This window comes from Carassius auratus, chromosome 17, assembly GCF_003368295.1.
Source record: "Carassius auratus strain Wakin chromosome 17, ASM336829v1, whole genome shotgun sequence".
In the NCBI taxonomy this organism is placed as follows: domain Eukaryota; kingdom Metazoa; phylum Chordata; class Actinopteri; order Cypriniformes; family Cyprinidae; genus Carassius; species Carassius auratus.
The window spans coordinates 3,467,330-3,709,454 of record NC_039259.1 but is presented as its reverse complement, the minus strand read 5'-3'; the positions used below and the strand labels follow the sequence as shown (position 1 = coordinate 3,709,454).

The 242,125-nt window shown below is 38.6% G+C and overlaps 6 protein-coding genes and 1 pseudogene across 17 annotated transcripts; 3 read left to right on the top strand and 4 right to left on the bottom strand.

Annotated features, from left to right (window-relative positions):
* Positions 1-5,580: 5,580 nt before the first annotated feature.
* LOC113117838 (uncharacterized) lies at positions 5,581-11,223 on the bottom strand (annotated as a pseudogene).
* Positions 11,224-31,564: 20,341 nt separating this feature from the next.
* On the top strand, positions 31,565-32,451 carry gpx2 (glutathione peroxidase 2). The gene is made up of 2 exons (XM_026285337.1): positions 31,565-31,786; positions 32,003-32,451. Exons 1-2 carry the CDS (start codon positions 31,565-31,567, stop codon positions 32,354-32,356), a joined length of 576 nt encoding a protein of 191 aa, XP_026141122.1. The 3' UTR covers positions 32,357-32,451.
* A 16,096-nt stretch (positions 32,452-48,547) lies between these two features.
* orc3 (origin recognition complex, subunit 3) lies at positions 48,548-70,156 on the top strand. Of its 4 annotated transcripts, none has more exons than XM_026285332.1 (20): positions 48,549-48,683; positions 48,787-48,841; positions 48,925-49,016; positions 49,120-49,252; positions 50,042-50,146; positions 50,297-50,445; positions 50,793-50,932; positions 52,478-52,637; positions 52,724-52,837; positions 54,618-54,751; positions 54,836-54,899; positions 59,013-59,129; positions 61,754-61,833; positions 62,390-62,517; positions 64,254-64,339; positions 65,134-65,228; positions 65,315-65,456; positions 69,382-69,498; positions 69,592-69,671; positions 69,855-70,156. In XM_026285332.1, the coding sequence occupies exons 1-20, from the start codon at positions 48,651-48,653 to the stop codon at positions 69,958-69,960; spliced, it is 2,130 nt and encodes a 709-aa protein (XP_026141117.1). In that variant the 5' UTR covers positions 48,549-48,650; the 3' UTR covers positions 69,961-70,156. The 4 variants fall into 4 exon arrangements, with proteins under 4 accessions (XP_026141119.1, XP_026141117.1, XP_026141118.1 ...); XM_026285333.1 differs by having other exon boundaries at positions 48,566-48,683; positions 48,897-49,016; XM_026285334.1 differs by lacking the exons at positions 69,382-69,498; positions 69,592-69,671; positions 69,855-70,156 and adding an exon at positions 68,592-69,375 and having other exon boundaries at positions 48,548-48,683; positions 65,315-65,475.
* A 1,114-nt stretch (positions 70,157-71,270) lies between these two features.
* On the top strand, positions 71,271-96,576 carry tfb1m (transcription factor B1, mitochondrial). Of its 3 annotated transcripts, none has more exons than XM_026285327.1 (8): positions 71,271-71,369; positions 72,186-72,340; positions 72,491-72,642; positions 73,824-73,932; positions 74,940-75,091; positions 80,090-80,209; positions 94,731-94,858; positions 95,432-96,576. In XM_026285327.1, exons 2-8 carry the CDS (start codon positions 72,208-72,210, stop codon positions 95,709-95,711), a joined length of 1,074 nt encoding a protein of 357 aa, XP_026141112.1. In that variant the 5' UTR covers positions 71,271-71,369; positions 72,186-72,207; the 3' UTR covers positions 95,712-96,576. The 3 variants fall into 3 exon arrangements, with proteins under 3 accessions (XP_026141112.1, XP_026141113.1, XP_026141114.1); XM_026285328.1 differs by lacking the exon at positions 71,271-71,369 and adding an exon at positions 71,401-71,462; XM_026285329.1 differs by lacking the exon at positions 71,271-71,369 and adding an exon at positions 71,508-71,973.
* Positions 85,835-94,715, bottom strand: LOC113116992 (claudin-20). Of its 2 annotated transcripts, none has more exons than XM_026285331.1 (2): positions 94,462-94,715; positions 85,835-90,569 (listed from the first exon to the last, which is right to left on the bottom strand). In XM_026285331.1, exon 2 carries the CDS (start codon positions 90,462-90,464, stop codon positions 89,733-89,735), a length of 732 nt encoding a protein of 243 aa, XP_026141116.1. In that variant the 5' UTR covers positions 90,465-90,569; positions 94,462-94,715; the 3' UTR covers positions 85,835-89,732. The 2 variants fall into 2 exon arrangements, with proteins under 2 accessions (XP_026141116.1, XP_026141115.1); XM_026285330.1 differs by lacking the exon at positions 94,462-94,715 and adding an exon at positions 90,947-91,260 and having other exon boundaries at positions 86,255-90,569.
* Positions 96,410-182,848, bottom strand: tiam2a (TIAM Rac1 associated GEF 2a). 4 transcript variants are annotated; one of them, XM_026285322.1, is made up of 28 exons: positions 170,316-170,919; positions 144,694-144,778; positions 142,728-143,835; positions 138,192-138,672; positions 137,906-138,075; positions 136,585-136,809; positions 133,718-133,903; positions 132,444-132,590; positions 131,721-131,765; positions 128,283-128,327; positions 127,052-127,219; positions 125,842-125,946; positions 125,643-125,721; positions 125,469-125,558; positions 125,101-125,313; positions 117,357-117,448; positions 104,507-104,692; positions 102,422-102,490; positions 101,758-101,883; positions 101,048-101,156; positions 99,919-100,098; positions 99,487-99,605; positions 99,288-99,396; positions 98,989-99,047; positions 98,571-98,667; positions 98,391-98,472; positions 98,145-98,302; positions 96,410-97,813 (listed from the first exon to the last, which is right to left on the bottom strand). In XM_026285322.1, the coding sequence occupies exons 3-28, from the start codon at positions 143,826-143,828 to the stop codon at positions 97,215-97,217; spliced, it is 5,040 nt and encodes a 1,679-aa protein (XP_026141107.1). In that variant the 5' UTR covers positions 143,829-143,835; positions 144,694-144,778; positions 170,316-170,919; the 3' UTR covers positions 96,410-97,214. The 4 variants fall into 4 exon arrangements, with proteins under 4 accessions (XP_026141107.1, XP_026141106.1, XP_026141105.1 ...); XM_026285321.1 differs by lacking the exon at positions 170,316-170,919 and adding an exon at positions 182,806-182,848 and having other exon boundaries at positions 97,215-97,813; XM_026285320.1 differs by lacking the exon at positions 170,316-170,919 and adding an exon at positions 152,944-153,280 and having other exon boundaries at positions 97,215-97,813.
* scaf8 (SR-related CTD-associated factor 8) lies at positions 182,094-223,754 on the bottom strand. Of its 3 annotated transcripts, XM_026285325.1 has the most exons (21): positions 223,565-223,754; positions 222,142-222,225; positions 215,305-215,399; positions 190,973-191,017; positions 190,396-190,557; positions 190,147-190,303; positions 188,208-188,335; positions 187,949-188,125; positions 187,790-187,869; positions 187,588-187,708; positions 187,357-187,488; positions 187,009-187,118; positions 186,719-186,912; positions 186,280-186,380; positions 185,956-186,069; positions 185,707-185,863; positions 185,463-185,593; positions 185,122-185,260; positions 184,947-185,012; positions 184,619-184,843; positions 182,094-184,321 (listed from the first exon to the last, which is right to left on the bottom strand). In XM_026285325.1, exons 6-21 carry the CDS (start codon positions 190,223-190,225, stop codon positions 182,820-182,822), a joined length of 3,456 nt encoding a protein of 1,151 aa, XP_026141110.1. In that variant the 5' UTR covers positions 190,226-190,303; positions 190,396-190,557; positions 190,973-191,017; positions 215,305-215,399; positions 222,142-222,225; positions 223,565-223,754; the 3' UTR covers positions 182,094-182,819. The 3 variants fall into 3 exon arrangements, with proteins under 3 accessions (XP_026141110.1, XP_026141109.1, XP_026141111.1); XM_026285324.1 differs by lacking the exon at positions 215,305-215,399; XM_026285326.1 differs by lacking the exon at positions 223,565-223,754 and having other exon boundaries at positions 215,305-215,396; positions 222,142-222,216.
* Positions 223,755-242,125: the final 18,371 nt, after the last annotated feature.

Here is a 242,125-nt window from a genome sequence, read left to right as displayed (position 1 = left end):
GGTCAATCATAACTCAATTAACTTCAACTCTGCTTCAGTGTTACTTTTAACACTGCTTCAGTGTTTATATGAGTGCACACTCAAGAGTGTTAAATTAACACTGGGGATTTTGCTGTGCACGATCAAGTTATATGCATCTTCTGTGCTCCATCAAACCACTCCATAATAGCTGTCACCACTCAAATTAATGCATGGCTCAGATTAACTGTATAGCGTGTGTGTAAGACTCCAATACAATTATAAATAATTATTTTATCATGAATAAATATTTCAATGAGTAAAACTGTGTCTGTAGTATTAAAGACTACACAACATTATTATATTTTTCAAAAAAAAAAAAAGTTTTATTATTATTTTAAATTACTCTCCCTCTTCTAATAAAGTAGCAGTGGCTGGGACCTATTTTAAGTATCAATTCTGCTTAAAAAGATGCAGTCTAATCCTGTTTACATGAAATAAGCCTGCTTCCAAGCAGGTTTAAGATTACGGCCCTGTTGCTATGACGTCAACTCAGGGATGAGCTTTGAAGAACCAACCAATCCAAGATCAGGTGAAATTATCAACAATCAAAACCAGCTAACAGTGTGAGCGGCATACAAAGAATGGCCCCCTAGAGTTGCTGTCTTAATGTCATCCGCTTTGCTAAGGTAAACAAATGAAAAGTAATATGCAAATATATCAATTTGAAAGAAAATGCAGAGGTACAGTAAAACAAATATATGTAATGTGTGTTGCATATATAAATGTGTGTGTGTATGTGATGAAAACTTCACTTTCTCACAAATGTGGGCAGGCAGATTTTCTCACAAATGCAATGGAGCAATTTCGTCTTCCAAAACAGCAGTCAATATACTGTAAGTCTCACAAAGTCCTGAAACGCATGTTTACACATCTGTGTTTTTCCTAAGGATGCTTATTTGCATCCGGTGCTGCCTGTTTTCATTCACTTTGTCAGGTAAACTGATTTAGGCTGCATTCCACACCACTTTTAGACACACATTTGTGAACTTCCCTAAACATTCACCTCGGGGGGAATCCCCACTGCCATTTTGAAGTACATTTCACTTAGTGAAGTGAACGAGGGAAGTTTATATTGACAGACCGTTGACCCCTCGATTTTGACAGAGGGAGCGTGTCTGCTTTATATGCGCATTTCAGGCTGCTCCATAGACCACACCACGATTGTGACATCAATGCAGCATCGCGTTTAATTTATCACCACACCAAACAACTCTATATGAAGAGTTCAGATCCAAAAGCCTCTAAGTGCCATCTGAAATTTTCATCTAAAATTAGGATTTTTATCAAGCTCCTATGCTTAGGTTGAGTCATTTTACTTTAATTGCAATGTGAAAGTCCTTTTCCAGGCTATTAAAGTGAAATAACTGAACATAAATATAAGAGCCTGATAAAAATCCTAATTTTAGATGAAAATTACAGATGGCACTTAGAGGCTTTTGCATCTGAACTCTTCATATATCTAAATTATTATTATTATTATTATTATTACATTTAAAACAGCCCACACATACATACTGTATATACATATAGAATGCTGCACCAAACAAATTCGTAAGGGGAAAAATATAAGCAATAAACCAACTCTATAGCAGATTCTAAGTGATCAAGGGCTAAGGACGTTCCAGTTCAGCCCATTCCATGGGTTCTGCCAGTAGTGGGCACTCATGCAACATAATCAATGGTACATCCGAGTAAACGAGACAGAGGTAAGTTTGCATATGAAGGGCATACAATAATGAACTGGAACACAGGGTCAGTGGTCTAATGAAGGGGTCATTCCATGAAATCGGTTCCTTTTGCGTCCCTAAGAAATAGTCAATCATAGATTTGCAATTTAAAAACAATGATATTATGTATTCTTTCATCAATATTACATCAAGAAACTCAATTATTATTTTGAATAATTTAAATAGCGTTTATGCTGATGAGGGTAAGGTTTTTGGCCTGTCACTATGATTTTTCTTTTTCAGCAGGACTTTTTAAATTTACAAAATGAAAGCAATGTTATACAAAAATCAAATTTGCGTATTGTTTTAAATATAGCTTCATGATTAAGCAATGTTTTTGGCATAAGTATGCATTTTGCTCTGTAAATTCAATTTTTATTGGTGTCACCTGATTTAATGTCAGCCCTGCTACCCTCACCAAAAAAAACCTTGTAAAAAATAATGTACATTCACGTGACATTACTTCTAAGATGTTAGATTTAATTTTAAATTAATTTTAAATGAAATTCAATTCAAGTTTATTTGTATAGCACTTCTTACGATACAAATCATTGCAAAACAACTTTACAGAAAATAAGTTTCTTCAATATTTAGTAGTACCTAGAAGTACCATAAGTAGTGACTGTCAGTTAATGTGCACATGAAAGGAATTTTCAGAAAAATTAATACAAGACATAGTCAACCAGATGATGAACACTATTAAAGGTGCAGTAGGGAACTTTTGTAAAAAAAATATTTTTTTCATATTTATTAAACCTGTCTTTATGTCCTGACAGTAGAATATGAGACAGATACTCTGTGAAAAAAATCAAGCTCCTCTGGCTACTCCCAGTGGTGCTATTGCCATTTGCAGTTACAGACCACTCCTGGTAAGAAATCAACCAATCAGAGCTGCGGTCCGTAACTTTGTTTGTGTTCAAAATGTAGAAAAATGTATATAATAAGCGAGTACACCATGAATCCATTTTTCAAACCGTGTTTTTGGCTTGTCCTGAATCACTAGGGTGCACCTATAATAAGTGTTTATATTCGGACTATTTTAGATTGCTTCGGGGGTACCGCGGCGGAGTAACCCATTACCTTTGTGATTCTTCATAGACATAAACAGAGAGAAGTAGTTCCGGCTACGATGTTCTTCCGCAAGACGCAAGCAGTTCTGTTTATTAACCGCTAGAGCGTCAAAAGTTCCCTACCGCAGCTTTAACAGCAATTATTATATGATGCTGTTTCAGGGTTAGCATCATCTGAGGTCCTCTGAGGGGTGGGCAACATCTCGGCAAAACAGAAAAACAAATAGAGACATAATTAGCGTAGCTGCTGTTCCAACGAAGTAAAATTAATTAGTTTAACCAAAGCTAAAGAATAATAATGCACATTTGATTAGATACAACTGCAGTCACAAATTATGAGATGCATTATTTGAATGCTTGGCAAAAGAGATTGAATCTAGATTTAAACAGAGAGAGTGGGTCTGAACCCCGAACATTATCAGGAAGGCTATTACAGAGTTTGGGAGCCAAATGTGAAAAAGCTCTTCCTGCTTTAGTGGACTTTGCTATCCTGGGAACTACCAAAATCCAGCATTTTGTGACCTTAGGGAGCGTGATGGACGGTAGTGTGGTATAAGGCTAGTTAGGTACACAGGAGCTCAACCATTTAGGGCCTTATAGGTAAGTAATAATAATTTGTAACTGATAAGGAACTTAATAGGTAGCCAGTGCAGAGACTGTAGAATTGGGGTAATATGATCATATTTTCTTGACCTGGTAAGGACTCTAGCCGCTGCATTTTGGACAACCTGTAGCTTGTTTATTGAAGATGCAGGACAACCCCCTAAATGTGCATTACAATAGTCCAGTCTAGAGGTCATGAATGTATGAACTAGCTTTTCTGCATCAGAAACAGGTAACATGTTTTGTAGCTTGGCAATGTTTCTAAGATGAAAGAATGCAGTTTTTGTAACTTGGGAAATATGATTTTCAAAAGACAAGTTGCTGTCTAATATAACACCCAGATTTTTTTACTGTAAAGGAAGTAACAGTACATCCGTCTAGTTGTAAATGCAGTCTACTCAATTCTGTGTACTGTTTTTTGGTCCAATAAGTAATATCTCTCTCTTATCCGAATTTAATAGGAGAAAATTATTGGTCATCCAATAATTTTACATTTTTAACACACTCTGTTAGCTTAGATAATTTAGAAGTTTCATCTGGTTTTGTTGAGATATATATATTTGAGTATCATCAGCATAACAGTGATAACTAATCCCATATTTTCTAATAATATTACTAAGGGGCAACATGCATATTAAAAAATAGCAGAGGACCTAGGATGGATCCTTGTGGCACTCCATATTTTACTGGTGATAAATGAGATGACTCCCCATTTAATTAAACAAAATGATAGCAATTGGACAGGTAGGATGTAAATCATCTTAGAGCATGCCCTTGAATACCTGCATAGTTTTGTAATCAGTCTATGAGTATTTCATGATCTATAGTGTCGAACGCAGCACTAAGATCAAGTAAAACCAGCAATGAGATGCAGCCTTGATCTGACGCAAGAAGCAAGTCATTTGTAATTTTAACAAGTGCAGTTTCTGTGCTATGGTGGGTCCTGAAACCTGACTGAAATTCTTCATATAGATCATTTGTTTGCAGGAAGGAGCACAATTGAGCAGACACAACTGTTTAATTTTTTTTTAGACATAAATGGAAGATTTGAAATGGTCCTATAATTTGCCAGTTCACTTGGATCTAGTTGTGTTTTTTTTTTTAAATAGGAGGCTTAATAACCGCCAGCTTGAATGGTTGTGGGATGTGACATAAAGATAACTAATAATAATATAGTTAATAATCTTGAGAAGCAGTTCTTCTGATACAGGTAACAACTTTTTCAGTAATTTAGTGGGTACAGGATCTAATAAACATTTCAAGTCAGGTTTAGAGGAAATAGGATGAGAAAGGGTGTAATGATTCTTCTGAACTGGCTGACCAGGGTGTCTTGTTAGGGAGACTCAGAGTGGGGGCTTCATCTCTGTAGATAATGCGTTAGGTTACTAGAAGACCCCCAAAGGTTTGAATGAACTGATGTGGGCTTGAGCTTGATAGAGATAATTTAGACTGTTGCGGATGTAGAGACGAAATGCTTCTGATGACCAGCGGCCCATGATTCTTATGGTTTCATCCGAGATGCCAGTGCTGGTGGCCGTTGTGGCTGTTCCGATCCGAAAGGAGTGTATTGAGTAGTGTTCAGGAGATATGCCTGAGGTGCTGAGAACTTTTTGAAAGTGCTTGTTAAACCAAGATCTTGTGACCATTTCCCATCTTGTGGCCATCTTTTCGTTGAGAAAGAGGTCCTTGAGGAGTCAAATTATTGGCATATCTGGAAGCAACATACTCTGAAAGTGGCTCAAAAGGGCTGAGGAAGGAGTTGAAATGAAATATGTAGATGGGAAATGACTCTCCAAATTGGTCAGTTTTGCTTTTCTTCAGAGTGAATATGAGAGACTCTGGAGTGTGAGCTTTAATTAACATGGAAACATGGGAATGTGAAATTGAGTGGCATTGCTCACCGGTCGCAAGTTTGTGGATGAAGTTGATTCCTGATAAGTAAGACTTGATGGTGGAGGTTCAGATTTTTTTATTTAAATGAGCATGTGTGACAAAGTTGCAGATTGACCAAGCGTCTATTAGAGGAAATGAAAGTTGGTAGAAGGAGTGGTAAGCCTTAAAGCAGTTCCATCCAGTTAGGTAGGTGGAGAGAATCCTATGGGCGAGACCGCTGAAGATAGCTTCTCACGAAGCACGTGAAAGGTCTTCCAGATGTGGATTTAGTTGAAGATCGTAGCTAAAAAAGGGACTGGTGTGGGATGGATGTCTGACTCTGGAGACAAGATTCTGAACTTCTGAAAAGAAAGACGAGACAAAGAATCAGCTATGTTATTGCGGTAGCCCGGAATTACAGTATTACAAACTGGTGTTGAGCAGATATTAGAGTCAATCTGCTGACGAATTGTATGATGGCTGGGGAACGAGATCTGCTTTTATTAATGATTTCAACTACTGCGGAGTTGTCAGAGTGAATAAGTATAGTGTGTTTAGACCATTCATCCCCCCAAAGGCTGGCTGCAATGATGACTGGATATATTTCATGAAGAGTGGATGAGGGCGAGACTGATTGCTGAAAGAGATGGCTAAACTCGGGTGGCCATTCGGAAGTGAACCAAAGACTGCCGTAGTACCCGCCAAATCCAGTGGAAGGTGCTGCATGAGTATACAGCTGGATGTCTTCAGGCTGAGTGATGTAGTTATTATAGAAGAAGAATATACCATTCCAAGAAGACAAGAATTTCTGCCAGAAATGCATCTCCATCTTACAGCCTTCATCCAGATTGACTTTGTCATGGAGGGAAGGGACTGAAGCTGTTTTTGATAGAAGGTAGGAGAGAAAAGATTTCCCTTGAGGAATTATTATGATGGAGTAGTTGAGGTGACTGAGGAGGACCAAAAGCTGCTGCTTCATGCACCTATCTACTAGAAGGTAATTTCATAGCAGAAATGAAATACGTTGTACTTTCTCTGGAGGCAGAGATGCTTGGAAGGAAATTGAGTCTAGGTTGATGCCTAAAAACTCAATGGAAGTGCATGGCCCAATGGTTTTCTCTTTTGAAAGGGGAACGCCCAGCTCCGAAAAGACATTGATGAGAGTAGACAGACCTGAGTGTGGAGGTGAGGAGTAAGGTGTAATTATGAAAAAGTCATCGAGATAGTGAAGGACATAGGGCAGCTTGTGGTTATTGACAAGGATCCAACATAAGGCCTCGGAGAGAGAGCTGAAAATCTTAGGGCTGCTTTTGCAGCCAAAGGTGAGGCGTACGGCAAAATAATATGCTCCTTTCCAGGATACGCCAAAGAAACACCAGAATTCTGGATTAATGGGCATGACTTTAAAAACATTGGTGATATCTGCTTTTGACAGCCTCAGGCTGTGGCCTGCCTGGCTGATGAAAGCGATTGCTTGTTCGATGGTAATGTATTTCATGGAGAAGTCTGGGGCAGGGATGATGCTATTAATGCTAGGAATTAATGTGCCATGAGGGGAAGAAAGGTCGATGATTAATCTCTTTTTCCCGGAGTATTTCCTGGTGGCGATTCCTATAGGACTGATTCTTAATGGAGAGAAAGGAGGTTCTTTGAATGGACCAATCATAAATCCTTCTTGAACTTCTTTCGCTATTAATGCATCAACAGTGTCTGGCTCGGAGAGAGCGGACTGAAGGTTGTTGGATATGTGAGAAGTGTCTGGCTTAATATCTATACCTGGCTGGAAACCATTTTGTAAGCTATTGGTAAGAAAATCTATGAACTCTTTATCGGAGTGGTTTAGTAAAGCGGAGTTTAGGGCTTTAACCTTAATCGGAGTGCTGAGGTACTTTAGTAGTCATTGAGGTAAGGCGGTTGGGCTGTGGGGGCAGGAATTCCTGGCGTGAGCACCGCCGCAGAAAGAGCAGACATGAAGTCTGCAGCTGGAGAGCGAACAGCCGAGGTCATTGAAATTATTGCAGATCATTCTGCCTCCTTGGTATAGAACCACCCGTCCCCTTTAGTCTATACTTTTGGGAATTGGGACGTTGACTGTGGGACGTACGTCAAGGGGCTGGTAAGGGGAGGTGGAGCTGCTGGAGACAGTCTGTTGAATATGGGTGTTCTGCGTGAGGACTGTAGCTATGACTTAAGGGGGGTAATCGTGCCTATGGAGGCGGGATGTGACGAGGCTCTGCAAAGCTTGCAGGAAATCAATCAATCAATCACCTTTATTTATATAGTGCTTTAAACAAAATACATTGCGTCAAAGCACTGAACAACATTCATTTGGAAAACAGTGTGTCAATAATGCAAAATGATAGTTAAAGGCAGTTCATCATTGAATTCAGTCATCTCTGTTCAGTTTAAATAGTGTCTGTGCATTTATTTGCAATCAAGTCAATGATATCGCTGTAGATGAAGTGACCCCAACTAAGCAAGCCAGAGGCGACAGCGGCAAGGAACCGAAACTCCATCTGTGACAGAATGGAGAAAAAAACCTTGGGAGAAACCAGGCTCAGTTGGGGGGCCAGTTCTCCTCTGACCAGACGAAACCAGTAGTTCAATTCCAGGCTGCAGCAAAGTCAATTGTGCAGAAGAATCATCTGTTTCCTGTGGTCTTGTCCTGGTGGTCCTCTGAGACAAGGTATTTAGAGGGAATCTGTATCTGGGGCTCTAGTTGTCCTGGTCTCCGCTGTCTTTCAGGGCAGTAGAGGTCCTTTCTAGGTGCTGATCCACCATCATGTCTGGATACGTACTGGATCCGGGTGACTGCAGTGACCCTCTGGTCTGGATACAGAAAAGTGAAGAAAGGGCTGCAAAGAGTGCCCCAGTATGTTCCATGGTTAAACTGCTGTAACCAACCTGCTACTTGAGTAGCAAATAAAACATGGTAGTTATAGAAGCCTGTCCCTCCAAAGTGAACGGCCATATCTAGAACGATAGATAGATAATCGTCTAGCTCGGACCTTCGGACCATCCGGGTAAACGGAACAAATTATATCTCTGAAGTTCAAGAAGGCTAAAGCGAATTTAGTAGGTCTTTGAACTAGGATTATTGTATGGCTAAGCTGCATGATCCCTTGCCTGGTTTGAAGCTCTCTGGGCTCGCTAAAATTTATGAGGGACGGCTGGAGAAGGTGGGCTAGATCAGTGTAATTCCTGGATAGGATCTGAAGACGTAAGGCTTGGGAAATGGGGGAAGGCCGAATAACTGATGAAGCTGGCCGAGGAGGAGGTACTGCTGTGGCCAGGGTATATGTGCTGCTGTTAGATGGCACGATATGAGGGTATATAGAAGGGGAGGGGCTAGGGGAAGTGAGGGATGAGTAAGGGTATGAGAGGGAGGGGGAAAAGGTGAGGTTAATTGGAAAAGGAGAAGGTACCTAGGGTGGTTAAAAAGGTTCACTTGTTGGAATGAATCCAGAACCAGAAGTAACAGAAGCCGTGTTGGTATTGACGGCTGAAGAATGGGTAGGGGAATGCATGATGGGGTGAGAGGATGAATGAGTGTTAGGATTTGTTGCGGTTTGTGGACCTAAAGATAAGAGAAATTATGTAATTATCTGAGATAGTTCAGAGGTAGAAGGAGCTGGGGTGAGTGGCAATTGCATTTGGCCGCCGCTAGGTGGAGCAGATGCTGCTTGCTGAGGTTCCAACGAGACTGATCGGTGACGTCGCGAGTGACGACGGAGGAATTCCGAGAGGATGCAGTTTGCCTTTGGTCGCCACTAGGTGGCGCATCTGCGGCTTGAGGAGGTAGTTCACGAGACTGTGTGATGACGTCACGAGTTACGATGGTGGAATTCCGTGAGGATACCGGAACAGCTGAGGGCTCCGGGTTTGCATTTGGCACGGCGTTGGTGGCTGCAGTGTAAAGTTGAAATAGTATGAATTTATTGTCAGCTGAAATTAATGCCTTTATCCTTGAGAGCACGCTGGAGGCGAGCTATGGTCCAATGCTTGATATCAATCTCTGATCCGGTAGACTTGCAGAGAGTGTTTTGTCGAGGATTGCCGATGGATGGTTGTTGATGCTGTTGGCGAGGAGAAATCCCGGATGGCAAACCTGCGCGAGAATGCTCGCTGGACCGAGGGATCCGAATGGTGGTGGGGACCGGTGAGAAGATTTGCTTGGTGAGGACTGGTGAGAAGACCAGCTGGGTGGAGGAGATTTGCCCCTGAAAAGATCGTCATCTGAGTCGGAAGGGTTGATCTGCAGTTCGGGATCAATGGCAAGTGGGACCAATGAGAAACTGAGTCAACAGTTAAGAGAAGGTCGTTCTTGCATAAATAGCTGACGGGGGACTAGCTGATTGGTTGAGGCGTGACCTTGTTCCCGAACTTTAGTTAACTTCATTAACTCCATGTTGTTGGTTTAGATGCAGTGATAAGTTTATTAAACTCTTCCTGTCCTATAATTGTAAAGCACTGCAGTTTATCTTTGGGTGCGATGGATGAAACTGAATTATTAGATTTGTTATTGTATTTCTGATGTTATCTATTTTATCAGTGAAGAAATTCATAAATTCATTACTATTAAATATTGATAAATGTTGGAATATTGAAATCAAGTGGTGTCTGTGTCAGGAACACAACTGGACACAGATGCAGGTTACAGTGTGAGAATTTATTCAAAAAGTCCAAAAGAAAAAACTCCCTCCAACGAACAGAAACAGGCCGGGAAATAAGGGGTCCAAACAGAAAAATAAGAGACTTCAATGCCCTTGCGTATACACCCGGCAGGGGGCGCCCAACGGCGCGGCCGTGTAGAGAGCAGAGGGTGGGGGAAGACACGAGAGAGCCCGTAACGGAGCAAACCAAAATCACTTCTGAGGAATGCAGGTGCCCGGTCTAGGAAATGAGGGAGGGGAAAAAATAGAAAACAAAACAAAACTAGTAGCAGCAGACAATGGCACGACAGAACAAGACTAGACAGAATGTATACAAATGGGCTATAGTCGAACAATGATCTGGCACCGATTGGCGTGACAGACGGGAATAAATAGAGCAAGAGATGAACAGACATTGAATTCAGGTGAGTGGAGTCCAAAAATTAGAAGCGGTAGTAATGAGGGGGAGGGAGGAACGCCACAGATAGGTGCAGGACGAACGATCAAAACCAAAACAAAACACCATGTGCACACGAAATGCAGACATAAACAAAAACACACACACCGAAGAACTGGGTGATCAGACAGCGGACATGACAGTACCCCCCCCCCCCCCCCCCTCTGACGGACGCCACCAGGCGCTGCAGGAAGGGGCTCACCACGTCGCCGGTAGAAGTCCTCGACCAGTGTCCGATCCAAGATGTCCCAGGCCGGGACCCAGCTCCTCTCCTCTGGGCCAAGGGGGGAAGGGGGATTTGGTTGCAGAGGGAACAAGTTGGGAATGGAACACAGGTTTAACCCTGGAAACATGGAAAACAGGGTGCACCCGACCAAGCGTGGTAGGGAGCTTGAGCTGCACCGCTGACAGACTCAGGACCTTGGTGATCCGATATGGCCAATGAACCTGGGTGCCAACTTGCGTGAGGCTACCCTGAGAGGCAGGTCCTTGGTGGAGAGCCATACGCTTTGACCACACACATAGCATGGAGCAGGAGTCCGGTGACGATCGGCCGCTGCTTTGGTCCACCTATTAGCCTGGGCCAAGGCCGCCTTAGCTTTCTTCCAGGTGCGTCGCCACCGTCGGACAAAAGCCAAAGCAGACGGGACCGCAGCTTCGGGTTCCTGTGTGGAAAACAAGGGATGTTGATAACCAACAGAACACTGGAATGGGGACATACCTGTGGCAGAAGCAGGAAGGGAGTTATGGGTGTATTCTACCCAGGACAGCTGTTGACACCAGGAGCTGGGATTGTGGGATGCCAGGCAGCGAATCGTCATTCACTTTTCAAATTGACGTCATTTTCGTATCGTCATTCACTTTTCAATTTTAACACGCCATGTAGATGTCAGCGGTAAGAAAAAAATAATAAACTGTTGATGATTTATAGGTCATGTCAGAATTCAAATGCACAAACTAGCTAGTTAAAAAAAACGTCTTGTTTTCAAGGTACTGTGTCGTGTTTTTTAAAGGTATTAGTGAACTCTGGTGTGCCTCAATTCTAGAGCTAACGTTAGGTTGCTACAATAGATTTTCCAATTAAATCGTTCTTTGAGTGGTATGATTTAATATTGTAAACATGTTTTTTATTCACTTGGATGTGTGAAGATTGTACCCAGTTAACGAGATCTCATAGAACAGTCTTGGTAGAGAATAGTCTAAAATGCTAGGTTGTCTATGCACACGAGAGTTTGTTAGCTAACTATGTTTTTTTGTTTTTTAGTTGAAGTAGTACTTTTCCCTATGCAGGTGTAAATGCCTGATGTTTAATATGTTTATGATGATGTTTAAAGTGCTTTGGTGGCCATGGGTCTGTTGAAAGTGCTATATAGCCTAAATGCAGTCCATTAACCATTTTACATATTTTGTATAGGAGAATGTTAACATTTATATAAGTTTTTTTTTGTTTTTGTTACCACACAATTTTTTACAGTCCATCTACCACACACAGCATTTCACCTACATTGTTCAATTCCTTTTCTTTTTTTTTAAAGTTATTAATTGGATTTTTGTGAACTCTATAAGTTTAGTATTTTGTAAAAATTATAAGGTACTACCGGTATTTCATATGTGTCACTATACTTATTACGTAAAGAATCTATTAATACTACCCTCTTCTTTAAGGCAAATCACATTAGTGTGCGTAAAGGGACGGAGCTACCACTAATACAGAAATGCACATAGTGCTGCAGCCGGTATCACTGCCCGCTGTGCAATTCAAACACAGTGGGGTACTGTGGAAACGGAAGACGTGGAGAACTTTGAAGGTTTTATACAGACCCTGAATTTCGTGAGCATTGCCCAGACTGCTAGTTTTAGGGGGCAGGAATGAGGTGTGGTGTGCACAGTTTATTTGGAACTTGAAATAGGGACTTCCCCCACAACCTTACGGGCCTGACTGTGGCATCTTCATTCTGATGGTCAGATTTGACAAATTTTACTAATTAGATTGTGTAATTTCAAATAAATATTGCAAAACCATGAAGTGTTTATTTGATCTGGATTGTTTGGTAAATTGTCTGATCATGTGAATCTACGTATATTTTAAAAACAGAAGTGGTTACATTTAAAAAAAAAAAAAAAAAAAAAAAGGATTGAATATCCAAATGGGCAAGGCAAAAAAACTGTGGTCCATTAACATGTACAAGTCTGTTGTATTGACAAAACGTTATAGTCCATTGATCTAGGCTGAATTTAAGTCACAAAAAATAGTGATATGATCTGAACAATATATATTTTCAAGGTGGTTCTTGTGAATGCAGTTTGCATGAATTATTGATGTTATAATATTAAGTATATTATTGAGAATTGTTTTATGTAAAGAGATATGATAAAGATAATATTTCAATTTGCACACAGTTTTTATATTATATATTTTAAGTCATAAAAGTAAAATGACAATACGGAAAATACGTGTGCAATTAAGCCTGCAAAGAATGCTGTCTATCTACTGGTGAAAACAGAAAATAAATATGCTGTCTATCCATGGGTGAAACTATAAAATAAATATATGTCTATCCAGAGGTGAAAATATAAAATAAATATGCTGTCCATCCAGAGGTGAGAACTAAATATGTTGTCTATCCAGAGGTGAGAACTAAATATGCTGTATATCCAGAGGTGAGAACTAAATATGCTGTCTATCCAGAGGTGAAAATATAAAATAAATATACTGTCCATCCAGAGGTGAGAACTAAATATGTTTTCTATCCAGAGGTGAGAACTAAATATGCTGTCTATCCAGAGGTGAGAACAAAATATGCTGTCTATCCAGAGGTGAAAATATAAAATAAATATACTGTCCATCCAGAGGTGAGAACTAAATATGTTGTCTATCCAGAGGTGAGAACTAAATATGCTGTCTATCCAGAGGTGAGAACTAAATATGCTGTCTATCCAGAGGTGAAAATATAAAATAAATATACTGTCCATCCAGAGGTGAGAACTAAATATGTTGTCTATCCAGAAGTGAAAATATAAAATAAATATACTGTCCATCCAGAGGTGAGAACTAAATATGTTGTCTATCCAGAGGTGAAAATATAAAATAAATATACTGTCTATCCAGAGGTGAAAATATAAAATAAACAAATGTCAATCCAGAGGTGAAAATATAAAATAAATGTCCATCCAGAGGTGAGAACTAAATATGCTGTCTATCCAGAGGTGAAAATATAAAATAAATATATCTCAATCCAGAGGTGAAAATAGGAAATAAAATTGCTGTCCATCCAGTGGTGAAAACGGAAATTAGCGGCGAAACGGAAATGACGTAGGCAGTCTATCCACTGGTGTCCAGCCAGTGGTGTCTAGCCGGAGGTGAGTCTGCGGGGCTGCAGCTGGATGCTATTGATGAAATGGGCCGCCTTAGAGAAACGGTCCACCACCGTAAGAATGACGGTGTTACCCATAGATTCCGGGAGGCCAGTGACAAAATCAAGGGCCAAATGTGACCAAGGGCGAGAAGGGATGAGCAACGGGTGGAGCAGACCAACGGGAGGCGCATTGGAAGTCTTGTTCTGAGTGCACACCGAGCAGGCAGCCACGAACTGCCTGACATCCTTGGCCATGGATGGCCACCAGAATTGCTGACGGATGGCAGCCAGCAACCTCCGGACTCCTGGATGACAGACCAGCCTGGACGAGTGACCCCACTGGATCACTTCAGAGTGCAACTTGGTGGGAACAAACAGATTACCCGCTGGACCCCCCTGCGGCACAGGCCCCTTAAGTAGGGCCTCCTCTACTCGTCTCTCGATGTCCCAAGAGAGAGATGCCACCACCACCCCTTTGGGCAAGATGGTGTCTGCTGACTCCTCCCCCTCAGGAGCCTCGAAGAGACGAGAGAAAGCATCGGGCTTAACATTTTTGGACCCGGGCCTGTATAACATGGTGAAATTGAAACGGCCAAAGAAGAGGGCCCAGCTAGCCTGTCGGGAGCTCAGCCTCCTGGCCGAACGGATGTACTTGAGGTTCTTGTGATCCGTCCAGACATGGAAGGGCCGAGCTGCGCCTTCCAACCAGTGACGCCACTCCCCCAAAGCAAGCCTGACCGCCAACAACTCCTGATTACCTATGTCGCAATTCCGTTCCGGGGGACACAGGCGTTGGGAGAAGAAGGCACAGGGATGCACCTTTCCATCCTCGTGTGACCGCTGAGATAGGACCGTGCCCATACCGACATCTGAGGCATCCACCTCAACGATGAATTGACGTTCAGGGTCTGGAATAGACAAGACAGGAGCAGAGATAAAACGGGACTTTAATTCAAAGGCCTCCTGTGCCCCAGTATTCCACTTGAACGGTACCTTGGGAGAGGTGAGTGCCGTTAAAGGTGCAGCAATCTCACCAAAGTTCCAGATGAGCCGGCGATAGAAGTTGGCAAACCCCAGGAACCGCTGCAGAGCTTTACGAGAGTCAGGAGCTGGCCACTTGGCAACGGCCCTTACCTTACAGGGGTCCGCTTTGATCTCCCCCGCAGAAACAGGAACGGAACCGACTGGGCATGGAAGACGCACTTCTCTGCCTTAACATAGAATTGGTTCTCCAGCAGCCGTTGTAACACCTGGCGAACATGCTGAGTGTGTACCTGCAGAGATGGGGAAAATATCAAGATATCATCAAGATACACGAAGACGAAGCGATTCACCATGTCTCTCAACACGTCGTTAACCAGGGCCTGGAAGACAACTGGGGCTTTGGTCAGACCAAATGGTAAGACCCGGTAATCAAAGAGTCCTGTGGGTGTGTTGAAAGCTGTCTTCCACTCATCCCCCTCATGTATGCGAATCAGGTGATAGGCATTCCGAAGGTCTAGCTTGGTGAAGACCTTGGCTCCCTGCAGTAGCTCAAAGGCAGACGATATAAGAGGCAAGGGGTACCTGTTCTTAATAGTGATGTCATTCAGGCCTCGGTAGTCTATACAAGGATGCAAGGAGCAGTCCTTCTTCTTGACAAATGGCGCTCCATAGGCTCAGTGGTTTCTGTGGGGGAAACAGGTGACGACTCCTTGATCCTCCAGGGTGAACGAACTGCCAGGCGCTGACGGCGGCGGCGAAGGCGACCCTCGATCCGCAATGCCATATTAACGAGATCATCAAAGTCACGTGGCAAGTCCTGAGTGGCCAGCTCATCCTGGATGTCATCCTCTAGCCCTGCACGGAACATAGCTCGACAGGCCTCCTCATTCCAATCACAGGTCGCTGCCAGAGTCTTGAAATGAATCACATAGTCCGTCACTGAGCGACCCGCCTGATGGAGCCGTGCTAGCTGGTCAGCCGCTTCCTGACCTCTGGCAGAGCAGTCAAATAGCCTCTTCACCTCCTGGCGGAATTCCTTAAAAGAGGTGCAACAGGGAGCTTTAGTCTCTCTAGCCTTGCCAGTTAGAAGAGTCAATACAAAAGCCACTTTGGACATCTCAAGTGCGTATGTGCGTGGCTGCAAGGCAAACACCACCGAACACTGGGACAAGAAGGCCCGGCAGGAATTGGGGTCCCCATCGTAGGGTGGTGGGTTATTGTATCGGGGCTCAGGCTCATGGTGAGGAAGATAGTGAGCTGCACCACCCTGTGCAGCCTCTCGTTGCAGCTCTTGGATGTGGGTGGTTAGCTCAGCCACTTGGTTGGCTAAAAACTCCACCTCCCTTGTGGTGTTCGACAATCTGGCTTCGTTCTGGCACAAAAGAACTCCCTGCTGGGTGACTGCGGTTCTAACAGAATCTGCGCCTGCTGTGTCCATCTTGGCCAGATCGTTCTGTCAGGAACACAACTGGACACAGATGCAGGTTAAAGTGTGAGAATTTATTCAAAAAGTCCAAAAGAAAAAACTCCATCTAACGAACAGAAACAGGCCGGGAAATAAGGGGAAAAGGTCCAACAGAAAAATAAGAGACTTCAATGTCCTTTCATATACACCCGGCAGGGGGTGCCCAACGGCGCGGCCGCGTAGAGAGCAGAGAGGGGAGGAAGACACGAGAGAGCCTGTAATGGAGCAAACCAAAATCACTTCTGAGGAATGCAGGTGCCCGGTCTAGGAAATGAGGAAGGGGAAAAAATAGAAAACAAAATAAAACCAGTAGCAGCAGACAATGGCACGACAGAACAAGACTAGACAGAATGGCTACACATGGGCTATAGTCGAACAACGATCTGGCACCGATTGGCGTGACAGACGGGAATAAATAGAGCAAGAGATGAACAGACATTGAATTCAGGTGAGTGGAGTCAAACAATTAGAAGCGGAAACTGTAGTAATTAGGGGGAGGGAGGAACGTCACAGATAGGTGCAAGACGAACGATCAAAACCAAAACACCATGTGCACACGAAATGCAGACATAAACAAAAAAACACACACCGAAGAACTGGGTAATCAGACAGCGAACATGACAGTCTGGTTATTTGTTAATTTAGCCACTTTGCTAAATAAAAACCTTGGATTGTTTCGGTTATTTTCAATGAGTTTGTGGACATGCTCGGCCCTGGCAGTTTTTAGGGCCTGTCTATAGCTGGACATACTGTTTTTCCATGCAATTCTAAAAACTTTCAAGTTAGTTTTTCTCCATTTGTGCTCAAGACTACAAGCATGCATGATACAAAGAAATGGTAGGTAACATCATTACTCTGAGGTATGACATCTATATCAGTTAGATCGATTCCATGCGATATAATTAAATCTAGTGTAAGGGTTTATTAGGTCAGTAAACGCAAGTCCTAATGTATCATTTGTATTATCAACGTGAATATTAAAATCTCAGTCGATTAGTGCTTTATCAACTGTAACCAAAAATTCTGAGAGGAAATCTGCAAATTCTTTTCGGAATTCTGTATATGGCCCTGGTGGTCTATACATAGTAGCCAAAGCAAGAGATACAATAGATTTCTTTTGCATATCTGACAGTGTAACATTAAGCAGAAGTATTTCGAATGAGTTAAACCTGTATCCTATTTTCTGGGTAACATTGAGAATATCGCTATACTGTATATTGTTGCAACACCTCCACCACGACCAGTATGACGGGGCTCATGTTTATAACAGTAGTTCGTAGTGATGTCCGATTCCTAAACGAATCGTTCAATTTAATCAGTTCATTTTAGTGGTTGAACCAGTTCACCAAATCGTTTGGTGAATCGTTTGAAAAGGTTCACGCCTCCAATAAGCATTAATCCACAAATGATTTAAGCTTTTTTTACGTGACTGACACCCCCTCTGAGTCAGAATAAACCAATATCCTGGAGTAATTAATTTACTCAAACAGTACACTGACTGAACAGCTGTGAAGACCGAACTGAAGATGAACACCGAGCCGAGCCAGATGACGAATGAACACGCCCACTGCTGGAGTAGTTCTCGTTCTTGAGTCAAGAACCGGTTGCTTCGGTTTTCTGATCACCAGTACATTGAACCAAGAAATGTTTCTGTCGGACGTGTCCGTTTTGAGAACCGATGAGCTGATTTTCGTTCTCGAGTCAAGAACCGGTTGCATGATTATACTGCGAGGAGCTGATTATACTGCGCATGCGTGCTTCAGCGTTAAGCCAACTTACTCACAGGGCGTCTGAACCGAACTGATTCTTTTGGTGACTGATTCTGATCTGATTCTGTGCTAATGTTATGAAGGCAGGTAAACCGGGGGCTTGGATGAAGGGCATTCTGGCGAAACGTAAATTCATTTAATAACAAATACATCGCCATGGATTATGTATAGTAAGTGGATCATGGTTTCTGTGCTGATGACACCTAATTTATTTACTTTATATCTCCCAGACTTAATTCCTCGTATGCACATTATTGCTGTTACTGTATTTGGGTGCGTTGTTGCAAAACTAAAATGCAAACCTTTCATGATTATGAGGTTTTTAACTGACTAAGTTGCAGTGCAAGTACTTCTATCATGTAAGTGGGTAGAACAAAAGTCATCATAACAGTTATTTGTGAATTGGTTTACTATATGGAGCAAAGTGTCCTGGAGATGTTGTCCGAGAGAAGTTCCGCTCCAATTCTGCTGGGGTGCAGGCCATCAGTGCGAAAAAGTCAAGGACGCTCCCAGAAATTATTCCAAATATTAATTAAAGCTGCAAGCAGCGATGAACAGGCCCTCGCACCTGGGTTCACCGCCTGCGAGTGGCTTTGGTAAAAAAGTGAATGGTGTGAAATGCATTTAAAGTCGTAAATATAAATGGAATATGTCAAAGTAATTTATTTGTGCCAATCTTCCTGCTGCCAGCTGGTGGCGCTATGAGTATAACTGGATTTTGGTATGTAGATTTCTTCAGTCCAGCACTTTTATCAAACTTTATCAAACCTAATTAATTTAGTGCAGATTGAACATGGTATGTTTGAGTTAGTAGAAAGCATGATGTGTGCTATTGCCAACAGGTGGCACTATGTTTTACTTGGTTGGAACCGCAGCTGTGCCCTTTTTTAATTTATATATTTAATTATATAAATTTCCGGTTTTGGAAAATGAAGTTTTGGTTTTGGAAGAAGTTCCACTTTATGTCGGTGTTTTTTTTTTTTTTTTAAGATGTACATGTGGAAAGTGCAGTTTGATGACAACATTGCATGTTGTTTACTTGATGTGCTTATGAGCCACTAGCTAAGTTAACAACACAGAGATATTTGAAGCAGTTTTACTCACCGCATGCGGTTCCAACACACGATCGTGACCCTTTTTCGTTGGGACTGCATTATCCTTAAGAAATAAACGATGTGCAAATCCGGCGTCAAACTGGGCCTTGTTTGTAAAACAAGCATCTTCGAAATGCAGGGAACAAACAAAAACACTTGCACAACTCCGTTGATGCTCTGTAAAAATAAACTCCATCCACTGGTCCCTTAATGCTGTTTTTTTTGGTAATCTGTGCAGAGTTGTCTTGCCCTGGCAACCAAAAACACACTTCTTTTGTGACATTTTGCAACGCTCTCGCTCTGATCAGTGAATGTCTGTGCTCTCAGTGCTCTGCTATACGGGAGCGCGCGCTCTTCCGGCAGAAGTGCCCTTAGGACCCATATAAGGAAATTCCGCTCCATCTAACGTCACACAGAGCCATACATATCGGAAGGAGTATTTTTGGAACAAAAATAGTCCTTCAAACATACAACTTAATTTTTGAAACTTTGTCCATGTTTAGCATGGAAATCCAACTCCTTAACAGTTTAAAAAACTCAGTATGCATGAAATAGCATTTCACCCCCCCCCCCCTTAATGAAAAATGTATTCATCTGGGATTACGAACTTGCTAGAATATCACTGTTGAAATCTGATAAGCCCTAATTTATTAGGGTGGGTGTTTCCACAGAGACAAAGGAACTTTTTCCCACTTCAGATCGCGGACGTTCATTGGTTGTTCACGCGAACAGAGGCGTGAACCATTTCAAGCCATAAGAGCTGACCCAGGAAGTTCCTGGCTCTCTCTTCACTCTTAGTCCTTCTTCGCTTCCACGCTTCGGACCCTGCTCGTCCTTCTTTGCGGCCTCGGTCTGCTCTCCTATCACCGTCCCTTTCAGCATGGCGGCTGAGAGGACAGCCGTTCTCATGGCTCCTTCGGGAGCTTCCATTTCCATTGTTTTTGTTTCTTTTCTTTACTAAGTTTATTCGCCTATTCGCCTCTCCACACGAGGAAGACGAATTCTGAAACATTGCTTTGTTAAACCTTTCAAGTATCGCGCGATTCCGCAGCAACCCCCGGAAGACACGAACCACCAACAAAGAACCACGCTCACACTGCTCCAGCACACGAACGCTGGTTTCAAAAGACCACACTCACGCACGCTGAACCCATGCAAGTACCATTCTCTATGGAGATTTAAATGCTGCTTAAAGTTTGTCTATGATTTGATTTGTTGTTGTCTTTCAAAGGTTACTGTCCGTGAGTTTGCATAACTGAGCTCATTCTGTGATCACGCTCTCTCTCTCACCTCCCTCTCGCCCTTTCTCTCTCATTCATTCTCTCTCTCTCTCTCTCTCTCTCTCTCTCTCTCTCTCTCTCCCTCATTTGTATTATGTTATGTCTTGTACAAAGTTTACTGTCTGTATTGTCGTACGCATATTTACTCTGTGTGATTTGTAGTTTGATGTATTATTAGTTCAATTATTAAAGACCAATATATATCCATGATTGCCTTTGTCTAACACGCTCACATTATGAGTCAATGAGATGCCTGATCTAGCCACAAGCTTTACTTTTAGTAACTAAATTTATCATAATGATAGGATCATGTTTTCATGGCCAGAGAATATTTTTCCTTGATTTATAAGAAGTGATAACTTTATTGAAAATTGATAAGTTAATCTTACGGCCGTTTGCTGGACAAACCACTGTTTGATTTGCAGTAATTTACAGTAAGAGATATCAATTATAGAATTGATATGAAGAATGGAATATTGACATATTAATGAGTAAATTACAGTGCCCTGTAATGAGTTATTGATATATGCAATTGAACTATTTTTCGTCTTCAATAATTTTAATGTAACTGTCATATGAGATATATTTATTAATCATATTCCTGATTAATTATCCAAATTCCCTATATATCATTTGAGTTAATAATTATGTACAACCCAGTGCGCCAGTGTAAGTCTATTTTGTCTCAGATTCAACCAAACGACTGGTTTGTCACGATCGATCTGTAAGATGCATATTTTCATATTCAGATGATCAAGAGACACAAGAAGTTCCTCAGATTCGCTTTGGATGGCAAAGCGTATCAGTACCATGTTCTTCCCTTTCCCTGGAAGCAATATCTTTAGCCTATGAGGCGCGCGGACTCGCTTCGCCCTTAGGAGTTAAAGCTTATTCCTTGAGAGCAGTGGCTTTTTCTCGAGCTTTTCTCAGTGGATCTTCTATGGATGATATCTGTGCTGTGGCAGGTTGGTCCTCACCGAGCACTTTTATCAAGTCTTACAGTCTGGATGTGAGGATGGCTCCTGGCTCCCGGGTTCTCTCCGCTTGAGCAGATGCTTCCTTGGATCCCAGCTATCAGGTACATCAGGGGTTATGGTACAGCGTTCCCATACCGGTGACATCACCGCATCATCGAAGTGACCTATGAAAGGGAACATCTCGGTTACGTATGTAACCATGGTTCCCTGAATAGGGAACAAGATGCTGCGGTCCTGGCCATTCCATACCTTGATAGCATTCTTCTTCTTCAGTTCATGAAATCTGAGCGGAATAGCGCACGGCACCCAGGTAAATGATGTGTGCGCATGCAAGTATGAGGATACTTGCATTTGGACGCATATAAATGTTTATGCAATCGTTCAAAGCCAATAAAGCAGCAAAAATGCTCACAAGCTCTATTAGCGGCTTACGCAGTCCTCTCACACAGAAACACAGACAGCACATATAGCTCTGTTGTTTGTGTTTCAGCATCCTAAAATCTGTTGTTTTAAGGCAATTTGATGCATGTGTTGTAACAGAATACAGCTCTCAAAATTTACAGTAGAGTACACTGAGGTAAACCTACCTGAATGTTCTTATGATCGAGGCGATGGTGAAAAAAATTAAGTTTGGCTGAACTCATTACGCAGCCTCCCTCATAGTCATGGACAAGGACAGGGTCAAGTACTGGCACGAATTTCATCTGAGACTCCCTGTCTCCTTGGCCCTCATCCTCATCCTCCTCCTCTTCCTTCACCTCTTCCTCCACTCTTTACTGCTCTTACTCATCATCTTCCTCCTCCTCCTCCTCCTCCTCCTCCTCTATTGTGTCCTCGACCTTTTCAATCATGTCTCTCTGGATCCATTGTTCCAAAACTGAATGAATTGATTGGGGCATGTTTATCTATCTATTGAAGACTTTTATTGGTGTGTGATAAATTTTCACTCTTAGTGTTTCCACAGGTAACTGTGTGATAATTGAGTTTAAACTGTGCAGACTTGACTGAACAATATTCAATTCTATTGCTTTATAAATGACCACATGGTGTAAGCACTGAGAAATGTAGGGATTTGTATGTAAATGTAGGGATTTGTATGTAGTGTTTTACAATGAAATGGAATTAAATGGAAGATTTTTATTAATCAAGTATAATTAATGTGAATCTAGCCATTTTTGTTGCTAGTTAGTCCCTGGCAAAATACTGGCTGTAAAACCCTGACTTCATCTGAGAGGGGTGTACTTCTTCTATAGCCCCTTTGCTCAGCAGAGGTGACACTTCCTGTCGCAGTACCGCTATTTCCATCAGTTTCACAACCGGGTCGTCTTTGCCAGACCCCTGAACCGTCCCTCGAATTCTGAAAGCTGGATTGCGCAGAGTGACTGAGGGACCGCTTGGTATAACAACTCTATGCAATGCTGCTCAAGGCGCTGTTTGCGGCGAGACAGTCAGTGTTTGAGTATGGGGACTGCAGTGAGAGGGTTGGATGCGCAAAAGTGGTCCAACAGCGCTCTCTAGTGGAGGGCACAGTCCCTGGCAAGTGGCGAGAACATCAGGAGCTGCTATTCGGAGCCCGAGAACGAGAGGCATTAGCCGTCGAGCTCAGGTTCATGCTGTCATTGGTGGCGCCACGAGGGGACGCCATAGGTGAAAGCTCTTCCCAAGGGGCAACTCGTTGGCGGTGAGAGGAGGTTGAGCTGCCGGCGTTCAACCTCCCTGGGCCTGCGAGGAATCAGCTGGCGGAAAGCGGCTGATTGCTGTTTCGCTGCTCTAAATTTTTCCACCACCGAAGTGACAGCCTCTCCGAACAAACCATCCTTAGAAACGAGGGCGTCCTTGAGAAAAGATTTGTCCTTTTCTTTAATATCGGTGAGATTAAGCCAGAGGTGGCACTCAACCGTAATTAATCCAGCCATGGAACGGTCCACTGCTCGAGCAGTATGTTTGGTAGCGCGTTGCGCCAAATCCGTTGCTCGCCGTAATTCCCTCACAGCCTGATGTGATACCCTCCCCTTCATCAAGTTCCTTTAAGAGCTCTGCTTGGTAGGCCTGAAGGACCGCCATAGAGTGGAGCAAGAAAGCCGCCTGGCCAGCGGCCATGTAAGATTTCCCAACGAGGCTGGACGTGACTCGACACGCCTTAGAGGGAAGAAGGGGGCGAGACTTCCATGCCACGGCCGAATTAGGCGCGAGGTGTTTGGCGAGAGTCTCTTCCACCGGAGGCATCGCTGCATAGCCATGGTTCGCCATATCAGAAATGGTGGCAAAATCCGCAGCCGCAGCGTTAGTGATACGCGCCGAGTATGGGTGTTTCCAGGGCCTCGAAACCTCTTGGTGGAGGTCCGGGAAAAAAGGCAAAGGCCTTCAGGGGTGCACGACTGGTTAGGAAATGGTCGTCCAGCTTAGATGAAGGTTGGGCCTCGGCCTTCTCATCCTCCCAATCCAGCCCCAATTTACCCACTGCGCGAGAGACCACATCCAACAGCTCGCTGTAGGAGGGGGAAACACGCTTCTCCTGTCCACTAGGAGGGAGAGAGCTAGTGTCACCCGCGAAGTCCTCAGACCCCGAGGCCGCGGTGGATAAAACGTCGTCATCATAGCGTCCACAACCGAAGGAGCATCACCTCCGGTGTGGGCTGAAAAATCCTCGTTAGAGAAGACGACCGGTTCAATAAAACTATTTTCCTGCACCAGGGTAGGGGAGAGCGAGTGACGTAGAGAAAAATCCAGCGCTGCGCTGTCCTCAAAATTCATGTCGCACGTGTCACCCCAAGCTATCACCTCGTTCGGTGCCTCGGCAGTCACAGAAGTGATGATTCTTAGGGCACAGATGATTCGCTTCCCTGAAAGAATGAATAGCGCGGCACCCAGGTATATGATGCGTGCGCATGTGAAAGGGTAGGATTGGCGAGATGGTATAGGGCTTCAGACATTCGTCACACCGAGGGATGTTCCCATATCGGTGACGTCACCGCAGCATCGAAGTGACCTATGAAAGGGAAGCAAGTTGACATTATTAGGCAGGTGTAGCGGGTGACATAAATTATATGATTCAAAATTAAATGTCTGTATTAGTTAGCACACTCTAATAACAAAACAGCATTTGAATCATTTACACTTTGGGCTATATATTTATACATAAACAGACCAATTGCGCACCAGAAAATCACAGAAACAGCTACTGGAGATAGTGGATATTTAATGAAGAACACAGGAGACAATAATGCGGTAAGTACTTTACATTGAATAATTTCCCCAAATAAAAGTAGGACTTTTCAAAAGAAAACAATTAAATCAACAAATAAATCATTTTTTCAATGTAAAATAAATAAAAAAACCTCTTCAAATATAGTCAGCTATCACTGGTTTACCTGTTACCATCACAGTGAATTAACCCTATAGTAACACCAGATTAGTGTAAGATAACCCTCTCAAGGAAAACTCTTTGAAAGCAAATCATAGTTCAGTTCAATCAGTCACTGATATCAGATTTCGTCACTTACCTCAAATACAACGATGCATCAGTTAATTCACAGTTCCATTCAGAAAAAAGGAAAAAAACAATTAATCAATTAATTTAAACTATATACAATTCATAATATTAATCCTGAAATTAAATCAGGGTTACATCCTTCTAAGTGTGTACGTCCTCGGAACACAAGTTAAGGTAATATAACCCTCACATAATCTGTGTTTGAGATATTGCAATCAACTCACTAGGACATGCAATACCACTCAAGGCAGTTACAAAAAGCAGTATTCAATCCTTGGAACAAAGATTGGGCTACCTGGATCAAGGGATTTCCAAGACTTGGATAGGTATGTATCCTAGGTTTTTTATTTTTTCCTAGTAGAACGTCTGCACTCAGTTTCCACAACAGTGTTGCCTACATTCAAAGGGTTGTTATCGTTGCTGCTCTCTCCTCCAACATTATCTCCATTAACATTTTAATGGAACTGCAACATCAGGTTTTGAAGAGTTTTCAGCAGAAACTTCCACAGGTGTGTGATCTTCTACCATTTCAGGTGATTTAATTTCTTATGTGTTACCCACAGGTAAAGAACTTTCTGGAGTTACAACAGGTAAGACATCCCATTGTCTAGGAAAGTCATGGTAAGTTATGAACTATTTCCTCTACTGGATAATTGCAAAATGCAGTATCAGAGATTTCATCATCCATTTCTGAATTAACAGTCAGCTCCTCTTGTTCTTGCAAACCAAGACTCGACCTAGTCCTAGGCTTCAGTACAATAGGACCCACAATTTCAGGAACAGGCAAAAATCCGCAAGGAAGTAGTATGTCTCTATGCAGATTACGAACTGGACCGTCCTTCATCTCCGGACGAATTGTATAGACAGATAAATTGTCAGCTCGCTTCATCACTACATAGACTTCAGACTCCCACTTATCAGTGAGTTTAACCAACACCAACACACGGTCTCCCACCGAGTCTAAGATGTATAATCCAATCTGTCTTATTCAATTGAATTGATACGGTCTAAAATGTGTTGCATTTACAGAAACTAAGGTTTGCCAAGACAATGGCACTAAGCTGTGAATGATGGGGAAGCGTAATAATCACCCCATGACTAAACACACGCTCAGATATTATTGCTTCTGTAATGGCTTTTCATCGAGGGTGGTTGCCTGTATATGTAGTAGTCTGGGGCACAATGAACTGTGACATGGATGGCTGCTGTAGATCGCTGCAGTGTATCTTGGATTTGAGATATTCATCATATTTGCATGGATTAAAAAAAATACAAAACCAATCAGGGAAAACTTTAAGCATTAACATTAACTGTAAACATTAGCACTTTGTATGCACAAACATTCTTTTTTTTTTTTTTGACAAATCTCTTTATTAGAGGATCGAAGATGTACAAGGAAGGTACAGGAAGTAAAACAGTTCTCTAGTCTCATTTTATCTTAAACAACTAAAGCACCCCCCCCCAAAAAAAAAAAAAACTCCATTTCCATTTCATTTGTTACACAGTTCTTCAAAAGAGTTAAGGATGTACACACACACACACACACACACACACAAAAAACAGGCACAGACAAGCATATCCACATTTCGAAAGTAGTTGGTTAGCAAGGCTTTAAACTTACATTTTCACAATTGTTGATCAGGCTACTCAGTTCCTACCCCATGAAGGTAGTTGACCACTGATTTGATTAAACACATAATAAATAATAATAATAATAATAATAATGATAAAAAGTAGCAAAGGTGTCTCATGTTTCAGGCAATACTTTATGATTCTCAAAATATGTCACAAAGGGCTGCCATTTTAAGTAAAATTTCTGAACTGACCCTTTCATCGTGAATTTAACTTTTTCTAGTTTAAGAAAAAATAATACATCCCAACACTGATAGAGTAGCGGATGTCCAAACTAATAATATTCTACGACGGGCAAGTGGTGATGTAAAAGCAATGATGTCCGATTAGTCCTGGGTTAAAGTTAAGCTCTCATTTGGTATACCAGATATTGCAATCAGCAGACATGGCTTAATTTACATTTTTATGACCTCTGATAAAGTTTGAAAAACAGATGACCAGTATTGATTTAGATGCGGGCACAACCAAAAAGTGTGTGTTAAATCAGCTGGAGAAAGGGAGCATCTATTACAACTCCTGTCCGTTCCTGGATATATATCTGCTAACCTGGCCCTACTGAAATTAGTCTTATGCACTACTTTAAACTGAATTAGCCCCAAGCGTGCACAGGATGAGGATGAGTTAATCCTTTGTAGTGCATCCTCCCAGTGTCTGTCTGACAACTCAACCATCAACTCGCCTTCCCAACAGTTCTTAATTTTTGAAAGGTCATGATTTTCAAGAGACATTAATTGAGAATATAACCATGGTATAAGACCTTTTTTCGGACAGAGGAGGGTCATTTCCTCCCATGCTGCCTCAATAGGGAAGACCGGGAAAGAAGGGGAACAGTGCTTTAACACAGTGGCGTATTTGGAGATATCTAAAAAAAGTTACTGCGTGAAAGATCATATTTCTGGCATATATTATCAAAATTGTCTCACCCTTCTTTACAGTACAAGCTTTTAAAACAGAAGGTGCTTCCTGTCCCACTGAGTGAATGTTAAGTCAAGAGAGGAGGCTGGAAGTATATGATTCTTACAAATAGGGTCTGGGGGGAGGTAGAGGAGAATTTGTAATGGTTTCGGAACTGGGCCCAGATTTTAAGGGTGGACAGTACTATGGGATTATATGTAAACCTGGACCACTTTGTGTCTGGCACATGAAGCCAGAATAAAATTTTCTGTAGGTTAGTGTAACAGACTGACTCGGTTGAGTATTCGAATCCATTTGAAGAGATGTTTATTACAGATCTCATCACATACTGGGATATGGCAGATAATCATGGTCAAAATACATACAATGGTCGATAACAACAGAAAGTCCGTTCAGCAAACAAATCCAAATCGAAATCCAAAAAGCAAGGTCAAGAACAGACAATTAAACATATACGTGGCAACAACAATGGCAGTGAGAAAATGCTTGGTAGAGACAGGGTTTAGCTGGCAATACTTTGCAATGTTCTGAACTACTGAGATGGCTTTTAACAGGAAGCTACAGTAAGTGGAGAGAGAAGAACGGCACAGTCAGTATTTGGGAGATTGCTCCCTCTGGCGGCTGGATGGCTGATGTTCCAGTTAGCTTCCCAATAGTAGTGAATAAACCTGGGGAGGGCTAGTCCTCCCACATCGTGACCCCTTTGAAGTAAGCCTTTCTTAACTCTTGGAACTTTATTCTTCCAGATGAAGGACGAAATGGATGTATTCACTGATTGGATTTTTTTTTTTCAGGAATGACGTTAGACATTTTGGGAGTACTTTCATCTTCACCAATTGTACTCTCTCTGCAATAGTCAGAAGCAGACTGCTCCACCTCTGAAAGTCAGCTTTCATTTGGTTAACTAGAGATGTAAAATTAGCCTCCAGAAGAGAGGTGAAGGAATGCGTAATGTTTATTCCAAGATATTTGAAACCAGAGTCACAATTAAGTCTCCAGAAGGATTGTTCTCTAATATTCAAAGTGAAAGAAAGGTCTAAGATGAGTGGTGCATGATCTAAAATGATGATGGCCAAATATTCAACCGATTTCTCTTCAGGGATGAAAGAGCTGTCTATAACAAAGTAGTCTATTCTAGAGAAAGAATGGTGGACATGAGAAAAGAAAGAGAATTGTTTGAAGGTCAGATTTTGAAACCTCCATGGGTCTAGGCAGCCATTTCGTCTCATAAAGTCTGAGAAGACTGACATTACAGATGGTGAGGGCTAGATTTATCAAGCAATGGGTCAATTGTACAATTAAGATCCCCTGCAAGGATCAGTCTATGTGTATCTAAATTAGGGAGAGATAACAGAAGCTTACAGTTAAATTCAGTATCGTCCCATGGGGGCATGCACATTTACCAAAAGAACAGGTGCTTGAAATAGGAGGCCTGAGACAATGACATATTGACCATTGGGGTCTTCAATTATTGCATTTAGTGAGAAGTTAATTAGTTTAGTGCCAAAACTGCCACCCCTCGTGATCTATTATTAAATTTGCAATGGAAGATATGATTAACCAATGCTTTACGGAGTCTGGTGTGATCTTCTAACTGTAAATGTGTCTCCTGCAAAAACAAAACATCAGTTTTCAATTGTTTAAGATGGTAAAACAATCCTAGTACGTTTTAAGGGACCATTTAACCCTTAACATTCCAGGACAGAAACTGCAGCTCCCCCTACTGGGCTTGTACCGCTTGCATTATTTATCGTAGAAGACATCTGAAATGTATATGATTAGCCTGAGCCACATTATAGTAGTGCATTTGTGGTCATAAGTGATGTCAGCACACACACTTTGTGAAGTTGTGTAGGGGAAAAATAAAACAGTAATAATAATAAGCTAAAAATACAGTTTAACAGTTTTAACAGTTGAACTCATTAACTTTAAGTTGGAATGAAGAAGAAACAGAACCCTGAACACCCCAAAACTAGATTTTCTTCCCCAAATGAAGAAAACCGCAGGAATTCCCAATCGAAAAACTTCCAAGACATCCAGCGTTGTCTATAACTCCTATTCTAGCGTGAGTGTGGCTCTTCTCTCAGTAAGTGATTTGTGTTCTACCTATATGATTATCTGTTTGGCTCAACTCGAGAAAAAAAAAAAAACAGGGACCAAACTAAGTCAACAAATAAACTTGAAAGTATAAAATATCCCTGATTTGCATCTGAAAACCACATTAACGCAAGTATTACCATGTAGGTTTGAAGTTTACTTGAAAAAGAATAACATTTTCTTCTTTTCCTCTATATTTTAGTCAAGCAAACAAATAGTGCCAAAATCAAAGTGTCTAAGCCAAAAGCTACGCTTAATTTCTCCTTCTCATAGATAGTCTGTGTTCCAGCATACCGGTAATTTATTCTCCCCAATGAAGATCGTAAAACTCTCTGGCCTTCTCTGGAGTTTCGAAAAACAGCATCTGTCCATCGTGAAGAATGCGGAGCCGGGCGATAAGAGCGAACCTAACGTTCTTCTTGTAGAGGAGAGATTTCACTTCTTTAAAGGAGGCTTGTTTCTTGCCAAGTTCCGCGCTGACATCCTCATGGAAATTTACCTTATGAACCCTGAAAAACAGCTGCTCTCATTTCCTAATTATTCAGTGTTTGTTTTGGAAGGCGTGGAAGAGAATGAGGAATATCCTCGGCCGTTTGAAGCTAGCGCCGGAGTCAGCGGTCAGTTTGGGTCCCAGTCGGTGTGAACAAGAGATAAAGATGGGGTGCGGATAGAAATCTTAACCCAGGTTTTCTAGAAAAATTCAGTCATAAACTTGATTGTGTCCGGCCCTTCCTTTTGTTCCGGGATACTGACGACTCGCAGATTGGACCTAGGGAGTGATTTTCCAAATCCTCCACTTTGTTTTTCATGTTGTTTCAATAGCCTTGATCCTGTCGTTGTGGCCATTTAACCCTTCCTCAATGTCATGGATACGTTCTTCGTGGGAGTCAAGAGACGATTTTACCAGTTCTAGGAAGGCCGAAATTGGTACTAGTGCCTCGCCAAGTGCTTTTTTCAAGAAGGAGTCCGTTTGCTGTGCGAGGTCGGACAGAAGCACAATGTGTAGCTTAGCAAGATCAGCAGGTAACTCCGAGCTTGGGCTAGCTTGTGTAACGTTAACGTTAGCCATGTTGTCTTCACTTGTGGTATCTTCGTCCATTTTTTGTTGTCGTTTTTTGCCCTCGGTCACCTCTCTTTGGTATCATTTAGTTGTGAAAAATTAAGACTTAATTTATACATAATAAACTCATGGGGTGCCAAACTTTCTGCCAAAAAAATTATAATTGTAAATATAAATTAATTTAAGTGATGATCATTTACAGATGTATGCACGTAAAGTTTGGTTCCAGCAGTCACACATTTTCATATGTTTACATAGACACAGAAATGTAAATGGTTGTCAAGTCAAGTCACCTTTATTTATTTAGACCTTTAAACAAAAAGGATTGTGTCAAAGCAACTGAACAACATTAATTAGGAAAACAGTGTGTCAATAATGCAAAATGACAGTTAAAGGCAGTTCATCATTGAATTCTTCTCCAATAAAGTTTGTGTTTTGAGAGATCTTTTGCAAAGAGAATACTTTTTCTCCAATAGCAGTTGGTTCTGTATGCAGGCTGAATGTAAGCACTTATTCATACAAAAAAAATTAATGAAACTGAAGCTGTGCATGTATACATATTTGCACCACACTTGCACAAAGAAAAATAAGCATTTAAGTGGCACTATACATTGCATGGAAATTTTAGACATACAGTGTAGGCACTCTAAAGATGATTAACTTGTGTAGTCATCCATTTTTAATAACATTCAAGGTAATGGAGACTTATAAATAAACCATGGCCCAGAAACTGATACACTTCGTAAAAGTGAGTGTTATTTAATCTGTAGCAGGCTGGGTAATAATCTTTCCATTATTATATTAACATTTTGTTATTATGCGTATATATCTAATAGTTCAGGAAAAACTACATTGTTTCATTGCTACAGTCTTTTATTCCAAATTCTGAGAAGGGTATCTTCTCAAAGGTTGATGTATCACATATCTGTATAAGGCACCTGAGATGCATTATACATGTGATCATGTGACCTGTATTGTCAACATTAAAGTAGAAAAAGACACTGCTGATGTCATTGTGACAAGGAGAGCAATAGTGAACAATGACATTTATAGCGAAGACTTTTTATGATCTGCGTGCCACTACACTGGAAGGGGAAACAGTAGATTTCAATATTTTCAGAGGAAGAGTGGTGCTAATTGAGAATGTGGCATCACTTTGAGGGACAACCACCCAGGACTACGTCCAGCTTAATGAGCTCCAGAGCAGGTATCCTCACCGGCTTGTGGTCCTGGGCTTTCCCTGTAACCAGTTTGGATACCAGGTTTGTAAATGATTATGTGCAACCCACTGTTTCGATTACATTTAGTTGTAGTTTATCTACAAATGTAATTTGGTTCATACATGAGTTTGGTGTCACGTAAATGATAAAAATATCTGTTTATGAAAAGTTAGCAGTGTTTCAGAATTTTAAAGGACTGTTGTACATAATTTGGATTAACATCATAATTATTGCTTTGTCTTCTTTCTCATTTTCCAGGAGAACTGTTCTGATGCTGAAATTCTAAATTCTTTGAAATATGTACGTCCAGGTGAAGGGTATAAACCTGTATTCACCATTTTTGAGAAGTGTGTTGTAAATGGGAGTAATGCACATCCTGTCTTTTCTTACTTGAAAGACAAGCTTCCCTATCCAGATGATGACACTATGTCATTCATGCAGGACCCTAAATATCTGGTCTGGAATCCCATCAGTCGGAATGATATTTCATGGAATTTTGAAAAATTTCTTATTGGACCAGAGGGTGAGCCCTTCAAGAGATACAGTAAAAGGTTTCAAACTATCAATATTGAACCAGACATTCAAAGACTACTGAAACTGACGAAGAACTAATCAAAAACAAGTTAACTGATCATGTTTCATATTTAGTCATGTGTTAACTCAATGTGGCAATATTGGCAATGATTTTTGATTTACATTATCTTCCATGTTAGCAACATTGTGGCATCATCTTAATTTCTTTTATATTACTTAATGAGAGTGACACACCAAAATGTAACAGGGTTTCACTTGATATTGTAAATATGAAAGAATTATGGATGGTGCCATTAACAAATTCTCTTCAATGGAAGTACCTTAATAAAACATTGATTGACACTTTGTTGGTTCTGTTGAGTCTATGTTCTGGGGCAGTATGGCATCTCATGAATTTGCTTCACTCATTTTACAGAATGTCTCCTCTGTCTTATTAATGTGACATCTGCATGTGCTTTCACATTGTTCATGATGAGGAATGTGACATGAGCAAGAGTAAAGATATACCGTGGTACAACTGTATCTATACTGTAGATTACCTTTCCTAGATAATGTCACAGTGTGACAAATGGCATGTGGAACTTATTCCCGCTGAAGCAGTGTTCCCGGGGAAACGCTTTGAGTGTAACTCTGTTCCCAGGCCTGTGTGTGTGTTTGTTGCTGTGACAACCCCAAATGATGGATTGGCAACAGGTGTGGGGGATTTACTCAGAGTTTGCGTGAGGCCTCATCAACAGTGGAGAGGATAAAAAAGCAAGAGAGAGAGGTGGTGCGTGTGGTTTTTCTCCCTTGTGAAAAGTCGTTTTATTGGGTGGTAATAGTGGCTGGAGGACGGGTGAATGAAGTGGAAAGTGTTGCTTTGCTGAGGGATTCGAGGACAACAGAAGGAGAGTGAAATACCCTGTTTGCATTGGAGAGGAGCTAAGTAACTGAGAACTGAGTCTTGTAATTGCACACGTTTGACACTGAATTGGATGTGGTTTGGAGTGCTTGGATCACGATCATAAATATCACTGAGTGGATTGTATTGATTCATTACCGATCTCTTACCTCTCCCTCCTCTATAAATGGTGATGTGAACTCTGCCTGTGACTGTGAAGAAAAACATCTCAGAACATCCTCCGTGGCAGTGAGGATTGCGCCCTCCCCCTTCCCTTCGGACAGAAACCCGAATGTGAGTGCTGGCTTTAAATTGCACGTCGTGAAGTGAGTTTGCAGTGGCTAAAATTGATGTTTCCCCCCACAATATATGTTTGAAGTGGAATTGTCGTGTGTGTGTGTAAGCTACATTCCTGTTTGCCATGCACTCTCTATGTGTCATGAGGGCTGACTGTCAATAGTAAGAGTCCTGCGACACTGATTTGTTCCAACTGTCTGGATGTTGAGGATTTATCATCTGGGATGTGAATTAACCCCTCTGTTGTGCTAATAGGAGAAGAGATGCCCTGTTGAAATATTTACTATCTGCCTCAGAAAAGCTCTGTGCAACCTGTTGACTTCGAGTCTGCTGTATTCCTGCCATTCAACTGTATGGTGAGAGGTGTTCGCTCCTTCCAATACATGTGAATTGTATACTTGCCTGAAACATCCAGTCTGTCCGTCTCAGAAGAAGCCCCATTCAGCCTGTTGACTTCGAGTCTGCTGTATCCCTGCCATTCAACTGTATGGTGAGAGGTGTTCGCTCCTTCCAATACATGTGAATTGTATACTTGCCTGAAACATCCATTCTGTCTGTCTCAGAAGAAGCCCCATTCAGCCTGTTGACTTCGAGTCTGCTGTATCCCTGCCATTCAACTGTATGAAGAAGCCCACATTCAGCCTGTTGACTTCGAGTCTGCTGTATCCCTGCTATTCGCCTGTATTGTGAGAAGTATTCGTTCCTTCCAATGCATGTGAACTGTATACTTGCCTGAAACATCCATTCTGTCTGTCTCAGAAGAAGCCCCATTCAGCCTGTTGACTTCGAGTCTGCTGTATCCCTGCCATTCAACTGTATGAAGAAGCCCACATTCAGCCTGTTGACTTCGAGTCTGCTGTATCCCTGCTATTCGCCTGTATTGTGAGAAGTATTCGTTCCTTCCAATGCATATGAACTGTATACTTGCCTGAAACATCCATTCTGTCTGTCTCAGAAGAAGCCCCATTCAGCCTGTTGACTTCGAGCCTGCTGTATCCCTGCTACTCATCTGTATGAGGAAGCCCCATTCAGCCTGTTGACTTCGAGCCTGCTGTATCCCTGCTACTCATCTGTATGAGGAAGCCCCATTCAGCCTGTTGACTTCGAGTCTGCTGTATCCCTGCTATTCATCCGTATTGTGAGAAGTGTTCGTTCCTTCCAACGCATGTGAACTGTATACTTTGTCTGAAGCATCCATTCTGTCTGTTTCAGTAGAAACCCTGCACAGCCTGTTGACTTAGAGTTTGTTGCATCCTTGTGGCCCACCTGTGCTGAGAGAGGTGACTGTCCTTTGTCACGAACGTGAGAGGGGCACGCTTTGTCTGGAATATCCACTCTGACGGTGTCAGGAGAAGCCACCTTACTGAAGACCGTGCACCTGCCGTATACGTACTTGACTGATATCATTCGCCTCAAATTCCGTACCTGTGGAAGAAGGAAGGAAGGCTGGAATTACATACTTACCGGAGGAGACTTACCGGACCCCTCACTTGCCAAACACATCCCCACCTCAAGGCTGTGTATCTGCCGTGTACGGACCTGACCGATATCCATCCGTCCCAGATTCTGCATCTGTGAAGAAGGGAAGGGAGTTTGGAAGTATTTAATTACCAGAGGAGACTTACCAGACTGCGGGCTTGCCGATTGTATTCCCACCTGTGAAATACCTACTTGACCACCCATCTGTCCATCTATTGCGGGGCCCGCACAGAGGAAGAGGGCGGGAGAGTCCCCGGTCGCTGCATTGTTTACCTTCAAGCCCTGAGGGTAACAAAGAAGATTTTAGTTTAGGATTCCCAATTTGTTTTTACTTCAAAATAAAACTTGTTAAATTTATTCTCTGTCTCCGACTCTTCCCTCTGATACGCTCCTCGAGGTGGTCCTGGTTTAGGGGAGGGCGCAGTCCAGCTTGGCCCCCCTGACCTGTGACAGATTGGCGTAGTCGGCAGGATTCTACCTCGAGTTGAGCGACCAGAGGTCGAGATGGCAGAAGAGGAAGTGCTTGGGGCACGGCAACCCGTCGTGCCAATCTTTATGGGGGCTCCGTGGGCTCCGAAGTATGGAGGCCCGGGATCCGAAATGAGCTTGTCGATGTGGAAGGTACAGGTGGAGTACCTGGCAGGGCTCCAAGGTCTGAGTGCCCCGCAGCAGGTTCAGTTTGTTTTAAACTCTTTGGAAGGGGAAGCGAGGAGAGAAGTTCAGGCGGCACCGGCAGCAACTCGAGCGACTGTCCAGGCCATTTTTGACTTCCTCACGGGACAATATGGAGACACCACCCCGGTAGCTGTTCTGAGGACGCAATTTTTCAATTCTCGGCAAGGCCCTCGGCAATCTGTTCGGGCATTTACCCTACAATTACGGGAACAGTTTTCTAGACTTACAGGGAGACAGGATCATGGCCTGGGGGGCGAAGAGGTTTTACTACGAGATCAGTTTTTAGTGGGGCTGCGGGAAGGCCCTGTGCGTCAGAGTCTGCGGGTGCAATTTCGACGAACCCCGAACCTGACCTTTGAAGAGCTTCGACAAGAAGCACTGGCCCTTGAGTGTGACCACATGGAGAATGTAGATCCTCCCAGCTGCCTAGCCATGAATGTTGTTAGCACCCCTTCGACTACTACGACATCTGACTGGAAGCAGGCCCTCCGGGAAGAGTTGAAGAGAGATGTGCGGGAACAAATGTCTGACCTATCTAAATCTTTTATGGAGGAGCTTCGCCGAGAGCGCCTCCAGTTGTCCTCTTTACCGCGGGAGCGGGCTTACTCTGATGGGAACCGTCCTCCCGACCGCCGTCCATCCCGACCTTCTGGCTCGCGATTTCAGTGGGATGAGCGTGGGCGTCCCATCTGCAACGGCTGTGGAGAGCCGGGACATTACTTCCGTCAGTGTCCTGCTCGACGTGCATCGCAAGGGGGTTTTTAGAGTTTCCGGCCACTGTGGGTCAAGTGGTCGGGACCCCCTTATCAGACCCCTCTCTGCCTACAACTTCTAGGAGCCGCCTGGTGGGCTGTTGCCCAGTGGTGGTGGTTCAGGTCAATGACCAGAAAGTGCAGTGCCTCTTGGATACAGGCTCCCAAGTGACCCTATTCACCGAAAGCTTGGCCCATGAGTTGTTTGGCACCGAAGGTCGTCCACCTGCGGAAGCCCCCTGGTTGACGCTACGTGGGGCGAATGGTCTTGACATCCCGTATGTGGGATACCTTGTGACTGATCTAAAGATTCAGGGAGTAGTGGTGCCACAGAAAGGAGTGGTGGTCGTACGAGACACATGCCTGGGGTCTCATCGTGCCCTGATTGGGATGAACGTCATTTCAGACTGTTGGGAGGAGCTGTTCCGAAGTAGACCGGCTCGAACAGCTGCAACATCAGCCGGGCAGGAGTGGGACCGCATCAGGGCCGACTGCCGTCGAGTATGTCTGGCCGAACAACAGGGGGATCGGGAAAGCACGGGAAGAGTAGCCTGCCGTTACGCCTTGTCCATTCCAGCTCAGAGTGAGGCTTTGGTCGGGGTCAGGTTGCCTCCTCGACTTTATAGTCCGGAAGATTGGGTCATGGTGGAACCCCATGAAGATGGTCCCAAGGTGGAAGTTGCTCGAGGATTGGCGACTGTTCAGGGGGGCCGGGTCTCAGTGCGAGTCAGGAACATGAATCCTTTCCCTGTTCACTTGTATCGTCACCAGCGTTTGGCCCGGGTGACCTCAGTGAGGCCCCAGCAGGTTCGTGAACAGGGTGAAGTCAACTTCAATCGGGTAGGCCCGACAGTGGTAGAGGTGGCCCTGACACGAGCAGGTTCGGGGGCGGGAGAGATAGGAGGAGGGTTGCCTACCCACCTGATGGGGGAGTCTTTACGGGGTGAAGGACTAGGAGAAGAGCAATTGGGACAACTCCAAGAGTTCTTGATGGAATGGCAGCACTTGTTTTCCACTCACGATGAGGATTACGGCCGCACGGATGTGGTGCGACATCAAATCCCAACTGGGGATGCTGCACCCAGCCGAGAGCGCTATCGACCCGTGCCCCCGACCTTGTATTCAGAGGTCCGCACCCTTTTGCGAGGGATGCTTGACAAGGGGATTATTCGAGAGAGCAGTAGCCCTTGGGCTGCCCCGATAGTACTGGTTCGAAAGAAAACTGGTTCCTGGAGGTTTTGTGTGGATTACCGAAGGCTGAATCAAGTCACCAAAAGGGATGCTTTCCCGTTGCCTCGAGTTGAAGACTCTCTCACGAGCCTCACACAAGCCACCTGGTATTCCACCCTTGACTTGGCCAGCGGTTACTGGCAGGTGCAGATGGATGAGCATGACCGGGAGAAGACTGCATTCACTACCCCCTTTGGCCTATATGAATGGGACCGGATGCCGTTTGGCCTTTGCAACGCCCCAGCCACGTTCCAACGGCTGATGCAGCGTTGTTTAGGCAACCAACTGATGGATTCCACCCTCGTCTATCTAGACGACGTCATTGTCTACTCCCCAGATTTCAAGTCCCATCTCGAGCACCTAGAGCAAGTCTTCCGTTCCCTAGAGCGATATGGGTTGAAGCTCCAGCCAGACAAGTGCCAGCTCTTCCGCAAAGAGGTTAAATTCTTGGGGCATGTGGTGAGTGCAGCGGGGATTTCAGTTGATCCCGAGAAGGTGGTGGCAGTGCAGGAGTGGGCTGCGCCCAAGACGGTGCGCCAGGTTCGTTCATTCCTGGGCTTCGTGGGTTACTATAGGCGATTCATTAAGGATTTCTCTAAAATCGCTAGGCCGATCAACCAGTTGCTGGGAGGTATGGGACGAGTTCGTGGCCGAGGGTCCCCTTCGATCCAATGGGATCCGGCCTGTGAAGCTGCCTTCCAGAAACTCAAGCAGGAACTACTACAGGCCCCGATCCTAGCCTACGCTGACTTCACACAACCCTTCATCCTGTATACCGATGCTAGCCACCTGGGCTTGGGGGCTGTCTTGGCCCAGAAGCAACAGGGAGAGGAAAAGGTAATCGCCTATGCAAGCCGAAGTTTACATCCAACGGAGAAGAACGACGCCAATTACAGTTCTTTTAAGCTTGAGTTACTGGCAGTGAAGTGGGCGTTGTGTGAAAAGTTCAAGGATTACTTGTGGGGAGCCAAGGTACGGGTCGTCACGGACAATAACCCGTTGGTTCATTTGCAGACTGCTAAACTGGGGGCGGTGGAACAACGCTGGGTGGCCCAACTGGCCAATTTTGATTATCAGCTCCAGTACCGGCCAGGAAGAGAACACACTAATGCCGATGTACTATCAAGGTTACCCGGCGAAGGATCGGCAGGTCAGGTACCAGCACCAGAAGCGGGGTCCGATGAGGGACTGATGGTGGGAGTTGTAGAGGCACCAGGGCAAGTATCGGAGGAACCCCCCCCTTGTTGGGGGTGGGACCCACAGCGATGGAGGCAGTGGCAGGGCGAAGACGGAGATGTAGCGTTGGTTCGAACGTGGCTAGAACAGAAGGCCTGGCCTGAGGGTGTGGAACGCCGGACTCAGACTCGGATTGTGCGGGGCCTGCTGGGACAGAGGGGGAGACTCTATTTGAAGGAAGGTGTGCTCTGTAGGGCCCTCCAGGACCCAGGTCGGGGCGATGAGGTCTGTCAAATCGTGGTCCCTGAAGGGCGTTGTCAGGCTTTATTGGAGGCATATCACACCAAGATGGGACATCAGGGGCAGGAGAGGACATTGGCACTGGTGAGGCGACACTTCTACTGGCCCGGAATGGAGGGTGCCACGAGGACTTACCTTCAGAGGTGCCCACGCTGCACGTTGTTTAAGACCAAGAAGGACGTACGGGCACCGCTGGTTCCGATGCAGGCCAAGGCACCGCTACATATGGTGGCCATGGATTATCTGACTTTGGGACGGCCAGTGGATCGGATCCAGAACATCCTTGTGGTAACCGATCTGTTTACTAAGTATGCTTGGGCCATCCCAACTGTGGACCAAACCGCCATTACGACTGCCAACGCCCTTTGGAGGTATGTGATCCAACCATTTGGATGCCCTGAAATTTTCCACTCAGACCAAGGAACCAACTTTGAGTCCAGGGTGATCCATGAGCTGTGCCAACTGTACGGATGCAAGAAGACCCATACGACTCCCTATCACCCCCAAGGGAACGGGGGGTGTGAGAGGTTTAATCAGACCTTGCTGAGTTTATTAGGAACCTTAGAGGAGGAACAGCAAGGCCATTGGGTCGACAGACTCCCGGCGATGGTACAGGCCTATAACAACAGTGTACACAGTACCACTGGTTACGCCCCCACCTACCTGATGTTCGGCAGACATGTGAGACTTCCGATGGATATGCTTCTGGGGACCACTGCAGGGGAAGAGGGAGGTAGTTTGACAGATTGGGTGACGGGACATCATCAACGCCTCCAGTCGGCATACGAACGAGTCTCGGGCCGGATTAACCGAGCAGCGTTGAAGAACAAGAGGTTGTATGACCGGACGGCTCGAGAGGCACCGTTACTACCAGGGGAGAGGGTGCTGGTGCGGGATAATCGCCGACAAGGGAAGGGAAAATTGAGTGACCGGGGGGAGGCTCAGCCGTTTGTCGTTTTGCGACAGCCACACCCAGACCAACCCGTATATGTATTGCGGCCAGAAGGAAAGGCGGGCCCCGAACGGGTGTTACATCGAAATTTGATCCGCCCTTGCCCAAACTACCCAAAACGTGTTGTAGAGAATCCACCGGTTGAAACGTCCGGGATGCCCCCGCTGGTAGGATGGGCGGTGATTCCAGGAGGCCTGGGCCTAGGGCTACGACCTGAAGCACCCATTTCCCCACCTCGACGGTCCCAGCGTGAGAATCGAGGTCAGCCTCCAGCTAGGTTTGGAGACTGGGTGTCTGGAGACCGTTCTCGGGACTAGAACGGTTTGGCGGGGGGGTATGTCACAGTGTGACAAATGGCATGTGGAACTTATTCCCGCTGAAGCAGTGTTCCCGGGGAAACGCTTTGAGTGTAACTCTGTTCCCAGGCCTGTGTGTGTGTTTGTTGCTGTGACAACCCCAAATGATGGATTGGCAACAGGTGTGGGGGATTTACTCAGAGTTTGCGTGAGGCCTCATCAACAGTGGAGAGGATAAAAAAGCAAGAGAGAGAGGTGGTGCGTGTGGTTTTTCTCCCTTGTGAAAAGTCGTTTTATTGGGTGGTAATAGTGGCTGGAGGACGGGTGAATGAAGTGGAAAGTGTTGCTTTGCTGAGGGATTCGAGGACAACAGAAGGAGAGTGAAATACCCTGTTTGCATTGGAGAGGAGCTAAGTAACTGAGAACTGAGTCTTGTAATTGCACACGTTTGACACTGAATTGGATGTGGTTTGGAGTGCTTGGATCACGATCATAAATATCACTGAGTGGATTGTATTGATTCATTACCGATCTCTTACCTCTCCCTCCTCTATAAATGGTGATGTGAACTCTGCCTGTGACTGTGAAGAAAAACATCTCAGAACATCCTCCGTGGCAGTGAGGATTGCGCCCTCCCCCTTCCCTTCGGACAGAAACCCGAATGTGAGTGCTGGCTTTAAATTGCACGTCGTGAAGTGAGTTTGCAGTGGCTAAAATTGATGTTTCCCCCCACAATATATGTTTGAAGTGGAATTGTCGTGTGTGTGTGTAAGCTACATTCCTGTTTGCCATGCACTCTCTATGTGTCATGAGGGCTGACTGTCAATAGTAAGAGTCCTGCGACACTGATTTGTTCCAACTGTCTGGATGTTGAGGATTTATCATCTGGGATGTGAATTAACCCCTCTGTTGTGCTAATAGGAGAAGAGATGCCCTGTTGAAATATTTACTATCTGCCTCAGAAAAGCTCTGTGCAACCTGTTGACTTCGAGTCTGCTGTATTCCTGCCATTCAACTGTATGGTGAGAGGTGTTCGCTCCTTCCAATACATGTGAATTGTATACTTGCCTGAAACATCCAGTCTGTCCGTCTCAGAAGAAGCCCCATTCAGCCTGTTGACTTCGAGTCTGCTGTATCCCTGCCATTCAACTGTATGAAGAAGCCCACATTCAGCCTGTTGACTTCGAGTCTGCTGTATCCCTGCTATTCGCCTGTATTGTGAGAAGTATTCGTTCCTTCCAATGCATGTGAACTGTATACTTGCCTGAAACATCCATTCTGTCTGTCTCAGAAGAAGCCCCATTCAGCCTGTTGACTTCGAGCCTGCTGTATCCCTGCTACTCATCTGTATGAGGAAGCCCCATTCAGCCTGTTGACTTCGAGCCTGCTGTATCCCTGCTACTCATCTGTATGAGGAAGCCCCATTCAGCCTGTTGACTTCGAGTCTGCTGTATCCCTGCTATTCATCCGTATTGTGAGAAGTGTTCGTTCCTTCCAACGCATGTGAACTGTATACTTTGTCTGAAGCATCCATTCTGTCTGTTTCAGTAGAAACCCTGCACAGCCTGTTGACTTAGAGTTTGTTGCATCCTTGTGGCCCACCTGTGCTGAGAGAGGTGACTGTCCTTTGTCACGAACGTGAGAGGGGCACGCTTTGTCTGGAATATCCACTCTGACGGTGTCAGGAGAAGCCACCTTACTGAAGACCGTGCACCTGCCGTATACGTACTTGACTGATATCATTCGCCTCAAATTCCGTACCTGTGGAAGAAGGAAGGAAGGCTGGAATTACATACTTACCGGAGGAGACTTACCGGACCCCTCACTTGCCAAACACATCCCCACCTCAAGGCTGTGTATCTGCCGTGTACGGACCTGACCGATATCCATCCGTCCCAGATTCTGCATCTGTGAAGAAGGGAAGGGAGTTTGGAAGTATTTAATTACCAGAGGAGACTTACCAGACTGCGGGCTTGCCGATTGTATTCCCACCTGTGAAATACCTACTTGACCACCCATCTGTCCATCTATTGCGGGGCCCGCACAGAGGAAGAGGGCGGGAGAGTCCCCGGTCGCTGCATTGTTTACCTTCAAGCCCTGAGGGTAACAAAGAAGATTTTAGTTTAGGATTCCCAATTTGTTTTTACTTCAAAATAAAACTTGTTAAATTTATTCTCTGTCTCCGACTCTTCCCTCTGATACGCTCCTCGAGGTGGTCCTGGTTTAGGGGAGGGCGCAGTCCAGCTTGGCCCCCCTGACCTGTGACAATAACATAGTGATATTGATACTATGCTGAACTTTCATCCAAACCATCATCTTGGTTGAGATTGACATTTCAGTACACACACGAGTGGAGAAAAGGATACTGCGCTAACATCGATTTGTTTTAGTTAAAAGATAATGTAAGTATATCTATGAGTTACCAAATTAGTGGGGTGTTTTTTTAACTGCTTAGCCTGATTTGAGGCTTGGTTTAAGGATGGGCCTTTGAGTAAAGCAGCAAAAAATAAAAATAAATTAATTGTGAGGTGGAGCTTGGTTTAAGAACAGATACATTTTTAAGGTTCTATATTGTATTTCTTATTCATCAATTTCTATGTTAATCGAAACATTTATCAATTAGCAAGCATTTACTGAATAAAGTTGTTATTGCTGGTTAAGTTTCCATTACTAAAAATATTTAAATTAAAAAAGATAATTGTGAGTTAAAGGTATTATTGAGCTAACTGAAATATTTTAAATTATTAACAACATTTTTCCTTCACTTTCCCATTGTTCCCAGTAATCACAAATCAGGTAACATGGTTGAAAATGCCCATCCGATATGGCCTTGCCCACTGATCTGGCAACTCCTATTACTGTCCTGCAGAGAACTACTGAATACTTAACATAGTAAATGGGTTTCCCTATCACTCATACTCTCCTCATACGCTTTGGAGAACATTTTTTCCCCCGAATTACTGAAGCCAGTGGCTCAGCAGTGGAGCCCACCAAAGCTGGCAAGAATGGGCGGGGCATCTGGCTATATAAGGGGCACTTCAACATTGGATCCTAAGATTTCTTCTCCTTCAGCAGCGATGACATTCTACATTGATCTATGAGACTCGAAGCCTCACACTGTAGAATTGCCTTCACGATGAATCAAGCTGAACCAGCGTCCCTCTGCTCAGCTGATACACGCCTCCAACGCCTTCAGCATCGCAGCAGCAGCAGCAATCCCAGATGCCTTCAATAAAGCAGCCCCACTTAATCCTGCGAGGCAGATCGATGCAGAATTCTGGCAGCTTCGCACTTGTTTGTGCGTCAATGAGCCCTGCCTCCCCGGCTCTTGTGTTTATCTCCTCCCAGTTACTAGGAGAAAGAAATGGTGAACTTGTGAAGATGAGCGATCAACATTATGGGCCTGGGCTACACCCACCCTGAGGCTGCACTCACTGAAACAGACCGCTCTCACTACGAGAGTTCATGTCTCGCTCTGCTTTGGCCACCTTCTTTGTTGACTGCGGCCTCTCCCTTCCCCTCGTCTGCTACGAGATGATCTGAAAGAAAGCACACAGCACTTTTGATCTTCCTGAGTGTTCACTCATAAAGATCCTCAGTACTCGCCTTATAATGAGCAGTTTGATTTTTTAGGCGGATTAAAAGAGAATGCTGTTATTAATGATTATCACTGACAGCTTCAAATTTGATGCGTCTGGGCCACGCCCATGCTGAGGCAGCGTGCACGGGGGCTGATTGCTCTCGCTATGAGATCCTTAAGTATAGTAAAGCTTTTTTAAAGCATTTTCAAAAGACAACAAAATTTCCTCTTTTGAGTGTGGGGTCCCCATATGGCAACCAGCCACTCAAATTAATCCAACCATTTGTCATGAGGGCTGAGCCCTGGCAGGCCATCCCCGGAGTGCCAGGCTGGGAATTGGGGATAATAAAATAGGTTATTCACTGGAATTCGCTCGAAGACCCCGTGATTCAGTAGCATGGTTCCCTGCTCAGTTTAGAGCGAATACGCCCATGTCCTGCACCCCAAGGTGATGATTTGCTGGTGATGGGAGCCATAGAAACGGTTCCCCCAGTTCGGATATTTATCCCCTTCAGTGCTGGCTTAAACCACGAGATCTGTCCCATGCCTGGCATCTCAGACGCCTTAGTGTCAAGGTGGACCTTGCCTGCACAGTAGGTCTGGCCCCTTGGAAAGACTCTCAGTGGATGGAATGGGGTGTGCCCCTAAGAATAGTCTGCAGAAGAAAGGTGGTCTCAACAGACGCGGGTTTAGGGTTGAGGAGCACTGTGCGATGGCAAACCAGCTTTAGGAGATTGGTTGAAAGAGGAGGGTCAGCTTCACATCAACTGCCTGGATATGCTTGCAGTATGTTGTTGGGCTTTCACACCTTTCTGTCAGACCTAAGGTCTCCGCCTGGTGTGCAGCCCATGGAGCAGACCATGGCGCAGACCCAATCTGCTGAGACATATCTCTCATAGGCTCAACCAGCCTCACCCCATTACTGTCCCAACATAGGATCTGCCCACAGTGTTGAGGGCTCTGAAAAGCCCTCCATTTGAGCCGCTACAGTCCATTGACCTTAAGACTGCTCTGCTACTAGTTCTAGCATTGGTTAAGCATATGGGAGATCTGCAGGCGCTATCTATGAGACACATGCCTCAAATTCGGGCACAAAGACTCTAAAGTCATCCTGAAACCAAGGCATGGTTACATACTTAATTGTTCTCTTATCCATTCAGAGCACAGATAGTAACTCAATCATCACTTCCTCCTGCAAGACCAAGAGTTGAATTTACTCAATAATTGATTTACTCAATACTTGATTTACTCAATACTCAATACTTAAATTTATTTACTCAATACATTTGACCAAATACTTAGTCCCACTGGTTCCCCCTTGGGGCCTTAGGACAAGTTCAAGTATTAGTCGTTGCATAGCACAGTGGGATTGTACTGGCTCCCTAAAGCATCATAGCACAACCATAATGAGTGAAGTATCCATAGGGAAGTACTTGGTTACTATTGTATCCTCGGTTCCCTGATGGAACGGAACAAGTATTGAGTACTTTGCCGTGCTGTGTAGCTGCATGACTCAGTCGTCGCTTCATTCAAAGTATCCTGAGGATCCTATGTTGCCAAATATATTGTGGCAGGCTCTTGGGGCCATTGGATAAAATTTTAATTCACTGCATGAACCAATGGCCATGCAGTTACACTGCATTATTGAAAGGCTACAGTATTCTGAGAAAAATTCATTTTGTCCATCTGAGGCTTCTATGAGAGACTCTTTCTAAGCTTTAAAAGCTTTAATGAGATGGTCTCATAAGTTTACATCTGCGTCATGAAGGTTTTCATATTATACTTAAAATATTTGTATTGTCTGCAGTGCATAACAGTATAACAACTGTCTCTGGTCTCACAGTGGTATACATCATGGTAAGTTTAGCTTTATGTTGGAACCAAACAAAACAAATCTACTAAGAACATTTTGGTTACCGGCAAAACCCTGGTGATCATCATGACACTAAAAATATCTCACAAATGTGTGTGATGATGCCCAGCTCACCGAAGAACACATGTCCTGAATATAAACACCCCTGAACACTGCTCAGGAAGTAGCCATTTTCTTTAGTGGGGTCAGCTCAAAGACCTGGTGGAGGTAGTAAATTTGTGTCTTAGTAACACATTGCAATGACAAATACTACCCAATGACACGAAATCGGTTTCCCCCTATAATTGTCAGCACACGAAACGAAGAACTGATTGCTCTTTTGTCTGTCTCGTCTTCTGCACGTAAGAATGTGGAGTGCACAATGCACAAAAGACAGTGTTTATAGGCCTACACTAAATGTTGTAAGCCCAAAGTGTACTTCAGCTGTCCGTGTTCCACAACAGTCCCCTCATGGTCCATTTTTCTGTCAACACAGACAATAATATAGGAAATGCCTAAAATATCAGTGTATTTCTGTAAAAAAAAAAAAAATTGTTTTCTTGTTTGTTTTGTCTGTGTGAGCATCTGTGTGTCTGCATCTGCACCATCTGTTGGTGATTTCACAAATTATTATCGCCATTATTTTTTTATTTTTACATACACTTTTATGTAATTTGAGAAAACAGAAAACTACTCTATACTCTATAAATAGTACAGTATTTTTCTTTATAAAAATGGAATTACTGTTATGTGTCTTTAATGACATAACACCTAAAATATCAGCTTTTCTAATTCATTTTTTAAAAAGGTATCATCTGCATTCAGGAATTTGATTGAAACCATTATAAAACTTTATAATAACAGGCTATGACAGAACCTGATTCATACAATGGTCATGGAGGACTATAGAATATAATAGATCTTTACTGCCATTGTTTTGAAAAGAACACAAGGTTCGGCAGAATGGTATATAAACATAAAGGAGAAAAGGGTGTGTTTCATTAATTAAAGGAGGATGTGTTATTAAACAGAGGGTAAAGGTCAAAGAAAAAGAACATTTGGACTATTAAAGGTAATATTCAAATACAGTTATTATAATAAAGTCCTGGGCTACATGCTGAGCAAATTGCTCAGGTAGCTGTTATTTTTCAGCAATTATACATTGAATTTCAAGAATTTCCAACCAAATATATTTAATTTTGTTCTTTTGATTAGCCTTGTTGAAGAAAATTGACAAAGTGGTATGTTGAATATTACCCTGGTTCTGTAAGGTTATTTGCAGTCACTTGAACTTCATTTTTTTCATAAATTTTAACATTACATAACTCATTTAGCTGACGCTTTTATCCAAAGCAACTTACAATTGCTATATATGTCAGAGGTTGCACACCTCTGGAGCAACAGTGGATTTGAACCCAGGTGTCTCACACCAAAGGCATGTGTCTTATCCACTGCGCCAACACCACACCACATTTTAAAACAAGCCTTATTGAAAAACCCTTTAAAGCTGTAGACTTTGTCCTTATTGGTTGGCCAGTACATTACAAGGATTACAAGGAAGTTAATTGTTTTCATTTGATAAAACTATTTTCTCAAAATTATTCTCAAAAGAGAAGATTAACAAAGATCTAAAACTGAAATTACATGGTCAAGAGATAGAAAAATGTGAATGTTTTAATTTTTTATGTTTGTAGTTTGACTAGAAAAATACACATTGAGAAAATTATTGGTAAACGCAAACAAGTACAGGATTTTAATAAGTTGCTTGGTGGGCAAAGACCGGGGGAGCTGAGAGGTTGGCTCTGAATATATGAATTATAATGAACTAATACTATTAACACTTGATTATTGATGTATAGTATCTCAGTTCAACAAAACTGAAGGTTATTAACAGCTGTTATAAGATCCCAACTGCAGTTGCAACAGGAGAAATGCCCATAGAATAAAGAAGCCAAAAATTACTATGTCAGGAAATAATCAAAATCATTAAAAAGCAATGAAAAAATGCTGAGAGAGAAATAATTAGAAAAAAAAGTACCTAATATAAATGAATATTTCAACAGTACCTTAGTCAGTAATTCACCAATCGTTAATACCACAACCCACTTTAGACATGAGATTATTTATGAGAAATTCAAAACAATGGTTATGTTCATGCATATTAAGATGCAGTAGATGGTGTGGCATCCACAGGGCAAGATTTTTATATTAAAATTAATTAAAGAATTTCAGATAATCTCTATCAGTACAATGGAGAAATGGCATTCAGTGTGGGTTGAGCAGACTAGACCACTGAGAACATGTTGTGACTCAGGTTAATCTTTAATGACATTAGAAACAGGTACGGAAAGCAGAGCTGATGTGCTGACTGAGATCCTTCAGGCGTTTTTAATTAAACAACATGTAAAGGAAGATGACAGTTTTATAAAGAAATGTTTGTAAAGGTAGAGTAAGGAGAAATATAATAATTATTTTTTTTATTCAATATATACATTTTGACATACTGCACTTAATAATACTCCAAACAAAATAGGGAGACATAAGACAGGACAATTAAAAAAATGTAATCAAGACGAAACCATTAAAAGCACTTTATGATAATGAGGAAAATGAAGAAAATTATTGATTTCCATCTTTAAAAAAAATGAGTTGACAAACATTTCACAAATGAGTTCATATGATGAATGATTAATTTTTTCTGAATAAATAAATAAATTCAGAAATAAGAATTAAGGAGCTGATATGAATCCTTGAGCCACACTACTACACAGCAGGAGGCGCTAATGCTGCTGAACATTGTGCCATAAAATATTAAGAAGAAGAAAAAAGCGGCAGCGTGAACTCGTGCTGTACTGTCTTACGGAAGTTTGTTCGCTGTTGATTTTTGTTTTTGGAGGACAGAAATGAGCGAAATTCCAACTTCCTCGGTGTCAAAGGTAACGTTGAGCAGGCATTCATTAATGCATACGTGGCTGAAGTAATTTGTTGAGAGTAATGATATGATGAGACTTATTCAGACTTATAGATTATGTTTTTCAGGGATGTTTTGTTTTTAAGTCAGCCTCTAAAAAGAGAAAGAGACATGTGGGAGTGGGTGAGTAATTATAATCATTATTGTCACTTCACAAATACTTATCTCCATTATCAAGCATTTTCGCCTTATTTATTGGCATGTAGGTGGATATTTGGTGGATGATAGTGACGATAACGCCAGCGATCGCTTTAAGATCTGTCAGAAATTGTGGGAAACTGTTCAAATGAACACAGAGGTAACTTGCATCCTTCTCTGCGTTTGCACCCCTTTTATCTAAACTTTTAATATGCTCGTCTATTAATATGTTTTTTTTCTTTGATAAATGTATATTTTCACAGGTAATACAAGATCAGTTGAATAAAAAGGTGCTTGACAGTCTTGCAGAGTTCATTAAAAAGCATGGCCTGGGCCGCTCATCTGATAACTGGAGACAGAGAGCCAGTGAAATCCCCACTGCTGCTCTAATGCTGGGTATGACACGGCTTTATTTGACTTAATTATATGTTTTCCAGCACAACTTTTGTATAATGCACATGGAAGCTCCAAGAGTTGAATATTTAGAAAACAGATGAAGCTTGATTTGTGAAAAGTTCACAATCAGATCATATATGGTCACGTTTGGTTAACTGCTTTATCCTTTGATCCTTTTAATCTTGGCTTACACATAAAGTCATACAGAGTAGTATGATGATCTTTAAATAATTTGCCCAAAAAGTGTTGTTGTTCTAGATAACTCTTTTCTCATAAAAAATTAACCCGATACATATTTCTGTATTTCTTTATTGTATTTAAATGTTAACTTAAAAGCAAACAAATGTTTCAAACAGATTAAAATGCAAAATAATTATAAAGAAAAATAGGTAACACTTTGTGACAAATAACTACATTTGTTTCATTAGTTGTTAAAAATACAACTGAGGTTTGTTAGATCCATTAAATAATACAGTTACAGCCTGTGATTTTTGAGTAATAATAATAAAATAAAAAAACTATTCACTGTATTTTGAAGTGCCCATGATAACAATAGCATGCATGTTGGTTATTGTGATTATGTTATTGTATATTGGCACATTCTTAATTAAATGATAGGTATCACAGGAAGTTTGATATCTCGACTCATCCTCTCTCGTGGTAGGCACAAGTTGGTATAATAGTAATTTAAAGAGCTGTAATGGGGAAAACAAAATACAGCACATGCAGCACAGCCCCACTATCGGCTTTGTCTATTATTGACCTGTAAAACCTTTTATTGTCATTTAGGGGTAAATGTGCCGGATCATGCCATGACATTTCGAAGTCTGTGTAATCTTCTTCAGGATTCTGTCACACCGTTTGTGGTGTCTGTTCATGCCAAAGAATGTGCAGGTGTGTATTTTTTGCTCTTACTGTAGATTGGATAGACAAGCTTTATTCTCTACCCATCTATGCAAAATAACCATATATGAAGCTTACAATGACTAGCCTTATCTGCATATAATTAGCATATTTTCATTCAAATGTGACACTTTTTGACAGCTGTGAAGTTCTTGATTCAGAAGGTTCTAGAGCAGCTGATGGAAATAGGAGTGTCTGTGGATGAAGAACAGGAAGATGATACAGCTTTGCCTCAAAGGACACAGTGTACTATAAGTGCTTTATGTCAGTGGTACAAGACTGTTACCAAGGTAGGAGAAGACGAGAACATAAACTATGCTTACCTACATTAGAAAGACAGAAGGTTTATATTTTGAAAGAATGCATTTGGGGTACTACTTGCTGAAAGGTCCATGTTAATGTAACCTCAAGATGATGCTCTTTTGATTAAATTTTTTTCCTTTTGTTTTATTTATATTCTTTTTAATGCAATTGTACTGTATTGAAGTTAATTGAAGAATAAAATGCTTATTTCAGATTTAAAATCTAAAAGCAAACAATGTTTGGTTAGTTGTAGTAGACTTTTGAAAGAGATCCTATTTACCTAACTTTGGTGTGGCAAGGTACTTTATCAATCTGAATAATTTGTCTTTTGTAGAAAAGCACCAAAGTTTCTCCTCAAAGGAAAGAAAACTCGACAAATAGTGACTTGCCTCAGAGTTTGCCTGTTGTCGTGATCTTCAAAGACTTTGAGGCATTCAACCCACAAGTTTTGCAGGATTTTATCCTTATTTGCAGGTGGGACTAGTAAAATGTGCATTAGCAGTATGTGAAGGGTGATCATTTTAAGCATCATTTAAATAGAACCTAATATCTGAGATCACTAAATTTTAAGATGATTTTGTTTTGCATGACTTGAAAGTAGAGATGTTCCGATACCCTTTTTCTCTTCCCGATACCGATTCCGATACCTGGGCTCAGGGTATCGGCCGATACCGAGTACTGATCCGATACCTGGGTGTGTATCTGTATATACAGCTGTATATACTACTAGCCCTGTGTAAATTGCTAGAATTCTTTTTATGGTGTGCTTCAGACAGATCCCTCAATAAAACATGAACAAATACATGGTGAACTACTGTATTTATTACAGTATTTTTATTATCTAACATGAATTTGACAGTATTATTTATTTTCATATGCAAAAAAGAACTTCAAATGCAGCCAAAAATCTAACACCGCAAACTAAAAAAGGTATTTAAGTTTTACAATATAACTGTATAAAAAAACTGCAACAAATAAGTCTAGGAATATAAAAAAAGATCTATTAATCAGATAATCTCTTTACAACAAAACAAGTAAAAAACAAGCAACCATCTAGGCATAATTATTATTATTATAGAGACGTATTATTATTACTGTAGGCTACAACAGTAGCTTTATATATTGTCAATTTACTCATGTAAACCAAACATTTATTTTAATGGGCTGCCATGAAGATCTTTGAGTGTCTGTGTTTATGATATGACAGTATTCTCAAATGAAACGGTAAATTCTCATGAAGTGACGGTTTATGCGTTCGTGTCCTCATGACACACAGCAGAGACTACAAAACAGCGAGCTCTCGCGCATCTGTGCCAGTCACCCACAGAGATGTAGATTTTGCGGGAGTAATATTTAAATAGTATTTTGCAGTTTAATATTCACAGACACTAGTATATATTCGGCTACTGTCTGGAGCCCTGCGCTTTGACTTACACGGAAGCGACTGAACGCAGCTGCCGGTACTGAATATACTTGAGAGTCTGTAACTACCGGTACTACAGAGACATACTGCTAACCACTGATCTATAATATAGTAGCGGCTTCACTGTCTTTTGGCAGTTTAGAATGTGATGAGTGATCCAGTCATATATAGATCAGGGCTGCTAACGCGTTTTCATTTCTTCTTCGCTGCTCTAAACAGGGGTTGCTTGTGGCAACACAGCACAACTTCCTGTGTTTTCAATGCATTTTGAGCAGCGAAGAAGAACCGTGCAGCGGTTAGGCAAAGCTTGCGGTCATAACTAGGTATTTTTTAAGAAAATGGTATCGGATCGGTATATGGGTTCATGTACTCGCCGATGCCGATGCCAGAATTTGTTGTGGTATCGGAGATATTTCCGATACTAGTATCGGAATCGGAACAACTCTACTTGAAAGCAGTGGTATATCCTGCTTCTTTTTGTTTGTTTTTGTTTAGCAGAACATTTTAATAATGTTGCATGGATATAATCATGGTCTGAAAATCCTTACATTTGTAATTTATGATTATTATTTTTTTTATCTTAATCTTATTAACAGTCGATACACTCAGGAGCTTCCCTTCATCTTTATTTTTGGCATTGCCACGTCTCCAAGTGCTATCCAGCACAGGCTTCCCCACTCGGTGTCATCATTGCTCTGCATTGAGGTCTTTCATTCTCTCTCATGTACTCAGCATTTAGCCTCTGTTTTTGAGAAGGTAAATAACCATTGAGATTTGTAATGCAAGTTAATGTCAACAATTTTATTCTGTATGTTCTTCTGATGTCCGTTTGTTTTTCATAGCTTATTCTGAACTCTGAGTTCCCATTCAAGCTCAGCAGTAGGGTGATCCAGGTGCTGGTTGGCATCTTCCTCTATCATGACTTCTCTGTTCAGAATTTTGTTAAGGGCCTACAGGTGAGCTGACAAGTTTTTTTTTTTTTCTCCAGATGGCTTTCATCGTGCCATGTGTAATGTTTCTTTATTGGTTTGGGATGTTATTGAGAAACAAACACAGTGGTGCTACTTATTTGTCTTTTTTGCTTTCTGCTATTAAAGCACACCTTTTTCATTATTATGGAGACTGAAAGAAACCAAAACAAGTCCCATTAACTGCAGTTAATTTCAAGAACAAATATACAAATGGCAGTTTCATTAGTTGATCTATATGAACAATTTGTGCTTGGACACAGATAATTGAAACTCAATTTTGGATTTAAAATATGGCTTTTATGTAATTCAGTTTTTCCACTGTAATGATTACTACCAAGTTTTCAAATCGTCTGCAAGCATAAAGGACAGGGGTGCATGATAAATATCAGCCAATAACTAATGCGCATCTCGTCAGTAAAGCCGCTTCTCGAATACCATCAGGTGCGTGATTTTACACAGAGCAGCTGTTACTACACAGAGCCATTGTTAACTGACAAGCTGCACAAATCCACACTGATAATGATAACTGGCCGATATTTATTTATTTACCCTTTATAAAGGATGATGCAGTCATGTGACCTAAAGTAAAATGTAATTTGATTGTTACAAATTAATGTTATGAGCTTTAAAACAATTAATGTGAATGTGATGTGAGAATGTTTAAAGGAGACCTATCAGGCTCAATTTTACAGTATACAATAAAAGTCCCAGGTGTCCCTAGGATGTGACTGTGAAGTTTTAGCTCAAAATACCCCAAAGATAATTTATTATATCATTTTGAAAATACCTATTTTGTGAAAGCTGAAACACGCTGTTTTCGTGCAGATCTCTTTAAATGCAAATAAGCTGCTGCTCCCCACCCTCTTTTCCAGTATAGGTCTGTACCTTTACAGCTCGTACCTCAAGATATTCTGCCAAAAACATCTGTTTGGTTTTGATTGTCATGTCTTTCGCATTGAAATCATCCGTTTTAATCCAAATCAGTTTAATCTTCTTGTATACGAGTAGCACAGTCTATTGACGGTTTATCAGCATCCCTCCTTCACCCCGTCTCCCCACTTTGAGTTCACTTTACAGCTAGACGGGGAAGGGGGAGTACTCTAGCTTTGGGCCATTTCCGAGCTCGAAGCCCTTCCCCGGACAGCACGGCAAATACGCATTCCATACCTCAGCTAATCCATATGCAAGCATGAAATAGTGTTCTGTGCTCACCAGTGTAGCCAAAGACAGAACAGTTAGCATGCTTTACTTGAACTTTCACCATGGAGTTAGAACTGGTACACTGTTGTTACTTGCAAAAACAGAATGATGGCTCCATGGGTGAAAACTTGCAGATTAAGGGGCGGTAATATTATAATAACCTCTATGTTACAGGCAGAGCAGATTCTGAGCGGCTTACCAAAAATCTTTTACTGGGTTTTTTTTTTTTTTTATGTTTTCTGGGTTTATAGATGCATCAGGGACAAAAATAATATCACTTAAACACAGAAAAAGTCAGATTTTCATTATATGCCAACTTTAAGGAATATAGATATTTTGCCAGTACTCAAATGAAGTGGTTCCCTTGAGGCACCCCAACACTGCACATTTTGTATGTCTCCTTTCTCTGACACACCAGTTCAGGTCTTGGAGTCACTACTAATGAGCTGATGACCTGAATCAGGTGTGTTTGATTAAAGAGACATGCAAAAGGTGCAGTGTTGGGGTGCCTCAAGGATCAGGGTTGGGAGCCACTGCTTTAATGAAACCCTTCTTCTTCTTACAGTTCTCCATGTTGGAGCACTTTAATAGCCAGCCTCTCAGTGTGCTTTGCTGCCAAAAACAAGAGGCCTTGCTTTCTGCCAAGACATTGAGCAAGAAAAATGTTGAACGAATCCGCCATCTACCCTCATTCATGAGGTATACACATAAATGTTCACTCCAGTAAAGGGATTCAGTGACCATTCTGTAGCTACACACTTAAGTGAATGTATGTCTTTGTAGGTATGTGGAGACTCAGGAGCCCCAGGAACAGGTGCGGCTCCTTACTGATGATGAACATGTCAAGGTAACCTTATCATTCCATAGTAATCCATGTAATTGACTAAAATATCACATCCAAAACACTCTTTTTCTGTTCCTCTTACAAATTCTGTCCAGTATCAGCTCAGACTAGCATAAAACTATGGCATCTTTGTAATGTAGCTTTGGGTAAACGGGATAACTTTAGGCAATGTTAATGGCTAAACTACCATAGCAAGCTCATTTTTCTGAATAGTAGTAACTAATACTTGTGTTCATTCTCACCTTAAAAGTAGGGGTGTAACGATACGCGTATTCGTATTGAACCGTTCGGTACGACGCTTTCGGTTCGGTACGCGGTACGCATTATGCATACCGAACGGTTCGTTGGACTAATTAATTATATTTGGAAAAAAAAAAGAGAAATATAATGATATGCGTTCAACAAGGTAGCCCAATAACCCAAACGACGTAACAGGCAACGCCCCTGACACTCCCGAAGAAGAAAAAAACACCAACTTATGTTTATGTTATGTTATGACTCAGTCAGGCGCTCGCTCACTCAGTACGCGCTGAAGGCTCGTTGCAAAATGGCCAATGCGTTTAACAGACTAGAAAAAGAAGATGACTCTCAAACATATTGTTTGAGATGCATGATTCCATCTATGAGCTGCTCGATCAGAGTGACATGAGAGCCCCTCCTTAGAACATTATTTGTAAATCCATGTTATGGTAAGTGTGCACGTGAAGTCTTTGCACACTTTCTGAAATCCACACTGTGGTAAGTTTGCACACTACACTAGTGCTCTGCATTCTTTCTAAAATCCTATATAGTGAGGGCTTCGCGCGGTTGCTTCATTGCTTTAAAAAAACACCAGCGTGAATACTTGAAACATGTCAACTCATTTACGCCGACATCACCTTATTGTGTCAGTATCTGGGAAAAGACGAAAAAAAGGAGAAACATGCACGCAACAAACTATGCCTGCAGCATTTAGACACCAGTATTATAGCTTACAGGGAATCCAAAGTGCACCCAAACACCAGACCTGTTGGTTATTTTAGGATCTTATATTTCTGGTCTGTTAAATGCATTAGACATTTTGCAATGAGCCTTCAGCGCGTGCTGAGTGAGCGAGCGCCTTAGGGTCCGTTCACATATCGCTCCTAAAAACGCGTGGAAAACGCTAAGCACGTCTTTCTCCTCCTTTCCAAAGCGCTCGGGCAGAAGCGCTCATGAGGCGTCTGTCTTTGCTAAGCAACAATGACGTGCTCTCTCCATGAGACGCGGAAATTTCAGCGAAGGATAAATGGATTTGCAGCTCTAAAAATCGCTTGCAGTAGCTCTGCTACTAAATTTATTTCAAAATTGCAATCCATATACAACTATGATCAGCTGTTCCTTCATCTTGGCTGAGTTTTCAACGTTGTTATGGGAAAGGATGAAGCTGATTGGTTGGTTCTTGTCACATGACCCGCGGTGCGCTTGCGGCATTCTGAAAAGTTGAGATGTTTTTGCATTTTGCTGTATCTAAAACGTACCGAACCGAACCGAACCGTGACATCAGTGTATCGTATCGAACCGAACCGTGAATTTTGTGAACCGTTACACCCCTACTTAAAAGATTTCCTCTGCATCAGGTCAAACATGTATTTTAGGTGGCAACCAGTTGGTAACCCTCTTAGACAGCAAGGTTATTATCCGATTATTAAATCGCAAGATAAATGTCAATAAAATTTCACTCACCATCTAAAAACTTTAACACTGTGTTTAAAGTCTGAATGCCTTGTTTAATTTAATGTGTCTATAGATGAGATTCAAACAGTCAATATTTGTTGAATGTGTCTTTAATATCAGTTATGTTACTGAAACTCAAACTCAAAAATAACATTGCTGTGATGAAACAATAAAGTGACTTTTCTATGCTTAACTGCTGCTTAAAAAAGCAGTGGGGTTTATGACTTGTTCTAAATCTCACTGAAAATCTACTGGCTTTAGGATTTGTTCCCTCATTTTATCAGGAAACATAGCACTAATAGTAATGTTTAAAAGCATTGCTAATCTTTTTTTGAATCTAGAGCCCTATTCGGACGGGACTAGTTTTCTAAACTACATTTGAGTTTCGATTCTTACCACCTGACGTCTGCGATTTTCATGTACCAATTCGGACGGGACTAATGTCTCAGTTTTTATAACAGAGGTGGGAGGGTCTGTTTTGTGCATCTGGGCTTCACAGAGATCACGCGCTCTGTATGCATGCATTGCATTCATTCAGAATGATTGCCATTAGTATTATTACACAATAAATACTAAATGGCTAGTATAGCAAAACCATGTTAATGTGTGGTTCCTTTAGTTTAACTTGTTTTCCTTTTTTTGTGTGTGTGTAGTAGGCTAAACCTACCGTATGTTTAATTTTCATAAAGGTACATATGTAATTAAGTACATAAGTAATCTTACCTGATGCTGATATTACAATAGCCAGTATTAACAGTTTACGCGATCTTGCTCTTGTTTTTATTATTATTTTTTTATTATTTATTTGCCGCTAAGCAAATATATCAAACATCCGCGCGGTAAAAGCATCTGCGGTAATTCACGTTGGCCAAAACACACAAGGAAATGCGTTGTGAAATAAAATATCACTGGCAATCACAGACATTAGCATTCGGACGGGATTAGTTTTCTCAGAGGATCATTGAGTTTGCTGAAAAACGGTAGGTAATTTGCTCTGGAATTATCACAGAGGTTGTGTGAGAAAAACACAGACGTGGCAGATTCGGACGGGATTAAAATCACACATTAAAAAAACACGCATTTCTCTAACGACCCCCTGTAAAACTAGTCCCGTCCTAATAGGGCTTATGATAAATTTATGATAAATGGGTAGATTCTGTTTCAGAGTTAGCTTACTTCAGCGCATGTGCATCTACTACTGTGGGCATGGCTGATATTGCCCAATATTATATATATCAAAAGAATTATGTAATATACGGTATAAAGATAGATATATAGTTGTATGGTATGTTAATTATAAAGCAGCACTAATTTAAGTAATGCGTAATGTAATACATTATTTTAATATGGATAGTATATTTATTTTATTGGCATATATAAGTTATCTGTATATTTTTGTAAAACCCCATGACAAGGTAATGTTTAATTTATAATTTTATTTCATTTTATCATCCCACACATGGATCGGTATTTTCTATAATTTATATGATACAAACACATATCTGATATTTATTATATTATTAGCATCAAACAAACAATATAATTCTTATTCTCAAGGATTAAATATTACACAGAAAAAAACGAAAAAATATTGCACAACCACCAGTTAGGTGGCGATATGAACCAAGTATGTAAACAGCTTTTGAACAGAAGAAGTGCACTTTTTCTAAGTGTCCATATCCATAGTGATTTTATTCATCGCTCTGTTGAGAAAGTCTTGCGTGTTAACCGGGAAGTAAGCAAGGTTTGGGTTAATCAACCAGGAGTTCAGGGTGTAGCAGATGGTAAGTTAAGCTTGCTTTCTGAAATGCGCTCCGGGTTGTGTATTAGAGTTGTAAGTTATAATAGGTCACATGAGGCTCTCTCATTCATATTTATTAAAAGGGTAAGACATTTTTTTTGATTTATGTAAGAATCTTTTGAGTATAAAACATTTTTGTAGAACGTCAATTTTTAAAATGAATTTTTAGTCTTATAGAGTATAAAGTATAGGAGACCTCTACGGCCCTGCAGAGTTTTGCTTTGTGTCTTCAACACACCTGAACAAACTAATCAAAGATTTGAAGGGTTTCTAGAAAGCTGCAGGCAGGTTAGTTTTAATTCGGTTTGGAGCTGAACTCTGTGGGGCTGTGGCCCCCTAGAACTGGAGTTTGCCACTCCAGTCTGTTTGATATATATATAATTGTTATTACTATTTTGGATATTATTATTTTAGTTAGTATTTTTATTTATTTTCATGTTTTTTTTTTTTAATGGTGACTTTTTTTTTTAAACAAAATTGTTAAATTATAGTAAATATTATATTGAAACAATATTGATTGAATTGTTTGAATGATGCAATTGAATTGTTTTTGATGCTGTTGACATGACATTAAATCGTAAATAAATACTAATCTTTTTTTGTGATTAATATCTTTTCAGGGCGTATGTCATACATTACTGAAAAACCTTCATAAATACCACAAGAATTACTATCCCATTCTACAGTGTCTGCACTCTTTGACCTCATCACTGCCTAAGTTTCCTCTAGGAAAGCATGTAAGTACACCTTTTGATAAACCTATTTCACACTTTCTTTACATCTATCTTTTATAGTAATAACAGTAAATGTGCATGATTATATGCAACTAGCCATAAACAAAACCCTGTAATCATAACCATAACAGTTTAGTAGAATGCCAACAAAGATTTTTTAACACAGACCATTGCAGTCTGTCAGTCTTATAATGGAGGTGAATGGGAATCACGGCTAAAACATACATAAAAAATAAAAAACATACACTAACAAAACCAAATTAAACCCTGGGGCTTGTGACGATACACTGATGTGTAAAGACATAAAACGATCAGTCTGTGCAAGAAACGGAACATTTTTGCTTTTGATTGCACTTACTTGTGAATATAATAATACAGTTGGGTTGAGTATTCCCAATTATTTGAAATGAGCAGACCAGTGCCCCCACCCCACTAACCTCACGTGGGGTGTGAGAGAATGCAGCGGCACGATTAGTCTTCAATGACCCCATGTCACACCTCTCTTTATCTCCTTGCACTGGCTACCGTCGCAGCTCGTTCAAGACATCGATGCTTGCATATAGAACAACCACAGGCTCAGCACCTGCCTTCTTCCACTGAGTGACGCCTCGTGGTGGCACAAAATCACTTTCCAGAACAAATTAGTTCACTGTTCCTGGCTGGGGGAGTGATTTACCCACCTCTATCCGGAATGCTGAATCCCTGACAATTTTCAAGCTCTTTCAAAACTATTTGACTTAAAGGTGCTGTAGGGAACTTTTGTAAAAAAAAAAAAATATATATTTTTTACATATTTATTAAACCTGTCATTATGTCCTGACAGTAGAATATGAGACAGATAATCTGTGAAAAAATCAAGCTCCTCTGGCTCCTTCCAGTGGTGCTATTGCCATTTGCAGAAACTCCATCACTCCCGGTAAGAAACAACCAATCAGAGCTGCGGGCTGTAACTTTGTTTGTGTTCAAAATGTAGAAAAATGTATATAATAAGCGAGTACACCATGAATCCATTTTCCAAACCGTGTTTTTGGCTTGTCCTGAATCACTAGGGTGCACCTATAATAAGTGTTTATATTCGGACTATTTTAGATTGCTTCGGGGGTACCGCGGCGGAGTAACCCAGTACCTTTGTGATTCTTCATAGACATAAACAGAGAGAAGTAGTTCCAGCTACGATGTTCTTCCGCAAGACGCAAGCAGTTCTGTTTATTAACCGCTAGAGCGTCAAAAGTTCCCTACTGCAGCTTTAATCCTATAAAAAAAAAATTGAAGATGACTTCATATAATGTAATGTGGGACTCTCACGGGAAACCCTAACCAAACATGCACAGCACAAAAACTCACTAAAGCTTATAGAAACATAGCGCTTTAAAACCATTCAGGTACTTCTTTGGCATTCTCAAATAAACTTCTGTGGACCTACGGATTGATAAAGTGTCCACTGGGTGTGGTTTTTAAAGTTAAATCCCCCCGTAAGAATATGCCCAGAAGTAGATGATTATCTTGGTATGGCTGACAGCTGTATTTTTTTGTGCTGCGTAGTTATCTGCCTAAAGGTAAACTTTATCAAACTGCCGGAAACACGCATTGATAAAGCAACCTGATGGTGGTTTTCAGTGGAAAACACAAGTGAGCATGACTCACATTTGCATTCATGCCTCATGAAAAATGTAAATGACAAATAATTTAATTCTTCATGATTCTTCATCCCAGCTTTCAACTTGCTGGCGATAAGATGTAAGCACCAAAAATGTAACCGGGTGTAATGGAAGAAATATACACCAGAAGCAAACTATGCTTTTTGTAATCGGGGTTTTATTCTGACTGCTGTTTAAAGTAGGTAACTGATAAAAGTCTAATTAAGAAATAAAGTTTGCCTTGTTCAAAAAAATTTCACAAAGAAAAAAATAGATTTCACAAATTAAAAAAAAAAAAAAAAAAAAAAAAATAGTTTACAGCAAATTTGAGGATGACAATCAAATGTCACAAAAAAACAAAACTCAATTTCAACCTGTAAATCAATGCACTAAACCACAGAATATTCAAACTGGTATACAGTGTAATGTACTCCAACGGATTAGATGTAAATCGATTTCTCCAAACAAAAAAATGTTCAAGATAATTGAAATACGATAACACAAACTGGAATACGGCAGTGGCTGAGGTACAAGAGAAATAAAACACATTAACAAAGCCACAACCCACGTTTCACATATTAATCAAGCAGTATCAGAAATGTGCTTTAAACCAAAGATTTATACTATATACATCACAGATTTATCAAATAAGCATGGCATCAGTATTTTACACCATAAATCATGAAATGTACATACCCAATCCTTTACCAATCACCACAAGGTTCACTCTCCACACATGCACTTCAAATAAATCTATAACAAAAAAATGTACACACCAAATGTAAGCATGACCAGTGACTTGAGAAAGTTGACAAATGTTTAACTTTATACAATAGAAGATGTATATTCAGTTAAAATGAGTAGGATCATGCCACTTTGCTGTGTTAGTTTGTCAGTTTTGATCATTGATATAGGTTTCACTGTATTTACGTAAAAAAAATGGCCAGTGTTTAATGCTCAGCACATATGAAACTGTTATTGTGCTTATAGATACGAGAACTGCATGTATCCTGCATTGAGAAGAATTTGTGGGAGACAGAGGAGTATGACTCGGCCTTGCAGCTTCTGAGGTAACTTAATCTATTGTCTGGTCAGAAATAAATTCATAATTTTTCTTTAATGAAGCACAGAATTTTTTACAGACTTTTAAATTAATTGTTCCCTCCTGGTGGAATGACCTGCCCAACTCAATCCAAGCAGCTGAGTCCTTAACCATCTTCAAGAATTGGCTTATAACACATCTCTTCCATCTTTATTTGACCCTTTACCTCGATCACGGTCTATTCTAATTCTGTTCTTAAAAAAAAAAAACCTGACCCTTTTAGACTTGAACTCTATTCATTTGCTGCTTGTTTTCTTAAAAAAAAATAAAAAAACATCGAACACTAGTGTTCTAATTTTTTTGTGTTCTGTTTTCTTTACATTTGTTATACAAATAACAAAATCAAAAAGACCTCTAACACTAGCTTACTCTATTTTTCTATTTTATTTTTCCTTTTTATATTATTAAAAAAAACATTGCTACTTGTACCGTCATATTCTCATTTGTAAGTCTGCTAAATGAGTAAATATAAATGTCAGTGTCAGTCTTCACTCTTAGTTCGTTTTTTTTTTTTTTTTTTTCAGGATTCTAGCAAAGGATGAGCTTGTTGCAGCTTTACGGAAGTGTGCTGAAATTCTTAAATCTGCCAAGCGAATGCAAAATGTTCTGCAACAATTGGATGATTTCATTGGTAGATTGGAAGCACTGCAAAGTAAGTCAGATCCCATCCAGTGTGTGATCCCATCCAGTGGGTTCAAGAGAACACTTCTGGAGAAACTGGTTAAGAATATAAAGTCAGCAGCAGATGCCTTATGTTTGGGATCTAAACTAAGGCAACGTTACACGGACAACGATGTAGTCAAAAATGTAAACATTTGTCCCTGGCATTTTAAACATGATTTTAAAACAATTAGCATTTACACATTTCTGTGAAAATGGCCAAAAATGCTGTATTGCCTATGCCAGGCCAGTATGCCAGGATCCTATGAATTTGGACAGCCTTCGTCGCGGTGCTGTGACGTAACATCCTTCAAATGAGTACTCCGAAGGATGTAGACCCTGAATTTGGACACAGCCAATACGTTGTATATAATACGTCTCTGATATTGGTGAAGTGAGTCCACTCTTTGCAGAAGAAGCATAAGCAAACTCTTGAGCAGCACCAACAGTACCATGTGCTCTGCCGTTTTTGTGTATGCTTGTTCGTGCTTTCCTTTAAAATTTACATGTACTGCGCATGTCTACCCAACATGTACAACGTACGAACATGACGTCACCGTTTTCAAAGATTCCCATATTGGGTGTTTACACGGAAACAATAAAGATGGTGTTTTCAAAAACTTGCACTTTGAAACCGTTCTCAAAAATATGAATTTTCAGTCCTCAAAACGCTGTTGTCGTGTAAACGAAGAAGAAAAATGTATAAAAAGTTTCCTGTTTTTGGCTGAAAAAGTTGCTGTGTAAACAACCCCTAAAGCATGTCTGTAAATTTAGCAAATTGTTTTGATTGACAGCTCACACATCCAGGAGAAAATGAACTTTTCAATGCTGCCCCACGGCTTTTATTAAATACAGTTTAAATACTGAATCGCTACATTATATTTTCCAGCAGCGAGAGAATACAATCGCTGTTTTTACTCCAAAAAGATAAACGCACAGACGCGAATACATGCAACTTCCATTTCTCTCTTTCTCTCTCTCTCTCTCTCTCTCTCGGATAGGCAATATTTGAGAAAATGGTTTAGTGATTTCTAATTATTGGGCTACGGCAGTTATCGGCCTCATCAGACGTATGCTGTGGCACTATCATGCAGTCTGTCATGATATGACGTTTGCAAACATTTCTTTGAGTAACATGACCATTAATATGAACTCACAATTGAATGTAACATAAAACAAATGATTACTTTTTGTTAAAATCTTTATTTATGCCAACAAATCATACATTTATGTGTCTTTTTGTTCGCTGTAGCAGCCATGTTGCAGATCTGCAGTGCACACTTATAATAATCAGAACATTATTAATTGGTATTATTGTTATAGTATGAGTAGATATAAATGTTTCTCAAAATTATAGTGTAACAATAAATTTTTTTTAAAGCTTTTTTGCCTCTAAGGTTGGTGGGCATTGTCATGTCTTTCACTGGGGAGCATGTTTTATATTTTCTGAATGTGATTTTTGCCTGAATCTGTTTTCTGCATTATAATGTAGAAAACAATTTGGGGTGAAGCTTTTTTCTGTAATAACAGGGGATGCAATAATGCACTTTTATTTCCTTTAGTTGTTAAAAACTTAAAAATGGAATTTACTTTTAATGCTGGAATTGGTTTTAGTATTGTTCATAATGTTTATAATTATCATTTGTTATAATTTGCACACACAAAAAAAAGTGCATAAATCCATCACTGGATATAATAACCTTAGTAATACATTGCTTTGCCTCTCAGGTGTCTCTTCAGAAGATTCCTCTGGAAATGGGATTGTCTCAGGAAAAATTGAATATCAGAGAACAGATCTCTTTCAGCTTCAAAAGGCATAGTATTTGTTGTTTTGCTTGGCTAATTTGGATTGTTTACCACTGATTTATGTTTTATTAATATTTTGAGAGTGTAGGGGAGGCCAAATGACTTATGTCATTTGTGGTGCTTCATGGGAGTGGGTGGAGCTAAGAGGGCTTTTGCTGTGCTTGATTCAGCTTTGTGATTGGTGGAAAAGCGTCATGAGTAATGTAGTTTTCACCCCAAATTCCTCAGTTAAAGATAATTATATTAATGTTGATGTTGGTTTGCTTTTGTAATTACTGTAGCATCTCTGGTTAAGTCTGGAATTCAGCAAGTGCATAACGTTTAGTGTTTTAAAATCTGTTCAGTTTTCAAAAGTTGTGTAGTGTCTTCCAGGCTTCCAATAGAATCCAAAGATGCTGTTGTTTCTTTTCAAAGTTTTATTCATCACATAATCATTGCAAAATAATAATATTAATGATTATATAAACAACAGCCATACCTAGTATTGTAAAACTTAATACATTTTACACTGGATGTGGCACAATGCATCTCAGACACATATAGTAAATAAATGCCTCATTATTTCTGACGTACTCCATGTGATTGTGCTACGTTCACTGTAGACTGCCTCAAATGGTAACACAACATGGTATTAATTTTTTTTTATCGAGAATTCACTAGTATATGTACTGTACTACTGAAATTTTGGTATTGTGACCACACAAAGTAGTAGATTATAGAACCATGCTATAAATGAAGTATTTCATTTGGCAAAATAACATTGGTGAATTTAAATTAACCATGGCCGTGATTCTGTGCGCAGACTCTGCTTGAAAAAGAGTCCCGAAGAACAAGGAGAATGAATCCATTCGAAGTGCTTCGAAGTCAGGTGATAGAGTTTATTGACAGCCTTGTGAGGTGAGTAGACAACATAATGAGCAAGATGTGCTTACTTCTCTCAGAAAATCCTGTATGCAGTATAAGATTTCTAATTCTCTCTTCAGAGAATACTTGACTCCAGCAGAACTCCAGCCACTCAGTGAAGTGTGCTATTACAGTTCCTCTGGGGTCCTGAGACAGCGACTCAATGTCACCCCACGAACATCCATTCAAGCTGCTCTCAGTCATCCTTTCTACTATTTGCAGGTAACTGACCACTCATTTTGTCTAGTCAATCAATCAATCAATCACCTTTATTTATATAGTGCTTTAAACAAAATACATTGCGCCAAAGCACTGAACAACATTCATTTGGAAAACAGTGTCTCAATAATGCAAAATGATAGTTAAAGGCAGTTCATCATTGAATTCATTGATGTCATCTCTGTTCAGTTGAAATAGTGTCTGTTTTAATTTGCAATCAAGTCAACGATATCGCTGTAGATGAAGTGACCCCAACTAAGCAAGCCAGAGGCGACAGCGGCAAGGAACCGAAACTCCATCGGTGACAGAATGGAGAAAAAAACCTTGGGAGAAACCAGGCTCAGTTGGGGGGCCAGTTCTCCTCTGACCAGACGAAACCAGTAGTTCAATTCCAGGCTGCAGCAAAGTCAGATTGTGCAGAAGAATCATCTGTTTCCTGTGGTCTTGTCTTGGTGCTCCTCTGAGACAAGGTCTTTACAGGGGATCTGTATCTGGGGCTCTAGTTGTCCTGGTCTCCGCTGTCTTTCAGGGCAGTAGAGGTCCTTTCTAGGTGCTGATCCACCATCTGGTCTGGATACGTACTGGATCCGGGTGACTGCAGTGACCCTCTGATCTGGACACAGACTGGATCTGGTGGCCACGGTGACCTCGGAACAAGAGAGAAACAGACAAATATTAGCGTAGATGCCATTCTTCTAATGATGTAGAAAGTACGGTGTTATGTGAAGTGTTCCGGTTCCAGTTTACCTAATTAATGCAGCCTAAAAATCCTTTAACGGATTTGGATATTAAAAGCATATTAGTATGTTATGTGTATGCCAGGTTAAAGAGATGGGTCTTTAATCTAGATTTAAACTGCAAGAGTGTGTCTGCCTCCCGAACAATGTTAGGTAGGTTATTCCAGAGTTTAGGCGCCAAATAGGAAAAGGATCTGCCGCCCGCAGTTGATTTTGATATTCTAGGTATTATCAAATTGCCTGAGTTTTGAGAACGTAGCGGACGTAGAGGAGTATAATGTAAAAGGAGCTCATTCAAATACTGAGGTGCTAAACCATTTAGGGCTTTATAAGTAATAAGCAATATTTTAAAATCTATACGATGTTTGATAGGGAGCCAGTGCAGTGTGGACAGGACCGGGCTAATATGGTCATACTTCCTGGTTCTAGTAAGAACTCTTGCTGCTGCATTTTGGACTAGCTGTACTTTGTTTACCAAGCGTGCAGAACAACCACCCAATAAAGCATTACAGTAGTCTAACCTTGAAGTCATAAATGCATGGATTAACATTTCTGCATTTGACATTGAGAGCATAGGCCGTAATTTAGATATATTTTTGAGATGGAAAAATGCAGTTTTACAAATGCTAGAAACGTGGCTTTCTAAGGAAAGATTGCGATCAAGTAGCACACCTAGGTTCCTAACTGATGACGAAGAATTGACAGAGCAACCATCAAGTCTTAGACAGTGTTCTAGGTTATTACAAGTAGAGTTTTTAGGCCCTATGATTAACACCTCTGTTTTTTCTGAATTTAGCAGTAAGAAATTACTCGTCATCCAATTTTTTATATCGACTATGCATTCCATTAGTTTTTCAAATTGGTGTGTTTCACCGGGCTGCGAGGAAATATAGAGCTGCGTATCATCAGCATAACAGTGAAAGCTAACACCATGTTTCCTGATGATATCTCCCAAGGGTAACATATAAAGCGTGAAGAGTAGCGGCCCTAGAACTGAGCCTTGAGGTACTCCATACTGCACTTGTGATCGATATGATACATCTTCATTCACTGCTACGAACTGATGGCGGTCATATAAGTACGATTTAAACCATGCTAATGCACTTCCACTGATGCCAACAAAGTGTTCAAGTCTATGCAAAAGAATGTTGTGGTCAATTGTGTCAAACGCAGCACTAAGATCCAATAAAACTAATAGAGAGATACACCCACGATCAGATGATAAGAGCAGATCATTTGTAACTCTAAGGAGAGCAGTTTCAGTACTATGATACGGTCTAAATCCTGACTGGAAATCCTCACATATACCATTTTTCTCTAAGAAGGAATATAATTGTGAGGATACCACCTTTTCTAGTATCTTGGACAGAAAAGGGAGATTCGAGATTGGTCTATAATTAACTAGTTCTCTGGGGTCAAGTTGTGGCTTTTTTATGAGAGGCTTAATAACAGCCAGTTTGAAGGTTTTGGGGACATGTCCTAATAACAATGAGGAATTAATAATAGTCAGAAGAGGACCTATGACTTCTGGAAGCACCTCTTTTAAGAGCTTAGATGGTATAGGGTCTAACATACATGTTGTAAGTTTAGATGATTTAACAAGTTTATACAATTCTTCCTCTCCTATAGTAGAGAATGAGTGGAACTGTTCCTCAGGGGGTCTATAGTGCACTGTCTGATGCGAAACTGTAGCTGACGGCTGAATGGTTGCAATTTTATCTCTAATAGTATCGATTTTAGAAGTAAAGTAGTTCATAAAGTCATTACTGCTGTGGTGTTGGGAAATGTCAACACTTGTTGAGGCTTTATTTTTCGTTAATTTAGCCACTGTATTGAATAAATACCTGGGGTTATGTTTGTTTTCTTCTAAAAGAGAAGAAAAGTAATCAGATCTAGCAGTTTTTAATGCTTTTCGGTAGGATATGCTACTTTCCCGCCAAGCAATACGAAATACCTCTAGTTTTGTTTTCCTCCAGCTGCGCTCCATTTTTCGGGCTGCTCTCTTTAGGGTGCGAGTATGCTCATTATACCATGGTGTCAAACTGTTTTCCTTAACCTTCCTTAAGCGTAAAGGAGCAACTGTATTTAAAGTGCTAGAAAAGAGAGAGTCCATAGTTTCTGTTACATCATCAAGTTGTTCTGAGGTTTTGGATATGCTAAGGAAATCGGATACATCAGGAAGATAACTTAAAAAGCTGTCTTTTGTGGTAGAAGTGATGGTTCTTCGATACTTGTAACAAGAAGTAGAATTTACAATTTTGGCTATATGAAGTTTACACAGAACTAAATAATGATCTGAGATATCATCACTTGGCTGAATAATTTCAACACTATCAACATCAATTCCATGTGACAGTATTAAATCTAGAGTATGATTTCGACAATGAGTAGGTCCTGAAACGTCTAGTCAGGATATTCAGTTAAGGTATTCATATAAAATTGAAAGAGACACAGTACATACAATTCTTAACTTTTTCATGAACCAGTATGTTGCATTGCAGAGCTTCCCAAACTCAAGCATAAAGCGCAACCCCAATGAGTGGGCATCCATAAATGTTGCAATAAAATTTTGGGTATGCATCAGGCTGCCTTATCAGTGGCGCACAAGATGCCATGACAATGTAGGTGTCATTGAATTTTAATGTTTTTCATAGCTTATCCAGTTGAACTCACTGGATATGATGCTTCTAAATACTTCATTCAAAATATTGCGGGAAAAGAGAACATCAATGTGGAAAAGATCTTGTTTACATAAAAACAGATTCTTTTTTTAATCGATGAAGGTCTTACCGGTTTGGAACGACATGAGGGTGAGTCATTAATGACATAATTTACATTTTTCGGTGAACTAACCCTTTAAGGCCAACATACATAAAGCTTTCAGCCATCAATTTTGATTTTATGAGGACTTGAAAACACAGATTGAAAGTGATGCCTTTGTAAGTCTGCACAAATCCACGTATTAAAGGGAAAGTTTACCCAAAAATAATAATCATTTAATCACCCTTGTTTATTTTCAAACCTGCATGACAAAATGTTTTTCTGTGGAACATGAAAGATCTTTTGAGAACAGTTCTCACTTCTCAGTGTTTGAACTCCTCCATGAAATGAATGTATTGTGTGGTGTCCAACATTCATCATATAGTGTATAGTGGTCTATTTGTTTTGTTACCGTTATGTTTTTGCTGCAGAATGAAAGCCTGAAAACAAATTCTGGCACAATCTCCAGTGCTGCACCAGACCTCTGCATTGTATACAAGCTTCATCTCGAGTGTGGAAGACTCATAAATCTATATGACTGGCTTGAGGTATAAACATGCTAAAACAAAATCACATGTAGAGGTGGGATATCTTTTTCTAACAGCGTGGATTGAACCTGTCATTGTGTTTGACATTTTCAGGCTTATGTAACTGTGATGTCAGCTGCTGAGGACCAAGATACTAATTCTGAGGAGGGCGGCAAATATGACAGCCTTAAGCAGTATCCTTTTAGCTCATTCATGAAAAAGAGTTTCTTATTTAAATTGTCTTTTATAAGAGGTAATGTTCAAAATAAAAGCGTGTGACTCATAAATGTACAAATTGTTAATTGTACACAGTTACTTGCCTTTAAAGTTGTTTATAAAACTATTTTTGTAATATGTATTGTTCTTAACATTGGCAGTGCTCGTTTCATTCAGGCTGTTTCAGAGATGGAGTTTCTTGGTTTTGTTAAATCAACAAAACAGAAGACTGACCATGTGGCAAGACTGACTTGGGGAGGTTGTTAATGAAATGCAAAGCACTGTTTCCTGAGCAGAAGAGACTGGTCTGACATACATGAAATCATTATGTATTTTGCATAACAAATGTATTTTGTACTGTCAGCTGTATTACACATGCTACTATAACCCCCACCCACCCCCTCTTTTTATTTTTTACATTTGTTGCCATTGTGGTTATTTGGAATAAATATAATGCAGTGTTTTAATGTCTCGGTCAAATTTTAATTCACTACATCTGGTAAGTTTTTATTTTATTTTTAGCTATATGAGATAAACATGTCAATTAGTTTAAAAAGGTTAATTTTTGTTTTATTTTTATTTCTTCATCAAAATATATGAAAGTGACAGACATGATCATATATTATAATTCACAATTTAAAGAAATGAATGCATAATGAAATAAATGCATAAAGCTCCACATGGTTAACAGTTAGTAGTAGCAATGACACCACAGAAATGCTGTATGCTGTAGTGCTGATTTGAATTATTTTATTCCTAAATAAATTTTTCATTCGGATAGAAAAGTGAGCAAATTATTGCATGCTCAGAAATTATATTTTCATTTTAAAGTGAAAATTCATATGCTCCAGTACTTAAAAGCTGCAATTAAACCATATAACCCCAGAAAGCTATATATATATGTATATATTTTACAAATACAATTGGCTATGGTGACTAAAAATATCTGTACGCCCCTGTTTAAATGGCAGCTTTTTGAGATTGATTTTAAAAAAAAGTAAGTAAACTCATGTCAGGTCTTTTCCCATCTGTAATTTAAAATAGACAGGACATAAAATCTTAAGAGGGTTGAAAAAAAAGAAAAGAAAAACCTAAAATTAGCTGCACACCATTTTATAACATGGCATGTTCTCTGGAAAGACCAAGTCACTTAAAATCTTACTATAAAGCAATTATAATTATCTGGTAATCATTTAAGTGAATTAAGTTTCTGTAGGAGTTTCTTACCATTGTAAATGAAATGAAATAAATAATCAAACAGTCAAGGTAGAAGAAATTGCTCCGTCAGAGCCCAGATTATTAGAAAGTCTGGTTCCAAATCTCCATGATTTGGAATGATTTAATATGATTTCTGACTGATGATGGGATTATTTAAAGACTGTACACTAAGGTCAATTAGTTATAATTTAAACCTCACCTGATCTATGAATCAGATAATAATAATAAAAACAATAAAAATAATGGTTTTTTTTAGTGTTCTGTGATTCTACACTATTATAATTATCATGTTTGCGGGAGGGTCAAACGACGTCGATTTACACATTTTCAAGGGCACCAAACACATCCCCGCCCCTTATGAACATGATTGGTTAGTTTGTTCGTTGTCGGCACTGCATTGGAGGAAATCATCACAGCGTCATGGTAACCGCCTCCAGTGTAGGAAGACATCTGCGCTGGTGAGGAAAACGTGTTTCCTGTTTGTGTCGTGTTTTAGCCTTAAAACAGTTTTGTTCTTATCGAAGATAGTCGTTGTTTAAATATGTGGCTGAGTAAGAAGTAAAATAATAAAAAACTTTTTCTAGGCGCATTCAATATGTGTTAAACAAAGAGTAACATTGTCTTGTTTATTAGCATGTCGCAGTCTTCAATGCTTATAGATTAATTCTAACATGTACAGTCTTTATTATATATCTCCACCAAGGGACGTGTGTCTTAACTTAATACAATTACTTTGTTATTCACTGTTTATCTCTAAGTGCTCAGAGTCAGGGCAGATGGGCACTGTTGTTATATATATAAATTTACTTTGCTGAATTATATTCTGTATTTTTAAAATTACATTACAAATATTTTCATAAATTGGATAAGTCCTGCACACGCTATGCGTTTTACGTTTAACGCTTAAAATATCAGTTATTATATACAGTCTAAACGACAGTTTTATTCAAAGTAACTGCAGTTCAGAAGATTGACCACAAGGTGTTATCCTAATATCACGAATCTCCTGTTAATCTCTAGATTCAGATATTTTGGGTGGTAGTTGACACATAACATAGCCATGTGAGTGTGATGTGTTGTTGCAGGACTGCAAACTCTCTGATCAAATGTTTTATGACTAAGGAAATTGTTTTCTTCCGTACAGTATGTATTGAAAATGTGTCTTTGTACTGAGGCATTAAGAAGTGTTATTACACTGAAAATCTGGGATATTTTATAAGTAAACAGCAATATTTTAAGCAGACAAGTACTTGAAAGGCACTTCTGTTTTTCAGCTGTCATTTTAACTGAAGGGAGATGGCAGCTGCACAGAAACTGTCCTGTTTTCGGTTACCCCCTCTGCCTACCATAAAGGAGATTATCAAACTATATAATCTGAGAGCAGAGAAACAGCTTTCTCAGAACTTCCTCCTAGACCTGAGACTCACAGGTCAGTCCAACTGTTGTTCACTCCCTCTCAAAATGTGTTAACAAGACTATATAGATTTCAATGAAGTTGCACACTGTTTATGTGTGTTTGTATAGTGTGTGGTTGCCGAATGTAAACTGCAACTTTAAACAAAATGCTTGTGAATTTCAGATAAGATTGTCCGGCAGGCGGGAAACCTGAAGGATGCGCATGTGTGTGAGGTGGGACCTGGACCTGGGGGCCTCACCAGGTCTATTCTGAAAGCTGGAGCAGCAGACTTACTAGTGGTGGAGAAGGACACACGCTTTATTCCAGGATTACAGGTAAACAAATAAATCCATGTTTTCTATTGAGTGATAAATTGGCCATTTCAAATATTAGACTATTTTGAGATTATTGACATTGACCGATAGCTGCTAGACTGGCAAGCAAAAGTGTTTATTCCACTTACTATAAACCGGCTAATCAATTAATATTGTATTTTTTCTGTTTTCAAATTATTATTTTGTGAATTTTAAAGGAATGTATGTAAAATAAGTGGTAACATTAAATTTGTGCTAAAATTAACTTTCATTACATATTGTGGCATCACACTAACCACTAAATTGTTAAATATTGGTATCGGTAGTGGTTTAAAAAAGAAAAAAAAGAAATATGGTGCATAAAAATACTGAATGCAACTTCACCTATATTAGTCTACCAGGTACTTTATAATGACAGATGCTTTACACTAAAGCAAAGGTTTTTAGTTAGTAGTGGCTGATATCCAATAAACACTATAGGTTTTATTATTATTATTATTTTTTTATTATTATTATTATTATTTTTTTAATAACTATATCTATAATAGCTATTTTTATTTCTAATTTGTAATAATATTTCAAAATATTGTGAGCCTTGGTGAGCATTTACCAAGAGACATCCCTTAGAATCTACTATGTGAGATTATTTGTATGAGCATAAAATTATTTAACAGTTGATAAATAAACTCAAAAAATTTCACAGATGTTTGACAAATGGAATAATGAGTACCTGAACAGAGCAGGGCTCAATATCAAAAGAAACCGTAAGTGTGTAGTGTGACCACCAGCTGCTTTTAGTTCTACAGTGCATCTCATCTTAATGGACTGAGAAAGATTAGACAATTCTTGCTGTGAGATGTTACTTGACTCTTCCACCAAGGCACTTGTAAATTCTCGTATGCTATATTTTTTTTGTCAGAATTAGCTTTAGCTTTATTTGCCAAGTGTGTTATAAACACACAAGGAATTTGTATTTATTTATATTTTTTAGGAGCTCTTGGTGCATTCATACAGCATATGACATGAGAACAGAAAGAACATTTACATAAGATTTAAAAAAAATATAATAATGTGGTATGAATCTGGAACAGAATACTTTTTTATGTATGTGTTTGTGTTTGTCTGTTTCTAATTTTATATCATATAATTAGGCTGAGTAAGCATGTATATTGAAGTATTTGTGTCTTCTTTTGTTTGTTCAGCTCTTGTCTGAGGCTGCTCCTGGAAAAATGAGGATAGTACATGGAGATATTCTCACATACAGACTGGAAAAAGGGTTCCCAGCCCAAACTGCTAAGACATGGGAAGATGGTAAACATTAAAAGTGATCTCAAACACAGTTAAAAAAATAGCTAGTACTTCACTATGGAACGATTTATGTTATTTCACCCTCGGCAAATACGAGCACAACACACTTAGGAAAAATGTCTTTGCTGTTTATCCTCTTTGGATAATGGTGGATATTTTGAGTTAAATAAAGACTTATTTTTCTGAAAAGAAATTTGTGACACAATTATTGGCACCTCTGAATTCAATACATTGTTCAACTTACCTTTGTATAGATAACTTTGAATGGGACCAGTTACACTTGGCAAACTGTAGGCACTTGAGCCAATATGTTTCCCAATGTCTCAGGAGAACATGAAAACACACCTTTTCTTAGATTTTTATTTCTAATTGTTTCTAGGGTTGTCAATAATTTCAAGACACATTTTTTAAGACAGTGAATATTTATTTATTTATTTCAAATGTATTTATTTTATTGGTTATAATTACCAGGGGTGCCATTTTTACGGTGGATGCTGTTTTGTACATATTAAATGTTCAAATAATTTGTTGGACAAGTCTAATTAAAAATATTCTTATTTGAAATAATAAATCATTAGAGAAAATAAGCCTCTTTATGTTTTCCTCCTGAACATGTCCAAATTATGTAAATTAATTAATCTCCAAGCTCTCGTTTCACACCTTTGTTCATGTCTTTGTGTTGGTTGCCAGTTCCTCCTAGAATTCGGTTTTACAAAATGTTCTTATCTGACACAACAGCAAATGGCCTGGCAAAGCATTACACCCAGAACACCCCAAACCTTGCCCCTCTGTTTAACACCTATTGCAGCCACCGTCTTATTCACAAACAAACAAGCTTAAGACAATTTACCTGAATGTACTTTATTCAGCCTTTTCTGGGTGATCAAGGGCCATCTTAACAAAGGTCAGCTGCCTGATGCTGTTTGGCATCATTTGTGTACTCTCTTGTTATATGTGCGTCCGTAAAGAGCATTAAAGGTTCTTTATGAATATGTGTGTTTGTATTTCAGTACCCCCCAACATGCACATCATTGGAAATCTGCCCTTTAGTGTGTCGACTCCTCTCATTATAAAGTGGCTGGAACAGATGTCGAACAGAACTGGGTGCTTTATGTTTGGACGTACAAGGCTTACACTGACCTTCCAAAAAGAGGTGGCTGAAGTAAGTTTGTTTTAAAGAAGTAAGGTCTACAAATGTGGTTGCTTTCCAACAGGAGTTTTGTTGCTTGTAGTCAAACATAGACTAACTAGTAACACCTTATTTTCTCTTTTCTGTTTTAGTTTATGTTCCTCATATTCTGTACTATGAAAACACACTGTACACACTTTCTTAACGATCAATTATAATGTTGCCTAGACAAAGCCAACATAGAGTACTGTTTTACAGATATTTAAATGTGCTATAATTCTTCTAAATCTAAAATCTCATGCATGCTGGAGAAGAGCTTCTTTTGGGAGAAAAAAACTAAAACAAAACATTTACAGAGCAAAGTACTTTGCATATAGTATGAATGCATGTTGAATGAATGGAAGGGAAATATTGATGTACTACATTCATCATGTAAATGTCATGTGAGCTACCAGTGTCAGATATGTCACTTCACTGCCACTTCCATGGCCTGATAGGATAATTCAATTCAAGTATTTTATAGCACTTTTTATGATACAAATCGTTGCAAAGCAACTTTACAGAAAGTTGATACAATATTTAGTAGGGTTTTCTGGATCCAGACTAAAGCTTGTGTAAATCCTAGTTACCACAGGAAAAACAGAGAAACAGATAGAGTGTAATAAACTATTCCAGAGTTTGGGAGCCAAATTCGAAAAAGCTCTACCTCCTTTAGCAGACTTTGTTATCCTAGGTACTACCAAAAGTTCAGAGTTTTGTGACCTTAGGGAGCATGATGGATTTTAACGTGGTAGAAGGCTAGTTGGGTATGCAGGAGTTAAACCATTTAGGGTCTTATAGGTAAGTAATAATATTTTGTAACTGATAAGGAACTTAATAGGTAGCCAGTGCAGAGACTGTAAAATTGGGGTAAAATGATCATATTTTCTTGACCTGGTAAGGACTCTGCATTTTGGACAACCTGTAGCTTGTTTATTGAAGAAGTAGGACAACCACCTAGAAGTGCATTACAATAGTCCAGTCTAGAGGTCATGAATGCATGAACCAGCTTTTCTGAATTAGAAACCGGTAATGTTTCGTAGCTTGGCAATTTTTCTAAGATGGAAGAATGCAGTTTTTGTAACATGGGAAATATGATTTTTCAAAAGACAAGTTGCTGTCTAATATAACACCCAGATGTTAGACATCCATCTAGTTCCAACTGTAATCTTCGAGATTCTGAGTATTGTTTTTTTGGTCCAATAAGTAATATCTCTGTCTTAGCCGAATTAAATAGGAGGAAATTATTGGTTATCCAATCTTTAAAATTATTTACATTTAGCTTAGATAATTTAGAAGTTTCCTCTGGTCTTGTTGAGATATACAGTATTGTTCAAAATAATAGCAGTACAATGTGACTAACCAGAATAATCAAGGTTTTTCGTATATTTTTTTATTGCTACGTGGCAAACAAGTTACCAGTAGGTTCAGTAGATTCTCAGAAAACAAATGAGACCCAGCATTCATGATATGCACGCTCTTAAGGCTGTGCAATTGGGCAATTAGTTGAATTAGTTGAAAGGGGTGTGTTCAAAAAAATAGCAGTGGGGCATTCAATCACTGAGGTCATCAATTTTGTGAAGAAACAGGTGTGAATCAGGTGGCCCCTATTTAAGGATGAAGCCAACACTTGTTGAACATGCATTTGAAAGCTGAGGAAAATGGGTCGTTCAAGACATTGTTCAGAAGAACAGCGTACTTTGATTAAAAAGTTGATTAGAGAGGGGAAAACCTATAAAGAGGTGCAAAAAATTATAGGCTGTTCAGCTAAAATGATCTCCAATGCCTTAAAATAGAGAGCAAAACCAGAGAGACGTGGAAGAAAACGGAAGACAACCATCAAAATGGATAGAAGAATAACCAGAATGGCAAAGGCTCAGCCAATGATCACCTCCAGGATGATCAAAGACAGTCTGGAGTTACCTGTAAGTACTGTGACAGTTAGAAGACGTCTGTGTGAAGCTAATCTATTTTCAAGAATCCCCCGCAAAGTCCCTCTGTTAAAAAAAGGCATGTGCTAAAGAGGTTACAATTTGCCAAAGAACACATCAACTGGCCTAAAGAGAAATGGAGGAACATTTTGTGGACTGATGAGAGTAAAATTGTTCTTTTTGGGTCCAAGGGCCACAGGCAGTTTGTGAGACGACCCCCAAACTCTGAATTCAAGCCACAGTACACAGTGAAGACAGTGAAGCATGGAGGTGCAAGCATCATGATATGGGCATGTTTCTCCTACTATGGTGTTGGGCCTATTTATCGCATACCAGGGATCATGGATCAGTTTGCATATGTTAAAATACTTGAAGAGGTCATGTTGCCCTATGCTGAAGAGGACATGCCCTTGAAATGGTTGTTTCAACAAGACAATGACCCAAAACACACTAGTAAACGGGCAAAGTCTTGGTTCCAAACCAACAAAATTAATGTTATGGAGTGGCCAGCCCAATCTCCAGACCTTAATCCAATTGAGAACTTGTGGGGTGATATCAAAAATGCTGTTTCTGAAGCAAAACCAAGAAATGTGAATGAATTGTGGAATGTTGTTAAAGAATCATGGAGTGGAATAACAGCTGAGAGGTGCCACAAGTTGGTTGACTCCATGCCACACAGATGTCAAGCAGTTTTAAAAAACTGTGGTCATACAACTAAATATTAGTTTAGTGATTCACAGGATTGCTAAATCCCAGAAAAAAAAAAAATGTTTGTACAAAATAGTTTTGAGTTTGTACAGTCAAAGGTAGACACTGCTATTTTTTTGAACACACCCCTTTCAACTAATTGCCCAATTGCACAGCCTTAAGAGCGTGCATATCATGAATGCTGGGTCTTGTTTGTTTTCTGACAATCTACTGAACCTACTGGTAACTTGTTTGCCACGTAGCAATAAAAAATATACTAAAAACCTTGAATATTCTGGTTAGTCACATTGTACTGCTATTATTTTGAACAATACTGTATAGTTGAGTATCATCAGCATGATTGTGGAAACTAATCCTGTATTTTCAAATAATATTACCATGGGGCAACATGTATATTGAAAATAGCAGAGGACCTAGGACAGATCCTTGAGGCACTCCATATTTTACTGGTGATAAATGAGATGACTCCCCATTTAAATAAACAAAGTGGCAGTGATCAGACAGTTGAGCAGACACAACTTTTTCCAAAATTTTAGACATAAAAGGAAGATTTGAAATGAGCCTATAATTTGACAGTTCACTAGGATCTAGTTGTGGCTTCTTAATAAGAAGCGGTTCTTCTGCTACAGGTAACAACTCTTTCAGTAATTTACTGGGTACAGGATCTAATAAATATGTTGTTTGTTTAGGTACAGTGATAAGTTTATTTAGCTCTTCCTGTCCTATAGTTGTAAAGCACTGCATTTTATCTCTGGGTGCGATGGATGAAACTGAAGTATTAGACGCTGTAGAATCTACATTTGTTATTGTATTTCTGATGTTATCTATTTTGTCAGTGAATGAATTCACAAAGTCATTACTATTAAACTGTGAGGGGATATTTAGATTGGATAGTGTCTAGTTATTTACTAATCTAGCCACTAAGATAAAAAAAACCTTGGATTGTTTTGGTTATTTTCAATGAGTTTGTGGATATGCTCAGCCCTGGCAGTTTTTAGAGCCTGTCTATAGCTGGGCATACTGTTTTTCCACGCAGTTCTAAAAACTTCCAAGTTAGTTTTCACTGTTTTCTCCATTTTCGCTGAAGAATATGAGTTACTTTCTTGAGCGAGTGGGTAATACTGTTGTACATTGGCACAGTATGTTTTTCTATGACCTTTTTCAGTTTGATGGGGGCAACAGCTGCTAATGTATTAGAGAATATAGTGTCCATGTTGCTAGTCATTTTATCTAGTTCATATGTATTTGCGGGTACACACAGTAGTCGAGATATATCAGGCACAATACAAGGAAATGGTCAGTAACGTGTTTAACACTAGTAAAGTGTTGACTGGATGTTTACTTGTTGTCTGATCTGACAGCAGAATGTGGCCAGAAGTAGCCTAGTAGTAGGTCATCCAGTTACTTTTGTCTCCTACTCTTTTATGAATAGTGCCAATTTAGACACAATTAAATTTAGGCTTTTCAGGTTTGCAACAAAACATTGTTCATTTCACATGCAAAGAGGACATTTACACAAAACTCCTAAAAGAACAGCAGATTAAAATTGTCATTTTATATTTATGTTGTCGTCATGCAGCTTGAAATTGGCATGAAAGATGCACACTTTCAGGCTCTCTCTCAAGACATATTAAATCCCATGCCAAATATGACATCTCTGATCTACTCAGAGAAGTTTTTCAACAGCATGGAGCTTGATTCTCTAAAATTTGAACGCTCTAAAGCAGAAAAAAACCAATCAATTTTTTTCCATAATGTGACACGGCCTGCAAACCAGAATTAACAACCTCTAAATCTCAAATATGCATTTATCAAAGATTTTATGTTACACACTATGCAAGAAATTATGTTTTATATGCCCAGTAACTGTAATAAGATCTTTAAAAAGAGCTCTTAAATTTACAGGAAAAATAAATGTTATTAGATTTAATGAGTGAATATAGGTGTTTCCTCTGAACATTCTACCTCTGCTCTGTTAACAATCAGATTTCAGACTTTTTTCAGTTGTTATTTTCTGTCTTGCAGTTTTACAACTGTGGACGAACAAGCTAAAATCTGTTTATTTTATAGCATTTTTTAGCAGTTTTGGCACACTGTAGCAAATACAAAATATTTTTTAATAAAATAAAATTAAAAATAAAAGTTTTGGTTTGTAATAATTCTAGGTAGCTGGGTACCATGCAAAGAATAATATGAAGTAAAGAGTTTTCTGTAAAAAAAAAAAGAAGAAAGAAAAAAAAAACTAGAACAACATTAATCAAAAGTATTTGAGTTTTTTTGTTTTTTTTTGTTGTTGTTTTGATTGAAATAGTTGGGAAGAAAAACTTGTCTTTGTCCTCTCTTTAATTTCTAGAGGTTAACAGCCAGCACAGGAAGCCGTCAACGCAGCCGTCTGTCTGTCATGGCTCAGTATCTCTGCACTGTCAAAAACTGTTTCACCATCCCAGGATGTGCCTTTGTTCCAAAACCTAGCGTAAGTCCCTTTCTTCTGCCATTTATGTTTCTGTATCTCTCTTTATTTGACTGCTTATGTAGAAGGATGTGGGTGTTAGCTCATTAGAAGAGCACAGAGTCAATGTTGTCTTAGATATGGAATCAGAGATGGCGACGCTTTGTGTGTAATAATGCCCACAGGGCATTTGGTACGCTGTTCTTTTGTACAGTAAGGAAAAAGAGTCTGTTTGAAAATTTTTGCCTTGCTTCTTTACTCCACTGGATTTTTAAGTTTTGGGGAATGCCAGGGGTTTGTGGATAAGAGGGTCCTATAAAAGAATGTACCTTACGCACAAAGTTCTCTTGTCTGTAAATATTTTATCCAGCCAGAGTGCTTTAGAACGAAGAAGAGAAGAAAGGAAAGTGGGACGAATTGCACATTCTCTTGCATTAAATGGCATGGATGATTATTTCATTGCACACCAAGGCTTTTACACAACTGATGAAAGAAGTATATGATACTTCATGAGGTTTCTCACAAGAAGTTACTGAAAAATTGTACAAGAGTGATGATGTACTGTAGACATACCCCTGAGAAAAAGCTTAACTGCGCTCTTTGAAAAAACATAGGCTAACACTTGTACGATATATGAGGGATGAGTACTCAGAGGACCTTTCTCCATCCAATGCATGCCTTTCAGTTTTACCAAAAAAACTAAATTCAAACTGTGTGATGATGGAAAATCTAATTTAATGAGGGGAATTCACCTTTAGGCCTTTATCTGTATAATATTTAATCATCACTGGTGTTTGTCTTCAGGTGTCTGATGTCAGGAAGATTAATATTGTGGAAAGGCAGAATAATAATCGGGGTTAAATGAGAAATAACTGCTTATCTTGTTTGTATTTTGAGTATGACTTAACATGCAGTTAATGTTCTAGTGACTAATTAAGATTGACCATTACTGTTGCTCACAGCTTCAGCGTGTTTCTCTTCTCACAGTTTGTCCTGTGGATATGAACCACAACAAATTGTGTGGCTTGTTGAGGTCTAAAGAGGTCTTAGAAAACTTTATAAAATTATATTTATTATCAATTTTATTATATTTAATAAATAATAATAAAATAAAATTGGACTTGGATTGATGAAAAGACCTAAATCATATTTTGGGAATCAAATCTTTTGATGGGCCAGTGATCAACCACCATGCAGTACTATCTAGCAGTGCCCTTATAACCACCCAGAAGACTCTTCCGAAATGTTTTTTAAAAATTTAGTTTACACAGCTTGTTGGCTATAGGGACAGATAGATATGTATGTGTTCTTTTATGCTTACATTAAAAGCAATGCATTCTCTTTGATATTAGTTCAAGATTTTATTACTGCAAATTTGCCTTTGCCAGTTTATTTACTGTACAGGGCTTTGGTGGTATGAATGCCATCTGTGTTGAAGAAGCTTACCCTAGAGGACTGCTCGCATCTTTTGAAATCAGCATTAGTTGTGTGTGTGTGTCGTCATTGAATTTGCTGTTGAGTCTGCATACTGCTTTTCAATTCAACCTGGTATCAGAATGATGTAGTTTCTCTGGGATTAACAATAAGAATAGTCTAGGTTTTAGGCAAGCTGATGGATCGCCAACTTGCCCCTATGCACCAATACTGCATTACCCCAGTAAATCTTATATTTGTTGATCTTGTACATCCATTTTTATGCCTTGCAAATTATTCTGATTTGTCAGAATATTCAGTAAGTGGTTAACTTGGATGAGGTTTTCCAGAAATTTTAAATATGTTAGATTACTTATAACCAATTGGCAATTTAGACTAATCGGCAGTAAGAGAAAAGCGATACATCTCAGTACTAATTAAGTCACTCCCCAGGTTCTCTTGATCCAAATGAAAGGTCAATTACCAGTAAAATAATTAGAATTTGAAAAAGAATCAACTCTAAAATCATTTTTATATAATTTGTTTAATTATACCTGGTTCATGACACATTGGCAATTACAGTTTAACAATTAATATCAACCTCAGTTTAATTATGAATATATATATATGTAATATGATGAAATATGTAATATAAATAAGACTCGATATATAAGGTTTAAAGTAACTGTATGAGCCTAATTGGACTGGTTTGGTTTTGTCAATTTGAAACCAATCCTATAACCCAAGGTTTGTTTCTTCCAGCCTCATGGTACATGCCCCGTAGACATTGTTGATGTTTTTTTATGGCAGAATATAGTTTTTGTATCTCCGTCAACCAATGCACAGTCCAAGTAAAAAAAAAACTGAAATAAGTGTGCGTGAATTGGTCCGGAGATCACAGTACATGAACACTGTGAAGAGTTAATAGGATTTATTGAAGGTTTAGAGAGAAGATGCGACTGGGAGTATCTTGCCCCACATGGTGTATAATGCACAGCCTCCTGTTATGCTCTTGTCAAATTAACTGGATTAGAGAACTGAATATTGTGCAGCTGGTAATTAGCAGTAGCTCATTCACTGTATTTAGAGAACAGTCGTGAATTGCTCTGCACTACATTCACACTGTGGCTTGCATTATTAGATTTGCCACGTTTCATTTCCCTGCAGAACCCCTCTGTAAGGTCAGAGAGAATTAGCTGCAGCATTAGAACAGGACTGAGTTGTTCTATTTATAATCACGAGCATTAGCTGATATTGGCATGCCACTAGGGGTGTTTTTTTATTTTTTTATATGTGGCTTTTTTTAAATGTCTGGCAGTCTTGTGTGGACGCTGCAAGGCACCTTGTTCTGTCACATTGAGTGACTATGGTTGTCCTTGAAGGCTTGTGTCCACGGTGATTGGTTATGCTTTGTATGTCCTCAGGCTTGATCGCTCATGGATCGCACTTGACACCCCCCACCAGGTGCATAGCAAGGCTTCAACACCAGCACTTGCTCAAGCAGTGACTGCTATAGGAGATGTTGAACTGTGACATATTTAAACAAAAGTTCTCATTTAAAGCATGTTTGTCTGATTCAGCTGCAATACAATCAGATGAACTTTTGTCAATCGCCCACATTGTGTCTCCTGTAAAATGCTGCTGTTAGACAGAATAATTGCAGTCCTTAGAATGACTGCATGAATACAATGATCATCTCTTCATCATCAGATGCAAAAGTGGTTCAGTAGCGACCCCCCACCTCCCCTTCTCCCCATGTGTTTGACGAGCACGGGGATGGGCCGCCGTCCCTTGAGCTGACGCATGTACGGAGGCAGACATGGAGCCAGCTGCTACTGCAGTGTCCTTCCCACACACAGAGGATAGAAAGTATGAGTAAGAGGGAGACAGCTTGAGGATGAGCTCATGACAGAGATTGATCTGTAGAGAGAGTGAAGCATACCTCAAGCAGATGTTTGTCTGGGTATTAAGAGTAATGGACGCAATGGCACCTCCGTTCCTCTACGATCTCTGAGGAGATGATCCTACACAGCTTCACATGTGGATGGATTACATTTCATCGTCAAAATGTGTAGGAAAAAAGCATAAAGAAGATATTAAAAATGATAGTTTTGGACACATATGGCCTTTGGGGATTTACAGTATATGACAGCTGCAGTTTTGTCTTTAACTATAAAAGGAGTATTTTTAAAATAAAAGACTCATGAAAGACTGGAAAAGACATTAAATTACTTGTTCAGAAGGTGTGGGATCTTTGCAGAGCACATCTTATTTCAGTTCTTATAATGCTTCAGTAACAACAAAAAATGCAATACATGTCAACTTTTACTACAAAGAATTACTATTATTAGTATATTTAAATCATTTTTGAATGTTGCAGCAAATGGTTTTGGATCACACAATGTTATAAAAATAATCATAATATAATACAGTAGAGACTTGCTTTTCTGCAACAGCACTGTTCGGACATTATTTTCTTATTTCTTAAAAAAAGAGGGCTTTTTTGAAACGATATCCTGGACATAAAAAGGTGTCATTTCAACCACCCATACATAGCAAGGCCAGTCGCTTTTGTCTTTTATGTCCATTTTAAGGATCATTAAATTCTTTTTCTCCATTGACTGTAGCACCATGGGACCATCACAGAAAATGAAACCTCACAGAGTGAATAATGGGGTCAAATTTAGTATAGGGATTGCTCCATTTTAATAAATGGGGTCAAATGAGGTATCAGGAATAAGGGAAGGTTATTTCAATGTCTCAGAAAGCCCACAGCCTTACTCTCAGTATATTATGATTTCACATCTAAAAATATCCCATTTTATTATTAAATGATTTGGATTTTGACCAAAGTTGATTAGTAGTTTTCAATAAAGATATCTAAGAGCTCTTGCAAATGTTTGGTTCTAAGTCCACTGTAATGATCTGCTGTTATTCTACCTATTACAACAGTACTACTTTTGCCGAAGCTCCTCACACATATTTATTTAACAATATTATTCTCCCCTTTGTGTGATGTTTGAATTAACTTCATTAAGTCTAAGTCTGCTGAAAGTTTTGTTCCTTAAGACCTACTCAGAAAGAAATTTGGCGTAGGATTTACCTTTAAATTTCACTCTGAATTTGCTAGTAGATTTCACTAATTACAAGCAACACATTCCGTTAAATGTGTAATTTTAAAGTTGACAGACTGAAATAGTATTCTCCAAAGCATACTCCAGTAATCTTTTTATTTACACCTTTGAAAACCAAAAAAAACTAAACTAAAGAAAAGTTGTTTTCATGCAGGCTCTGTCTTGGCATTCTATACTGCCTTTCTCAGCAGTTCACAATGCACCAAACAAGAGCAGTATCATCATTTCATTGTGCTCACGGTACTGAGTGTGTGTACAGACCCAGGAGTGTTTCCAGCAGGGCAAGGTCAACCACAGTGTCTGACAATCTTATTATATCTTCCACATTGCTCATATTACAAAAATAACACGCTGCTTTTAAAATAAAATAATAAAAATGTTTGCAATGAGGGGTGCTAGTACTGACTGACTGACGATCTATGGACTTGGCTCACCATTACTGTTGAAGTTTTGATGACCAATGAAGTATGACACTTCAGTTTTAATCAGTTTAGCTGGTGTTGCTGGTAATGCACTATTTTGCCATCGTTTAATGTAATAATGGTAATGGTAGTTGGGGTGTTCTCATCACCATGTTCAGTATGTAATGAGCCATAATAAGATGGCCTAAAAAATTCACCTAAAGAACCAAGCCTACTTTGATGGCAGAAAATCAGTTTTACACTTAATGGACTATGAATTACCACTATGATCAGTGCATACATTAATTAATAATGGATAGTAAATCATTTAAGCACTGCATATAAAATAGCCTATGCAAAATTCATATGCATTTTAAAGACAAATACTAATATGGTGTATACAAATGTACTTTGTAATTTAAATGCAACATCCTTTGAAACCAGTTGGGTAAAATGTTTAAACACACACCTGATAATGATATTGATTTACAGTACTTCTCTTTCAGTGATCTTCTAGGAAATAAATGAATGCTGATTTTATTTATGCATTTTTAATGTTAACTAAGTATACAGTAAATGGAACTGAGGAACGAATATGTAATGCATATTTTTACAGCCTGTTCTATTCAAATATTTGCCATTTATTAATGAAGTGTCGATCTCAAATAAACAATACAGCACAAATTAATGAAAAAAGACTGTTTTTAAGAACATACTGCTCACAACAATTTTTATTAATAAAAATATAACTACTTGCACAAGCACATTGAGAGAACAGTACAGAAATATTTGAACAGTATCCTCTGCAAAATTAAGAAGGTGCAGAAGCATCCACCAAGATATAAGCTGCATTTACCCAACGAGAAATAATGATATTAGCCACTGAACAAAAACAAGGGCCTGTTTGTTTCGTCTGGATCATAGGAAACGTTATTTTTTCTTTCCATACAGTGCTAATAAACAAGCTGCACCATAACAATATATGAATAGTTTGTCTTTATAATTACAAAACCTCTTCTGGTAATACTATCTACAGATAATCATCTTCATTTCAGTGTATCTTTAACCATGTTAAGCTAACAAAAAATAAATTGCTTTCGAATGTGGTTACACAATAAAAGGTGTAAATGTGTGTCTTCTTATGAAGAAGATTTGCTGTGAACATGCTTGGGTGTTGAACAGTGCTCTCAGAAGATGAATAATAATAAATGCAATCTTTACAGAACTTTGATGAATATGAAATCCCAAAGCACAATTTAAAAATCATCTCAGTCCTTTAAAGCCTGTCCTAGTGAACTTGAATTGCTTGTTATCTAAGAATTACTGTGCTTTGGAATTTAATATTAGTTGATATTTAAGTTGATAAACTTCATATTTATAAATTATGTCCCAGTACAGATGACAATCTTTCAAAACTTTAAATCATCTTGCTTTTGGCAAACAGAACAGTACACCTGTACATACATTTTCAAAGTAGTCATGAGTCATGAGTTTGGCACATTCACAATTGTAACATTTCAGTGCAACGTTACTTTTGGAGGGTAGGAGGAGTGCTTATTGCATTCAGTAATGGTGCATGGGCAGTCGTTATTGTCCAGAAGCTGGCATGGTCTGCTGAGGAGGGCGTAATCTGCCCTAGAGGGGCAGCACAAAACCTGGCTGTGCTCACGCAGCAAGCCCGCCGCCGCCTGCAGGGGGCGTGCTGGGCCCAGCCATCTGCTCGCCTATGGGAATCTGCTTGAGAGGAAGAATGCGCTGTGCTATCCATCACTGCCAAAGCTTTTTGCCAGAGCAGAACAACACTGAAATTGCATTCCTCCCTTCAGCAGCATAGAAACGCATGGCTGCGTCCAAGCACAACACACACTTACTCCACTTTTGGCACAAGTTATATATGCAGGGGAGGGCGCATGCTAATGAAGGGGTGTTTGTCTATACATGCATTGGCAAATTTGCACGTCATGCAACTGTTCTGGCTGTCAGAGGCAACATCCGTAAGCGCTCAGGAAGAACAGGATGGAGAGCACTGAGGGAGGTAGAGTATGAAGTTTCCCCTACTTAAATAAAAAGTTAAATCTCTATGGCCAGTATGTGACATGTTGTCTGTTTAAAAGAGACAAAAATGTACTAAATTAAGTTCATCTAAAATTGCATCACTGGCAAGCAAGTAAAATGGAAATGCATTTAAAGGGATTGTTCACCCAAAAATGAACTCTTTTTTTTTTTTTTTTTATAATTTAAAGGGGTCATATGATGTGATTTCATGTTTTCCTTCGTCTTTGGAGATTTAAAAGCTGTTTGTGCGTACAGAAGATTCGTAAAGTCACAAAGATTAAAGTCTCAAACCGAAAGAGATATTCTTTATAATAGTGAACGCTCAGCCACACCTTCCAAAAAAAGCCTAGTTCAGACAAGCCCCCACATATCTACATCACTGTGTGGGAAGATTTGCATCATACTATCCAAATGTATACGCAAAGAAAGAAGGCAAAACTTATATACCCGCTGTAGTTTTGTTGCCACCGCCGCCGTGTCATGGAGACGCTACTTTGTTGCAAAAGCCAAACTACTTTGTTTGGTCTTCCAAAAGAGGACCGTATCAGTAGTTAAGTTTTATTTACAACACTATTCCAGAAGAGTATAACCCAAATATTCGAGTGTATGCAGCACATTTTATGCATGAAAGTTTCTTGAACCTGGTAAGGGGCGGAAAATTTCTAACACGCTTGAGGAATTCGGCCAATCACAATGCACTAGACAGCTGACCAATCAGAGCACAGCACGCTTTTCAGAACGATGAGCTTTGTAAAAATCTACTCGTATCGGAAAGTGGAGCATAGAGGAGCAACACTAATATGGAAAATAATGTGCTTTTGAACCACATAAACATTGCAACACACACCAAGTACACAAAATAATGTTTTTTTTAGTGACGTCATATGACCCCTTTAAGGTTCCAAACTTGTGTGTACTTTTTGAATTGCAAAAGAAGTTCTTTTAAAGAATTTTGGTATCCAAACAGTTCCTGACTTAATACAGGTTCCAAATCTGTATGAGTTCAAACTCAGGAGGGTGAGTGAGGGTGAGTAAATTATGACAAAATGTTTTTTCTCATAATCGACAGCATGCCACAGATAATGGCCATGAGTAACCGGCAATATTCCTGTAAGATGACGAAAAGAGCCCCTTGTAGGTGACAATCTTTCAGCAGATGTCACAGCTGATGCATTTTTAGACGAATGTGATTGCTTATTAAAATTTAGCAAAAAAGTAAAATCATTTGGCAGAGATCTACTTCCTGTGAGAATGGACCCAAGCCACTTGCAACCTTATCAGGTTCCACATGCTTCCATAAAAACTGCCAGTTACTGAAACTCAATCTTATCTTTGTTGATGTTATGTCTGTTAAACAAATCTGCTGCACTTACATTGTCTGCTGATCATATTCTCAAGCTCGGAGGTGGTCAGCAGGGTACGGACCCTCCCATCTGAGAGAAGGGTTGTTGCAGGGACGTTGTCTCTAGACACCGATCCTCTGCTGTTGGCTGGAGTGATTTATTACAGCCTCCAGCTTGTCACAGACAGGTCCACTATCCTAGTGTGCAGAGAAACATGACCCTAGACAATACAAGTATTTGGGTGTAGAATCCCGTTTCCATGGCAGTGAGAGTAGCAGCATGAGTAAAAAGCACACATGCAGCACAATGAGTGTGTGCGTGATAGAGCGGCAAACAGCATGGCCTGAGCTCAAGGCAGCGTGCTTTTGTCTGGGGCAAAATGTGAAAGTGTTGATCAGCACAACATTACATCTTCCATTTGACGCAAGAAGGGGCAGTCTCCTCTCAGCCATATCTGACCCAGCAACCCCTATTCACTCTCTCCTCCTACTTCTCTCCAAACAGTTTCAGCGGTTTATGTACTACAGCTCTTTAGGCACAGGCTATATGGCTACAATTCAGTCTACATCAGGCATTCCACTGCATTATGCACAGGCTCCAGAAAGCATGCTTAGGCAGAATATCAATCATCCTATCAGCTACCAAAATAATTATATTTCATTAACACAAATTACTCAAATAGAAAGAAAAGCAAAGAATCTCCCAAACAAGGGCTCTCCCATGCTGTTGCCTCTTTGAGACATATTGCCATCTTATTTTATCAGAGGTTACCAAACGATTGTTAGCAGCTAAACGATTGCTTCAGAGTTCAGATCTTTGGGAAGGGGGGGTGGGATTTGAAGTAGCAGAAACATTCCCTTGTTGCTAATCTGTTCCCAGAGGAACACTTTAATACGATTTACTAGGATGCTGGATATGTGCATTTATTTATCGTCTGTCTTGCACACTGCTTTAGCTGTCACTACTGCAGCGTTGCTGCCACTCGTCCTTCAGTATTCACCATCCGTCTGTTCGTAGACGTCGCTTGAGAGAATACTTCCACTGTTTTGTGCTTGCTGATCTTAAAAAGGGGAGAGACGAAAACGACAAGGGAAATTCTTTAAAGTTGTGGTACCTCTCTCCCTTTCATGTTGTAATCACGAGAGCCAAGAGGTCGAGTGGCAGTGCATCGCACTTGTCTTTCTCCAGAACTACCGGTCCCCTATACGTAGTCCTGCAGGCTGTAGCCAGTCTTGTTGTCCAGCGGGGAGAGAGAGCAGTACTGGTGCTGGAGCTGGTCCTGCTGCTGCTGTTGTTGCAGCAGTTGCTGCTGCTGCTGCAGGAGGAGTTTGTCCGGAGGGAGAAGTACCAAATCCTGGTGGCCGTGTCGCTTCCCCGGGCAGGACAGACAGAAAATGGATCCACCCACGAAAAGGAAACCAGATGAGATGAACGCTACGTAGACGGCACCGCCTGGCTCGAACTTGTTGCTTTCTGGCACGTTGGCATCCAGGAAACTGACAATAACCTCATTTGTGTACCAGGAGGCAGGAACAAGGCAGAGAAAGCCAGAGGCCAGAAAGCAGGTGCCGGCGGCCATGGCAGCGTGACGTTTAGCACGCCGTCCCCCACCCCAGCGAGTGCACTTTAAACCCACAGAGGCCAAACACAATCCCAGCGCTGCCAGCACACAGGAGAGCACCATGGTGGTGCGTGCCGTCTGGAGGTATGCGGGCAGCGCCAGCACAGAGTATTTTAGGGTACAGCTAAACATGCCAGTGCTGTACCAGGTGCAGTCCATCCACAGCCCCTGCATCTGCGAGATGGCAGTGATGATGTTGGAGCCAACATCCGCGCTCACCTTCCAGTTAGGCAGTAACGTGGCCACCGTGGCACCTAGGATGCCTAGCAATGCCAGCACGAAGGCGAAGATCTGCGTGCCCGTGGACGCCATCCTGCCACGTTCCTTAACTCGGCCAACATTCACACCAGCTTGCCTAGTCCCCTCTCCTTTCGGCTGCAACTGCGACAGCAGAGACTCCTCAGCACCGCCGCCTGCCTGAGGAAATAAGTGAGAGAATTAAATGTGTGTCCTCCTCCTCCCCAGCGCACCGGGAACAAAGAGAAGTGTGCACACAGGATGATGAGGTTCGTGCCTCATACCCACATCTCCGCTGGAGAACTGAGGTCTTAGTGACAGAACATGCACGCATTGTTGCCATGTCTTATAACTGCAGTCTGATTCTGTTTTCCGTATGGTCAGGTAAAGGAAATAAAGTATTGTTTCAGACACACAAGCACACAACTTGTCAGCACGTTTTCTTTTTCCTTTGTTTCTACCAAGGCAATAATCGAAATCTTTTATGTTATGAGTCATAGTGGAGGCTGAACGGATCATTTCTAATACGGAGCGGAATGCAGAAATCCTGTCCTTACCTCGGCTGGTGCAGAGACGCGTCAGGTTTCCGAGCACACACACACACACAGAGAGGCGTACACACACTGCTAAATACAAAAACAGAGTATAAACGGCATTAGTCGTGACGCTGGCGATCCGTTCATGTCATCCGTGTCTTCAGCAGTAGCGGTATATTAGAGGACATCAGAGATGGAGCGACGATGCTGTTTTCAAAGCCGCACGAATGATGGTCTACGTCACGCAGCAGCGATCTCTCAACTTCACGCGCATGAAAGTCTCTGTTGTTTTCTCCATATGCTCTCACAGCAGATTTAAGAGCCGTCTATGTTTTAATGTCCAAAGCTTTTTGATTCGATTTAACGTCGATTTTGGTTGCTTTCATGAATCCCGATTTTTCTCTCAGAGAAGTAAATGTTTAACACATTACATTTGAATATCTAATTCTTATATATGAGTGCTATTTATAAGCTGATATAAGCTGCATAGTGTGAATGTTTTGGATTTGAAATATATAAATTTAACGGGGGGAAAAAAGCATCTTTGTTTTCCAGTTAAAAATAAAAAAAATTAACGAGATATCCCTAAAATGTTTTGAAACATCATGAAATGCAAATACATTTATTAGAGAAGCATTAAGTCATTTTTGCAGAGGCAGATATTTAGACAATAGTTGTATGCATTCATACACACACACACACACATGCATGTATGTTTGTATATATGTATGTCTGTGTAATATTTATAAGTATGTTTTTTGTTGTTGTTGTTGTTTCTCAGAGCACATGCACATGGGTAGTGGTCTCATTGGATGGTGGATTAAGGGCTGGCCCTTTCACCTGCTTTTAAAGGAGTTTCACTAAAGTGGCAATGCCATGGCCATCACCCTAATCATAATATGACTAGCCACTGAGCAGGAACATTGACTCTGCAGGAGGATGAACTCACAGCTGCTGCCCCTATAAACCCCTACACCCCCCACCCCTGCCGTCCTCCATCCGTCCTCTCCTCGCTGCAGGGTGGGAGTGGCTATATGGCATTGCTTTAGAAATGACAAAGAGGGCAAAGAAGGACAAACCTGAATGTGTCTGTCTGTAAAAACTAAAAATGATCAATATTGAAGCTGTAAGTCAAAATCAGTACCTTTACACAGGTCAAGCTGAAGGTGTAGTCGTATACTCTTGTATTTAGTGGTGATGATCTTCATTTTAATGCATTTAGGCACTAGCAGGGTTTAAAATGCTGGTTTGTGTGTCTTCACTTTGTTGCTGTTGGGATTGTGCTGGAAAATAAATGATGAAAATGTGTAAACCGTGTGTAAGTGGTACCGCTAACATGTACCGAGGGAACGTGTGTGTTAGGAACTGACGTGTGAAGGCACGGAAAGCAATTATATGCATGGTGCCTTGATTTTATCACCTCTAGCTATTGCGCAAAGGCCTGAGATGAACATCGAAATTGTCATTTCTTGAGGTATGGGGTGGGGGTGGGTTTTTCTCTCTATTTGCCCGTGTGCTTTTTATTGTTTAGGATGAGATCCATTTGTTATTCACAGTTGCTGATGGAAACATTTCATTATACCCTGCTGTAGCTGTTTGCCTGTAATGCAGATGTCAAAATGGTCTTAACGCCACTGCTACAGAAATGGCAGTTTAAATTCATGATAATAAATGGAAATTACTCTCTGCTGTGCAAGAGGGAAGTGCATGGGTTTCCTCACTACCTTGATTTATTGCCTCTGGGCTTTTTCTTCTGACTTTACTGTTCAATAAAATAGGAATGCTTTTCACTGATCTTGCATTCGCAAAGTGCTCAAACATAGGGCCACTGTTCATTCAGCCCTCCTAACTTGCTTACCCTTTATGCCTTGTGTCTTCAGCCAGACACCTTCGAAGCCTCTAGTCTCATATAGGCTGGAGAGAGTTTCCATGAATATCAATTCGTATCTGATTCTCAAAGCACATCAGTAGTTTCTTTGGTTCCCATCAATGCCTTGGGCTGTTCATGAAGCGTAGGACGAGCCATTCCTACAGTAAAAACAAGCCTCCCTGGCAAAAGCCCTGTCAGCCTGCGCTGGTTACATTCTCTCTTTCCGCTTCCTTATCTGAGCTGAAGTAAGAGTGGTTGTCTTTTGAAAGTGCTGTCATGATTAATGTATCCCTACTCATTGCAGGACTATTTTCTCCTTTCCCCTCACTGTATGCATTTTCAGCTGCATACTCCATTGTTTCACTGGCAGTTATGTAAAGGAAATAATGGTTGCTCAGATAGCCCTGAGGGACTGCCACCTCAGTTTGATCATTCTCCATTAGAAATGACTAATGAAATTTCACACCCTTTGTATTAGGGGGCACTTGCACTTAGGTGCAAACAAGGCAAGCTATACAATCAGTACGGGGTAAATATATAGCGTAGTGATGCTGTTGAGTTTTACTTGTAATGTGTGCAACTGTTACAAGTAACTGTTAAAGCTGTTATTAATGTCCGTTTTTGCTGAAATGACCCATATCTGTGTGTTTAGGCCATTTGTGTTCTGCATTATTACCAGGATTAAAATAACTTGAGGAAAGGGGGAGGGGCTATATTACAGGAAAGATAGTTTGTGTATATTCATACAGAACTCTGTGCAGTTGCTTGTAAACCCTGAGCTGTAAATATTTAATATTGCTTAAGTGTAGGGACTTGAATCTACCTGGTCAAAATTTCCGACGCCTTCGCTGAGGGAAGGGATGAAGTGTCTCATTTTAAAACCAGCATCCCAAGCTGGGTAAATGACAGGCGGCCAAATTGATTCCTTGAATGTTGGATCTCCTTCTGCATAGCTGAGGCAGATGAGTCAATGCTTTCTGAAAGCTCTCGTCACATTCTTTCCTTCTCTGTCATCTCCAGTGTATTGCTGTTTTGTAGCCCTAAACATCATCGAAGCCTTGTATCCTGCTCGTAATTTATTTAAAATGAGCCCAAGTTGAAGAATGTAGCCGAACTCTAGGAAGCCAAGAGTCCTGCATGACTGCAACATGTTAAATCACAGTAAGGCATGCAGCTGACAAATCAATGTGTCTGACAAATCAATGATTCATTTTCTCTTTATCACCTAACTAATTACATTTTCATCCGTATCTCCGTTATCTTCATCCCGTCTCCATTCAGGGGGCATTCCAGCACATTTCCATAATTTAAGGAAAATTACTTCTACTATATTATTTTATTATTCCCCCTAGCTGTTACGCGTTGTGCTTTACTTAATCGATTACAAATCAGAATCTATACTATGGATTAATACAGATAAACAATTTGTTCTGCTACAGGTTCTGGATTTACTAAAATTATGTCTCCTGCTACAATTACACGAGAGAAACAGGTTTTAGCCTGGGCACAGCAGACGTTTGTGTCGATTTTGCATAATGAAAAGAAGCACCGTCCTTTACTGCTGATCGGCGAACCAGGCGAGATAGACGCTGAAGCATCCCCTACATCATCACTAGACTGTGGATATAAGAACATTTAGGAAGCAACAGTGTAACATGAGACTTACTATTCACATTTGAAGAGGCTTGTTTTGATGGTCCTTCAAACAGGTGTTACTGTAGCAACCGGAACTGGCTTGTCATCGTGCAGCATCACCCACCGCCTCCTCTCCCAACCCTCGGCTTTCCTTCACTCTATATCTCTGCGCTAGTTTCCATTCCGTTTCTCCCCCTCACTCGAGTGGGAGTAGCTTGTGAAAATGGTCTCCAGGTCTGACTATAACACTGTTGTGTGTGTGTGTGTGTTTTCATCTCGTCACCCCGCGGTTCTACGTAGGTGGATGTGGGGGTGGTGCACTTCACTCCGCTGGCTCAGCCCCAGATCCAGCAGCCCTTCAAGCTGGTCGAGAGGATTGTCAAGAACACCTTCCAGTTCCGGAGGAAGCACTGCCGCAGAGGGCTTGAGTAAGCATTTCCCTGGCATTCTGTAAACAAACTCCTCTCTCTTTAGCTCTTTTCTCATGGATTTTAGTCAGGGTGGATACAGAGATACAAAACACAGTACGCACAATTGCTTGTACTGTTTGTGTACCTTTTGGTGTTGAGTATTCATCCTGCAAAACATTAAATACATACATTGAAATTATTCCAGTCCCGCTCCTAAAGGCTACTGTCCTTCAGAGATCAGCTCCAACCCTAATTTAACCCTGATGAAATGAAAAGGGAATCAATGGGGTTCAGGATTACAAGAAACGTCCACTCGGGTGTGTTGGGGCAGGTTGGAGCTCAATGCCGCAGGAAGCTGGCCCTTCAGGAGCTCGACAGTTCGTGTCAGTGAAGTGATGAATGTGAGGGAGAACATCTGTAATTTCAGCAGCTACATAAACTGTGTGTGTCGCTGCTTTTCTAATTTGACAAGCGCGAAGCAAACATCCGCACAGACCATATAAAGTCACTTCCATGCCACTTCTCAAGTTTTGTACGTTAACTCATTGTGTCAGCGTGTGATGACTGTTTTTTTTTCTTCTTTGCTTGCAGGATGCTTTTCCCGGAGTCTCAGCGTCAAGAACTGACGGAAGAGTTGCTGCGCAGTGCTGATGTGGATCCCACACTGCGGCCCACAGAGATCTCTATTTCTGAATTCAGGGCTTTAGCAGACGCCTACAGTAAGCTTTGCGAGGAGAACCAAGGCCTCATCGACTATGACTTCAGAGAAGAACTGAAACTCAGGCATCAGGCAAAGAGACAGCTGGGAAACAACCGTAAAGGACATAACCTTCACACCACAGTAGAGGAAAATGTTAACGACAGCCACTAACACAGCAGACTCTTAAAGGTGACCGTTTCATCAGCTGGCATGAATTAGCTTCTTTTTTTTTTTGTCTTTTAAATGGATGCAGTATGTAGAAGACTAGCCAACAGTGAGGTAAATGAAGCATCAGCTGAAAGTATTCTGCTAAAAATAGACGAAGAAATGCTTTTAGAAAATGGAAGGACATCAAATTTATGGGAGATATAGTTTAAGAACACTGTGAATTATCACATAAAGCTGTTTTGTAGGAAGAATAGGACAATTTTCTTTAATCAATTCCAGTTCCTAGTCATCATCTCTGTATTGAACTGAGGTATAGAGGGTTGCCCAGATAACCTGTCACATGATAAAGCAGCTATGGGAACGCTTTAATCACTTTACAGCTAGAGGCTGACAACCATCTGTCAGAGGGAAAAAAACATTTACCATTGTTACCTAAAAATAATTTGACTTTGATGAATAAATACATTTTTTCCGAGACTTTTTTAATGTATGCTAATAAGATTAGAGTTATTTTGTGTCCCTAAGATCTCACTATTCTCTTCATATTGTTCAAATCAAATGCTAAAAGTGTGATTCAGTTGTCTGTCGCTTTAATCGTGCATTTTATTCCTATGTTTTTGACAAACAATAAAAAAAAAATTGCTGCTTTTTTTTGCAGAACACGGGGAATCATTAGGACAAAAAAAAAAAAAATCCAGCAATTTAATCAGACACCTTTTTATTACAGTTTTTGGCTGTGAATTGTCAACAGTATTAAACTCTTAAAATTAAGTTACAGTAATCCATGAAAAAAAAAAAAAACTATTTACACATTTAAACATTCTAAAAAAAGGACAACTCCAGTCTTTATTTCAGAGTTACATTTCCAGCGTAGCACATTTAAAGTCCTGATTGATTGTTTACAACTGCCCATGTTTTTGTAACAAAAGTATGAGTACTTTGTCCATTGAGATCTCCTGCCAAAGTCTTAACCCAGCATTCTGGATTCCTGTAAAAAAGAAATATGAAAAGAAACTTGCTAATAAATAAAATACTTTTTACAAAGCAAACCCATGGCAAAATAGAAGCAATGTTTAGATTTAAAGCAAGAAGCATGTGTAGTGTCCAAAACACAAGGCAAAATGAAAAAACCTGACAGAATACGGCTCTTGTAGCTGGATAGCTCCTTCTCTGTGTGTGTGTGTGTGTGTGTGGGAGAGACAGGTCTTAGTTTTGCATCAGGATGCCATCTAAAAAGAGTGAAGGCAGGTAATTTGGTTCTCTGGTGCAAAACAGTTGCAATGGGGCCAGTGCAGTGAATCTGTGCTGTGGATCATGGAGAATTATGAAACACAACACCAATCATTCTGAATGAAGGTCTGTCAAACTGTGGCTCCACAAATGGTGCAAATGAATCGTATGTCTGGAATTGGCTAATAACTTTAGGAAGGCTGTGTGGGATAGTGTTGCTCAACACCAGGTCAAGGCTCTGAAGCCATACTAAGATTTGTTCTGTGGTGACGGACACTATGAAGTGGTCACATTTTTTGCCTGTGTGGTGTTGTCATAGAAGAAATCCTCATTGACAACAGAGGTCAGGCTCTGCACGCTGAAATCCTTCTCCAGTAGAGAGTTAAGGTCCATGCTATTTGCCATTGTCTCAGTCTGGCTGTCCAAAGAGTGGCTATGTCGACGCATGTTCAGTAGGGCCGGCCGGCTGCGTCTGAGGCTACTCGTGCCTCTGCCAGACTTGCGTTTCACCGCACTGAAGTGAGCTCGTCTTTCTGGAGTGTCCACTTCTCCGCTCTCTGGAAGCACATGGGGAGCAGGCGCCTGGGAGGCCTCGTCGGTCAGCCGTAGCCTGCAGAACTGGGCCTCGATTGCACTGGGACAGTCTTGCCACTGCTGGTCATTGGGCTCACTGTCCTCGTCACTGATGATGTTGGACTCTCTGAGGCCGCTCTGCTGCGGGCGAGATGGCTGATCCAGGTGAGCGCTGGCACTGCTGGTGGTCCCACTGCTTACACTGGCTGAATCTGAATCTGGAGACCGCCTCAGACGATCATTGTTGGGGGCGGAGCTGGAATTTGAAGGCAGCTTGGAGAGCAAAAAGGGTCGAGAAGAACCTGTGGGGCACAAATGAATGCAGTCATGAATGTTGAGATCTTGTTTTGTTGATGTGCAGTATCTCCGATGAAACACTGCATTGTGACACTTGACAGACACCCTATTTCTATTCTTAATTTGCTGCACAGCTACTTCTGCCGAAAACTGATTGCTATGACCTTTGTTATATATTTTAAAAGGGTTCTGACATTTCGAAGACCGCTTTCAATGTAGCAGGGGTTTTTCATCACTAAATTTTCCTTGGAAAGTGCATCAACTCTGCAATGCGTCACAATGTTAGCCACTTCCAATGTAGCCCAGACCTGTAAGTAAAGGGGAGGTCACACTGACCTAGCTTAGCAGAAGAAGGCAGAGTTTTCTGAAGAGGAGTTAGTCTCTTTTTACAGGTTCTCTCAGGCAGTTGCTCAACTCTTTGCATGTTTCGACGCAAGTTCTCCCGCAGGATGGAGCGAATCACCTTGATGGTATTCACTTTGCATTCTGGGGTGCTGCAAATGAGAAAATATGAAATGTTAAGCTCTGTATGGAATAAAATGGGACACTAAGTTTCGAAATGTCCAAGTAGGTGCTTCCAACCTGCTACACAACTGGAACAGCGTCTCAGGCCTGCCCGCTTTCTGTGATTTGGTGTGGATCAGCTCCCAGAGGCAGTCTGTGTCTTCAGACAGCATGAAAATGGAAAAGGTTGATTATTTGTACATGTGGAAATCATCTATGATCATCTATGAGCTCAAACACGCCAGGTGTGTCTCTTACCCGCGGTGTTGCCCAGTCTAACCTGTAGTGCGGACAGGGGAATGAGCCAGCGAAACTTGAATGGATCCTGCTCGCCATGGGACGATTTTGAAGATGGCTGGCAAACAAAAGCATGACATGAGACTTATTTTAGACTTCTTTTGTATTTATATCTATTTTTAAAATATTAAAACTTATGTAAATGTGATGTCAAAACACCATTTATGAGAAGTAAGCTTTAAAAACATTTTGTTCCAAAATATGGATGTTTATGTTAATGGATGAATATGTTAACCCATGACCACCCGAATTTATATTTAGGATTGTTTTATAAACTTTTCACAACGTAATGCAGGAAAAAAAAAATGAAATGATAAAATAAAGTGACACCATTAAGGAACTGCCATGTAATTAGGCCGAATGTGAAGAAAAGACTTACCGTCTTCTTTCTCACTTTGTTGTTCTCCCTGTACAGCAGTATCACAGCTCTCTTAAAAACTAATAAAACAAGTCAGAGATTCTATTGGTCAAGCAGAAATGTTAATTTTAGAAAAATCACAGAATCCTTTGTTTCTGAGGCTACAGAACTTCTGCCAATACATCTGAGAAGAAACCAAACAACATACTTTAACAGATCTATAAAAAGCTCTGTGTGAAGTGTTGTGACAAAATAAATTTGGCAGATGAAGTATGCTTTATTTAAAAATATGGTTTCATGGGAAAATATCAGAGCCTCACCAAAAACATTCAACTCAGGATCCTTTTTCATTCGGCCCAGCGATGGGAACGGGTTGAGCCAGATCACTGAGGAATGTATGAGGAACTGTCCCATAGAAATCTCTGTGACCTGAGACAAAAAAGGAAGAGAGTGACAGATGATGATTGAACATCCTGTTAAATGAAGGGATAACCCTGATGTGTTTTCCTGCAGCTGTACCTCTTTCTCAGCGCCACTTTGCTCTGCTACCAGCTGGTCAAATACTGCACCGTAGTCTTCATAGATCTTCTGCATTTCGTTTATGTGGCTTGCGACTTTTTCCATTTCTTTCAGTGCCTCTGTAATAAGAAAAAAAAAATACTGGGTGAACTCAAACTGGAGTTTGCAAAAAAACATTTCAGACCTTAATAATATTACTGGGAATGATCCTGTAATACATCTGTTTAGCTCACGTCAAAATAATTTACTTATCCTCATGTAATTCAAACCTTTTTGCACAAAGCAATAAATGTTATTTTTAAACCTCTGCGTTCTGGTCACAACAGGCTTTTATAATATGTAAACGGACTGCTTGGGGATTTTGTGAAGATATCTTTTTTCAGTTCTCAACAACCAGACATCAATACGTGAGCGAGTGCTGTGTGTCTCTACCTGTGAGGTGGTAGTGTTCCTCACTGTCCGTGTCCGTGAGAGACACCAGCTCGCGGAGCAGCAGGGGGTATTTCAGTACTCTTTGCACCGGTTTGATTAGGTAGGACTCTAGTGTGGTTGAGTGTTGCTTGGTTGGATTCCTTGCATCGAGGAACTCCTTAAACGACCGATCTGTTTTAGCTGAAGAGAAAAGAAAATCATAAATGCCAGCACCTCCAACTGAGCTAGAAATAACGTTCTTAATGGCCGCGCAGATAAATGGCTTCAGGGCACAAAATCCATCCACAAGGAGGCAGCACAGGCTCTCTGACACCTCGTTAGAACCACTGCAGTATCAATGCAACACTGCAGACAATGAACAACACCAAGGTGAATATCAACGAGTGTTTTGGCAGGAGTTTGTGAGGGGAGTTACCCACCACCACATCTACAGCACGCAGAATGATAAATGTATCACTCTCATTGCCGTTCAAATCAAGAGGAGCTATTAAAGCAGTAATTGAGGCACTCCTCGCCCCAGATGGATTGACACTTCAGGGAGCAATTGGCAGGCAATTAACAAGTCGACACAAAAAGTGGTTTTCGCTTCGTGAACGGAAACCTTGGCACAACAGAAGCAGTGTGTGAGAATATATAATTACGAGCACCGCTGACAGACGGCTGCGCACACTCCTGTTGTTGCATCTGCAGTGCGAGTGCCACGTTTCATGTCCTTCCCCTGCAGTGGTTAAACAGAGCGTGCTGTTTCTTATTGCCTTCAAAGTGCAATTTCTGGGGCTGCTCTGAGGATTGCTCTCCTCTTGTAATGGGATGAATTAAAAAGGAGGCCGAGGTACAGTTCTCCATTTTAAATGTGGGCAGGGCAGCCCCTCATTCAGTTCTAACTGGGCAGTTTGCCCAAGAAGAAAATCAAGCTAATGTTTTACACATAAATTATATTCAACATTTATAGTCGCTAATCACTAATACTCGCAGGAAATAATGAAAAGATAAACCAACAACGGCTCCTGGTGTTGTGCCACTGCCAGCCTTAACCATTTCAGAAGCACCCATAAAGAATGAGAGAAATTATTCAACATGTAATAATCCATTATTTTATTGCTCGAAGATGATGTGATTGTTGCTGTACCTCGTTTCAGAACCTTCTGCACTTTAATGTGGTTGGCACAAAAGCCACTGTAAAGTTTGAAGTGCTCTGCGTAATACAAAAACGAACCACCCAATGAGAAGAGCAGCTTCTGGATAAGACAAAAAGACAACAATGATGCATCATTAGTACAAAATTTCAGCTACCAACACTTTATGTGATCCCACACCTTGATTTTCTTCCACGGAGCACAGAAAGGAGATATTTCACAGCTCGAGCTGCTCTTTACCATAATGAAACCAGACAAAAATCAGTCAGTCCATATGACTCATGCTCGATAACCCAATTTTTAAGCTGATATTACATGAAAATCTTGCCCTTCACTCACGTTTGCCCATATTCAAACTGCTTCGATTGAAAATTATTAAATTTTAAGTATTTTTTTTAACCTTTTTTCAATATATATATATTTTTTGTAGTTTTAGTTAAACCCTGTTAAATTACTTTAAAATTATCTGGTCATATGGTATACATTATTATATAAAAAATTATAACCTATCCTTTTGTATTCCGTGGAGGAAAAAAAGCTACATGTAAAATAATTTAAAAAAAATCCCCCATTTTGGGGGGATGATCTATTCCTTCAAATTCAAAAAAAAAAATAAAAAAAAAAATAAAACTTATTCTACTAGAATGTGGTGAATATCTCAAATATTACAGAATGAAGAAAGGAATGCATTTAGGATGTCCACCTTAAATTGCACAGGGGTCTCGAGCGTGTTAAAGTTGGGGAAGGAACTAATCTTCTCCTCCAGGGTCTGCAGGAAAACTTTCTGGAAGTCCAGCATCTCTGGAAGGCTGCCGAACAGACTTTCCATCTGGGAAAAAAAAAAAAAAAAGGTATTAAAAACAAACAAAAAGCATGCAAGCTACAACTTAATTATGTGATTAAAAAATTACTTCACAGAACATGAATCTAAATCTGCAGATTTCATTTTTAGTTGTGATAGCTCCTTATATCACAGGCCCCTTGCTAATGTTTTTTTTTGCCACTCAAAATATCACTAGTAACTTAAGAAGCAGCGTTAAAGTCATTTTATGTTTAGACCTTGTCTAATTTGTGCAAGGGCATGCTCTAGTGTCCATTAACAGGGCTTTAATATGGCCCACTCTTCAGCACATATTGACTGATCTTTCCTCAGGGATATCCTGAGTCTTGTCAGGGTCATATCCAGTTCAGCAGGCGGCAGGCTGAAAGCTGGCAAGTTGAATGTGCAAGTCTTTAGCATCAGTCACATTAGTGGGGACATGCACGCTTGTGGCAAAGTACCCAAAATGCATCACTGACTGTGCAGTCTGTGAGAACTCAATCCAACACTGATCCCCAGAAACGCTCCAGTATTGGGTTTGATTTACCTCGTCTTGGCTGAGAAAGGTCTCCTTCTGCAGGGGCTTCAGGTAAATTTCAAACAGGCAGTTCAGGTCCTGTATAGAAGAAACAGAGCACAATATTACATCATGAGCTCTCTAGAAGTAGCTTCTCCAGAATTATTTTAACTACATTAAACCTTTTTTGGGTAATACGATATCCTATAATACAAGGTTTGAAAAACAAAACATGCAGGGTAATTAAAAATGTAAAACATGATTAAAACATTAGGAACAAGACCTTGCACAGAGGTTGTACCTGCACTAAATTATTGGTGTATTTCTATAAGTGACAGAAATAATACAAAATACAGTTCATTAATAGCTTAAATGAGACAGTACTACATAACAAAAAGTAGTATGAACCCTCTTGGTTTTTGTTTATATATAAACATCTTGTCAACTAAAAGGCAGTGTAAACTAGCACTGAGTTGAATATACAGCACCACAAGTATCCTTTTTTTAGCAGTGCAAAGGCTGTGTCAATGCATTTACTGTAGGAATCTCAATTCCACGGTACAGCTCTGTTCCAAAACTCTGTGCATTACCCTGCCCCTTAGCCCTTTAAAACCCCAAATCACAACTGATTTTAATAATGTTTCACATTTCACAGTATAGCAGACAAATTAAAACGTATATCCAAACTAAATTCTATTCAGAAATCAACATTACTTCCTCCAGTTCATTCTCAGGCTTGACTTGATTTTTTACTGAGCTCAACACAATGCATGTTTATGTCTTCTTTGTGAAAATGCATGCAATGCTGCCTTAGAACCTTTTGGTGCAGTCTTTGTGTTAGGAGCATGTTTTTGAAGCCTTAATGCTTTCCACAGATGCAGCTCACTAGTTTTTGAAAGAGAGAGTTAGTGTATCAAACTCAAACATTGATTTATTCTTGTGCACAGTGACTGACATTCTTTAGACATCATTTTAATCCAGCAATGTAAAGATGCCTTCGCTTGCAAAATCATACTGAAGTTTCTCGCCAGAACTGGACCAATTATGGATCATCCTCATACAGTACTTATGAAAAATGAAACAATGTCACGTGGTACAATGTACATGTAAAAGGTGGATTTGCAACCCTACACTCTCCTTCAAGTATTAAGTTGTTACTGCTAAATTTTTGCAATGACTTCAAACCCTACCTAAGACCCTAATTTTTTACCGAAATTAAAGCTGAGAAATCTATATTGTCGGTCTAGCTAATACTCACACAGCTGCCATGTTTACCTGTTGTAGCTTAACCTTGTGGGCATGAAATAGGCACTGACAGAGTCTAAATGCACCATCAGAGAAGGTCTGGAATGTCACTTTAACTGTTTCGGTTTCAATGATTTTGCATCACCCAAACAGTCAAAACTGAAAATTCATTCAAAATCAAAGCCGCTCCCCTGTAGCTGCCAGACCTGCACTTTGTGCTGTAGCCATGTTATGGCATCGCTAGCCTGTCTGTGCATCAACCTGAATATTCTCATGAGGCTGATTTATAGCAGTCTGCCATTGCCGATGCAGCATATCACAGACAAATGGCTCCGGCACAGGACTCTGGGATGGCACTGTTCCCCCTCCCACAAATCACAGAGTGCTGGAATAATCACACACCTCCCTGATACCTATTAACCACGGAGAGCACATAACCATTACTGCAGAGTTTTAATGCCATCTAAAGGTTCACCGTGAATATCAGCAGGGTAAAACTGACATCACATAAGCGATCATATGCAAGCCTCAGGATTATTCAGAAAACAGATGAGAGGGGAGGCATTTCTATTAGGCAGCTAGAGGAGTTAATTAATAGGCGGTCCTTCAGGACTCAATGAAGACTCTTCCAGCTATCCATCAAATGTGTTCTGTCAAAACAGCCATTTTCACCTCATAGGTCTTTCATTAAACCGAGGTTGAGAACTGAACTGATGTGACTTCCATATTAACACAGAGCTGAATAAATAGGTGAAACGGTTCGGTATTACTGAAGTCAGAGTATCATACAGATGACTGCATGGATCTACTCATGTGAGACCTCATTTCTGTCGAACTATGTTAATAGGGGATTACAGAGTCAGTTCTCACCTTTACATAGGATTTCTCTGTGTCCACTAATTCCTGGATGACCTTGCATAGTCTCTCTGTGGCAGACATGTGACGTGGACAGGGCCTGAGCGTTGCAGCCTCTGGCCCCGTTTGCTCCTGGACCTCCATCAGACCTCCAGAGCCCTCCTGGAAGGAGTGGTACAGCGAACACACTGTATCCACACTCTGCAGGAGACACATTTAAAATAATGTCAAGTAATCAATCAAAGGTTTAGGAAAACAATAGAGAATGTACATAGAAAAAAAAGTTATAGCATTTTATGTCATTATAGGATGAATAAAACGGATTATGTAAAGGTCACATTTTGCACCAGTACTGCTCTTAGTTGCATGCTAATGTAATAGTGCAAAGTAAAAATCATATCAATAAAATGTTAATAAATATACATTCACACACACACACACACACACACACACACACACACACACACACACACACACACACACATATATATGTATGTATATGTATATATAGTGCATCTACAAAAAAAAAAAAAAAGTTCTTTATTCTTCCTGTTAGTACATTTTATGAACCCTTACGAAAGGAAAATATATACCAATATATTTAAGAAAATATATTTAACCAATTTCTGTAATATATTGTGATATATTGTAATATATTATTTTCCCTTTTTATTTTCTAATACTTTATATATTTGAATACATTTAATAATATATTGATGATATATTATTGCAATATATTGGAAAAAAATAAATATAAGAATATATGCCTAATATATTATAAGATATTTTCCAATATACTGCAATATATTTTTGTTTCATAAGGGAAAACAAGTATTTGAAAGCTTTTTCTAGCTGTTGTAGAGAAATGGTCCACATATGATGTATGCAAGTGTTACATAATTTATGCTGGATCTACACACTACAGACATAGCTGCATCACATATTTTAAAACATTGCGATCGGTTTCCAAACAATAAGACACTGATGACTTGAAAGGTTTCATCTTGTGTCCAGCTCTGTCAGCACTTACAGTGGTGAGGATCCCAGCCAAATTCTTATTAAGGTGGTACATCAATACAAACAGCGATATTGCTTACAGTGAAAGTCTCAAAATAAAGGCTGCAGCATCTCGGTTTCAGCTTTCAGAGAGCTGTGAACAAGTGAAACAGCTGACAGGGACAGATCTGTGACCACAGGGGACAAAAACAACACCAAAGCCCTTTACTGGCTTTAAACCAGCCAGACTTCATATTGAACAGAGCACATACACCCCGCTGCTGCAAAAATATATAAACTCAGCACTTCTACCTTTTCCTTACATGTATGTTCACTTGCATCCTATTAACCAAAGACCCTAAAACCACCAGAGACAGAGAACACATTACAATGCAAAGAGTGTTTTTGTGAAATGAGTCTGTGACTCAGCCAGAAGAGCAGCAAGAGAAAATGGGATCTCACAAGGAACAAGCAGATTGCTTCTGCAGTTCGGTTTACTAATTACAGCACGGCCACTCCAGAGACCATGTGCTTCAGTAGCTTCAGAGTCAGTTTACTGTGCCGGGAGAGAGAGAGCAAGAGGAATAGGTAAGCTCAGCCGCAATCTTCTGACAGAAAGCTTAGCTATATTAGACCACCCAAAGCAAACACTGGGGCTCCCAGGACATCTTCTCGCACATTAGTTAAACAGAGCTTAAGGAGCCTCAAAAACACTGCACTGAAAAATAAACATGCCTCAGCGTGAAGGTTGCATTAAATATGCAGTGTGTAATTAGCATGAACTGTAAGTGCACAAGCATAGACGGTTGCTTTCAAACGCTCCTGTATTTGTGTGACACTATTCTGTGAACAGTGTCAAACATGTTTTTACAGCATTGAGCATTGGAGCCAATCACAGACATGTTTGTTGTGCATGTGGACACAATGGCCAATCAGATGCATGGAGTCGGGGTATACTTTCGGCTTAAGCAACTTTTCAGACAACTAGTGACAAATTCAGCATTTTTTTTTTTTTTTTAACCATAGCTACTTTCCAAGTGTCAAGGTTTTGCCTTCCTGGAACAGTCACAGCGTTCTACATCTGCTCTGCTCAGTGAGTGGCAGAGAGGAGTAGTGGGTTAATAAAGAATAAATAGAAAATCCTACTGCTACTTGATCATTTTACATGTAAATACAGCCGATATCACAGTACAGTAAATGTCTTTAACTTGTATGTATGTTAAGTTTGTCAGATGATGACAGCTGTAAAGCTGAATATTTTAGAAGTGTAGCACAGCAGCTTCTTAATAGTTTAAAAGTGACAGCTGCTTAACATGTTCATGTGTAAATGAGAACACATCATTGGGAGCTTGGCTGTATTAAAGGGTTAGTTAACCCGAGAATGAAAATTCATCCATCTTCTACTCACCCTCGAAGCATCCTCTGTGTTTGTGACTTTCTTCTTTCAGAATAATCCAGTCCGAGTTACATTAAAAATTGTCCTTGCTCTTCCAAGCTTTTCAATGGGGTAAGCGGGTGTTTGTTGTCAACAGTTCAGAAGACGTGAAATAAAGTGCACGCATTTGTAATAAAACATCCCTCACACCGCTCTGGCAGATGAATAAAGGCCTGCTGTAGCGAATCCATACGTTTTTGTAAGATAAATATCCAGATTTACAATGTAATAAACACTTTTTTCCCCCTTACTTTAGTAAAGGAAAACCAGTCTCCTCTTGGCTTTTGAAATCCTTCGTCGTTTTTCTTTATATTGTGACCAGTGTTTTGTTTTGTTCTCTTTCCGCACTCGTCACTAACCACGCAGCGCTGATGCACTACGAAATCCACCTGAACATCTTCCAGTTGCCAACAGTCAGCAGAAGTGAGAAAAAAAAGTGTTAATTAGGAATGTTAATATTTATCTTACAAAAACGCATTGATTTGCTACAGCGGGCCTTTAACGACCCCGTGTGAGGGACGTTTTATTATAGCTCCGCCCACTTTATTTCACGTCTTCTGAACTGTTGACAAGAAACACCTGCTTACCCCATTGAAAGGCTTCCATTCAAATATACTACATTCAAATATACTGAGGACTTATTACTTTCTTGTCACTCAATCATCCTAACGTATGAATTTCTTCAGTGGAACACAAAGGATAATGTTTTGAAAGTCAGTGGGGTCTAATGAATCCAAATGAACACTGGAGCCCACTGACTTTCGTTATACGGACGAAAAAAATAATTAAATACACTGATATAGTAAAGACGACATTTTTCTAAATATATTCATTTGTTTTCCACAGAAGAAAGAAGCCTATAAATTGTGACAGGATAAAAGAAAAAAGGGAAGAGTTACATGACTCTCCCCAACACTTTAATGTGTTATAGTCTCAAACATCCTAGATTTGAAAGTGAAAGTGAAGTGACATTCAGCTAAGTATGGTGGCCCATACTCAGAATTTGTGCTCTGCATTTAACCCATCCGAAATGCACACACACAGAGCAGTGAACACACACACACACTGTGAGCACACACCCGGAGCAGTGGGCAGCCATTTATGCTGCGGCGCCCGGGGAGCAGTTGGGGGTTCGATGCCTTGCTCAAGGGCACCTAAGTCGTGGTATTGAAGGTGGAGAGAGAGCTGTTCATGCACTCCCCCCCCACCCACAATTCCGTCCGGCCTGAGACTAGAACCCACAACTCTTCGATTGGGAGTCCAACCCTCTAACCATTAGGCCACGACTTCCCCAAAGGCTATAATAAAAATAGCTATAATAGGCTATAATAAAAATAAACTCCCAAACACATAGATAAGAGGCAGAGGGAGGCAGGAGACATCATGTGGACACATTAATCGAGCACCTTAGAGTCGGTGAGAAACCCCAGCCTGGCACAGACAGATAACAGTAATTGTGGCTAGTGCACGTGTCAGGAGGTTAAGAGGAGCACTGCAGGTTTTGAAGACTCCATACAGGTTCCTGTTAACCTCACGAAAGCACCTGAAAATGATGGCTTTTCTCACTACACACATACATTTACACGGAGTGTGAAATGGCTGTATAAGTTCATGCCAAGTCACTGTGAGAATCATAACAGTAAACAGGCCAATACAGTGTGTATGACAGAATGGTACTCCATGAAATGTTTTTGTTTGCATGCTGGGTGACCCAAATTCTAATTAACAATGATAAAGGGACCATGTGGAGGTGAAAAAGACAGTAACACGAGAAATAAGAGTTGAACGCTTCAGTTCTCGATTTCTTTCTCTCAAGTCCCTAGATGACAGCTCCTTCAATGCTGCGATACCAGCTGTCAAAAAGCTTCAGTCTGACAATCCATCCTCCCTGACAGAAAATGTTCACAGCTCACTGTTTGTGGAGGAGCAAAACTGCTTGGCAGCGCAAGTTTGAGATCCGAATGACACATTGGACCCACTTACACCTTATTAACATCTGTTTTAAGTGATCTGAATGTGATCGACAACACTAAATATAGATGTAAGTGGGGTCCACTGCATCTTGAAAATTAATTACTATCCACTCATTAAATGGTTTGAAAGCAAAAAAAAAAAATGCCACAAAGTCCTGTCTTCTCAACACACATGCACACTCAAAAAAAATCTGCAAGAATACCACTTCTGTTTAAATGACATGTAAACTACATTTTCCAGTGGAAACATATAGTCGTTTTAAAATGCTTTCTCTTAATCCCTTCAAAAGCATAAGCATAAGGAATATAAGTGTTTACATGATGTTTCGGAGCGCTGCTTTTTGCAACAACCCTGGAATAAGCGCTTTTCTGAAATAAATGTAAACCGGGTCACAGCGGATAATGTTTCAGAGACATGCAGCTCTTCACTGACAGCCCTTGGTTTCACTGTATTCTTATTACACTAAAGCATGCCATGAATGTAAAGGGCATAACTACAAAATGCAGGCGGCATGTCATGTGAGAGGAGGCAGGTGCCTCTGCTGAACTGATTGACTCTTTACCCTGTCAATGGCCGCTTGTGATGTTTGTAAATGGCCCTCACGTGTGCCCGAACAGGTCAAACTGGTGGAATTGGATTAACTATTTACAAAGTATTAACCCACTCACCATTTTAAAGCATGTCTAAAAAAGAATAATAATAAACTCCAGAGTCAGCTGGTCTTTAGTGAGCATTCAACTTGGTCAAAGGTGAACTACAGCATATTTTTAGATTTAAAATAAAATGAACAAAAATCAATTATTGAGCAGTAAACCTCTAACCTTTCCCATGATTCACAACACTTATCAAAGCGATTCATAATTTGTGTTGAGAGGTCATATTTCTTGGAAAATGTCATCTTTATGTGGTTATTTCATGTCTGCAAGCAAAAATAATACGGTTTGACAATTAGAGTGAGTGCAGTGGTGGGAAGTGTGTTAATAGTCCTGACAGCTTGTAGCCATATCTAATAAGCAACATCATTAACACAATGGCTCACTCAAAAAGGCAATCATCTAAAGGAAACGCCCATTGATTAAATAAAGAAAACTTGTTCAGAGAAGAGTAAAGGAAAAGTGACAGAGCCCATAATAAAACACGTTTACATTGGACTGGCTTTTCAGAGATGGCGACAACTCTGACGCTTCAAATAATTTAAAACAGATCCAGAGCTGGCTTTTCCACTTGACCGGTATTTAGGAAGATTTTCTCGAGTAACTCCTAAATACTAGATGACCACTTCTTTGATATTACACTTTTAAATTCATGTATAATCAACAGGTCCGAAAAGAAAGTGATATTTTATGATACATATAATAATTGCAAGAAAATAGTTAGTGGTAACAAATGCTACACAAAATGTCCTTTTCACCATACTAATTAATGTATTTGAGGGGATTTTTAAGCCACATTTTAAAAATGCATAAATAATGCAAATATTTCAAATAAACAAACTGTGATACCACAGAAATTGAAAAGCATTATAGGATGTATTGCTTATTTATGTGTTAAGGTACTAAGCAATTATTAACATTAGATAGGCTCCATCTCTATTTGATCAGACTTTACAAATGACTTCAGTTCTTTTTTCCTTTTTTATTTGATTTATTAACATTTTCTTGCTTAACAAACAATAATTCATACAATTAACCCTTAATAAAATAACCCTGTTAATAATTAATGGGGATCAGTATTTTTTCTTGTTGATCCTCTCAAATGTCAGTATCAGTACTTACTGTGAAGACTACTCTGCTCCAAATGAAATGCAATCAAGTGGTGGTCACTAGAGACACCAACGAGATGCTTTGTCTCAGTCCATAAATACACTCACCGTGAAAAGCAGCCTATAAAGTATCCTCCAGGCAGCTATGGAATGGAACTTGGTCCTTCTGGCCAGAGAACAGCCCTTCCTTCTAATCTTGCCCACTCTGAAAGCTGGCATGTTTGTGGAGTTATTCTTCAGTTCTGGTTTTGTCACACTCACACTCTCGCTCCACTTTAACTTATGTCTCCTTCTTCTTAAGTCAACAATCAAGCATTTTCAAAATCCTTGATGTAAGGCCCATTACAGTATCTTTTTAAAGCTCAGGGCTTTCAGACAGGATCTAAAAATCGGTCACTAGCAGGTTTTTTGGACATGGACGCTAGACTGAAACTGCTGCTGCCCACTGAAATCTGCATATCAATTGCTGGCTCGCATGACCCCGCTGCAGTTTCCAGAGAGCATAACAAAGTGCTCAGACAGTTCGTAAACACTACCAGTAGCCTAACCTTTCAATAACGTCAACACAATGGAAACGTTTCTGGATGGCTGTGAACACTAAGACTGACATTACCACACCACTGTAAAGAGAAGTACGCCATCAGAGAGGAGAAGGAAAAAGACAATGATTTTATTAGATTTTTTAAAAATAGATCAGCTTTTCAAAAAGTCTCAAAATAGTCTGAAATCATCCAGCCTGAACTCTCCTCGGTTCTTTGCTCTGGGCTACCACACAGCTCTCAGGGAAACATCCTATTCTTAGAAGTATTAATGTGAAAACATATTTAAGTAAACATCATTACATCTGATGTCTGGTTCTGCGCAGGAGACAAAATAAACCAGTCTGAGATCAGAGATGCCTCTCAGAGCGTAACAGTAAAGCTGGCTAGGATCTGAACAACACATTAAACATGCACCAAATACACACTAGCCAGTCAGACCTTTAGATCATAGGGTTTTCTGTTAGTTTGTTAAAAAACAATTGCAAGCAATTTATTTATAAAAAGTTTATATCATTCCTTATATGCACATCCTTTACTCTGATAAAGGAGAAAAGCATTGTAATCCAGATAACTTGATACACTATAAAAATGATTTTGCGATTACTGGAGTGTGTTACACAAGAAATTATTATTTCAGTGTTTCTACTTCAGAATCCCACGCTTGATTCATTGTTATTTTCCATTTCTTTATAATATTTACTACTGAAATTTAATATCCGATATTTAATAATATTTAATTTCTGAGTGAAAATTATTCAATAATTTTTCAGTAAATGACAAAAATATATTTTAATGCAATAAGTCATTTGTTCAGACGTTACTAGTCATACAGTGTGTTTGTACAAGATTTCATCATTTAGTGGGTACAGGTCTTTATCTTGTAACATATCTTGGGCTTGTTGGGCAAGGCAATGCTAGACATGACAAGTCAAATTTATTAGTAACACGTACACACTGGTAATTCAGTTTCACTTTCCCCTGCAACACCAAAAAGATTCATGTCTTGCTCATTTAGAAGATAAAATGTGCTCTTCTGACCTTTTACTACCAGTGTAATTGCTTTAGAATACCAAGGAATAGCAAGACATAGTCATCTCTACCCTGCTCTGTTTCCACAGTCAATTTTCCGACTACTCTCTTCCCCCCTAAAAGTGCAAAGTGGGATACGGTGTGAAACAATACAGCATGGACTGATTATTTACATGTCGGTATCTGTACGTTATATTTACTGGTACAGAGCATGCATTTCAGTTCATTTTGACTGATGCTGAAACAATTTGGACTGAAAAAAAATGTATTGCTGTATTGTATAGCTCTATTGTAACAGAATGGTAAACACAATAAAGATTACATAAGTAATGGTTAAATAATTATAGAATTATAGAAAGGTTTTAAAGTGTAGTCTTCTTTAACATTTAGTAATCTGAAACAAGTTTGCAGCAGAAGTCGCATAGATAAAAAAAAAAAAAAGGAAAATATGTCATTAAGTAAAGGCTTAAACTTCATGCAATAAATGCGAATAATAACAATGTGATTGATATCATAACTATATACAATATCATCAAAATGTCAATGCCACAGTTCAATATTCATTAGAATTTTTTTTTTTTGTCTGTGAATTTTTTTTGACTTTTAAGATGCTGTCATTACAACAAAAAACTATGTTTCAGCGTCATCGTAAATGTAAATTAAGAACCACACTTTGCATAAAATACATATGAGATTACATTGGACAATAAAATTATCTTGGATTGGGACCAACGATTTGCATAATTTATATTGCTTTGCATATTCAAGGACTTTGTATTGTTTAAGAAGCATAATTTGAACACTTTTATTCACATATAGCACTTACTGACTGTTAATGTACCCTGCTTAAAGGCTAGTTCTGCACTAAAGCATGTTTACAGCTGCAAAACATACTATTAGACTCATTAAACCAACATCACCCAAAGCAACGTGCACACAAAAAAAAGAAAAAAAAAAGAGTCCATGTAACTAAAGAAAATCCTACGACTACAATCACAGATTTGGCACTTTAATAGCTGAATGAAACCATGACAAAGAACAAACCGTGGCGACTTCTCTAAGGTCACTGGAGAGGGACTGTGGGAGGCAGAAGGATTATTGGTTTTGTACGTCTGCCAAGAGAAGGATTATGCTCATTTGGCATATTCTGTGGGCAAGGTGTTAAACTAATGCAAACTCCCCTCTTCAACAAGTCACCACCAACAAACAGCGAGTAACTCTTGCAGCACTTCAATCCTGACATACTGGTTTTATTGTGTTAATTCCCGGAAACTCAGACTAACTAGATCTTGCATAGAGTGCTGCCCATACAACATCATAAAATAAAAACGTATGGCAAGCCAAGAGGATGTAAAGACCCTGGAGAAAGCACTGGCCATTGCTCAAAGGAAAATGTCCTGTCATGCTGTAGCAGAGCTTTGACAGGCTGTGATTCATCCCTTAGGATACAGCAATTGTGCCATGTAGCCATCTTCTTTTTAAAGCCCGATAAATAAAGACACTCACACATAAATTGACGTGGATAGCCAGGCAATCCAAACAGCACTTGCAGTTATATGCTCTAGTGCACATTTTAATCTATTCTTCTTCATCATCAACCACTTTCAAGCAAGTTTTAATATTGAAACCCAATCTGTCAAAATAATGTGCCCGATTACAGCGAAAACAAGAAAGTGATGTTAACTCAATGTTTAATTAAGCAATGTCAATTCCGCTGATATCAACACCAATGCAATTAACAAGCCGAAATTATTTGGTAAAAACTGATTGGGAGTCAATCCCCCCCCCTTGTATAAATATAAGAGCTTTAGGTACCATGTAAACCGATCCTTCTGCACCATTCTGGCAGGCCATGCAGGCAGCAATATCCTCCAGCAGTCGGGCCAGCTTGTTCTGGAGCAGCCGATGTAGCGTGAGAAGAGCGGAGTTAAAGAAGATATCCTTGCCTTCCTTGACACAGTCTGGGCAGAACCAGCACATGGCAAGGAAGGAACAGAGAACCTCGACCGGCGAGTGCTCACAGAGGCAGAGCTCAATGAGCGAGCTGAGGTAGATGCATGGCTTGGCATCCCGTTTGGTCTGCTCTGCCATTGGAGTGAGCCTCGTCCCATGGGCAGTGATCTTAGTGTTAGTTGTTTTTCTTCTACGGATCTTTTCCCAATCTCTAGCTGTGTACAGGACTGTTAAATAAGCCCAGATTATTAGTCAGCTCACAGCCATATGCTGACTGACTGGCTTAGTCATTCCCATCCCCCTAGTTCAATGGTGAACATGGTATAGTTGCAAATTATGGGGTAGCTCCCAAAATGGCTTTTGCAGCCAAAGATGTATTTTAAGAATGATCGAGACTTTCCAACTTCAAGCATATCTTGTCAAATTCTTCTGCTAATGAAATAAACTTAAAAGCTGAGCTAGTTGACAGTTTGATATTAAAGACCCTTCCCAGATACTACAGCCCGTTTGCCCATAAATAAGGTTCATTTCTTGATCTGTTTCTTTATGACAGATGAAGAAAAAGTACAAGAACTTAGGAAACAGGTGCAACAAATAATTGGGGGGTGGGGGGGGGGGTTTGTTTTTAAGTGGATTGTTTCTGTCTTGGATGCCAGTTAAGAGTCTGTACAGAGTTTGGTGTGTAGTTCCATACCCACCTTATTTTAAGGTCCAATTTTTGCTATTAACAAACCTAACTTAACTATGACTTTTGCCTGAATAAACTCCTAATTTGCTGATTATTAATAGTAAGTAAGGTAGTTAGTTTTGGGTATTGGGTAGAAATAAGGTCATACAGAATATGTGCCAATGTGTTAATAGGCTTGCAACTAGTTAATAGTGAAAATTGGTCCATATACTAAAATATTACCAAACCTCCAAATTATGACAACAGAAACACAGCCACACGCTGCCTGCAACAGCACATTATATACCACACTACAGTTTACAGCTATACTGACACATTATTTCAATAATATAAACTACACTCTCTTCAGCCCTAATGGAGGTACTGATCTAGGGCCTGTGACAGCAGCCATATCACGATAAAATCAATTTACAGAAACTTAATACAAGTAATTACAAAGTGAGGAAAGAAATGTGTTTCCTATGGACTCTGATAACAGTTCACACAGCTCTCTTCACAGCTCTCAGCAATTCATAAAGGTGCAAACAGACCCAGATACAGGAGTATTGTAAACTGCTATGTGCATAGGGACTCATCTGTTGTTCATCTGCAAACAATAAAAAAATATCCCTCTCCTCGTCTAATCCACCTCCTCAGAAGATCAGTTATAGAATGATAACTGACGTTTCTTACAGTCACAAGCAAAAAAGCTTTGCAAAAGAGGAGACTGCATTAACAAACTCAGTAAGACATCCTACAATGCGTAATATATAAAAATCACAACATAACATGCAGAACTGTCTTCCACTAGAGCAAAAATTCACTCAGAGGAGCCACTGTCCACATGAATTTGGACTCACCATCTGGAAAACTAAAGCGAAAACATTTTATGAACATCTTTTAACATACATTTTTCAGTGTTATTTATTCTGGTGTAGCAAGGCAATACGCAATGAGCATTGCAGCACATCAACATGAGCCTTTAATTAATACATTTGCACCTCAAGAGTGCAGCAGGCTTGCAACATTAAGAAAAATAAATCTTTATACTGTAGATTAAGGGGCCATTTGAACGACAACGTTTTCAGCCAAAAACGGGAAACTTATTCATTTATTTTTCCCCAAAGTAAAAGTTGACAACGTTTTTGTTTTTGTGTAAACACCCAATACGGGTATCTTTGAAAACTGTGAGATCATGAGTAGTACGTGTTAGGTTTGTAGACATGAGCAGTATGTGGTGATTTTAAAGGCAGGCGTGTACAAACATACACAACAATGGCGGAGTGCATGATACTGTTGTTGCAAGGGAAAAATGTTTCCGTTTTCGACTACATCATTGTCATGATAACACAGCATGAAAGACATCTTGTTTAATGTGTTCAGCTTAAGAAACAAGCAGAGATTAAAATATCTTCATGGGACACTCCACTTTTAAATCAAACAACCCATCCTTTTTATGAAAATATAAACAAACACATGGGACTTCGGAAACCAGGATTGCACATACAACTTTGTACCGCTTGTCTATAAAGAAAACAGCAAAACATCCATGCTCACAAACATTCACAAAAAATGTTTCGCTTCTTTATTTGGTACACCAGTGCACCTGCCTGTAACTAAAGTGTCTAGTTAGCTACTTGTGTTTCAGCAGCTCAACTAAGTTGTTAAAACTAAAAATAGAGAAATATGAGGTGATACGATTTTCTGTGAAAAAAAAAAAAATTGGAAGGGTGTGAATTACAGGGGCTTTGGGAGGGGGGTGGGCTGATGTGTGATAGATGTAGTGTTGCTGAATTTATTATATTAATCAGTTTAATATAATAAAAATATATATTTTTAATAAGTTAATAACTAAGGTATATTAACTAGCACTAGTTATATTAACAGCTCCAACACAATGAAAACAGAGTAACGTGTAAAATAACCAGTAAACACTTGTTTCAGGACTTATAGTTACACATGTAAAGAATGGAATTGATTTTTACTGTAAAAATGAAGGGTTTTGAGTATGACTAAATGAGATGAATGGATGAACTGAAGTGATTCAAGAAGAACCCATGTGCAGTGTTAAAGCATTGTCTGTACACATAGCCTTCAGCATAAATACAATCTCTTGTTCTGGTGACAGTAATAAGCAAGCAGTGTGAAGGCCAAAGATCCATGAAGAGGCTAATTACTAAGTGATAACGAACACTGGCAGACAAGCTTTGACAATGCAGCTGATGCTCAAGATGTACATACACGCACACATTTGTTTTGGTATCTTCTTCAGGTATTTTTTTCATGTGCTTCTACTGTTTTATATTATGCTCATATGTTTCATAATAGTTTTATCCTATACCACTCACAGAAAATTTTTAGATATTGAAACATTATTTAACATGTTTATTGATCCGTTTTAGTTGAGGGGACATCTGTGAGCTTCCCACGATGCAAGCAAAACAATAAGCCATCAGAATTTGTGGAATTGAAGAATTAGATAAAAACAGATTTGGATTACTCTTTACCTTGCTGTGCTGAACTGTACGATGTTTGCGGTGTGGATTCTGAAAACCATCATCTATAGCCAAGCCTAAGTTTTCTGCCACACAGGACACATCTGAGGAGAAAGAAATTGTAGGCAAATATGTCACAAACACAAGTAAAGATGCTAATAGTAAAACTGTATACAGCACTGTATTGAAACTGTAGAGATTTGGTAATTCATTAATTAATGTACCAATCAATCAATCAATCACCTTTATTTATATAGTGCTTTAAACAAAATACATTGCGCCAAAGCACTGAACAACATTCATTTGGAAAACAGTGTCTCAATAATGCAAAATGATAGTTAAAGGCAGTTCATCATTGAATTCATTGATGTCATCTCTGTTCAGTTTAAATAGTGTCTGTTTTAATTTGCAATCAAGTCAAGGATATCGCTGTAGATGAAGTGACCCCAACTAAGCAAGCCAGAGGCGACAGCGGCAAGGAACCGAAACTCCATCGGTGACAGAATGGAGAAAAAAACCTTGGGAGAAACCAGGCTCAGTTGGGGGGCCAGTTCTCCTCTGACCAGACGAAACCAGTAGTTCAATTCCAGGCTGCAGCAAAGTCAGATTGTGCAGAAGAATCATCTGTTTCCTGTGGTCTTGTCCTGGTGCTCCTCTGAGACAAGGTCTTTACAGGGGATCTGTATCTGGGGCTCTAGTTGTCCTGGTCTCCGCTGTCTTTCAGGGCAGTAGAGGTCCTTTCTAGGTGCTGATCCACCATCTGGTCTGGATACGTACCACATACCAATTCACCAGTCCCAAAGTTTGAACTGGCAGAAATAGGGTGACCATATGCGCCGTTCATATGGGACACGTCCCAGCCAGGATTTTAATATTGCCTAAAATATCCAGGTTTTGGCTATTTGCACTGTGCAGGTTGATCGTTGTGTAACATTCATGAGAGCAGAGCAGATGCTCCTTATGCTTTCGAATCGCTTTCACATGTTTGTTCGTTTTTGGGGGGGATTTGTGCGCATTGACGCTTCAAGTCAATCGAACGAACAAACACGTGCACATATTTGCATCGCTTTGATCGTTCCCTCTAGATCTCACCTTCTCACACGCAGCCCCACGATTGGTCGATTATGTACAATACCTGCATGTTATTGGTCAAACTGCTCTGGGTGTTTTAGGCATTATTAAAATCCTGGTTGGGATGTGTCCCGTATGAACGGCGCATATGGCCACCCTACAGAAAGTGAACTACAGTATGTGGAGAAACACACACACACACACACACACACACACACAAAAATTGCAATGTTTAACCAAAAAGCAGAACCTGGGCCAAAACATGAAATTCTCTCTGAAAGTTACGAGATGTATAATATATGGGATCTCAATGCAGGTCCCCTGTGTGTAATTTTTTTGGGTGAAAATCAAGCAAAGCATATTGTCTCAGTAATAATTATATAGTGCTCTTCTCACTTCAGTGCCGTTTCCCAAAATCTTTATCTAATGTCAATGTATCTGGCACTACAGCGCCTCCACAGACAAACAGAAGTTCCTGCAGTGTGAAACAGTGTAATGTTTGTTTTATATAGTGTGTGTGAGTTTATATATATATATATATATATATATATATATATATATATATATATATATATATATATATATACACACAAACACAAAAATATCTTGGTGTGATGGAAAAGCCTCATTTTCAGCAGTCATTACTCTAGATTACTCTGAACTGTTACATATTCATTTAAAATAATTTTAAAGGTATATCTTTAGTACCTGATGGGTTTCTTTTTATTGACACAGCTGAAATGGTTATACTGCTCAATGAAGTGCTGAAAATTTCCACATTGGCTGCTTAAGTATTCAGTACCCTAGAAATTCTTGAAAGTTTTGTTTGCTTTTTGTATTTGACCAAAAAGAAAGGAATTATTCTAGCAAAAACTGTTCTTCAGAGAAAACAGGCCTATTCCATGCACTACTCTCTTGAAAGAAGAAAACAAATCTGATCTAACCAGGACAGATCAGAAAAGTGAATGGCCCAGATGTACAACAACAGGAGGTGCACTGCAGAAAAAGACCCCTCAATAGCGCTGTGGCAAAAAATGCCAAAACGCTTGCCGGTGCCTTGTCTAAGACAAAGTGAATAAGTAAAAATATTCTAATTGCTGAATTTTTGATTATTTCTGTTCTAAATTTAACTGTGGAGAACATAATCTTCAACCAAAAACGGTCTCTGCTTTTCATGGGGTAATTTATTTAACTTTTGAACATCTTGATGCCTCAAATTCTTGATGGTTTTGCAAGCTGTTGCTTTACCATGGCTGCACCCTGTGTTGCTAAATGAAGTCAAAGAGTGGTTTCAATGACATGACCAGAGGCCTGCTGCAAACAACAGGAAAACCATTCTACAGTTGGTCTCTCTTTTGTGTGGAAACACGCATATTATACACAATATAGAAGTCATGTGTTTTGATGTATCTAATCGGAGCCCTGATTATAAAAGATTATGAATTATTACTCACACTACACTGAAGATGCACTTAAGCATATGCAGTGTGCCGGTGTGGCCTAAGCGAAAGCGACACACCAGATTTTAAGTTTACGTTTTTTTTTAATAGGGGTGAATTTCAAGTTAAAGGATTAGTTCACCCAAAAATAAAAAAAATAGGCTGTGTTTTACTAACCCCACAGGCATCCTACAGTAAGTAGTCATTCAAAAGGCCCTTGGAGGTGTATATGATTTTCATCTTTCAGACGAATCCAGTAATAGTTATTAAAAAATTGTCTTTGTTCTTTTAAGCTCTATCATTGCAGTCAGCAGGTGTTGCATTGTTTCAATCCAAAATAAATTAAATAAAAAGCTCCCATTCATTAAAAAAAGGGCTCTTGGCTTTTATCGAAATCCTCAGACATTTCTCTTTACAACATGGTAGCGGGGGGTGAACACAGGCCTCCTGTGAATCAATGCATTTTTGTTAGAAAAATATTGAAACGCGGAAACTCAGCGGAGAGAGAACAGTCACTAATCTAGAAAGTATAATAAATAAAGTATAAAACAAGGATTTGTATAGAAGAATTTTGGAGGATTTCGATATAAGCCAAGAGCTTGCTTAAACTTGCTTCTTTTCATCCTGTAAACAAACACTGGTTTTCTTGAGACCCTCCAGCGCATGTGCATATATCATATGTCTTCCACCCCGGAACTGCTTCTGTGTACAACTGTTCGCGCAAGCTAGATTTAAAGTAATAATTACATTTTGAATATGAATATTTTTCTAACTATAGGAGGCCTTTGTTCACTTCCTGGAGTCATGTAACTCACTATTTAATTTCTTCTGGACTGAAGCAATGAAACACCCACTGACTGCAATGATAGAGCTTGAAAGATCAAAGACAATTTTTAATATAATTTTGACTGGATCCGACTGAAAGAAAAAAGTCATATACACCTAGGATACCTCGGGGGTGACTAAAACACAGCTTAATTTTAATTTTTGGGTAGACTAACCCTTTAAGTATAATCCATAGGTAACTAACTGAATCCTAAGTAACTAATCATGTTTGTGTGTTGAAAATTACAGAGAGAAACTACACCTTTGTAACAAACTGGCTGTTATTAAGCCTCTCATAAAAAAACCACAACTAGACCCCAAAGAACTAATTACAGACCGATCTCGAAATCTTCCTTTTCTGTCCAAGATACTAGAAAAGGTGGTATCCTCACAATTATATTCCTTCTTAGAGAAAAATGGTATATATATATATATGAGGAATTACAGTCAGGATTTAGACCGTATCATAGTACTGAGACTGCTCTCCTTAGAGTTACAAATGATCTGCTCTTATCATCTGATCGTGGGCGTATCTCTCTATTAGTTTTATTGGATCTTAGTGCTGCGTTCGACACTATTGACCATAACATTTTCTTGAATAGACTAGAAAACTTTTCCTATTTAGCGCCCAAACTCTGGAATAACCTACTTAACATTGTTTGGGAGGCAGACACACTCTGACAGTTTAAATCTAGATTAAAGACCCATCTCTTTAACCTGGTTTACACATAACACACAAACACATTTCTAATATTCAAATCCGTTAACAGATTTCTAGGCTGCATTAATTAGGAAAACTGGAATCAGGAATACTTCCAATAAAACACGATGTACTTGCTTCATCGTTAGAAGAATGGCATCTACGCTAAAATTAGTCTGTTTCACCGTAGCCACCAGATCCAGTCTTGGTTCCTTGCTGCTGTCGCCTCTGGCTTGCTTAGTTGGGGACACTTAATATCCATTGATTCTGTCGACTTGATTGCACAGATACTATTTAAACTGAACTGAGCTCGATGATGACATCACTGAATTCAATGATGAACTGCTTTTTTGCATTATTGACATACTATTTTCCTATTTAATGCTGTTCAGTAAATCACACATGGTGTAGCAATTGTGTGGCTTGCAGTTGCACATCATCAATTTCACTAAAGATCTTACATTTTGCACACTGGTTCATAGCCAAGTGCACACTGCAAGATCACTGAAGGTTGTTCAATTTAAAGTTTTATGGCAAAAGGTGTCCCCAGCTAGTTGCAGACAATATGGCAGAAATCAGCTTGTTTTAAATCTGACTAGTCTGATGGTGTACATTCTCTGCCCCTCTTGTTTTCTTACTTTTCTTGGAATGTAATGAAAATCAAATGAGGCTGTGTGGGACAGACAGATCCTTGATCATCTCATTTTCACAGCTAACAACTTTCAATACTGTTTATTACGGTGTTTTTGTCTACTGAAGGCTATTTAACTGTGGCTTAAATTCATTAATATAGTGAGAGTTGAGAAAAGTAAACATATTCCATAGTGTACAGAGGTAGTTTGATTGAAAGAAGACAGCAGTCCCTAGAAACAAATAAAATAGCGCCTGAACTGACTTGGTCAAACGTTTGTTACTGTAGTTGCAGAACTGCCCAGAAATGCTAAATGACTAAAACAAAGGTCTTAATTTTTAGCTTTTGTTGTAGATTTTTGTAGCAAGTGACTTGCAATTCTGTGTTACTCACAGTGCATGATATATCCATCATGTCTTTCCAAGTAAGACATTTTGCTTGATTTTGTATAATCAATGATACAGAGACAGCAGATACTACTGAAGTAATCGATACTGATTTAGACATGAACCAATAATAAGGAATTAAAGATATATAGCTGTATATTCATACATACTGCAATGCTGCAATACATTACCTTAGATTGTAGCTACAAACAAAATAACTGCACATAATTACAAAATGTTTTCACACTATTGACCATAATCTTGCAATAACTTTCCAAAACACACACATCGCATCAAATGTTTAAAATGTACGTGCTAAGGAGTTAGCACTTAAGATTAACTTAATTAGTTAAGACGCCTAATATAAAGTGAAACCTATAACTTTAAACAGATATTATATACAAATAAATAAATCGCTCTTACAAAACACTCTTGAGTAACCACTGCTCTGCGCATGAAACCATGATACTCACTGCTCATGAGACATGTTCTGTAATTAAGAACGAATAATCACTGATAATACAACATAAATAAATGTAACAGCGAATGTGCTGTGATGTTCATTCTGTCAGGCACCTACCATGCAAGGATAAAACCAGCCAGGGTTCAAAACCAGCACGCAACACCGTTCCTGCTCACAGTATACAGACTGCTTTCTGTTTATCACTTTTATAAATGACTGAGATAGTACAGGCAGTCTGAGGAAGTCAGGGGGAGGAAATATGGGGAGGAAGTTTACAAGTGAGGTGTGACAAGTGTCAAATGTTTTTAGCAGTGAGTTTTGAATGCATAACAAGTAAAGAAAAAGTTGTCAAAGATGCAGTGTATTTAGGCCATGTTCAATTTTAAAAAAAACAACTGCTACATTAAATTGGAGACTTGTATTTTTAGAAACAGATTTCATCTAATGTTCAACATTGCAGCAATGCAGACATGCCAAATTTCTAATGCCAAACTTTTCAGCAAGTTGGTTTTAGTGCCTTATTGTGGACCTTATTGTTAACAGTCAGAATTTGTTGGTAACAGCATCTCAACAGACTTTGTTTCAATTATCATGTTGAAAAGAAGTATAACCAGGGTTCCCACACCTTGATAAACTTTCCAGGCCCAATCCCTCAAATTCAAGTACTTAATGTGGGGACACATTTCAAGTGAGAGCGAGGTTACATCATGCTATCTTTTGTAAGATACATTTTTAAAGTTTTCATGTGTCAAACACAACTATACAAAAACAGCTTCTTTTTTTGTTTTGTTTTTGCATACATTTTTGGCCATATGACAGAGCTCTGATATTCTATTTGTTGTATTTCTGTTTTGCATAAAACTGGAGAATATTCGGTACATCCTATAATAAAATGATCTGATATTAACTTTTGCATGGATTTAGTTTGAAAAGAGCTTAGGCTCATGTAAACAGAAGTTACAGGGTTTACATTATCTTAACAAGCAAAGCAATTCAACATTAATTTCCAGGTGTGTCTGTGAAACATAGAGGTATCATCCTATTAAGTCTTGTGCACGCATGAACACCATGTAGGGTGACCGTATTTTGGTTTTCCAAAAAGAGGACAGTTGGTGTGAGCAGGGCGGAGCTCTGTTGTGTGGTTGGTTGGTGGTTAAAGTAGTGCCCAAAATAGTGCAATGACCATATCCTAAATATCAACACTGAAAATATGTCATTGCCATACCTAAAATACATATTTTACAGTCACTGTTATGCATATTGATCATAAACTCAGCTAAAAAGCTTCCTACCAGTGGCCCTCCTTCACAAAACTTTACATCTAGCACAGTTTTATCATAGGCAGAATGCAAAATGTTTCAATACAAGCATTTTAGTAAAATTGAATTAAACAACATTTCAAACCTTTAACCCACGGGGAAAATCAACCCATTTACAGTTTAAAAGTAGCCATAGGAGAAAAAAAAAAGACCTGGCAACCTGAAAAAAAATGTAGGTCCAAAAAGAGGATATGTCCAGGAAAAATACACTCTAAGGTCATGACAACATACAACAAAGTACCTCACTAAACGGTAAAGCGTAAATGCACGTTACTAATTAAAATCAAGCAAGCTTCAATGCCTTATTTGAAAAATAAATTCAAGCACTTTTAATTTTCACAAATATATGTCAGTTTCACAAACTTTCAAGGATTTCAAGGACCTGTGGGAACCCTGTATAATGCCAGTAAGAAAGTGATACTCTCTTTCCCACCAGCTGTCATGCAGATGTGAAATGTAGGTGCCTAATGTGTTTGCTGTATGTCTCTATTTAGATACGTTTCAACTACATAAAAAAAAAAGAGCAGCACATAATTATATAAGTAGTGAACTGACTTGACTTTTAAGCTTGCAATTAGTGAATTAGACTGCTTTTATGTAATTTAGAAAGAGGTTAACACTGCATGTTCTTAGAAAGAGAAACAGTTCTGTATCAGAGTAAAACTGGATAGAGGAACTTGGGACTTGAGTTCAACTACTGAGAATTGACTGAATCATGAAAAGTGGTCTCAGATGTTTAAGTCCATGTAGTTAACTTTAGACCCGGTCCAGTTGAGCGAGTATGTATGCAGTTAGTGAAGATAGTGAATGCACTTCCTAGTTGATCTTTGACACAAAACTTGAGCTACATACAGACATCGAACATTTTTTCTGGAATAACATGCAGCTCTGAATCACTCGTGTGTAACTATGTGTCTTGTACCTGTTGAGGACTTGGCCCTTTGGTGGTTTTGGAGGTTGACCCTGTGCAGAGACCGTGTGTTTGCAGTATCTGTACTGTGCTGACTGGAGGGTGGATGATGTTTCACAGTCAGTTGCAGACTCTGATCGTTGAATAAAGTCTGTATCAGAGCCAGGTCCAGAGAAGACACCTCACAACCATTTAAAACCATGATCTCATCACCGGGCCTCAGACCTATCAGTTACACAAAACAAAAGGAGTGAAAGAAACCAAGGTTAGAACACCCTTCTTAAGGCAATATGTGAAAACATAAAAACGATCTTTAGGTGTTTCTAGCATATCCAAATAAATGCAATCCTTAAAGGAAATAACTGCACGAGCAAAAGTACCTTTGCTGAAAGCCAGCCCATCAGGGAGAACTTCTGTAACAACGATACGGCTGTTTTTCAGCTTGTCTACATATCCTGTAACAGCAAAGCCTTGAGGACGAGAAAAAAATCATAACGCATCATAAAGTGCCATCAGTCCCCACTTAAATCTCCGCTTTGCAATGACTTGCTTACCAAAGTCTTCAGTTACACTAGGTCTAGACATGTGCAGAGTGTAGACATTTAGCTGGCTGACCTCCAAATCGTCATATGACTAGAGTGAGACAGAAGTGTAGATAAGTGCACAATCATGCAGTTCAACAACTCTGCTTTTTATAAACTGGGCTGTGATCCAGCTGCTGCACATCAAGCTTAGCCATTATCAACATCTTACCATGTCCTGCAGGAGCTCATCAGCTGATGGGGTTGATACCTCCATCCTGTCTCCTACACATCTTCTCAGCCTTAAAAAGTGTAGGCTAGGATCCAGGCCCATGAGCTAAGACAGGAAAATCTATTTTAAGATCCAGCTCTTTCCACATACAATAAAATAAAATAAATAAATGGAGAGCGAAAAGACATAAAAAATAACAGCTTTATTGTACTGTATGACTTCAGAAGAGTTGGATAACAGTGTTGAAATGCATGTTAATGTATGCTTCTGCCATTAGGAAAAGAGCAGAGTGAAAATTTCAACTACTTCTGTCTTCCACAAAAGAAGGGGATTTTGACGTGGAACAACTTAAGGGTTAGTAAATGGTGAAATAAATTATTAATTATTTTATTTGACAACTCAATATGTGTAATCCTTTCCAGTTACATCCATGGAGATATGAGATTTGCCTTTTTCTTTTTCATGCCTTTTATTATTTTCTACCGTTCAAAAGTTTGAGACTATTAGTAAAAGCATCACAAATCTAAATTTTGATAAAAAATAGCAATAAATATTTAAATTGTAACAAAAATTATATATAAAGCTACTTGTGTTCACTGGTGATAAAACAAACAAAAAACAAACAAAAAAAAAATGTTTCTTGAGTACCAGCATTTGAGAATGATTTCTAAAGAATTTTAAAAACTGATGAAATGTTAAAATAAAAATTGAAAATAGCTATTTTAAATTGTAATAATATTTAATTAAATATACTATTTTCTGTGTGTTTTTTTTTAACAATCAAATATATTTTATGAAATTAATTTTTGTGGGGGAAAAAATTGCACAGCTGTTACGCAGAGAGCATGATGTCATCTATTAATTAATTTCCCTATATGCAGTCTATTATTTACATTTACTTTTAGCAAATGCTTTTATCCAAAGCAACTTACTAATGAGGACAAAAGCAGAAATCAAAACCAACAAAAGAGCAATAATATTGTTATACATTATAAAATGACACCCATAGCCTCAGATAATCTCTGCAGTTAAGTATGCTGACACATACAAACATAATGATGTGTCTGTGTCTGTGTTGATTCAGACATAACAGGCATATTTGTAAAGTAATTAGAAACAATGCAATAGCTGACAAATGGGTGTGTTGGTAAATCAAAGCAGTTAACCTGAACACTACGCTCATTCTTCAAAACAAAGAGGTGGTTCTTACCCTGCAGGTCTCAGCCAAGACATCGGTGACGGTGTGATGAGGTTTCAGAAGGACGCTAACAGTCTGGTAATTGGGCATATAGATGCACGTTGTGTTTTCTTGGCTGCAATCCCACTGGCTGCCTTCAGGTGGCACGACTGAGTAAACATTAGCCAAACTACCTAACCTCTGTGAAAGAAAACCAAAGAAGAAACTTACATTTATAACACTTTATTACATCTCCTTATTTATTATTGGTGTGATTTAATAGCAGATTTTTATAAATCCTAAAACACAATTCTCTGGTCTAGATAAATTATAGCAGTTAAGTATAACAAATTCAAAGACTATGTAAAACTAAAGCAATCGACTTTATTGGCATCATTCTATGCTTGTCTGAGGATGTGTCATAAAAAGCTCTTTCAGTGGAGATTTAAGTCTTTGGTGTCGGAAACAAACACGCCTATCCACCTTCACACACACACACACACACACACACCAGAGAAAACATGTCACGTCTCAGTTCCAAAGGTACAGACGCTCCACTCATTTCACTCAGTGAAGTAATGGCCTTTTTAGCAAGGGAAACAAAGTCACCTAAGACAAGTTGTATAACCCCATGTTTGTCCAGTGAGGGGTGTGAATGAAACCCTGACCAGCAGTGGAATGAGTCTGCATTCATTTACCACCACAGTAACGGTCAACTTTCCAACAGAGCAGCCAAGGGCAACCGCCCAGGACACACTCCTCAGTGTGTGTGGCTCTCAGCACCAGAGACTCAACTTCAGACTTTCCTCTACAAAGTGGGAAAAATCTTCTATGGAAGCTAACCTCCGCCCAGAATGCTAAAGATGGAATGCTGTCTAGAATAACGGCTGTCCTTTAACACGGTCTCTTAGCAACATCGGAGTGTTGGTCTCCGTGTACATACAGTGAGGAAGCAGTGTTTCAGCGTCGTACAAGCAATCACAAACTGTACATGTGGCTCAGTCCACACCCTTTCTTTAAATTAACTAGTTCCATCTAAATCAGAATACATCACCACCAATAAAAATGTGAGCATCTATCAGCCACAATCAATTATTGTATACATACACGATGAACAGAAGGACACCGCTAATATGTTTTGTACATGTAAAATGTGTAGGTTTATTAATATCCATGTTTTACAAATTTTGTAACATATAACCAAGTAAGCTTAAGCTCTTTCCAGAGGCAGGACCCAGTATTTTGTAAAAACACAGCAACGTACCTCAAAACTACAAGGAGGAATAGTATTTAGATGCCCTTCACCGTCCTGAAACAAGAAGGAAAAAACAAATCAGTGCAGTCTCATAAAATTCTTAGTCATATTTTTTTAGACATTTTGCAACCAGAGCCATGGTTACAAACACGGCAGCAGACAAACTATCATTTTGTTTCTAAATAAAACTTCAGCCAAGCAAATTTCCTGTAGTGAATTATTTTGATCTTAAACAAAGGCTTCGAGACTTCACTGGAGGAAAAAAGCACTATGCTGGTTAGTAGGATGAAAGGTCATGCTGAATGTTTAATGCAAGACTTTTAATCTCTTATTTATTCTTTTGTGGAGGCTTCTTCTGACAGATTGCTTGTGATGTTCCTCATCTGTAAGTCCTTTTTACAGTCATGCATGGTCAGCTATAGAGGTCTTATACATTTTTTGATTTTTCCCTGAGGCACACTTATAATGTGAGCTTTTCCTCATCTTGTTCAATCCTCTCCTTGGGCCTCAGAAACAGACTAGGTTTTAATTATTTTTTATTATTATTTTTTCTTCTGATCTGCCTCAAAGTCATCTTCTATGTAAACAACCTCTTAGCATACGAAATGAGAACATTTTCTGAGGCCTTTTCACATCAAGCGTAATGCAAATAAACAAAATGACACACAAACAAATTGTCTATTCACACCAAGAGCAAAATTAATATTTGTCAAGGTGAAGAAAAACAAAAAAAATAAATAAAAAGACAGTCAGTAAATAAAGATACAGTATATAAAGTATATATATATATATATATATATATATATATATATATATATATATATATATATATAGTATATAAAGATCATATACTATATCTACAGTATATAGTTGTACAGAATTTGTATATCAATGATATGTAGCCTACATATATTTTTATGATCTCAAAATGTATGCAATAGAAATCACATTGTTCAGAATTATTTTAATCTTTAGACCTACTTGTTATATTTTTATACAAATGAAAAAAGATAAAAATGTAAAAATCTTGGAGTAAATTAATGTAGTTCAATATGAATGAGAACAGACAAAAGAGAATAGATGATAAACTGGTATAAACACAGGGCAAAAAATAAATAAAATCCCTAAGAAAATGTATTTCCTCATGATACAAACTAGCATTTTTAATGTGCTACAAAGACAATATGATTTAATTTTAACAATGAAGTTTTAATTTTATGTAAAATTTTTTTTACATTTTTTTCTATTTATTCCTGTCATGACAAAGCTGAATTTTCAGCAGCCATTACTCTTCAGTGTCACATGATCCTTCACATGATCCTTCACATGATTCATTCTTACATGCTGATTTGGTGCTCAAGAATTATTTAATTATGATCAATGCTGTGCTTCTAAATATTGTTGAAACAGAGATATATTTTGTCCAGAATTCTTTGTTGAATAGCATTTATTTCAGACAGAAATCTTTTGTAACACTGTAAAAGGCTTTACTTTCACTTTTGATCAATTGAATGTATTCTTACTAAATATAAAATTACAAATTTCTTAGGTTTAAAAAAAAAATCCACACCTTCAAACGTGCACACATATAAATATATAATGATCAAATTACAATTGCTGCATAGGAGGGCCTAGTGATCGGGGACCCAATTATAAAGTCTGAACAGGATTACAGTCAGCGATGAAGAACAAATGATTGGCTTCTAAGCAAGACCAAACGTAGGCTTAAAGACTTACTGATGTGCTCAAACTCAATGAGAGACTAAAAAGACACTTTGACTTGATGGCTACCGCAGTGTCTTTAGCAAAAGGTTGGCCTGTTTAATATTTAGCAACTAGCATAGGGCTCTTATACCAACCATCTGTGTGTCGCTGCGGGGTAGAGTACAGCAGGCTGCAATTTACCACATATGGCTTTTAATAATTCATAAAACATTTCTCCCTCTGTCGGTCTCCACACCTCTGCCTTCTGTGGTGTGAAATGAAATTGGAGCTTGTTAGCCATTTACATGACGCATGTCAGCGAGGGACAGGGACTTCATGTCAGTGATTGGAGACTTTTTTACCTTTCACACACTTAAGACACTATTGGATTCACTTAGTGACAGAAAAGAGCAATTTAACTTTTTATTAAGCACCAACATTTGTTCTATGGAATTGATTTTCAGTGACTTTTTTTGGAACATATAACAACATATTTGTTAAATTATGTCAAATACTTCAGTATACTATTATTTTTTATTGGTCACTGCAGTGTCTTAACTCATAACTATTTACATATTAAATGTACAAGACTAATAAAACAATATTTATTTATTTTAATATATATATATATATATATATATATATTTTTTTTTTTTTTGTACTTTCAGTGCCATTTGCACTTCATGCATAATAATGTCCATTAATTAAGATGGCACAACTACAGTTTGGGATCACTTTTTTATCACTTAATGAATTGTTATGCCATCTACTTTCTACATAGACAGCTCTGACTTCTAAAACGGAAAACCTAACTGCATATGAACCTCATTTGGAGACACATTTTTAGTGGTGAAACTGATTTTCCCATATAATTAATGTCCAGAAAAAGCAAAAACCAAAAAAAGTCATGCAAATCTTTCAGCACTTTCTTTTGGCACACTAAGTCTAGCAAGCTACATTTTTATGATGGTTTCCCAGAAGCCACTGACCTCAGGGAAGGTCACCACCATGTACCAAGTGATTATCGGGAACAAAACTGGTAGTTTGGACAGGAAATCATTTTCTTCTAAAAACATTTTAGTGGAGTAAATAAAATCTGTGCTTACAATGAATAATTTGATTAATCTAATTTCTAGAGGCTGCAACACTATTATCCTCCAAGCTGTTATCCTCATGAATATTTCAAATAATTACATAAAGTGAATTAAGGCATTTACAGAGGTGTATAAGAACATGTAGAGCCAGTTTGCAATACATTCTGGAGTTGATTTAATATGAGAAGGGCATGTGCAATCTGCAAACCAAAATTAATGCCTTGAAGTGGTAGCTTACTAGTTTTTGGACTCATTTTATATTAAGTGTTTTAACTACTATGTACTTACATTTAAATTTAAATTTCATCCAACGTACTTATCGTGCACATACATGTTAACTCCATTTAATTACAGCTGTAATCAATTTCTGTAAATACATCTGTAATTACACTATTCCTATTCCTTTCCTATTAACCAACACTAACCACACCAGCAAATATGTCCCTAACCGTATCCCACCTCGAAAGCAGCACTCAACATGAACACAATATGTACACTGTACCAATTTTTACTTAATATAAGGTGGCATCGTTTTGGAATATATCAGGATTTTTTGAAGAATCACAGGGGGTGGAACTTGAGATGTATTTATATTTCGAGAAGGAGCCATGCTATGCTAGCTGTGGTCTTGAAAACGAGTGTCCCTTACCTGAGGAAGAACACTGTAAGAACAGCAGCTCAAATCACTGAAATCCTTTAAATAAAAAGATAAAATGAAGGATCTACAACTTTTATACAGACTAAGATGGTAACTAGTTGGTAAAGAAGTGCAACAGACTCACAAAGCAAGCATTAGTGACTCAAATAGCTGCCACTTTTTATTCCAAACAACACACAGTAGTCTAATTGTAGAGACAGTCCCCCAACAATAACTTGGCGATAAATGCCTTGCTCAAGGGCACGCTCATGACAGAAAATCTATCAAATTCTCCGGCTCATGGGTCAACCCTCTCTAGATTTAAACAAACAGCCCAGCGCAATTTCTTAAGTGCTAATTTACCACTATTATTAGCACAGTGATCTCAACAGGGAGGAAACATCATCATCTTCGTCACCGTCTCAAGGCTTTACACTTGGTAACCAGATATGAAAATCTACAGCTGAAAATAGCTCTCTTATTATCTTGGTGCATTTCTGAGAAAAGAGGAGGAGATGGGAGAACGAACAACATTTTTAATCCTTCCAGCTCTGTAATTACTACCTTTTATCAAAGTGCTGTTATTTGCACCTGTGGGAGGAATTTCCCACCAGCATGACGCATGAGTTTCAAGACATAAAGGGTAGAAAAACTGATATGTAAATGCACTTTCCAAGCACTTTTGTTAGAGCACACAGTCACGACTGTTTAAATCAGACACAGTGGGTGTAGTACCTGTGAGACTGAAGGCTTTTTTTCATGACCTCGCTTGGTAAGAGTATCCAGGCCCTTGAGGGAGGAAAAGAGCCCTTTCTTACTGCGACCTCGGTGGGACAGAGACAGAGAACGCTTTCGCATTGTGGCTTCATCTCTGGAACAGATCTGTACGACCACAAAGAGACTGGCTGTAATGGTCACTAGGTAATTATTAAGGGTTTTTTAAAATAAAATGTTCCAAATTAAGTGTAACAGCTTCCTCTCATAGGAATTTCAGGTTTTAAACGTTAAAATCAAATTCAATTTCAGTAAAGAAATGATTTTTGTCAGTAAACCTGTCAGAACAATTTCAACTTTCATAAAAAAAAAAAAAAAAAGTATAATTCCCTGTCAACAGCTAGACTACCCCACAGCCCTGATCCATCAGTCAGAGAGAGGGAGAGCTGTTGTTGCCATAGAAATGGTGAATTGTGCCAAAAGAGCTCAGCAGCAACCACCCACATCCATGAAGCACTGCGCATGACACTCAAGTGAGTCTCCCACACTCTCAACCAATTATGTGTGTTAACATTTTACCATAAAACAACAAATACATCATATTTGAATTTTATTTGAACATAATATTTATTATTTAAATGTTTTCTATTTTACAGTTTTTTTGATTCCATTACAGAATTTGCAATACTGCATGGGATGAGTTCACTGCTACAGTTTTTGGCTTTTTCAAATTGTGTGTGTGTGTGTGTGTGTGTGTATATATATATATATATATATATATATATATATATATATATATATATATATATATATATATATATATACTGTATTTTCCGGACTATAGGTCACACTTTTTTTTTCATAGTTTGGCTGCGACTTATAGTCAGGTGCAACTTATTTAACAAAATCAATTTGACATGAACCAAGAGAAATTAACCAAGATGCTCAGTGCTCCTGTAGCCTACACTGAAGACACAGAGCGCCCTCTCGTGGATGTAGACGGTAATGTTTTCTCTTGCTTCTAAATAGATGCGACCTATAGTCCAGTACGACTTATATATGTATTTTTCCTCATCATGACGTATTTTTGGACTGATGCGACTTATAGTCAGGTGCGACTTATAGTCTGAAAAATACAGTATATTTTTTTTTTCTTTTTCTTTTTGCTTCAAATCTATGTTTGTTCAGTTTTGATTTCTTCTTGAGATCCTATTGGAGAAAATGAATGATACATACAGTATTTCTGAAACAACTCACAGTGGGGCGTCACTGTTGTGTTCTTCAAGGCTACTAACCAGTGCATGGAAGGAGGACACGGAGAAGATTCCCAGACGGGCTAGTGCAGCTTTGGTCGGGCGGCTGGCCGTGGCTAGCAGGCTCTTGGGGTTGGGTAACTCGCCTCCTTGCAGACTGGCCAAGTAACAGCGCATGCGGAAAAGGTCCATGTTGAAGCGCTCAAGATTCTGTTCCCACTGTTGGATCTGTCCGCAAATTTAAAAAAGTGTTGCTGAGATAAGGCATCTCATCCACCAGGTGACAAACTACTGCTTCACACAATGATCATTTGCAGTTTTGGAAAGGAAACTTTGGAAGTTTAATAGGTTTCCGATTACAAGTAATTCTATTTAAAATGTAATAAGTAGTGTAACTATTTCAGTTACTTTATTAATGTAACTGATTATATTTCATTCATTTTTTTGCCCTAAACATTCATTAAACACATTCTAAACTGTTTTTTCAAATCATTTGTAAACATTTAAAGCAGGCAGAGTTAACCTGACAGTGGTACTCAACACTGATTACTGTCAGACTCTCAGAATCACTTATATTACGTTTATAATAATTGAATTTTAAAGCACAGCCACCACAAAATCAGACTTTGGTACCTATTTTTACTTTGAGATGGTTAAATACAGATTTTAAATCATAACAAGAAACCCCTTAATAGCTATGAAACTGGTTTTGAAATCAAATCTTTGCAGAGCTATGACCGGAAACACTGGCTTTGAGGGGAAAAAAACTGTCAATTGAAAAAACAAAACAAAGAAAGGCATACATAAACCCAAACCAGTTATCATATAAATACAATGTGTGTCATATTCTGTGTCCTAAATCCCTGAAACATTGGTGTCTTGCATTTTAATGCACTCAATGCAATTTGGGGAAAAAAAATCAGTCAAATCTTTATATGTGTGATTATTCAAATGTAAACTCTCCATTTGTAATCATTAGCATTTTTATAAGTAACTGCAATTTAATTACACATTTGTTTTAAGTAATTGTAGCAGATTACAGTTACATTTATTTTGTAATTAAATTTAACTAATAGTAACTAATCACTCCCCAACCCTGATCATTTGTGAGAAACAGCATGAGTAAAGGATCTTTGTGGCTGTAATTGCTCTCAGATGTGAGAGGACAGAGGGAGTTTTTCTCCAATCTCCAACTGACATTATTATATGAAATAAAAAAACATAGGGGAAACCACTAAGTGATTAAGTGCTATGCTCTTTGACAAAACAGATGAGGGGGGGTGGGGGGTGACAGGGTTATTAGTCACAGCTCTATGAACATTATCAGTTTGCTGATGAAACTTTATAACACTAGTCTCTTATAGAGAAGCATCTGACTAAACACCATTTGTCTGGTTCACATTGCAGCCAAGAACTGCCCACTTAAACAGGAAGAGATTGTGTGACAAACTAGAACTTGTTTTGTTTTGTAGTAATGTAATATACTATTTTACAGCTGTGCCTGTCTACACTAATGATGGTGTTTGTTTTCTTTTAACGAGGAAATCTCTTATTGTATATTCTTTACTTTTTATTTTTGAGAAATAAAAAAATACAATTATTTAATTTAGCGATAGATAATTGACAACAAAGGATTGTAGCATTGCACAGACTTTGCTTTTGTGCAATGTTTGCATGGTTTGGTTTAGGCTCCCAGCATAATTCATACCACTGCCAATGAGTTTAGAGACACTGGGTCATTAAAGTTTCTTGGTATTTGGTTTATTAAATTCTACCAACTCAACCTCACATCATTAAAACAAGTATAATGAGACTGGACAGACACTGCACTGTTAACTCATGGGAATCTTATGCTGGCCAAGGAGAGCCTTTCAGAAGTGTGTCATTGGATACCAACATACACCTATTACCACAAAAAGAGAGGCATGTTCGTTGTTGTTTAGAGAGCCTGGCTTGTCTGAGACTTTGGAGCCTATTTGAGAAATTTGTTCTAATATTCACCCATGAAATTTGACCCAGTATCAACATGTGTTAAAAAACAAAACAAAACACAGTTAAAAGTCTCAGACTGAGATGTTCGTAATATATAAAAGCCTGGCTGAATTTCATTTTCATTTCTTAGGTACAGTATTTGTGCGTTTACGTCTGGATGGGCAGAATTTTTGATGTGCAGTCATATGCATTTATCTTCGGTTTGTTTCTCTGACCTTTTCCCAGATTCCTTTAAAAGACATATGTTTAATAGTCTTAAAAAGCAATTATAATTCAGTTACAGGGAGAAAGGGTGAAGGGGGGTCAATGGAGACTTGAAACCGCCCAGCTGGCACTGATTTGTGGAGACAACACTTCAAAGTTACCCAGTTTCTCAACCTTTTCCCCTTTACCAAATCTCTCATCCAGCGCCTGGCACCCCTCTAACTCCCCCCTGTGACCTCTGCATCAGCTCCAGAGGTTCCCATGAAGCATTAACATGATTGTTATCAGGCAGTGGGAAAACTACTAATACCATTGGTCAAATAAAGCTATGTGGGTCATGCAACCTCTAAAGCGGTATGTGGCGGTAAGATTAGCATGCCTTCGGTCAACATGACAAAGCCCTCAATGATTTATCCCAATGTTTCAGACAAGATGGAGAGCTTGGTACATTCTCAACCTTGTCAATAAATAATAGACATCTCACTACAAAGCCTCAGACGTGAGGATATAGATAAAGCACTAAACTTCCAATGTCTTTATCTCACACATAAGCACATATCATGTTAAAAGAATAAATAAAAAAAAATGGTCAAGCAAAACTCATTTAAAAACAAAAAGCTAATCAATTAAAAAATGGATGACTGGAGACAAAAAAAGCACTTCATTCTGTACTTCGACGCACTTCCAACAAACTGGATTAAACTGTTGCTTACCTGGTTTTCAATAGCCTTTCTATTTTTGGGGTCACCAACGATGGACAACTGCAGCTCTGCCATTTTTCTCATCTTGCTATCCATGTCGATCTTCTGGAGAAGACCATGGATCTGTCCTTGTAACAAACGCAGTGTGTCCTCTTTCCCGTAGCGTTTCGCAAATAAAGATGCGCTAGCCGAATGAATGGCAGTTACCCAGTTCTCTAGGTCAGTCTGGTTGGAGGCCTAAAGTAGAAAATAACATACAAGGAAGGAAATGTGACCTTTTATGCATAGAGGTTACTGTAAATATGTATATATAAATAAAATAAATAAGGCTATTTGATTAGTAACGTAGAAGTCTTGTGCAGAATTTTGCATCACTTCATTTTAAATAACGTTACTTTGCCTTACATTTTTTTTTTTAATTCTCAAAATGTATGTATGTATTTCCATGTTTAGATTACATTATGAAGCCTAGATTTACATCATAATTCACATACAATTATCCAATCTGTCATCATTTACTCTTTTTTTCTGCTAATCACAAAAGAAGATATTTTGAAGAATGTGGGTAACCAAGCAGTTGCGGGTCCCATAGACTTCTAGAGCAAGGGGAAAAAAATACTACAAAATTGGGCTCAATAACTGTTTCGTTAATCACATACTTAAAAATATCTTCTTTTGTTTTCGGCAGAAGAAATTGGAACAACTTGAGATTGAGTAAATGATGACAGAATTTTCATTTCTGGGTGAGCTATCCAGTTACGGTCATACTTGTTATCATCAGGTCGTTCATATCGCTTTATTGACAAGTAATGTGTACTATGTTTTTTATTTTTTATTTAATACTAACTTCTATAACACTGCACTTATCAGCATGTGCAATCAACAGATTGTCTGGTTGACTAAGCCACAAATTGTAGTCATTTTATTGGCTTTAGAACATAAAAATGGCAGTTGCTTACATTTAGAAAAAGCAAAGAAAAATCCATATGCATGCATCCATAACTAATCAATCTTCATGTTTTCTGCACCATTCAGTTTTACAACAGCAAGCAAGTGACAAACAGTTGACTTAACATTTCACATTAAGTCACATTAATCAAACAAAAACACACTTGAGTTGCAAACAACAAAAGTTTAACAATTTGTTATACTAATTTAAAGTATGAGTGTTTCACAAGTATCACATATTAAACTACACTTACATGACAGAAGCTTACATTGCTGACAGTGACCGGAGGAATACCCAATCAACTGTTTCCGCTCTGTATACATGCATCTTATGTGCAGCTCTGCTTATTCTTTCAGTGCGAAGGGGTTTATGCTTTCAACTTACCTGAAAAAGGTAGACATCGCCATAGGTGTTGCTGAGGCAGAACACGTTCTCTTTCTTGGGGTGCTCAGGAACTGCCTGGACTACACCATCCTCTGCTATCAAGGCATAGCAGGGAGACTCTGGCTCTGAAGAGGCTTTTCCATAGGTCTCATAGAACAGCATTGTGCAGCCTACAAGAAAAAAATAAATAATTTGGTCATCACTGATCACTTTAAGCAGTCATGGTGTGTTCTTACTGCAAAAAGGTGAGTGGCACAGTAAATCACTCGAATCATGGCTGGCTTACCCTTTAGAGTGACCCAGAATTGTTTCCATTTTCGACGGCCCACCAACTCTAATTTGCGGTCCTTGTGTACAGTGAGCAAGGGCTTGAAAGAGAGCCATCCGGCCCGCCTAACGACACCCTTTTCTTTGTCAAACAGCAAATCCAGCTGCTCTAGACACCCGAGGACTTCTTGACTACTGCACTCTGTTTCTTCTGAGGAGCTCTCGCGCCAATCTTCTCGTCCACCTTCTGCTGGAGGCCGCCCGGTCTTCAGCTCCCTCATGAAGTTCTTGTAGATGTTCTGCCGCAATACATCAGTACCCAAATGAAGGGCACCGGCAGAGCCGCTGCGGGTATTCAGTGACAGAGAGTGAGAGCGGGCTTGAGGCATGCCGTTAGGAACGGTCAGAAAGCTGGAGACCTGAGAGGGAGAACTGGTATCAGCAGTGAGGCCATCCACTCCACTATCAAAGCAGTCGACAGGATCACTATATCCCGGCTCCTACAACAACAGCAAAGGAGAAATATTGTAAGACTGAGGTTATATTTGTGTTGATTTTATGTTTACTTGAATATTTATTTCTTATTTTTTGATATTCAAAAGAAAATGCAAACATTGCTCATTAATGCTAAAGTTCCAAGTGTTTTGTTGCTATTCGTTTCTTGGTGTTCCAAGTTAGTTTTTAGCACTATTCCTTCAACTCCTGCAACACAAGTCTATGTGATTTTTATTTATTCATTTATTCAACTGAGACCATTGCAAATATGAATGGTTTGAGACTTTTAAATATAACTAACACCATTTGTGCAACTGCTTATGGAGTTTAATATCTCAGGTCATAGCACACATTTTATGCAATAACTGTGACCCTGGACAACAAAATCAGTCATTAGGGTCAGTTTTTTTTTTTTTTTTTTTTTTTTTTTGAGATTTGTACATCACTTGAAAGCTAAATAAATAAGTTTTCCATTGATGTTTGGTTTGTTAGGAGAGATTACTGTTTGAAAATATGGAATCTGAGAGTAAAAAAAAAAATCTAAAGAGAAAACTGAGTTTAAAGTTGTCCAAAATAAGTTCTCAATGCACATTATCAAATAAAGAACATGATTTGGTATATTTACAGGAGAAAATCTCCAAAATATCTTCATGGAACATGATCTTTGTTTAATATCCTAATGATTTTTGGCATAAAAGAAAAATGGATCATTTTGACCCATACAATATATTATTGGCTAATGCTACAAATATACCTGTGCTACTTTCAGCATACTGTTTTTGTGGTCCAGGATCACAAAAGATATGCAACAAGGTACTTTAATAGTTAGGGACAGAAACTTGAGCAACAATAATGCCTTAGCCACAGTCTCTAATATGAAAAGTAAAACAAAATAATAAAAGTCAGTTATTGCTTTTGTTTGAGAGTAAGCACAAATTTAATCGGCATAATGCTACACAAAATTATGTAAAATGAAAGCCATGGGCACACCTCTTTACCTCATTCCTCATTCACCATGGAATGCACAGTGTGTTCTTTAAAGGAGTATCGTTAGAAAAATTCATGAAGCGCATCGATTCCCTTCTGCTCGCAGCGAGGAGTGCACTTCAAAAGAAATCGGAGTATGAGGGCCCTTCTCGAGCATCTTTCTTCAATGTCTACACATATCCAGCAGCTGACACTAATTACACAAGGGTTCAGATGTGCCAACAACACTCTGTGTAAAACTACAGCTGATGTCCAGCACTCAGTGGAGATCTGAATGTAAACTTCAATATTTTTCAACAATAACTGCTTACTAGTTACATAGTCACATGAGTATGCATATCCACTTTGAAGCCGTCCAGTGATTACCAGGGATCTAGCAGTTGGACGGTGTGTATCTTCATAATAATAATACATTTTGGGTTTCCCAGTTGTGATTATGATAAACCTGGCAGCACAAAATTCTCATAAAATGTGATCTGATTTTCAGTGAAGTTAATAGCACTGAAAATACATAAAGTAATTATGCAGAAGTTAAACAAAAATTATATGAATTTTTAGACATATTTAGTGGAATTGATCACTATTCTTGTGGCATGCTGTTTTAAAGACAGCGAGGAGTGCTATAGATGCACAATAATTCATCTTTAAACTAAACTGCGGATCTCATGCAATGCGAAAATATTTGATGTTTTATGTTCCATTGTCCAATTTGAATAGGTCTGATGATAATATCTTACTGTACAACTTCAGATGCACGGAGGTGTTGATGACGTGTGAAGTCATCTCTACAACATTATGAAAAATGCCACTGTATTTGAAGGACACAACTTGAAGAAAATTATAATTAGCTTGTTCTCTTTTTAAAATAGGCTACTTTCTCAGTGACTCGCCGAGTAAGAAATTCTATTTACACTGCAATAAATATAGACTAAAAATATGGTGTCACGTGGATGGGAATATGCATAGAAATGATATGCAGATAAGGTAATTCATAGTAAAACTAGGCTAAGCTCCATATATGGTGATTTGGGGAGGAGTTGGGGTGGAGAAGCACGTACGCACAATCTTCCTCTGACTGAGATTTATAAAAGGGATTTTTGCACAGGTTCTGGCGTACGCAAAATCTAGCTTTTGTGCCTACGTACACTTTTAGGATGAAATCTAAAGATAGTTTACTAAATGAGACCCTAGATCATACATTGGAAAGTGGATGACTAAATAAAATGACCTATCTTTCATTCCCTATAATATAATATAATCTTGTTTCAGCTCATGTCACAGTAATTAGTATAAAAGAGCACAATTTCCAGGAATTTTGTGCCAGAACTTTTTTCAATTTTAAGGAATGCCATTCTCTAGCCTTTATATAATGAATAGAATTCTGATCATCATACTGGGAAGAAATCCACAAAGAAGTTTTAATGAGGTATTAGCAGGGTCTTTAGAAGTCCTGTTTCACTAATACCACTCAGACTTAACACTTCCACGTCCACTAGTCACAAAGTAAAGAAATTAAGAAAATGTAACTAAAACCATCTGATCACTGGGTTCCTTCAAACATTCACAGTTGAAAGTGGCATTCTGGATATTTGCAGTCTACAGTTAAAAACTGTGCTATAATTCATTAGCATTATTAGCATGTTAGCATGAAATTCATCAGCGACATGAATGCCCACAGATATAAAAAAATACAAGGTAACTGAAAAGACTCAAAAACACACATTTCATGACTGCATCCTTTGTTTTACAAAAAAATACTACTTAAAATGTCTTTAGTTTAAAAATAAGTCACTGCTTTCTTCTGATGTAAGCAGAAGAAAGCACAGCTGCTTTAAATTACTCCTTAAAGAAGAAATAGACTGTATCATATCATATTGTAAGTCTAAGGTGAGTAATAGCAGAGTAATGCTTGTTTGCGAAACCTTCCACAGACACGGACTCCACAGAAAACATCAAAGAGTATTGAACTCTTTCTCATTAAATGCAGCATAAAAGCCAAACAACAGGAATGACTCACTATTGGTTAAACATTTTCACACCCATGAAATCACAAAAGAAGACTTCAAAAGATACATTGCCAATTAGCTACTAAAACTTAAATGTAAACAGAAAGCAGAAATTCTTATAATATTTTAGAAATATATTTTATAAGATAAGGTACTCATCATTGGTTTTCCTCCGATGCAATTTTTAATGAATCAACTCCTTGTTTTCTTCAACACAACAGAATTTATCCCATGCTTTCTTTTGGTACCCACCAAATGCCAGACACTGCCTTTGTGAGGAATGCATCGCCCTGTCATCTTCAGAGCACTAAACCTAAACATTTTTATGTATTTTATTTTTTCTATTTTTTCAGCTTCAATGTATCCTATCCTGATATTCATTTGTTAGAGCCCCAGGGGTTCCTTGTCTTATTGAACCGGCATGGTGTAGATTTCAATATTGTACCCTACATGTGTTCCTGGCAAAACAATCATCACCTGGCACAATAACCCAACGGACTGATGCTTACACTCTCTCATCAGTCACTCTTGCACTGATATAAGGCATGTGGCTAAAAGAGATAAAATAAATAAAAATAATAATCTGTGTTGATCCGTATCTTGTCCTTAAGCATTTCCCTTGAACGTTTTGTTGCTGGCTAAGCGAAAATAAAGTCAGATTGCTTGTACTATCACACTATCCTCAACAAGCAACACAACTTCAGGAATCATACACATCCACAGCAGAAATATTAAAATCAGCCATTGTGAGTTCACAATTTTACTTTCATAACTCGCTTAGTAAAGATGAGCAGTGAGGTTACAGGGAGAAAGAGAGAGAGACACCATTTGATAATCCTGTTTACTGACAAATCTTATAAAAGATAGGTTTTTTTTTGCAATTCCTAGCACTGAGAGTGAGCAACAGTAATGGCAATGCTTGCCTAAACAAGCACCACTAATGCTTTTAAAAAGGAAATGCAGACGGGTTGACACATAGGGTTCAAATCCAATTACATCATACAACTTTTTTAATAAAATTGAATGAAAATGAAACATTAGAAACCCACCAAAAAAATTGTCCTTACCTGAAACTTTCTTTTTTTTTTGGTCAAACTTCCAGTCCAGTCACTAATACGCCTAAATCTGTTCCTGATGGACACTTTCTTTCCATTATTGTCAAGAAAATGCTTTGGTTTCCGGCTAGGCAAGGTGAAGGAAGAATATTCCTTTTCCTCTGGGCCCACCTCTGACCAGAGTTCCTCCATCACAGACACAAAGGAGGACCTATGCTTTAAAAGGCTGTCATTTGAAAACTGCAAATCCTTAACAGTGGGGAAGGTGGCAGCAATTCTGGGATCCCTGTAGAGGTCAGCTGTAGTAATGGCAGGCAACTGCTCAGCAAGACAACCCCCTTTTCTTGAAATACGTTGTCTTTGGCTGTTAGGGGATCCATTGTCTGAATCGTTAACTTCGACACTGGTGCCCCAGGGCAAGTCGTACAAGGAGCCATCTGAGCTCAGAGAGCTACCTTTACTGCTCTTGAAGCTGGCAACTGGTCGTGGAGCTCCAAAATGGGCTTCTAATGATGGTGTTACACCAGATAAGCAAGAATTGGAATCTAAGGTGGGAGAAAACTTGAGTAGCTGAACTGGTCCAGTGCAATCATCCAAAATAATGGAGCTGTTGGAACTGTTGTTGAATTCTACTCGTACACTACCATCTTTCTTTATAACGACCCTGGGGCTGCTCTGATCCTCAATTTCAGCAAGCCTGGGACTTTTCTCTAGTGTCTTCATTGTGTTAATACCATAATTAGGGTTCCTTTTCTCCTTGTGACTACCATACAAGCAGCCATTTTCAGAAGGCAATGTCAAGCAGCCACCAGACAACAAGTCCTCAGAAACCCCATGCCACTGACTATTGGCCCCACTCTTTAGTTTATGGGTGATGTAGTCATATTGGCGGGACATAAAGGTGCGGTTGCTCTTTGATGGGGAGGAGCTATGACCTATGTTTGTGGGCTTCAATCCAGAGTATCCCGAACCAGCATTCCAAAAGCCTAGAGGTGATAAATTGTCTTCTTTGGCAGAGTGGCCCTTCAAAGAATAGGGTTTCTGTCTACCAGGAATGATACAACTGTTGCTTCTAGAACACTGGACGCTATAATGGCTCTCAGAGTTTCCCATCCCGGATCTAGAAGAGCAAGAAAATTATTCTGTAAGTGACATGCAATGCTTCCCTTATGGAGACAGTTTATCATTGACCTCCAAGTAAAAACTACAGTATGGTAATTCTTTTAAATCGGGAGTCTCCAACCCTGCTCCTTGAGGTCCCAGAGAGTCCCAGAGTTCAGTTCCAACCCCAATCAAACATACGTGAAGCAGCTAATCAATGTGTTTGGGGTAGCTCAATAATTACAGGCAGGTGTGTTGGAGCAGGGTTGGAACTGAAGCAATGAAGTCATGACTAATGCTAATGCTTCTGCTTTGGCAGTATGTGGGAAAGGAGAACAGAGGGTGCTTCACTACGCTTAATAAACAGCTTTTTAGAGAAAACAACTTATTCAATCAATCGAGAGTCTATTAGCTAATCTTCATGTTTTACTCAAAACAATACATTTATGATTTAACAATTTTTAGAGCTTACATCAATAAAAATTCAGTTTTATAAGAAAAGTCACTGACTTTTTGTGAATGAGCTTACTGCGCTTCTTATTTATTCCTAGTGTCGCACAACTCAAGGCTGTAATGTGATTTGTTATTAAGGCACATGCGATCCAAGTTAAACATTACGCTTTCTCCAATACAGACCCCTCTCATCTCCCAATCTCGGGTTGAAGTCTGGAAGGTAGCCCTCAAGGAACAGATTTAGAGACCCCTGTTTTAAATACAGTTCTTATGGACTATGAATACTGTGTATTTTGATTCTGTTTAGTCATGAGTCTAGTTAAGAGTCTGCAACAAGTGACTGAGATTGTCCAGTAAAGTACATAGTAAAGCAATCCAAAGGGCACATGGCAGCGATATACAGTAGTGTACAGTACAGACTCACCAAGGCAGTTAGGCCTGTTATGGCTTTGTTGTCTGCATAGTCACCCTTCTGTCCTTCTGTTTCAGTTCAACTGTTTTATGGTTATCTGTGGGGGAAAAAGCATACTGGTCTTAGAAAGATATTGACATTGTACCAAAATGACAGCTTGTGGAATGTTCTACTTTATGATGTAATAGTTTGCATAAGCACCGCCTCCATAGCAGGAGATGGACATCACTGTCTGTTTAGCCCCTCCTACCAATTCAGTATGCACATGTAGTGTTTACGAGAGATGTTGTGCCTAGTTCCAAGTTGTGGAAAAAACAGTGTTTGCTTTGCCTTCCTTCTGATCCCAAAGTTAAGAAAGAGTGAATGAACTTTACTTTTAATGAAGATCCAGACTGCATCAATAAGATCTCACTTCTTGGTTCTCTTCATTTTAAAGCAGATTCACTTGCAAACAAGGCACAATTCGACACAGGATTTTCTAAAATATTGAAACTAAAAGACAATGCTGTGTCGACTACTATATATTGGACCCGGCAGTCATGTCATAACACACAAGTGTGAGTAATAAAAACAATTACATGATCACATGATTTCTTTTTGTCTGTTAAACAGATCGTTTGATATGTACTGAGTATTTATGGGTTTTTAACCTAAATCAAAGCAGAGTCCATCTATGAAGTACGTAGATTGTCAAACATACACAAGCCAGTCATAGCAGTGGGTCGTGTTTACTTCCAAATCTATTCAACACCTATTCAAACAGAGCTTTACGATAAAAGAGAAGTCAAAAAAAAGGCAGCAAAATAGCCTAATATTTCTAAATTATGTTTTTTGATGTAAAAATCTTGATGACATTATAAGTGAACCTCAGAGAACAGTAAAAAAAAATTAAAGAGGCAATTCAAGACCCCTTTAAAGAATAACCTCAGAAAACCTTTGATTTTAACCTTTAAATCAGTGACTTCTGAAGGAGCCACTCGTATTCTCTCCATATCCTCTTGAAACCTTCTACTTTTTCTCCTGAGCTGAGTTTTCACATCTCGCTCAGTCAGTTGGGAACATTTTCCCAACAGATTTCACTTCATTCGCTTACATTTTTAACAGACAAATTCCAACAAGATTTTTGGTCTGCACTGCTAAAAAAAGCTGGATACTAAAAGCTGTGGTCAGAATTACTATCCACAGGACCATACTGACCAGACTTCAAATCTTTACAGTTCTCTCCCAGTCTGTAACCACCCAAAATGAAAATGCAGCTTTTTAATCACTTTAATGCCATTAAGACCACATGAAATATGAGACTAAGACTGCTTGACTTTATTTGGTGGAGCATAAAAAAATTGACCAAAAAAACAGTCATGTGGGTCAATTTATACATCACGTATACATCATCTGGAAGCTGAATAAATACGTTTTCCATTGATGTATGGTTTGTTATGATAGGACAATATTTGGCCAAGATGAAACTATTTGAAAATCTGCAATCTGAGGGTGTAAAAAATCAAAAAACTTAGAAAATCACCTTTAACATGATCTTTATCCTAATTATGTTTGACCCATACTATGGGCTATTGCTAAAAATATACCCCAACGAATTAAAGACTTGGTCCAGGGTCACATAGCATTATTTTTCTGTAAACTCTTTAAGAAAAAACAGTGTTCTACACAACATATTTCCAAGAAAAAACTAGCCAAGAGATGTCGTAACATAGTTAAGAGAGGTTAAATCCTAATTAGCTTTAGCAGGAGAAGAGATCAGGTGATTTCATCAGGTGACTCCAGAGATCACTGGAGAATTACAGAGAGCTGAGGGTAAACACACTGCATTTTGCAAATTTAGTTCAAAAGTAACATGTACAACTACCATTCAAAAGTTTAAGGTCAGTAAGATTTTTTTGGTAACACTTTATTTAACTGTGTCCTTGTTTCTTACTATTGAAGTAACAATACATTATACACAATTACATGCAAGTAACCATATGTCAAAGGCTATTCCTAACCCTAAAAATATAGAAAGGACATGTAGTTAATTAATATTACTTACTCAATAATTACACTGTAACAAGGACACCTTAAAATAAAAAATATAACTTGCATTCAACAAACTTGCATTCAACTTTAATTCAAAGACACCCTGAGCAAGCAAATCAAGTGTTGTATTAGTAATGCTGAGGCTCCCTGGAAGAAACGTATAGGTCCAGACTGAAGGCCGGAATTAAGTGGACATCTGTCTTTGCCTAAATCTCCCCTCAGTGACCGCCCATTTCACTGCTTAACATCAATGCCAATTAAAGTGTTTGCTACAAAACAGCTCAGGAAGGAAAATGCTTATTGCATTTACACACAGAGTGAAATAAAAGGTTTGAGTTTGAAGAACAAGCCTGTTGCAGTAAAGCAACTGTGAATTAAAATTATAATTTTCCTTTTAAACAATAGAACAGTACGGTTTACAATTAGGTGGTTACAGCTGACAAAAACATAAATAAATAAAAAAATCAGGCAGAAAAAGTAAGCAGACAAATTACAGTATGTCAGTGACTACTAAATGTGGTTTACAATCAAAAAAGGCTTAAAAAAAAATGAACAAGGTTTACACAGAACTTTACATGCCAAAGGTTCATGCGATAAACCTTGAAAACACAGTTGATGTGTTCCCAAACTCCAATGCAAAGGCACATCATTTATGTGTAGAACATGGAGCGTCCAAGTTCCAACACTGTCACTACCCAGTCATACCGTTCTCTGTCACATTTCGTGACCTGCTGTTACATAAGAGTATTCTTTATTATTAGACGTGCAGCGCCCTGTTCACGTTCTCCCTCGTCATATTACCATCCCCAGGACTTGACAGCAGCAGCTGAGAACAGCGTGTAGATGCAGGCAAAGCATTTCACTTTTGTCCTTAAGGGGGCAAAACGGGGGCCCTATCTGAGGCTCTGTCCACACGAACGTGGTTATTATTAAAACTGTAGATTTTTCTATGCTGATTGGCCATAGAAAATACTAAATTGTCCACACAAAAATACGGTGTCAGGTCACTGAAACCAAACATTTTGGAATTTTTTTTTTTCAACTTCTCAACTACATTGTGCTTTATTAAAGTCTACACCGATCCTAAGCCAAAATCCAACCTTACAGTAATGCAGATAAATTAGATGTTGTTTATCATGAGGTAAAGGATGCACTATTGATGTGCACATGTGCAGCAAACCCTGGTAGGAAGATCTGATGGGCAGGATAAAATTTCAGGACACGGGAGTTTTTGGCTTTTGACGTCGGAGCCCTAAACTGTTATCTCCGCCTACTAGAAATTTTTTCAGGCTTCTGATTGACCAACATGACTTTATGATTGAGATTATATCGCCACCTGTTGGTTTGGCATGCTCTTGACAGTGCTTCATAGCATGCGTTTGCATTTTCACTTGGACTGAGATATTTTTTTAAAAACGGAAGGAAAAACTCATTAATTCATTCATTCATTTATTTATAACGGGTCCATGCACCATTTTTAACATAAAATTCACATTTCATGCATTGCACCGGATTTAGCCAAAGGCTAATTTTCGTCCGTAGTCCCCAGGCAGGTCAACACTTACAAAACACAAAAAATACCTATGTGTTAAAATACAATAGATACATACACACATACTGTCAAGGCCATAAATGGCTGTAAAACAACTAAATCAGTCAGTCAATTTATCTACAACAGTCATTAGTGGTTACATAGTTGGTTTGATTTTAAAAAAGATTTTAACAAATTTAAAAAGACCATGAGTTTTACACCCTTTTATGTCCTCTGGTAGGGCATTCCACTGATTAGTGGCTTTCACTGTAAAAGATGATAGTCCAAATGCAGAACGACGAAAGGGAACTACACAATTACTCATATGCGATAGTCTGCTTGATCTCACAAACGTTTCACAGCGAGGATGAATAAAGTCACGTAATACAGAAGGAGCCAGACCGTTTAAAATTTTGTGAACCATACACATGCTTGAATAAAGTCTAAAATTGTCTAAGTTTAAAAAATTATACGTCTCTATGATCCTACAAGAATGAAAATGGTTAGGTTTTTTATCTAAAATTTTTAATGTCTGTTTATATAGAGATTTCAAGGGTTTAATAACAGTTTCACCAGCTTGACCCCAACATGTCAAACAATAAGACATGTGAGAGAAGATTGTAGCATGCATCAGAGCCTTAGCTACCTCAAAAGAAAGACAATGTCTAATTTGTCTGAAAACACAACTGGTTCTATTTGACCCTATGAATCGCTTAAGACAGGGTGGCCAGGTCCACGTTTTTCCCTTCACCAAACATTATTTTAAAGGGGTCATATGAGGTTGCTAAAAAGAACATTTGTTGTAATGAAATGTGTTTATGCGGTATAATATTTAAAAAACAATTCTCCACATACTGCACATTATTGTTTCTCGTCTATGCCCCGCCTTTCTGAAACGCATTGTTTTTCACAAAGCTCATCGTTCTGAAAAGCGAGGAGTACACTGATTGGTCATCTATGCAGTGAATTGTGATTGGCCGAATACCTCAAACGTGTGACAGAAATGTTATGCCCCTTACCATACTGTGATGCATGTCCCAGTCAGAACACCGGCACGACAAGACAAAACCAATAAAACCCATTAAAAAAAGAGCCATTTGTTGCATCCAGTGGGGTCATAATTATCAATTATAATGACTTATACGGTCTTTTTATTCATTAAGTTGCATCACGCCACGTAAACATAAAACCATGTCTGCATTTGGGATCAGAGAAATGACAACAAGTGCTACTCTACACTGTTCAGAATTTATGTTTGCATCATTAGTGGCAAATCATTTATATAAGAAAACTTACTGACTGTGAGTCAGAACAGCCGGCATTGTAGGTTCAGGAAATGGTCCTCCGTTAAATGAGCTTTACACATCTGAATATTTGGGCTGAACTGTTCAGGTACGGTGTTGTATACAACTTAGACAAATAAAGAAGTGAAGTCTGCACAGTGAAAACTACTGCTACAGAGGAATTTAATGAAGCAAAGTTTAGACCTTCAGGTCTTCATCATCTGCCTGATGAAGACCTGAAGGTCGAAACGTTGCTTGATTAATTATATCATTCAGTTGTCTTGCACCTGCATCCTATTTGGTTGTTTGGGATGTGCACACCATTTTTGTATTTTTGTATATACCAAACTTAACCACTGATTTCTAGTTGTGTCCTCTCTGGAAGGGCAAACAAAGTAGTTATGCTTTCACAAAAAAACACAGTGGCATCACAACATGAAGGTGGCAGCAACAATGTTTAATTTCTTAATTCAAGCTATATTTTTTTGTTCTATTTGTGTTAAGTTATTTATAATAAGTGAAGTGAAGTTGAAGTAAACTGTTAAGTGCACTGATGTCAGATTTGAATAATACATTTTTATTGTTAAATACCCTGTCTCCACTACACAATAGGCTGAAAACTATATCACGATATAAGTTTTTCATATCGGTCGATATAGATAATTATTGATATTTTTAAGACCTATTTAAAATAAGGACCAGGAGAAAAATATATTACATTTAAACATTTTTATTTTAAACTTAAAGGATTAGTTCACCTCAAAACGAAAATTTCCAAATATTTTTCCCCAATGCCATCCAAGATATCCATGTCTTTCTTTCTTCAGTGGAAAAGAAATTAAGTTTTTTGAGGAAACCATAGCAACTAGCTGAGTTGGTTGCCATTGAAGTCCATTATAAGAAAAAAAAAATCCTGAAATGTTTTCCTCAAAAAACGTAATTTTTTTTCCACTGAAGAAAGACACTGATTTCTTGGATGGCATTGAGGGTGAGTAAATGATTAGGAAATTTTCATATTGGGGTGAACTAATCCTTTAACCTTCCTCTGATTCATAGGTGTGATTGGCAAAGGACAAAAAAGCAGGAAAATATAAGGCGCACCTATCATGACGTGGCGACAGCTCGTGTGATTATCCAGGTATGGCAAAACCAAAAATTTACATGATTGGCTGGTACCGTGTCACTCCCTACATTGCTAGGTTACCAGAGAGTGAGTGCCTTTGTTCATGCAACCAAACTTGCTTCGCAACCTCTGGTTTCTTCCGACAAAGAAAAAAAAATCTAACGTTTTATCGAACACATTTTTTATCGATATCGATTACATGTCTATCGTGATGCATATTGTTAGCGTTTTATCTCCCAGCCCTACTCCATAGGCTCATGTTTGTCACATCATTATAAGTGTTGGATCACCACATTTTAGTTATCATTGCAAAAAATTTGTTTATGTATATATATTCTGTTTATGTAGGCTATATACTGTATTATTCTATGTACACTACCAGTCAATAGACTTATTCATTTGCCAAATGTTTTTACTATACTGTACTATAATATAGACTACACATAAAGAATATTGTCCGATATATCGATATCAGTGTTTTTTTACTCCCTAATATTGGTATCAGCCCCCCAAAAAACCATATTGTTCCGGCTCTAGTAAAAAATTATTATTTTTCATAGCAGTATTAGTGGTAGTTGAACAATTCATCTAGTACAGACATGAATACTCAAGAGACCAACAATGTTAACTTTTCCTTCATTCAGTTCTAGTACAAGTACTAGAAAACCCCCTTCTCCACTGTGATTGGACAGCTGAAAAAAAAGTGTCAGTGATGTGTGTTGTTTTACCCAAAGTTGAACATTTTCTCCAGATGATGAGAAAGAACAGAGTAAGGAGTTTTTATGGAAACTACTCTATTTGCAATTGAGTTGTTTACAAACATTTTCTCTTTTTTCTAGACTGGGATTATTTTTGGGTTTCTGTTGTTAATAAATGGCCATTGGTATCAGCACAGAATTTAAGTGTGGGTGCAGCCCTAGTTATAAACAGCTGATCGTTAACGAATTTACACTTTCCAACCGATTTCACCTGGCATATAAATGCCTTAACCTGCATTTAATTAAGTGCAAATTTGTAATATATGAAAGGAATGTGTCCTTATGACAGTTTAAGCACATCAAGCCACTGCGAGTGTTTCTCTCTAGTGGAGGAGGAAATATATTGCAAACTCAGACTCTTCCTTGACTCAAGAAACTATAAAAAAATATAAACATGAGTATGTTGTCTTCTCCTGCTAACATCTCGTAATACTCTGGGGTTAGGTTTAGGTTTCATTAAGTTAAAGACTAAATGAAAGATAAATATTTAAAAAGGGATAAAATAACTTATTATTTTAAAAATAAAATAACATTATAGATGACTTATTCTTCACTGAAAAATACATGAAGCGAAACATGAGCGTATTCAGAAATGTCATGTCTATAGATCCAAAAGAACGAATGCAAGAACCAAAAATCACATCTTATTTTGCACCACAGAAGTAAACTAATTTATGTTAATGTCCAAGAATTCATGACCTGCTATTGGTTAATAACTAGAATAAAGAAGTTTCACCACAAACCAATATGTTTATGATTGTGATAATACATTAAAATGATATGATATCAAATGCCAGTTCGCAATATCACGCAGCACGATGGAAGTTTTGTACAGCTACATTAACCTGAAGCAAATGACACCAGAAGCCTATCATATTCAAAAATAAAAGACATTTGTCATAAGAAATAACGTGGACAACAGTTATAATATACTTCATGTTTTATTTTACATTATGGCCTAAATAAGAGAGTGATCAGAATGGGTTCTCCTAATCTCAGTACAGATGGATTGACCAAGTCTCAATGACCATACGTCTCTGCACTCAAGACAACCCTGTCAAATTCAAACTGATGGAATATTTCAACATCATAATACTAATATTGACACTCTGTGATCATCACCAAAAGCACATTTTCCATCTCAATCTAACCAACATACTGACAATTCAATCTGAACACACTGACCAGAGTTCAATCAATCACAGACCTGCCCTGTGCAGAAGGCTTTAGTTTAAAATGTTAAAACTGTAGTCAAAGAAGTTTCAATGATTCAGACAGCAATAAGATAAAGTTACCCAGCAACAGCAGTAAGGCACTAAGCCTACACCTGCAGTCGTTTTTTTTTTTCTCTCTCTTTAATCCAGTTAGAGGCAACAAAGGCAAGAATGAAAAAGACAGACAAAAACACCTTTCTCCTACCTTTGTGGAAAAGCTTTAATCTATAATGCTTTGAAATGCAAGACGAATGCAGTCTGTCTGATCTCAACCTCAGTTCCCATAGAAAGACACATACTTAAACAAGACAAAATGACTTACACAAAACCACACGCGCACACGTGGAAACTCCCTTCCAGGCTGTGAGTGACTCCCTCTGCTCCGGCATGAGGGGAAAAACTGATGTCTCCTGCTGCAAACAAGCCAGTGTTTCTTGTTTTTAGGTAGCATAAACTCTTTGAGAAGTGCACCTGAAGTTACATCTCACACATTCTTCAGGCAAAGCTGATGAAAGAAGCTAAATCCCCTGTAGTTTTCATTGGGGGTTTAGCGCTAACCGAATATTACCATGTCCACAGTGCTATCTGACCCTGAACAGCACCATCACCCCCACACTTAGGGGCAGTCTCCAGCCCGCCTGAAAGACGAGGACAGGAGGAAGGGCAGATGGAAAAAAGGGGGGAAGGACGGGTAAAGGAGGAGGGGTTAAAGCGGGATTCGTTTTCAACTCCATGGGGAACCAAATCCCAAAATCTGATTACAGTGAGGTTTGATGTCAGTATACATACTGTTTGTTTATTTGTTTTCTTTTTTATGGTGGCATAATCTCAATTCTAACCTGCTCCCTCAAAACACTCTTCATTCCTTCTCATCTGAGATCAAACAAATCATTCATTCAAACGGTCTCAATAAGAAAACCACAATGTAATGCATACAAAAATAAGATCACCAACAAGACAAGTTTGTTGGAAAATACCACTTGTTGGTGCTATAACTTAATGAATGGATGAATAAATAAATAAAAGCCAAAACGTATTCCAAGCAAGTGTATATAAATGAAAGGGATCCTTTATGTTTTATGAGCAGTGCTATAATTGATCTAAAAATACCTAAAAACAAAAATTTCCAATTCTATATTCATATTAGTTTCTTTGACTTATTAACTAATGGCATTTGTAATTAAAACACCACAAAACAATTTGAAATCTGATTTAAATTTGTGACCTTTTTGTGAAACTTAGTGACCCAAGAAATACAGCTTATATTATATGCAAGACAGCTTTATTTAATTATTTATTTATTCACTTTGTGGAATTGCTCTCTTTTAGGTTTGACCACACTTGATATTGAAGAAGGGGTAACTAGAAAATTACAGTGAGTTTTTAATGCGAGCAGTGATACAAAGCATGTTGCTGCAGAAACTTGTTAATTTGATAAATTAATTCACTTTATCACACCTGGCTGAAACGTGTAATATTTAATTAAAAATATCTACCAAGTCAAGCCAACAAAAACAGCAGTTTAAGCCTCTTTAGCGTTATATTTTGATTCAGAATTAAATGAAAAATCTTTGTGGATACTGCAGTGTGATGTTAGTAATGACACGCTCAGTAAGACTTTATTCAAAAACATACACTTTTACTTAGCTTCTGTTTATTGCAGATAAGATACAACATTTCTGTACAGCCTCCACAATTTACTATTTTCATGAAGATAAGCATCGAATGGATGATCTGAATTAGTAGATCGTGTTTTAAATGTCTTCATGTAGTGACTGGTGATTAGTTCAACACAGAGAGAGTACGAAGAGTAAAGAGGATCAGGGTGACAATAAAGAGTCACTATTGTGAATGGTGAGCTGGTGCCTTTGAAATGAGAATGTCTTTGTGGGGATTAGGGACACAAGGTCATACATATTCTAAAGACATGATCCTGCTAATTACAGTCAGAACAATACATTTTGTCCTTTACTGGGCTGTGCACAAAGCAAATTAACAGCATCTGTCAGTACAATCAAAAGTGCACTAGCTAACATCAAAGAGCAAGAACTCTTCTTCACTTCCATGAGTTTTATTTAGCTTAAGATTGGCAAACACAAGCTTCATAGATCAATTGATTTTATTAGCTTCAGCATATGGAACCTTAATTGAACAAATAGAGATTGAAAGGTCTGGACGGCCATCCTGACTGCCATTAATCGTAAGTCTGGTCTTTCAGCACAACAGAGGATAAAAACATCAGCTGTGTAAAATTTCAATAAATTTTTTATACACAAATTTTTTATAAACCTAAAACAAGGATATCCAATGTGATAAGGCCTTTTACTTAAAAGGCCTATGAAGTCTCCATTTTCGTTTTTAGTTTAATAAAATGTGGACTTGGATGACGATCACGGATCTGACGATGCTTTTCATAGGCGGAGCGTGTGTAAGGCTGGGGAAGGCTTAGCCACATATGGGGACTTGGGGCAATAATGCCACTTAATTGAAAAAAAAAAAATGCCCCTGCACAAACAAATATAATCTATTACGTCTGTTGCTAACAAAGTGAATATGAATAGTGTCGAATGCGGCATTCAATTAAGATCTTCTCATGTTGCGTCTTATTTTATTTTAGGTGTTTTTTCAGTGTTGCGCATTTTAACCAATCACACACAATTCTGTTGAGTTTAGGAATGCAACGGCAAAACAGAAGCATTCAGATGAGTCCTCACTGAAGCTCATCAGTTTTGTTGAGTGTGTGTGCGTTCGCTGACTGAATTCCGAACTCTTGGGAATTCCCTCATCATAAACAACAAAGCGCAGATGTATGTACTAAGAGATTAATTTAACAGTTTATACAGCTTTAGTGATTATAACGATAGTTTTGTTTTGTTTTTTGAGAAAATCAGCCGAAACAATAACTATAAGAATAACTTGAATCTTGAATCTTGAGAGTGCTTAAACTCGTGATAGATCAATGTTAGTGAAAATGTCACTCTCCATATATAATTTATTCGCTGTTTGAATAATCGTGGAAAGGAAACATTAATTATACATTTCTGATGCTATTATTAAATTCTCTAATAAGAACCTAAAATCTCATTAAATAAAATTTTTGTCCCATTAAAAAAAAAAAAAAATTATTAACCCTACATGACACCTATGTCTGGTTCTTGCCAAAAAAGATGCGTTTAAGATATTTATTACACAGTGGCGGATAGGGCTGGATACCGAACTTTGATGCCTTTATGGTATCAAACGAAAAAATTTGATACTATAAGTATCGAAAAATTATTTATAGTTCGGTGCCAAATTTCGGTTCCAAAAGGCAAGCGGGCGGTTTTTTTTTATTATTATTATTATTTTTTGCCAAGCGGCTGTGTCTGTGTGAGCTTGTAGTAGCATACGTGCATGTAAGGACCTAAATTCGCCGTGATTGGCTGTCCACCACCACGTGACGTGACGGGGAGGATTTCTGAAGATACTCGCAGTCACACAACACAAAAGTAGTTGTTTTTTCTCAAAATGTTTCCGTTTTACAATGCCAAAGAGGTCTAAAGTGTGGCTACACTTTGTAAAAGTGGATGCCGAGTCAGCATAGTGCAACATATGCGATAAGAGTATTGCAACCAATCCGGTAATTCCACCAATTTATTGAAGCATTTATTTGGATGAGTGTTTTGCCCACCCTCCCTTGTTTAGTTTGGTCTACTCCATTGCGTATGTTGAAACACGCCCCCTTTCACGTCATCTAAAAAAACAGAGAGAGAGAGAGAGAGACAGATCCGGTACAGCGATCTTCTCTGAGCAGCAAGCCACTGTATACTTCGAATTAGAAAATAACCGACTATGTTTACGAGAATATTTGCAGAGACGATAGCCCATGGGACTGGAAAACACAATAGCACCTGGGACGTGGGGCTAATGATTTTGCCAGCCCTAGACCTCAGATCTATCCAGTTTGTGAAACACTGGTTTTGTTAAACAAAATAAATGATTATTTTAAAAGATTGACTCAAAAGAATCATCGGTTCACTAATCGGATCATGAACTTGTATTACCGAGCCGAAGATGATATATTATTGAACCTCTCGAATGAATAAAGACTTCAAGTTCATCTGTAAAGCACATAAAGTTATCGTTTGAGTTTATAAACTTCTATTTCATGCATGATTCGTATGGATCTGCTAACTGAATGCAAATGAGTTCTAGAAGAATGTTTGTGTCTTGATTTTTTTTTTTCAACGGAGGATCAGTTGCCCTATTGGTTAAAATCCCCAAACTGTTTACTTAAATATCAAATTAATAAATTACATCAAAACAGGCATTTGCGTTATGATGTGGTGGGCTGCTGTGGGCCAGAAAGTCCAGGGCCACTTTTTGGTCCCAGTCTGTCCCTGAATGGCGCACCCCTATCCAAAAAGCACAACCAGTTTTATCAATAATGTTATCCTGAGTGTGAAGTGTTACCAGAATTTGTTTTAATTAAGGTGAAAAATAAAAGTTTTGTGTTTAATGTATTTGTGTTGATGTTGAAATGGATTTTAAAACATATGGTATTGAAAAAAGTATCGTTAGGAACTGGTATCGAAATTGGCACCAGATCGAAAGATTTTAAACAATACCCAGCCCTAGTGGCGGAGCCAGGATGTTTTTCATAGGGGTGGCCAGGGAGGGGCCAGCAACCAGGCAAGTGTGTTTTACTGACAAATAGTCTAACAATATCTCATCAGACTGCAGTTCACACTTGATCTACTGAAGCTCATTTGGCTGCTGTAGATTTTCTGCGCTCGCTTGACTCGCGCCTGACACTGAGGTGAAGCTCAAGTGTGCATCTGAAAATTCTCCGGTTTGATGTGGATAGATACGGCGGTTCTGCATCTAAATAAATCCATTCCTTGTAAAGAAAAAAAAAACAGACAAAAACTGCAGTTTTCAGTGGGGTGGCCAAAGGAAAGGCCACGCTTTCGTTAGTGGTGGCCACCCTGTTAATACATTTGTCTGCTTTTAGCCTTACCCTGGAGTCGGTTCACCCTCTGCCTATGATGCTTTTCATACTTTTCTGGCTTACTTGGCAGACACAATTTTTTTTTAAAGACAAACAAAGCTTTTACAGGTTTGGAACAACACTGGGGTAATTGATTAATGACAAAAAATTTCATTTTGGGGTGGAGTATCCCTTTAAGGTCATTTAGGTACTGCCCCAGTTATAAGCTGTTGTACACTTCAAGGTACCATTTTTGGATGATGTATAGTGTAGTCAGCTGGTCATATTAGTAACTTATGTACAGTATTCTCACCCATAGTCACCACAATATTTTAATAACTCCACAGTTATACAGTATATACTATACAGCCCTATATTAAACACTTTCCTTTAAAACATAAAATATATAATGGACTCGTTTTATACATTGAATCAAAATGGACTTTAAGACCAAGCGGAATTTCATTAAATGTTGAGACTTAATTATTGTGTGATACATAAAAGGCTTGCCATAGTATACAGTCACACCGGTACAAGGGACATAATCAAACTTAAGTAAAAACAACGGGTTTATGAGCAGCTCCAATGAAGTATTTGCGACCCATGATAAATGAATCTAAATAAACATTGAAATTCAGATGTACTTTGCTGACATATCAGTTACACATGCAGCATAGCAGAATTACATTTACACCTGACAAGAATAACTGTGTAGTTCAGGATTTTTGTGGGAAGCACAAATTACAGTGGGTCATGATGAGTGTGTAAAATATATAACAGTGAACCAAACACCAAAGGAGTATAAGTCTAGACCGAGCGGCAACCTCTCGCTCTCTCTCTCGTGAAGACAACAAGGAAGTGACTAAAACTGTATTTCATCCACTGCCCGCTTCAGGCTGGCTGCAAAAGGGAGTCAGTCCCATAGACTCCCCATGTTAAAAAGGCCAACTTTACAGCCTGGTTAAAAAAATTATTTTGGTCAATATAGATTTTGCCCTTCATGACAACTGTGAAGGGGAAGACTTTATTTTATATACCTCATCCACTTATATTATATTAAGCCATAAAGTTGTGCAAAATTAAGGGCATGGCCATTTGACTGACAGGTGGATTGTCACTGCAGACACCGCCTTCGAACTAGGTGGGCGTGGCTTCAGTAACCAGATCCCGCCTTTTTGCCCATTTTCGATTGTCCGGGAGAGTTGTGTGGTGAAGCGCTGCCAAGATGGCGACGGCCCGCTCTACACACTTTGAGCTTCAAATACGCTCTTCAGGAGTCTACGGGTGACGTCACGGACACTACGTCCATGTTTTTAAACAATCTATGGTCTAGACACATTTAGAAGCCAGTATCATTTAAAGAATGACTGAACGCTTGGCTCCCTTAACCAGTATTACATCTGTTTGACATTTCAGTCCATTCAACTGTATTCAGTATTGGCACTAGGTTTCCTTCCCCAGGTTCTTTGCTTCAATCAGCTTGTATTCTTGTCAGTCTGTGTAGTTCATGATAGCTGTCAGACAGACACTGGAGAGGCAAATCACACTCTTCACTCAACTCTGTAGCTGGAATTTGCTCTTTAAAGTACTAAATGTCAGCCATGACCCCGAGAGCTATCATGTAGTTCTAGTAAGACACTGATACGCACAAAAAGCAAAATGACAATGGCTATAAACAACGGTGTGTCAGACCACATCATCAAACATCCAGAGTATCTCTTTTGATTGTTTGAGACTGTTTGTAACAGAGAGAGGATGAACTATGAGTAAACAGGAAGAAAGAATATGAAAAGCTAAGATGCTTGCTAATTAATCACACTGCCAGACATTCTGGCCTCTGAGAAACAACGAGTGCCACAAAGGCAAATCTGTAACAGATGTGTGCGCACATATCACTTGAACCAAAAGCCAAATCTGTGATGTTTCAGTGATGGCTCAGAAGACCAAATGCTGACAAATGAAGAGGAAGAGACAAGAACACGCATGAATATACTTCTTATGAAGTGAACCATGTTTTGAAATTAATTGGGTGTAAAAAATTGTGCCCACAGACATGAGCCCTCACCCACTGCAATCTATCTCCACTGACACACAAGCTACACACGGAGGAACCTAAATCATATTATCTGAACCACTAAATTGAATAAGGTTGACCTGACTTGCTCTGTGTTCTTTGTCGAGCAATCTGTCACGTCAAGGTGCTAGAGTCCAATGAAATCAATGTGGTCTGGCTGCTGGCTTTTCTGTCAATTCTCAGCTGTAAACCCCACTGAACCAGAGGGAGTCACTGAGCATGGATACAGGAGCATTAAATGGATACTTTACCCAAAAGTTAAAACCAAATCCATAAGACTTTGGTTATTTTCACATATTTTAATAAATACCCAAGGTTTCGGTCCAGGTAACCAACATGTAAAATATCCAAAAAAAGACAAAACAATATAAAATGGATCTATATAAATTGAGCAGTTTAAACTAAGTCTTAAAAAAAAAAAAGATACTATTGCTTTATTTGGTGAACAGATTTAATTTAAATCATTTATTCACATTAGAAACACACATGGAAACATGGAAGCTCCTGTGTGTGTTATGTGTTCAAGAGAAATGTACTCTATTGTATGCTTGTCAACAATTGCTAAGATGTAAATAAAAGTCTAAATGAAATATGGGCTTTATATTACAGTCGTATATATTTACAATTTAAGATGTGATTAAAACGCTTGATTCAATGATTTGTTTGAAGACACATTTAAGTCCTTTTGCATCTTCTAAGTTTTGTTTATCTGTAACTTCAATGGCAGGACAGAAATCATAATCTTAATTAAAGAAATAAAAAACCTTTTGCTTCGAAGATTAACCAAATCTTATAGTTTGGAATGACATGAAGGCGAGTAAATGACAGATTTTTACATTTTGGGTAAACTAACATCTGCAGTTAAACTCTGTGTTAGTGTAGCAACCATGTCCTCTTCACCTTTAGGAATTACTTAATTTGCCATTTATTTTGTCATCCCTCTGTCCTAAATGTGTGAAGAGACCTCTGAGTGAAGATGATAAAACCAGTTGGAAGTAGACATGAACAAGCAGTAAAGCACAGTAGGTAGCGTTTAGAGAAAGACAGAAATAATGTGGTTACCCCATAAACAAAACAGGCCCTGCCTTTTGTTTGTGACACCACTTGTCATGGAGAAGACAGGAAGTCAAACAAACATTTACATGTTCTTAAACCATTTCGATTTTTGAACTCTCTATGGTGTTTATCAATAAACACCAAATACTTAAATACTTCATCTCAAAATGGATTCTTCTTTCTTTATATTTTATAGTTCTGAATGCTCTTTACAGTTGTGTTCTTTTGAAATATTTGTTTACTTTGAACATTTAAATAAGCCAAAACCCAAAATCTACAGATTTTTGAACGATGTCAGACACAAAGCAGGTTTCTCCTTGAAATCATCACAGAATACTTTTCTTTTCTTTAGTTGATTTTTCCTAAAGGTTAAGTTAATAGCACTTAGAAACCACCTGTTATTTCTTGTTAGAATTTGTAGTCCTTTTCACTCACAAATGCTGGTAAAGTTTCAGAAAACGTCCAGCAACTGTTCTGGAATTGCGTGATTTTTGTGATTCTCAATGAACAAATGTAGGGTCTGATACCGGGATTGAATCTTCCAGCATTCCAACGGAGTGATTCATGGTCTTTCTTTCAGCGGACAGGCACCCAAGTGTCTGAAAGATCAGGCTTTGTACCATGTTCAAAATACTTTGCACTGTCAATTTGTTCTTTTCACACACAGGAAACATGTTCAAGTTTATTAATTAATATTATTTTTATTGGGTGGGAGGGGGTTGTTACAATACTTTATCCTATCACAGCTTAATGTGGCAAATAAAAAAAAAATTTAAGCTATTTTTGTTGGCCAAAACAAGTATAACAAGAGGAATTTTTAAAACCTTTTTGTTAAACATTCAAAAACATTTGTTTAAATGTCACGTCACCTTGTAGCTCAACCAATGCTTTGAGAAACTACTTGTTTTTCTAAACAGAAAAGCATTGCTAGCAGTTGCAGCTGTGTTTGAAAACAACTTAGCAACAAAAATGTGTTTTTGGATTTGGTTTGAAACAATAAGTTAAACATGTTTTAAATTACTGGGTCCACAAACACACACACCAAAAGCAGTGACGAGGACTGCCAGCAACGTGACCTTCTAACCCAGAACGCAAAAGGTGAGGTGTTATACTAACACTGCAAGATAACAGCATGCCATGGCCTCATCACTAACAACTGCTTGATGGGTTTGTAAATATTCTTTAGGGCTTTCTTCTTTCAGCCCTGTCTTTCATGCATCTTTGAAACAACAGTGCAACAGCCATAACATTTCACTAGAAGCGAGGCTAATTAAAATAAGAATCTCAGGGCCAGATCAGATATGAATCTTGGACTGCAAAGGATATTCCTCAATAGATAAACAATTCCATTAACAAAGGCCTTCTGATGTTTATAGTGCCTTATCTTTGTTTATTTTCAAGATCTTGTTAATGGAGATACAGTCCGGAGAGTGGAGCACTGTTTATTTATTTTTATTTTTTTTTCCTTTTGTTTGATAATTTTATGGGTATCAGTGTGTGATAGCAGAAGTCAGAAGACTGCTAACACCTCTCCTTTTCAGTGGTGAAAGGTTTTCCTTAACCAAACCGACACAATATAAAACACACAACGCACGCCTCAATGTGCGTGAGGAATCCTCAAATGAGAGCGCTGCTGAGGTTATGAGACATTGTGTTTGCCCTGAAATAAACATGGATTGAAAAGATTTTAGAATAAATAACTTTATTTAATAACTGTATGCATGTGGTCCAGATACATACAAGTGGTGATCATTTAAAGCTTAATATACAACAGTTAGGTCTGCAAGCTTGTTTGACAGGTTCATGCATTAATTCAGTCTAATGAGGCAGGTTTGACTAAGTGGGTAATGAAAACAGCAATCTACAGCAATAATGTAGATTTAGTACCTTGTTTTGATTAATACATGGTACCTATTCAACATTCAAGACTCCAGAACTAATCACTATACTAATTAATAAACACATTATTTATCTGTCTGATGTGCTTTTTATAGTACATCAAAAGTATTTTTTTAACATCCAATTATGCTGTCAAACACGACAAGGACTGAGAAAAAAAAAAAAAAAAAAAACATGATTGATTTTTTTTTTTTTTTAGGTGAGACTACATTAAATTTACACAAAGTTAGTATTGGACTTGAATAACATAACATAACATAATCAAATGTTGAATAATTATAAGCAAGATACTACTTGGAAAAGTCTTAAGGGGCACAATGACTGTGGTTCCAGCCGGACAGTGAGGATTTTTTTTTTTTTTTTTTTTACCATTTTACCCTTTCTACAGTTTAGAGTGAGCCTCTGCATCAAAACAACAGAACTGTACACTACAATCACTCAGAGTTATTTATGGTATGACCTTTCAGCACTATATCTTCTAATATTTTTTATCTAGAGCCAAACGCATTACATTCTTTCTGCATTAAGTTCTTTCTGCTCTGTGAAAATTGCTTCTTTCTTCTTTCAAACAAACATTATTTGTTTGTTTTTAGTTGACACTTATTTTAAGCAAAATTTTTGCTCTCGGGGCCCACATCTCTGATGACTCTTTTGACGGTTTAGAATTTTTTTTCTTTTACAAAGTCCTGCTGCTGCCCAGATGGAAATTTATAACGATTCCAAAAAAGTATTGTATAAATATAAAGACTAGACCTCTTGGAACAATAACTGAATACACCTGATATAGAGTTGACTGTTGCCAGGTTTTGTGATTTTTACAGAATGTTTCATACTTGATGTTCAACTATAATATAGCCTAGATAACTGTTCAACTATAATGCATGGTTTCACATCAGAGAGAGACATACTTGTGAATATTGTGAATATATACGCACTACAACAAAACAGATATTTGTTAAAAATACACTGACATTCACCACCACAGAAAAACTCATTTTAGCTATATAAACCCATACGCCATGTTCCAAAACCTTGCTGCCTTATTAGTAGGACTGCAGCAAATTATTATTTTGATAATCGATTAATCTAATGATTATTACTAGAGTACACTGTAGAGCTCCACACTGCTGTAATCAGATGCATTCTTAACTGCTGCTTTCTCACTGCTGTCATTTTTTTGCTATGTTTATTTCGTTATTGAGAGGAAAGTGCGCAGTATTTATATATATTCACCCAAACGCAGCTCAGCAGCTTCAGATTTGTCTTCTTCTCTTGAATTGCATCCAATTGGGCTGAATTACAGTCTTGTGCTACAGCACTCTAATGGTCAAACCGCATCAGGTAATATGAGATCAAACAACAACAACATTTGTTGATAATTTTTCATATTGGCCATGACGTCGATAAGCCCTAAATAAGAAACATCAAAAGTAACATATGCAGATAGGGTGCCACAGAAACCCCATGGAGCACCGCTAATACGTTGCTATGCTTATGGCACAATATTACACACAAGCATAAAACACTGATAACATAAGTTCTGTAGAAGTGCTACGGCAGTGCCATAATTTCTCATGGTCATTTATCTTCCTCCTGCAGGACAGGACATCTGAGATGAAGCAGCAGTGATGCTGTTCTGCACAGGAACTGAGCAGACAAACAGATGCCTGAGCGCTGAGAGGTTAGGCCAGGTCAAGCGGTTCATTCACAGAGAAGACGAGAAAGAATTTGCTCCATGTACCATTTGTTCATGCTTGGACAGGAGACAGAGACGAGCTTCACCCCGAAAGACCTGCTTTGACTAGAAAAGGTGACCTTCCTCTGCTTTCTATCCGCTTATCCGCACTCATGAGAAAGCGAACATTACTCAAGGTGAAGGGGACACACTTAGGCTTTGCTTTTGAAAGGTATTCGGCTGTATATGACAGCAGATATTGGAGTGCGGAAGAAATTTCTGAGTAATTTATGCATCTTAATATGAGTGATTTTTTTGCTAAATGTAATTTAAGCATAATTAAAGTAAGGGTCCTGTGGTGAAACGTCAAAAAAGACCATGGGGATTAGAAACAGCATGTTAATGACACTCACAATTGGCAGATAGATTTATAAATGCTGCATCGTCACCTGCTCACAGCCATGGAAATGGAAAAAACATGCAATCTTCCAACAGATTTTTTTTAGCAGTAACATGGAAAAAATGAGATGATTAAACAGCTTGTTGTTAGCCAAGAATAAACAGTGCAGTCTACAGAAGAAGATCAAATGGGACAAACCAGTTCATGGCTATAATGAACGACATCATTCGGAGCCATGCATTGAATAATAATAACGGAGGCCAAAGTTTCCAGAGAGGCACAAGTCTGCACGTGCCATTAGACCACAGGGTTTAACAGCACTTTTACAGGAAAAAATGTATCTTTCGTTCTGAAAATTACTGAAAGTTTCCTGTCATATGGAGGTGATCCCAGTAAAAAAAGAAAAGAAAAAAGCTAGGAACCATTACCAAGGACAACACTAAAACTTGCATGAAAGTAAAAGAGTGTGAGGATGACGGTTAAATGGACGCCTTCTTAATCCAGGTGGATTATTTGTTACTGTACAGGGTGTGTTTGGCACAAAACTGTTCTAATTACAGGACATGGACCGGGGAATGAACTGAGCAACAATACTCAAGCCATTTGGGAACAGATTTTTTAGTTCTAATCCTTGCAAAGAAGCTCATATTTAAAAGGGGTGAAACGTGCACAGATATAGGGTAGCAACAAATGGTGGCAGTATATGCAGTGATACCCACAACCCCCTCGCATTTTTGTCCAAAATGTCCCATCTGGAGAGTGCAACAAAAGGCTTGTTGAGTCTGAGGCATGGTGGGACAGTGGTGACCCACAGAATCTAATCCCTCAGGGCAAATCACACTCTCAAACCAAGTCTTGAACAAGAGGAATTACAATCAGCACTACTTAGACAGCTGGAGGAGGGGAGAAGTCTACTAAACACTAAGGATTGCATCTCTCTCTATAACCTGTGCATCTAAGACTATTCTCCTGGCGAGTCTTAAGGCCATTGAGGCTGAGCTGACACGGATTAGAAGAAAGCTTTTCAAATGACAAGTGAATGTCGGCCAGGAATAGCCACAAACATACCACATGCATTTTCACGTTCACAGTTGCATTAGGTCCTCAGCAAAATTGCAGTTAGCAATATCAGTAAAATTTCTTGGTATCTATAACAAATTTGTTACTATAGCAAAAGCTATTTCAAAAAAAAAAAAATTATATATATATAATATATATATATATATATATATATATATATATATATATATATATATATATATTAAATAAAGTAATCATTATTAGCATGATTACTTAAATAACACAAATTAAGAAAACACTAGCATGTTAATGTCACATATATATATTCTGACATTAGTTATTGGTTATTAAATGTGTTTGAAAGCAACGCATATCAGCATGTACCAGACTGACTCTGTAATGGTGCGGCAGAAAAGCTGATCTGATAACACTAGTCCTCTAACAGAGCAACATTAAAGTAATGCCTGAATAAATGAATCCGTGTGTTTACTCTGAATTTCAGAATAGCTAATGGTGACTGAAAATCATTCAGACAGCAATTTCCAGACATTCATGTCAGGGTGTCTTCTTTTTTCTTCCTCTTCAGAATCTCGCTCAGCAGGAGCTTTGTCACACATTTACCAATTAAAAATGTCAGAAGGGATGACTGAATAATTGACTGCTTCTGATTTTTCTTGAAGCTGGCTGAAATTCTAACACAAGCACTCACACAAACATGAACTACTGTAATGAAATGAACTGGGATAACGTGGGAATACATTTGCAGTAGAAAGCATATGTTCCTTCACAGCTTCAGTAAGGTCTGCCTCCCTTATCTATTTAATAAGTGAAGCCCCAGAAAAATGTTTGGTTACATAATTATCATGAGTAACAATCGGGATGAAGGATACATGGTTTCACGTTTGATCCGATGCAAGCAGAACAGCAGTTTGTCAGTATTTTTGAAGCTATTATTTTAAGCTACTGTCCGAGTCCATCAACTGACTGCCTCCTTTAATTAAAAAAGTAAAATAAAAAATAAGAAATTGACTATTAAGGATTCCTGCTGAGAATCACGTCTGTGAGTCTCTTGACAAAGCACACGAGCAATCAAAAGGAAAAACTGTATTTATGTAATCATAAAAACCTAGTTTTCTGTAACTTAATGTTGTTCTTGAGCCAGTATAGAAAGACAGTTCTTATATTAAGATGCATATCCACTGATCTGGGAATCCTCAGCCTTTTCATTCTCTACCTCTCCCTCCTGCTTGTAAGCAGCATAAAAGGGCTCATTCATGTAACAGCATTCATCCACCGCACGCAATGCTCCCAAGAATTTTGTGTAAAATGTAAAGAAATATGAGAGTGTTGCACTAAAATCCGAAAACAAGTGGTCACAGAAGACGCTTTTGAAACACGTGATAATTCCAGGTGGAAACGGTAACGAGTCTCGACTGACCACTGATGATCAGATCGCTGAAAACAACTCAATACCAGGAGGAAACAGGCCTAACATCTACATGTGCTTTGAAGAAAAGTATTCTTTTCTCATGAAAGGTGTATTTAAGAAGACATTCAGGTCTTTACTATCAGACCTTTTCCTCCAGTCGATTATAGCTCACTATCAGATGAGCTGCTCTTTAGGGTTTCTGAAGTCTGCACAGTCAGTCAAGACTACAAATGTTGTTTGAAGGGTGGAAGAATGATCACTAGAGAGCGCAAAAACTGAGATAAAAAAGGGGGCTCCTACCCACAAAGATTTTGAAACACTTGGGGCTCTGGAAACATATGTTGAGAAGCGTGATCGATATATAAAAGCTGTCAATATGGTTTGATTTAGAGAAATGACAGGGATTGAAAGGAATGAATCTCTGGCTTGTGGCTTTACTCCTCACATCCATCAAACAGAACAATAGAGAAATGCAGCACTTTATTTCAGAGTGTCCTGACCCAGCTGTGTTTACTCTTATGATTAGTGTTAAAAGAACAGCTGCCGGACCCAGTGTCAGCTGGATGCACCCTCCTTCCCTCACACACACACACACACACACACACACACCTGATCTGCACTGTGTTATAATAAAAAAAGATAAGATTCTCAAAATCGGTAGGAAATGTTTCTGTGTGTGGGTTTGGAATGACACAACAGCAAGTAAATGCCAGATTGCAAATGCCGTTTTTTTAAAGCTACTTTTTCACATGTACTCACATTACTCACAATAACTCTAACAACTAATTGTACACATTAATTCAGCTTCCCTGGCATTGTTGATCTTCATTATTTGTATAAATCCTGCTGGAAACTCCTAAGATTTGACAGATGTATTAGTATGTATTATCATAAAGCTTTCAATTTGTCACCATTTCTTTTTTCATTGACCTAGACATGAAAAACCATATGTTTAGCTAGGTTAGTCTCTCTCTGGTGAATCATGAACGGTTGGAATTTATATAGGGATTTGTGACTCAACAAGCCATCATTTTGTTGGACATGATGTCAGAAGACAGTCTAAAGGCGCAGGGAAAAAACATTATGTTTATTGTTAGAGGAACATGTCTGTGATTTGGCAGTCTGTCCTTGGACAGCCTGGAAAGATGGTTAGGAAAAAAACATTGACTGGCCGCTAGACTGTGGCTCACTGCCTCCAGGACGCATTCAACACCCGTCTTACCTCACCTGCTTTTTATAGCCAGCTCTAAAAACAGCCAGATCCATGCACAGAGGCTGCCCTTGTGCAATTACTTTTGAGCCAAATATAATCTCTAGAAGACGGAAACACATCATCAAATTGACCAAGATTACCCGTTAATGGTCAGAACATAAAAGACTTAAGTTTAACAGAACGACAAAAGCCTTCTCATGTGGACAAGCTTGAAAAACAACATTCGACTTACAGTGACTTACAGTTAGTGAACATTAAAAGAATTAGAAAAGAAATTCATAATGGCTGTCCCACAGAATCTACCTAAACAGTAAGAGACACACATACTCGCTGTACAATAGAGAATTTACAGCACCTTATAAGGGGAAAATGCGTAAAGGGTGGACATGATATACGGTTTTCCAAAGAGTGGTTTGCTTCACAGAATTAGGGCCAGGAACTTTGAGGGCAAGTTGTAAAAATAGGTTTGTAATGTTTCTTGTGGCAATGAATTGAAGTAGTGTTTTAAAACAGACGCTCAAGACATGTCTCAACTCCTCAACTTAAATAGGTACAGCATGATCCAGATATCACACGAAAACTATACCTTCCTTCTTCAATTTAGTTCAATAAGGCCTCAAATCATAAATTGGACTCACACTTTATTGAGCGAGTAAACCATGGTTTTACACTAGTCAAAAAATAACAGTGAAGACTCTACAATTAGGAACAGACTCTGTAAGTAAAAGTAAAACCTCTATAGCTCTTGAAAAAAACATTTGAATGAATTCATTAATTAATTGGATCACCCTTAGGAGTTACAAAGCAGACATCAGTCATGACAGAGAGAGGTCTCTCTGTGCCGAATAGCATGCCTGGACCTTCCTTCTGAGGTCAGCTTGTGTTTGTTCTAATCCTGACACTCCACAGGGTTCAATAGCCCTTTTGTCATGATGGTATTCCTCTCAAATTTAACACCACACCCTACCACTACATCTTCCTACTTGAAGGTTAACGTTAATGATGCGATCACCATGTGAGACCAACTGTCCACCTTTCATAAATGAGTAGAACAAGGCAGACTAGTTAATAAAATAACACATAAGGAATAGACTACTTTATGACTTGTATATGTAAGCTAAAGAGAACATGATCAATTTGCCATCTGATTCTTTTCTTTGTTGGAAAGCTGAATAACAATTTCAATTTGTATATTACAGTTTGCATATCATTTGCTTGAGAACAGAAGTAGGTCATTTAGTGTTTTCCTTTCATTGTTTATCAAATCACTTTATTTTCACATGCTATAGGCATAATATACAATGATAAAATCGCCATTTCCTTGAGCGGGACAATTCAGTATTTTATTCTACAGAGTAGGGAAGAAGACACAAATGATGCGTTTTAACTATTTTCAACTACCAACCAATTATGATTTTATAAAAACAATTTTTTTATTAAAATTAAAGTTTAAATTACCTCTGAAAACTAAAAATGTACTTTTCAGATAATTATTATTTTCTTAATTAGTACAGACATCAGAGTTTAATTTTTTAATATCGCAATTTCTTTTTTTCTTCTTTTTTTTACGACAAAAGCATTTATTTATATGTAAACTATTTTATTAGCCTACTTTATTTCAAGCTAACAATAAAAAGAACTAATGAGGTGTTGAACACATTAAAATTAGTGAAAAATATAGCTAAGTGTTTATACTTAAGTTACAAAATGTTAGTTTTAGATGATACTTGGGCACTTTATAATAAACATTTAAGCATATAAACACAAAACAATACGAAACACAATTTCATAACTTTAAACTTCGCTCAAAGGAAGGGGGGGGGGGTCTAGTTGTAGTTTACTATATAAAACCAAAATACCGTTACAGATAAAGTCATATTAAACACAATGCACACAAAACCTATTTAGATATGATGAAATAGCCTACCGCAGACAAAAACACAGATAACTTTTACTTACCAGATATTACAAAACAGCCACAGGATAGGGAATCAAAGAGCAACTTCTGTGTTATTTCTGAGAACGCATTCATTTGAATCAACGCTTTTTCAAGGACAAAGTTTTAATCCAGTTCTCTTCTCTAAAGATTGAGCACGCAAACTCTGACTGCTCAACTCTCACGACGCTGCGTGGACAGATTGACACGCCCCTAAACTTAAAAGACACCAGAGTTAACCAATGAGATTGAAGCTGTCGCAAACCTAATTAGATTATGCGCAGAGAAGAACCAATCCCGTTTCAGGAGGAGAGGACCTCACAGTGTTTATCCGAGTAACGCGTGTTTGGTTGCTGGGTTACATTATTAAGGCTATTTAGATCTCTGTTTGGTGACAGGCATCTACTCTTAAATTGACTCGTGTTTGGACCTGAAGGTTTGCGGCTGTGCAGTTTTTATTAGATTTTTGAGAAAAGAAAAAAAAAAGTTCTGAGGTTTCCAAATGGTGCATTTCAAAATCCTTCTTCAGTTATTGCATGAATCCTAAATTATGTTTGCTCCCATATATATCCGATGATTCACTCTCACATGGTAACAGCTTCAGTTTATGACCACATGATGGTTTATGAGGAAATTAAAGAAAGACATTTCAGAAAGATGTTGCTGTATTCATGAGTAGGCCTACATTACACACTAGTCAACAAATATACACTTATACCCTCATAGAAACAGTTGTACATAGTTATAAACACAATTTGTAAGGTTATCATGTGTTGATCAAGTGTTGAATGCTGTGGGCTTTCAAGAGTGTGTGTGAGAGAGAATCTTTGAGGATTTCTGCACAAAATGTGAAATGACACAATAAATCGATCTCAGGTTTCTCTGCCGCCTCAGTGCTGTCTCTTAGCAAACCTCAAACCACTCTCTAATCCACACAACATCTGAACAGCCACAAAGTTGAGCTCATAAATTATGTCCAAACATTTCATAATACTGCACAAATTTAATTAGCATGTTAAAACTGAATCTTTAATTCAGACCTTACCAAAGCTATTTTATATTAATTAATAAAAAAATAATAATTAAAAAAATCTACATACCTAAATGTGAGTAGCATGTATATCATCCTTGATTTATTCATTTCTGTGGTATATAATATGTATATAGTGCACAGTATGCAAACTTTGTGAGTGCATGGAATACCCCAATGACACAGAATAGATGCCAAAATGAGCAGTTAATAATAAGACTTATCAGGACAGCCTGCATTGTAATGCACTTAATATGACCTGACGTTTCTAGCAGGATGGATGGGAGAGAATTACTGCACTGATTTGAAGCATCTCTTTTTAGCTTGTAAAATGATAAAGGAAAAGATCATCCAAAAATAAAAATTCTGTCATCATAAACTCATCTAAACCTGGAACATAAGAATTTTGGCATTCAAAAAACATTGGACCCACCCCACTGACTTTCATTGTAAGAGATTTAACGTTCCAGTGTTTTAATCTTTGGGTGAACTATACTTAAAAAAAAAAATGGATTAAAAACTAAATGCACATTAGCCATACCCTGGAGACTGTGTGTGTGTGTGTGTGTGTGTGTATATGTATATATATATATATATTATATATATATATATATATATATATATATATATATATATATATATATATATATAAAAGATTAACCATGTACTTAAAATAGACTGCAATCCAGTTAATCTATATATATCCTAGCTGCAGCATGGCACAATGTCCTCAGAGGTTTTGTAAGGTTAGGTAGCATAGGCATCCAACTATTCATAGAAAAACAGTACGCAATGCTTTCTTGTTTTAATTAAGATTTTAAGGTCAGGGTCTTTAAAAAATAAAATAAATACAAGCAAACAGGTAATATATAAATCTTTTCTATATAAAAATATTTTCTATATAAAGCTTTTAGCTTTTTTTGTTAATTAAAACGTCTTCTCTTATTTTATTAAATTGTATTATTGCTTCCTTTTTTCTATTTAATTCTATTGAAATGTGTGCAGTTTTGAAGTTTTGTCAATACTGTACATCAAACAGTATGTCTGTTCTTTGTAGATTAATTTTGTCATATTTGAATGATATGATGGATATGTCTTAATTGCTTTCCAACCCTGGGAAATGCGACTGGCATTGCTTTCACCAGAAAAGGCCATTTCTCGTGTGCTGAAGAGTCTGAAAATGTCTTCTTGAGAAAAAATGGATGCAGCCATTCAAACACAGATTTCATCAGTAATATGCTCGATCAAACATTATCCCCTTTGCTTCAGCATTATCAGAGTGAGTACGACAAATGTTAATGTGACCTATCTGTTATTTGCAATGAAGCTTGTTTCTCATTTTCGCGGCTGTCCCTGAGGAAAAGCTCTGAGCTCTCTGTGAGCATAGGGACAGAAAGGTGTGAGACTAGATTACGCATGCATGAGCTGTTGGGACATCCCCCTTTGTCTTCCCCCAATCAATAAAATAGCCAGCATGGAGACCTAGAGCCCATAGACCCACTCCCACATGTACGTCTCCGGAGCAGTGTGCAGGGTCTTTGTGTGTTAGATGTGTAATGCCCCCTGATGTTAGTCATTCTCCTTCAATTCTCACATGGTCAGACTGGTGTGAGCTGGTGCATTGCTCATGTGGAGTGTTTTACGCATGCAGGATTCCCAGAGGAGAGAGAGAGAGAGCTGGGAGAGAGATCACAGCTCAGATTTCATGAGCCAAAAAATTAGACTTCATGGCCAGGCAAAAAAGAGGAGCCTGGATTAGCTGATCTTAAAAATCAAATATTAAAATACATGCAGTACCAGCCAAATGTTTAAATGCACTTGACTGAATTGATATTTCTCATGGCCTTAACTCTATAAAACCTGATTTATTATATTTGAAATGTATTTCTAAGGCCCCTATATTATCAACATGAATAAATCTTTGTTGAAAAACTTCAACTTTATTGATTTAACACATTTCTTGTTGTTGGTAATATTTCACTTACTGTACCGAAGCAACATTTTTTATATGTTTTACCCACAAAATTTAAATTACAGATCTTTGATCATGAAAATAAGCATTTGGATTTCATCTTAAAACATATTATTGGGAGATATAGATTGATGACTGATATTAGATGCATTTTATGCAATTATATAAAGATTGTATCGAATTATGTAACAAGCTATGAGAATTTAATTTTACTTTATATAAATGTCAGCATTTTCCTCCTCGAATATGACCTCCATGTTTCCTTATATCATATTTTATGCAGGTTTTGTTTTCAGATTTTATACATCTATATCCAACTATATACAGTTCTGTGCAAAGTCTTAGGCCACTAGTATTTTTGCTGTAGTGTGTGAGTAGGAAAGATTATTTTTTCCAAACAGGATTCTTGAAGTGTCTTGGAAACACTGCCACAGTTCTTCTGGACTGAGTCTGTCTCAGTTTCTTCTGTTTCTTCGTGTTATTCCAGACAGACTGATGATGATCAGATCACATCTCTGTGTGGAGCACTGGCTGTTGTCAGACAAAAATCTCACTGCATCATTACAATTAATGGCTAAATTAATGTTTGGAAATGTAAACTGATATTTACTACTGACACACTACAGCAAAACAGAAATAATTGAATTCAAACCATTTTTTGTTGGTGTCACCTCATGAAGTTCACCAAAACATGCTCAATGGGGCGTTGTGGGACATTTTTCTGATTATGGTGGCTCAAAATTAATTTGTCTTTTCCCAACAAATGTGCAGATAATTGTGGGCTGTGTGTGTTTTATCAGGCATTATAAGAAGCAAATATTCTTATCAAAATAAACGTGAACTAAATATAAACATGCTTGCATTGCCTCTTGCATTGTTTGGTGGGAAAGACAAGTGTAGGTCGTGAATTAACAAATTAAAGAGATCTCTCGCTAATACTAACTATTTCCCTCTCTGTAACTCAGATGGGCCTGTCTCAAAAGAATTTGTAAAAAAAAAACAGACCTAATTAAGCTTTATTTATTAGTTTACTTGTTTTTTTATCTCTAAATTTATTTTATCTTTCTAATCAGGGTTAAAACATATCAGAAATATTCATAAAACTGTGAATTTATTCTGTCCCATGCAGGGTGAGACCCCAGCGGACCAAAGGCCATATGCCAGGTCACAGATTTCAGTGCGAAGAGAGCTCTAAAGATATGGTCCCAGGCCACAAGGGGATCGAACCGGAAAAAGATTCATTTTCTTATTTCATGCTTTGATGAATCCATATCCAGGGACTTGTTAAATGATGCTGAAGCTCAAAGTACGATCTCTAATCTGACCGCTTGTTTGGTTAGCAGCGTGTGGAGGAGGGCACAGGGGAGCACAGATGCTTGCCGTCATTAATAAGCATGATCATGAATAATTAATCTCCCTAAAACTGAGTGAATACTGATGAGGTAAACTGAAGGGCCAGATTGAAGTAACCACAGGGGAGGGAGGCTAAAAGACTTAAAGTCATGAGAACATTGGTGTCCAAATGTTGGCCTCGTCAATGCTGCAGATTTGAAACTAAGAGGAAAACTCATCCAACACAGCATCTGATTTGAGTTATTTAGAGTAAGTTAAAATGCAATAGATAATCCTTATTTTTTGATCATACCTTATGGATGCAATTATATATTGAAATCAACTCACAGTGACTCTTCAATGTAAAAACTATTTAGGTTTTCAGTTATTGTATTTAAAAAATATTGGTATAATTTGGTTAATTTTAATAAATCATTACATTTTAATAATTTGGTGTGTGTGTGTGTGTGTGTGTGTATGTATACACACACACACACATACACACAGAGTGCTTAATTTTCACAAACAAGCACTACATGCCAAGCAAGTTTGTTACTAAAACAATTTTGGTTCAAACTGGAAGTCAAGTTAGCCCAAAGGCTGAAAACATGTACATCTGTTTAAAACAAACAAAAACCCTGGAGAGGTTCTTTAGAGGAAACAATAAGACTTTTGTCACTAAGCACAAAACCAGGTGTCAAAGCCTGAGGCGCTGCATTAGTCAGTGTGCCCTGTGATGGACTAGAACAGTTGGTGTCCTATAAAACCACCCAACTGCTGTTTGTCATAGGAACTGTTTTCCTGTTTTTTTAAATCATACAAGACCTTAAGGAGGGGCCAATTACAATGGAATTAAAAAAGAAAAAGTAAAAAATATTCCTTGGGAAAACTTCAAATGCCATTTTACACGATCTTTATACAAGTTCTCCTCAGTGAGAGCTTACGAGGAAATTTGATCTGTTTGTTTTTCTATCGATCGAAACTGACCCCCCCCCCCTCTAAAATTCGGGGGAATTGTGCAATGGTATTAAGCTACTGACATTATGCTATTCCCCAGAGCTGAGAAACTTCACATCAGAAATATATAGTGAGTCCCAACCATGATTTTAGATCTGACTGTTTAGCACATCCGTGCATGAAGGCCAGTGGACCGTCCTCAGAAATACTCCAAGGTCTAGAAAGTAAGAAGCAGAGGAGTCAGTCTGACCTCTACTGGTTATGCTCTGCATCTGATGAAAAAATACCTTCATTTGAGGAGTGACTGAACTCCACCATTGTCATTTTATTTCAGATATTAAAAGTACATTTAATTCAGATAGCAAACAGCAACTATATTGATTTGGACCACCAACAGTGGTACCGACAGCAAGGTCCGAACTCACTGTCAGTGTCAATGAGCTGACACATGCAAGTTACCCTAACAATACATCATTTCTGAAAGCAACAGTTTTCTAACTTCAAATACAAATCCAAACTACAGATTTTAAACTGAGAAAATCAGTATTTATAAAAATGAAACAGTACATAAAGCCTTGCCTTTGAATGGCTCACAGGGCTGTCAGATGCAGATATACTACACAATGAACAGCCACATGAAACAATTCAACAGACATAAAACTAATGCACTAATTACAGTTTAAGTGTGTATCAAGGTAGTTGCGATTGACCTCATTACTGTACTGACATATTTCTGAATAAAATTAACAAAAAACAACAACGTAGTGTGGAACTTAATGGTATTTATTCTTAGGCTGGGTCTATTCTTGGGAAAAGTGAGCTGCATGTCTGATGAACTGGTTTGACTGCAGCATGGCTTTACATTTGTCTGCAGAGAGTTGTTGTTCATAGTGTGTGACAGGGTGAGCAAATTATGACAATGATTTTGACCTTGTAATATTTAATTTTAAAAAGAATGCACGGAAGAATCATTCATAATAATTAAACTAATGTTTGAAACTTTTAAAGCAATGTAAAAAACAAACAAAAAAACATTTACAAGAAATTGTACCAAGTTGTATAATGACGAATGGAATGTCATCTACATTACAGGCAATATTACTGTGATCAGGCACATGGAGAATCAAGGTAGACCTTAATATGATGGATATACGGACTCCACAATAACACTTTCACAAGTAACCTCCATTGCCTTTATTTGGCTCATACAGATTCTGATGCACCCTCCTCTTTCCTCTTCTTCCTTATCGATTTCATCTCTCTTCTAAATATTTTCTGCAGGTTTTCATTAAGGTCAATTGAAGACTTTAAGACCAAGTAAAGAAATTTTAAGAGCAAATGGTTATTGATATAAGTTCTCTAAATGTAAGTCTCAGAAAATGAGTTGTTTTAAGCAACAGTTTGAAAATACAACATCAGATCTCCATTAGTTTTTAATTCATTATTTAAAAAAAAAAAGCTTAATGAGAGTAATAGAAATAACTTTTACTGTACCTTTCGATCACACTGCAAAAAGTGCTGTTCTTCCTCAGTATATTTGTCTTGTTTTTCCAGTGTAAACGTCTGAAGCTTTTTTTTGTCAAGACGCGTGACTGATCAAGTAAAATTATGATTAAAATCTGGTTGTTTTAAAAAAATAAAAAAAAATCTACTTAATTCAAAGGGAAAAGTAAAGGATTTGACACTTATACTAATGTGTGTTCATCTTTTAAGCATAAGCTCACTTCATTTGTCCAATTCCTCAAAAAGAACACTTATTTCATAACTAAATTTATAACTATGTTGATTTTGTATTTTGATTTAAGGCTGTTTAGATATTCGTACTGAGAAACAGATCAACAATACTGTGGTAGATCAATTTCTTTTGCAATGTTATGCATGCAACATTTAATGTCATGGCTTTACAAATTAAAAGACTCTCTGCTTTGATTTAAGACTTGAAGGCCTTAAAGGGATAGTTGACCCAAAAATGAAAATTTCATCATCATTGACTTGCCCTCAAGTTGTTCCAAAGCTAAACGAATTCCTTTCTTCTGCTGAACACAAAAGAAGATTTTGAAAACTGTGGGTTACCAAACAGAAACGGCTTGAGGCTGAGTAAATGATGACGACATTTTCATTTTGGGGTGTACTCTCGCCTTAATTTGTGGAAGGGTGAATTAATACTTTTAAAAACCATATTAAAGACCTGCAAAGTCTATTTTGAGCACTTTTAGCACTGCCTGGATAAAAAGCATTGAATTCATCTGTGAGCCTATTTATTTAGTTTTGACTGTTGACATTTTTTCTTATCAGGGTTTAATGTGGAATTGGTTTGGATTGGTTTAACTGATTTGGAACTAATGTGAACAGGGTTTATAGTGTTGGGTAACGACAACGAGTGTCAACAACTGAAAAAAAGCAGCTAATAAGCTGAGACAGATCTAAAGAAGGATTTCTCCTCAACCATTTCGACTGCAGCTTTGCAAGGTAGTACATTGACTTAGGATAAAATAAAGCCTAACTATTTGTTTCAGAAGTGAGAAGAATGCTATACCAGCGATTACAAATCTATTCACTTTGAGTTTATATTGGAAGATAGCTTGATCAAAAATAAATGTTTGAAGCATGCACTGTTAATTGGACATAGACGCTGTCTGAACATCAACCTTCTCAAATGCTCTGCTCTAAATCTAAAGGTTCATTTAAATAAAAATGCCAGGATTTACATGTGTCACTGTAGTTGGCTCAGTGCATCCACCGATATCTTTCATTGTTAATGTGGAAATCTTAAATCCTCCGTTTTTAATCAGTAGGTTATGGAGTGGTTACACTGGTTTTTATCTGAAACCAAATGTAGATTTCTGCTGATTAAACAACTCTGTAGCCTCAGTGATTTTCTAGAGCTAATAATACAGTGCCTCCTCCTCCAGTATTCATGCCAGGAGCAGATGGCTGGATAAACAGCACCATCAAACTGCCAGGTTATAAACCGGAAGTATGTTCGTGGACATACATGGCCAGGTACATTATGAGAGTATTTAGTTTCGCACAGGCTATCTCATGAATCATGAGATGTCACTGACATTGGCTTACAGATTTGCCATCAGATCAAGATACTATTAAATCGCATACCATCATAGCAGGTACTACATTTGACAAGACTTACTTTGTTCTATAAAGAATCCATGCATGTAGTGAATGTAATCCAGCTGTAATTTTGTCACGGTCAAGAATCAGTTTCATTGCTTCACCATCTATGAATCATGTCCTGGGGCCTTGTGGAATAGTTAGGTTTCCACTGGACACATTTTATATAGTAGGTCACACAGGTTCACCTACAGTTTTAATGATTTCTCCAAATGTAGACATGCTACTCATCTCACACTGTTTTTTGGCTACTATATTGCATATGAATTTTGGCATTCATAAACCACAGCAGAAGGGAGTAAGTTTTCTCCCATCAAAAAAAAATTCATAAAAGAATAAAGTGGTTCAATCTTCTCAAGAGACTTGATCATTTTATATGATAGAAAATTTGAGCTTTTATTCACATTAACACTCATAAGTGAACATACTTTGAACACATCAAATATATTAAATGGAAGTGCAACCATGCTTACTTCATGCACAAGATCATTGTCTTGATTGCAAATAAATGCACAGACACTATTTAACTGAACAGAGATGACATCACTGAATTCAATGATGATCTGCCTTTATCATTTTGCATTATTGACACTGTTTTCCTAATGAATGTTGTTCAGTTGCTTTGACGCAATGTATTTTGTTTAAAGTGCTATATAAATAAAGGTGACTTTGAACTAATCATGTTTGTCTTTTATTCCAATGTATTATTTTTATGACATTTTTGAAGCCTGAATATTTTGGTCGCATGGATTTTTATTGAATAGATAAAAGTGAGATACTATATTAATACTGAGATATATATATATATATATAAACAGTCTCAACAGTCTCTGTTCAAATAATGAACTAGGCTTATTTGAGGTGTTATTGGCATTTGGGCCACCCATTTAACACAGTTCTGTTAAAGCATTTCTGACTGCTTGGCACAACATGTCACCTACCTTCCTGTTACTCCAAAACTGAGAAAAAAAATAAAGAATTTGCTGAAACTGGACCTGTGCAAACTACATGCAAATCTATTTTTTTTTTTAATTATTATTATTTTTTAATAAAAATATCTAATTCCTACAGCAGAAATGCACTGACAATATCACGGTGTCAGTTAATACAAGGATATCTCAGGAACTACTCAAAGCAATGATTTTCTGTTCATTTTGATTTATATGCACACAAACACGCACAAAAAAAAAAAAAAGACACTCTTTGAATCAGACTGAATCTTAAACTCTTAATTAGTAATAAGTGAATAGGACCGCGCTTTTCATAAATGAACTTTTACAGTGAGGAAAATAAGTATTTGAACACCCTGCTATTTTGCAAGTTCTCCCACTTGGAAATCATGGAGGGGTCTGAAACTTTCGTCGTAGGTACATCTCCACTGTGAGATACATAATCAAAAAAAAAAAAAAAAATCCAGAAATCACAATGTATGATTTTTTTTACTATTTATTTGTATGATACAGCTGCAAATAAGTATTTGAACACCTGAGAAAATCAATGTTAATATTTGGTACAGTAGCCTTTTTTGTTTGCAATTACAGAGGTCAAACATTTCCTGTAGTTTTTCACCAGGTTTGCACACACTGTAGGAGGGATTTTGGCCCACTCCTCCACACAGATCTTCTCTAGATCAGTCAGGTTTCTGGCCTGTCGCTGAGAAACAGGGAGTTTGAGCTCCCTCCAAAGATTCTCTATTTGGTTTAGGTCTGGAGACTGGCTAGGCCACGCCAGAACAGAGCCACTCCTTGGTTATCCTGGCTGTGTGCTTCAGGTCATTGTCATGTTGGAAGACCCAGCCTCGACCCATCTTCATTGCTCTAACTGAGGGAAGGAGGTAGTTTCCCACAATCTTGCAATACATGGTCCCGTTCATCCTCTCCTTAATACAGTGCAGTCGCCCTGTCCCATGGCTGAAAAAAACACCAAAGCATGATGCTATCACCGCCATGCTTCACAGTAGGGATGATGTTCTTGGGATGGTACTCATCATTCTTCTTCCTCCAAACACGTTTAGTGGAATTAAAACCAAAAAGTTCTATTTTGGTCTCATCTGACCACATGACTTTCTCCCATGACTCCTCTGGATCATCCAAATGGTCATTGGCAAACTTAAGACGGGCCTGGACATGTGCTGGTTTAAGCAGGGGAACCTTCCGTGCCATGCATGATTTCACACCATGACGTCTTAGTATATTACCAACAGTAACCTTGGAAAGTAACGGTGGTCCCAGCTCTTTTCAGGTCATCGACCAGCTCCTCCTGTGTAGTTCTGGGCTGATTTCTCACCTTTCTTAGGATCATTGAGACCCCACGAGGTGAGATCTTGCATGGAGCCCCAGTCCGTGGGAGATTGACAGTCATGTTTATCTTCTTCCATTTTCTAATGATTGCTCCAACAGTGGACCTTTTTTCACCAACCTGGTTGGCAATTTCCCTGTAGCACTTTCCAGCCTTGTGGAAGTGTACAACTTGGTCTCTAGTGTCTTTGAACAGCTCTTTGGTCTTGGCCATGTTAATAGTTGGATTCTTACTGATTGTATGGGGTGGACAGGTGTCTTTATGCAGCTAACGACCCCAAACAGGTGCATCTAATGGAGTGGAGGTGGACATTTTAAAGGCAGACTAACAGGTCTTTGAGGGTCAGAATACTAGCTGATAGACAGGTGTTTAAATACTTATTTTCAGCTGTATCATACAAATAAATGGTAAAAAAAAAAAATTTATACGTTGTGATTTCTGGACATATTTAGATAATTTCTCTCACAGTGGACATGCACCTACGATGACCCCCTCCATGATTTCCAAGTGGGAGAACTTGCAAAATAGCAGGGTGTTCAAATACTTCTTTTCCTCACTGTATATAAAATTAGGCTTACATGCAATAAATTTAGAAGAAAGCAAGACTTTTAAATTAGTCAAAACTATATTCACAAGGAAAAAATACTCATTTGTATATTTGCTTTCTATATTTTTATTCCTGTAAGTAAATGACTCTGTATTAACAGTCTATTGAAACTATTTCACAATTTTGGAGAAAGTAAAACAATATTGTGTGACTGAACACTAGCAGTGTGTATTTGATATATTCAGTGTGTGTGTGTGTGTGTGTGAGACAAGTGAAGCTGTATCAAAACAGATGTGTGCATTACATATTTCCGATGCATTAAAGCTTATCTATTGATGAAATGGGAGTCGGTGAGAAGTTCTAAACTCAAACCGAACAGCAAACATCTGGTGGCCACCCATAGTTTAGATCAGTTCACAGCCTAAAACATTTCATCTTATCCACGACACTTGGGCCATTATCACTTGGCTCTTGGCTTTAATGGGTTGTGTGCAGATGGTTTTTCTTCTCGATACAAAACACAGTCCTAAAGAATGTTTTTTTTACAACCAGAGCATGTTTATTTGAAACTAAAACAAATTCCACCCAACATCCATATTTCCTTTGAACGCCTTTTCTGAGCTCTTGTATTTCCAAGGAAGTTTGATGAAGAAAAATCACAGACATTTAATATTGGGATAATACATCGTAGTTTAATTATTTTTTTTTGTCCTTTTCAAAGCAACTAAAAACGCAGTACTGTTCTCACTGTATTTGATGTACGTATATTCTGCTTTAGAGACAAGAAGCATTGGACACCACACAATCATTCATTTCAAATTTTGCAGCTGCAGTTTTGAAAAAGAAAAGACGAAAAAAAAAGCCAGTGCTGATTTCAAGTAATGCAATCAATCCAAAGGAGACAGCCAGAATCCTTACACTCTTCCATAGGAAGGTCAAACCTCTTTTCATCCTGCATTTACAATTAGGCTACACAATATTTTGGCAAGCAATTGTCAAAGAAAAAAAAAACACCTAGTTAAAACAATGGGGCTGCTTTAAAAACTAAAAACAGGGAATAAAAAAAAATATTAAAATCCCACCTACCAATTATATCCTCTAGTGTGAGCCGCCTAGAATGCATATACATTTGAAGCTTGAGAAGCAAGAATCATTCGTTAAGGTGTCTGCTAAGATCTAGTGAACTGAGTGGGTCCTGTGAGAGCTTTTAAAACGATTACAGAGATGACTATACAAAATGATCTTTACCTACTGAGTGATGATTATGTTTCCTCAGTGTCTGTTTTCTCTAGCTCAGGTTCAGTCTCAGCGTTCACCTTTGGCCCAGTCTGTTCAGTGTCTGCATCCACAGAGGGGGAAACAGACAATTCTGGGGTCTTCTCTCCTGTCAAGGGCTCATTCTGGAAGCAGGTGGGTGTGGAGGGAAGGGATGGAGAGGGGCTACAAGAGGGCTCTTCAGCGGTCAGGCACGCAGGTTCCAAAATGTTTAGCTGAGGTTTTGAATCAGTCTCCATTCCATTGACACATGACGCTCCGTCCTGCTCTTGACTACTTGCCGTCTCTTGAGGGGGGCTGAGTGACTTGGGCTGTGACTGCAGCTCTGGTGTTACCTCTGGTTGGGGTTCAGCATCTCGTTCTGTTGGCTGTGGTTCCTGATGAGGCTGGTGTTGGGTCATTTGCACTTGTTTCTGTGCATGAGGCAGAGCGATCGATGGGGTCGGCAGAGGGAGCAGCGGCTGAGACTTGGGAAGCAGCGGTTGGGGCTGAGATTGTGAAGAAACGGGTGTCCAGCGCTCTTTGTCCTTCTCATTCTCCCTCTCTCGCTCCCGTTCTCGGTCTCTCTCACGATTGCGCTCTCTGCCGCGTTCACGGTCCCGATTCCTGTCCCTCTCTCTTTCGCGCTCTCGGTCTCGCTCACGGCTTTGGCGATTGCCATTCATTTCACCTCGGAAGTCCATGTCCCTGTCATCTCGGTCCCAAGGTCTGCGACGATCATCGTAGTCCTGGTGCATGTTGGCATTAAAAGAAGGCCCAGTTCCGCGATTCCAAGCGGGTCCTGATGAACCTCCGCTGCGGCCCTCAAAACGATTCTGAAAGTTAGGGTTGGAACGATCCTCCTGGAAACCCTTTGGAGGCCCACCAGACATCCCCCTCATGTCTCGCTCATCAAAGTCCCCCCTGGGTGGTCCCCAGCGACTTTCTGCCCTGAAGCCTCCGGACATATTCTCTCTTCTACCTTCTCGACCTTCAGCTTGCATGACTGTTCTCGGAGGTCGTTCTAGTAAAGGTGGTCTGGGAGGCACAGGTTCAGTACGCATCTCCAAAGGAGGCGTCTTTAACAACCCCGTGCTCTGCTTCTCTGGCGGTGGAAAGCGATAGTCCTGATCTCCTTCTTGTTGGGCACCTCCATCTGACCTGGGTGGTGTTTCATTATCAGTCTTAGCCAGACTTTCAGCTCCAGCAGACGAAGGGTTAGGAGCCCTTGAGAAAGTGCTCTCAGCGCGGTTGAACTGCTCCATTTGAGAGAATGGAACCCGAACCCGGGCTTGGGCTTGAAGTGAAGCATCCAGGATGTTGTTGGTCTGGTGTGCAAGGCCTGGCTGCATGAGCAGGGGGAAGCGGCCCCCGTGTCCCTGGAGCAGGTTGGGTCTCAGTTCCAGAGGAAGCAGCCCTGCCATCCTCTGGCCAGAGAGAGGATGTGTTAGAGATGCAGAAGGGTGCATACCCAGCAGACCCATTCTACTGCGCACTGCATTCTGCATTCCTGCAACGACAACAAAAACAAGTACAAAGATAAATACAACATGTCTCATATTGGTGTGAATAAAAATGTGCTCAATGACAACCTTCCTCTCCACCAAATCCATAAAATATCACTGGCATCCATGTTTAGATAGCACGCAGATGCATCATCCCAAGCTTAAAATATAACACTCAAGTCATATGAATTGCTGCAAGATTCTCCTTTTGTGTTTTACAGAAATATATATCAGCATATGGTTTGCTAGCTGTATATGACTTGTACTGACATTAAGTAAAATGTTCTTATAAACCCATTTACCCTGTAGTGTCATCTCAGAAGCTGTCTCCATCGTTTCTGCCGACTGTGGCATTTTGTCTGTGCTGCTCTGCTGATGCTGTGCTCCCACAGGGTTAAAGACTCCAGCCCCGGGCATTGCTGACGAAATAAAACTCCCAGGAATAGTACTGGTGGGAGGAATCATGGCTCCAAACGGAGAATCCTTGCTGTTCTCTTGAGTGGTTGGCAACGAAGGCTGCACTAGAGCTATAAAGACGACAGATAAAAGGAACTTGAAAACTGGACCTTAAGGACAGTGCTTTCACAAGCAACATTAAGAATAACTTATTTTAGAGGCTGGTTAACATACAGGTCTGAGCTGAAGCAAGACTGGTTCCAACTGCAGACGGTCCTACTCCTGGTGTGGCCATGAAACCTGTGAAAGAGAAATTTACTAATTGATGTACATTTAAAAAAAAAAAAGTTTTCAATCCTTCGTACAGTTAAAAACTTCATTATTTAGTATTCAGGTTGGCACCATGTACCTGGAGGAGGCTGTGAGGCATTAAACCCTGCCCTTAGAAAAGGTGGAGGGGGACCAAAGCCTGGTGGGGGCATGGTCATGGTGACAGGGAAGGATGGAGGCATAAGGCCAACAGCAGGGACCGTCTGTGCCACTGGAATCTAAACCAAAATAAGCCATCAATAGTTAAGGAAACAGTCATTCATTATTAACTCCGCTGTCCTCATGCACCATTGACTATTTTAAAGTCATAGATTAATGGCTAGACACCACCATCACTATTATCTCAATTAATTAATTAATTAAATCACATACAACAGTAAGAAACCTAAACACTTTTGACTCCATCTGTCATGGCAATACCTGCATGGGCATCATAGTGACAGGCTGGGTAAAGGCCTCACTGGGCGTGCTGCTTGCTGTACTGGTTTCAGCTGTAACAGCCTGGCTCGGAGTCTCTTTGGTGGTCTCAGTATTTCTCTGGGATTCCCATTCTGCATAATAAAAAACAGTATTGTTATGAATGGGAGAAGTACTGTGTAGAAAATCAAATATATAATCAACACATACCAAACTTTCAGCTGCTGAACAAGTAAATTCTTCTCACCATTGTTGACTGTCTCCTGGTCAATCATGCCTCCCTCTGCAAAGTCATCCAGATCATCCAGTTTGACCTTCTCCCATGGGATATAAGTCACCCCAAGGTCCACATCCCAGAACTGCTTATACTCCTGTTTCACCCCTTTATTGAGGGCCCAGGCAATCTGCAAGCAATGAAACATTTAGACACATTCCCCTCCCCAAAATGATAAAGATCATTGCAAAGATTAAGTCAGTGAACATTCTTCACACATACTTTGATGACCTTTGAACCGATTTTGTAAGAGCCTGTCCCCAGTTTCTGAAGGGCGCGGTATGCATCCTGACGATGAACCATACAGATGTAAGCACAGCCTCTGGGAGGAATCATCTAAAAGAAAAAACACTAACATTCAGACTTCACAGACTTCAGTTCAGATTCACAAACTATTAAATAAACAACACCTGAAGACCTACTAAACTTCAGCCAAAATTATCTGGAGATTTCAAAAATGCCTCTTGGCTAGATGGCATTACTGATCGAATTAAAAAAGTAAACTAATTTAAAGAACATTCTCAAGTTTACAGAAACTCGACTCACATTGATGGATTCAATCTGGCCAAACTCTTCGAAGAGGTTAGTAAGATCTTGTTGGGTGGCTTTCTTGTCCACTTGGCCGACCCATAGAGTAGTGCTGCAAACTGAAAGAGGCAGAAAGAAACCCTTTAAGTGCTTTCCAGTGGTAATACATCACTGACACAAGTAAGAAGTGCTTTATTATTTTTGGATGAATTATCGCTTTAAGCTAACAGACCAAAGCAACAGTCAGTCAGTAAATGTGGAGGCTCATATGAACATTATTTGATACTAATCTTAACAGTCTCAACCATAGCACAATTACATTTCATAAGATCATTCTATAATAATTTAATTCACTTATTTTATACGCGTCAACCCTTTAAACAAGTTTGACATGACTAATTTTTTCTAAACTTGACCCTTATAAATTCAGAAAGCACAGGTGGACATGTAATCATACCACTCAGAACCCTTGAGCGGATCGGAGGAAGTCCTTTTTTCTGCCGTTCCTTTTCTCTTTCCCGTGCTCGTCGCTCACTGGAATAAGAACGTGAGGACTTCCTCTTTCTGTCCCTTGAGCGAGACCGTGATCTCTTCCTGTGTTTGCGCTTTCGGGACCCAGAACGAGACCTTGACCTCCTTCTCTTAGGTGACCTGAGGATGTGAAGAGATTTTCACATGAGTGCTCTTTACCTGCGTCTGAAAAATGGAAATAAGACAAGAACTATTTGGCGAAATTGCTACACCAACCTGGAGCGAGATCTCGAGCGTGTCCTTGAACGGGTGCTGCTGGTTTTCTTCTCCTCAGCCTCAAAGAGCTCCTCATCTACAGTATCCTGTCCCTCATCAATATCCATGTCCTGCAAGATACACAAGTGAACTTGACGTTTCCACTGTCCACTTGTCACTCAGCTTTAGTGCCGTCAAACCATTAATCACTTCAGTTTTTGTTTACATGATCTGTCTATACTGTGTATATTTATTATGTATATATAAATACACACACATTCGGTATCTATTTTGAAAATATGAAACTATTGCCAATACATTACTATTATAGGCTTATCCTCCCAACTGAAGTTTGATCTCTGATCATACCTGCTGCTGGTTATCAATGGAGTCATCCATTTTTGCTTCTTGTTCTGGGAGCTGTGGTGGGGCGCTGCTCTGGCCAGGAGGGGCTGAATTTTCAGAACCAAAGAGGGCATCCTGGCTCTCCATGGTCATAGACTGTCAAAAATAACAAGGCACATTAATAAACATCAAAATACGAGAATGGCATAATGGCTCGAACACATTATGCAGAGAAAGAATGACAGTTTTATGTACCTTCTGTTGATGCTGCTGGTGCTCCATTAGCTGCTTCTGAAACTGCTCGAGGTTTTGCTGCTGAAGATGCTCGGCCAGCTGATGAAATATTGAGTTATTGATGGACTCCGGTACCACAGGTCTGAAAGAGATAGTAAGAACATGTCTCTGAAAAATAACATAACGGAGAACAGTAGCAGACAAAGAAAAAACAAAAACATACAACTGAGATGATGTAGCATCTTTCTTAGAATCCTCGCTGTGTTCCGACTCGTTCCCAAAATCAAACTGACCCAACAGCTTCTACAACACAACAGAGTAATAATGTGTTATGCAAGAGTTAATCTATTTCAGCCAGCAGTGCTCCTAAAAGCTCCCTCACCTTGTTAAAGGAGGAGACTCTCTGTTCCAGCGGGTTGAGCGTGTTGGCTGCTGCGGCTGCAGTGAGCTGTGCAGTCAGGGCCTGAAGCTGCACCACCAAACCTGCATCCAGCGCCTGCAGCAGAGAGGGCTGAGGCTTCTGCTGCTGCATCTGGAGGCTCTGAACCAGCTGCTGTAACTAGAACCACACATATACACACACCAGTCAGAAATACAGCTGTGCAGAGAACACAGTGTTTTCAGCAGTGGAGGAATCTAACCTGCTGGCCCTGGGGACTCTGTAAGATCTGGGCGACCGCAGCCACTGTGTCTGTGTTGGAGATCTGAGACGCCCAGTCCGGGAGACTCTGCACTATGTTGGCTGGGGTGGCAGGAGTTGCTGGAGTTCCTTTAGCGAGCAGCAGAAAATATACAGTATGTAATATACTTTTAAACAAGTAGTCATGCTCAATTCTTGCCTCAAGGTGTCAGCATAAACTGGAAGATGCTACAAGTTCAATCCGAATTTTGAGCACTAGGGAAAACATTCAGACTTTTAGACTCTGGGTTTCTGTGATTAAGGGGATGACATACACTGAAAAAGGAGTATACTGTATAGAAATGAAAAAAAGTGTACATCAGAGCATCAACCAGACTATCCTGCTCTTCAGTCAAGATGAATGTGAAAAGGTCTATTAATTATGAAACCGTGTAGAGCATTTAAAACCACTCAAATTGCCACAGCTTTGGATTTCTAACAATATTAGGTTACTAAAGCAACATTTAAGGTAATGAGTTAGTGTTTGATACAGTAACTCAGGTTACACTGAACTTCCCGCACCATAAGGAACGCAGCTGTGCCTGTGGGTATGCTGAAGGCATGGTGAGACCTTTTTTTTTTTTTTTTAGACAACTAGATATTTGGTCAACAACTTGATTACACTCAAAAATGTGTTTGTTCAATAAAATTGAAGGAAAGATTTTCCACAGAATTGGTAAATTAGCACAACAAGAATAAAACAAGTTAAACTAATTGTTGTTCTGTGTCATCCTTACTAGCAATAGTGCATCTAATGCTAAAGAAAATGTCGTTTATTATTATATACAACATGTAAGATGAGTAAGTAACTGTTGACTTGTATCAGTACTGCCATTAACACAGTTTTTGCTCTTGGAGTGAAGCAATAAACATCATGGCCATCATGTAGCAGAAACTATCCTAAATCTCCAATATTACTGAACATTAAACACTGACAATTAGGGCTGCAGCTAATGATTATTTTTATTGTCAACTAAACTATTGATTATTTTTTCCCTGATTGGTCAACTAATCGATCAATTATTTTCTAGTCAGTTGACGAATTCTTTAGTAAACTATGTTACGAGTAACTTCTGCTATACATCTTTTAATATTTTATTCAAACGTTTTCTCATAATCAATACTTTACAAGAAATAACAATAAAGAAAATAACAATAAAGAAAATTAATAAGAAAAGCGAAAGATAACAAAAAAAAAATAAAAAAAAATGAACAAATAAAAAATAAAAGATAATTAAAAAAATAATTAATAAAAGAAAAAGAAAGCAAGGAAGCAAAAAATAAATAAAGAAAGAGAAAAAGAATTACAGGGCAGTGATACAATAAAATCAATAGAAATGCACATTAAGGCAGCATTCACAGTTACTGTTTGGGACAGATGAGAGACTTAAAATGTTTTATTTATTCAGCAGATTAAAACATCTTAAGACAGCTGAAATCACAACCTCACTTAGGACACCAGAGCGACAGAATCAACAATGGTGTCATAACAGTTGACAACTTAAGTAGGGATAACTAGGCTGGTTGTATAGAAGGGATACAGCTAAAACCGGAAGCTAACGAGAAATAAAATGTTCTCCCTGCAGGCTCTCGAAATGGGCGTGACACGTTGACGCATTCCATGCTAATCAACATATTTTCATAATTGACGTAATCGATGAGGCCAACGGACCATTGCAGTCCTACTAACAATCTTTCTCTTTACTGAAAAACACAACCAATAACACTTAAAAACTGACTCTTAATGCAATCCCAAGCAAAGAATGCTGGGAACGTCAGACCCACTGCCCAGTTAGTTCCCCAGTCACCATAAATGATTCATGTAGTAACGAATATAAAACATGTTGCCACGGCAGTGTTTTGTTGTTTAACTGAAGAAGCATTATGAGTGAATAACTTACCAGGAGTAGTGCTGTTGACAGGAACAGCACTGCTGGCAGAGACGGGTGTAACGCTGGGGGGCGGGTGTCCTGCTGCCATATCCAGTAGAGGCTGGATGATGTCACTCTTGAAGACATTGTTTTTCTGCCATAGATTTAGTACTCGGACAATCTTACTCTGCAACCCAATATAGAAAATGGAAAATCAGCAAATGGAAAAAAAAGTGTCTAGACAAGAGCTGATTACAGGGGCAAGACAAACAAACGCACCTTGTCATCAGCTGGGCAGCGGTAGAGGTTTTGAAACGTGTTAATGATGTTCTTACTAAAACGTGGAGCGAAAACATCTTTCTCTTGACCAAACTGGTGACGAGACTGCCGTACAATGGAGTCGACGACATACAGACCGGGGACTTTGTATTCAGGCTTGCACTACACATAGAAAAGTAAGAAAAGTAGTGAATGATGAAAACGTGTGTTGGGTACTGGGCTTCAAACCTCCACATAATACATGATATTTGAAAGTTAACATGACAGCCAGTGATATTCCATGCATTATAAATGAAAACCATCAGTTTTGGATCAGACAGCAAGGCTAAACCACACTGAGCTCTGGGTTTGTCTGTGCAAAAGACACTTTCACATTAGGCATGTTTAAAAGATCTCATTAAATAGCTAATAAAAGTCTTTAGTGGAAAAATTTTACTTTTAAATGTTATAGACTTTATTCTACATGTAGCAATTCACACATGAAAATAAAAATATAGCTTGGAAACTCTTGAGCTCTCTCCAGGCATTTTCCAAATATCTATAGGTTTTTTACATTTGCAAGATAACAACAACTGACCTTTTGAATGAATTTCTCCACACTTTGGACGACATGTTTGTAGAACTGAAAGAGATAAAAAAAAAAAAAAACTCAATCTTTAATATGAAGATTAAGAAGAACACATTAACAGCATTCACCTTCATCTGGGAACTGACCACATCAACTACAGTGGTTCCCAATCCTGGTCCTGGAGAACCCCCAACACTGCACGTTTTTGGCGTCTCTCTTCTTGGAATCTCCACTAATGAACTGATGAGTTGAATTACATGTGTTTGAATAAGGAGACATCTAAAATGTGCAGTGTTAGGGGTTCTCCAGGACCAGGATTGGGAACCACTGAAATAAAAGAACCAGAGCTGGACATAATGTACAAAGACCATTGAAATATATCAGTTTTAGTTTCTCAGTGACTTATGTCACATGGGTTCAAAATAAATTTCCTTTCCTCAGCACTACATTGCATTTGGGTAAGTTGACAAACATAAGATTGTTTTAAAAATACAAGGTCTCTGACAGTATGCATTAAGTAAAAAACTGTAGCCTATATCTTCAGTGTTTCCCCTGCCATTATACTCTCCCTTTAAGGTAAAGTTATTTTATTTTATTCCATTTTCTATAAAGTGCATGACTAAAGATCACAGTCATTTAAGGTTACGTTTCTAAAGGACAGGTCTATAGATTGTTATTTTGTTAAACCAAATAGGCTCATTTTATTTATCTTATTTACTAGGGGTGTAACGATATCACAAACCGAACCGAAAGATCGCGATACACCACCCACGATACGAATCGCGGAACTCTCGTGGCGTACCGCGGTACTCTCACGCCTCCTGCTGCCCAATGTTGAGGTTAATGTTACTTATCTTTTACTAACTAATCTATTAATCAAATTTATTCCTATACATTTGATTAAATTGTATTGGTAACGACTAAAGAGCTTTTTAAATGCTGTTCTAAATATTATATTCCAAAGTTACTGTTTTCCAAGTGCATGTCATGTCACAGGACTTGGGAGTGAGCGTCACACTCGGTTACTACTGCATACACAGGATGGCTGCTCCGCCATGAGATTGCAGATCCCACGGACACATTTAAGTCTCTTGTGTGGTAACATTTTGGTTTTCCAGTGGAGTACAGGAATGGAATTTGTGTAGTAGACAAAGCACACACAATCTGTCGTAACTGTTTCTCAAAACTCGACAGGAAATGTGTAATATGCAAGCGCATCTCAGGAGACATCACCCCAACATTAATATTAGCGGCACACATAAGAAGCCTCAAAAACAGGAAGCTTTTCCCACTGCCTCCAGAATGAAGCTACAAGCTAACTCTGACTTTGCTCAAACAACTACATAGGCAATAGGTGTTTTCATGGCACAAGATATGCAGCCGTTTTCCGTTGTTGAGAATGACGGATATCATTCATAACTCATACAAAAATGAACCGACACTCAGTGAAAACATGCCTCACAGACATAATAAATATATCTATAGAAAGCTGTAAATGACTACTTAACGAAATAAAACAAATCTTAAACAAAAACTCTCATTATAATCATAACCTGTGAAGATCTTCTCGGCGCATCTAATGAGGAAATCGCGAGACAGGCAACTTCAGAAAACGCTAGTTTATTAGTAAATAATAAAAATATCTCCCTACTATTTACCAGTCACATTTATGGTAATTACTTTTCCCAGTGCTTTGCGGCAAGCTTGAGCTTATTGCGTGTATTTGAACGCAGAACTGTTCAGCTGCGGGACACCGTCGAGTCGCTCTTCACAGGCGCAGTAGCGCGGTCTCGCGTTGTTTCCACCAGCGCGGCAATTTTGTTTCATCACTTATTAATGGATGTCTAAAATATAAAAGTAAGCAGAAGAATAAAAAAGGGGTTAGGCCCGGCCCGCATCTGAACTATGACGTGAAAATTGGTCACAGAGAAGCAGTTAGATGTGGCATCCAGCAGTGATGATCCTACAGCAAAAAAGGCTGAACTGTTTGGACAGTTATATCCAGTGGAGCAAGGCACTCCTGCACCCTATAATGTTTGTCATATTAAATGTCTCAATATCAAATGGTGAAAGATACTTATATATATTTTACTTATAATAGCCTATATTTAATTTTAGTTTACTCAGATAGGCTGATTGCACTAAAGAGATAAACGTTTTATTCTGACTAGTCTACATTGGAAGTATTTATTTCATTTTCTTTTTACTCAGGTATGCTGACTGCACAAAAAATGTGAAGCCAGAGTTAATAAAGAAAAAGACAAGTTATTTTTGTTGTTATAATGAAGTTAAGTGAATATTGTTCCTTAGCATTGCTGGTAAAATGACATGCACCCTGCAACCACAGCAAACCGAACCGAACCGTGGCTCCAAAATCGTAAACCGAACCGTGCCATTGGTGTATCGTTATACCCCTATTAATTACATGAAGACATGTTTCTGTCTCTAACAGGTCGTGCATTTCTCTCTTTTTCGTGCATGGAGGAGTTCTGCACAGATGAGCGAGCGCGCACGCACACACACACAGGTCGGCACACTCCCACCAGCAAACAGAGAGTGTGCGTCGGAAAATGTAACGTCAACCATTTGAAAAGCAGACAAAAATATCTGTTTTAAAGTGGCACACTTTGTGGATAACTGAACTAAGAATCTGAACATTTCTATTTATGACAATGTACAGCTCAAATAATTGTTGTTATATTGACTGCAATTAAATATTTAAGGTAAGATGTAGGTTACAGGATTAAGGACTAGAACAAAATAAGATTTAGAATGCTTGTGTCATGCTTCCATGACTGTTTACTGCATTTCTGAATAAATCAAATGTAAATTGTCAACATTTTGCACTACATATATGAAACATTAAAGAGGTCATATGATGCCATTTAAATTTTTTACTTTCTCTTTGTAGTGTTACAAGTTTTGGTGCATACAGAATATTAGGGATGCTCCGATCACGATCGGCCGATCGTTAATGCGCATCTCGTCAGTAAAGCCGGTTCTCTAATCAGCGGTTAATTCCCTCAGGTGCGTGATTTCACATAGAGCAGCTGTTACTACACAGAGCCGTTGTTAACTGAGAAGACGTGCCAATAAACGCTGAAAATTAACGTGAATTGCGCATCTTCTCTATTAACAACGGCTCTGTGTAGTAACAGCTGCTCTATGTGAAATCACGCACCTGATGGAATTAACCGCTGATTAAAAAACCGGCTTAACTGACGAGATGCGCATAACGATCGAGAATTTCTGTAAAGTTGCTAAGAATAAAGTCTCAAATCTAAAGAGATTCTCTTTATAAAAGTTAAGACGTTTAAACATGTCCCCACTGTCTACTACTAAAGCTGCCAAAATGTTCACACAAAGGAGGCGGCGCAACTTTTGTTCCACATAGAAAATGAAGCATTAAATGGCAAGTTCAAGTTAAACTAAATAGATTGTTGTAAATATTACACATTGTACCTTAAATACAAATATACAAATGTGATATTAAAAAAAAAAAAAAAAAAAAAAAAACTTTCTACAATAACAGGGCCCTATACAACTTTTTCTTGGTTTTTCTGATAATCAAATAAAGGCATAAAACATTTAATTTATCCTAATTTAATGAATTTAACCCTTTCTTTTTTGGCAAACAAGGTGCACAACATAGGTTAAATGTTAAAATGAAAAAGAGAACAAATGTGATTGTTCCTTTAAAAATATTTAGTAGTATTGTTTTTACATTGAGTCTAAAGACTGCACTAAGTAAAACATTTTATTTCTTCACATTAAAATACTTATTTTTGCTCGTTGCTGTAAAGAACTTGTATCTGCTGTGTATGTGATATGATGGTATTTTACTTAAACTAAATGTGAAAATGCTAAAAAGGGACATCCCTAGTGTGTTCATGTTGTAATATAGTGAAACGGCAGAGACTGAAAACACTGCAAGCATCGTCCACACTTTAGTTTGTGTGTAGTAAAGAAAACAATGTGGTTAGTCTGCCGACATGCAGCTCAACTGCGCTCACGGTGACTCGAGTTCGATTCCCGACTGAATGTCCTTTGCCAATCCTGCTCCCTCTCTCCTCCCAGTGCTTTCCTGTCGTCTCTCTCTACTGTCCTATCTATTAAAAATGCCTAAATAAAAAGCCTATAGAAATGTCTAAAGAAAAAATTAAAACCATGCGCCTGCGCCATCCGCCATCATGGGGCCTTATGCATGATGTCAAATGCTTCTGCAGATTTGTAATATTACCATTGCATTTTCCCTTAGCATTGCAAATCACACATATTGCTATTGCACACATTGCGTTCTTGTCAACAGGATGTAGCACTGAATGAATGACAGGCTTTCTGTTGTAACATCACACAAGGTAAAAAAAAAAAGAGGGTGAAACCTAGTGAAGACTAATGATGAGATAGAAGTTAATCAGATCTTGTGTTAAATGTTGGCTGAAATAAATACTGGAAAATATTAATTTGCGACTTTTGAAAACAGTTATCGAATAAACTTTTTTGAAAAAAGTTGTCAGCTACCACAACCATTTTTGATAACTTTCACTAGCATTTCATGACCTCCAGAATATTCTGTATTCCATCTTCAAGCATTCTTTTTTATTCAACACATGAACTAAACATTGTTGAAAGATCTTTGATCAAAAAGGTGAAATAATATTGCATTTATATATGCTACATCTGAGTCATATTTAGTACGATGATCAAAGCATAGATGCAGCAGATGTCTTCCATCAGCATCCCAAAGCTTGCACAGTCTAACATTTACCACTTGACTAACATTTCACTCCATAACATAAGGCCGTTTTTATTTATATGTGGTTAATTGTTGATGGTCACAATTTTTCATGCATTTGCTTGCATATGAAATCACTAATGCATTTTCCTCATCTGTGTTTTTGAATTGGACATTCTGGACTTATTCAGGAAATGTGTAATGACATCCCCAAGTGTATAACAGTAAGAGTACAGAAAATGTCATGTTTGGCGAGAAAAGAGTTAAAAGAAGACACTCAAATGTCTTTGTGTGATACACGAGAACCAATGCAGTCTGTTCTAGCACCTCAAAGTTCCATATTAAGCATTTTTTGATTGATTGTTTGGAATGATTTACAGCTTATTTTTATCTACAGTCAGACTATCCAAGGCGTGGCCATAACGAGTTACTACAGATTGCGATCTACTTCACCTTTTACTGATAGGCAAACTTTCTGCATGGCCCTGTATACATTGGATTGATTTTAATAATTAGAACTAGATAGTAAAGTTTGTTTTCAAACTTTAAGTTGGCTTGAAAAAGCCTGGCCAGAAAGTTAGAAAAATGTAGAAAGTTTGAAAAGCTTAAAAAGTTTTAAAAATGTAAAAGTTTGAAAAGTTAAGAAGTTTAAAAAAGAAAGTGATTAACATATTACTAGCATTATAAGCAAGTGACTACCATGTCGTTAGCATGATTAGCAAAGTTTTTAACATGTTTCTAGCATGTTGAGAGCATGATTTTAGCATGATTAGCATTTTGCTAGCATGTTTCTAGCATGTGACTAGCATGTTTCTAGCATGATTAGCATGTTGCTAGCATTCCACTAGCATGTTTGTAGAATGATTAGCACGTTGTTAACATTTCGGTAGCATTTTGTTAGCATGATTAGCATGTTACTAATATGTTTGTAGCATGATTAGCATGTTGCTAGCATGTTGCTAGCATGTTTGTAGCATTATTAGCATTTTGCTAACATGTTACTAGTATGATTAGCATGTTGCTAGCATGTTGCTAGCATTTTTGTAGCATGATTAGCATGTTGTTAGCATGTAACTAACATTTTGCTAGCATGATTAGCATGTTGCTAGCATGTTGCTATCATTTTTGTAGCATGATTAGCATGTTGTTAGCATGTAACTAACATTTTGCTCGCATGATTAGCATGTTGCTAGCATGTTTCTAGCATGATTAGCATGTGGCTAGCATGTCTCTAGCATGTTGTTAGCATGTTTCTAGCATGATTAGCATGTTGCTAGCATGTCGCTAACATTTTGCTACCATGATTAGCATGTTGCTAGCATGTTTGTAGCATGATTAGCATGTTGCTAGCATGTTTCTAGCATGATTAGCATGTTGTTAGCATGTTTCTAGCATGATTAGCATGTGGCTAGCATGTCTCTAGCATGTTTCTAGCATGATTAGCATGTTGCTAGCATGTCGCTAACATTTTGCTAGCATGATTAGCATGATTAGCATGTTGCTAGCATGTTGCTAGCATGATTAGCATGTTGGTAACATGTTTCTAGCATGATTAGCATGTGGCTAGCATGTCTCTAGCATGTTGTTAGCATTTTTCTAGCATGATTAGCATGTTGCTAGCATGTTGTTAGCATGTTTCTAGCATGATTAGCATGTTGCTAGCATGTCTCTAACATTTTGCTAGCATAATTAGCTTGTTGCTAGCATGTTTGTAGCATGATTAGCATGTTTCTAACATGTTTCTAGTATGATTAGCATGTGGCTAGCATGTCTCTAGCATGTTGTTAGCATGTTTCTAGCATGATTAGCATGTTGCTAGCATGTCGCTAACATTTTGCAAGCAATATTAGCATGTTGCTAGCATGTTTGTAGCATGATTAGCATGCTGCTAACATGTTTCTAGCATGATTAGCATGTGGCTAGCATGTCTCTAGCATGTTGTTAGCATGTTTGTAGCATGATTAGCATGTTGCTAGCATGTCGCTAACATTTTGCTAGCATGATTAGCATGTTTGTAGCATGTTTGTAGCATGATTAGCATGTTGTTAACATTTTAGTAGCATGATTAGCATGTGGCTAGCATGTCTCTAGCATGATTTTCATGTTGCTAGCATTTTATTAACATGATTAGCAAGTGACTAGCATGTCGTTAGCATGTTTGTAGCATGATTAGTATACAACTAGCATGTTGCTAGCATGATTAACATGTGACTAGCATGTGGCTAGCATGGCTAGCAAGTGACTAACATGTTTCTATGCTAATCCAGGTAAAACCAGTTGATTCAGTTAGAAACCAGCTAAGACCAGCGTGACAGTGGCCAAAACTACTTTAAAACCATGTTAAAAGCATGTTTTTGACATGATTATCAAGTTACTAACATGTTGTTAACATGTTTCTATGATAATCGAGCTAAAACCAGTTGATTCAGTTAGAAACCAGCTAAGACCAGCTTGACAGTGGCCAAAACCACTTTAAACCATGTTAGAAGTATGTTTCTAGTCTGATTAGCAAGTTACTTGCATGTTATTAACATGTTTCTATGATAATCTAGTTAAAACCAGTTGATTCAGTAAAGAAAACCACCTAAAACCAGCTAAGACCAGCTAAAGCCAGCTTGACAGTGGCCAAAACCACTTTAAACCATGTTAGAAGTATGTTTCTAGTCTGATTATCAAGTTACTAACATGTTGTTAACATGTTTCTATGATAATCTAGCTAAAACCAGTTGATTCAGTAAAGAAAACCACCTAAAACCAGCTAAGACCAGCTAAGGCCAGCGTGACAGTGGCCAAAACCACTTTAAAACTTGTTAGAAGTATGTTTCTAGTCTGATTAGTGAGTAACTAGCATGTTGTTAGCATGTTTCTATGCGAATCTGGCAAAAACCAGCTAAAAACAGTGGATTCAGTAAAAACCAGCTAAAACCCAGCTAAGACCAGCGTGAGAGTGGTCAAAACCACTTAAAAACCAGTTTGGGAGACTAGCCAAAACAACTGATCAGCTTAGGCTGGTTTTAGCTGTATTCTCAGTAGAGAGTTTTTAAGGTTTGCCCTGGTAGTAGACAGCTTAAATATATTATAAGCCTTATTTTTCAAAAGTTTGTACCCCCGTAATGAAAGTCTATGGGATTTAAGGTGGTTTTGGTAGTCTGGTTTACGAAAACCATAAGCCGAATCAGTTAGAAAAGATATAGCAACCCGAGTCAGACCAGTCTGAAGGTCTGACCCGAGTTTGGTGGTTCTAGCTTGAAAGCTCTAGGAGGAGATAGTGTTTAAAATTTGGCTCAGAAGAATAATAATAATAATAATAATAACTAGAATTAAAAGTTAGTGAACTAACTTTGATGTTGGCTTGGCCATCTTGGCCATGGAGCAAAAGAGCCAAAGTACTTGTGTGCCCAACATTGAGTTGCCCCGCTGCAAAATTAATACACATAATAATGCCATAAAAAAATACACCTGCAACAGTCTTTTTCCATGCTCCCTTGCTGTTTTCTTTTTTTAATAAAAAGCCTGGGCTATGATAACAGCTATGACAGGGTTGTCTAGCTGGATGTGAAATAAGTCTTGCCTATTTTTCTCGTGTATGTATTTCACAGTCCTGCCACCGTTGCGTTGTGGGCAACGACACACAAGATTACTGAAACAATGCATTTTAAATCAAGGAGATCATAAGGGGTCCAAGCACAATGGTTTGTATAGATGATGCAGTTACACACTGTTTAAAATTGTTTAATTTGTACTGTATGTTCATTCTATTTATTTATTTGTGCTATTTACATAATGTTTACTTTTTTTAAGTTTGTTTTTGTTAATGTAAAATAGCACTGCATAGTCTTCACTGTAAGATAAAATACACAATCAAACCAAAATGTATTCAGACACCTTCAACATTTCTCACATAATCACAGTTTATTTGCTGTAGTTTAGAAACTGGTAATAATATATGACAATAACTCAGAACAAATTCATCTTGATAATTTCGGATAACTTTGATAAAAAGATATGTAATGGAATCAACCAAAACTTCAGACTGTCAGTATGACAATATTTACACAACTATCAATACTTTGTTGAACAGTTACCAAGCAAGAAATGCTTAATTTGGTTCAGTCTGTGGTGTGAAAAGGTTGCATTAACAATTAAAGAAAGAAACACTTAAGCAAAACATGGGCAGGTCCTTAATTATTATTATTATTAAATCAATTTCACTGGTAGCCTACTGTATGAAGAATTAGTGGGTATAATATTTCACAGATCACTATTTTGCCATACTCACTTACATAAATGAACTAGTGGCCTGCACCCACTAGTAAAACAATTCTATCTTATTTTTGGATTGACTTTGGATAAATTCTTGTACTACAAGGTAATTCAGTCAAGAGCAGTGAGTGATTACTTTCATTTTCATACATTAAAGACTCTGACAGCAGAGCTAGTAAATTAGGCGCGGTGCCTTTAAGAGACAAACGCATCCATTATGATGATACACATCCGATTTTTTTTTTGCAAATCTTTACTTTCACTTAAGACATAACCACATACTTATTCGAACACACTTTCCAACACGGGTATTTCGACATATTTTGTATGTATTTGTTGTCGGTACAAAAGCAAGAAGACTTTGAGACGCGTCTCTGCTTGCTCCCTGAACAACACCGCGCTGCTGAATTGAGCTCTTTTGCTTTTCGCTTGCTTTATTTAAACTGCGATTTGAATTTGTTCGTTCAGGTCCAGGAGGAAGTGAACGTCCTGAACGACAGCTCTCTTCAGTGTTGCTGTCCCTGTCCGCGATACGCGCGGCTCTCTCTCGTGCACACGCGCCATCATCTGCTCAGTTCAGTCTCCCGCAGCGCGGGGCTGAAGCCAACTTGATGTGTTGAATGCTCGGAGCACGTTATAAAACGTATTCTTAAAATACACATTTCTGTTTTAATAAATGGTCATATTAAATCATAGCATAACACATAAGTAGGTACAAAAATAATCAGTGATGCATGCGACCCTTTTGGTCTCAGTGTAAATCCCTGCTTTACCATGTTATGCAACGCTGAGCAATTGCTGCGACGTTAAGCCTGACAGAGAAATCTCACAAGCACATATAAACACTCATTTTCATATGTGTAATATATTCTTCTAATTGTTTTGTGCCGTTTCGCTGCAGTGTTTTAATGTGAAAGGCTGTAAATGTGTACTTCAAGTGTTCAGACAAATACATCGCGAGCTCATCTGTGACGTTCAGCATGATGATTCAGTTAGAAACCAGCTAAGACCAGCGTGACAGTGGCCGAAACTACTTTAAAACCATATAATATATTATTCTAATTGTTTTGTGCCGTTTCGCTGCAGTGTTTTAATGCGAAAGGCTGTAAATTCTCTGTGGACTTCAAGTGTTCAGAGAAATACATCGCCAGCTCGCGAGCAGTTGGCTGCCGCGAATATATAATGTTATTACTTTAAACAGTTCAGAAACATCTGAATTTAGCTCTTGGTGTGTTCTAACGTGTGGATTGCGTGTAATCGCGTTTTTAAAAGGTCTTAAATAAGAATGAATTCGCTAGTTCTCGGCTCCGTGTAGACAGCCTGGGCTGAGCAGCAGTATTTTTAACCAGTTTAAAAGTGAAACGAAACCCGACTCCGCCCCTAAATGTTATTTTTAACCAGTTTAAAAGTGAAACGAAACCCGACTCCGCCCCTAAATGTCATTGCAACTGTAGGGGCGCAATTTTTCTCAGACAATGTAAGTCTATGGGTAATGAATTTTGACATTTAAAAATTAATAAAAAAAAAACTTTAAGTCTGATCAGTCTGAAAAGATATAGCAACCATCACCGCTCTATCCCGCAGGTGTCTGCCGAGTTTGGGGCTTGTGGCTTTAAAGCCCTAGGAGGAGTAGCGTTTAGAATTTCTGTCAGAAAAATAATAATAAGAAAAAAAAGAAGAAGTTTAAATAGCATAACAGTATGTTGGCTTGTTGCCAAGCCAACATAATAATAAGATTAAATAGTAGATCAGTAAGTTGGCTTTTTCAAGCCAACTTAATTAGGGGTGTGCTGGACCAAACGGTTAATGGGGCACATTCTAAATGAAAGTGATCATCCCTATCACCTTTGGAGAATATGCCCCAGATTTGTTAATGGACACCGGCATAAAATAAATATATAAACAAACAACAACAACAACAAAAATAATAATAAATCACAACATGTATATTATATACATTAAATAGTTTAAATAAGTTGTTCAGATGAACAAAGCACGAGGTTTTCTTGCATAATTAACATTTTAATTGTTTGGTCAGACAGTTCATATATAATATTCACATTAATCGGGGAGTAAACGTGGAGTTATGTTCTGTATGCTAAATATGAAAACGAGGGTATTTGCACAGCACCTATAACTGCGCTTTGTGTCTGCTGATTTCTGATCGAGACTTACATGCTTGGCTAACTGACTCTGTATACTCATTCTTTTCGTTCATAAACAAGATTTATCAGTTCATTAAAAAAAATCCAACCCGTGCATCACTAGGCTGCATGTGTGAGCACGAGTGATACTGTAGCCGCCAGTCCACGACTGGTAGAAAAAGATGACGCTCAAAGCTCACTGGCTGAGTTTTCTCCTCTGAAAGAAAAGATTGCACAACTGACAGAATAAGTTACAATATCTGAGGTATTGCTGCTAAATTTTATTTGCTTCTTTTTTTTTTTACTTGAATGCCATTGCTTAAACTGATATTATTTATCTTTTGACATTTAATCTTCTGATTTTAATATAATCGCCGTTCATAGTTTTATGATAAATGAAAATGATCAATAAAAATTCAAGATAAATGTATCACTCTTATGTTTCTTATGATAACTGAGGTAATGCTGCTAAATGTATTCTTTCTTTACCTTGAATGTCATTGCTCTAATTTATTTTTTATATTTTGATATTTCATATTTTGTTCAAATATTTAACATATATGCTGTTCATATGTTCATTTATTAGTGTGTTATATGATTAGAATGTTGTCCCGGTTTAAAAAAAAAGCACAGCAATGACATTGGAGAGTGTATTTTCCCTTTTCAGGAAAAGTATTGAAAAAAAATAACAAAATTGCAATTCTTGACTAGGTATCGGTATCAAAACAATAATTTTGGTATCGTGACAACACTATATCAAGGGTTTTAAAATAACTCGTAAGACAGAGTTAACGCATACAGTTTAAAGCAGTTTGACCCATCTGATGCTCTGACAGCAAATCCACTTTTGCTATTTTAATGACTGAAAAACGGTCCGTGCGCCAGGGTGCATTTTTGGAATGGTTTGTCCCTATTCTCTTAATGAGTAATGGCCGTAACATTCAATACACCAATCAGAGTGTCATCTCCCATTCCCTTTAAGAGCGAGATGCGCTTGAGTCAGGGCGGATCGATATTTACATGGCAGAATTTGTTGGCGGAAAAGCTTTTGCAAATAGGTAGCCTAATTCTAATACACGCAATGACTATCCATCATTACATTTTTATATTTATGTAGCCTACTACAATACCTACCTACAATAATATTCTTTTACACTGTAATCCTTTAGTTTTTAATATTTGGCATGTTTGTGTGATGCATCCCTCTGTGTAACAAGCAAAGTCAACGCACACTTTGGACCTGCCCAGGGGCGCATTTTCTACCAAAGTGCACTTTAAATAACAACAAATATTGCGCCATTGACTTTAGACCAGGTTTGAGTTGGTCTTTGGCGCAGTTTATTTTCAGCTCCTTAAAATAGCATTGCGCCAGCAATGTGCCTGAAAACACCAATTTTTTAGACCAGCACGCCCATGGGCGCACACATTTGTTAATTAAAATTACGTGGCGCTGGACAGGAAAATGTGAACGGCGATGGATTGAAACTAGCAAACACACTTGTGCTGCACCTTGCGTCGCATTGCGCCGGGTGTATTATAGAGCCCTTGGAGTCAGAATTTATCCAGTGAGCGCAGACATAGAACTCAAATCAAAAACAAACACCTCCCTATTGGACAATACATTCATAAGCTCAACAGAAACTTGTATGATTGGTAAAAATGCTCATTGGTGTAAATCGTATGTATAAAAAAAAAAAAAAGGAATGATGCAACAATTATATAAAGCCACAATTGATGCTTTTCATTTACCCTACTGACCCAAATATAAAACTATGTTTTTTTTCCTCTGAAATATATCTGAAAAAATGCAGTCGTCTTATATTCAGGATCTAGACTTTGACATGTCAATAATATAGGTAGCGCCAGAAACACATAAAACAAGTGTGCCATGAAATAAGTAATGTAATTAGGCATGTCGCGATAGTCAATAAATCAATCGCAGGATAAAAAAAAATGAGCTAAATTTTTTCGCCGGTGATAATTTCTTTTTTTAATTTATATTAAAAAATTTAACATGTCATGATGTGGAGTTAGTCTGGAGCACCCTCTCCAATGGCACAGATGTCCCGGGAATAAAGAGATAACATCTCGCTAGAGTGACCAGATTTGGGAATCGCCTTTCATTTGCGTCTCAAGTGATATTGCATTGTACTTGCACTAACGTTACTGCTTTATTTTAATACCGTGTAGCATATTTTGCAAGGAACTTCGTTGCCCAAGCTCTCGAAATGGGCTTACGTTTCGCTCGCTTCATTTGGCTTGCTCAGTTAAATAAGTCTGTAGGCTTGTAGTTGCGTATGTCAATGTGCCCAGTGAGTTGCTAAGCATCCGTCAGCTGCGATCTGTGTTAAAACAAGGATATTTCAGTAATGGATTTTCCACCACTAAAAAAACCCTTGATGTAACTCTGCTAAAAGATTTAGTTTAAAGAGAAAAAACTCTGCATAATAAAAGTTTATTGATCTTTGAAAAGGTGTACCCGAGTTATTATGCCATTATCATTATATTAGTTGAAACTTGTCTTAGAACGACAATATTATTATTTATTGCGTAAATTTCTCTAACAATTAATAATCCAGCTAAATTTGTTATCGTGAAAGCCCTAAATGTAATATGTTGTAAAGATTGCAAATCAAAAGAAAAGGAAAATGCTCACAGTGGCATGATTCGTGACTGTCATTAGCCTAATGGGACCAAACTTTCTCTGTAAATGATTTTAAAACAAAGACAGAACCCAGATTTGAAGACTACAATAAGATCTCACTTCTACCGTTAATAAAAATTTTGGTAGGCTACCATGGATGGACTAAATGTTAGAAAATTCAAATGGGCTACCTGTTATTTTTAAGGTATATCAAAAAGTGTATATTTTTAAGTGTGATTATTGTTGGTACATTTTAACGATACTCATACTTTCAAAATTAAGATTAAAAATAGGAAAAATATGCAAATTTAAAATTTAAGAAAAAAAAATAGTTTTACAGAGAGAGAGAGAGAGAAAAAGAGAGAGAGAGAAATATTTGTTTTAAAAAAGGTACATCTGAAAAAGGGGGGCGTAGGTCGTATTATAATCAGGTCAATACGGTAATCCACATTCACTTTATTTGTGACAGGCATAACAGATTTAGTTTATTTGTCCTCATCTTGGATTCGGAGTGCATTTGTGTTGGTTTTTTCATTTTTGCCCCAAGCTAGGGCTGTCGCGGTTGATAAATTTCCCCTGCGGTTATTATGGGTGGCTCAATAGCACGATATGCGGTATTATCGCCATTTTTTTTTTTTTTTTTTTTTTTTACATACCTAATTTATCCTGATTTTGCCGCATACAAAGCTCTATCATTGAGTTATGTAGCATATATTGTTGCTATTTTAACTGACAGAGAGACACGTTTTAAAACATTTTTGTTTATTGTTAAATGCCAAACAGCAACAAGAACGTGTTTTCCAATACACTTTTTTTTAAAGAAATCAAAGAGTTCTAACATGTATTACACATGTATCTGCGCATGACTTTGGACAGCAGGGGAAATCTAGACTGATTATCGTGCCACCACTGGCCCACCAGGACAGTGGATTCGTGTTGGAGTCGATGCACTCCGAGCAGAAAGCGTGTGAGCTCGTTATCTGCTCACGCTCTCTTGGGTATGGGCACTGACGTGGAGGTTGTCCGTGACTTCAGCAGGTATGCCTGTTACTTTCACGCCAGTATTTTACAGATTTCACAAAGGCTTCAGCTACTCTTAACTGTCGGCCGGTCTCAGCTGTTCTTTTTGATGTTGCTCCGCGACCTGATGCTTGAGCTGCGCTGGATGACAGGGGACACTCTTAAAACGATTACCGTGAAAAACGCTTAAAATGGCATCAAGACAGTGATATTAACAGACCAAACTTACTAAAAATCATACTAATAAAGTATACTATCAATAAAAAAGTCAGATGAGCCCTGGATATGAATGCAACTCGTTTAATAACACGTTAAGCCTTATGATGGTTTTCTATGGGAGGAAAAGGCGTTGAATTCATATTCAGGGATCATCACATTTTTTGTAGATAGTATACTTTATTAATATGAGGTTTAGTGAGTTTGGTCTTTTAATATCACTGTATTAGTACATTAAACCACGTTAAGCGTTTTAGAATGTCCCACAGACCTCAAACTAATACTGTTCATTTTCTGGTTGACTATGTCTTTTGTTCATTTTTCTGAAAAGTGTCATATGCACATAAGCCAGTCCTTCCAGAAAAACGCTGATATTTGTTGTGATTTTTTGGCCAAAAATCCTTGATTTTGCGGCAGGTTTTCTTAAAATATGCAATGAAATATGCGGGATATTTATGCAATTTTATGCGATGAAATTGCGGGAACTTGCAAAAACTGCGGTTTGATGAAAAAGAGAAAAAAAGGTAATCCCCCCCCCAACACCCAGTTCTCACTAGGCTATTACTTTACTGTAAAGAGTTATTACTTACGACTAACTATGATAAGCAAGCATACTAAATCATTCTGTTTTATTTCAGACCTTAATTAACAAATGGCTCAAACTTACAAAACATTGAGTCAAACAAGTTCTCTAGCTTTACAAAAGGAATATTCAACAACTTCTGTAAAAATGAATAAATAAAATATTTTAAAAAATGCTGTTTTACAGGAATTGTAAAGTGCAATATCTTACTGCAACGTAAATTATTTTTACAAAATATACTTACAACTGTAAGGTTCTGGTACAATTCTGTAACAAAGAAGTGCAATTTTACAACTGTAGAGGTGCAACAACTTCTGAATGAAACCACAACAGTCCACTGTGAAAATTAAAACTAACTTCGTAGCCTCTAACACTGGCCTATCATTCGCCATACTCATCCCCATCCCTCTCTCAAAAAAATTTGTAACACTGTGTAACGGTCTTTTGCGCTTATTTTTGTTATGAGAATGATTTTCGTGCTTCACCCTGGTTTCACCGCGGGGTTCGCAGATGATGTTCACGTGGCGTAAATTACGTCACTTCATAAGGTTCCCATTGGGAAATAATGGGGATTTACTTGTGTGAAGTAAACGCAACATTTTTCAACTTTCTGCTAAGATATATGTGACTTTTTGCAACGTCACATATATGTGAATTTTTGTTTTTCTGGAGTGACTGATAAGCTGACAGTCACCACTTATAAGGTACTACTAAATATTGTAGAAACTTAATTTTCTGTCAAGTTGCTTTGCAATGATTTGTATTGTAAGAAGCGCTATACAAATAAACTTGAATCGAATACAAGTGACAGCAACCGCTGAATTGCAGACTATGCTAACAAGAACTAAGGGTGCTCCGATCAGCTATTTAGGGAAGTCGTGGCCTAATGGTTAGAGGGTTGGACTCCCAATCGAAGGGTTGTGAGTTCTAGTCTCGTTCTAGTCTCGGCCGGACGGAATTGTGGGTGGGGATAGTGCTTGAATAGCTCTCTCTCCACCTTCAATACCACGACTTAGATGCCCTTGAGCAAGGCATCGAACCCCCAACTGCTCCCCGGGCGCCGCAGCATAAATCACAAAACAGTGTGTGTGTGTGTGTGTTCACTGCTCTGTGTGTGTGCATTTCGGATGGGTTAAATGCAGAGCACAAATTCTGAGTATGGGTCACCATACTTGGCTGAATATCACTTCACTTCTTCTACGGATCCCAATCGGCCGGTAATCTCTTTGGGATGACTGATCAACAGTCTCTAAAATGGCTTAAAACCAATCTCAAGCTGATGACGTGCCTGCTGTGAGTAGGTTTGGCACCTTCTCAGTCTCTGTCCAGTGGGTGGTTAAATAATTATAATGCTTTAGGTTAGGCACAATAAATTTCTTCATTAAATAACTGTTAAATTAGAAAAAGTTTATGTGAGATAATAACCGCATGCTTTCTCTTTCTCTCTCAAAAAGTGAGCTGCTTGCTGCACAGATGACACAGGAATTATCACTTGCACTATCAAGGTAGTGTCGCATCATCACTAAAGTTTACAAGCTGCATTTTGTTCCTTTTTAATTCTTGCCAGTGTTTAAACCATTCAGTGCTTGTGCGTTCTTTCCTGGAGACTGTGTACTCATGAACACTTACAGCACACACACACATAATGCCAGGTCACATTACTTTGTTTGCAGTGTGTATTTAATGCGTATTTTCTCCACACTCATGTTAACGGTTTAAAGCATTCACACTGCACACATGTTTGCGGTCTGGCAGTGCAGAAGTTGTTTCCGCACAAGTCTATTTTTTGCTGTAAAAGGGCATTGTTTGCGGTAAATATGAACATGCATTGGCACAAAAATTTAGTAATTACACCATAAATTAAAATCTACTGTGTTTCACAGCTAACACATAGGCTGTCTTTTTGGCTAGTTTTTTTTTTTTTTTTTTTTTTTTTTTTTTTTTTAATTCTTGATGAACTGCAGGATTGCTGTTAATAAAGATTTAAAAGAAAAACAAAAGGCAGTAGAGCTGACTGTTTCTGTCAATGGTAAGTTTTAATTTAGAATGTTTGTGATAGTGTAAGAAAAGCATTTTAAATGTTTTGCTTTAGCAATTTAATATATAAATCTAGAAGTAAATGCAAAGATAAAAAGCACCGAATTATTGTTGAAAGATTGTATAACTGTACTGTGTCACAATGTTGAAAATCACAATGTTGAAAAAGCATTTTGAGTGAAGTTTGGATTTAAAATCAAAATAATGGATAAATGTGTTTGTGGTAAACAGCCATGGATCAGGAGCAGACTCCAGTGTGAAAGCAAAGTCTGTGCTGCTTCTGTACCACACATGGACTACATACGCACTGTAAATGGAGTATGTGTGAACCTCAAATACAGCTCACAAAATCAGGCTTGCAATGTGTAAGCTATTGTGCAACAACTGCACTATTGTAAAAACAAAAATACAGTCTATGATCAAATATTTAGGTGAGAAGTATTTTTGAGAATAAAAAAAGCCCCCCTCCACCCCTCAAATAAATAAAAAAATCCTCTCAAAAGAGTCACCTACGAGAAGAATGAATATATTCACTATAAATAATTCTACATTATAAAGATTGGTATCGGTGATCGGACCAGCAGACATTGCTTTCTGTGATCGGCGATCAGTCTCAAAAATCCTGAGCAGAGCACCCCTACCAAGAACCATGGGTTCAGCTAAAATCATCTTTAGTATTCTGCTGAAGAAAGTCAGTCACCTATAACTTATGTAAATTAACAATTAAGAATTATTCCTTTAATTAGGCCTGGGTGATAAAATGGTATCAGTATTTATTGACGGCACACCTTTATCAATAATCAATACTTGATACAGCGCATGATACAGGCGCTACATATGAATGCATGCTGAAATAAGTGCTGGGCCTGCCTGCGACTAGGAGATAGTGAATAATAAATAAAAAAAAGTCAATTTTATAATAAACATTTGCACGAATGCAAAAACAGTGTAATCAAATTTTAGGTGTGCATCAGTGAGCATTTACAGTGGTGCACGAGATGCGGTGATGGTTAATGTAAGTTTCATTGTTGCATTTTAATGTTTTGTTATTCTGTCCAGTTGAAAACCATTTGATGTGCCGCTGTGGAGTTATTCAAAAGATCAGAGAAATACAGAAGCATGGAGAATATTTTGATTAGCTTAGAACCATGACTGCTGCTATCGTGTCTCACACAAGATGTATAGAAAACCATGCAAAGTTAAAAGAGATTCAACTTTTAGAATACATGTTGCAAATCTACGGAGATTTAATCCATTTCACTGCATCTCATATGTTTTTAAATGCAATCTGTATGATAGGCGCTTCAGCTCTTTGTATTAAGCTATGCATAAATTAGGGCTGCACGATATATCGTTTCAGCATTGATATTGCGATGTGCAAATCTGCAGGATGAGCGATGTTCACTATAGGCTACTGATCGTTATATTTATACTGATTGTTTTCTATGCACACACAGAGACAGAGTATACACCAGACGTGACAGCTGTACAGAGATACCCTTTTTAAATAAATTTAGTAGAGCTACTGCAAGCAATTTTCAGTGCTTGAAATCTATATATCCTTTGTTTAAACTTCTGAAACGACTGCCATTTTCCACGTATTTTTAGGTGTGACGTGAATGGCCCTGTGTCAGTATGTCATAAAGAGAAAGTGGCATCAGTTTTTACATGGTGACAATTGCCAGGTTTCCATCCAAAGATGCAAAAAAGATGCGCAAAATTGGAATATCGCACAAAACATTTGCGAACAAGCACTGTTTCCATCCAACAAGTCAAAGAGAACAAAATAGTCACTTCCTGATAACCTGGCACTATACATCACTAAGAAAAGTAGGAGAAGCTACTGAATACAATAATTTTCCTATATAATAAATGACATGCACCTCAGAAAGAGGAGACAAAACACAATGAATGCGGTTATTGCTTTTGGAGGTGGATGCTGCTGTTTGGGAACGCAGTTATTTAACAGTTCTGGGAAGCAATTATACAGAAATACTTTGATGACAGACTTGGCATTTCCGAAAGACCATATAACATTTCAGATGCTGTGGAAAGAGATCGGTCCGCTGGTTAGTCTGGATTTACTGTCCGATAGCGCAAAGTCCCATGACTTTTTTGATGCACTTGGAAGAATTTATTCACAAAATGCAATTCCACCTCCCATTATTCACATGAACCCTTTTTCACATGTGAATTATCCTTAAGATTTAACCTTAAAAGGAGACATATGCCCTTTTTGAAAGTGAAAGTGACGTGACATTCAGCCAAGTATGATGACCCATACTCAGAATTCGTGCTCTGCATTTAACCCATCCAAAGTGCACACACCTGAAGCAGTGGGCAGTCATTTATGCTGCGGCGCCGGGGAGCAGTTGGGGGTTCGGTGCCTTGCTCAAGGGCACCTAAGTCGTGGTATTGAGGGTGGAGAGAGCACTGTACATGCACTCCCCCCACCTACAATTGGTGCCAGCCTGAGACTCGAACTCACAACCCTTTCGATTGCGAGTCCGACTCTCTAACCATTAGGCCACATCTTCCCCACCATATGTATTACAAGTCTCTGGTGTCCCCAGAATGTGTCTGAAATTTCAGCTCAAAATACTTTTCCAGAATAGAGCTGCGCCATTGCAGCTCGGACCTGCTAAAAAAATCTGTTTTGGTACTTATTATCATTTTCATCAAGCTGAAATCATGCGTTTTAAACCATATCAGGTTTTCTGAGTGCACACATCTGAAGCACATGGACAGAAGACAGCGGTCACAGCATGTGAGTACTAAACTAAGTTCTAATTTACACACAAGTTTACGTTAAAAACATACACGAGTTACCAAAAACAGTCTATGTCATGTCTGTGAAGGTAAACTGCTGGGAAATAAATTGCATGCTTATTTTAGATCTGTGTGACAGCAGCAATATACAGTAAATAAATCAAATCCACTGCTCTCTTGCCTCTTGAGGTTGGGACTCTAAACAGTGTTCTGTGCAGCCAAAGACAGAACATAGTTAGCATGTTTTGCTCAAACTTTTGCCCTTGCATTAGAGCTGGTACACTGTTGTCACTTGTAAAATCAAAAGGATGGCACCATGGGTTGAAACTTACAAGGTGAATGGGTGGTAATATTATAATGAGAACCCTTTACCACGTTATCAATGGAGCGAAATCAAGCACACTTGTTTCAGACGCTTGCAGAAAAACTCTTTTTCATGTTTCCTTGGTGGGTAGAAGCACCAGGGTTGATTTTCATGGTATGTCACCTTTAATAATAAAAGATTTAGCCTTCATAATCCACAGGAATATCAGGTTATGTATATGACCATGTGTAGTACATTACCTATAAAATCATTTAGTTTAGACTTAAGTAAGGTGAAACCAGCACAAAACAATTTGTTAGCAAGCTGCTAATTTTATCCAGACATGGCAGAAAATTAGATTATTAGTTAAAATAAACTTTTACATTTTCTTTCATGAATAAGCAAGCAAACGGTTTCTTCGCATTTATTTTAGTTATGGTCAGTATTGGGCTCACAGGTCATGTGGGTAGGGTGTGTGGATGCCCATCAGCCACCACCGAAGACCCAAGAAAAACCCTGAATGAACAATCAATATCAAGCTCCTATTCTACTGACAACCACTACATAACAACTGTAACTATATTGTCAGTTGCAAAAGTAAATAAGATTAAAGATGCTAAAATCCATAACCCCAGGATGTCATATCATATCGAAGTATTCAAATTATGAGTCTATTCATCAAATCTAAATTAAAAGATTTTCAAATGAACTAGGTGTGAAAGATGTCTGCACTCACGCAGGACCCAACCAGATTTCTTGGGACGAATAATTTCAGAATAAAACTACATAGCGGTCGTTAACTCTAGTGTAATTGGAACGCGAGAAGGTGGTCTAACAATATCCCATTCTCCTTTCAGAACAGCATTTCTGTGCCTTACTCATTATCAAACACTAGTACAGCCTGCACTCAGGATTGTTATGCATGGGCCGCACACATGGACCAGTGCTTTCTGAGTCATGCATTTTATTTGCTGGATCTGTAAATCCCGGATCAGTGGATCCGCCACTAAATAAAAAAAGGTTAGTGCGACTTTTTTTTCCCCTCAGAATTGTGCGATATAAACTTGCAATTGCAAGACATAAAGCCACAACTGGGAAATATAAACTTCTGAGAACACCCCCCCCCCCATCTCGCAATTGTAAGAAGATCAGAATTGCGAGGTTTTTATGTCACAATTGTGAGTTTATATCATGCAATTCTGAATTGAGAGAAGTTGCAATAACCTTTTTCAGTGGCGGAGACAGGCTTCCATAGTCATCTCTCTCTTTCAGTAGTTGAAATTTAAATGTGAGATTCTGGAAACGAGATCTAAACAAAGAGTGAATACATAGCGAAGTCCCCCTCAGACCTCTAGTGTGAAACTCTATTTAGCACTGGACCAGCACTTACAACCATATTCTACTGCTGTCAACGTGGCCCTTTTGAAAACAATGGAATACTTCACTCCACCCAAGAACCACTTAAGACACTCTTCACAAACATCCATAGAGAAAAGTTAACAACAAACATCAGATTTACTATCATAGTTTGATTCAAATAAACATTTTTATTGTTCAGATATATAGTTTGCTGAAAGGAGTTTGCTGTGTTTAACTGTGATCTGAGCTGCTCTCTGAAACACCGGACCATAAGCAGCATAGTGTAAATGAACACACACAATGCCACGCTTCATTCAGAGTCTGAAACACAAAGCACAACAGACTATATACTTATGCATACTACATAATGCACAGCCTTTTGAGATTTTGAGAATCACAAATTATTTTTTATAATCACATTAGTCTTTTAGTCTTCTCTCTCTCCAAATGTGCACACGTGTTTGTGTGCATGAGAGCGAGGCAGAACAAAGTAGTTCTGCAGCACTCTACTTCCACTCCTAGTCCCTGCAGACACTCTAGATGTGCCAAGCTTTTTCCCTCTTATTTGCTTACATTTTTCCCAGCAGCTTCAATGGTGTCGAAAAGTAAGCTATTTTGTGTATACTGTGGCACTGCTTTAGGTTAGTGACATATTAGAACAAAAAAAAACAACAACTGCATGAACGTTAAAAAGGCACAGGATGCTATTATGCACAAATAAGCCACAAAACAACTCACAAAGTCCCGATGTGGACACACAGACAGCTTCCACAGCATGCAATTCAGTAGACACGGTTTAAGTCTCAAGTACGGCTGGGTATTGAGACAATTTCATTATTTACGTCGATTTCAGCTCAAAAGCTGTGATTCAATTGAATTTGATATAGATTAATTTGGATATATGCAATCAGATACAGACAGTACTGTTCAAGTCAATATTTCTTCCAAATAATTTTTTTTTGCAACTAATGCTATGAACTATAAAATAAACCCTATCAGTTGTCATATGTAAACAAATATATTTAAACTGCACATAAAGCAGTTTTAATAATAAAAAAAAATGCATATATACACATTATCATAAAATGTGACAATACTATATATTTTGATGTCTTTCCGCGGTTGAATCAATTTCAATAAAATTTGTCAACTCGGCTCAAGAGTTTAGTTAATGTCAACAGTTGGGAAAGAAATCTGATGTGTGTAACACATCCTTCATACTTGTGATACAATCTGTGGCTTACAAAACCCTTTGTATCACAGAAGAACAAAATAATGTACAGCTCTGAGTAACGCTATGATAGAACACATGCTCCTCAACTCAAGAGCACTGGTTTCTGCAGACTTGTTGTCAGTGGTCATTAATTAACTTTTTTTTATATATATATAAATAATCTTTGTTAATCTCCAGTTTGTGCGCTCCAAGTAATTGTAGTGCAGAACTGTGCTACACAGACTATAACTAGAAAGAGATACAGGCCTAAATTACTGTCTAATAATGACTGGCCAAGCATAACATAGCATACTTCACTCGTCTTGCGACATTACATTTTTCTAAAAACTTGCAGAAATATGCACTATTTAAAAAATATATAAATAATTTTACTTAAAACAAGGCCAAATCATGAAAAAACAAAAACAACAAAAACATTCTAGTTTAGTAATTGCTTAACACATGCCCTGACAATACTGGCTTCCAATATTAAACTGATACTGAAAATGTAATTCAGATGTTGAACAATTTAAATGCCAATACTAGCTGATAATATATATTTGTGTATAATATAATATATATATAAAATGATAATGCATAGAACTAGTTGTTATCATAGTACTTTAAAGTCACTCAAAAAGAGGTAATTCTTTCAAATTGATGTTCAAGATGACAATCAACACATCTTCCTCAGAGATATGACATGCTCACGAACTACATCTCTTACTTGGCTAAATGCAAACTAACAGCCTAAATGATCTAAAATTGAAGTGTAACATCTCCCAACAAACTCAAGTTAAAAGAGCTTTCCAGACAAACTTAAAGTTGTCACCACCATGAAGTGTTACTAAGATTAACACCTGCGGAAATAAAATGAAGCACGGCCATTTAAACGCCATCAGTCCACCCTCACAATTAATAAATACAGTAGAGAAGCAGTGAACCCAGGGGACCATAAGGGCCCCCCTACACTTCTGCCTGTATTTAAAGAGCGTTTTGAGTCATATCTTAAGCGGCTTCTTCCATCCTCCTTTTGAAACAGCCCATCTCCTACCTAAGCTGGTTAGGGGTTCCCTTATCTCTTTGAAACTCTCTCTCGCCCCATCCTCCTGCTTCACTTTCAGTGCTTTGGGGGAGCTGGGAGAGCTGCTGAGGGAAGGGGAAAGAGGTGTTATTCACAGAAAAACAAACAAGACATTAGGAGTTCAATATACCAAGTATGCAACAATGGCAATGTCGCAAAAACACCAACAAGTGAGAGAAAACGGATACACATGACTTGTATTCAGGTTTTGCCATGATTTAGACACAGAATAAATGAAAAACAAAGTGGACATTGCAAATGAAAGTAAGTATTGGAGTGGTCCACTGTATTTGGCATAAATGCATTCTCCAAATCAGTTACGCTAGTACTCACTAGAGATGTAACAATTAACAAAATTTTTCTTTACCAAAATGAGATTTAAGGCAAATTATAAATAAATGTGTCCTTTTATTATTGGCTTGAAAAAATCCTGCATGTTTCTTTGCGAAAATGAAATATAAAACCATAATAATATACTAATATAGCATATTGTTGCTCTTTTGTTTGTTTTGATTGCATGTACTCCAAATCATATAAATAACACAACAATAAATCTCTTCATATAAACAAAATAAGGCTTTGTCTGTGCTCTTTCCATTTAAAATGAGAGGCAACCACTGCATTTTAATCATGATCCAAACAAAGATGCTGCCTACATGCAACATGGGCAGTCTTTAAATTAGTTTGTATAATTTCAAAATTTGAAGCAAAAACAGAATGATTTCACTTCAGTTGTGAAACCATACATAAATAGTATCTGCATGAAACAGAAACAGCAGATGAGCTGAACGAGATGCAGATTTACTCTCTGCCAGCAGGTGGCGCTTAGAGCGCGTCCTTGGTTTCTGCTGTAAACAAAACAGCGCTGCACTTATGAACTTTAATATGCATTATACAGAGGCAAAATTTAAAGAAAAAAAATACCATCTAAAAGTTACCCTCAGACATTCATTCCTATGAACTCCTACCCCTAAATGAATCACTATTTGTTTAGCATCTCAACCGATGTGAATCCACATATTTAAATTAATTTTCAACCGGCTGATGGTTATTACATCCCTAGTACTCACAGTAGCTACTTTTACATTATAAATCTGATATCTGAAACCACAGAAAATTATTTAGTTCTAGGTGTACCGCTGCCATTACCACAGGAAAAAAGATGACCTTAGCCATCTTCAAGAATCTGCTTAAAACACATCTCTTCCATCTTTATTTGATCCTCTAACTTTAGCACTCACTATTTTAATTCTTTTTTTTTTATTCTAACTAGCTTTCTAATATTTTTGTATTCAGTGTTTTTTTTCTCATTTATACAATTAACAAAAAAATAAATAAATAAATACCTTTAACACTATCTTCCGCTATTCTTTTTCTGTTCAATCGGTTTTGTTTTTATTTATATTATTTAAAAGCCCTTGCTACGTGTACTGCATTTAAGCTAACTGAGACTTGTTATAGCCCTTCCATATCATTGCTCTTTTGTTGTTTGTAGTTGCTTTCATTGTCCTCATCTTTAAGTCGCTTTGGATAAAAGCGTCTGCTAAATGACTAAATGATTTAGTCATCCCCCCTCCCCGTGCACTCTCTCTAGCCCCTTTCACACAGAACGGTGGTCCCGGAAAATTGCCGGATTGCCTTCTTCATGAATGCGAACATGTCCCGGAATTGATAATAGGATCGATTCCGGGTTGGGGACCTAGTAACATTGCCGGGTTCAGTCCCGAAATTAGCTCTGTGTGAACAAAAACCAGAAGCAATGCTGTAAAGGGTGTGTCGTAGTGATGACGTATGTTATCGTGCAACTCTTTTACCGGGTGAAAGAATGAAAAAATATACTGTAATGAAGCAGAGATCAGTTAGCTCCTTATATCCACACTTAAGTGGAGATTGTTCGCCCGTTTAAGTGAAAGTTAACATGCCTAGTGTTTTCGACTTGTACATTACACGTCACTCCCTGATGTCGTGTGTCTTTACTGGACCTTTACGGGTTGTGTGTGAATGCACACACATATTCAGGGAAATCACTGGCAGTGTGAATGAACTAAAATATAACGATCCGGGAATAATTTCCAGGATAATTTCCATTACCCGTGTATTATCCAGAATCTTAGTGTGAAAGGGCCTCAAGTCTGTCGTTCATCTCCTTCACTCAAAATCAACTGACATGACGGTAAGAGGACAGAAGACTTTTTTTTTTTTTTTACTTAATTACTATATGTGTGAATTGTGCTAAAAATAAAACAATCTAGCTAAGTTTAAATAAAAGAAAAAGCATTTTCCATGTTGAAAAATCTTTTTGCAATGTCCTAACAACCAGTATCAGCCCAAAAACTCATGAAATAACACCTCATTTTAACTAATCCAGTTTAATGCATGGTTGAAACAACTGTACTGTTCAACACTGAACTCACATGCATTGGTGTACAAGTAAATAATTTACTCACAACACCTTATAAAAGAGGAGCAATATTGCATTTATTTCAGTTATGGTCAGGCTCACAGATCTTAGGGTACTTTTTACTGTGTGTGAATAAAATCCTCTGCCAACACCTTGTCAGTCATCTGTCCTTACTCTACTCACATTCAAGCATCTATGGCGATATTCACGGTAAGAACCAGTTAATCCATACACAAGTCTGTTTTACAAGTTGCAGGGGCCAATTAAGAATCTTCAGTTCATCTAACCTGCATGTCTTTGGGCAGTGGGAGGAAACCGGAGTAAACCCACTGACACAGGGTGAACATACAAACTCCACAGTCTCTCTTCTCACATGATAAGTGAAATCTCACTTCTATATGAATTGTAGCATACAAATGAACCAAACTGCTTTTATCTCTATAAAAATGCAAACCAAAGGTGGGGGCAGTGGGAGTGTTATGTAACTGGTATATTTTTGGACATTGTGTAACACTAATAACACAGACTACCCTACTATCATGGTTTAACATTTCTAATAATTTATTAGACATGGCTTTTAAGTAAAGACAGTAAACTAATGAAGTCCAAGAATGTGAGCTCTAGTTTGTCTTCACTAAAGCGCTAGGGTTCTGACCGCTATCAAAATAAAAGCCATACTTTACACTTAACAGTCAAGCAGAATAACGTATTGAAAAATGTCAAATAAGTTGATAAATGAACTAATAAATATATTTAAAAAAAATGTTTTTGTTTTTTGCAGTGGTGCAGCAACGATCTTGCATAGAAATGCACATAACACTTGTTTATACAGTTGTTTCACAAAAGAAAAAAAAAAAAAAAAGGGACTTTGAGTTAGTTTAGGATGGCTTAGGATAAAATGTTCCAATTACCTAAGGACTTCCAATTATCTAAAAACAGAAGTTCTTCAAGTACATGACATTTTACTGCTAAAGGCAGCAGAATAACTGCTATCAGCATGTCACGATGCACTAGGATTCCACTGACAAGCTATTCTATCCATTCACACCAGACAGAACAAAATGAATCACGAAACAAAGCCAATCAGAAGAGCGTGTGGGCCGGCCCTTTCTCTCTGTTAGCACTCTGTTGTCTCAGACACTCGATGGAATGTATTAGTACTTTTTTTTTTTTTTTTTTTTTACACACCATTAATATACTATAGGCGTTGTACTTTCAGAACTCGGGAGATTTTTAAAACGTGATGTGCTGTTGTGGTAGACCAGTTTCAAGTCTATGAGAGTCCGTTCAAGACATTATTCAAACTTTACTCATGCACACATCATCAAACTCTCTCTTGTACACTACTTTAAGGTCTTTGATACACCATCAAAGCTTTCACACGCACTATCAAACTCTCATTCACTACTATACCGCCTCAACACACTATCAAACTCTCTCGCTCACACTACCAAACTCATTCACACAAGCAAGGGCTGTGTGATGTGGAAAAAAAAATACTATAGCAATATGTTTGATCAATTTTACGATTTATTTATATATATATATATATATATATATATATATATATATATATATATATATATATATATATATATATATATATATATAAATCCCGTGTACAGGGATTTTTTTTTTTCCTTTTTTGCCATGCATTGGTCATAGAGTTCATTGTAGCAGTGCCTCAGGTGTTGAAATATATTTGTTATACATTATACATGTTCACATGTACTCAGTTTGCAATGTGTATACAGTATGTGTATGTGGTGCAGAAGCAGCAGCGAGAGCGCGTTATTGTAACGCAAAAACACATAAAAAAAATGCGCGAGTGTGAATCTCTCAGCTCACACGCAGATTTCCTTTGCTCTGTCACAAAACCAGAGGCGCGTGCTCAGATATATGGTGTTCTAGCCCGGAGAGAGTGTGCGCACTTAAAACGTGTATCCTCTCGCTCAAACTGCGTTCTGTGCGCTCACAACTCTCTCTATGCTCATGCGCTAGATATTAAGTATTTTCGCACCTTTCCATTTCTAACCTTTTCTGTTCACATCTTTCACTACGTGCAGATAATCCGTTAACATGGGCTCTGGAAAGATACGCATCACAGACGGGGTGTGTGAACCGCGAGTTACGTAGGCATATGCCTGGTCTGCTCTGACTTTTTACTATTTATTTGTTTCTAAAAACTCTAAAACTGTATTTGTCATAACTCTGTTAAATATCTCATCAAAAAGAGTTTACCGCCTAAATCTTTTTTTTTTCGTAAACGTTAAAACCAGCACAATCTAATAAACAATTTCTCATGGATACAGGATTTGGGCATAGAGGACATGTTGGAGGAACTTCTAGTATTAAAAACTTGTATGCCATCCTAGAAGGACCTGGGGCCTATTTCAGAAAGGAGGTTAAGTGAAAATGGAGTATGTTAACCCTGAAATTCAGGTTCACCGTTTCAGAATGGGAGGTTGGTCAAACCCGAGAAAGCAGGGTAAGTCCGTTCTGAAAGAGAGGTAACTTATACTCAGAGTCAGGTACCATGGTAACCGGGGATTTTTTCGGTAAACCCAGAGTTTATTTTGGTCTTCTCCCCCATTTTAAAGCACAAGCGATGTCTAAATACCTCATTCATGCATGCTGGAAAACTGTTTTTCTTATGAAGTATTTTTGTTCTCCTTATTTCAAGATATAAGAAAATTATACAAGATATTTAGTCTTGTTTCCTGAGGAGATCTAAATTAAGTGCATTTTACTTAAGTAAAATTATCTGCCAGTGTGGTAATAAAAATAATCTTAATGCAAATGGAAAACAAAACTATTTGGAGTGACTAAAATGTTCCAAAAATGGAAGTAAAGTGCCTTAAGAGTGTTTAATAAAGATAAATGTATTTATAGAGCTGTTTGCACTTAGCCTACTGTAAATAGGATCTATCGCTAAGAAAGTAAGTTAATTCCACTTATGCCAGTGTAAATAGCTGCTGCCGTAATTTTCTTACTCTACTGGCAGATCATTTATAAAATAAAATAAAAATTCACCTAAATAATTATTCATTACTTTCATTTTTTTTCCCGTGAGAAACCATGAAAATGAATAGCCTATTAGTTCAATAACCTACTGTTCTGCCAGTTTTCACCTGTGATATTATATCAGTGATAAGAATTAAACTTGTATTGAGTCTGAAGTATGCAGACGTCTTTTTGCCGGAAGCTGTTGCCATGGTGAATCATCATTTCAGATCAACCTACTCAGAGTTGACTGAACTTACACAGTTCAGCTGTTCAGAACCCGAAAACTCAGAGTTTCCCATCTCACAGTAAGTCAACTTTGAGTTCAAGTTTTGAAACGGACCTCTGTTCTACAGAGGGTATAAACCAGGGTTCCTCAAATCTCGCCCTGGAGGTCGAATGTGCTGCAGAATTTAGCTCCAGCCCTGATCAAAGTCACCTGACTGTGATCTCCTGATGATCCCAAAGACATTGATTGGCATTGATTTGAATGCTCAGGTGTGTTTGACTAAGGTTAGAGCTAAACTCTGTAGGAAAATGGATCTTGAGGTCCAGATTTGAGGATCCCTGGTATAAACAATCTTGTTGTATCGGTTTAAAAATTAACAGAAATTAATTTTTCCAAAAGTTGGGTTAATTTCATGCAATCTATTTTTATTGTTTATAGATCCCTTCCCGTTTGCCATTTGTTATTAACATTAACAAATTATCAGTTTTAAATAAGAGGTTCTGCACAAATTTTTAAATTCTGTCAATTAAAGGTCTTTTTGCAGCTCAACTGATTTTAACAGCACTGAACTGCATTTTAAACTACAGTAATAATAAACCAGTGCATAGGTTCTAGTTTCTTCGCTCACAGACCAGATTAATCAATGATGGAATTAATTTGTGCTTATTTTCATTCAATGCAATCATAGCTTAATCCTTAATACAGTCACACACACTTTTAATGTTTATATACATTAAGTTATAATGTAAGTTTTGATGATGATAGCTTCATGGTTAATATACCGACATGTAGCGCAACTGCATCTCCGATGACCTGAGTTTGAACATATCTGCATACTCTGAATCTGTATTTCTCTGTAGTAAAAAAACTACTTAAGATTCACCCTGGTTAAAAGAAGTCAGTTGTATGTCAACTCTTTGACAGACTCAGCTTGTACACTGCTATAGACATCTTTAATAATTATAATTAATATCCATTCATTTTCATTTTAGGCTGAACAATAGCAAAGTCTTTTGGAAATTATCCAATAATGCCATTATTGGCTTTTGCACTGCTTTAGTCATAATTTAAAAAGTGTTGGGGATAAATCTCTATAAATCATAATTGGGAATGGAGTAATAAGCTAAGAGACTCTATACAAACTGTTGTTATGTTACCTTGTTATTAAACTTACCTTTATAGCTTTAATTGCTGATTTTGTAATCTGGGTCATCTTTGCTTTGGAGATCGGTGGCTTGTATTCATTCAGTGAGTACAGCTGAAAAACATAAAACATTGCAATTTAACATTCTTTATTATCAATGTTATCAGTTTATACCGATGTGACCATGTTTAAACACTAGTAGGCCAATTCATATTTTTAATAACAGACAATAAATAACAAAAAATACTGCAATACTTTAGTTTTGTGCATTAAAATCTCATTGTCCTCTTTTAAACAACAGTTGGCTTAAAGGCATTAAGATGATATACTTTAGAGTTTTTTTTGGCATTTTCGCTACATGAATATACCGTAATTCAAGCTGCTTAACATAAAAATGCACATAATAGCTCATTAAGTGCTTTTAATTCCAATTTTAAAATGCAGATAGCCCTAGTTGATTCATACAGAAAAGACTTAGCTATTTAGTCAAATTATATGACCTACATGAGCTACTTCATTCAAGAACTTAAGTCTACCATAAAACTGAGGTTAAAGCTGTTTTACACTTTTAAATTTAGGTTTCAAAGGCGGGTGGGGGCTGGGGGGTGTACAATGATGCCACAGAAGTACCATTTAGGTCCCTCAAAGAACCTTTTGGAAAGCAGTTCTTAACCATTTTTTTCTTCGTGCAAGAACTTTTTATTAACCTAAAGAACCTTTTTTCCTACCATAGAGAACCATTTTGTGAAATATATAAAAAAATTGATTATATGAAATAATAAAAGGTTCCACTGTTGTTTTTCATAGAACTACTGATGACAATAAAGATTAGTAGCACTTCTGATCGTCTGCTGCTAACTGTTAGCAATCCGGTTGCAAAAAAACAAACAAACAAAAAAACAACCAAGTAAGTTGTGTCTCATAGCCTATTAGGACAACCTACAATATTTTAGTGAATCATATGCCTTTCTTGAGGCTGCAGCATTTGGTGCTCATTAGAAACGCGCCTGTGTTCCCGAAAAAATGGGCCTATGATGCCCTAACGCTGTCTAGATAACGTTAGGCTGCTCACCAAGCGGAAACATTAGCATTTGTATTAACAGGAATTCATAAAACAGGGCTAACGTGAAATATAATGAAGCCATAAGATACTACAACGTTAGATAATTAAATACATAAATATTACTTTTAGTTGCCTGACCAGTTTTCGTCAGCATGCTGAGCACTGATGACGAACAAAAAGGCAAGCTAACTTACAGTGATCTTGAGTGTTATTTACTTTATCTTTCCATGTTTAAATTGCAACGCAAAGATTCAAACATACTTTTAAAAATTAAATGTTGTGATTATGTAAGAAATACATGGTCTGCACCATGAAACCGGCTTGATGACAACAGCGGCCTACCCTCGAGTTTATCGTGTCTACAGTCATACAAACGAATATCATACAAACCTCGCCGTTAAACGCCTTGACGGCCTCCATTGTGTGGATACGATTCCGTTCTTTCAAACAGATCGAAAACAGTTAGCCTCTTCGTCCCTACAGTCGGCCTGACACACGCATGTCCTGGAGTTAGCGGTGGTCGAGATGGAGGAGGGCGATAATATGGCTGACAACGCGAAGGCAAACACAGACCGAAGCATTGCTGAGTCGACTCCTCCAGAGAGATTCAAGATTCATTGGTTAGGGAAACGAACAATGCCCTGTAAATCGTCTGTCGCAGAGCCTGAGGTGCCCATAGAGCGAATCACCACTGAATCGACTCCTTCAGAGAGATTCAAGATTAATTGGTTAAGGAAATGAACAATTCCCTGTAAATCATCTATAGCAGAGCCTGAGGTGCTCACAGACCGGAACATTGCTGAGTCGATACCTCCAGAGAGATTCAATATTCATTGGTTATGGAAATGAACAATGCCCTGTAAATCGTCTGTCGCAGAGCCTGAGGTGCCCATAGAGCGAAGCATCACTGAATCGACTCCTTCAGAGAGATTCAAGATTCATTGGTTAGGGAAATGAACAATGCCCTGTAAATCATCTATCGCAGAGCCTGAGCCGCAAAAGCTATTTAAAGGGTTAGTTCACCGAAAAATGAAAATGATGTCATTAACAACTCACCCTCATGTCGTTCCAAACTCGTAAGACCTCCGCTCATCTTCGGGACACAGTTTAAGATATTTTAGATTTAGTCCGAGAGATCTCAGTCCCTCCAATGAAACTGTGTGTACAGTATACTGTCCATGTCCAGAAAGGTAATAAAAACATCATCAAAGTAGCCCATGTGACATCGAGGGTCAGTTCGAATTTTTTGAAGCATCGAAAATACATTTTGGTCCAAAAATAGCAAAAAAAAAGAAAAAACAACTTTATTTATCATCGTCTTCTCTTCTGTGTCTGTTGTGAGAGAGTTCAAAACACAACAGTGTAGTGATATCGGGTTCACAAACGTATCATTCAATGTAATCAGATCTTCTTGAACCAGTTCACCAAATCAAACTGAATCGTTTAAAACGGTTCATGTCTCCAATACGCATTAATCCACAAATTACTAAAGCTGTTAACTTTTTTAATGTGGCTAACACTCCCTCTGAGTTAAAACAAACCACTCTCCCGGGAATAATTCATTTACTCAAACAGTACATTGACTGAACTGCTGTGAAGAGAGAACTGAAGATGAACACCGAGCCGAGCCAGATAACGAACAAATGATTAACTCGTTCATATTGAAAAAGAAACAGGCCCATTTCTGCCACTGAATAAAAAATATAAAAATAAAAAAGGTTATTCCAACATTTTAGCTCACAATTCTGACTTTTTTTTCTTCGCAGAATTGTGAGATATTGTGAGATATAAACTCGCAATTGCAAGTTAAAGTCCAATTTGGTGGGGGACTGATATGTTCTCAGAACTGCAATTGCAAGTTTATATTAAGCAATTCTGACTTTATTTCTCAGAATTGCGAGTTTATGTCTCACAGTTATGACTTTTAACTCACAATTGAGAAAAAAGTCAGAATTGCGAGTTTATGTCTCACAGTTATGACTTTTAACTCACAATTGAGAAAAAAGTCTGAATTGCGAGTTTGTATCACACAGTTAAGAGAAACAAAGTCTGAAATGTGAAATAAAACTTTTAAAATTATTTTTTTTCTTTTTTATTCAGTGGGGGAAACGAGCTTCCATACTGTTATCCAAAGCTACTAATACTGAAAATTCATCATTAGTGTCACAAATAAAATGAAAATGAACTCAACATTTGTTTAATAAAATTAGTTTATTAATAAGTGGAAAGAGAAACATAAGTGAGAAAGGTGGTGATGCTATCCTTGAAATTATAGTTGCTGTTAATGTATTTGTTGCAAATCAAATTATATAGTGAAGTTTTTAAAATATGTCTGTGTGGGTTATAAAACCGGCTGTCTCTTTTTTGAACCCTGCACTTATAGTAACATTTACCAAACATATACACACACACACATATATACATATATACATTAGGGCTGTGCATTGCCAAGAATCTGGCGATATGATACGCATCACGATACAGGGGTTGCAATACGGTATATTGTGATACACTGCGATACTGTAAGCAAGGCGATATATTGGGATATTTCTTATTTTAGGAATAGTATATTTTGTAAGGAATGCTGTCATTACACCACCATATGCAAACCTTGGCAATAAATAAATAAAAATTGTTTAACCAGAACACAGTGGGATCTGCATTTGCAGTAGTCAGTCCCTGTAACATTCAATGTTATTGAACCACTTTTTTGTGCAGTATGACTAAAGGGGATAAATTAAAGTGCTTGCAGGATCCTGATAAACAATGTAAAAACAATAAAAGCATAATCTAAAAAACCAAGCCTTGATCATTATAAAGAATATAATACAGGCTTGATACCTTTATCTCAAACGATGTCAGTTTAATTAAAGTGGGTACAGTATATAAAACAGTTGAAAAATATGGATTCAGTAATGTATATAAAAACAATAAAGGCATAATCTGAAAAACGAAGCCTTGTGCATTATACTGAATAATATTCTGTATATGTTACAGTTGGTTTGATTCCTTTAGATCAAAAGGTGTTGGGGTTTAATGGATTTATATTATTGCATACATTAAAAGTTGTAAAATTATTATAAAACACATAAAATTGTCATTCAAAAAGAAATTAAGACTTGTGCAACGTAAAGGGCATAGATTTATGACTATCTGAATTAGTTTGGGAACAAAACATAACAGCCTTAAAGAGTTTAATTGGCATAAAAAACCCCTGAATGTCTAATGAATGTCAAACTAACTTTACCACTGTCGAAAACCGTGACGCGAGCACCGCACCAACTACACAAAAAGCCCCTAAAATGAGAGAAACTGCAGCCTCGGATCCGCCGCTTGCCGCGTCCATAGACTGTATAAAAACAGGCCACGACCCATGTGAAGAGGCTCGCATGAGATATGAACTGGGACAAAATCATTCACCCTCCATTACTAGCAGTGTACTACATTAACGATAACATTAGTGGCGCACTCTAATACTAGTATTTCCTGTCACTCAGGATTTGTTCAGAGATGAAGACCATCTAGCGGTCGGGTGATAAAGTCGAAATGCAGCAAATGCCATGAATCTTGAATTATATATTTTTTTAAATATCGATATTCCATTTTTGAGAATCGATACAGTATCGGCAAACAAAATATTGCGGTACTAACGTGTATCGATATTTTCTTACACCCCTAATATACATATAAAATTAGCATATTGTGATAAAAGTTCATTATTTTAATGTAATGATAAAAATTAAGCTTTCATATATTTTAGATTCATTGCACACCAACTGAAATATTTCAGGTATTTTATCTTTTTTTTAATACTGATGATTTTGGCATACAGCTCATGAAAACCCAAAATTCCTATCTCAAAAAATTAGCATATTTCATCCAACCAATAAAAGAAAAGTGTTTTTAATACAAAAAAAGTCAACCTTCAAATAATTATGTTCAGTTATGCACTCAATACTTGGTCGGGAATCCTTTTGCAGAAATGACTGCTTCAGTGTGGCATGGCATGGAGGCAATCAGCCTGTGGCACTGCTGAGGTGTTATGGAGGCCCAGGATGCTTCGATAGCGGCCTTAAGCTCATCCAGAGTGTTGGGTCTTGCGTCTCTCAACTTTCTCTTCACAATATCCCACAGATTCTCTATCGAGTTCAGGTCAGGAGAGTTGGCAGGCCAATTGAGCACAGTAATACCATGGTCAGTAAACTATTTACCAGTGGTCTTGGCACTGTGAGCAGGTGCCAGGTCGTGCTGAAAAACGAAATCTTCATCTCCATAAAGCTTTTCAGCAGATGGAAGCATGAAGTGCTCCAAAGTCTCCTGGTAGCTAGCTGCATTGACCCTGCCCTTGATAAAACACAGTGGACCAACACCAGCAGCTGACATGGCACCCCAGACCATCACTGACTGTGGGTACTTGACACTGGACTTCAGGCATTTTGGCATTTCCTTCTCCCCAGTCTTCCTCCAGACTCTGGCACCTTGATTTCCGAATGACATGCAAAAATTTGCTTTCATCCGAAAAAGGTACTTCGGACCACTGAGCAACAGTCCAGTGCTGCTTCTCTGTAGCCCATTTCCTGCACACGCCTGTGCACGGTGGCTCTGGATGTTTCTACTCCAGACTCAGTCCACTGCTTCCGCAGGTCCCCCAAGGTCTGGAATCGGTCCTTCTCCACAATCTTCCTCAGGGTCCGGTCAACTCTTCTCGTTGTGCAGCGTTTTTTGCCACATTTTTTCCTTCCCACAGACTTCCCACTGAGGTGCCTTGATAAAGCACTCTGGGAACAGCCTATTCGTTCAGAAATTTCTTTCTGTGTCTTACCCTCTCGCTTGAGGATGTCAATGATGGCCTTCTGGACAGCAGTCAGGTCGGCAGTCTTACCCATGATTGCGGTTTTGAGTAATGAACCAGGCTGGGAGTTTTTAAAAGCCACAGGAATCTTTTGCAGGTGTTTAGAGTTAATTAGTTGATTCAGATGATTAGGTTAATAGGTCGTTTAGAGAACCTTTTCATGATATGCTAATTTTTTGAGATAGGAATTTTGGGTTTTCATGAGCTGTTTGCCAAAATCATCAGTATTAAAACAATAAAGGACCTGAAATATTTCAGTTGGTGTGCAATGAATCTAAAATATATGGAAGTTTAATTTTATCATTACATTATGGAAAATAATGAACTTTTATCACAATATGCTAATTTTTTGAGAAGGACCTCTATATATATATATATATATATATATATATATATATATATATATATATATATATATATATATATAGATATATATATATATATTTATATATATATATATATATATATATATATATATTAGGGGTGTAACGGTTCACAAAATTCATGGTTCGGTTTGATACGATACACTGATGTCACGGTTCAGTTCGGTACGGTTCAGTACGTTTTCGATACAGCAAAATGTAAAAACATCTCAACTTTTCAGAATGCCGCAAGCGCACTGCGGGTCATGTGACAAGAACTAACCAATCAGCTTCATTCTTTCCCGTAACAACGTTGAAAGCTCAGCCAAGATGAAGGAACAGCTGATCATAGTTGTATATGGATTGCAAGTTTTAAATAAATTTAGTAGCAGAGCTAGCCTACTGCAAGCGATTTTTAGAGCTGCAAATCCATTTATCCTTTGCTGAAATTTCCGCTACTTCATGGAGAGAGCAGCATGTCATTGTTGCGTAGCAAAGGCAGACGCCTCAGGGGCGCTTCTGCCCGAGGCTTTGGAAAGGAGGAGAAAGACGCGCCTAGCGTTTTCCACGTTTTTAGGCGCGATATGTGAAAGGCCCCTAAGGCGCTCGCTCACTCAGCACGCGCTGAAGGCTCGTTGCAAAATGTCTAATGCATTTAACAGACCAGAAATAGAAGATCCTCCAATAACCAACAGGTCTGGTGTTTGGGTGCACTTTGGATTCCCTGTAAGCTATAATGGTGATGATAGAATGAATGGTAAATAGTAAGGTCTCATATCCGCGGCTATAATGTAAATGTAACGTAAATTAAGCCTACCAATCGCTGCGGTGATGTCTTTTGCCCTGTTTGAGTCAGTTGGAAATGTCTGTCTAAATGCTGCGGGGATAGTTTGTTGCGTGTATGTTTCTCCTTTTTTTCATCTTTTCCCAGATACTGACACACTAAGGTGATGTCGGCGTAAATGAGTTGACATGTTTCAAGTATTCCCGCTGGTGTTTTTTTTTATTCCCACTGGTGTACCCTATTGTCATGTAGCAGATGTCACCGTTGTTTTTTTTATCCACCACTCTTTTGTCATCATCATTATAGCTTACAGGGAATCCAAAGTGCACTCAAACACCAGACCTGTTGGTTATTGGAGGATCTTCTATTTCTGGTCTGTTAAACGCACTGGCCACCGCGTACCGTGCATGAACTGCTCGCTCACTGTACCGAAACGAAAGCCTCGTACCGAACGGTTCAATACGAATATGCGTATCGTTACACCCCTAATATATAATTATATATATATATATATATATATATATATATATATATATATATATATATATATATATATATATATATATATATATATATATATAAACAAACTATGAACCCAGTCTATATGAAACATATACATTTCATATGAAAGGCATGACATTACATGAATATGTGTACAATATATCACAGCCAAACAAAACACTGCTTGTTGTCTAACAATAACATGGACAATAGCGGAGGATGGGAGCCAGGCCCCAGGCGAAGTTCTCCCCCTCCAATCTTCGAGATCTCCAACCAGAACTGCTTCGCTCCCCTCCGCGAGACGGGACGTGACGCTGTGATCATCGGAGACTCCATCGTCTGACACGTCCATGCTACGTTAGCCGAAGGTAAAGTGCACACTCATTTTTTCCCTGGTGCTCGTGTTCTCGATGTTTCTGCGCAGATACCCGCGATCCTGAAGGCCGACGAGAACCCCAGAGTGGTTGTGCTTCACGCCGGGGTTAACGACACCACGCTGCAGCAGACGGAGACGCTGAAGAGGGACTTCAGGAGCCTGATCGAGATGGTTCGCAGCACAACGCCCGCGGCGACGATCATCGTGTCAGGACCACTGCCCACGTATCAACGAGGACACGAAAGGTTCAGTAGACTTGTTGCTTTAAATGAATGGTTGTTGTCATGGTGTAAAGAACAGAGACTGCTATCGGTTAATAACTGGAATCATTTCTGGGAGCGTCCTAGGCTGTTTCACGCTGATGGCCTACACCCCAGCAGAATTGGAGCGGAGCTTCTCTCTGACAACATCTCCAGGACACTTCGCTCCATGTGACTGGTATATAATTCTTAAATAACTATTATGATGACTTTTGTTTCACCTGCTTATATGATAAAAGTACTTGTGCTGTACAATCTATTAAGACTGTGTCTGTTCCCCGAATAGTGAGGTCAAAATATAAATTTAATGTAGGATCTAGAAAAAATCTTATTGTGATTAAACCAAAAACATGAACAAAAACAATTTTTAAAGTTTGGGCTCATAAATATTAGATCACTCACACCCAAAGCAGTTATTGTAAATAAAATGATCACAGATAATAGTTTTGATGTACTTTGCTTGCCTGAAACCTGGCTAAAACCAAATGATTATTTTGGTCTAAATGAGTCTACTTCACCAAACTACTGTTATAAGCATGAGCCCCATCAGACTGGTCGTGGCGGAGGTGTTGCAACAATATATAGTTATATTCTCAATGTTACCCAGAAAACAGGATACAGGTTTAACTCATTTGAAATAACTTTTCTGCTTAATGTTACACTGTCAGACATGCAAAAGAAATCTAACGTATCTCTTGCTCTGGCTACTATGTATAGACCACCAGGGCCGTATACAGAATTCCTAAAATAATTTGCAGACCTTCTGGTTACAGTTGATAAATCGCTAATCAGGGGAGATTTTAATATTCATGTTGATAATACAAATGATGCATTAGGACTTGCGTTTACTGACCTAATGAACTCTTTTGGAGTCAAGCTAAATTTTTCCCGGGCCCACTCATGATTTTAATCATACACTAGATTTAATTATATCACATGGAATCGATCTTACTGATATAGATATCGTACCTCAAAGCGGTGATGTTACAGACCATTTCCTTCTATTGTGCATGCTGCGTATCACCGATATTAACTATGTCTCAGCGTTACCGTCTGGGCAGAACAATTGTTCCAGCCACCAAAGATAGATTTGCAAATAACCTGCCTGATCTATCTCAACTGCTATTTGTACCCAAAATACACATGAATTAGACGAAATGACTGACAACATGGGAACCATTTTCTCTAATACATTAGAAGCTGTTGCCCCCATCAAATTGAAAAAGGTTAGAGAAAAACGTACTGTTCCATGGTATAACAGTAATACTCACTCTCTCAAGAAAGTAACTCGTAGTCTTGAACACAAATGGAGAAAAACTAACTTGGTTAGTTTTTAGAATTGCATGTAAAAACAGTATGTCCAGTTATAGACAGGCTCCAAAACGTGCTAGGGCAAAGCTTATCCACAAACTCACAGAAGAAACAATCCAAGGTTTTTATTTAGCACAGTGGCTAAATTAAATTACCAGACGCCACCTGATTCAAATATTCCACCAACGTTTAATAGTAATGACTTTATGAATTTCTTCACTGATAAAATAGATAACATTAGAAATACAATAGCGAATGTAGATTCTACAGCGTCTAACACTTCAGTTTCATCCATCGCACACAAAGATAAACTGCAGTGCTTTACAAATATAGGACAGGAAGAGCTAAATAAACTTATCACTGTATCAAAACCAACGACATGTTTATTAGATCCTGTACCCAGTAAATTACTGAAAGAGTTGTTACCTGTAGCTGAAGAACCGCTTCTCAATATCATTAACTCGTTGTTATCTTTAGGTCACGTCCCAAAACGATTCAAACTGGCGGTTATTAAGTCTAAGAAACCAAAACTAGATCCTAGTGAACTGGCAAATTATAGGCCTACAGTATTTCAAATCTTCCATTTATGTCTAAAATTTTAGAAGAAGTTGTGTCTGCTCAATTGAGCACCTTGCTGCACAAAAATGATCTGTATGAAGAATTTCAGTCAGGTTTTAGGCCCCACCATAACACAGAAACTGCACTTGTTAAAATTACAAATAACCTGCTTCTTGCATCAGAACAAGGCTGCATCTCATTTCTAGTTTTACTTGATCTTAGTGCTGTGTTCGACACCATAGATCATGACATACTCATAGATCAATTACAAAACTATTGTCATGAAGGACTGGCATGAGGTGTCTGAGGTGGGTCTCGAACCCGGGTCTCCCAGTCAGGGAATGTTCTACTGGGAGGAACAGTTTCTTAGAAGACCCATGTGCAGAAGGAAGAGCAAACTCGGAGGCTCAGGTAACTCAAAGGCAGGCAGTCTTTACTTGGTCTCAGTAGTAGAATATAAACAAAATTTCAGTTACAGCTTTACAGCACAAAACAGAAGGTAGTCCAATGGGTAACTTGAAAATAAAACTCAACAGGTCTACAACACAGGTAATACGTACTGGGTAGGCTCAAGACTGAACACAGCACAATGAAACTGCCAAACTTAAATAGGTCAAAGTACAGGTGGAACACATTAACTTAATGAGCACTCTTAATTAAAGAGTTCACGGCCGTTAGCGCCACCTAGTGGCCTGGAGAGTTCTCTCATTAAGGTGCAGGGGGTGCCCACCAATGGTTGGGAGAGTAATTACACGTGGTAGCAGACAGCGCTCCCTAGTGGTTTGGAGAGTCATTACAGGAGGAGTCTTACAGTAGCCCATCTCTCAGGAACGGCTCCCGACGTTCCGTTGGCTCTGGTTGGAGTCATGGCGGTGGAACTCTCTGATCAGGTTTGGATCTAGGATGTCTTTAGCTGGCACCCAGGACCGCTCTTCTGGGCCATAACCCTCCCAGTCCACTAGGTATTGCATCCTTCCACGGACTTGACGTGAATCTAGCAGTCGACGGACCATATACACTGACTGCCCACCAATGACTTTGGGTAATGGGGGGGTGGGGGGGGCTTCTTAGCTGTGGACAGAGGAGAGCAGACAACAGGTTTCAAACGTGAAATGTGAAAAGTGGGGTGGATGCGCATAGACCTAGGTAAGAGTAGCTGGTAGGACACAGGGTTGATCTTCCTAAGTATCTTAAAAGGACCAATGAATCGGGGTGCCAGTTTCCGAGACTCTAGATGAAGTGGAAGATCCTTAGTTGACAACCACACCCTCTGACCTTGACGTAGTGATGGTCCAATTCTACGCCCCTGGTTGGCCTGTTTCTGCTGCTGTCGTGATGCTCTCAGCAAGGCTGTACGTGCTTTCCACCAGGCCTGACGACACCGCTTGACTAGTTGGGTTGCAGCTGGTACCTGGACCTCCAATTCCTGCTCGGGAAACAAAACTGGCGGAAACCCAAATTGACATTTGAATGGAGACATACCCAAGGATGAATGGTGTAGGGTGTTATGAACGAATTCAGCCCAGATCAGACGGGAGCTCCAGGTGCTTTGATTATTGGACACGAGGCACCTGAGGGTCTTCTCAATCTCTTGGTTAACCCGTTCTGTCTGACCATTAGACTGAGGGTGGAATCCAGAAGACAGACTGATGGATGCTCCAATCAGATGGCCAAAAGCTTTCCAAAATCGAGAAGTAAATTGTGACCCTCGATCAGAGACCATGTCTTGAGGAAACCCGTGGATCCTGAAGACATGCTGCATCATGAGGTCTGCGGTCTGACAAGCTGTGGGGATCTTAGGCAGAGGTATCAGATGACATGCTTTTGAGAATCGCTCTACCACCACCAAGATAACTGTGTTACCTTGTGATTTAGGAAGTCCAGTAACAAAGTCCAAGGAGATATGGGACCATGGACGTCTTGGGATGGGTAAAGGATGAAGTAGACCTTGAGGGTGGGCTTTAGGTTCCTTATTATGGGCGCATACAGAACAGCCAGACACGAATCTTCGGACATCCACCTGCATACTGGGCCACCAAACCCGTGTCTGGATGCGCTTTAAAGTTCTTGTAACTCCAGGGTGACCCGAGAGAAGAGATGCATGTCCCCACTGCAACACATCAGAGCGTACAACATTAGGAACAAAAAGGCGGCCTGGAGGGCCATTGTCAGGCTGTTGTCGTTGAGCCTTCCTTACTGCCACTTCTATTCCCCACTGAACCCCTGCCACCACCTTGGAGCTGGGAATGATGGGCATAGTTCTGTAGGGGAATTTACAGTTAAAACCCAAGGACCAGATATGTCGCAATGAAGACCAGGACTCAGAGATGAGTTCAGTTAATAATAATAATTTTACTTGAAGAAAATAGTTTGCAATTTCATCAGCAGAAGTCAGCTTCAACACTCTCGAAGGAGTTCGCAGGCCGCCCCCAGTACAATACAAAATCAACCACAGTTATACCCTGACAGAGGATACTAATTGCGTCAATACATGAGTCAACAAAATTCTGATTGGTTCCAAAACCTAGATAAAACTCTCCAAAGACGTATATCTGATATGCTGGACATTGGCAGTTGATCGTTTGTCCTGGGACTGTCTGAGCTTCTCCCTGTACAGACAGATACTAACACACATACACAGAGAACTTATCTAAAATTCAAGGCTTTCTAGCACTGGCAAGTGTCTTATAATTACGATTGGATACACACACATAATATGTGGACATTAATCTTGAGGAAAAGAAATACAGCACACATAAGGTTACACATTTCACTCTTGCTATAACTTGATTAATAGTCAAACAAGAAATCATGTAATAATGTAATTAATATCAGTATGAAGGATATGGCAACTCGGCATCCACTCCTTCAGTCCCCCGTTTTAGATCAATGCGGGGTCTAATACCCCACATCTGGTCTAATAAATGAGGTCAGGTGTAGTTGTGATGCATGCTAATAATGCAGGCTGTTGGTCAACTTAAACATGTGCATATACTTAAAATCTCTGGTACTGGCTGACATTTCTAGTAATAAACACATTATTTTGTACAAAATACTTCCCATATACATTCTTACTTCCCATATACATTCATCTACTTACTTAATCCCACAATATCGGCACTTGCACTAGTCTTTCTTCACATAATGTCTTTTCCAGTTAATCATTCTGTGTGTCCCTCTACCTGGAAAAGAGTCCTCAATCCATATATACTTTCATCAACATACCTTTGTAAATACCTCTCTTCCTACTACAGCTACTTCACACTTACCCTCTAAAACAAAACATTTATCCAATAGCCTTAAGACTAAATTTGCATATTCATTAACCAGATTTAACAAATCATTAAAGAAAACCGAATACACTATAACCAATTCATTTTTTTAACCCTTAAGAAGGATATTTGCCTTATTTGTTTTCTTTTAACATGTTTTATACAACTATGATGAATTTTAGTTAATTTGGTCATATCTTAAAATAAACTCATTACAATAAATGTATATATATTATTCTCTGGAAGCCGGGCTAAATGAATAACCACTGTTATTGCATTCCTGACATATGTCAGACTCTCAGTCACCTCACAGATACCAAATATAGACATTGCTTATAACCTAAATCCCAGTAAAGATACCCTTATTTTATGAAAATCTATAATTTTCCCGATCAATGGTACAATTATAGAGATTGAATATCCATTTTACCCTTTCATTCCAAACTTGGTGTTAAAAACACAAAAATAAACAAACCAAAAATAAGTAGGTTCAATATTGAGCCATATTAAAAAAATAAAAATAAAAATAATCATAATCATTATTTCCTCGAAAACCTAGAGCAGTTCCTAGTTTATTACTTAATAGCCATTTTATTAAGTTTCACTTTCACCGCGAATCCATTTGCAGTCATCATAGTTCACATGCTGTTTAAACATACATTAACCATAAACCTAAACTTGTCATTGTTAACAACATTTGATCAAAATTACATTTTAAGTATCGAAGTGTCTAACTTCAAAAATACAACTAACCTGTCCACTTATTGTCATGCATGTATTTTATACCAGGACATTACTGTTAACCATACTCATTGCCTTATTATTACCCTTTTTTTATGTAAATCTTGTCAATTATCATACCATATTACTGTACTCAGACTATATTAATGACACATTCAGAAGCAAATCCTCAATACTTAGTATAAAGTCAATTTAATTCTCACTGTTTTGTCAGTTAGAAATGCTTACAGATCAGCTACCTGATCAATGTCTTTAAAACCCTCGTTCATGTTTGTCATTTGGCAGTGATATTTATTTACTCAAAATTATTATAAACTAAAAAAGAGCAGACAGATTTCCCAATACTATTACTAAATGAACAATACTATTACTTAGTTCTAAACAGCCAAATATTTATTAAAGAGACATCCTCAGTTTCTGGAAATTTGTATTGAAACAGTATACATTATCAAAAAGCCCTGTCAGTGTTCACAATATTAATTTGATTTGACTTGACCAGGTGTTCATAAGCAGCTCTATAGAGCCTATTACAATTGTGTTGTTTAAACAAAATTTATTTTTTTTTATTTTTTTTGCTGTGCTATTTCAATTAATTCAAACCTCTTGTTATGGTATTCCTCCATTAAGGGGCTATCCCAGAAGATCCACACATTTTTGTTCAACTTATCTCTGTTCTACATAAACCAAACTGTTGCGTCATTCAGACCTTGAAGAGCCCCAAAGCCTTACGGCTGCTTTTGTTTTGCACTATATTACATAAACCAGATTCACTCCTTTGTTTTCCCACCCGGCTTCTCTATGTGAGGGTGCTCTCTGGATAATTTGGTTAGTGCCAATCTGTCACTGTTTTTCTGCCGTCAAGTCTAAAATATTTACCTTTACCATTCAAACAACAAAGTGTTAACTTGTTAAAATTTAGACCCTCATTTAAATTTAGGCATGGATTTTAAACCCATTTTGGACGGCAAACTTAAATTTCACAAATCCAATCATATAAACACTCTTAAACATATTAATCCAGAGAGTGATTTAAATCAGCATTATAAAAGACAAAACAAGTCATTATTACCAGTAGCAGACAGAGCTGGATAACCAATCCACTTAAAGCTCGTCCCATGTTCGGCATTGTCTTTTCATTAGTTTCACTCAGAATTACCGACTTCTGTAAAGTAATTTCACTCAACACATCTTTAATGATAAAACACTCATTCCAGAGGTTAGTGACTCAACTTAAACAAAACAGGAACAGAATTGTCCCCCAAAAATTTATAGTAGCCATCCTCATGCGTGCACATACCTAACACATTAATATTTTAACAGCTCATATTTAAGGTTTGCTTTTGGAATTAAATCAGAAGGATTTAAACTTAAACATTGTCTGTGCATTTTACCTAGTTTGAACCTAGTCTCTTATCTAATCTCAAAGTTTGCCTGTTCTTTAATGATTTTTATTTAGAGTAAAATCAGCTTGGTTGTTTTGGTCTTCAAATCATTGCTCTGTTTTGGTTACTCTGACTTAGCAGGCCAATAAAAGAAGAAGAGCACCATCCCTGCCTCCACTCAAGCACTCTCTCTCTCTCTCTTACTGTGCAAAATATTATTTATTTATTTATTTATTTTGACAATTTTTGCCAAACTTTAACTTAGACTATAATATCAAATTCATTACAACATATAACCCTAAATCATTCAAATAGGTTAAAAATGTCAAAGTTTCTATATCTCAAATCTCAGTTTAAACTGTTTAAAATACATAATGCTAGGAAAATTTCTTTAAAATTATTTTTACCTTACATGCTTAATTCCCTTAACCTTTGTTATCTAAACCATCTCTTGATTAAGCAGAAGCAGTCTTCATTTTTAGCCACCACCATATCTTGTAATCATTTTATGCCATGCCTAATGACCTGCATGAGTAAACACTATGATATAGACATATTAGTTCAATATAATTTTAGCCTCATAAGAAATTTTGTCTCAAAATAATGACTGTCATCACATGGTCTCAGATGGTTCTTGACAGCCCATTGCCATTAACTCTTTATAAATAAGGCTCTTTTCCTCAGGGTGTGATCCCCTGGCATAGTTGCATCAAGTTGTGGACGCTTGTCACAACAATCAGTTAAGGAATGCGGTTGCTGGTGATCAGGTCTGGAGGAGCTCACATTTTGAGGCAGATTGCTGTACTTCATACAGTTCCCCTCTTATGCCGCGTTTCCACCGAAATTACCCGGAACATTTGTACCAGGAACTTTTTTTCCCAGGAACTTTTTTCCCCCCAGACCTGTTGCTTTCTGCGTTTCCACCGCGGTGTAAAGTACCGGGTAGATTAGGCAAATAGACTGGTGACGTAGGTCTGCGCGCGTTTCTCAATACAAAGTACCGCTGATAAAAAAAAAATTAAAAAAAAGTACGCTGATTTTGGACGTGCATCCTCGGTAGTTGGTTCAGACTTTGTGCATTCGTCTCAGGAGTGTGATGTCCGCGACGACGCAAGTCCGGTAAATCTATAAACAGCAGAGTACTTGATAACTTCAGTCTGCTCGTCATGGCTACTGCAATTTTCCTTACTGTATATTTACAATAAAACGAAATATGATATCAAATACCACTGCCTCCTTTCGTTTTCATTTAAGCATAATAACAACTGCAGAAATGTACTTAGTTCAGGGAAATGTGTATATGCAGCCATTACAATGAAACGAAAAGTTATATAAATTTGCCTTTTTTATTTTCATTTTAACATATAGATAAATTGAATACAGACCAAAGAAAACCTGTTAGATTTACCCCGCAGCTGAATTATATTTTATGTTTAACCACTAAAGACACATCAGAGCCAGCGGCACATATCAGAAGGTCTATCCCAGGAGAGGCTGCTTCTCGGCGGATACATGAGGACTGAGCTCCCGCTGATCGAGTGGAGCTCACCGTCTACGAGATCGGCGAAACACATTTTTTAAATAGGCATGATCTTTATAAATAAACCATAGATTTGAGTTTTAAACAACTACTTCTCGCCTGAAATACTTTTAAAATTACATTTCATGACACAATAACAGTAATATTTGAAAATTATCCGAATAAATGGTGGTTGAACTCAACCAATGCTGCGTGAACTCAGATTGCTTTGGCTACTGCAATTTTCCCCTCAGTATATTTACAATAAAACGAAATAGGATATAAAATACCACTGCCTCCTTTCATTTTCATTTAAACATAATAACAGCTGTAGAAATGTACTTAGTTCAGGGATATGTGTAACGTTATATACAGCCATTACAATGAAAGAAATATTATATAGACTTGCCTTTTTATTTTCATTTTAACATATAGATAAATTGAATACAGACCAAAGAAAACCTGTTAGATTTACCCCGCAGCTGAATTATATTTTATGTTTAACCACTAAAGACACATCAGAGCCAGCGGGGCATATCAGAAGGTCTATCCCAGGAGAGGCTGCTCTCTGCGGATACATGAGGACTGAGCTCCCGCTGATCGAGTGGAGCTCATCGTCTACGAGATCGGCGAAACACATTTTTAAATAGGCGCTGTCTTTATAAATAAACCACAGATTTGAGTTTCAAACAACTACATTCTCGCCTGAAATACTTTTAAAATTACATTTCATGACACAATAACAGTAATATTTTGAAAATGTTGATCCGAATAAATGGTGGTTGAACTCAACCAATGCTGCGTGAACTCAACCAATCAGCATGTTTAGCGCCAAAGTCCCGCCCCCGAAAGTTCCTGAACTTTAAAAAAGTACCACCTCGCCAGCAGGGACTTTCTGGGGGGCATTTTTTTACCCGGAACTTTTATTTAGTTCCTGGTTCCTGCGGTGGAAACACACCAAGTACCGGACCAAGTCCCTAGTTCCTGGGTAAAGTTCCTGCGGTGGAAACGCGGCTTTAATGATGCTCTAGGCCTATCAAGCATCCGCTCAACTCCACTACCATCTCACATATAACACCTCCCTTCAGGGCAGGTGCCCAGTGGCGGTGACCCCCTGTCTTAGGTTTTTAGCCTTAGGTTCCTAAGGCTTTCTAGCACTGGCAAGTGTCTTATCATTACGATTGGATACACACACATAATATGTGGACATTAATTTTGAGGAAAAGAAATACAGCACACATAAGGTTACACATTTCACTCTTGCTATAACTTGATTAATAGTCAAACAAGAAATCATGTAATAATATAATATAATATCAGTATGAAGGATATGGCAACTCGGCATCCACTCCTTCAGTTCTTTTCTGCTTGGGTGAGTCGACTTGAAAAAAAGGCACAAGGATGAAGCTTATTGTCACTCTTGGCCTTTTGAGACAAAGACAAATACAAATTTTGTTCAGCATCTCTCGTAGAACATCATTAATGAATGCCTGGAAGATGGCTGGGGCATTGACTAGACCAAAGGGCATTACCTGATACTCATAGTGGCCAGTTGGGGTGTTGAACGCCGTCTTCCACTCATCCCCAGCACGGATCCTGACCAGGTGGTAGGCATTCCTAAGATCCAGTTTGGTGAATATTGTGGCACCTTGTAGAAGTTCAAAGGCAGAGGTCATCAATGGCAGTGGGTAACGATTCTTTATAGTGATACGATTTAAACCCTGGTAGTCAATACATGGACGGAGACTGTCATCCTTCTTTCCCACAAAGAAAAACCCAGCGCCTGCCGGTGAGGTTGAAGGGCGGATGAATCCAATGTCAACAGCCTTGTTGATATATTCCTCCATTGCGGCTCTTTCTGGGGCAGACAACGAGAATAGCCTCCCTCGAGGTGGACAAGTGCCAGGATGCAGTTCAATGGCACAATCATACAGTCTATGGGGAGGAAGAGAGGCAGCACGTTCCTTGCTGAACACGTCACAGAGGTCTGCATACTCTTGGGGGACACGGGATAACTCGGGAGAGGTAGCAAGATCTGTGGAAGCCACTTGTCTCAGTCCAGATATAGCCAGGCTCTCGTTGGATGGGGAGGTTGCCTGTGGCTCAAGAGGATGGCAGAGAGACAAGCCAGACACACAGCCACACAGCAGTTAGGCCCACACTCACTTATCTGGTTGGAAGACCAGTCCATTTTTGGATTATGCAGAGCTAGCCAAGGATACCCAAGGATCAAAGGGAACTCGGGAGAATTAATAAAAAAAAACTATCTCTTCTATATGAGAACCTACTTGAAAATAGAGGAATGTGGTGCACTGGCTTACCTGGCCAGGACCTAGGTGCCTTCCATCCAATGCGGTAACAGTTAAAGGGTCATGGAGAGTGATGGGCTGAATCTTTAACTGTGTTGCCAATGCGGAATCCATGAAATTTCCTGCAGCACCAGAGTCTATGAAAGCCATGAGCTTGTGACGTTCATTGCCCCAGGAAATTGAGACATCAACCAAAAGGCCCGAAGCTGCTGGTCGGGGGTAAGTAATTACTCTCGTCCCAGGCCCCCTCTTCTTGGGCGAGAGCTGCCTTTTCCCGCCAGTTCAGGACAATTGGACCGGAAGTGACCGGACTCACCACAGTACAGGCAACACTTATCCCTCATTCGTCTCCCTCTCAGCCTGTGATAACCGGGTTCTTCCCAGCTGCATTGGCTCCTCAGGACACCCAATCAGTGAGGAAGTTTCCACAAAACCAGTGGGGGTGTGGATCGCGGGTAGTCGAGTCTCATGACAACGTTCACTTTGACGATCTCGAATGCAGTTGTCCAGTCTGATGGCAACATCAATTAGAGACTCCAAATCAGGGGCTGGGTCTCTGTAGGCCAGCATATCCTTTAACTCACATGATCGAGCACGATGGAATGTAGCTTTCAGGGCTCGCTGATCCCATTCACTCTCTGTAGCCAGGGTGCGGAACTCGATAGCAAATTCTGCAACACTGCAGGTTCCTTGTGCAAGTTGAAGAAGTCGATGATCAACCTCT

Bases quoted from the DNA above. Each gene is read 5' to 3' on its own strand.
- orc3 (XM_026285332.1), top strand. From the start codon at position 48,651: ATGAGCGAAATTCCAACTTCCTCGGTGTCAAAG. The intron at 49,253-50,041 runs GTATGACACGGC...ATTGTCATTTAG, and splicing joins CACTGCTGCTCTAATGCTGG to GGGTAAATGTGCCGGATCAT. The intron at 50,446-50,792 runs GTAGGAGAAGAC...TGTCTTTTGTAG, and splicing joins GGTACAAGACTGTTACCAAG to AAAAGCACCAAAGTTTCTCC.
- tfb1m (XM_026285327.1), top strand. From the start codon at position 72,208: ATGGCAGCTGCACAGAAACTGTCCTGTTTTCGGTTACCCCCTCTGCCT. The intron at 72,341-72,490 runs GTCAGTCCAACT...TGTGAATTTCAG, and splicing joins CCTAGACCTGAGACTCACAG to ATAAGATTGTCCGGCAGGCG. The intron at 73,933-74,939 runs GTAAACATTAAA...TTTGTATTTCAG, and splicing joins TGCTAAGACATGGGAAGATG to TACCCCCCAACATGCACATC.
- LOC113116992 (XM_026285331.1), bottom strand. From the start codon at position 90,464: ATGGCGTCCACGGGCACGCAGATCTTCGCCTTCGTGCTGGCATTGCTA.
- tiam2a (XM_026285321.1), bottom strand. From the start codon at position 143,828: ATGGGAAACTCTGAGAGCCATTATAGCGTCCAGTGTTCTAGAAGCAAC. The intron at 125,314-125,468 runs GTACTTTTGCTC...TGTAACTGATAG, and splicing joins TGGGCTGGCTTTCAGCAAAG to GTCTGAGGCCCGGTGATGAG. The intron at 99,606-99,918 runs GTAGAGACACAC...TTCTTATTACAG, and splicing joins GGAACACTACCACCTCACAG to AGGCACTGAAAGAAATGGAA.
- scaf8 (XM_026285324.1), bottom strand. From the start codon at position 223,594: ATGGAGGCCGTCAAGGCGTTTAACGGCGAG. The intron at 186,913-187,008 runs GTTGGTGTAGCA...TCACATCCTCAG, and splicing joins CGCTCGAGATCTCGCTCCAG to GTCACCTAAGAGAAGGAGGT. The intron at 185,594-185,706 runs GTGAGAAGAATT...TTTATTATGCAG, and splicing joins CCAGGAGACAGTCAACAATG to AATGGGAATCCCAGAGAAAT.